This window comes from Ischnura elegans, chromosome 5 (genome assembly GCF_921293095.1).
Source record: "Ischnura elegans chromosome 5, ioIscEleg1.1, whole genome shotgun sequence".
Lineage (NCBI taxonomy): Eukaryota > Metazoa > Arthropoda > Insecta > Odonata > Coenagrionidae > Ischnura > Ischnura elegans.
The window spans coordinates 56,191,767-56,461,499 of record NC_060250.1 but is presented as its reverse complement, the minus strand read 5'-3'; the positions used below and the strand labels follow the sequence as shown (position 1 = coordinate 56,461,499).

The 269,733-nt window shown below is 39.8% G+C and overlaps 3 protein-coding genes across 4 annotated transcripts; 2 read left to right on the top strand and 1 right to left on the bottom strand.

Moving 5' to 3' along the window:
• Window positions 1–123,119: 123,119 nt before the first annotated feature.
• Window positions 123,120–236,533, top strand: LOC124158905 (paired box pox-meso protein). The gene is made up of 3 exons (XM_046534317.1): window positions 123,120–124,226; window positions 232,488–232,729; window positions 233,112–236,533. The coding sequence occupies exons 1-3, from the start codon at window positions 124,217–124,219 to the stop codon at window positions 234,501–234,503; spliced, it is 1,644 nt and encodes a 547-aa protein (XP_046390273.1). The 5' UTR covers window positions 123,120–124,216; the 3' UTR covers window positions 234,504–236,533.
• A 3,378-nt stretch (window positions 236,534–239,911) lies between these two features.
• On the top strand, window positions 239,912–257,682 carry LOC124158904 (ran GTPase-activating protein 1). 2 transcript variants are annotated; one of them, XM_046534316.1, is made up of 12 exons: window positions 239,912–240,123; window positions 240,239–240,426; window positions 240,518–240,697; window positions 241,189–241,323; window positions 241,406–241,506; window positions 242,119–242,296; window positions 242,898–243,100; window positions 245,374–245,551; window positions 247,190–247,285; window positions 249,949–250,200; window positions 251,533–251,660; window positions 257,540–257,682. In XM_046534316.1, exons 1-12 carry the CDS (start codon window positions 240,018–240,020, stop codon window positions 257,607–257,609), a joined length of 1,815 nt encoding a protein of 604 aa, XP_046390272.1. In that variant the 5' UTR covers window positions 239,912–240,017; the 3' UTR covers window positions 257,610–257,682. The 2 variants fall into 2 exon arrangements, with proteins under 2 accessions (XP_046390272.1, XP_046390270.1); XM_046534314.1 differs by having other exon boundaries at window positions 251,530–251,660.
• Window positions 257,683–260,905: 3,223 nt separating this feature from the next.
• Window positions 260,906–268,332, bottom strand: LOC124159826 (putative gustatory receptor 28a). The gene is made up of 4 exons (XM_046535733.1): window positions 267,840–268,332; window positions 262,657–262,725; window positions 262,053–262,142; window positions 260,906–261,484 (listed from the first exon to the last, which is right to left on the bottom strand). The coding sequence occupies exons 1-4, from the start codon at window positions 267,882–267,884 to the stop codon at window positions 261,395–261,397; spliced, it is 294 nt and encodes a 97-aa protein (XP_046391689.1). The 5' UTR covers window positions 267,885–268,332; the 3' UTR covers window positions 260,906–261,394.
• Window positions 268,333–269,733: the final 1,401 nt, after the last annotated feature.

Below are 269,733 nucleotides of genomic sequence, written 5' to 3'. Positions count from 1 at the left end.
GCCGACTTGAGGATCCTCTTTTGTAATATTCATGATCCTTAGGTTTTGGCTATTTTTTTATTTCTAAGGCTGCTTCCGCGCTGAAACGACCGCTGCGATAATTCAAACGACTCACACCAAAGCCCGAGATAGAGAAATTGGTGGGCGTTTAAAATGGGCGTTTTCTGGCAAAGGAAACATTAGCGAAGTGCGGGTGCTTCATTTTTTCGCGGAGGAAGATTTCGGCTGTGTTTCGAAAGTCATCCGTTCGTTAAATAGGGAGGAGTCGAGCCGAAATACTACCCCTTAGCTTTCTCTCAGTTCTTCCTTTAGGTAAGTCATGGAGGAAGCGGTTGAGGAGAAAAGTGGAGGGAGTGATTTGCTAGTGTCCGAAGAATTCTTTTTATATATTTTTGCAGAGGATGCTCTTAGTCCTTATTTTTTATTAGGGGTTTGGGTATCCTGTAATTGAAATAGATATACCCAATATCCATTGAAGTTGTGGCCCTATTTCACTGGAGAAATTGAAGACTCATTTCATGACTTCCAGAACAGTGGAATAGTACACGCAGATATGTGCACCATTATTTCCCTTGGGGGGGGGGGGGGGGGTAGGGGGGGGGGGGAGGAATATGGCAGGGCATATTCATTAATTCTATTCAATAATTTTATAGGATTATTCCCTTACATTTTCACAAGTTCTAGACATTTATCATTCACGTTAACATTAGCACTACCATTATGATTAAGATTCATAATTTATGGATGAATTAATCACACTCAGCACATATTTGCTCATCTTGTACCACAAGGTAGTCCTCCAGTATTAATACCATTTATGGTTTTAATTGAAGCCATCAGAAATATAATTCGACCAGGGACACTAGCAGTACGATTAGCTGCCAATATAATTGCAGGACATCTTTTAATAACCTTATTAGGAAATACGGGCCCTTCAATTTCATATTCAATTTTATCCCTTCTTTTAATTACACAAATTGCATTATTAGTTTTTAGAATCAGCAGTAGCAATTATTCAATCTTACGTTTTTGCAGTATTAAGAACATTATATTCTAGAGAAGTAAATTAATGTCAACACAACAAAATCACCTTTACCATTTAGTAGATCAAAGACCTTGGCCTTTAACGGGAGCTATTGGAGCAATAGTAACAGGATTAGTTAAACGATTTCACATGTATAGAACCCAATTAATATTAATTGGAACTACATTAGTAATTTTAACTATATATCAATGATGACGTGATATTTCACGAGAACGACCCCTCTCCCTCATTTAATTTTTTGAAAAATGATATGTCAGGAAATAAATTTTACACCATTTTGGCACTAAAAATTTACTTTAAGCAGATGATGTTATTTTATCTCAAAACTAGTCAATAGTTTTAAATATTTTATTTTTCTCTGAGGCTTTGGGGGATCTATCCCCTCATCCCTCCCCCATAGTCACGCCACTGATGCCCAGGGAGTAAGTAAGGAAGTCTATGAATGTTACAGATTTTTCAATAGTGTTCTGAACTCTCAGTACAGCTGGATCTGAGGTTTCCGCGGCGTTTCCCCACCTCATAGGTAACGGCTTTCGGGTGTTCCTCCGCATAGTATTGTCTAAAGGCGGCGACAGTTTCTCCACCAATCCTGCTGGCGTCTTCAGGTTAGAAGTTATCAAACCCAGGACACCTGTCTTCTTATTTATCTCCAAGATTCGATTAATATCAACGCTAAGTCGAGTCACGCCCTTTTAAGCCTCATTAGTTGATGTTGGCCAGCAAACGCTCTTCTCAAATACTCCTCTCCAATGTTTTGGCAAGTTAGATGAATTTAAGACGTTCAGAACAAGGCCTCCGCCATTTCCCTATTCATAACTATCCCACCAATATCAATGGGCGCAATCAAAAATATTATCATTAAAACAGCAGCTATGAATTACAATAGAACAATGAATTACAAAATGACACCAATTCCCCTACCAAGAATTTGGGATGAACAGTTTTTTTTGGGATTTCTGCAGGTGTTGCTTGCAGTGGCAGTTATTGCATTTAACTATTTAGTTACATTTTTATTCATGGCGAGAAGTAGAGGTAGCTAATGACTTAGGTAGCTCTTAAGATGAGCAGAAAAAGCGGAAAGTTTAAAAAAATGGACTTAATAGACTTGTGCTTTGTTAAAATTTTCAGCTTCGCTCTTCAATTGGCTTTCCATCTGGCTGCAGAGCAAGTTTCTCAACCGACTTCCTTGATTTCCTTGTTCATAACAGTCATAGTCGTTCAGTTTGCGGCTCTAGATCGCATTGCATGTAAACGGAACTATTTTTTCATATTTAACGCGGTATTTGACAAAAATGAAATGAATTTTTTCCAGTTATTTTGCTTCTTTTTCAACACTGAGAATATATGACGTAATATTACGCTCTCGCGAAACTGTAAAGCTGCGGGAAACGTATTAATACGTCTGCTTGAATTTGATAGTCTATTATATTATACCGCCGTAATATTACGGTCGGATATCTACCAAGAATTGTCCTTTAATACTTTCAGCCCGAAGGTAAAAATTTTAACTTTGCCCAGATTCGAAAATTTTGCCGAGCGAAGTCTGCCGTCATCTATAGATGACACTCGGATCTGGGCAGAGTCCGGCGCGTCATATATAGATGAAGCTCGGCCTCAATTAAACGAGTCAATGGATAGAAAACAAACAATAAGGTAGTCTTGGACAGGGGCGCAGCTAGGAATTAAGGCTAGGGGGGGTTTTAGGCGCAACTAATACTTACGGGGGGGGGGATATTGCATACCCACCAGGGTAAGCAGGAGTTGCGGGGGGCCTCCTCCCGAAAAAAATTGATGAATAATGGTTCAAAATGGCTATTTTTACGGATATCTGAGGGATATTTGATAAATCCTAACACTATTCTATAAGTAATACTGATCCAAATTAGTAAAATGGATTAAACTTAAAAATTTCTCTGAGCTCTGGGAGGGTTTTATTCCCCAAAACCCCTCCCTCGCTGCGCCACTGGTCTTGGATATTACAGTTTTTATTTCAACTATCTATGTACTGTAATATAATTAGTTAGAATTTCTTTAATTTGGGAAAAATTCCCAGCACTGGAGTAAGGGACTGAATATCAAGGTTTAAGCATTACTTTAATAGCGTTAAGGGCTTTTCTGGGAATACACCCATTGGATTACATTTTCCCATTCATTATTTGGCGTCATCACAGGATGCGAAGTTTCCCACAAATCTATAAATTTTCAAAGCGCTCCTCCCGCCTCCAAGAAGGGTGTTTAAACCCAGGGGCATGAGTCACGGGAGGGTGGGGAAGTGGTAGTCTTTCTTCGTGAGTAAGGGCCTTCGCTCGTGGAAGGGATGGTTCCGGCGATGGGCGGGGGGAATGGCTGGCCCTTATCCCATTCAATTTAATCCGTCGTCAGCCCATTCTCCTCCATCCAACTCGTTAAGCACCCGCGAGAGCACGGGGTCTCTCCTCCGCAATCTCTTGAGAACGCCATTTTAAACCATCCGAGCAACATCCGCCTCCTGCCCCTCACCCCACCGCCCGCCCAACCTTTTCCACGGCCAATATGAGGGAGCGCACGGATCCACACGATTGACGGCGCTAACCAGCTTTCCACCCCCTCCACGCACTCCGATTCATCCGCCTCCCTTACCCTCCCACCTCCGCAATGCCTTGCCCACCCTACCCCCACCACCACCACCACCACCGCGACTGCCTCTCCTCCTCTATTGCGACTTCGAACCAACCAACTCGTTCCTCGCCTTTCTTCGCGCACGTTCCAACCGCTTAAGCACCCAGTTGCAGGGGCGCAGCTAGGATTTAACGCTGGGGGGGGGGGGGGGGTTTAGTTGCAAATAAATACCGGGGTGTGTGGGGGTATGGAATACCCATCAGGATAAGCGTTATGTGCGATATTAATACATTTTTTTTATTTTAAGAATTTTAAGATGAATGGTTCAAAATGGTGAGTTTTACGGCTTTCTGAGGGATATTTTATTAATCCTTACACTATTGTATTAGTAATATCAATCCAATTAAGTAAAAGGGATTAAACTTAAAAACTCTGAGCTCTGGGGGGGGGGGGGGGGTTATCCACCAAACCCCCCCCCTTCGCCGCGCCACTGCCCAGTTGTAGCGATGTAGCATCATTGCCTTGCCTACACTTAACTTAAGTGACTTCACTTAAGTCTAATCTTAAGTGGCGTGCGGCAGCTACACTTGAGTTTTAAGTCGACTTCAGCGCCGTGATTGTCTATATCGGGAAACAGTTATGTTGACAGATGAAGATCTAGGAGAGTAATTAGTGATTCTGTGAGCCAAATCCACGGATATTTGAAATAAACTTCCAAACTCCGCCGCCCCCTTGCTGCCCCTCGCTGGGCACGCACATGAACTTTACAAATTTGGGTTTCAAAGCGTGAAATATCTTATTAAACATGCTGAATGTAATGTTCTACGTGCTAAAAGAGAAAAAAAATAATTAGCTCTCATGAAAGGAAAAAGCTCAGGGAAAGTCTTATGGCTCGTAAGAGGAACGTGGATGGACGCATAGGGTGTAGGCGACACCCCAAAAACACTTTAACTCGTTCCGATCCCGAAGCGGAATGAAAATTTTATGGGATATTGGCGGTATTTTGTCAAAATGTATGAGACTTAAAGGCACAAGAACTAACAACACTGTAAATGCCACGATGTACGTGTACATTGGGCCAAAGAAGAACCATGGGGTGTCATTAACACCCTGCGCGCCATTACCCGGGTTAAGCATGGAAAAGGTGAAGGAAACCAACATTTTCAGAAAATTATAAAAGCGCTTTGTTATCCATGATAACAGAACGCAAATGGTAATTCCTTGCCTTAATTCTAAACTCATCAACCGACCTTAATTTCAACATATTATATAATTTCCAAGATCCTTTTGAATTTAAGTGTGGACATTACCACTTGTGTTCTGTGATCGTGGATGTATCGAAATTCCCCAAAATTAAGCCTGAAACGATTTATATAAGAGCTTTATTATTTTTTTAAATTACTTGCTTCAGAAATATTATTTTTATTTTAGTTACAGGTCTTATACTTAATAATATCATTTTTCGTGGGTCAAAAAAAAATGTGTTCAAAACTTTCGTTTCAATCCAGTCTTGATTTTCCTGAAAGACTTTTGCGATTTTTGCCTCAAGGGGGGGCAGCTGACCCCTCCTGCCCCCCGATGGGGACGCCCAAGATTTAAGTACCATGAAACCTCTCATTTACGGACACTAACGGTCCTCGAAAATGTGTCCGTAAGTGAGAGGTGCCCGTAAGTCGGAGGAGACCAAAAGAAAACCTAATTTTTACGCTTAATATTACCCCGCAAGTATTGTAGAGAAGAAATTTAAGACAGGTGAATTAATTCCTTTTATTTTAAAAAAATCTCAATTTTTGTGGTCAGAAAACGTTTTCAGAGGTGTCCATAAAAGGGAAAAATTGTGTATAATAAGGGTCCTTGTCCGTAATTGGGACGGTTAGTATACTTGAAACGCTATCCTTATATAAATTCGTATCCTTATGCCGGGGATTTGGATACTGTCTTTAAGCCAGTGGTGTCAGTAAGTCCGAGATGTCCGTGATAGGAGGTTTCACTATATTCTACTATTTGGTAAGGCGGATAAGTAGCGATGGGGGAAGCAAGAAAGAAATTATCAGTTGAATAGCCCAAGCGAAGAGAACATTCGAGATGAAATGCGTAGGTGTGAAAATATTAGCTAATAAGAGAATTAAGTAGAGAGCAGAGAAAACCTAATCTTAGGTTTTTTGACCATTGATGATGATTCTACCGATTAATGTAGGTTTCCATGGAGCATTCAAGAAGTATTCTGGTAGTCTCCCCTTCCTTCAAGTAACTCCCTCTTAAGTTCACTATATGGCCTAATCCCTTTCATTCTATCTAAATATCCTATTCTTTTCCTTTCCCTCCCTCGTTTCCCTTACATTCTACCCTCTAACACCATTTTCAACATCCCCTCCCCGCTAAGTACTCCTCCCATCCATACCTTCTGTCTCCTCCGTATCTCATCTAAAAGCTACCTCTCCTCGCCAACCATATCCAGCACTTCGTCGTTCCTTTTCCTCTCCGTCCATTTCACCTTCATCATTCTTCTCCATACCCATATCTCGGACGCCTCCAGCTTTCTCTCCTCCTCCTTCCTAAGTGTCAACATTGCTGCACGGTAAAGCGTTACATTCCAAATTAAACTCTTCACTAACCTTTTCTTTAAACTCTTGCATTACCATCCTCTCATAAGCTCCTTTCTGTTAATGAACGCCTCCTTTGCTAACGTAATTCTCTTCTTAATGTCCTTATTTCTGTATTCGTTTTCCTAAATGTCCTGTAGATATATATTCGTGTATTCTTGACAAAAAGAACTCCCTAGGTTGGCGTAAGGCAGCTTTTATATCTCTCACCCAAGCAATATCCTTGATTTTTTCTTCACTGGGTCCATCTTAATATCCCTCAGTGGGTACTTATCTCTTGGCCTTCTTCGTGGAATATTACCCTCTACTCATCCCTCCATTACATTTCTTACGTGATCACTGGCAGTGGCGCAGCGAGGGGGGGGGGGGTTTGGGGGATAACCCCCCCCCCCCCAGAGCTCATAGAAATCTTTAAGTTAAATCCATTTTACTCAATTGCATTATTATTAATTATAGAATAGTGTAAGGATTTATAAAATATCCCTGAGAAAGCCGTAAAATTCACTATTTATCCTAAAATGTTTCTGGGGAGGGTCCCCGCACCTCCCGCTTACCCTGGCGGGTATGCCGTACCCCCAAGCATCCCAGTATTAGTTGCGCCTAAAACCCCTCCCAGCCTTAATTCCTAGCTGCGCCCCTGATCACTGTGTCTTTTGGCATATCCAACGATTTGATCGATGGATTTTCCTCATTTATAGGAAAATTCTCCAAAATCGTTGGCATATTAATGGCTTTGCCTGGTTTCGCTAATAGTAGAGCCCTCTTCGCTTCTATAGCGTTGAGGTGTCTTTCCCTCGTCCCGACCCTTCCGTCCCTTTCCTACCCCAGAGGCGTCGTCGAACTTCTATCGCGGCGGCGCCTCTTTTCCTTTTTCCTTCCTCTCCAGCCCCTCCCCGGGTGATCGGGCGTATAAGCCACGGGCTTGGTTCCCGGCCCCGGTGTGTTGTATCCTCGAAGGGCTCCCCCGAGCCCTCATGCATTGTGTCTTATGGCATGGCCTATTCGTCTGGTCCTTCTTTGGTGTGAGGCTCCACAGTTGCCCTTCTTCTCATATTCTTCTTTAAACTTCCCCTTTCTTCATCCCATCTTTCCATTGGATCTACGGCATCCGCCACCAGCACTAGGTCTCGTAGGCTTCCTTAGGCCTTAGCACCAGGTCTCGAGAAACCTTCTTTTAATAATTTCATCCAAATCCATTCAAATATTCATCCATTCAGACTTACAGTTAGTGGATAAATAAAATAGTCTGCGTCTGATCCGTAGAGTGCCAATGCGCACACGAATATTTTTTATTACTGATAAAACAGAGGGTTTGGAGGGATTGAATCCTCAGCGGTCAGGGGCTGTTGAAAACGTGTTCGAGGGAATACTGTTAGGTATAGAGGGAAATCGGGTGAAAAGTAAGATTTTTAAGGAATGAAAGGGAACAGGCTTCGTAGGAAATGGAAGAGGGGAGTTCTGATTGGGGAGGTGGGACTGGCCGTGGACTGGCGCGCCATGGCGTATTGATTCGTAAAAATCTGCATGAAAACCTACCTTACGCTATGGAATTCCTTTTGGAGGACGTATCACCTCAGCTCGACCAATCTTTTTTCGTTGCATATTATTCGTTTAAAACTTGAGCAATCGTCTTGAAATTTTAGGTTATCTGAAGTAGATCCTTGTCAACATTTGGTTTTCTATCAAATTTGAAAATTTTAATTTGGTAATTCTTGAGATATAAATTTTTTTACTCGAGACACAGATTTAACGAGATAAAATTAAGTTGCACTTTTCCGCGGCGGAGCAAATACTTATAATTTCAATGAGTTGAACTTCCATATTTCAACATGTCGAACACCTTAACCGGTTAGATTTACTCGGACAATTGTTTAATAATATTTACTCTCTGTGTTCTTGAAATTTCTAGATGATACCGTAAGTTTATAACAAATAATACGGCGCAAAAAAGACAAAATACGACCGATCTACAGGGTGTGATGCGTACTGTCAAAATAATAATATTAATAATGAAAAACACTTTGTTACTTCCACTTATTGTTCCACTTGTTGTTTATTACTCATCACCCTCCCAAATCCGCCACCCCAACAACCCACTTGACAAACTGTCCCCCCCCCCTATTCTTTTCCACGAATTACCAATCCCAGCTGGAATCCAAGCCTTTTCCCCCCACCCCCACATTAACAACCACTATATACATATATACCTGCCCCCACCATATATGGTATGTATTTGAAAATGGTGTAATAGCCGAAACCGGTAATAAAATAGAAACTCTGTGAATTTTGTGGAAGTAACAAAGTGTTTTTCATTATTAATATGGAGCCCTTCCACAGCGTAAAAGCTTCAAGTTTCGATTTAAAATAATAATTCCCGTATATACCCTAAACTGTTAACACGCGGCTTATTATTGTCACTACCAAGAGGTCTAGTGTTCAAGTGCTCCCAATTTCCCATCGTATTGCTCCTTCCTACCAAGAGAGCCATTTACGAGCCCTTTTAAACACTCACCGCCGTAGCTTCTGAGCCACCCATGCGAAACCACCCTACTCCCATCTCGTCCATGTCAAAGCGACAGCTCCCGTTTGCTCGTCTCCCCGGAGCGCGTCCTATGGCCGTGGAGATTGAAAATCTGCCGACGCTCGGGGGCCGAGTTTTCTTTTTAAGTCTCCTGGGCTGCGAAAAAGAACGCTATACACATGCGGGTCAAAGAGTTTACCGTCGATCTCCGTAAAGCCTCTTCATGTGCAATTTTTACAAGACGTGAATTTTTAGATTATCTGTACCCATGTCAACATTTGACTTCATCTCAAATTTGAAATTTTTTAGTCGGTAATTTGTTAGATTCAAAAGTTTTACATCCGAGACAGTAAAATGTTGAAAAATGTCTTCTCTCCATTCTCAGAAAATTTCCAGATGATCTCGTAAGTTTTAAACGAATAATATGACGCGAAAAAGACAACATACGCGACCCAAACAGCTTTGATAAAATCGGTTGTCGAACCTACATTCATTAAGAAACGCGCCAGCAAGAAGTTGCGCGAAGCTCTTGATTTAATCAAGTCTATATTTCAATTCTTTCGAAATCAGCAGTTTTATGGCATATGGTTCATGGTATTCTAAAATACGGAGACCAAGACAGCTTATTTTATTTATTTCCGGATGATGCGACGGTTGCTCAGCTATGATAATCACCGTGAATGGTTTATCTCAAGCAGGCAAGGAACTCTAGTTGATCGGTGGTTATTAATTGGTCGCTGAGGGCATAGATTTCATTGTTTAGGCTAGGTTTAAAATGAGTAGGATTTCCTCATTTTTCATTGCAATTTTATCATCTTGCCGTAGGAAATTCTCAGGTTGGTATGCGTGGATCATTTAACCATCCTTTTGCCATTGACAATCAGTCAAAGTTTGGAATGTCTCTTCATCGAATTCATTGTATCACTGCGATATTCACGCTGGATCAAAATCGTTAGGACAACGTTTGAATGGCGAGTAGGAAAATTTCATGCATATGTGCTTATTTAACATAATGAAAAGTAATTGTCTATTCCCACTCTCATTTATTTGGTCAACCGAACCAGGTTTAAGAATATAATGCAATTTTCAAGGCATGATTAATGGCTGCATGTGCCGAAATCTGGGTCGGTTGGAAGGAATAGATAATGTGAAAAAATAGGCAAGAATTTTTCATGATGCTAGATGATGATGAAAGGGACATATTACAAAACATGATGAAATGCAATATTTGCTATCTTATCAGGAGTATTCTTTGCAGATGCAATAAAGATTTATTAACTCAGATTTTAATCGTTATTGATTAATCTATTACTTTACCAAACTAAACTACTCGTTAAAAACTGAAACAGTTTTATTTTTTCCCCGTGATAACCCGTTTTCCAGAAAGTAGACTTTTGTGACTATCAACGATGCCGATCTCTTGTTTTTATTCCGAATACACTGAGAAGTTAAGTAGATTTTAAATCTTTTAGAAGAACGAATGGGTAATGTAATTCTCGGAATGGAATGAAATTAGGTATTTGCTATCTTAATTAGTGTATTTCGTAACCTCTTCGCGGATTTGATACGATGTACTTGTTTAAAAAGTTTATCACAAGATCTGTTTATTTGCCAAATTAGATTACGGCTTGAAATTTTAACTTTATAATTCTCATGATAACCCGCTTTCTTGGAAGCAAATTCTGTGTGGACATCTCACACTGGCTATCAAGGGAGCTGATCGCTTGTTTTTATTCCGAATGAGATGAGGAGTTAAAGAGATTTTAAATCTTTTAGAAGATTGAATGATAGATGTAATTCTCGGAATTGAATGAAACAGAGTATTTCCTATAATAATTGGCATATTTCGTAACCTATTTACGGAAGTATACATTTCTGTATTTCAGTATGTATTTCTTGATAGACAGGTTTAACACAATGGGTTGATATGTTTATTGGGCAACTTGGACTACGAGTTGAAATCTAAACCTTATAACTCACGTGATGACCCGCTTTCTTGGAAGCGAACTCTTTGTGGATATCTCGCACAGGCTATCAAGGGAGCTGATAGCTTGTTTCATTTGTCCTTATTTTGAATTAAATGGGGAGGAATGGAAAGATTTAAAGGAAGAGATTATTCGGGGTGGGTGGCGTAGTTGAGTTGCTTGAAAAAGAGAGGCTGTAGCTCCTTGGAAACGGAAAAAAAGGTATGAGGGTGCTTGTATTGTGCTTGTATGCCGTACATACCATGGCCATTATTGCGTATCATCTGAGGGAATACATAAAAGATACAGTTTCCGGCGTAATTCTATGGACTTTGTTAATATTTGACATAGTGCAATCACTTTTGTAGTTGAGTTTCATGTTACCCCATACCTTTTTATAGTAATAAACTGTGTAAACAAGTAAATGTATTCCTCCCGTAAAGAGGTTACTAATTACATTATTTCATACCATGTCGAGAATTGCGTTACTCATTCAACCTCATTATTATCGTGATAACCCGCTCTCTTGGAAGCAAATTCTGTGTAGACATCTCACACAGGCTATCAAGAAAGCTGATCGCTTGGTTTTATTTGTCTTTATTTTGAATTAAATGGGGAGGAATGGAAAGATTTAAAGGCAGAGATTATTCGGGGTGGGTGGCGTAGTTAAGTGACTTGAAAAAGAGTGACTGTAGCCTCCTGGAAACAGAAAAAAAGGTACCAGCGTGCGAGCGCGGGGGTGTGGGCACTTGATGAGATGGGATTTTCCGTGGGTCTCTCTCGGTTCGTCGGCTCGTGCGCCACCGTGCGTGGATCTCATGAAAGGAGGCTTTTCATATCGGAGGGGACCGACGGACGTGGCCACCCGTGTTTCGGAATCACCTCCGGAGGAGTGGGTCTTTTTACATTAAAATTTTGTGTGCGGACACCATTTTTAGAATGGCGCTAATGTTCTTCATCTGTTTTTCACTCCCTTCTCCCCCGCCTGGAAATCCGTTTTAATTCGTGTTCCCCCCCCACATTTCTCGGAAGACGAAAGCTTCCTTTCCTTCTAGGTTACTCTTTCCCTAAGACATCCTCGCTCTTATATTAGTGTAGACGCTGGGTTATTGATGCCTCCCCAGCAGGTGTTGTCATATTATTTCAGTACTTATACGCGGAATCGTATTATGTTGTATGCAGTACATACCGTGGCGATTATTGCCTATCCTCAGAGGGAATATATGAAAGATACAGTTTCCGGCGATTTATGTAGGAATTGTATATATTTTATATAATGAAATCACTTAGTCTCATGTCCACAATCTTTTATTTCGACCGACATAGGATTCAGCACATTCATTTTTCATTCTTCTTGAAAATGGCACGAGGCGCAGTGGACTAATTTTAGGTATCAGCGGAGAAGTGGAGTCAACCTCAAGTTTCACAGGATATAACTCGAATGGTGGGCAACGAAATCTAAAAAAAATATTTACTTGATTACATGATAATGAATGGCAGTTCATTTATCAATTCTTATTTTTCTTTCCTTCGAATTTGATGTGGAATAGAGATCCTCTATTTTATCGGATATTAAATGAGAGAAAAAATACATAAGGCATTGAAATAGATATTTGCAGTCTTGAAAGGCGCATATCATCTCTTTTTTCTAAAGACTCGGAGGCTGCGCGTTAGGCTTAGATTGCTTGAGAAATAGAGAATAGATGCCTTTAAGAGCGACACGGAGAACATAATATTAGAACCGTACTATATTTCCAGCGCCCTGATTATGTAACTGTGAGAAGGGTGAGAGCGATGTCGTTGCCAGGGGCAACGCGATTCCCACGACGGAAGGTGATAGCAGCGATTATGAAACCGTGATCGCTCTCTTTATCACGCTGCGAGCGTCATCGGCCTATCACGTTCGAAACCCATGGTGACAAGCATATGCTGACATAAAAACGAGCACGAAATGCATATGTTAGCAAACAATTATTGTTTATTTAATTTAAAAATGCCCTATAACCGATTAAAAACCAATATAATTCTTAATTATTTCAACTGGAGTGCTCTGTTGACTTTATAGTTGCCCACGTTGTTCAATTGTTATATGCGCACGGTAGTGAATTCGATAGAGCTGCTTTATTTCCACACAGCAAATTGGAAAGTACTGCTAATTGAAGTACATCCGTGATTTAAACGTCAATTACTTTATATCGAAGTTTAATTATCAACATTTGCCAAGTACGTTCTCCAACATATCAACATCGTTAAACTCAACTGATTTGGGCGTTACCTGTTGGGACGATGAAATGTTCATGATGAAGCAAAACTCAGAACTATTCCACAAACTTTTATTTTAACAGACAGGTTAGTCTTGATAATGACGGTATAAACGTCGAAACTAGTAGACTGTTACAATAAAAGTTTGTGGAATAGTACTGAGTTTTGTTTCACCATGAACATCGTTAAACTCCTTTTCGATTTTTTAATCATCATAAATCAACTATATAACGAACAAAATATATGGAACAAGTAAAGAGAGATGTGAAAGAGAAGAAATACGTAGGAGTGAAAAGATTAGCTGCTAGGAGAACTGAGTGGAGAGCTGCGTCAAACCAATCCTAGGATTGTTGACCAGTGATGATGATGAAATCAACTATTAACTACTTACATTCAAATCGCTAGCGCGATTACACTTCCATTATCATTTCAACATTAATTAGTTTCAATCCAAGATCACGACTTTTTGGCCATTCTCTACGATATAGTAAATATAATGACTGCAGCATCTCCCGGCGAGCATTAGCATAATGGATTACGTTATCACACATCGGAAAGTAATACAACACTTTCCCCATAACTTTACCATAATACGAGTACTTTATTATAATATTATCTATTGGCGAAGCGAAGTACTTAGCTTTGAACTGCATCCATTTTATGTTTTCGTTGTTTGTTATTGTTATTTCAAATACTCCGCAGACGACGCATTCTTGGACAGAGATGTGTCGAAGGATTTCATTGGCTCTTCAGATTTCTCAATGATACCAACCTCACGCGCTCGTACCTGTATGATACGCGCGATGACGGTGGCTTACATGATCGCGTGATACAGCGGAACGTGATAGGAGAACGTGATGGTCATCTCTCGCCGTCGTCGCTGTCACATTTACATAATCAGGGCGCAGGTCCTACAGAAACGATAAATTAGGAGAGATATTTTGCCGAACTGGGAATTTATGCGAATTCGTTTTTCCACCGCACAATGAAGGACTTAAACACGTTGAGTGCCACGCAGTTTTATAGCGACTTTCCCGCCAGGCCGCGCGCGCAGGTATCGTGGTACTTCAATGCAATGCGCAATACTGGCAAATTAGTGCAGCAGTGCGGAAATATTGCAAATCGCGCTAAGAAGAAAGTGCAGCACAGAGTGGCAGAAAAATAGCACGAAATTTGACCAAACTGGTTATAACATTTGTGACTCTTGCGAGGGGACGACTATTTTTATGTTTACCTTGTTTTAATAAAATCCATTAAAGGTTTCTGGAAAAATGTTCTAAATCTAAAATTCTATCTAAAATTATAGGTAGCTTCACATTACCATGTAAAAAAGAAATGACACTCTTAAAATTGAAAGTTTACATCACTTAAATCTACAAAATTTGCAACTTAATTCGATTAGCGGTCTGAGAGACCTCACGTCATGCCAGCAGAATGCATCAAGAAAAGGAATAAACGAGGTAATTCAATTATTTCCCACTAGTTAGCCATTATACTTTATTTTCTAAGGCCTTATTTGAAATCTGGCGAAAAATTGACATTTAAAAACGATAATAATGACTCGAGTGTTTTTAACGTAAGTTTTTTTATATTGTTTCAAGTAACTATATTTTTATCGAAAAATTGGTTCGTATACGTGATGCATAAAATTAAGTTTAAGTTTTAGAATAGTGAAGCAGATAAAGAAACACCAACCCAAAAATAAAAGTGGCGTCGCAACATTTTACGAATTTATTGTGGTCTCCCAGACGCACGCCACCGGTCGTATAACGAATATTTCACGCGACTGGTTAAGGGTTAATTAACCCAAGGTTAAATTTCGCGAGAGCATTTCCTTTTCATGCGTAAACGGCTGGTGTCCTAACACGCCACACGTCTATTGAGTCGGCATGCGTGGCACCAGTATGTAGATGTTGTTCCGTGCTAAATGGGCTCACTTTAAAAATTATGTGATCACGTGAAGAAAATCTAGATCAACTACCGAGTAAAATTAATCTCTCGTGGAATGTGAGATTGGGGCATCTGCCCTCAAAAGTAGCGGTGCCCTCTTCCGACGAATATGCAGTGTCTATATTCGTTCCCTTGCTCCAAAGGCTGACTGCCGAGAGAGAAGTCTCTCCCCTCCCCTTCCGTCCTCCTCCCCCCTCCCACTCTCATCCGCGCGAGGCACTCGTCCACGTTTCAATTACCGTCTCGTCCCATCTCTTTTCAATCTCCTGGCTCGCCCACCCCATTCCTACTCCATTCTGCTTCTCTCTCTCCCTCTCTCTCTTTCTCACTCCTTTTCCCTTTACCCCAAGGAGCCCACCCACCAGTCCGCACCACCAGCCACCCCCACCGCCTCTTGGTTTGTTGAAAGGGGGAGAGGTAATTCCGTTAGTGAGAGAGAGAGGGAAAAAAAGCGTGTCTAAATTTGCCGCACCGAATCACGAGGGCACGACCCAGACGGTATTCAGTTTCTCTTCCTTAATACACCACCAAATAGCATGTTGTCGATTGCTATCGTCTTTTCATGACTCAGTAAGGGCATCGATTCATTGCGGTGAAATGCGAAACGTGAAGTAATCTAATAATAATTCGTCTTTATTGGACAAATTTGGGACTAGAAAGTCCCATCATCCATCTAGCCCCTATTCATACATTAAATATTTGATGGGGAATACATTGTCAAATTACTCTCGAAATTAAATGCAGTCAAATTATAACAATAGAGATTTAGATTTAGACTTTGACAAAAGATTTAAGGAGGTAAGCTCTTGGAAGCGCGATCCATGACATATTTCCATGACATTTTTGCGTATGTATTTCAGTTTGGCTTGTGATACGGAATCCATTCAACCCTTTTAACACTACACTGACCGGGGTAAGCCGCATACCTATAATGACCGCCAACGGTCAATTGACCGTTCGCCCTTTTCTTCATCTACATCTACATAATACCCCGAAAGCGGCCTAAAAGGCGTGTGGCAGGGGGTGTTAGGACACCAGCCGTCTACGCAGAAAAAATGAAGTGCTCTAACGAAGTTGGGAATAGCATTTATTAAAGTCCTTTATGGTTCGGGGGAAAAACGAATTCCCATATCTATCCGTTCGGCAAAACGTATCTCTTAATTTATCGCTTCTATCGGACGTGGAAATAAAGTGTGGCTCTAATATTATGTTCTCCGTGTCGCTCTTAAAGATATCCATTACCAATTGTTCAAGCAATCTAAGCCTAGCGCGCAGCCTCCGAGTCTCCAGCGGCTCCCAGCCTAATACGCTTAACATCTGCGTAACGCTGACTGTACGCCCGCAGCAGTATTTGACGAAACCCACGGCCTTCCTTTGTATTTTATTCAGTTCGCGGATTAAGCCTTTCTGCACCGGATCCCAAACGCTCGCTGCATATTAAAAATGCGGACGGACGAGTACGAAATAGCACCTGTATTCCACTTTCTCATCGGAAAATTTTCCCACAATACGCTTGACGAATCCTAATTTCTTCAGGGCTATGCCGCAGATATTCCTTACACGTGTTCCCCACGAGAGGTTCGAGGTTATCGTAACTCCCAGGTACTACACTTCGTCTGTTGCCTTTATGTTAATACCATCCACAGAATAAACATGGTTATTGTTGGACGAATTCCGCAAGAGATGTACTGACATGCATTTGCTCAGATTAAGTTCTTGCGCTATTTCATTTTTTTTCCCTTCATATTTTTACGTAACGAGTGTAGAAGTGTTCCGATTATGTTTTACAGTTAGATGTTGTATTAGGAAAATAATTGAACTTTGAAAAAAATATTAATAACATCTCAAAAAAATTTATTGTAAAATAAAAATGAGTCTCAATTCCATAGTTAAAAAATAATGAGTCATGAGATTTAAAACGGGTAGCATTTCAAAACAAGTTATTTTCTGTAGTTTTGTTGGTTATAAACATATAAGAGAAAAAAAATAACAAAAGATAGGATCAAAAATCAAAATAAGGACGCAAAGATAGTTGAAGATAAATTCCTCATGCTTTTAAATCCATACTTTTTTAAAAGTATTTGAGCTGAACGAAACGCAGTTGTCAATAATACAACTGATATGGCGCCAGTTAACTCCTTCATTTGCTTATTAGAAAATGAGTGACGCGAAAGCGTGCCACAATTTTATTTTTACCTGATTGCACGACGAAAATTATATCTGACATAGTTCAAGTATAAAATGAGGGTTTTGTAATGTCAGTCAGCCATGATTTGAACAAGAATATGTTTGGATATAAATATATTCTTGAGCATAATCTGGATGTAAAGAAGGGCACTTATTAATCCAGATTAAAGATGAGACTGAATGATTTCCTTGCAGTGCGTGTTGAAAGGGGAGAAGTAATTCCATTAGTGAGAGAAAGAAAAAGCGTGTCTAAATTTGCCGCACCGAATCACGATGGCACGGCTTAGATCGTATTCAGTTTCTCTTCCTTAATACACCACCAAATATCACGTTTCCGATTGCAATCATCTTTTCATGACTCAGTAAGAGCATCAGTATATTGCGGTCAACTGTAAAACGTGAAGTGACGTAAGGAGGTCGGCGGCTGAGGCCACTTTGCGCAGCTTACTTCTTGAAAAAAAAACGCTCATTAAACACCAGTCTGGTCTCTAAAAAAAGTAAATGTGAAAAAAACTTAAAAGTATAGCTATTACATCATATTAAAAAGGTCAGTTTCGCTTAAAAATCTGAAGAGTCGAGTGACATGTTTGTTTCCCAGCAATTCAACTTGGTTTCCCCCGAGGTTATGACACGGAATTCGTGTTTTCCCGAAGAATAAAGGACTTAAAAAATGCTTGTTAGGATTCAGTGCGTACATCTCCATTGAATATCCGTGCATCCTCTTATGTTTGTTATCATTTTTTTCTTTACGGCCGTTGTCCTAACATCCTCTGCCATACGCCTTGAGATAGTTTGCTAGATAGTATTTAGATACAGATTCAACGCCATAACTTCAAACTTTCTTGGAACTTTTTACTCATACTAGGAATTTCGTTGCACAAAAAGCCATAACTGCCAAATATAGTCGAAGCCATAACTTCAAATTCTCTCCGTGGATGGATATGGTACTCAATTAAATATCCTTTTATAGAAAAGGAATCAAATCTATAGTCCCGGCAACCCCAAAGATGTACAAAACTACTGATCACCCCCAAATGCCGAGTCAGGAGAACCTGTAGCATTTTGTAAATCGTGTCATCATTGGGGTTTTTACATTATTTATGTCACTAGCCACGTTTAATAAGGTGGCTGCTCTGAGTCCTGCTTTTTTGGAGTGTCGCCCCACCTTTAGACATGGGGAGACCAATTTCCTGATCCGTCTATCCTCTTGCAAGTTGGACGTCAGTCACTATTACTATCATTTTCCTCCCGCCATCTGTCGCATCGATCTCACTGCTTGCTCACTGTCAACTCCTTCATGGGATGAGATGTCTGTGGCACCAAGGTTTTTCCCCTTTCCCATTACTCTGCACCCCATCGACCATTTGTTTAAGGGTATCCGACGAAAGAAAATATTTGCCTGTGTGTATATAGATATATTTATTTTTAATTGAAAAATTTTCTTCGAAAGAAGAATATTCTTTTAATAGTTCGTGGAAATAAACTTGTTCAAAAATTGTATACTTGCAACAAACCAGGGGCGCAGCTAGGAATTAAGGCTAGGGGAGGGGGTTTCAGGCGCAACTTATACTGGGAGGTCTGGGGGTGTGGAATACCCGCCAGGGTAAGCGGGAGCTGCGGGGGCCCTTCGCCAGAAAAAAATTAAGATAAATGGTTCAAAATGTTGAGTTTTACATAGCCTTCTGAGGGATAATTTGTTAATCCTCATACTATTCTATAAGCACTATTAATCCAATTAAGTAAAATATATTTTTAACTTACAAATTTCTCTGAGCTCTGGGGGGGTTTTATCCCCCAAACCCCCCCTCCCTCGCTGAGCCACTGCACCATACTATCTTCGAATCTCAATTTATAGCTTGGTTAAAGGGCCAAGGCCCTTCGTTAGACTATGTTTGCAAGGATAGTCAATTTGGAATCATTAGAGGAGGATTTTTGAGAATACCTAGAGTAACTTTCCGTAGGATTAACTTTCGGCCGGACCTATTTTTGGCAATAACTTTCGCGATGCATCGCCCCACGCAACACAAGACTGTTACGCAAATTTGTTCATTTTTATTAACCCTGCGCCACTTCATCTCCGGCTGATACTTAGGTTGCTAGCTCCTTATTTACTCTGCATGCTGGTGCTATGCATTCTTGTATCATTGTTATCTGTTTCTTCTAAGAAGTAATGCGAAAAGAGCACCTTTATTCTTAAAAAAAAGAAGTTGTATCTTTAATGCACCGAAAATTTCCATGTACTCCATTGATAAAAAGCCTGGACGCATAACCTTTTGGCGATGGACAACGTGGAAATTTTCTGGGCAACATAGACACAACTTCTATTTAAATAACGAAAGTGCTCCTCTTTTTATTTCTTGGATGAAATAGATAGCAGCAATACAATGAATCAGAGGATCAAGGCACGCAGTAAACAAGAAACTAGCAGTTGCCTTTCTTGCCGTGAAAATTTCTAAGTAGTCCATCGCCAAAAAGTCACTAAAATACAGGCCTAAGATATTCCAACGGTGAGTAAAAATTCTTAGAAAACGGTCGGGATTAGATAAATGGTAGCAGAATATTACACAAGGTGTAAGTATTTCTAATTTCCGCCATTCATTCTCGTCGACCTTTCCTAAACTCATTTGCTCGACGTGGCAGTAATTGCGAGCTCATTCGTCAAGCGTGATTGTCAATCTTAAAACTACTCTCGGGAAGATCTCATATTTTTAACGCTATCTTCTTCACCATTGTTTTTGTTTTATTTTTTTCACAATATTTCTTTTTTTTACTCTTCAATTTTGTCACAGGATGCAACCCATTCCGGCAGGCGGGCGTGCAAAGGTAAAAAAATAATACTCTCAAGTCCCACTGACAAGATAATGAGCTTGCGTTGATAAGAATCGTTTACCCTGGGCAGACCTTCAGGAATCGCCCTGAGACGACAGATGTCCTAATTTTTGTTCACCGTTAGGCGAGAAAGCAGTGTGACATTTGCTCCAAGAGGGTGAGTGAGATGGAAGTGTCATTTAGTTTGTAAAAAAGTTCTAATTTTAGGGGCTGAAACGTAATCGGAAACAAATTTTAGTACGTCATGATTTCTATTTGAATGTCTTTATGTGTCCTTTTCAACATATTTTTTCATGTCAAGAGTTTAAACTTTATTAACGGTGAGAATCATGAGAAACGGCGTTAATTGTGTTTCAATTTTTTTTCGAGTAAGATGGTAATTGAAATTTTATCAATTTGTTTTATTCAAGTTTTTGTCACCACTTGTCTTAGTCTTAAGCGTACTCATAGTTTATGACAAGCATAATTTGATTTTTCTGAATACCATTCATGGTTTTTATTGGTTAAACAATGTGTAGGATTAAATATATTCTTCTGATTTACACTTCAATGGGGTCCTTATTTATTTTAACATATTATTTTCTATGTTCATAGCAAAAAAAGTGGTTTAACTCTTTTTGTACTTATTTTTCTGTAAAAACAATTATGCATGCATACATACGTATTTATTTTATAGTATATAGATCTATTTATGTTTAGAATAGGGAACTCAATGAGTTTCTCCGTGGGAAACATACGGGAATACTGTCCTGCCGACTTGATAATGAGAGTTGAACTATTTTCATGGTTGTCAGAAGCACAGAATGGTGTGGCACGTATGTGGTGTGGGGGGTTTAAGAATGGATTTCACTTCCTCACGGGCAAGAGAAAAAACGGAGATCGAAAGAGGAAGCCACTTTAGTTGAGAGCGGGCGGGTGTGGGGTGCTGGAGGACATCGGAGGATGGATGTGGCGTAAATGATTAAGGAATGCGGCGTCTTGGATGGCGGCTTGGGAGCGAACGAAACAAGGAAATAGGCTGGAAGGACTAGGCGTTGGTTGGCGATGGATATTATTCTATATAACAATAAATATACAAATCCAGGTGCACACTTTGTGCCACATTCGTTTTTAGTTGCAGAAATACTGCATAATGTGTACGCACGGCGTTATTAACTGGCAACGTGTATATTTTTTTATCCAAGCGCTCCGATTTCAAGCTTGCGAGAGGCAAAGGCAAATGAAGGCAAAGCATTCAAAGCCCAGATCATCCGTTAACTCGGAGCACTTGGCTCAAAATTTTTTTGTAGTTTAAAAATGGTGCGTTTTCGACCAATACATATGCGTCATTCTGGTTCATACTGGTACCATTTATCCAGAGTTAAAATTTCGTGACATAGGTTTTCTCCACCCTTTTTATTTGCCTTAACGAGCAGATTCTATTGTGTATTATCACGACTCATAGTTGCGACTAGGAGGATACATTACTCGCATCCCAGATGACAGTTTTTTCACCCCAAAATACACTTGTTCAATATGATAATTTCGCATTTCCCCGCTTAAAATGAGGGAATCGGCCAGGCTTAGAATCTCGAAACGGCTTCAGCCTAGTTTCAACTTCCCCAGTGGGGAAATTGAAACATATGGGGGGCGTCCCCCATGTTGCCTAACATTTAAAAATCACTAACTATAGTAATTTTTTTATATTCTAAGATGCCATTGTATTTTATACGTGTATAATCAGTTTAAATAGGTAAAACCGTCTTAAACTTTACACGTGACTTCAGTGGCGTAACTAGGAATATGCTTTGGGAGGATGGCATGGCCTGCGGTAGCAAGAGCAACCCCTTCCCCTTGGCGACGGGGGGTTCGGGAAATTTTTTGAAAAATGACATGCCCTAGAAATATATTTTGCATAATTTTGTCACTAAAAATTTAGCTTTAAGCAGATGCCGTTTCCATATGTGAAAACTAGTCAATGGTTTTAAATATTTTTTTAAATTTCTCATAGACTTTGGGAGGGGATCTATCCCCTCCTCCCCCATAGTTACCCCATTGTGTGACTTGATTATTTTTCACTACGATAAAAACAAAGGTAGCTCAATATATCTTTTGCGCCACCCCTTGAGTTTTTTTCTACATCCGCAACTGAACTGTTCCTGTGCGCGGTGCTTCGCAACCAGTATTCCATTGTATTCGGTTCGGAGGACGAAACCCGTCGTTACGCCTATCTACTTGCCTTCTTCGAGACTAGTGTCTCTCAGTTTCCCTTGCCGTGAAATTTATGGTTCATCCTCGCTGCACTGAAATTCGTTCGGTTCATGCGGTATTCGATTACCTGTCATACTATGTCTGGCGGCCGTTCGGAAGATGGATTTGGCATGACTTCTTCACCCCTTTCCCTCGTCCTCTATGTTTCGAGAAGGGTCGTTTGCACAGTTCATCTGACTCTCATCCACTGCTCCCACACCCGACTCTTCCCTTTTTTGTGTTCTTTCGACCTCTTGAGCAGATTCTCTTCCGGGACAACTCTTTGTCGGCTTCTCTTTGACACTATTTGAAAATTTTGGGCCAGGTTTATCAGAAAAAAAAATCATGTGGCAATCAACTGTTCTGCCTCACAAAATCGACTCTTCTTTTCAACGATTTACTGCACCAAAATGTAAACATATTTTACCCCCTCCCTGTTCTCACACCAATGAAATATCAAGTTTCCGTGTAAATTTAAGTTCCTCTAATCCTATTCAGAAATTTCACGGCATAATTTTGAAAATAATGAATGTGAGTGTACAAATTCTAGCGGAAGTGCCTCGTCGATTCTCAACTAGGGCGATGAATCAAGGAATGAAATAGTTAATGTATCATCAAAGCAGAAAATATTCAGGCCTTCCCTTTTTGTTCTCGAAATACTGAGAATGAGTGCCCTTTCACCTGTTTTATATTCTTCCATTGAAATTGGCATGCATGGTGCTTCGTCAAGAATCCCAGCTTAGTCCTGTTACGAAGTTTTCAAGCTCATTAGCCAAGGATAATGACGGGAAATAAAACGTTAAAGCAATTTTCCTTACTTGATGAATAGTGTTTCATGAAATATTTCACATATTACCCCGTCTACTGTATGAGAAAATAACGTCGTCCTTCCGAGTTGTATGGTATAAATATTTTCGATGCAGAGGACCAGCGAGAAAAACCCATGGAAAGCTTGGGAATATTTTTGTCAGCTGTAGTCATCACACAATAGGATGTCAATTTTACTAATATTAGCCTAAATTCTTTTTCCTTTCATCACTCAGAGGAAAATATTTATACATAAACATTACATATTCATATGGTCTTTTTATACGGTTATTGGACTAATGACGCTATCAGAAAAAAAGCCTAGTATTAATGGATATCGCTAAAAACCCTTGGTTTTGCTAGCGAGGATATTACGGTGGTGATCCCGAATACGGTAACAGATAATCTGGAAAACTCATTTTTGATGAAAATAGATCGCAAAAAATTAGGATCTTATGAGTTCGCTAGCTTAAATCGTAAAATTGCGTTAGAATTTTAAGTACCGACAGAGGTATTCAATATACCTAAGTACCGAAAAATTCACATATAAAAGGCAATTGCATTTCGTCCGGAATAGAAATAATGAAATTTATTTCAAATGCGTGAACGGCGATGGAATTTTCATCAATTACTCAGCAGCTATAAGTTCGTCGGTAAAATAGCCTTTGGAATTTAGACACCTGGATCGCGTGGTGGCGCAGTGACCCGGCAAATCTGTGGTTAGATTTCCTCCCCCGAAGAATATTCCCATGGCATTAATGTGAGTTGAAATACTTGTGCAGGTGAAAATGGGAGTGCTATATGAAAATACTATCTGAGTGCGGAGTGTGCTAGTCGGGATGCTTTTCCGGAGAATCGAAATGCTTTAGACGTGAAGTCTTGAAGCGTTCCAATTTTTTTGGCTGAAATTTTTTTGTTCAATTTTTTCCTCATAGAGGAACTGAATTTGATGGTGGGAAGGATCAGAAGAGTTCTTTATCTCTCGTCCAGATGTTCATTTTTTTCTCCGCAGTGGGTGGCTTGCTTCCATGAAACCGAATGCACAACGATCCGTAATGTAGGTGGAGATATCTTTCATCTGCAACGATATTTAAACATTATAGACTATTTCGACGTCATTTTTAATGCTTAGGATAGTCATTAAAGGTTAATTAACAGTATGAAGACTTGCAACAAAACTAAAAATGCTCTCCAACTGACTAATAAATAAAAAATCTTGGATGAATGCTTGTTGCACCTTAAGTCCCCTTCTTGCATTCTCGTGACTGTGGCAGAATTTAGTTTACACCTATTTTATGAGTATTTATAAACCATTCGATACCATTGATGCAAGTGCAGCGACAAAAAATCATTCGCATTAAAAAAAATACTTTTCAGTATCTAGTTTAGTGATGAATCAGGATTTCTCTGAAGAATGAAAATGTTGGGAACTATTCTTCAACCTTATGTCCTACATCTCCGTCTTGGGACCCGAGACCTCACCTTTAAACGGAACTTAAGATTCGGAAAATGAAGACTTTAGTAATTAATACCGTGTGAAATGAATTGTTTTAATGAACCAAGGGCGAGGACATGGCCGCGACATACAGTGAAATTGCTCGTTTTTACCATTTATCTTAAGTATATAATTTCATGTGGTGTCCTTATTCAAATTTACTTAAACTAACTATTCATTAATTCTGGTTCCTCCCCAAAATATAATAACCATTCGCCATTCATTGCTGTGGCTCTATCAGTGAAAAATAGTTGTAATAATGGAAAGGGATGGAGGAGAGAGTCGTGGTGTCAAGGGTCGCTGCTTGGTAACGGAAACTCATCCCGCCTCGGTTGTGATGACTATCCCTTTGGGAAGTGGGTGGCGGAAGGAAGGGCTTGGGGAGCTGTGGAATCATTCTCATTGCGGGATGCAAAGGATTCTGCGAAGCGGAGGAGGAAGGGAAGAGGGAAAACTTGGAATCAGACGGGCACTGTGTTCTTCTTTTTTTCCGGAACCTTAAATCCGAACGCACGTCTACAAAACGAGTGTCATCATAGCTTCTCGATGAGAGTGATTCGCACGTGTTGCTAAACCTCCACCAACATTTTCCAAGTGCCATGTAGTTGCTAGAAAAAGTCTTATTTTCAATGTTTAACTGTTATGTCTTCATAGAGAGTGATCATTACCCTAGGGGGGTCCCCTGAGGGTTACAACACACCGGGGCCGGGACCCAGTACTACAACTGATAAGCCCGCGCACCCGGGGAGGGGAGTGGAAGAGAAGGACCAAGGAAAGAGGCGCCGCCGCGGTAAGAGCCCGTCGACACCTCCGGGGTAGGGATAGGGATAGAAGGGAAGGAAAGGGTATACCCTCGCCGCTATGGAAGCAACTAGGGCCCACTAATAAACCATTCTTAATTGTACCTGTTTTGGCTTTTTGAATTCCCTCCAGGTGGCGACGGAGGGGGGGGGGGAAAGGTCCAGTGCGCATGCGCTGGGCCGAATGGGAATGCCGTCTCGCCCGGCATTCATTCAGTCATTTTTACGCCCGACCGTCCCTTATGTAGTTGGTCTGTATTTTCTGTATCCACTATTAAAGAAGTTCAGCCGATCTACAAATTTCATTCAACAGTACCAACGATTTTGGAATATTTTACTGTAAATAAGTATAATCCAATGATCTACTCGTTGGATTATGTCTTCATACAAGAACTTTCAGGGTTCAAGGCGAACCCTGATGAGGGTACAACGCACCGGGGCCCGGAACCAAGCCAGGGGCTTATACGCCAGGAATCCCGGGGAGGGGGAGGAGAGAGGAAGGAAAAAGGATGGAGACGCCGTCGCGATCGGAGCCCGCCGGCGCCTCCAGGGAAAGGAAAGGGTTGGAAGGGAGGGAGAGAGGGATAAACACTCCAGTGCTATGGAAGCAAAGGAGGCCCAATCTAGCGAAACCAAGCAAAGCTATTTCTCTGCCACCATCCCGGAAGGATTTTCCTATGAAGAAGAAAAATCCCAGATAGGGACAGTGGGAATATGTCTTCATACAATGTGTTTATTTTTTAAGCTAATGTGAGTGAGTCCGATTGAATGAATGCGTATTTTTGTTCTTTGATGTGATTTTACCAGTGCAGCCACGCAGTGGCGTAACTAGGAATATGCCTCTGGGGAGATGGGATGGCGACCTCTCCCTCCAGGCAAAATCTGGTAAAATTCTTGAAAAATTACATGCTTGAAAATAAATTTTACATCATTTTGGCACTAAAATTTTATCTTTAAGCAGATGTAGTTATTATTTGTCAAAATTAGACACTAGTATTAAATATTTTTTAATTTCTCTGAGGTTTGGGGGGATCTATCCCCTCATCCCCCCATAGTCACCCCACTTCAGCCACAGGAAATGTACAGTATACAGTCAATGTAAAGTATATATGTCGTTACTCAGGTTAGAAGTACCTTATCATTGACGGGGCTGATCTTTATTGCAGTGACGTTGCTCATTACTATAGGGCGAAAAAAGTCTTTTTATTGTCGGTGGAAGAGGGAATTTGGAGATTTTAACTACTGCTCTTCACCAGCGCAATTTAATCTCGTAGGGATTATTTTTGGCATTTTGGGGTATTCCCCAAAAAAATTTCCCCTTCGTATGAAAATGACTTGTTACAAGAGACTTTTACTAAATCTTTAGCGAATATGATTCTATGAAAATATCAAACGAGTACGTGTGGTTAACATGTATGGCTTTAAGCGATAAAAATATTGATTGTCATTAAAAATGGAAAAATGTAGAGCATTTTCTCTTTCCAAGTTTCTCCAAGTTTTTCCTTTCCAATAATATGCGTGGTAATTAACCGAAAGGTTTTAAATTATGTTCATCAAGAGGTAATATTTTATACCTGCTTCTTACCAGCTTCATTCGACGGAATCTTCTCCGACCACACTCCTCACATTTCATTTCATGTAAATGAGGAAGCGTGGACTAATTAATCAAGTTACTTTTCTTATTCTCAAGAAAACTTTCATTTCTTCTTATTATTAAATTAACATTGATAAACCTTAACAGGTTAATAATAAATAAATATTCTCTGTCTTTTCCTTCCTGTGTTTACCTTCTCCGTTTCTCTTCTCGTGAGCGTGCCAATAGGGAGATAAAATACATCATATTTTATGGCGCACAATTTTAAGAGATGTGCAACCAATTCAAGAACTCGCTCTTCTGCACATTTTGAGTAAGCATGAGTGTTGTGAATTTCTTCAATGTAATCAATTCAATCAATAGCTGCCTATCTTGAATCTATCCATTCATTCCAGCCAGAAAAAAGAACGTATCACGGCAGAAAATGAGAAGATTTGCCAAATGAGTTAGGGTAAAAACGATAGAAAAAAGTAAAGTAAAAAGCCACTCCGCGCCATATTCATCCCGAATTATTTTTTTCCTCTCGATCGCATCATTACTCTCTCGCCCTTAATTTCCTTCCGTTTCATTTTTTTTGGCAGTCGTGACACGTGCAAACAGCTCACGTTCCGTCGTTGAGGGAGCGGCAGTGACCTCAGCACGAAAGAGTCCGTATCGCGTATCCGCCACGGATTTTATGTTCCGCTCTCGATGCACTTGGGCGCCCCGGACACGCGTCGTTATCCATCGGTTGAGAGGAAGTGCAACCTACGAGAAACCACTGCTCGCATGGTTTACGCATGGTTCGGTCCTCTCTTAATAAAAAGCTTTTTTAAAGAGGCGGGATCGCGACTGCAGGATCCAAAACAACTACTTTTCTCGTTTTGTCATTAAAAATAAAGTTTGTCATCACAGACGACATCCATTGCATAAAAAAATAACATGGTTAAGGTACAACGGCTTTTGATTTTTATGTTACCGACTATATGTCGGTTATGCTGCCGACAGTTGATTTTTATGTTACCACAAAGTTTTTTTTCATCATGTAATTTTTCTGATAATACTCAAAAGACTTAGATCATTATAGTTCACCTATTAGCGTATTTACCGGGCTAAATGAGGGCTTTGTTTGTATAACTAGGAAAAATGGCACAGTCAATTTTCATTCAAATCGAATATTATGATATTCTGTAATGCTTGTGATCAAACAGAAGTACGTAACAGTGGAATAATTTACAAGATCAAGCGGAGAGATCACCGTTATTTGTCTAATCAACGAAATACTTACTGGCTAATAGAGAAACACGGTTGTGTTTAAAATGTAATATATCTCCAAAGCATGTAATTGTGGCGGATAAATTATTTATTGCCTTAGAAATGAAAGCATCCAGTGTCTATTAACATTAAAACCGATTGGGGTTCCCGAATTTAATCTCGACATTTTGATTGTTTTATGGTTTCATTTTGACTCACCATCTATTTTTGGGAATCAATGATGTGTTGATGCTATAATACAATTTCTTAGTTATTACTTTAAGGAAGACGTTATTTCTTACTTTTGGAGTTACTATCTGGGGTTTTTCGTAAAAAAATTCGGAAGCATCGAATTTTTGAAAAACACCTGTTATCAAATGAGAACTTTCCTTCAGCTATATCTCCAAAGCCTCACCCTAATCGCCACCCTGAGACCAAGAGGTCTCGAATGCGTAATATCCTCTTCAACATACAAGTTCCTTTCAAGTGATTCATTTTCTTTAGGAATCTCCAATCAAATTGTCCCCCTCCTCAGCCGTAAGTCCATTCTGTGACGGCATTAATACATAATATGCACTACAGTTGCCATGAGAAAAAGTTCCCCTGTACCGGTAATCGAACCACGGACCTTTGGCTTTTCGGGCCATTGCGGAGACCACTACGCTATTCAAGTTCCCGATTTGCTATTGCAATCGCACTGAGGGAATTGGTACTGGATTGGCCTATTTGGTACAATGGCCATTGGAAAAGAGAACCTGGAAAGCGCAGTAATCTGCGCCGTGGCCTGTAAAGCCAGAGGTCCGTAATTCGATTCCCGGTCCATGGGAAATTTTTCTCATAGCAATTCATATGACTTTCAGCGCCGCGGCGCGCCGTTCACACAGTAGGAGTGAAACATCATGCACTAACATATAGCTACTTCCATAGTTGTACATTGGAACATTATTATATATTCTCATGTACTTGGAATTGGGGTTTAAGCATAGTTATATCACTCTTAAATAGCTAAATTTACGAATCTGGCTGTATATTACCTATATCTACGAATTCTCCGTACTATATTGTTATTTAAACTCTTCCGCATTCATACGATTGAAAGTTGAAAGTAGTAAGTAAATGTGCATATACTGGTCTAGATATTTATCTCATCTATATGTCTGCAGAATACGAGAACAACTCTTTCCTGTGAATGGTGATGTCGCAAGTGGCTCTGAGCGAATGAGTAACCGTTGTGATAGAGACAAGGAAAGAGAGGGGAGATGACCTAAGGCCATTACGGATCGCCGATCGCTAATGATGTTACAATGTCGCGCCAGTTCTTTTAATTGACCGAAAAAAATCTGGTATCATTAAATTTGGCAGATCCGATCCCTATATTTCCAGCCTCTCCGATGGGGTCAGCCCCGAAGATTTCGAAACTGCGGCGGCGTGGGGGCGAGAAAAATCTTTCCGTCTACAGATCAGGACTGCTCTGTAACCTCCTTTGCCGTATCCGGAGAAGACGGATCGACCGTGGTGCTGGCGACCTATGAATTTTTAGTGCCCATCACGGGAGAGATAAAGGTCGGGAAGAGAGTGGATAGGAGAGATAAGGCCGTTAAACAGACCCGCTCACTCACTCGTAGTTCGACGCTTTTCAAGCATCCCAAATTCGGCGAAGCGAATGCTTATTCACCACCCCCGACCCTTCGAATGGGGTCCGGTTTTCTTTATCGTCGGCAGGAAATGGAGCAGGGAGCCCGAGGCTGGGTGTCTGCTTGGGAGGCTGGAGACGGCACGGAGTTTTCCTTAGCCACGCGAATAGGTCATGCAAAGATTTTGGTGAGAGTTTGAAATTCATTTAGGAGGAGCTTGAGATAATCTGAATGTACGTAGTACTCTGCGAGCCGCTTCAATAGGGTAGTTTCCTTCATCAAAGAAAACGAAAGGCATTGATTGCGATTCGTTACCCACCATTAGTGTATTCATAATATACAAATTATTTGGTTTTATAAATACCGGTTTAGACGAATGGCAAGTGTCAATTTTATCCTCATTTGAAAAAGGCCAGATTGGCGCCCATGCGATGCCACTTCACGTGACGTCACAGGGACCTAGTTTCTACACGAGGGGATAGGAGTTTTACGTCGTCTGAGGTTACCAATGCATGCATGAGGCACAGAGCTCAGGGAAGCATGTCTTAAAAATCACCTATTAAAACTAGCGAAGGTCGGAAAGTTTTCCTCGTTTGATAAGGTGTTAATAATCCTTATTTAAGCCAAGCGCTATCTGCTAGCATGGCACTCTGCTACCTGCTAGCATCCTGCGTCGTATCAGCGCCCAGAGCCTCGCCCCAAGGTCACCTCACTTGCGGCAGCGGGAACCAGAACGACGTCACATGGAGTTTTCCCGGCATTCATACTTACCCGTCGCGTTTTCGCGCGCTTGAAAATTTTCACTTTTCATTAAATCGCGAAAAATAGATATCGTCATTTAAAAATCTAAAGGCGTGAAATACGTACTCCAGGAGTAGTAATCTATCGATTTAGGGAATAAAAAAATAAAAGGAAACCACCCTATTGTGTTTGGCAGGGGGTGAGTATCCACCAACGTGCAGTATGCAATACGCTACGTCTTCGAAGCCGTCAAAAATATAGGCCATAACATATGCCATCAGGTGGTGTGAGCTCTCACAGATCCATCTTCAGTACATGCGATAGAGTTGTAGCCTAGAGATTAGAGCGTCGTACTATGAATCGTAAGGCCTCAGGTTCTTGGCCGATGCCGTCGGACACCCCTCACTGAAATCCAGTCTACAAAAAACTAGACTTGGCGTAACATGTTTCAAAGTAACTGAGACCAATTTCACAGTTCACATTTCAGACAAAGGACAAATCAAGAAATCAACTGTAGAGGACTTTTAATGACAGTTTTTAGAGTTCCCCTATAACCTGTGATCACTACCTATCTATCGATAGGTAATGATACGTGAATTTAATGGAGACGGCATGGATTTTCCCCTAGCCGGGAGAATAGGTCATGCAAAGATAATGGTGATTGCTAGATATCATTTGGGAGGAGCTTGGAATAATCAGTCATCTTCAGTAAATGCGATAGCGTGGTGGCCTAGAGGGTAAGAGCGTTGGACTATTAGTAATAATCATAGGGCCCAAGGTTAAGTGCCTGGACGATGCCTTCGGATACCCCTCACTAAAATCAGGTTGAAAAAGCTTAACTTGGCGTAACATGATTCAAAGTCACTAAGACCAATTTCAAAAAGTACATTTCAGTCTGAGTACCAATCACGAAATCAACTTTAAAGGACTATTATTTTTTTTCAATGCTATTTTTTGGTGCAAGGGCTATTGTTAGACTGATTTCCAGGTTGCCTAAATTGCAATAAGTATCACATTTCTTGTATTCAACTAAAAATTACATTTTTTTCAGATAAAGATTTGATATAAAGTCATTTTCCCTCTATCACGGACTAATTAACTCTGCATCACGAAATTATGCATAGGAATCGAAGGAATTAATGACGAGCGTGTGCATGAAGCTAAATAACTTAATGGTTCAAAATGAACAATGCCCGTTCTTCTAGGTAGTGTAAAATCACCCTCCTCCTAGTGTTAAAAAGTTCAATAATAATATAACATGAAAATGAATTTTCATTGAAAACAACGTATTTGTCGCGAAATTGCGTTATTATAAAGAATACTGTACATTTTCAGCGTGGCTTTGTTCATATGTACACAAGCCATGAGGAATTTGATTTTACAAAAACTGCATTTTAAGTTTCCTCTCTTATCTGTTTCCTCTTTTTGTTTAATCTCCTTCTTTAGCTAGTGAATTTTTATTCAATCAATTTTTCAATGAATTTTGATGTAAACAAATTTGTTGCTATGACTATCATTCTTGTTCCTTTAAAAAACAGCAGCGCCGCCATCGGATTTTGGAGGTCAATTTTGAATTAATCTCCATATTTAATTTTAAATTCTGAATGACAATCGAGATGCAGTCAAAATCTTAATTGCAGTTTTAGAATATTGCATTATTATCAGGTTAAGAGTTATTCTGAATAATTCAGCTTGATAGCTAATCGGAAAGTGAGTTAAAATTGAGTTGCAAGATTTGAACCGGACAAGATGGCGAACAACAATGCGAGTTTATTATTACGTTATAAAAAGGGTGAAATTGCCTTTTTATCACCGGTAGGCGAAATATTTCTTCTCTTTTGGTTAGGGGTATTCTTTTTGAAACTTTCATCTCTTCTGTGGCTTAGAAGACACGGGGATTTCTCAAAGAGGTCGAAAAGAGTTTCGTCGACGGGCGAGGGGTGCTCCTCATTTTTTTTGGACACTTTAAAAAAATGATTGCGCGCACAGTGTGTTTGCTTCAGCTGGCGTCTCGTGTCAACGGTCCTCTGTGAAGCCTCCTATTCCGTTGTGGGATGACTGGTAGGTGGTGCTGAAAGGGATGTTAATGGGGTAGTGGTTGGTCGGAGTCCCGGAGGATTGATGATTGGAGGAGAGTCTGGTGCGGGGGGAGGAGGGGAAAGGAAGATGGTGTTACGGTCACGGGATGGTGGACTTCCATGGGAAGGAGGCGGCGACGCAGATGCGAGAGGGAGGGCCCAGGTAAAATAGCTGGGCGGGCACTTAGGCAAAACGGTGAGGGTCAGTGGCGTAGCCAGGAATTTCGTTCGGAGGGTGTCCAAAACCAGGGGTCATGGGCGTACCCAGCGAGGGGCAGGAGGGGGCAGCTGCTCCCCCCCAAGGAGAAAAAATCGTAAATGTCTTTAAGGAAAATAATATTTTTTCAAGCAAATAATTTTAAAAACTATTAAAGAGCTGTTACAGTTTCCTTAAAATGTTTATTTCATTCACCTTTTCCATGCTTAAATCTTACTTACAACTTCAAAAACCATGGCTTGCCACCCCTAGTTTTGATCCTGGGTACGCCCTTGCCAATGGTGGAAATTTTCTTAAATACAGGGTACTAAGTAGAGGGTTTTAAACTAATTTCAACGCTTTTCATAATCGAAAAAAATTTATTTGTTAAAGAAATATTTTTTTAATTCATGAATTTTCAATATTTTTTCTCTTATGAAGGATAATAATTGTGTTTTTATATTTCGGGGGGGTCCGGACCTCCCTGCCTACGCCACTGGTGAAGGTAGTCGCTGGATTCTTTATTCGATGGAATGCGTAGGAAAGTGGAGAAGGGGATTCAATGGAATCATTCGCTAACTTTGTTTATTACGTATGAAATCGCCTCCAAGTTTGGGAACGAGTTTTTGTACGCTAGCAGCGGTAAGAGGGACTAAGAAAGAAGATACATACTCGATATTAGTTCGATGCAGAAGAAAATGTACAAAATGGGTTTCAAAATCATTGAAAAATTTATACCTTCACGTTTGTATTAGACAAATACCACCATTTAAATTAGTTTAACAGCATTTATCGTTTAAACACATCTTTCTCTAAATTGACCGTGGAATACTTGATTCGTTAATTCCTCGATTGGGTTCTATTCCCGAAAATTTATCCTGTTTAAACCAGCTGCCTTTACTTACGGGTGGAACACGATAGGCCTTTTCATCATGAATATTACACACTATCCTAAAATTTATCAATTGATGAATGCCCCAAACCATTTTGCGTTCTTCCTGTAGTAGAATCAGGATAAAATTTGCTTTACCCGAGATTCTGGGTTGCCTGCTTCCTTTGAGCTGTGTCTGGAACCATCCTGAAAGATGTATAGTACTTCGCTGTTATTAGGAGAGAGAATACCGAATACTGGAAAAAGGCAGAATATTAGGTTAATGGGGTCTGGAGAGAAACAGAGGGTAGGGGCCATGGAAAGTAAGAGGCAATATGCCGTATTACGAATGAAAGAGGGAAGTGCTTTTTGAGAGAAGGGACAGGCTTGAGTAGCTTGCAAGTATTTCTTAGGAACTTACCTTTACATCATCATCACCAGTCAAGGGCGTACCCGGGATCAAAACTAGGGGGAGCAAACCATGGTTGTTCAAGTTGTAGGTTAGATTTAAGCATGGAAAGGTGAATGAAACCAACATTTTAAGGAAACTGTAACAGCTCTTTATTAGTTTTTAAAATAATTTGCTTGAAAAATATTATTTTCCTTAAAAGACATTTGCGATTTTTGCCTCTGGGGGGGTGGGCAGCTGCCCCCTCCTGCCCCTCGCTGGGTACCTACGCCCATACGCCCATGTCACCAGTAGCAAATACTGAAAAAACTCATGGGGGTGCTATAGATATCTGGAGTGACCTTTACTTTTACCGTAATGAAAAATTATCAAGTCACATGCAAAGTTTAGAAAGTTATAGTTAAAGTGATTCCAGACGTATACGAGACAGTGCCATCTTATGATAAAAAAAATTTCCAATTGTGGTTCTTCAGTGCTTGGCAATATGGGCGGCCCCGCAAGGGGGGAGGGGCGACCGAGCCCCATAGGCCCAGGTATCCGCCGCTGATCATTACTGGTCAAAAATCCTGAAATTGGTTTGACGCAGCCCTCCACTCAATTCTCCTATCAGCTATCTTTTCACACCAAAGTATTTCTTCTCATTCACTTCGTTCTCTACCCGCTTCATATATTTATTTCGAGGTCTTCCTTTTCCATTCTTGCCATATACTTTTCCCATGACGATTGTCTTCATCAGGCAATCTTGTCTCAATATATAGCCGATACAGTTGTTCCCTCTTCTAGTCAAGGTTTTCATGAGACTTCTCTCCTAATCTTCTCATGACTTCCTCGTTGCTTACTCGGTCGATCCATTTGATCCTCGTAATTCTTCTGTAGCACCACATTTCGAACGCCTCTATAACCTTGATTTCTCCGCTGCTATCATTGTCCATGCCTCACTTCCGGAGAGAGCGTACTCAAAATGTGATTTCTGATAAATTGTTTCCTTACCTCTATGTTTAAATTTCTGCCGTCAGTAGATCTTATCGGTGTAATATATTCACAAATTATAATACTACTTGAATTTTGAATGCGGATCGTGGAGAAAATTTTGCATGCGCTATAGAATAAAGATACTATTTTTGTGTTCGTACCAGTACTTTCCCTCCTATCCTTTTCCATCTGTCCCTTTTGAAGTTTACGCTACCCATCCCAATGTTTTGTATGTAGTAATTTTTTCATAAGAAACCCCATTTCCACTCGGAGGCTGCATTTGCCAAAAATGTTGTCTCGCTAGCAGACAACGTCTGTGTCTCAAAGCGGAAAGGAAAAGTAACCGCAATAAAGTTGGGAAGAGGGCGCTGTGAGACATCGTTAAAAATTCGCCGACTTAGGAAACCTCTGCGCCTTCCCTTCTGCACTTAATTTACGCATGCGCGTCTGCCTCTGGAAGTCGGTCTGTGGAACGGAACAGACCTCATCCTCAAACTCTTCCTCACCCAAACTCGACTCGAATGCAAACAAATCTCTTCCCAATGTATTTTTGGCGGAACGATAAAGATATAGAATTTCCAGAGTTTTGTTTTATTCTTATCTGTCGCGATGAAACCGGTACCCCTATGCAAAGCTGGTTAATAATGCATAATTGGTTAATGAAGCATAGATGGTTAATGATGCATTCAGTTATCGCTTTGGGCCGATATTCATGGCTTTTAATTCACTTTTCTTGATTGAAGCACATTTGCACCTGTTTAAATATTGCCAATCGGTGATTAAGGCCTTTTCCATTTTAAAGATTATTATTTTTCAGTTGCTTATATACTTATGGAAATTTTGGTAAGTCTTCACCATTGTCTCTATTGCTCACCACGCCTGACGACTAAATACTCTTTTTCACGTGGAAATTTCTATTTTGAAGCCGTGGAGGTGAGTATAAATAATAATCACGTGACCTTTACTTCACTTAAAATATTGATTGCAGGTAATTATTACCTCATCATCTTGATGCTCATAATGCGTATTTCAGAAAGTGATAATGGCTACCATAATTGTTTCCTCTCGCTATCTGCCGGATTCGGGCATATGTGTGATTAGGTTTTACTCCCTGGAAAGGCGTCTTGAAGATAACGATGATACCCGTTGATTGGTGCGACAGTGAGTGAGGTCGGGATAGCCTCGTGGGCCCAGGAAAGCATTAGATAACAAAAAAATATTCCAACAGGTGTCGGGATAAGGGGCAAATCCCTCACTGCCCTCTTAGGGCCATAAAGAAAAATCCGCTTAGGGCGCGAATATCAAACAATCTTCTATATTATTTCTACTGTATAGATGCACAGAACCTTTTTCTCAACTTATACGCAACCAAACTCTACAAATGAGGTACCAAAATACCACAGAACTTATCAGAGAACATGCGACGGCATATATTACTTCATAAATTTCGCTATTGTTTCCTAAATTTGGTTTTTATATAATTAAAAAAAACAAAAAAGAAAAAAAAACAAAAACAGGTAAATATTCCTGACGTTAACGGCGCACAAACTGATACATTTGTTCATTTGCAACAATATCTCGCTTTATTTAAATATCTTTTATCAAAATGCGGCTGATTCCACATTCAAGTCTCCTGTTGATACGTAGGTATGAGTCATCACGTGCGTTTAACAGAGGATAGTGTAATTACTTCCAATGTTGTGTTTAAAGAGGTTCTCTGACCTCAAGTTGTACATGAATATTCCGATTAAATTTGTGCATAAGACCCTGCCTTTTTTTCTACATTTTAAAATTAGAAACGCGCCTATCCCTCTGTGGACCTGCATTGAAAAGAGCGGGGGAAGTCCGCTGGGAGCGGGCGCATAAAGTTCGTTACTGAATTAATAATTAACGCGCCATGGAAAAGGCATACGGTTAAGTGATAGTGATGGGTCTTCTTAGCCTAGACCTATTCTGACGTCGGCCGCCATTCCTTCTCCCTTTCATCCTTCCTCGGTCCACCCGTCCGAGGCGGGAAGGTCCCCAGAGAGCGGGAGAGGGACTTCGTGGCTGGGAGGTTGGTTTCGCTCGGCCACCGCCTCGTTTGGAGCCAAAGGCGCGCGAAGGAAGCGTGTAGCGTGCAAGGAGGATGCAAAGAAGGACGACGGAGGAGATGATGATGATGTTTTTTAAAAAGCCGTGGCTCTTTGGCCGCATCGTGCTCTCGCCTCGCTTTTTAACGACCCAAGCATGCACGCCCAAGTTGCGAAGCGTGCGGTGGATGCGAAACGGCCTCTCTCCGCATGCGAGCGGAGGAAAAAAGTGGGGAGTTCTCTCTCTCTCCTTCCGACACGGGTGTAGGATAGTCTTCCTGCACATCGGAACGATAGACCGCAAGCGTCTTGGAACGATGGGCTCGTTTAACGCCTTTCGGGATGAAGGAATGCGGGGGAGGTTACGTGAATTTTGTTTTTTTTTGTTTTACTCTTCGTGTTTTTCGCTGCGGAGCCGTCCGGCGCCATTCAACTTTTGTGTCGGACGATGGCACAAAACACCGGTGAATTATAGCTCCGTCCCTATAGCGGTTTTTTTGTCAGCTTCTTTGGGGCGCTGTTGCTCCTCATCCTCAGGTAGGGTTAATTTCAATTTCTTTTATTCCTCAACATATTTGTTCATAAATGTTCGTAGTTGATTTGCCTAAAAGTAGGGATTTCCTACGGTAGATTTTGGAAGACTTAGTTAGAGTTACGGTAGTTTGGTGAGAGTGACTGTAGGGTTAAGTTAGAGTTTTGGAAGTTTTTAAGCCATCTCTTTTTTAGATAAGGTGACACATTCGGGAGGTGGGGTACAATCTAAGATCATGCTATGTAATTTCAATAGTGGACACCATTTCATACGTTACATTTAAAGAATGGTAATTAAAAAATAAGAAAGTATGAGAGTATTTATGGATTGATGTGTATAGGCAATAAATTTAAGTGGCAGACTATAGACAGCTTTACCTAAAAAAATCTTCCTCGTTTCAATGGAGAAGTAGCCCCCTGTCTCTTATATGCACCCCTGACTTGGGACGCTGACACCTTTTTTGATAGACGCCCTTTGAAATTTGCTTCGAAAGAAGATATCTTGGTTTTATATTACAGCTGCCTAGGGCGAATCCATACGTTGAACATACTGGTAATTACCTTCTAGGAAACAAAGCAGGCGACAATTTCGACCCGATCAAGGAAGACAGTACGAACGGGACGCCATTGTAGTAATTGCACCTTTCATTAAGTATCTATAGATATCTTTCTTACTGTAACTTACTTTTAACTTTTCTGTAACTTACTCCCACTTAATCTTTCATCATTGTAGTTAATTGGCTATTACGCTGACTTATCTATATGGGTATGTCTTCTGTTTTAGATTACATATTATTCTCATCTGTTTACCTCGAATGAGGTCTTCCTATGGATAAGTTACTTTCACTTTTATTTTCCTTCCAGCAACCGCCTTCACTTGACTCCTTTCTTTCAACTTTCAACGTGCCTGAATTATGCCCTTCCTTTTCTTCGGTGTTCTAATCGGAGTCCCACATTAATAAAATTAACCGCATTATCTTATGTCTGAGAGAACCTTTCCGGCAAAAGTAAGTCTTTGATTTTTTGAGACACGACTTGACAGTATCCTAATACTATCGCTTAAAGGAATTGCCGTTCTTGTGTTTGTCTGCTAAAGCCTGCTGTGTTTTTAAGAACTCGGCGACATTCGTAGCCAAATGTTTTGGTAAAACTTAATTATCTGTGCTCTTATGTGTGTCAACATTTTTTTGTTTTTCTCTGTTTTCCATTACCTCGCACACTTTAACTTTTAATTCTTTAAATTTTTTTAATTGAAAAATTCCGTTGATTTTGAAACGCTCTCTAAGAATAGCCAGACAGTCTTTTTTTTCATCTTTTCCTCTTCAAAGTCTCACACTCGCGCCCCACGATTTCACATGGGGTAAACATAATTACCTACTATCCCTACTTGGAAGCTTGCCATTGAATCTAGTGTGTGAGCACAGGATTCTCAGTTGGACTCCCTAAGCTGGTCGACACATTGCTTTGCGGCTCTTCGTTCCACTTTGAGATTCTTCTTCTTGCAAGAACGGGTACGATTCTTCGATACTAATATATTTTCTTACTCTTCCCCACAGTATTTAATGATTCGAGATCGATCATTTATCTAGATCCCACGTTTTACTGAAAATGGCGAGTCAATTGCAAATCATTCACGATGAGGCATGTTGAAAAACTGAAATACAGAATGATTCCTTGATATTATGATTCATCATCCTTAAAAGTAACTCCGTTTGAAGAGGGAATGTAATTTTAGATAATAATGAGTAATAATACAATGAAAATCGTTTATGAATAAAATATTTGCTAATAGAATTATACGTTAAGTGGCGTAACTGTTTCTTCTTCATGAAGCGTGCTGTTGGGGTGGCACTTTTGCACTGAAAATGGTCTATGCATTTTGCATGATGACAAATTTATTGTATGTCGGGAGTTGTAGAAAATATTTTTTCTCTGTGGTGAACTGCAAATTTTTGTACGAGTGATGAGGGCTATGAGAGATATCTGTATATGGTATGATCATATAATATGGTCTTAAAATTGTTATAGAACGAGAAATATGAGGAGAGAAATGACAACGTAAATGGAGAAATTGAGAGAGTCAAGTATCAAGAAACTCTGAGAGCAGATCCTATAACGCGATAGCATGCGCAGTTGGGCAATCGACCACTGCGAACAAATGTAATGCATATGTTCACCTTCTTTTTTATGGACTTAAACCTAAAGAGGGTTCAAAAAGAGTGGATTAGGTGATCGATTCCTAATGAAATATCGCGACGCAGAGAATTACTGCGGCTAGCTAAAAATCGGAAGTCGATTTTGACCTTGCCTTTGACAAAAATTGACCTTGATGAAATCGAAAATCGGAGTAAGATAATCGACGATTTTCTAAGCCCCCGGGTGTGCGCTAATGAGTGAATAAGTAGTCAGTCTTGCTTTATTTCAGAGATTTGTAAACTTCACAGCCGCTAGTGGTAAGTATCCTAGGAAAGCCAGATGGGTTCTTTTTCTGAATCCCAGGAAAGCGAGGACCACCACTGACGTCGACAGCCGAAAAAAAAGAATTAGGAGAGGACCTCCAGGAAGTGGCATTAGTTTTTTTGCCTCTCTTCGTGGTACTGCCCTCCATATTAAATGCAGTGGGATTGGATTTTCTTTTAATAATACTGCAGTAGCAATGTTTTGCGTGCATTATATTGTTTTGCACCACTAACTACTCACTGCTCTACTGACATGCACATTCGAACTCAAAAATATTGCAAGAAATGGAGCGACGCCACTTTCGCCGCAATTTGGAAATGGAGTTTCGGTATTTTCTAAAGTACCGGAGGGTAGGCAATTTAAACAACATTCTGGTCTCACGCAATTTTCTTATTGATAAATAATTGTAAGGAAATGTGGTTAGGATATGTGCATTGCTTAATATCACATGAATTGTGCAGCTAATGCTAGATTATAAATCCACCTCCAGAACTTCAATTTATTTTCTCTCGTAAATCGGCCGATCGTTAGAAGTATATTTTCTTACAATTCACGCTGAAGTCCTTTGATGATAGCTAAAGATCGTAAAATTTATAAAAGATAGCTTGCGTTACATCAGTGAAATATCCGCTGCTTTACCAATGTGCCCATTCAATCACTGATTCCATTAATGTCTCGCTAAGAGTTTTCTTAAGTCATGCACGGGAACGAACCAGTCTTCTGGTTTCACTACATCAAACTGAATTTTAACTTGAAGTGGGATTATTTGCCGTAATATTGCCGCAGTTTTTTTATTTCAGCATCAGCATTCATTCATAGGCGGATCTAGGGAGGGGGCACGGGGGCACGTCCCCCCCCCAGACCCTTCCAAAATATGCAAGATTTTTAATACGTTCCCATTATCATTGTGCTCGTTTTGTATTACGAGGTATCCTTGAGCCCCCCCAGAACAAAATCCTGGATACGGCTTTGCTTGTGCCCCCCCCCCACAGAAAGAAATCCTGGAACCACCCCTGCATTCATTCATGATAACCCAATGTAATAACAGTCTCTTGCATAAATTCAAGAATTAAGTGGAAGGATATTTTTTTTCTGTTTCGTAGCCAGAAACATCTCACTCGGAGTAAGATTGAGTTTATTGTTCAATCGTTAGGGTCTGCGAAGCTTAGTAATGAAGGCACTGCTTTTTTTCTTCGGGGGTGGGCGGACAGATAGCTCAAGAAAATCGGGAAGACACTGTGGGGAAACCCATTTCCACTCTGGCCTCATGCGGAGTTGCCTTTGGAGGAGTGTTTTCTCGGTCGCATAAAAAAATGGTTTCTCCCCTCTATTCCTTGGTTTTCCGCAGCCTCCCTCTTCTCTCCATCCCATTCGTCGGCGCACCAAAGGGAGCCAACGGCAAAGGATTGGTGCGGAGGGAAAGTCGGTATCGATAGATGGTGCTGCGCAAGGGCAGGAGAGAGGGGAAGGGACAGATCATGGATAGGGCATGCGTAAGCAGTGGCGCAGCGAGGGGGGGGTTTTGGGGGATAAAACCCCCCCCCCAGAGCTCACAGAAATTTTTAAGTTAAATCTATTTTACTTAATTGGATTAATATTACTTATGGAATAGTGTTAGGATTAATAAAATATCCCTCAGAAAGCCGTTAAAATCACCATTTTGAACCAATTATCGTAATTTTTTTCCGGCGGAAGGCCTCCGCACCTCCCGCTTTCCCTGGCAGGTATGCAATACCCCAAGCACCACAGTATTAGTTGCACCTGTAACCCTCCTAGCCTTAATTCCTAGCTGCGCCCCTGTGCGTAGGTATCCTCTGTAATCCGATGAGAAAAAAATGGCCTATGATACATTATGCACAATGTAATATGTATTGTAAATACGGTGTGAATGCAAGGTGCCTCAGGAAGACTCTACAAGACTTCAGAAGGTGATAGAAAAGCGAAGGTGGATTTAGTGGGTGGGCACGGGGCACGTGACCCCCCCCCCAGGCGCTTAAAAAATAGACAAGATTTTTAATACGGTTATCATTACGCTCGTTTTATTTTTTGTATTACGGAGCCCCAATCATTTAATTTAATATTAATAACTTCCATGTAAAATGAAGAAAATATTTTGTACAGTAATTGTTGAATTTTGTTTTTAATCTCAAATATGAGAAGACCTGTCAGACCCTTGTGCCCCCCAACCCCAGCAAAAAATCCTGGATCCGCCCCTGTAGAGGAGACAATTTTAAGTATTTTTGTTCCATAAACAGGGGATCGTAACTCCTTAGTTACTAAACTATGACAACGCAAACATTTTGTTGGATACACTTTACAGTTATCATGAAAACGATGAATAACGTAATGTGAAGTTATGGAAGGGATCTGAAACTTGTGCTGATTGAGGTTGAAATGTGTTTCGCACAATTTATGCTTTTCAGCGAGAGAATTCTAGGCTATTTTTACAATGAATTCCAAATAATCGAAGACATTTCAAATTTCAAAGGCATATTTTTTTTACAACAAAAGCTTATTTGAATATGCATGGCCGCTCAAGGAGGCTTTGCTGTAACTAAAAGCTGCGGCAAACATTAGAAACCCCAACTCAAGAGTTACAATTCGGAGCACATAATGTGAGCATTTGAAATAATTATGTGTTTCAGATATATTGACCACTTTTTTATACATTTTCCTTCTATAATGCTCATGAAATTTTAGACAAAATTAAAAGCAAAATTATTTTTAATGCTTCATCAGGACATACGCTTCATAGAGCTTGACAATGGCGTCGAATTGCAGAGGAATTCTGCGCGCTGTGGAAAGCTATTTCAAGGAAATTATCTGTCCTGCAATCCTCCTGTGTATCTATTATAATAAAAGAAGTATATGCGTGGGTGAAGTCGTGTGCTTACGTCAAGGATGTAATTCCTCGAACAAATGCTGAGAATTTAAAACCTACCAAACAGAAACTACGTTATGTAAAACTTCGGAATTTTGCATCATACTTCGTGGAAATTCCATGGTAATAAGTATTCTCCCCTGATAAACGTGAGATACGCTGATTTTGTAGGGATTTAGCCTTTAAAATACACATGTGTTAGCCAAATAATAAAAAAATTATGAATAAAAATATGAAACTTTATTTATCCTTAATACCCTTAGCGTTTTAAGAATCATCATGGGCGTAGCGAAAGAAACGTACCCCCGATGTTTAACAGCGTCACCCGATTGTGAAATAAATTGGTAGAGTGTGCGAAAGATCTTATTTCTCAACTAAATTCCTCCCTGAATAATCCGTATACAGTCCTTTTGTATGAATCTCCCTTACTCGCCAGTGAACGCTACACTGGCGCCAAATTAAAACACATTGTCTTTGTGCTTTCTTTTTTTGGCTGGATCTCAAAGGGTTGTTTTCATCGCCGTCGAGGATGGATTCACCCATACAAATGAATCAAGAACTACGGCTTTCTCCCCTTTGCAATAATTTACGGATGCACTTTGAAATTGCGAACTCTTTTTCTAGTATGAATTCCTTGGTTTACCATTTTTTACCGGCGCACGTCGTCGAGATTCGTTTTCGCGTCACACTTGAGCCTTCTCAGCTTCCGATGTCTGCGTACAGGGGCAATCTGGGGTGAATGGGGCCCTCGGCTGGTGCTCTTGATGGGGTCCTCTACCGGAAAATTTCAGAAAAATGCATGTCCGGAAAACGATTTTGACGCTATTCTGGCTCTTGAAAACTAGATTAAAGTTAATAAAAATAGGAATTTCTTCAGAAAAAAAATACTGAATTAGAATTTCACAGCTTATAAAATTTGATAGCACAAATCTAAAAAAAACACTCTTGAATAAGCTGTTCGAATAACCATTTCAAAAAAGAATCAGCTTCTCTTTATTCTTCTGACTCATTTATTTTATTTGTTTTTATACGACCTTTTAATCTGAGTATGCTGTAAATAAAGCAAATTATGAAAACGCAGAATTTTATAATAGGAAAAAAAAATTTTTAAGTGGTCTTTTTTGTTACACCTTTCATATACGCTTCACGATAGACGCGAGCATCATGGGGGGCCCCCTAAACCCGGGGCCCTTGGCGATCGCCCCAGCGACACAGCTATAGCTAAATTACGAGCTAATCTGTGACAAGGATTAGAACCTTTTTGGTTTTGTAATTATTTTCTAAGTACACGGCTAAAATATAAAATTCGGGATGTTGTTAATCCGTAACACTAACAAGAGTTGTTAAATGCACAGTTATCCTATTGTTAACAATCTTTGAGGCTGAAGACTTAAATATTTTTCTTTGTTTTTTCAGAGCTTTGCAAGAAATTGCAAGTTTATGGTATGCTTTGGCATAAATGTTATTGTATCTTTTCCACAATGAATCATGATATTTTTCTGGAATTTCTGTCTCCTGCATGTGAAATTTCAGTTTCTAATGTAATATTTTCCATGTAAAATTTACTTTTTCAGAAACCTCATGTGCGACTGATTTATTATCTTTTGATTTCTCGTGAATGTACCATGTTCTCACTCTCAACTGGTTTGTGAAATAAGTGTGCTAATGAAAACTGTACAGACTCAGTCTTTTATATTTTGAAATATAAAAGCATTATTATGCTACCTCGAGGAGATAAGCATTTATAATTACAGTATAACTCGCTAATAATGATCACACATGTAACGAAATCCCGCCTATAGCGAAGTGAGTTCCCGGTGCCTTGGAACATCTTATGATCGCCATGGTTTATTTCCCCAAAAACGAGTCCGGATGATATGAAATGCCCGCTATTACGAACTATTCTTTGGTCCCTTGGGGAATTATTCCCTCCTTTACGAAAATTTTTTTTCCATATTTAATAAGAAATTTTATAAAGAAAAGAACATATCTTCGCTACTTATCCGTTCCTTACCTTATCATCAGTCGTCTTACTTGTGGCCATCATCACATATATCTACCTCTGAAATTAAAACTCTTCCCTTAACAGTCTTTTGATGGAAAGTGTGAAAAGACGGTTTAATGGTTATGGATCTGTTGTTTATCTAATGACGATTTACGTAATATTTGCGGGAAATTATAGAGAAATATCCTTTTTAAGGATATAACGAAATCCCGTTTATAACGAATTAGAACGATGGTCCCCAGAAATTCGTTATAAGTGAGTTTTACTGTGCACTATCATCATTAGAAATTTACACACCTTACACCACCATGGAGGCCTGAACAATTTACACGTAGCGAGTGTCGCCCTTATTACGGTTTTTGGCGGTACCCCTTGGAAGATTGTTGGCCTGGGGGAGAGGGTGGGGTGGGGAAATGTCATATGAGGAAGATGAGGCCGTCTGAGCGTGGCGTGCTCTTTCTTTCCGGGCTTTGGGAGGCGAATGATGTTGCCGCCAAGGAGATGGGGTGCCTACGAGACAAGGGAAATGAGATATTTGTTGATGAGCGCGTGGAGTGGGGAAACAGGAAGAGGAAGTCGGTGCTTCCCCCTTTTGCTTATTATAGCTATCGGGATATAACTACCCTACTCCTGGAGTTTGATTAGCCCCTTCCACTTTAACATATTTCCTGGATATCGTGGCCCTATCCTCCATTTACTTTTTCTGTGGTATTTTTAAATGGAATGGATTGATGGGTAATGAAATGATATTTCGTAGTCCATGATCAATGTAGAACGGTGCAATCACAAGTGATCATAATTTCATATTGCAAAGTATCTAGTTAAATACTTCGAGATAGACATAGCTATTGCTACTCGTATAAAATCATTGTATTAATTCCGATGCATCATATTTCATGAAATATGAGTTCTTTTTGTACATTACGGCTGTTTTAAAAATATTTATATTGTTCCCCTAAAAATTGCTAATATTATGAAAATCTGATTACGAGCTACTCTCGTCATTGCGCGATTTTGCATCGGAAGTTCATGACGAAATAGACTCGTCAGTTTAGCGCAATAGGTTGGTATTCGCTGGATGGCACTATTTTATTTTCTGGAATTTATCTCTCTCTCTCAAATGTAGAATTTCAGTTTCCAACTTCATTCTTTTGCTGAAAAATATCCCTCATTATGAGCCTCTTATTGCTTCATATATTTAACTCTAAAATAAACCTGCTAACTGCTGAATAAATTTACAGTAAAATTTAAATATGTACGTCCGTAAAATGCCTGATAATTCTGTTTCATAACAAATCTGTGTTTTTGAGTTGTGATGTTTTTATCACACGAAGTTCAAACAGAGGAAGACTGACGATTTCTTTGTAAACAAAAAATGGATGCATTTCTCCTTTGTATGTAGTTTATTGCGTAGGGAGTTGTGCGTAGGTATAGTCGATATCATGATAAATGTTATGTTTTCCTATTACAGTTCAACACTAATTGTTTTAATTAATATTCCCATTTCTTCCGGTTCATTATACGGGCGAACGAGGTTCTACTGTACTCACATGTCTCACGTAATCAAGGTCCTCTATGGCATGGCCTATGTATCGGGTACTTCTATGGCGTAAGGTTCTTCATAGTTCTCTCTATCTTACTATTATTCGGCAAACCTTATTTCTCCCCAGGTCCGTCCATTTGATCCTCAGCGCCACTCCCCCCCCGCCAGCATTAGGTCTCGATGGCTTAATTATTAGGAAGCATTATTTCTCTGATTTTCTCCGTTTTTTTTGCTGCAGCATCATCGATCAGCCCGGAAAATTGAAGAAGGAGCAAAATGACGCAGAAATATCTTTCCAAGAGGGTGTGAAAAGCGATAGGATTGGAATGAAAACATGTTGAATTTTCATAGCCATATTAATATCTTCTGTTTAGAGTATTTACTTTTTTAGTTGAATTTCCCGGACTAGTCGTAAAACTCTGAATGAGTACCCTGTAATTATTTTAGCAAATAATTAAAGTGTTGTGCGAGTAGAGAATTCTAGACTCTGAAGGACGAGTAAAAACTTTCATCGTTATAGTCGTAGGAATATTATTGGTCAAATACCCTTGAGTAGAGACTGGAATTGGAATAAATGATAAAAACCCTGCCCCGCGTAATTGACGTCACCTTTCCTGCCCAACCCCCACTCCACGACGCTAAGTATAAACAACTTCGAAAACCTCTCCCTCTGTTTGAATCACTCTCCTCCCATTGGCTCTTTCCCCATTGTCTTGTAATAAATATTCCTATTTCTTCCGGTTTATTATACGAGCAAACGAGGTTCTACTGTTCATATTTCTCACGTAATCAGAGTGCTATATGACATGGCTTATCATGACTTCTTTGGTGTAAGGTTCTTCATTGGCTCTCTCCATTTTACTATTAATCGGTAAACCTTTTTTCTCCTCATATCCGTGTTCCGTGTGTTGTCAAATTTCAATCCTTGCTTACGTGTCATTTCTTTATTATTTGTGTATCAAACAACTTTATTGTTATTACTTGATATTTTCATGAACTTTGTGCTTTTGATGAGCCAATTACTGTATTTTGCTCCAAGGGTATACCCAGAGCATGAATAGATATCTATTCTACTCTATCCGTCCATTTGATCCTCAGCGAACCCCCCTCCCCAATGCATCATCCCTGTACACCCTCTCTATGCACATTAACATATCTCATCTCGTGGTGATGAAGTTTTACCTTGATAATGGCCCATAGAAACAGTTGAAAACTAGTATGATGTGAGGAACGATGTGGTGGAAGTTCTAAATATTAGTAAAATTGGACATTGCAATATTTCCACTGAGTTTTATTTTGATGCTACGCGTTTGGGTAACAAACCTCACCCTGCTCCTCTTCCGAAACCCTAAAAAACGACCCTTTCTCCCACAACCCTCAATATCCCCACTTCTCGACACCCAAACCATATCTTCCACCACACCCCCTCTCTTCAAGCACCAAGACCTATATAAGGAAGAACCTTTAAGACTTATGTTACACTTGATCATGTTGTTTGTAACAACGAAACGTGTTGTGTCAAATTAAAACTCAGTGGAAATATTGCAATATCCAATTTTAATAATAAGTTGAAAACTATGCCAGTAAATAAAAAATAAATCTCTAAGAGCCTTGCAAAGTAAAGTGATTTCGAAATATCCCATTCTGCTTCCACTAAGTGAATCCGGAAAATGTGTTCTTTATCATCATCATCATCATCATAAATCAACAACCCTAAGATTGCTTTGACGCAGCTCACCATTCATGTATCCTATCCGCTAGCATTTTCATGATGACGTATTTCTTTTCATTTATGCATAACCATACAGGTAATATCAGTTACATATAACCAGTCCTATTTAATTCATTTTCGGGGCCGTCACTTACCATTCATATGGATGCAAGAGAATGAGTTATATATTTGAAAAATCCTATTTTTTGCTTGATAGCAGAGATAAGTTTACGGCTTGGATTTCTCGTGAGTTTCTCTCCGTGCCCCTTGTAAGGGATTGGCTTCCTTCCTCTTCACTTCTCCTTTTAAGTCACCGACGAGACAACGACACCGTTGGTTTTTGGAGGGACTGAGGACTTAAGGGATATCATTGGGAGGTTGAAGCGTGTTCATCTTCTCATCCCTATCCTCCTCCTCCTCTTCCCATCTTCCCAAATCAACCTAACCGCCTTCTCATCCCCCGCCCTTTGCCCCTCCGTCCCTTCCCATAATTCACCCGGGCGTCCAGTTTCCTTCCCTTTGAGGTGAGGAAGAGGACCGATCTTCCCTCATCCTCTCGCTTTGGACTCCTCTTTCAAACGATGCTCGCCTTTCGCCCTGATTATTATTCGCTAAAAAAATGTGCTCCTTCTTATCTCACGTTAGTGTTTTATAATTTTTGTTTTTTTCCCGGCGAACAATTGCAGTGAAGTTTCCTCGGGTTTCACACCGGGTCAGGTCCTCCATTTCTCCTTCCAACGTTTCGATGAACAACTCGCCCATCGTCTTCAGGGATTCAGGAATCCAATCCCTGAAGACGATGGGCGAGTTGTTCATCGAAACGTTGGAAGGAGAAATGGAGGACCTGACCCGGTTTGAAACCCGAGAAAACTTCACTGCACGTTAGTGTTTTGCCTGCTACTCTTATTATCTACGTATGATATTGTATTTTCTAATGATTTCGCCAATGAAAACGAAGAAATTTAATTCCTGATGCAATCGATTGACAAGATTTTCATTTTGTAAAAATTCATGCTGAATGAATAAAAACAATCTCTGTAATTTTCACAGAAATATTTTGAAATGGTACGAAGCGTTTCGATTTTGAGGCGTCAATAATGGCGTACTCAGCTTCGAAACACATCGCGACGTTAAAATAAAATTTATGTGGAAATTTCAAAAGTTTTTCTTATTCATTCATATTCAATTCCTTGCCAACTACTCTAGATCAGTACCTAATTTATAAAATTTTAGGCTTCCAAACGCATACCCTCTTGCTCTCACGTTAGTGTTTTGCCTCCTACCCTCACTATTGACGTATGATATTGTTTTTATTCTGATTTTGTCAATAAAAATTAACATCTTCAATTCATTGCAACTTCTCTAGTTATTTACTGTTTTACTTAGGCGTGAGAATTCCATCGAGACACAAGGAAACAAAATCTAATCCGGCTAATCGGCAGGCGTAGGAAATTAGGAAATGCGACCAGAACTTCAATGGGGACTGTGCTTAAAAATCAACCACACTTGGGATCCTGCTCTGAAGCTATATAAAAATAAAATGATAACTCCTTCACCCAGTTGTGTAGCCACGATTTTGAAATTGGAGATTTCGGGTCCTTTCCGGGGTTTATGGAAAAAAAAACCCCGAGGCAAAGGGGGTCCGGGGAAAATTTTGAGGTTTTTGATGTTGAAAACGTGATTTTTATGACTAAAAAACAGTAATTTTGTACGAGTATTTATTAAAATATAGTATATAAAGGTTTTGGCGCCTCTTTTAAAGGCTCAAGGTGGGGTTGTAACTCGGAAGCCCCCCCCCCCCCCCCCCGTGGCTACACCACTACCTTCAGCACCTCCCCTTCAACCTCCTTCCCTCTATGAACCCTTCGTGGAAAAACTATTCTTATTCCCTAAATTGAGCGACCATTAACGGCTACGAAACGTCGGGCAACAAACCGAATAAGAACGCGAGGCACCCTCGAAAAAAAAAACATCACAGCTTGGAAACATAAATCAGCTATTTTTGCCGTGGAGCAAATATAATAAATATATGATAATTTTTCAGGGGTTGAATAGTCCTTTTTGTTTACCAGTTTCTTACTTAAATTTCCATTCCTGAGGAAGGCAGTAAATTTCTCAAAAAGCCACTAAATGCTCACTATATTATGTAGGTGACAAATTTTTCCCCTTTAATTCGCGATGGCACCGTGGTATGGTTTGCGGTAATGACTATGGAAAGGTTAATATTTCAAGGTATATTAATGGACCGATGAGATTTAAAAAAAATTGTGGATCAATCGCAGCAGTACCCAGTAGCTACACAAGATGAAATGAGCACGTTTGGAGGAAAGAAGGAGAGTAAGGTGAAGAGGCTGAAATAGTCCAAGAGATTCGATAGGAAATACCATCGGCAGAAATCAGCAGTCTGTTCTTAACCAATTGATGGCTTCATTAATATCATCATCTCCTACATTAACCGTTCAATTAAGACTTCGATTGAAAACAACTTTCCACGACGTAAATACTCTTTAAATATGACAATACTGGCCTTCCGCCAAGAAGTTACACTAATTTTCACAAGAGCATTTGTAAAATTCTCATCGAAACTTGTAGAAAATAATATCCACACCAAAACCTTTTCTTCTTCTTTTTTTTTTCTTCTTTTGAAACAGTTTTTTGATTAGTTCAGGCTCTTTCACAGTAACGTAATCACAGTTTTGTCTTAGCAAAAAGCTCCATGTCGTCCATATTCCTCCTTGCTTTTTGACACTTTACTTTTTGACATTCGATTTATCTTGATATTGCGTAAATTTATTGGCAAAAAGGCGCAAAAACGGACAAAAATTGGCTGCTTTGCTCATTCATCGTTTTGAACCATCCCTCACTCTGATGGTGTCGATAGAGCAGCTTGGCGGGTGGTGTAATCCTCCGCCACAGTTCCGGGCAAGACACCGGTCAATAGGGGCCTATGATACCTGGGAGCAGATGTGCCCAAGATATATAAAGCGGAGTTGTCCTGCGAGCATGAGGATTTTTGTTTTGGTGAGGCACTCGTCGAATATTCGACGCTAAAAGTTCTGCTCTCGAGAGACGGACCCACGGCACCTTCTTGAATACCATCGCTCCCTCCGCAGCCAAGGTAATAACGTACCCAAACTCGCTATCTATATCTGTGCATGTATTAATTTTGTCGTGTGCCAGTCTGTCTGCGTTGAAGGTAAACTTCGTGGCCCCCTGCCACGCACCCGCGAAGGCGAGTGTCGAGAGCAGCAGGAAGTGAATGCGAGGATTAGAGCCAAATTGCTCCAATCACATTGAATGCGAAAAAAAACAGTCCACCGACGCGTCGCGATGGAAGATAGAGAGACGCTTGAGCGACGGACGTTCACCAAATCACAGCGGCAGGAAGGTAATCCGTGGCTTGTGTCGAAGTGGTCCGGTAGCATTGAATATAAACGAAAAATTCTCGCCCATAGGTTCACATCGTGAAATGAATATATTTTTGCTCACATGATATGATGCATGCTTTTGAAAATACATCGCGTAGTTTACGTTTAACGTAGAATTTTTGCACGCACATTTTGAACTTGGTCTCAGCGCTGTAGCTCGACATTGCGTAAAGTTGCCGGCAAAAATCGTGCAAAAACGGACCAATTTCATCCTGCCCAAAAAACGGGAGACAAGTAATGGCAAGCCACAATTATTTCCTGTCTACTCACTACAGTGGATCCATTTGGCAAAATTCTAGTAACCAACGACAGGTGCAACAAAATGACAGGAATTGCGCCACAACGATAGGTAACAGGACAACGAACTGTGGCGCAGCAGAGTCAACCTGGCTATGGAACAAGCAGGTTGGCAGTGCTAGTCTTCCATTCTCTCTCGAGTCTGATTCATGAACGACCATTCTTTTTTGTTAATAAATTATATTTGTCTCTTAATTGGCTTTTATTTCTACATTTTAAATGCCACTGCACTCCATGGGCCTGATTGCACTCTTCAGATTATAGCCCACTTCACTATCGATGATGATCACTCGGAGGTACTATTCTTACAATCTATATTTTATTGCTAGTGCCATCTATAGTTCTTATGCTATTGATGGACCCCCAGATACGTACTCTCAATTCTATACCCCGTGAACTTATTTTCTGATAAAGGCTCTGCTCTTATTATTGCTTTATAAAAATGTTATCCTGTTCTCCTGTTTTAATTTGCCCCTGAACATGGCTAGTTCGATGCAGCTCCTCACCCTGTTCTACTTTCAACTTATTTTTTCATGTTGGCCTATTCCTTCCTTCTACAGTTCATCCCATCCCAGAGATTCCTTCGCTTCATTTCCGCTCCCTTGTCCTTAGATTGCTGTTCTTCATCAGATAACGAGTCCCCAGGTTATGCTATAACTTATGTATTTTCCGGAGATGTTCTTGTTTTTACGGAGATTCAATCTACCCAAATATTTCGATAAAATACCTAAAGGAGCGGTCTATAAGGAATTTGCTTCTCAAGGTTTGAGAGTGAATGCTGCCTATTACATGTACTTGCTCGATAGACTCCGTAATAAGGTCATCAGAACGAGAAAAGACATCTCCTCTGCATGGAATATTCAACTCGACGTAGCACATTGGCACAACGCGCTCCGAGTACGCGAATTCCTGGAAAAACACGAGTTTCAAACGCTGCCCCAACTTAACTATAGTCCTGAAGTCACCATAGCAGACTTCTTTCTGTTACCTCAGAGGTTTACATCAACTGATGTCCTGCCGCTTCCACAGCTTAGAGTGCATTAAAACTGATTTATTTATAAATACTAGTATTGCCTCCACCTACTGCAAGTAGCTTTATCTCAATTCAACCAATAGGAGCGGCGCAGGAAATGCAATTGCATTACTTTCGGAACGCACCCTGTTCGTTTTCCCGCACCTCTCCTACGTCTCAGGCTATGGGAAAGGAGATGCAAAGATGCATGATTTACGAGAGGCGTTATTTGAAGACGTCGCAGGGTCTGGTCGCATTTCGAGGATTAAGGAGTTGTCGTTATCGGGCAAGGCAAGAATGATTTATGGACCGATGGTCACTGGGCGTTAGCGGACGTCGTGTCTTTGTGATACAGTTTCTCTGTGTTATTTCCCGCCTCTCATTTTCCCTTACCGGAGATGGCCGTTGAGTTATGTTTTAACGCTTTTATCGGTCGTTTCCTGTTTCCAAAAAATTTCGTGAGAAAAACCGACTAATTTCTGTGGATTCAAGAAATAAATCAGGACTTCTTTCTTTTAAAAGACTTTCATTAGGACCGCATTCTCATTATGATTCCCTGGTTTTCCAGGAATAGTGCGATAGGGTTCCTTATCTTGCCTTAAGAGTTAAGACGAAAAATAGATAGTTAAAAGTTTTTTTTTTTAAAATCCTGCAAACTCATTAATGGTCACTATTGCCTTGATTTAAAATGTGGGTGTCTAACAGGAATTATTTTTAGGTCACTATTCTAATTCTATGCCAGTCGGGGAATTTGAATTCCCCCGAAATTTTATGCAAGATAAAGTTTGGAGTAAACTCCCCTCTGAAGAACCCCCAGAAATGTACCCCTACTTTTAAACCCCCTGTAATTATTTTCTGAAAGAGGCTCTGCCGTAATTGTTGCTTCCTATCAACTTTTATCCAATATTCCTATATTAATTTTATCCTAAGGATGGCTAGTTTGAAGTTGCTCTCAACCTTGTTCTTCTTTCAGCTTATTTTTTTCATACTAGCGTATTCTATCCTTTTACATTGTGAATCACTTCAACTCATCCGAAAGAAATCTTTGCCTCTTTTTCCGCCAACTTGTCCCTAGATGTTTTTTTCTATATCAGATAAAGAGCTCTCACCTTGTATGCGATGAGCTTTGCAACGGAATCGTTATTGTCAGGGGCGTATCTAGGATTTTTTCTGGGGGGGGCACAAGGGTCTGACAGGCAAACGTTCTTCTCATACTTAAGATTAAAAGCAACATACAGCAATTACTGTACGAAATATTCTCTTTATTTTAATAAGAAAGTCATTAACATAAAATTAAATGAGCTCCGTAATGAACAAAACGAAATTAATGATAACCGTATCTGATTCTTGTCTATTTTTTTAGCGTCTGGGGGGAGGAGGGTACGTGCCCCCTAAATCCGCCTATGGTTTGTGTAGTAGTGGATTAGAAGATGTTGTGTAAGGAAGGAAGGGGTTGGAGGAGAACTGAGTAATATATTTGAAGAGGGTGAACCTTGTATCGAGGTTAAGAGAAAACTGTGACGGAATGGTGGTCTGCTGATGTGAGGACTAATAATGTCCTGCCGGCTTCCATGCCAGCGTATTGTTGATGTTAAATTGCCTCAAATAATTATAAATGGAAAGCCATTTGCTCTGCGTCTAACTGCGTGCCCAACCATTCAGAAAATGAAAGTTTTATGTTGCTATAAATTCCCCAAGATATTGATAACCCTTGGGTGTGAGATATTGCCGAAATAGGGTTATATTGTATGGAGCTTTTGTTTAAGATATACCGTCATGCGAATACGATAAAACTCCAATGCTCACCTTGTTACAGAACATATAAGAGGAATTTCCTCTCGAGCTTGCATTTAATCGTAAACGATGGTCAACGATTTTCCCAAATTACTTATTTATGGAAATAATCCCACCAGATTTGTTAAAATTTTATTTTAGGGAATGTTTCCCTGCTGATACTATAGCCTGAATCACACGATCATTTTTTCCATGCCTTTCGAGGGACATCCATATATTTCGAGGGATGAAGATCTCGTCTCGTCCCTTTTTCTGTGGGGATCGGGTTTGTGTGGTAACCAGAGTGTTGACTTCCGACCCAGTGGGTCTCTGGTTCAAATACCGGAGGCGGCAGAGATATTTCAGAGGCTGCCCGATCCCTGCTGGAATTAAATTAAAAAGAAGAACTTTGTGCTGTCACATTAATATTTATTCACGACCATGGTTTCAGATGATGACGTCTAACGTTGAAACCATGATCGTGAATAAATATTAATGTGAAAGGAGAAAGTTCTTCTTTTTAATTTAATTATGAATCGCTTTCACCAAGTTACGCCTCAAACAATCAATCCTACTGGAATGTTAGGTGGACGGCATTTCAAGCGCAACACTCCGTCCGTAGCCGTGGTCCCCTCGACGTCTTTGTTAAGAGCAGGTTAATGCCGACGCCGGGTTTCTCTCCAAGCTTCCTTACCAACCCTTCCCTCATTGCGCAAATGACCTCGGCTGTCGGTTGCCTCCTCTGAATACGATGCCATACCCTTGTTCCATCTCTAAAACCATCGCTGATACCGTCCTTCAGCCAATCAGAACGCACGGCCTAGCTATTCTAATAACTAGCAGCTATTCTGACGCTTCGTTTGTCTTTTAATAGGGTGGTTTCCTAATATTTTTTATTGCCTAAATCGAAAGATTATTACTCCTGGAACACGTATTTCACGCCCTCAGATTTTTAGATGACGATATCTATTTTTTGCGATTAATTGAAAAGTGAAAAATTTCAAACGCGCGAAAACGCGACGGCTAAGTATGAATGCTGGGAAAAGCCCGTGTGACGTCATTCTGGATCCCGCTTTCGCCGTGTGAGATGACCTTGGGGCGAGGATATTGTGCGCCGCTGCGGTGCTGGGTGCTAGCAGGTAGCAGAGTACCCTGCTAGCAGGTAGCGCTTGGCTTAGATAAGGATTATTAATACCTGATCAAACGAAGGAAACTTTCCGACCATAGGCAGTTTTAATGGGTGATTATTAAGAGATGTTTCCTTGAGCTCTGTGCCTCATTCATGCATTGGTAATCTCCGACGATGTAAAACTCCTATCTACTCGTGTTGAAACTAGGTCCCTGTGACGTCACGTGGAGTGGCATCGCATGGGCGCCATTCCGGCCCTTTTCAAATGAGGTTAATATATTTAATAATAATTGAACATTAACATTCGTCTAAACTGGGATATCAAAAACCAAATAATTTGTATGTTATGAGTACACTAATGGTGGGTAACGAATCGCAAGCAATGCATTTCTTTTTCTTTGATTAAGGAAACTATCCTATTGAATGACATTTGTAAATACGGAAAGTGACGGAAAAAGGGACGGTGTGAATGAACATGTGATTTAGAAAATGGTGGGTCGAGCGATCACTCTCTTGGTCCCTGAAAACCTATCGCTTGAGCTATCATTCTGAGGGACGGAAAAAATGATCGCGTGAGTGAGGCCTTAGTTAAGGTCGAATTTTTGTGCTCTACATTCACTGCCCGTAATAGATTTCTTCCCAGTATTTAAAGAGTGCTCGGATCCAAAGACCTCTTTCTTTCGACGATTCCTTTAAAACGTTCCCACTCGCATTTTCATTTTTTTTTCGTGTCCGGCGGAGTTCTTGTCAGTGATCGCGAGGGATGAGGGTGGGGGGGGGGGATAGCTATGACAATGCGCCATTGTTCTATGTTTAGAGTTGTTCAAGGGGCAGACATATTGGTGCAATAATTCAAGGGAGTGGCGGAGTGGGATGTTTCCATCCATCCATCAAAACCATTTGTCTTCGCGCGAGTCAGTCGTGTCCGCCAGCGTCGTCGACGAAGAAGGAGAAGACCTGTCTTTCCTCGTATCTGCCTTCCGCCCTCCCTGTTCCCCACTACAAAGATCTCCGTGCTTCACTTTCTTGTTTTCATCTTCACTTCCTTTTTGTTTTACTTTTTCCGTCGCTCGGCCCACCCAGAAAATCTCTTCCTTTCACTCCCCGAATCAGTATGGTCGGCGTGCAGTTTTAAAAGGTCGTACCACGGAGCGTTTAAGACGATGGCTAGTGGTGGAATCTATTAAATGGTCGTGATGTATACCAAGCGGACTCCATAAAAGGGGGCTCCAGAACATGGCGGTTAAGCGTTATACCTGTTTCCGTTTCGCGCGCATTTTATTCGGCGGCGCCACTAGCCAGCTCTTTCTCGTTCAGTGTGATTTTCGTCAATAACCGTTGTGGAAGTGGAATTTTTAGGTGAACAGTCGTCTCGCATTCGTTAAATGTGTATTTTCTGCTATTTATAGGTTCAGTTAGATATTACTTCCGTACCAGGAAACATAATAAAATATACACTGAGTTTTATGCTCCACATTTTAATTGACCGACCCAGGTTTCGACAAGTACACTATGTCCTTTTCAAAGGTGTGCATAGTGTTCATGTCGAAACCTGGAAAATAGACATAGTGTACATGTCGAAACCTGGGTCGTTCAATCAAGCTTTTGTGGAGCATACAACTCAGTGTAACTTTTATTATGTTTCCTGTCACCAAGTTCCACCAAATATCGCCATCCAGTCTTAAGTTGATTACTTCCGTCTATTTCCTCGTGAAAAGTCGACATAGATGACTTGTAGCGCCGCGAGTGTCGATTTTGAAATGTGATAAGCGATAACAATTCCAGCGGCGGGATTAAGAATCCTCTATATGTTCGTAGGTGGAACAATCAACGCCGAGTCTCTTTCAAATGGTTGGTTGGCCTTGATGCCCATCTGTACCTGTAATATTGGGCTCCCTAAAATAATGGGTGGAAGAGGAAAGTCTAGAGTGTGTTTCAGGCTTATTTTGGTTGAAGTCTAACATATTCATAAAACAGACTGACAATTTCACTCAAAAAAATTTTAAGCGCTACCGGTTTGGATACAGTTTGATTTATCGTCGGGATACTCCATCTCAAAGTGCCCTGCTTAAATGCCCAATGGCCAGTGGCGCCGACTCCATGTGGCCTGAGGGGGCCTGAGCCCCCTAAAAAATTCGATAAAGGTGTAAGGAAAAAATGTGACAGGCTTGCTGATTTTCCCCGGAGTGCCCAGAAATCGAGATTCGAGTTATCAGGGTTCTAATGTTAATCATATGACTCTTCTAAAATGCTTAAAAAACTTAAAACTCACTACTTATAAAATTTCTCGGGTCAAGATCCCTGTTTGGGCCCCCCCAATATTTTTTGTAAGTCGGCGTCCCTGCCAATGGCATGCAGTTGAAGTGGCAGTGGGAGGGGGAGAAAGAGTGGAAGGTATTGCAATACGGATAAGGATAACTTAGGGGTAGGGGACGATTGTGATGTGACCAACGTAAGTATATAACACAGCTGGAAGTTTTAAAGAGATTCCCAGGAAAGACTGGAAGCCTTTTCTTTTTACCATCAAAAAGAAAAATCGTACCTCGCGCTACACTTGATAGCCTAGTTCATTGGAGCAAATATCCTCTCTACTGTCCTGACATTGGGAGGAAGTAGAATGCACAAATATCGAAGAGGTTCTAGATAGTCCTCTGCTATTATTCTGCGAATGAACCCGAAGATTTGTTTGAATGGGTGAGGGTAGGGCTCACCCCGGCATGATCCACATGCATGTGACTTCCACACCTTCAGGGTCGACAGTTCCTTCGGCTGGGCCACCTCACACTTCGAGAATTTTTATTTGAGGTATCTATCCCCGGGATTTGAACCCTAGACCACTCGATCCCCAGCCAATTGATTTACCCACTTTGGCTATGAAGATTCCCTCATCCTCCACTAAAATGGGGTGCAATTTGCCGGCGACAACTTTTCCTTTCCATTCTTTTCATGTAGGCATGCTTCCAACCCGCTTTGAACACCGCCTTAACCAAGTAGATGGGCTCTCATTCCTCAACTCCTTGACTTTTCTTTCTGAGGATGTTCTTCGATAAAAGAGAGAAAAAAATCGGAATCACTCGGTTCAATGCTCGTTTGAAGGTCAATGACGAAGATACTTATCACTTTCATTATTTTTAACCTCTTTATGTGTTTACAATGTCTACACCCACTGGGTAATTCGACGGTCTGGAGCAATCGCAGTATACATAGGCATACAAACTAGTAATATAAGCCGATTGTGTGTGTTTCTAATGGACGAGCCGAATGGCTACGCGGGAGAAAATTCTATATCTTTAAATAAATATTAAAGTACTCTACTGATAACGTTAAATTACTTAAATAATTATATTATTTTCATATTATATTTCTAAATTATTCATTATTTGAGAATGAATAATTATTTAAATATTATAAAGTGATTTTCATTGATTATTTACATTATAATAAATAATGCAATTTAATAGTGTTAATTATTATTAAATGTGTAAATGAATTAATAGAAGAACGAGGTCTAACATGTGAGGTGAGAGAGGCTGAATTAACTCTCAAATCGCACTGTGCATTAAATGGTCCTATTACTTCCTTATTTAATAATAAAATCATTATTAGATAATATTCGGTTGCAATACATGTAGTGATTTGGGAGTTAGTTCAGCCTTTCCACCTCCCATATGAGACCTTATTCTTCAGTTTACATAAAGACCAGGTCCCTTTAATTCTATCACTAAATCCTAATCTCTTCCTATCCCCTCCTCGATTACCAAACATTCTTCCCTCTAGCACGGACTTAAACATCACAACCCGCACATTACTCACTCCATCCAAACCTGGTCTCATCCGTATCTCCTGTAGAAGTTTCCTCTACTCGTCCACCGTGTCTAGCACTTCATGGTTCCTTTCGTGTGCGTACCAAGCGGTGGGCAGGAGGGAGCAGCTGTCCCCCCTAGAAGCAATATAAAATTTAGTTCACAAAGAAATTGGTTAACGAATTTTCCTTAAATCCTTGAAAAGTGATAGTCTTAAACATGTAATTGAAATAAACATTTTTTTCCGAGCAAATAATTTAATAAACTAATAAATAGCTCTTGTTATTTACTTTAAATTTTGGTTTCATAACCTTTTCTGTGTTACAACTTGAACGACCACGGCCAACTAAAGTAAACTTTAGGTGGCGTTGCCACGGCTTACCCCCCTCTAGTATTGATCCTGAGTACGCCCTTGGTTACCATTCCTTTCCGTCTGATTCACCTTCTCTATTCTCCTCCATATCCGAATCTCGAAAGTCTCCAGTCTTTCCTCGTCCTCTTTCATAAGTGTCCACGTTTCCGCACCGTAAAGCGCTACACTCCTGATCTGACTCTGCACTAGCCTTTCCTTTATCCTATAACGTAACGATCATCATTCAGTTCTTTACTATTCATCAATACCTCATTTCCTAACCCAATTCTACTGATTTATGCCCTTACTACTGTCACTATGGCTACGGATTCGTATTTGGGTTTAGACTACTATTTATTTCGGAAGCAGGCTTGGGCGGTCGGTTGCGAGGTAGTATATAGATGTTGGTAGATGCACTGCCGTTAGACGAAAAGTGTCACTGTGTGTATAATGTCTGGTTTTTGCCCCGGTGAACAATGGCAGTCAAGATTTCTAGAGTTTCACACCGGGTAAGGTACACCATATGTCTTTCCGACGTTTCAAAATACAACTCGCCCATCTTCTTCAGCGATTGGATTCCTGAAACCCTGGACGTAGGCAAGCTGCACATCGAAACGTTGGAAGGAGATATGGTGGACCTTACTCAGTGTGAAACCCGAGAAAACTTCACTTTCACTGTGTGTGTAGTATATCGTTCCATTTCTCTATCTCATAGTGGACTCCCTTTCAATTCAAACGGCGGAGTGTGGAGTCGGTGGGGCTCTCATTTTTCGGGGCTTCCTTTGCGCGCAATAAATCAAACAGCAGCCGTCCCTCCCTCCCTCAGTCTCCGTCCCGAGAAAAGACAAACACGTGTTCCCTCCTCCACCACAAGAACCTCCTCCACTCCTAACAGTCTTAACCACACAGCTTTTCAAATTCTATTAACGCCAGGTCGCTTTCATTTTTTTTCTTTCGCCTTCCCGTGTGTAACCCTTTTCGTCCCACGTTTTAAGCGTCCTATTCCCTTCCTCCCCACATTAGTCCTCTTTTTCTTTCCGTTCGTTTTTTTTTGCCTCCCCCACGCTTCCAAAAAAAACTCGCAAGAGATGAAAGGGTATCCTCCAAGGGGTTTCGGAGGGAGGAGTGTCGGCTTCTACAGGAGAAGTTCAAGTCCTCTTGTCACCGCGTCGTCATTGGTTAGATGTCTGAGCTACTGATTACCCTTAAAGGCCGCGGTTCTGATACGTGGCTGGAATAGAGGTACGTGCCTCCGGCACCGAAATCTAGACCACTTCACGGTACGGACGTAGTGATTAAAAAAATCGATTTACAGCAGAGCTGGGCAAATTACAGGCCGAGCAGTATTTGAAATACAAAATACCTCTCCAAATGTATTTGAAATACAAAACAATAATATTGACTAGGGTATTTGAAAAACAAAGTAAAAAATAATAATCATGAGTGAAAAACAAAGCAAATGTGATAGTATTACATTAAAAATCACGTTTATCTCATGGTATTGGCATGGCTATACACCAAAGTATAAACGTTTAAAACCATGCAGCGTATAAGTTTGATACCGGCAGTAGGTGAGGGTTTATAACATCATGGCTCTTACATCTACATTATACCTTGCTATCCACTTCAAAGTTTGCGGAAGGGCAATGTCAAACCAATCATAGGATTGATCACCAGTGATTTATATCTACATAATACCCCGTAAGCCGCCTCAATAAGCGTGAGGTTGGGGCGTTAGGACACCAGCCGTTTCGAAATGAAAAGGAAATGCTCTTACGAAATACGCTTTCATAAATTTATATAAATAAGAAATAAGCATTCATAAAGTCCCTTATTGTTCGGGGAACAACGAATTCCCGTTCGGCAAAATATCTCTCGAAAATATAGTGGAGCTCTAATATAATGTTCTCCGTGTCGCTCTTAAAGATATATATTCGCATTTGCTCTTGCAACCTAACTCTGGCGCACAGCCTCCGAGTCTCTAGCGGTTCCCAGCCTAATTTTTTTAACACCTGAGTAAGGCTTTGTGTTCGTCCGTAGCAGTTTTTGATGGATCGCGCAGCTTTCCTTTCTATTTTATTAAGTGCACGGATCAAGTCTTTCCGTACCGTACCCCATACGCTCGCTTCATCTTGATTGTGTGGCAGGTTGAGTGCAAAATAGCATCTCTCTTTTAATTTTTCATCCGAAAATCCTCCCACGGTGCGCTTGACGAATCCTAGCTTCTTCAGGGCTCTGCTACAAATATTTCTCATACATGTTCGCCACGATATGCTCGAAGTTATCGTAAATCCTAGTTACTTAACTTCATCTGTTGCCTTTGTGTTATGTTTATGTGACGATCAGTGGCGTAACTATGGGGGGATACATCCCACCCCCCAAAGTCTCAGAGAAATTAAAAAAAATATTTAAAATAATTGTCTAGTTTGCATCTTCTTAAAGTTAAATTTTAGGAGCCAAAATAATTTAAATGTACTTCCAGGCATGTCGTTTTTAAAAAATTGCATTGCATGGGGGGGGGGGTGTCGCCCTTCCCCCACGCTCCCTCCATCCCCCCAAAAGTATATTCCTAGTTACGCCACTGGTGATGATGATGCATAATGGCACCTTTCGTTCTGAAGGTAGCCTCACTCCCAAAAACCCGTTCGCTGTTCGCGAAAGTCATCGTCCGCTAGTCTTCACCCGCTATCCATCTTCCTTCTCTCCTCTCATCGCCTCCATTCGTTAACCTTTCCCTCCCTCAGAAGCAATACGCACAGAATACCTCCCCACTGGTCTCGAAATTATCGTACATCGTTATTCTTTCAGCGCGTCGATTTTCTCGTGAGAGATACGAAGCCATGTGATGATAGCTAACGTCCTCTGTTCATTTGTCGCCCTCTCTCTTGGATGTCCCGCGTCGTCACCAATTAGCTTACGGCTCTTTGGAAAGGTGGATGTCCGTCGCTGAGCGAAATAACTTAAAAGCAACCTAAATCCAAATTAATCACGTGAAAAACGTTCGTTTAAGGATAGGAAAGATTAAGAGAAAATGTTTATTACACTCTACATTACACTTCTTTTTTTAAAAAATTCATTTTTGTTGAAGATTAACAGATGAATATCTTAAATTCTCTGTAAATGATAACATTTAGAGTAAATCTAATATCCATATTAATTTAAATTGGGAGTTAAATCAATTGAATTCTGTTTTATGATCATAAGCATTTTTAATTTTGAATAAAAAAGTCATGGCAGCCCACCATATCTCTTTTTCTTGGATAAATGCAAACCTCATCTTCATCCTCGTATCATTAAATACTTTTAATGGGGGTGGGCGATATCTTTGCCTCCTGCTCTTTGCTGAACGGTCCCTACGATGCTTACCCATGACAACGCCACGCTTCCGATGACGTTGAGCGCTAAGGGCGCCTGTCCAGCAATCTCCGTTCCGGACGTAAAACGTGTTCAAGGGGCAAACGGCCGTGCGCGCATCTGGAATGTGCTAAAGATAAACGAAGGAGCTAACATGTGTTCGCGCACTTAACGCTAAATTGCATCTCTTACTCCGACTTTCCCTCGTCGCAAACTCTCTCCCAAGTTGCTCTAGACTCCTCCATTAATTTTAAAATAATGATACTGCTTAATCCCATAACTAGAGCTTCTTGATTTTCAAAAATGAATATTTGCTTCTCATTATTGCTTGCGATTTTCGAATGCTGTAGTTAGGTCGTAAAACGATCCAAAATCGCTGAAAACCATACATAAAGCCGCGATTGCTGAAAATCGTGTATAAATTGCAAAACATATGGTGCCACGAAAATTTCTTTTTTCGCGGAAATCATGTTTCTCTACGCTATTTGAATGCTTTTGTTTTCCCTTGCTGTTAAATGGATGGTGTCCGAACACCTCCCGCCACCCGCCTCTTGAGGTGGATTGCGGGGTGGTCTGGAGATGTAATGGTTACAGCTTCCATGTTTTACTCTGGCCACATTTACTCTTGCGGCGCGCTTTGGGGCAATTGACACACGAAATTCGACACCCTCTTGATTCTCACGAAAATTCAATGATAGAGGATCCTTTAGTCGGTTACTAGCAATGACGTTGTAAATATCTGGAGGCGCTGCATCCGAGTTTTAAGCGTGGTCAGAAATCCGCCATCTTGGTTTGACAATTTTCGGACTTTGACAATTTTTTAGTCTCAAACACTGTGCGTATATAATCAACTATTCTATTCCTTATATCGCCTCTTATTTATAAAATGAAAATGCAACAGTTACTTCTTGATTATCTTCGGAGTTTTCCGATCGTTCGTCTACTACCTTGTATTTAAACTGTCCATATAGTCATATCGTGGTGATAATATATCGTTGTGAACATACTTTCGTAGTATTATTGCGACCGGTCCGCTATCGTAAGATTTCCATTGGCTGTCATCTTATTATTTACCAGTAAAATTGCAGGAGAATGGTTATTTTACACTTTTAAAATGTTATTTCCGGCCGAGCTAGTAGCACAGCGGAACCGCGGTGATTGAGAATAATTTATTTCTTTGGAAAAGATATTTGAGGCATATTTTCGCGAAGTCTTCCCATAATGATAGAAAAAAAGGTTTACTGCGTTCGTTTGCGATAGTTTATTTTAACGTAATAACGATTATGACCGAAATTTTCACCAAATAGTTAGCAATGACTCTTATGGGATTATCAATGTTTTGGTCTAAGTATCGCTATCCTACCCAAGAACCCCCATTCCTGCCACCCTGCGCTCAACGCTCGGAACCATTGGTTTACCCCAAGTATATTTACAACCTCCTTGGTTACTCAGTATATTTAAAACCTCCTGGTGTTATCACTGTCCTCTGGATTTCCATTCTCAGCACTGCTTTCTAATTCGTGGTTGTTACGTGAAAACGTAGGGGACTCTGCCGCGCATTTAAACGATTTGACTGAAATCTCCACTCGCGTCACTGAGGGGCAGGATCATCTAAATTTTACGAGTAAATTAGCCATAGTTAGTTTTTTTTACAAGAATTCATGATAGTGATTATAGATGATGCATCAAATTTTCGACTTTTTGAAACTATACCTCGCTATTGCAAATATTGGCAAGAAATGGAAAAATCTGCACAAATCTGAAAATATGCACAAATCGCCGCGCTGTGGACATTTTTGACAACCGATGAAAGTGCGCCCATAGCAGCAGCATAAATCAAGCTTCAACGAAACGGACAGGAGCCTTCTCTACGTAGCCTCCTTGCTCTCTCGTTCCACGCAGTTTTCCTCCGCCTGGCCCCTCCGTTGCCGCGCACGCCTCATGGAACGGGAAGTAAACGAGCAAGTAAAAGAGGGTGTTTGTTGGCGGAGAGGCTGTGACCGTTCCTCTCTCGCTCACTTACACCATTTGATGCGCAAATATTTTGGTATGGGCTGCAGTGGCGTAGCCGGGAATTTTGTTTATAACCAGGGGGGAAATTTTTTGAAAAACAGGGTACTTAAAAGAGTGTTTTAAACTAATTTTAACACATTCCATAATCGAAAAACTTCATTTTTCAAAGAAATCATTTGTAAATTCATAAATTTTCACTATCTGTTTTTTTGTATGATGTAAAGTAAATGTGGTTTTAAATTTAGGGGGGGCAGGCCCCTTCCACCCTCCCCCTCGCTACACCACTGATGGGCGACTTAGTTTCGTTTCAATTCGTCCTGCATTTTGTTTTTCACCAACTCGTCATCTCCTCTTTTGATGTAGTTTGAGCGGCATATTTCCCTAATGAAAATAACTGCCAATTTTTATCTGAAACATTTGAATACTATTCTTTGAAAATGTGATGAATGTATACATTTAATTTCCCAGTTTACGCAAACACAACCTCGCTGGAAAAGCAAAAATATGTCCTAAAACTTAAATAATTTTCGTGAACAGTCAGGTTGGGGTAAGTAACAGCTCACCGGAAAGGCTTAGGACGCGCCAGGGGATCAGAAATATATTTTGAATGAGGAGTTCGACTCTGGAGTGCAGCACCATTTAAGTCGCCGTTATTATTAGTACCCTCAATGAAAGTGAGATATGAAACCATATATCTGCGATTAGTTTATTCAATGAAATTTTGATGGTAATACATGATTTTAATCATCAAAAACACGCGGAGGAAACAGGCTGTCTCTTTGAATCCAATATTAATTTGCATAGATTCTATTGTTAATATCTCGTAAACGAGTACAGAAACGTACTAGTCCACCGGTACCAGGGATAAAGGTGACTTTTCATATTTAAAATCAGGAAGAAAATAATCAATTTTTCGTTGAAATGGAATCTGCATCAAACTATCTTCATAATATTTTCCAATGTTGCCTTCCAACAGTATTTCAAGTCGCATTGCAAGAACTTTCGCCTCTATTTCCTCCGTTAATTTTTATTGCCGTTCTCACGAGATGTTAACCAACCTAACATAATTGGACCTCTTCTTTTACTTTTGCAGCGAAGCAAAGAAGTGGTATTTCAATCCTTATGCTGACTGAAATACTTTTTTCTAAAGCTCAGTTGTAAAATGTATAATTATTTAGTGCGGGAGACACTTATGAAACAACTTCAATATGTTACTATGCTGTATGAGCGCAAATCTGGTTCATAGCAGAGAATATCTTCATGGTTGCTAAAAAGATAACCAATTCGAGGGTTTTAACCAGCTCATCACGAAGTTCTGAGGTTTTCCGTAACTAAACTAAAAGGAAAAATGGTATCGCACTGACAAAAAAAATTATTCTACGTCCTGATGTTTATGATTATAATTATTTTATTGATTAATATTGATCTGAAAGATCTGAAATTAGAACTTGGATTTAAAATCATACTGTATTGAAAACTTGTATGTTCCATGCATTTCCCAAGCTTAAATGAAGCAAATAAAACGTTTTGTATTGTCCACTGTCCAAAGTGGAGATTATTAGGTTGTCATAAGGCCAAATTAATACTAACTGATGCTATTGACTAGGTATTAATTTGGCCTGATAATGACACTAGTTTTCGAAACGCGTTGTAACCAATAACTTTTCGCCAACACAGTGGATAGCACTAAATTCACTTCATTTAATCATGTTGTTCCACATGCGTCACCTAATGCAGTTGAACTTTCAAAAGGGTGTTAGCAGCTCCAATCACCAGAGGAGATAAAGCTTACGACTGTCCAACTGATTAAGTGGTTCCTTCCTACCGGCATCTTTTGGCAAGGGTTGGCTTATTGGTTTATGTAATAGGGGTGATTTAAGCAGAAGTGGTATTTTTAAAGGGCTCACATCTCAGTATCATTCTCGCTCTCCTTTGAGCGACTCTGGACATGAGGAATTTCAGTCAGAAATTAGTTCGGTTCACTGTTGGACAGCACTAAACAGCATAAAGTAGTCCTCTGGACGACATTCTACTCTACTCTCTCAGAATAGGATCGACTTTATTTTGTCTTTCTTTCCCCAATCACACTGTCACCGTGGACCACTCTTTCCAAGTGCCTTGTTTACTTGTTTTTTTCATTCCCAAGGGGATACTCACATTTAAAAAAAAGTTTAGATAGTGGTAGTTTCCACGTGGGCCACTTTTGTGCAGCATGGGGCGATCTCGTCTCTATTTGGCTTTTCTAATATCCTTACGAGAAGCGGGCTTTCGTTTTCGGTATTTAGGGAGGATTTTACTCTAGAAATATGAATAGGTACGTGAAAGCAAATTAAAATGTAGCAGGCAAAACCTGTGCTTATTTTCTTTTTTTTCTTTTCTTCTTAAATTGCTTGAGCGAAACCTAGCGGTGGGCTTCTTTCTTTCCCTCTTTCGTTATACCTTCCGAGTACTCCTCACTATAAGAGGTATTTCATTTACACCTACATAATACCCTGCGAGCCACCACTAGGGTGTTTTGCATGGGGTGTTTGGCCGAACCCTCCCCTGACTACACCATTGCCCTCATTCTTTGCGTTTTTTGGGAAATATCATGGACGTGGGTATTAAAGTATTAGAATCAATGGACTGAGGGTGAATGTAAATCTCTTCTATTTTCTATCTATTTTAATAGCCAATTTTACAGTGGTAAATTTTCAGTTTTTGGCCTGGTTAATTTAAAAAAAATACAGATCGCGCTTGAACAAACGTGAAAGCGTGAGAGTCCTCATTACCTCCTTTGATGTTCTGAATTCATTGTCTTTTACCTACGAGTATTAGAACCCTTCTACCGCTAGTAATCTAGAAATGGCTTTGTGGTAATCATCTACTATAAGGTAATAGTAAGCACTGGGCAATCCTTGGCAATTTGCATGGCCTCCAACATCACGGGAAAGAAAGGGGCCTAAACTACGCCTAGATTCAGAATTCGATCATATAATTGGTACGTATTTAATTGATGCCTTTTTGCATATTTTTATGGGAAAATGCTTCATTTGAGAATTTAGTCATATTGGCATTTTTATGTTTTCTTCATTACTTTTTTCCATGTCGGTTATCAATACAAAATACTCGTGGGTACGCGGTGGCCCTTATAACTGCAGATTCCGGTTAATTGGGTCACATGACGTTATACAGCCGCTTACTTGGGAAATGCCTCCAAGTTTCTAACCCAATTCAAAACTTGGTTGAAGTTTTCTCGCGTTTATTAGGACAGATAAGCACACATTAACACAGGTCTCGTGGCGGTAGTATTTGCCCAAAACTCTGTGAAGAAATGCAATATTTTTAAGCATAGGAAACAATTTTTTGAATATTTGCCATAACATTTAACCAAGCCATTTAACCTATCTACTTAAACGTCTCAACTAGCGCAAAACACACGTTCAATGAAAGCCTTAATCTATGCTAATCACCCTTGAAGCTAGTAATCTAGTCAAAAGGTAACTTAAATTTTGTCCCCAAGAGGCTTCCTACAGTCTGCATTTTCAACGCTACCTATTGTATGGAGACAGCAAAATAAGTATTATTTACAATCTACTAAATATTTCAGATGATATGATGATGATCTGATATTCTGGGATCCCGGTCAGACCGAATTTTCACCCTCTGATGTATGGATTTTTCCATGTACCGCAGCGCCGTTGTCCACGTGCTTTTTTATTATATATTTCTATCCCTTTCTTTCCTTTCCTACGAATTTATTTGTATGCTTGCGCTTATGGCGTCGTGTGAATGAATGAAAATGGAAAGCCTCGGCTGAATGTGGCAGTCGCTTACGTGGGGCAAATTGCATCCATCACGATGTGTCCCAATTAACCGTAATGTATGCACACGCTCCTCTAAGGATTCGTCACGTCATGTCGCTCGACTATATAATTTGGGAACCGGTCGCTGGCACGGAGAGAATAATCCACATCTTCAGCGTCAGTGATTGTGCCAATGCGCACTTGGCGATTCAAGTTTAAGGGTCCAGTGTTGCCTTTCCAGTTTCCAGTGAAGTAGAAAATTGAAGACAGTCTTCCAGTGAGCGCGTGCAGTCAGGCCCGCGCTGGGCCGCCGGGACACCGGGACGTATCCCGGTGCGCCCTCCAACCTGGAAATCTTTGGCGTCCTCCAGTTCCGAAACTGACAAATTTACAGTCAATACCGACTCTGAGAAGCTAACTTGATTTCAATGATGTCTCATTTAGCAACATAATTAACGCCGTCTTGAGTAAAGAAAATAATAATTAATATTATATATAATTCAATCTGGTAAGATTCTACTCAATTTCAAGAGGGTAAGGATTATAATTTCAAAATTTATTTTTTATATTCCACGCCCCCGGTAGTCCCCCCCCCCCCTGCATAGTGCTGGCGCCATCTGGCCATGGCCGTTCACCGCCAGGCCCCTTGCACACACAGCGATTTCGGACGGCCGGTAAAATATCGGCCAATATTTTACCGGCGAAGCGATGCTTGCACACACGCCGGATTTTTACCGGTCAAACGATAAGTTGCTATGTGTTTTAGCCGGCGCCGGTGATCCACAGTGACAATGGCCGACAGTTAACCGGCATTTTGCCGGTGCCGGCGCGTGATCGGTGTGTGTGCAAGCTCCCATGCTCTTGGATTGTTCACTATTGGAATGTGGATGGACGATATTTTACCGGCCGTCCAAAATCGGTGTGTGTGTAAGGGGCCTTAGAAGGGGTCCACCAGGGGTGCGTGCAGTCCTCGAAGGATTCTTCGAGCTGGACATCACTTATAAACTCCCATGTCTGCTCGGTATGGTAGGATGTGGACCAATACGTCTCCTTCCATCACGCTGTCACCTCTCCTTTCAACCCTCTCTCCTTGCTGCATGCCTCGCGTCTTCCCACATCCCTCTCCTCCCTCCAACACCAGACGACCTATTCAATCTTCTTCCCCCGCACACGACATCTACCTCTCCAGCCAGCTTCTCTCCGCGTCCGCAGTAGCTGCCCCTCCCGATGACATCGCTTTGTTCGCGAGGTGACCGCCAGAGGGTGTGTCGACGACCAGCTTTCCACTCATTTGTAAAACGCGTGGTACGTGGACAAAAAGGCTTGATGCCTTAGTTTAGACCACGGCCGGGGCCTGAAGATACCACCCACACTGCTTGACCGCTTTAGCCGTTTTTTGGTGAAGCCCTTGGTTTCCCAGCTGTACTCCAAGTTTGTGTCTGAGTCTATATCTGTTTATAAAGAATGTATTTATAGAGAAATGTCGTGAAGTGGGACTGGCCCGAAAAACGAAAAATACCTCACTTTCATAATTTCAAAATATGCTCTTAAAAATTATCCATATTTACGGTAGGCCATATCCGTACGATGCATCCCATTAATTACATTTGAAAATCTGCGTTTTATGTAGGTTCTATATAATAAGCTGTCTTAGTGCACGAAAATTTTTCATTAATGGTAAAATATATACGTAGCTTTGATAAAAAAAACTGATATAAAGGTCGTTATACCACAATAATCATGTTAAAAATAAAACTTATGCCGTCGATGAAGTATTTTGTTTACTATTATAGTGGATAGGTGATGTATTATTTGTGTAATTAAAGGCAAATCACATAAGTCATACTCGAATTTAATACAAAAAATGTTCAACTAATTAGATGATTGAGTCTTAAACATGTTGCCGATCATAATGAATCACCCTTGACTTCTTGGCCAGCGTGGAAGTTTAATAGCGCAATTTTTAATGCTAGAATTCGCCTAAAAAGGGATGAATATCAGAAAAATTTAAAATTACAGTTCCTTATAATCGATACCGTTGAAGTTATTATTAATACTATTTGTAACAGTTCAAAATATTACAGCCACACAGAGGTAATAGTTTCTGAATAGTGGCAACAGAATAAGCATGGTTACTAAATCAATTCCCTTATGTTTCAAGAGATAGTAGGGATAGAATTGAAACGCATGAGCGTGTCCAACGGTTCAAAATCCTGAAAGCTGCCAAAATGTGTAGTAAAATATACCAATTCCTTGGGAAACGTCTCTTCCAAATGGTTCAGAACCGCATATATAACGCGTGATGCATGTAGAGGGCCGAGGCAGGTGATTTTTTTAAAGAGCATGAATTGGTGAGGCTGGGGCGGAATATAAATCAGGGGTTTGATTTAAAGGGCCTCTTTATCGTCCATCCGGCTCATTTGAGGAATCCTTTCACGGAAGGGGGCACCTGTTCAACCTTGTCCCCCGGCCCACCCCTCCTACCATCCCTCCCACCATGCCCCCACCCATCCTTCTCCACCCCTCTCCCCGTCCTCACTCATCCCGACTGTGCTTTTTCCCTTCACTTGTATCACTTTTACCAATTGTAAAAAAGTATTTTTCGTGTAATTTGAATAATGCATCATAACACTAATTTATCGATAACCTGCATTTCATGAAGGCTCTCAAGGCAAGAGGGGTCTTAGTGTACAAAAAATGTTGATCAATGGCAGAATGCATTTCGTCATTTTGACAAAAAAGTGATAATAAGATAGCTATACAACACGAATCATATTAACATTAAAACTTAGGCCGTCACCAAATTACTTATTGAGCTATTAAAATATGATTGGTGTAATTGGAAGCAAATCACGTAAGTATGTAACCTGAAAATGGCGATAATGTCGATTTAAATAGCTGTAAAAAATGTCAGCTAATCTTTTAATGGGAGGATTATATTATCCTTACTTTTTGCACTTATTTTTTGTTAATTATTATACAGTTTTATTATATAATTCCATTGATATCCGACGAATGAACGAACTAAAAAAAATGCATTATTTCTGATATTTCAATGACGCGTCATAACACTAATTCATCGTAAAACTCCGTGGCATGCGACATCTATGTGAGTATTTCAGCCATAACTAATTGCGCAACCGTGACTTTATTATTATTTACTGCTATCTACCGCGCAAACGGTTGAATCGTCTCTGTTTTTCCCTTAGGTGTGGCATAAAGGGACAGGGAGCCAAAAATACTGTATAGCCAGTTGGAGAACGATAAAATATCAGGAAATTAAAATTAATACCGTAGCCGCAACATATTTCTGTGGGATATTTTCTATAAGATTAATAGAAACATTTTTCCATTGCAATCTGCATTTCATGAAGAGTTTATTTGCATGAAGTAAGCAAGTATATATAGACATAAGACTTCGTTTTTCTCCTGAGCATTGAGGAACTTTATTAAATGTAAGGTCGAACACAGGAAGCCAAATTTCGCACAAAGCACACCCAATTTTGATAGTTGACCGTCTATTATAATTAAATTTTTTCAAGTACGGGTGATATGCTGCTACTCAAAAAACCTCCGGCTACATTCCCATCAAGGCGATTTGTGGAGTAGCATGTATACGTAGACATCGCTTCTAAAATAAATCATAAACACAAATAATATACATTGCAAAAAAGCCTTGAAGAAGGTGTAAAAATACACTGAAACGTTGGCCAAAAATTTTGCATTTAATTCTTAAAAACCTACTCTTCAAGACACTAATAAACGTTAAACATTGATTATTACGGAGGCTTCCGCGGTTAGTTGATTGGTGATGGTTTTCCGGGTTTACACCGCGTTGATTCATGTTTTGCGGACGACAGTTTCGGGCGCGTTCCAGCTCCTGTCTTCGGGTTTGGACCCGAAGACAGGAGCTGGAACGCGCCCGAAACTGTCGTCCGCAAAACATGAATCAACGCGGTGTAAACCCGGAAAACCATCACCGTTAAACATTGATGTCAAGAGGAAGAAAAAAACTCAAGATATTACTTCTCTTATGAGAGGAATTTCCTAAGGAAAATGTCATCTTATCATTGCCTGAAACCGTGGACAGAGTTTTCTTAAAAATATGTATTCTTGAATACATATTCTGCTGTATGTAAGATACCTGAATATACGCATGTGTTGTCGACCGTCGCGTGTATTTTTGTTCACGTGTTTTATTTCCGTATCGCGAGAGGGCGCGGTTGCTGTGGAGTGAAGGCGCGCGTTGGACGGGTCAGATGTCGGGCGGTGGGGAGGGTAGGGGATGCGATGTATAAATCGGGCCGATTCATTAGCCTGGCAAATCACCGGATAGGCTGAATTTATTCGGAAAGCGAGCGAGGACTCACGCCCCCTCCACGCCGCATATTTCTTCTCCACTGAAGGGCTGGACCTCGAGAGGAGTTCCTTTGCTCTTGATATTCGCGAAAAAAGGAGAACTTCATGCACGTATCTTATATTTTCTTGTGAGTGGAGTTTCTTATTACAGGATGACTATAAGCAAAGAGTCGCCCCAGTCGCTAGAATACTTGTATATAAAAGCCGTTTTACACGGAGCACGGAATTGCGCAGGTTAGAACTGCATTAATTTCTAAAATGGCTTGGAATTGCGCGAATGCAAGAACGAAAGTAGAACGGGCTATTTCGCCATCTCACGTCCACGCATTTCACGCATGTGTTCTAGCAATTCACCACTTTACGCGACGCAAGTTTTAATGCACCTTTGTTCACATGTCAGATAGTGCAAGTACAAGCCCCGTGTAAAACGGCCTTAATACCCGCCTGCAAGATATACGATTTGTTGTAATAGTTGAATGTTGTAGGGATTTGTTGATTCAGGGGAGGTTATGTTTTGTGTAGATATCTTGGCAATCTCTTGTGAGGAACAAACACCCCATGCTTTTATTACCTTATTTGAAGGACATTATGGCACATATAGCCCCACTAGAGCATCAAATAAAGTCCTTGGTGTTTGCAAATTTTGGGGTTAAGGAAACAGCTCAAATGAGAAAATTGGGAATTCCTGGAACCTGCCCTGCTCACAAAAGCTCACTTTTTTATCATTCCAGTTGAGGTTCATGTTTAATTATTTTTTTCATTTTCCAACCCTTGAATTTATAATAACTATTAAATTATATCGATTGTTGCCTCTTAACTGTATTCCATCCTTTTCCTTACAGTCTGGCCGAATGTCACTGCCTCATCTTTAAGCTGATATCCTGAGGGTAACCAACGAAGCATTATGATTGGAGATGGAACAATGGTATGTAGTGCCTTTGAATGGAATGTGCGCCTTTATTACTACTCATTCTCTCTTGTACGAGAGGAAATTTATCTAGTATTCCAATGGCGCATGTCGAATACCAGCATTTTTTATATCCTAGTTTGTCAAATTATTCCTAATTATTCTTTACGGAAGCGAGGATTCTCGAGGGACGCTCTCATCCAAGAGAAATCGAATATTGCATATTCTAACTGTTATTCTATATCGTATGCTACTTAGTTAAAGTTGAAATTATTAATATTATGAAAACTTACTTCTTAGTAATTAGTCTATATATTTGTTTTATTATTCTGTGCACAATGCACATTCTCAACTCGTAGGTTCTTATATCTGGAAAGGTACCGTAAGAACTCATTCGGAGAGTGGAATTCTAAGGCAACTAACAGCACTCATTTAAAGCTAAATGAGGAAATGTTCTTTTACCCTTGAGAGATAGATTTATAGAGTCTCTTATGGGAAGTTTCCAGCAGTAAGTTAAGTCAAATATATCTCGTTGGTGGGAATTCTTGCGAACGCCGCGATACCTCGGGGTATTGCCGGTAGAGTCGATCTTAATATACGCTAATGTTTATTTTCTAATTGACGGAAGCCGAAATATTTCATCGGAAATGATGTGGCTTCATGAGCTCCTTGAAGTTTTCGAACCATTTGTCTCTGGTCATTTGTGGCTGCAAAAAGGAATGGCTGATCATTTGCGGAATATTATTAATTAAAACTGTTTTCTCCCAGTCGTAATTCCTGGGAACTATGCAATATGTGAGCAGTTAATCGAGTATAGGGCCGCGGAGAAAATCTTAGTACTTGGATAGTTACGACCGTGATTAATTATATGGCTAAGGACGAAAACAATATGGGATATTGCTTTCATTATATAAATACGCGGAGCAGAATATTTGAACGCAGGTATGATGGAGGTTTTTTCTCTTGAGAATTTTTTCTTACACTCGTGACGTAGGTTCGTGTATTCCTTTCCGTAGCTCCATATTAATGCATATTGCAATGCCTCTTGTTTTTTCACTGATTGTGAGATGAAGAAACAAATACCTTTATAGATATTGCTGCTATACTAGTATACCTTAGTTTTTTAGTAAAACAGAATATAAAAGGATGTTGAAAGTCAGAAAAAATGGGTTCAAATTATTCCTTATTTCCTAAAATCAACACTAAAATGAGCAATATCTCATAAAGAATGCATTGATCCATTCTTTATCTATGATATTCCAAAACAATTAAGTACACGACCGCCAACTTAAAGGAGGTAGGCTTGAAACTGTGCGATGAAAAGCAAATAATTTTCGTGTTTGCCATTCAAAAAAATGTTTGCAATCATGGACGACATCCACCGTGGTTAAAAGCAAAATAAAGGCCAAGAGAAGTTGAATAATGCAATCCTTATATTTTAAGTTGATACTTTTTCCTGTTACTTGAGCCGATGACAGCCCGCATCGGTGGCGGCGAGGTGAAATCCTTGCCTGCCGCACATGAGGTCGCGCGTTCGAGTCCGACCTGGGTAGGTTGCGCCAATTCAGGGCATAGATGTTTGTATACATTTGATTGTCAAGTCAAAAAAGACGATGATATTATTTTCGGTGGCACATGAATAAATAAATAACCATCGCAATGAATTACTTGCCATAGTCGATGATACGCCATTAGTTGTGTAATTTTGCATACTTGGAAAAATTCATGATGATTTCTCGAACATCTTCCTTGAGAACTTCTCTTGGAATCGAACTCGGAAAAGAATTATGGTCGCCAGAGCTAACTCTTCGCTGGTACACGGTCCTCGGGACAATAATCGGGACTCGACCAATCCCGCCCCTCCTTTTGCCGAGCATCTAAGGTCACTTCAAATTTTTAATCAGTAGCCTTGAAAATAGGTGACGAGACGGATCTCGAGACGTCGGCTGCCGTAAATTTTCTTTACCGCACGCAAACCCGAGAAAAGTATATTATCACTTCCTTGAGGCACCACGAAAAGGAAATACTGCCTTAATAAACCAGGTGAACTTTCCCCCTAGGGAGATAGGTTCCCTCCATCCTACCTCTTGGCCCTTTTAAATCTCCTTGAGTCTAAATATTGTCCCGCTAGACTCGCGTTCAGTTCCTCTCTCTCTCTCTCGGGTGACAGCCGATCTCAGACAGCGCACCTCTCTCTCACAGCCCAGTCTCATTCCGGGGCAAAGTGGGACAGAGAATCAGTGGCGATATGTCTAGTTGGAATCCGACAATCTGTATCCGGCACATTCGGACCTCGCGGAGACGTCAACTCATTACCTCAACGCTTGAAAACACCACTCCGTGACACGAAACCTCGGTTAAATGCCAGGAAAGACGGGGACACCGCCGTGCCAACCGTTGCTCTTGCGAAAGCTTACTCGGTGCGGAAACCAGTGGTGTATTCGAGTGTTGAATTTCACTCCAACCACGGAGTTTACAATGAAGGACTCGCTCGCTTCGTCCAGACCCCTCCGGCCTGCGATCTTTTCTGGTCACTCTGCGAGTTCTTAAAATGTTTGTTGAACACACAACAAACAGTGTGTTGTGCCATCAAAGTTTGGCACAACACTGTCTCCATCCGTTGTTGATATATAATAATTTGCAAAACAATGAAATTGCACGATTTAGCCAAAATTAAATGATCGGTCTGAAAGATTCTAAAAATGACATTGGGTGCTTTCCATTCATGCCACTCACGCGTCGACTTGCGTCGACTCATAAACTGGGCATAACTTTCAAATTCGTGCGCGTAATCGTTTCAAAATCGTTTGTTGACTTGTGTCACAACAATCGGCGACAAACATAGAATGGAACTTAAAAACCGCGACACAATTCGACTTTTGTCAGCGTGTGTCGATGAACGGAAAGCACCCATTATTGAAAAGACGATTTTTTTACCCCCATAGAGGCCCCAAAAATTAGAGGCATAGTTTACCGTTTCGACAATTTTTTCTGTGGTTTCGGTCGGTTTTAGAGTGAGTCGATTCTTTGAATTTTTGCCGCATATCGCCTACCCCAAACATTCGTTGGAGTCAGTGGTCGGAAGTGGGTTTTATTCTATGTAGATTCTCCAGTCGGTCACTAATAGTAGATGTGCCGTTTCCCCCCGCGCATATCGAATTACTTCTATTTTACTCTGGGCATGGAAGCGCTGGTTAAGTGAAGCGTTTGATGACGTACAGTGTCCTATAAATTTGCATAAATGTTTTCCTATCATTTTGTTTTTTAATATTGAAGTTAATACTTCTTTAGGCGCTACAGGTAGCTATATTAAAATTATAAAATACATGGGTTTCAAATCGTCTGATCCATCACATTATCACGCTTTCTCTATCGTTTCGCTCGTACTTACAGTGTTTGCGCCATATCCTCTAATGGCAACGTCAATAATATTAATGGATTTTATTTCCACGCGGAATAATTCATTATCAACGTATTTAATTAATTTTCAAAGGTTGCGTCCACATGATTTTGATCTAAACAATAGTGTTGTAGTGAATTCTCATATATTATAATGATATTATCTGAAACAAATAATGTAAAAATATTTACTTACATCTTTTTGAAAACGGCATTTCATTGCAATCCATGAAATGGGACAAAACTTCATTCGCGAAAGAAGTCTTCCACAATTTACGCCAAAGAAATATTAACTACAATCAATCAGTCCCCAAGGACTGCCATATTTATTGGTAATATATAGTCTGCTGTTTATATTTATCTTTGATTTTTGTGGTCAGCTTGACTACTGTAGCGTGACGATTTGAATACGAGCTCTTATAAGATAGGTGTAAATCACATATACTAAAACTATTAGGATCCGGAAGAAGTGCTGAACTAAGTTTATAGGAGTAAAAGGAAGAAGGGAAGTCTGATGTATGAGTATAGAAGAAGAAAGCAGTGCAGAGAGGTCAGATGAAAGCTGTGCGAGTAAACACGAACGATCAAGACATCTTACCGATGGCGAAACAAAAAACACGGCTCTGAGCGACAAAAGTAAAAATCTCCCCCCACTCCCTTGTTGGATGTGTTAGAGGGGTTGGTCCCTGATGAAATATGCCCGTCCTGCGGATGCTGTGAGAGCCGGTGGAGGTGTTTACATACTCCGCGCTTCCCTTGGCTCTTTCCGGGCAGGATTAATTTGTCATCCCCGTCTGTCAAACAAGGACTCTCTCTTTCACACACCGCCTTCGTGATGGCTTGGAAGCTCCTGTTTATACAGATAAACTTAAATATACGTGTGTATCAAGCTCGTTTGATGGTAGCTATCACAACTGTTCCTTGATATATTCTTCTTATTGTAAGAATCAACTGATGGTGGACAAGACGTGGAAAAATATTATATGATAATATTTTAGTGGTGTTCTACTGCTGACGAAAATGTGCACCATCGTGAGACAAACGTCCTTTAATACTGCTACCAATGAAATTCATTTTAGGGTTGAATTGATTGCTACCAATGAAATTCATTTTAAGATAGAATAAATAAATTTTTAAGTAGCCTAGCGAGAAAATGTTAGGATATATGGGTGAAAATGTAAAAAGGCAGAAGAATAAGACAGCTTTAAATTTTATTTACTAATTTTTATTAGCTTACGTGTGGAATTTGATCGGCGATTTTCTGTGTAGTAGGATACAATATGTGTATGACTATTTGTAGTGGATATTTACAAAACTGGGATGTGGAATTTATTCTGAATGATACTAGAGGTGTGAATTTTATGTAGAAGTAAGGTGACTTGAGGGAACTTGAAATTTTCTCAAATACGGTGAATAAATTATTGAATTAAAACCGCGTTGGGTGAGGGAGTAATTTCAAGTGACACTCAATAAAATAAAGATAAAAATGATGTTATAGTAATTGGTTACAAACTATGTTCAATATCAGGTTTTTTGTAAGTATTGGGAAATGTTTAATCAATCAAATATGTAGCAAACTGTCCATGATAAAAGAGCGAAATTGGGAACTTATGGATAAAATATATATTAGATAATCATTTTTCTATACTTGTGGAGGTATTGAAGTGAATATCCAAGATTTAATAACCATCTTTCATCTTTTCCTTCAAATAATTCATTGGGGTGTATGAGAAAATACTTAAGCATATTAAAAATATGGAAATGATTCAACTCCTCCTCGTAATATAACGGCAATTATAAATATATTGCCCGAGCAATAATAAAAATATGCTGGGAAAAACCTCAAAAAACGATTTTTCCGAGCTCGGAAGTTGAAACTTGAAAATGTACGTCAAATTAATTTCGAATCGCAGCACTTGAAACTTCGCAAGCGCTCCCTTTGGGCTATTGGGCTGAATGAATCGCGATATCCGGAAGGCAAAGCATTTGAACTCATGAGTGGTCCATAGCATCCAGCAACAGGGTAAACTCGCAACCAATCGGTGCCTATGGCTCAAAGTTTCTGTTGCTGGTGTAGAGGAGCGTTTTCGACCAAAATATCGTCAGTAATTTTTATTCCTGCAGGCATTAGATATCCAGGGTTCACACTTCGTGACACAATTTTTCTCCAAACTGCAAGAGGGCCATTTTTTTTCAACCTCCGATGGGTCATGATCAGAAGACGAAGTGATTGATTAATAATTATTTCATTGCTAAATGTAGAGCACTATTGTGGTGTCCTCCGAAATAATGGCCTCGACGGTTGAGGAATTGGTCGTGTCTGTAGGCAAGCTTTACTATACCTTCTTCATAGGATGCCGCCGCCAATGACTTCCAATTAATTATGCCTTTGTCATGAAGCTCATCGGCCGTTTGAAAACGCTTTCAATCTAGCCACGTCTGCATTTCAGCGTAAAGATGGAAGTCCCCCGGCACAAGATCGGCATTGCACGGCGGGTGATCGAAAATGCCCCATTGAAATTGCTAAAAGGAGCAATTGAGTTGCATCAACGCTGAGATGACGGGCGTTGTCATGGATCACAACACTTTCAGAAGTCAAAATGTCTCTTCTTATGTTTTGAATGGGAATGGACGTAATTTTTCACAGTGTTTTACACTCTAGCCAAATTGAATTAAAGAAAAATTCTTTTTATCAGCATAAGGGTGAAGACATGTCAATGCTGAAGCCATTCGGCGAGTTTTATGGCTTTTCTCCGCAGTGCACGCTTGGCGGGAGAATCAATTTAGGCAGTGTAGTTACTGAGATTGCTACTAACCTTAAACTAACAACTTACGGTCAGAAATGACTTCAGCGTGTGGTACGGAGGGCGCACAATTGCCCAAACGGCCCAGTACCCGCCTGCCGCTTGTATGGTGTTTTTGCTGAGTTATCGGAAGTTGAAAAAAAACCTCCCTCGTATATTGGTATTCTAATACGAATGACACCATATGATCATGTATAGCTATGTGGATTCTAATTGTGCTAATTAAAAACACTTATCTTCATAAAGTCTTTTTTTCTCTGGGCCGTCAATCGATGTGACATAAGGAGAAGAGTAAATAGGGTGGTTTCCTATTAATTTTTTATCGCCTTAATCGAAAAGTTATTACTCCTTTAGTACGTATTTCACGCTTTTAGATTTTAAATTCCGATATCTATTTTTCGCGATTAAATAGAAAGTGAAAAATTTCAAGCACGTGAAAACGCGACGGCTAATGATGAATGCTGGTAGAAGCCCTTGTGACGTCATTCTGGTTCCCGCTGCCGCCGTGTGAGGCCGCCTTGGTGCGAGGATATGAGCGCCGCTACGATGCAGGCTGCTAGCAGGAGGCAGAGTACCCAGTTTGCAGGCAGCGCTTGGCTTAAATAAGGATGATTACTACCCTATAAAACGAAGGAAACTTTCCTACCTTAGGCAATTTTAATAGGTGATTATTAAGAGATATTTCCCTGAGCTCTGTGCCTCATGCATGCATTGGTAATCTCAGACGACGTAAACTCCTGACTACTCGTATAGCATCTAGGTCCCTGTGACGGCACGTGGAGCTGCATCGCATGGGCGCCAATCTGGCCTCTTTCAGATGAGGTTAAAATTGACCATTAACATTCGTCTAAACTGGGATTTCTTAAACCAAATAATTTGTATATTACGAATACGCCAATGGTGGGTAACGAATCGCAATCAATGCCTTTCGTTTTCTTTGATAAAGGAAACTTTTCTATAATGAAATACCTATGAAAATGACATGCAGTCGTACCTTCATCGTTTCTTTGACCAACCTCCTCGATGCATCATCCGAGATATCTTTTATAGCATCGCGGATGGGTGGGGGATAAACGTGCAATCTCAACGGCAACCCCCTCCCTTCCTGACGCCCAGTCGCTTTGACCCTTCCCCGAGCTTCCGTCTCTCTTCGGGGAATCTTTTCCACTCGTCCCAACTCCTCGCCCACACCTGTCCTCGCCATTCATCAGTGGCGTATTTCGGATGTGGGTCGTCACAAGAGGGAGGACACCGAGAATCAGAGGGAAAGATTTTTTGGAAAGGGGAGGATCACAGAGAAGGGGGATGAATTGTGGAGGGAGGTTATGGGTGGGTTATCCTTGTAGATGAGGAGTAATATGGGGGCCGGAAAGGAAAAGATTGAAGGTGTGGTTGCCCAACGAGCCTTGCGAAAACATCGTGCTTTTAATGTGCGTGCACAATGAGAGGCAGTGGGACTGCACGCTTGTCTGCTCCTGTTTCCACGGCTTATTTTGAACTGAGAGACTACGAAAACCACCTGGGAGCCATGGCGCCAAAGAGGGCGCCGAGAGGATAACTGCTTAGCATCCCATTGGGCGGACGGAGTGGTGCACTTGAAATGTGCTCCACAAAGCTGTGTGTTTCATTAAAACTAGGATAGCTTAAAAATCTCCGCGACCGCCGGGATTTGAACCTGGACCCATGGGATGGGAAGCCAACATCCAAGCTACCGCACCAGCCCTTTCCCCACTAAAACGATCCAATGTAACACGTTAATTGATGTTTTCGATTGATTATGCGAGCTATGACCAAGTCATATGAGCTTTTTCTTTATCCACGTCATAACGCCAGCAAACTATTCTAGAATCCAGAAAAAGGAGACGCCAACTATTAGCCGAATTCGGAAGTAGAGTTCCGAGGATACCAAGCAATTTCCTTACAAAACGACATTGACAAATCTTTGGCATTGAACGGTATTTTCTCATTTCTCTTGTTATTTTGTTGGTATTAAGCTATCATAACGTCGTTTGTAATTGATTTTATGAATTCATGTACATGCATAGTGCCTTTTAGTTGCCATTCATTGCTACAATTTATCATTTACTGTGACCGTGGTTTGTAGCTGTAAGGCGTTTATGGTTACCAACTTATTACACCTTTTCTTTTCTATCTTGCAATGAATTGTGTTTTTCATCGTAATAAAGCGTTTATGGTCATTAGGAACCCATAAGTAATCATCCTGACTTATTAGCGGATATTTCAGCAATAATTTATTACGAGGGCTGTCCAGAAAGTAACAGACCTTTTCTCATCACGGTATGGGACTAGCGCCGCTATCTTAGCGTAAGTGTTTGTACACTCCGTACGCAACCAGCCTCATCTTGTGCTACGTGCCTACTGTACTTTGTATAAAGTTTAGTGTTAAAATGAGCGCTAAAATGAAAATCCCGCCAGTTGTCAAGTGCGAGCTGTGATAAGTTTTTTGTAAGCGAAAAGTCACAATCTGAATCGTACTTCCTGAATCTTCACTGCTATTTGTCGATGCTCCTAGATATCGAAATGCCTCCTCAAACCAATGAAAATCTTCCTTGATATTTTATACTTTATTTTTCGCAGTGGCACGTAGGCTCATCTCATTTACACAAACGTCATCATCACAACACTATCCTTGATGTGTCGGCCATATTGGCAAATTGCGTCAGCTCCCCAGTGCATCGGTGATTTGAGTCTCGAATTATAAAACACGACACAGATCCGATATCTGTTGGTGTAATTGTGTATGCAATTTCAATGATTATTTCTATGAGCTACCATGTGCATTGTTGTTGTTGATTTATTTGAATATCAGAGTTAGTTTTTGAATCTTACAATGGAGAATACATGTTCAAAAGAGGTAGAAGTCGCTAACTAATTTCCATCCAGCTTGAAAACCAACCCAAGACAGAATTATCAACATATATACACCTCAAAAATCCTATCTGTCGCCTTCATTACCCCGTCCTACCCTTTCTATCCCATCGCTGCCTAAACATTTGACACATGAGGATAGGAAGGGACAGATAGGAGGGATTTTGAGCAGGATGCTGTTGACACGAGAGAGGTAACAAGCCCCGCACGCGGGCGGAAGGTTGAAGAAAGGGAGGGCCTCTTGGAAGACAGGGCCTCTCTCTCGTATTATACACATATGCTGTGCGGGGAGAGGACTCTTGGCTCCACTTTGGGCGGTCGCGTTTGCCAAAAGCACACGCTGCAACGCCTCGCCGTATAATTTGCCTCAGCTGCTCGCGAGAATCTCTCCAAAACCCTTCTTCCTCTTCATCCGACTCTGGACGCCCATGAGGAGGTGGGAAGAATGTTTGCCAAATGTACTCCAGATTAGTTATTCGGTAGGAGTCCCCGCGAAAGCTTACGGCGTTGCGCAGGAGGGGATTTGGAGTCAAGAAGAGTCAATATTTTTGTACATTGTGTCTTGAGTGGACGGGTAGCACAATAGGAGTAAATTTTACAGTTTTCGAATATAGTACGAAGAGTCATGCGAGATGGAGAGGAACTTTTCCATATTGGAATAAATACTTGCAATTTTCCATGCTTATAAAATTTATTACGAGCAAGGTTTCAATTTTACTTAAAGGTGATGACCGACGAAACTGATACTACAGTGTATTACACAGTTATTTATTTAGGAATAAATAGGGTACTTATATAGGTATTTTTTATTGTATGGGAACGTACAGAGTTTTAATCCAACAGACATTATACATATCCATTGGGAGGTGACATTCGTAAGAGAGAAGGTACGGCCAAGGGTTGAAATTAAAAGGGGATGCAGACGAAGGGGATGAGAGAGCGAAGATGTGAATTTTAACCGACGGATCTAATTCGGCCGTCGTCCTTCCAGATGAGAGTGAGGGAAAGGGATCCTCCCTCTGCTGAATCCACCAAAAATACACGCCCACTCGAAGACGAACTGCCCTCACGTGAGATGTACGGTCTCCGGCCAACGATCTAGTGAAAATAAAGGAAGGACGAACGGGATGTCAACAAGGGATGAATAAGAAAGCCGGATACCATAAGTGTGAGGATGTACAGGATGTTTCAGGAGGAATTTGCAATACTTCTGGAGGTCTTTTTACTATATAGCCGCTGGAATTTCCGAAATTTTAAATATTCCGACTCGGATAGCTGCGATTAATATCGACGGATTTTGAAAAAAAATGCTAAATCTTTCCTGGCAAGTACTACTTGATCCTGAAAAAAATCATTTTCCAGCCAATTCTATCGTAGTTGGTGGCGTATACAGGGTGTTTCAGGTGGAATCTGCAATACTTTAGGAGGTGGTAGGGCAGTGGCGTAGCGAGGGAGTGGTCCGGACCCCCCCGAAATATTTTAACCTAATTACTCTGATTACTACTACTAATTACCTTTCATAAAAGAAAAAAATAGGGAATATCATGAATCAAAACATTCCTTTGTGAAATGAAGTTTTTTCTATTATGAAAAGTGTTAAAATTAGTTAGAAACCCTCTACTTAGAACCTTATTTTTTTTTAATTACAACCCCTGGTTTCGGACCCCACTTCTCCCGAACGAAATTCCTGGCTACGCCACTGTGGCAGGGAAGACAATTTTAAGCGTTTTTTCCGTAAATATGGGGTCGCGACTCCTAAGTTACTGAGCTATGAAAACGGAAACGTTTTTTTGGATGCTCTAGGCAGTTATCATGAAAACAGTTTTTCTTGGTTATCCATCCTTTTCGACATTTTACTTAATGCTCTGAATTTTTAAGGACATTAAATAAAATAAGGATCGAATAAAATGTGCTATTATAATTGTCTGAAAAAATTAATCTCAAAATGGGTGCAATTGCGCAATCGTATTGTTATTCCCGCCCAAAGCTCTCGCTTTTTTCATTAATTAAGCTCAAATATTAATTATTTCAGACAATCATAATAGCAAATTTGCGTCCAACCTTAAATTATTAATGCCTTTAAAAATCTATAGCATCAAATAAAATATCGAATTGCCTGGATAACCAAGAAAAACCGTTTTCATTGTAACTGCAAAGTGCATCCAAAAATGTTTGCGTTACCATAGCAGAGTAACTAAGGAGCAGTGATCATATGTATTTGGACAAAAAATGCTTAAAATTGTATCCTCTACCACCTCCTGAAACATTGCTGATTACACCTGTAACACCCTATATTTGTCACCAAATACGATCAAATTGGCTGGAAAAGGTTTTTTTTTCAGACCAATAAGGACAAGTTTTGCATTTTTTAAAAATCCCTCAAAATTTACCTGACCTGTCCGAGTCCGAACATTTAAAATTTTTCGAAGAAATTTTTTCTATATTGAGAAAACGGTTTTGGAGATGGAATTATGTGAACTGTGATGATATTAGCATTGATATAGCGGCCAATATTATTTTATTGCCTGCATAGTTCTGCTGAAATTTCAAGTTTACACGAGAAAATCTACTTTAGCTCTGCGATGCAAGCAAATGGTAAACAGATTTCCCGCCGAGGTTATCCTCGGACCATTCAAACATCTGCCATTACTTCACATTTTGCACTTTTAAGCCATATTTTCGGCAAATTTCACAGGTTCTACAGATGTCTATTTAAATTTACATTCAGTTATTTATCTCTTTAGCGTGTGTATTTGCGTCCACTTGGGTGCTGTCTATGCAGCACAACTGTCGGGTGTTTATTTAAATTTATAATAACTTAATTATCTCTTTTACGTGAGTTTGCGTCTATTTGGGTGCTGTGTATGCAACACAATTGTAAGTTTCAGCACCAGGGGATGAAATTCATGGCCAAAAACATTATTAGACTGGATTACTGGCGCTATGGTCAGGCGTTTTAGTAACTGCACCAACACATGTATACGAAAGAATTTAATTTTTGTGGGTTTTGAAGTTAATGTGGAACTATGCCTCATCGCGAATGGGAGATGTGAGAAGTGAACATGAGCCCGACCAAGCCCATACAGCAAATCAATCAATATAGACTTTTTTTACGATTTCCCTATCGCATCTCATGTCTCTGAACATGAGATGCGATAGGGAAGTACATTTGAAACGTGCTGGCTTCCCTCTGGAGTAATCATTCAATTCCTCCTCGGAGAATATTTAAAGGTCCATGGCAAAGTGAATGATTTTTCTATATTAAAATCTCCGCATATTAAATGATTCAATTAATACAAGACGTAAGATAAAAGAATAAACTTTGAAAGTTTCACTACCCTACTATCTTTTTATACCTGAAGTTGCAACAATGTTATGAAACTTGGGTCGTACTTTTTAAAATATATTTGTGAACCTTAAACATTTTATTCTTTTATTTTCCGTAATGGAAAGGTTTCACACAGTTAAGCCTTAAGTTAATCGTTATTCAAGCACTATCACTATGTGGATGCTTAAATACTTTTGCCTTTTCCATCCTTCCCTATCGCACCTCATGTGATTTTCGTTTGTCTCCCGATCGCTGAATGTTGACGGCTATCGAATGTCGCGCGCTCGGGAGTGTAAATTCGCAACTATAGTTGGTCGCTTGCGCATTGACTGTGGTGTGGGGATGCATATTTCCGATAACCCCCTTTGAATTGATATGAAAGATCATTAATTAATAATGAACCTATGGTCAATCGGAATTTGTTCACGTCACTCAGTTGTGTAGCCAGAGAACGATTGATGGTGTTATTGCGAGAATATTGCTATCAATAATACTGATAAATGATAACTGGTGCTGTATAGGAAACGATGGTTAATCACGAAAATCGGTGAAGTATGCGATAAAAATTCGATATGGGATTCTCGAAGAAATAAATATTCGATTATCACGAATTTTAAAGCAGTCTGAGTTTTCAAAATTCTAGAATAACCTGGCTCTCTTCGCCTTAAAATACTACGAATGCTAATCAAGGATTGCAATTCTCATTTAATGTCACCATTGGTCCCAGCACCTACTAAGGCGACTAATATGATTAAAGGTTTATATCTTTTTATGCCTTCTGTTTAGAACTCGATACTTTATAATTATTTCAATAAGTGAACCAATATGAGGAAAGAACATGATCATCACAGAAGCATGCTCTACTATGACTATGAAAATTCCTATGAGAAATAAACTCCGTTTTATACGTAACAGGCTTTGTTAATTCTCTTATAAATGGCTGGAAAGACAAAATCTATTTCTCAATATATAAATACCTCTTTTCTGTGATATTTTGCAGCTCAAGAAAATGGTCGACAAATATCACACTCTCCTTCTAGTTCGAAATGCAAGTTGTAGCTTAACTTCTTGAAATAATATAAAATATCCAATAAAGAGAATTAAATATGGCGTATTTAACCGTTCCCTAGACTACTCACGCTGAAATAAAGAAAGAGTTAAAGGCGGTAATAGGAAGGGGTCAAAAATGAACTCCTCCCGTCCTACTAGTATGAAATTCTCAACCAATAGCTGTGCGACTATGTCATAGCGAGCCAAACGCCATTCAAATACATCTTCGCCTGCGGGTATATTTAAAGGAACGTACCTGGATAAAAACCTCATTTCAGAGCTTTTAATTAATCGCCGTGATTCATTTCAGTGGGTTATTAAAGGTAAATGTGGGGGACGCCTAATCATCGGATGAATTGAGATGAAAATTATGGGCGACTGGCTTGCCAAACCTAGTTGGCCGCTGGAGAATGAGGAGAAATGAAGAATTTTTCTCACCGGTTGAAGTTGATAGTGTGATACTCTTTAAGAGCTGATGCGGGTGTAAACTAATAAGTATCCGTGGGGAGGTGGTTAAGAGATGTGGTGAAGTTTCTCGAAGTAAGCTGGAAATTGAGCAATGTTTCCCGCATGATTGCATGGCTGGAAGTTGGGAGAGAGAAGTTTATTTTTCACTGACCCACATTCGGCAACCCGGCGATAATAATTAAATGAGGCCAATTGCGTATTAATCTCACAAATCCCTATCTCTAATCTCGCGTGAGTTTTTTTACTCATCGCAACTAAGCGAGTTCGTAACTAACGCCAGCGTGGTAAACTTGAATGAGTTCCCTTTATTATCTAGAAAATCGGTCCCAAAGATTAAAAAGCTCGAACGCCAACATTTTTGTCTCTAAAACTTACCTTTCACGTAGGAACTGATGGGAAACAAGTTAAATATTGCGCTGATGCGATTTTGCGATTTGCGATTTTGTTTTTCAAATCGCAAAAGTTTTATAAAATTAATCTTGTTTGGAAGTTAGAACGCATTTATTATATTTTGAAGACATTTAACGTAAGAGAGTTGACCTATGCTTAGTGAATGCTTTTAGTCACTAAGTGAAGTAGGTTAAGTCGTCACTTAGGCTGAGTGCTATTCAAGAGGTGGATTTACGTTCTCGGAGAATGACCTACTGCCTTAATTTATTCCTTTGAGCTTGAGAGCTCTTGAACATTTCCTTTGTCCGACGAAGATATTTTCTCATTCCTTTTCACCTGCAATGCTCCGTTTCATCCGCTGTTCCGCACTCTTTAACGTGGATAACAAGCAGTTCATTCATCAGAATGATATTTGACTGAATTTGAAGAGCATAGTAAATAATTTGACGTTTTAATCAACATCTCTAGGTGAAATCATCTTTAAAAATAAAATTTTATCTTACGAACTTATTGAATAGATCTAATTGTCTATGACCTGTCTCATCTGTTTCATTGTGCCACTCATTTCCAAAATAAAAAAGCCAATCGTTCATATAATAGAGCTACGTTAAATTTTAGCTTCCAATAACGACTGATTTATCAGATGAATGATTAATTTGATGGTTCAGGTAGTAGTAATTAGTGTGTATTATGCATTACAAGGTGACTTTCATGATTTAAAAAAAAAATCATTAGCGTTTATATTCATTAAAATGGATACTGCGGGTTTAAGAGAATTAAGTGGACTTTATGGGGTGCATCATATATCCCACATGTTATCGAGGGTAATATCACAAATCAGCAATAGAGAAACTGAGAATACTTTTCCGTATATTCTCATTGGAGCAGGTAGAGTAGGACACAGGCAGGGTCTGTGGTATAGCTGCTTCCACGTAGCTGCAAGATGAGCGGTTTGGTTACTAGAAGCGAAGTCAACATTAATTGTCTACTTGGAGATGAGAGTATCGATGAGACATCAGAGCAGAACTAACTCATCGGTCAGGTGTCAAGCACAAGACAGTACGATTGAAGCGCCTCCACCCTGGTCGATAGTAGACGAAAACAAGAGAATAACAATAACTATACTCCACAATTCTAAAAGGTAATTGAATATTGGACAGATACATGGAGTCGCATTCGCGTAGCGGTGAACTCCGCACTATTTATGAAATTTAGCGCCATTTCAGGAGCAAATGATGAGTTCTTGGATCGATGAATTTCGATAGAAATACAATGAAAAGTTTCATTGAACGTCTAAGGGAAAGACCTATCAGCAATGCAGGATGGATCTTTGAGGACTTTTTATCAGTCTAGATATATTTATATTTAGCTTCATCAGTATTTGAGTGAAGTCAGCTTTAATTCCCCTTGTTATCGCTTCCAATTTCAGATATTAGGATGCTAGGCGTTGAGTAACATATTCGATCATAGAGTTTGACCAGCAGTGAGAGGCAAGAAAAATGACTTCTGTCAGTCATCTTTCACCACAGCTGCGGGGACTTATGTCCTCTCCGGGTATCATCGAGCTACATTTGGAATGCTTGAAGCATGATAACATTTATTTTTGAAATCATGAATGATGTGCTATCCGATCTCTCATGATGTTTACGATTGTTTTGAGTTTTGAGTAGTTTTGAGATTTAATTGAGTAAAAATAGTGTTAATAAAGCCTGAAGTATTTCATTTATTTTTTGCCATCGAAAAAATGGAAAATTACCGCTTCTAAACCGCTAATTCTCTCATTGAGGGCACTTGTTTATATTTCCAAATTCCTCTTCATGGGCAGCTTTTAGCTGAAGAAATAATTTTAGATCGAACTTTGTTTGAATTTGTTTATTAATTTTCCAACATTGCCTGGCCTAGTTACAATTAACCGAAAGAATTCAAGTTGTACCTCTTTAATGTTTTAATCAACACCTCTGATAAAAACACCGGTAAAAATAAAATTTTACCTTACAAACTAAACGAATACATCATATTTTCCATGATCTGATTCATCTGTTTCATTGTATTCCTCTATTCCAAAGTCAAAAGGGTGACTCTATCATTAAAGTGAGCTACGTTAACATGTAGCTTCTGATAACTATTGATTTATCAAATTAATGATTGATTTGTTGGGCCAGTTTATACTAATACGGGGTGAATTGTATATGAGTGTAAGAGATACCTGGCAATTATCGAAGGATGCAAGTAAATGGCATAGTAAATGGCATGTTAAACATACTCAAACGTTGAAATTAACATAATGCTGAAACTGTATTCTGAGACCAACTGGACTATCGGTAGAGGGGGCTTATACGCCATATTTAGCACTGCCAGAATATAACCAATGCAAATCCAACCCATGTAGACACATTTTTGTATTAACGGTTTGAATCTTATATAATAATTGACCTGTAAAATATTGATACTTTGCCGGAGCATTTATAGGATTAAGTGACGCCATCGCTAACCTTGGTCAGAAAACCTAAGATTGGTTTGACGCACCTCAACATAAGAAGCTGGAGGTGAGAAGGTTTGCCGTTGGACGTATGATGTAGGAAATTTCTGTGACAGCCTCTAATTGTAGTCGGAGCATAAGACAAAAATTCAGAGGGAAAAGATTGAGTTCTATCCATACCCTGCCTAACTGCCTGACTTTCTCAACTAATGACTATTTTAAGTCGCGTTACGCTCTTTAAGTTGCTGGGAACAATAGTTCACTCTTTTTTACTTTCAACCCCGTATTTACGCGTAATTAAGTCAAATTAAGTCGTCGTGAACTAGGTTATTCGTCTCACGTATAACCTAGTTCAAGACGACTTAATTTGACTTGTATTATATGCCAGGAATATCAGATTTATTAGTGGGATATTTTAAACTTCATGTGGCAGAGGTTACTTACATTGCGTGCACACTTAAATCTCAAGCATCTACTGCACCGTTAATATATGTATATTTTGGTTGGGGTCAATATTGTTTTTTATTCTCTCGAAGAATAAGACCCCACGGTCCTATCGCCGGCCTTGGTGCACGGGAGTAAAGATCTTGCCTGCCGCACAAGAGGTCGCTGGTTTGAATCCTATCTGGCTAGGTTGCCCCCATCCAGTGCATGGATGTTCGTGTACGCTTTACTGTTAAGTTGAAAACAGTGGTGCCCGAAGGCCGTTCGGGCACTGGTTAACTAAATACCTAATAGTCAAATACTTAACACTTTTATCAATTTTGCTGCCTCAAAATTTCTAACATATACATTTGTAATCAAAGCGAAAAAATGTATTATAGTGTAAATAATAACTTATTATTAAAACAATTGACAGAGTAATATTTCACTTCTAAAAAAATAAGGGAAGTGCGTTCCGGCATAACTAATTTTGCCATGACGTCACTGGTCAAAAAAAAACCCAGGTAGAAGTCCAATGGTGTTGTTTTCGGTGGTAGGGGAATAATAAAATAATGCCATCATCGGTGGCGGCGGGCGTATGCCCTCGCCTGCCAAACCGATGGTCATGGGTTCGAGTCACTCCGGCACAGGCCCTCACTTAGGCATGTTTTTTTTTAATGAGTTGCCCACATGTACTATAATAATCGTAGCTGGGGGAACTAGCGATCATTACAGGGATTACTTCGTTCGTTATCAAGACGCGTCCCGCACTGCTCACCATAGGAGCCATTTGATGCCGTGTCCGTTGGCCCCTCGGGTGCGAGGCGGGGTCACTCTCTCCATTACACATGCACCAACACTTGCGTGGAGGGTGTGTGCGCACTTGTGGGGAGTGGCACGGACAAATGAGGATCGCGAGTTGCATGTCAATCACGGCGTCTGGTCGAGATAAGGCTTTCGCCCTCTGCTGTCTCTGCCTGCACCCGAGACGTCGTCTGTTATGTCGTGCTGCTCTTCTTATAGCTTCGGATTTCGAGACAGGCGCTATGATCGAACGTAAAAAAATAAGGTTGGAGGGAGGCCTATGACCCCAACCATCTCTTGATTTTGGAGCGGTAGCCATGTTCCATTTAGACGCTTGCGCCGAAAGTAACGATTTTCATCAATTTTCCATCAATTTGAATTTACTGTTGATAGTGGTAATGTTTGAATAATAAAGTCACCCGTGTATTCCCATTTTTCGACCTGCAACGACTTTTCGAGCTAACTGTCGAAAAGAAAACGACGGCCTTTCTCAGCACTTTGTTGCCTTGAAATGGCTGCCTATTGGCTCCCGAAGGAAGTACTTCCTGGGGTCTCTTCTGTTCTCCCTATTTCGTACTCAAACGCCTGAATACCTGTATAACTTATTCACTTACAGGACTAGTGTTTCCCTCCGAAGAACCCGGTCAGACCTTAACCTCCTCCATATACCCCAAGCCCGTACCAACCTATACCTTAATTCCTTCCAGATCACTGCCTCCAAGTTTTGGAATTCATTACCCCCCTTAATAAAACGCTCCTCCACCCCGGAATCTTTCAAGAGTAAACTGTATGAATATTTAAAACCGTAAATGTATTGTTCTGAGTTGTACAAATCTTTGAGTTGATTAATTTTGTTTATGTTGTACTATTTCATATTTATTGTATTCTTGAGCAGAATGTTTAATGGTATTTAGGTTTTTTGCTCTTATGGGTTTCCCAGAGCATCAATAAAGCATTCATTCATTGGTTGAAAAGTTGGTGACGCCATGAACACGAACTCATTCTTAGTGTATCAACGCGTCTCTGCTACTCCTCAGTCTTGTGCATGGGCCTCACTTGGTTCATTGTCCTGATCGGGTAACTTAACCAAAAGTGAATTGAATGGATGAGGCAGATAATTTGTGGAGATCCATTATGAGATATGAAGTGAAACACTTTGCACTTTCCACATGAAAATTTATTAAACTACAGCCGATAGTCTCAACGGTGAGAAGTGGTCAGTAACTATTAAAATTTTAATTCCAAAAATGGAAAAACATTAGGAGAACTAGGATAAAATATTGATTATGTGCATCTCAGTGCATTGTGCGTATTCTGGGAGGCTCACGGTCTTATCTTCGGTAGACTCGGCGCCGGCACCGTGGCGTGGAATAGTTTTCGGTGTCGGCGCCTGGCAGCGCCAAACTCTCATTAGTTCTATCGCGTCTTCACAAACATTTTCCAAATGTTTTTTTACGAGTAAATTGGCCACCAACGATTAAAAGTTCAACACAAAGGACAGAGAAGTGCAACGTTTTAATTAAATACGAGGGCCGTTTTTTTCAGCTCCGACGGCTCATGAACAAAAGACGAAGCGATGGATTTAAAATTATTTCATAGCTAAATATGGAGCACTCTTATGGTGCCCTTATGCCATAATCGCCTCGGCGGTTGAGGAATTGGCCGTAACTGTGGACAAGCTTTACCATACCTTTTTCATAGGATGTTGCCGCTAATGACTTCCAATGAATTTTTCCTTTGTCCTGAAGCTCATTGCCCTTTTAAAAATGCTTCCCTTCCAGCCAAATCTTCATTTCAGCGTAAAGATGGAAGAACCCCGGCACTAGGTCGGCATTGCACGGCGGGTGATCGAAAATGTCCCATTGAAATTGCTCAAGGAGCAGTTGAGTTGCATCAACGCTGAGATGACGGGCGTTGTCATGGTTCACAACACTTCCAAAAGTCAACATGCCTCTTCTTTTCTTTTGAATGGGAATGGGCGTTATGTTTCGCACTGGGCAACTGGAAAAATTCTCTTTTATTGGCATAAAGGTGAAGACATGTTCATGCTGAAGTCTTTCGGCGAGTTCTCTGGCTGTCGCTCTGCAGTGCTCACTTGGCGGGAGTATCAATTGAAAATTTAAAAATTTACATCAGCATTATCTCGGGTGTGAAATTTCAACGTTTAGGACACTGGCATGGTAAATGGCGTGGCATGATAATTTTTGGGAGACAGGTAAATTACACTCTGTTCACCATACAAATTATAATTAATTTCTTCTAATATGCCTCAATAAAAGACATTATGTCAAGTGGGATCAATGTACCCTCTACTCACTAATTATGGGACGATTCCAAAATTTCCAAATTAATCTAAGCACCGATTCAGATCTCATTAATATCCCAATGAAAAGTATGATATTATGTTCAGCCTACCTTAGCCGGTAACACCTTTCATTGCCTGTGGATAAATTGCTATGTTAGCTATTTCAAATTTCCCTACTTTTTTACTAAAATGAATCTGTGACTTATCTCTCTGGCACGTAATAGAATCATCTTTTTCAAATTATAAAAGTCAGTTTAGGCAGCATCCACTGATTCTGGTACTCCCTATCCTTAACGGATTCAAGTATACCGTAGTCCAGTTTATAAACTGAGAATGCACGATAGCTGTCATGCAGACTTTGAATTCTCGCGGTTCGTTAAGCGGGAGACCAGCTGGCTAGTGAGCTTGCGTCTCCTTGTATAGATCTATGACCTTCCCTGATTTTTTTGTTACTTTTTCATGAAGCGTGCGCGATGGAATAGCAGTCTAATGAGGCAATGGATTAAAACTACGTCTGATAGTTTTCCTCGTAGCAATCGCTCAATGATTCTTCAGAGTTGAGGAACTATATATCCAAAAAACTATTCCCAAATATGATCTCACAGGAGCATCATTAGAGAGCCTAATTTTTGAAGATTGCTACAAAAACGTCTTTTTATCATTCAAAACGAGCCTCCTTCCAATGAGGCAAATATTGTGTGACCGCAAAATAAAAAAATCTAGCGAACGATTTGGAATATGGCCAATTTTTCGACCACGATAGCAGGGAAGTAACTTTCTCGCCTGCCAATCAAGTAATCGCGGGTTCGAATTCTGCCTGGGTGGTTGCCTTTCACAACCTAGGACATGGGCGCTTGTTTAAGTTCCTTTTAGGAGAGGACCTGATGATCCAAAATGCTTTGGAAATAACAGTATATTATTATCTATAATTATTATTTATTATTGCTATATTCTTTTTCTCTCTCGCCATATTGCAAGGTTTCTTCATGGTGAACAGACCAAGTCAGGTTCAACTGTTTTGTCTAGTTACTCTGTGGAAAGAAACCTTCGGACAATATGACAGGTGTCTAGGATGACTGATTTACATTATTATTGAAGAGTCTTTTGGAATTGCTTTCTTTTTACTTCAACATTCATTTCTAATTTTTATCTTTGTGTTAAATAAATTAAATTGGTAGGCTTCGATGTGAGAAAAAAATTGTATGGTTGGTGGTTCTTGCACTCGGCGGGAGATTTATGTGAAATTAGTGATGAACCACGCAGCACTTTCACGACGACCCCTTTTGCCACTACTCTTATAAAAATAATTATAGATGTCTTTATTCGGGAGAGGTTGAGACTGATAAGTCCCCACTTCTACCTAACCCCTGGATAGCGTCAATGCAAACATATTTAAAAACGGTAAATATATGTTTATAGTACAAAAAATATACAATATACACTATTAGTGAAAGGTCCAAAAAGATAAACAAGAACATGTGGAAATTTTTTGTAAGAAAAAAGATTTCTGTCTGTGGGAAAAACATGAGGATAAGGGAGTAGTATCCTACAGAGAAAAAAAACCCACTGCAGGAAAACGCCCACACAAGAAGGGGGGCGTGAGAAACCTGCGAAAACCTACTGACAATGAGTGAAAACTAATATTTAATCTTAATAGTTAAGTACCTGACATAGACTACTTAGCAGCTATCGCTTTTTATTTTACTCCTGTAGCCTAGTTTTAGTAGTTACTAATGTTTTTAACTTTTCAACTGCAGTTTGGGGACGGTTGGTCTAGGAATTCCCGTCGGATGCGGAGATCATGTACGGAGTCACTGTTTTATCTGCAGTTACCGACCCGTTTCTCTTTGGGGCGCTGCCAAGCATCCGCCTTGTCATCATGATCATGTGCTGGATATATTTCTTAATGCATATCGTTGGATGATTAATGTTATGACCAAAGTTGGTGAGTATATCAGCGCTGAAATTTATCCTCGTGTGAGATGGAATGGAGAGACAAATCATCAGAATATTTTTGAAAAAGCTTATGCAATTCGTTGGCAGCGTCTATTTCTAACACCATACGCGTTTTACCATAGCTGACGTGTATTTCTATGGCTATACCATCCATAATAGTAGAAGATAATTAGCCTGAGGCTTGGTCATGGACTAGGAAAGTTATAGTAAGGGAATCTTGTTCACGATAATCCAAATAATGCACGTTAACTACAAAGATGGTGGTGGACCGACAATGCCTATGTTGTAAACCATGTTAGATTACTTGGGGCATTATTGCACTGAAATTTATTTTTATATAATCATAAAATCACTGGATAAGGAAGTGAATTTTCACGGAGCCCTGCGCATGGGTGCAAAGGTTTAAATACAAAAGGGAAATATTCTTGTCAGATTGAATTTCTAAAGTCATATTCCGATAAGATCCAGGTTTAAATCCTAACTGCGTCAAATGATTTTTTGCAGCGATTTTTTTTGCGATGGCTGTGGTAGTATCAGAATTCTTAAAGTATATAGAAATAGCCTTTCGGAATGTATCGTGATGAGTAATGATAAAACAAAGCTGGGATTCCCAGTCGGCGAATTCCAACGCTGCATTTATCGTTGCACCCGCGGGCTTACAAAGACACTAGTTTAAGCGGCGTTCGAAAAAAAAAACTGGCGTAAATGAGTGGCAAAGTAGATTGCATTCTTTCAACAGTAGAATAGCAGGCACGAGCACATGTGCTACAGTGAAGTTATTAAACGGCAACGGCTCTTTTTATTAAATTTTGTTAAATCCTCTAGAAAATTTCATTCGAATAATTTTGTCTTCGTAGAATCACCGGTATGAAGTGAATTTGCACGGAGCGCTTTTCGGAAACGTTTCTCTTCCACTATTTAGCCAACGCATCAGGGAATAAGCAGTACCTTTCAACCTTTAAAATGAGATCGGTGAGCTCATGTGACCGGAAATAGATCCAGGGTTGAATACCTAATCCAAAGGATGTGCTCAAAGCAAATTTCTTTCTTTGTCGTCAGCATGCATAATTTTGCGAGAGAAATACCAATGTTTTTTCATTTTATGGTTTTATAATGGTGCGATGTTTCGTTTTATATCGTTTTTCATCATCGCGCTGCGTATGAGCCATTCCAAGTGCTAGTAACCGCTGGCACAATAAATAATTTCAGTCTTTGCAATGACACTACGCGATGTGTCGTCGGAATTCTTTTCCTTGTCAATTTTTTCCAAGCGGCTTGCGGTTCCCACCTTAATTCATGCTTGAGATGCCTGACGTTCTCTGTTTGCTGGTATCAGTTTTTTTAAAAGAGTCGTGCCGTTTTCCCTTATATCTTTTTTGGTTCACGGATTACATCTTTCTGCGTCAGCTCTCATATATCCTTAATTCTACGTGCTACCTAACGTGTGTCTGAATTCCGTAGAGAACAGTAAGTAGTCGGTTGCCGGCCTCACTGACGGCGGGGTAATGTCCTCATCTGCCACACGAAAGGTCGCCGATTCGAGTCCCGCCTGGGTAAATTGCCCATATCCAGGGCATGGTTGTTCATGTACGGTTAGCTTTTTGAATAAACCCCGATGTAAAAGGGCAACATGAGGTGTTTTCGGTGGTAAGTAAAAAAAGCAAGAGTAGAAATGACATTGACTTGCTGGGGACCGAGCCCAAAACGTTCGGAATGGTGAGGGAAGACGTTTCTCTTCCACTATTTAGCCAACGCATCAGGGAATAAGCAGTACCTTTCAACCTTTAAAATGAGATCGGTGAGACATACCAAAAGCTTTCATCTCCTTCTAGACGACAAGTTGGCAACGTGCGTGCCTTCTCTCCATAGGTTGTCAGCGGGGATTTAGATACCATGGTTTTCTACTCTCTTCCCATCATCCTTCCTCTTTTCTTTTTCTCCCATCACTTCTCTCTCTCTCTCTCTCTTTTCCTCCTACTAAATCATCCTCCCCGAAAAATCTAAATCCCTGGTCTAGCTGCCCTCACTCACCGAGCCAAATAGTTTTCATCTTAGAGCTAAAGAAAAAGACCATCATTTTTCACTCGACTATATATCGCTCATTCCAAGTTAATTTCATGTCGTCAACTTTTCACCACATGCCCTTAGTTGTAAAACCTCTGACACACAGACCGTCGGGTGATAGGTAAACATTTTAATGGAATATTTGAAGAACAAGTCAAAATATTATTTCTCAGAGGTAACACCGTTTAATAAATTCATATGTCGAGGGCCATAAGAATGACTCAACCTTGGGAAGAGCATGGCAATATTTAGCACCATGTGCCTTAATTTTGAGAGTGGAAATAGATTATCTACAATTTAGTACTCGCAAAAAACTAGGAACTGTTTTCAACTCACTAAAACGTTTGCAATTTTGATATCTTTGGCAACGTTAGCTACCTGAAGTAGGAGTTAACCAGTAATCCCAAGTAACTTTAAAAAAGCCACTTAAAATCGGTTGCATTAAATTGAAACGAATACACGCCATAAAAATCAACAACCTCTGCTAGAACTTAAATTTGGAAGCCAAGTACGTATAATGCTTGCCTTTTCTTAATTTCCCAAGACTAATGCTTCCGGCGTGGATTCGAAGAAGCCTGGTTTGAGCATTAAACCAAGTGATGAACCTTGAACCATTTGGGATATTTTCAAAGGTTGTTACTTTTTGAAGAACACGCCACAAAATGGAAGTGAACTTTCTAACTTGAAATTATCGCAACCCATTCTTTTGGGAAAGGTAGAATCTTTAGGAAAAGGATTCCAAAAAGTGCATATTTTCACTCTCTGTGAAATCAGTGGTCGGCAAGCCCACGTGGCGGAATCTTAACTTGATTTTATATTTATATACGATGAGTATTATTCCATGCTGATTTATTAAAATCTCCGCATCGGTATTACATTCCTTAAGAAAAAAAAACACAGTTCTTGAAGGGGGGGGGGGGGCAAAGAAGAATTGAAAACTTTTGTTAAGTCTTACCAATCCCGCTCTAATTGTTGATGACTTCTGTTTTCTCGCCTTGACTGCAGGCACCTACCTCGGGAACACCATAACCCGGGATAGAAGAAGCAGGTTAGCTGTAAGGCGTCGTATAGTAATGACGAAAAGGTCTCCAAGATGATCCAGTAACATTAAGATGGAGACAAGAAAACAATTAGTGAAAACGTTCTATAGTAGTACTCTCGAATCAGAAACATATGCCATTTTAAAAATATGCCATTACTTCAATCCTTTGAGACTTGTTATTAGCAGCGGGTGCTGAACGGCGGCTCGGGTGAAATACGACGAAGTATTTCGGAAGAATTGGGTGAGAATGGGAACTCGTGAGCACCATCACCAGGTAAGGAGGCGGGTGTATAGGCCATGTCATAAGAGGCAGAAAGTACGAGAGGAATATGAAGGGAAAAATTGAGTAAAATGAGTTGAGAGGAATCAGTATACGTTGAAGTAAAAAGAAAGCAACTCCAAAAGACTCATAAATAATTATACAAAAAATAATAATAACAATAATATAATCCAGACAGATAATACAATTGTCAATAATAGACTTTCTGTTATGTTGATTAACAATTTAAAAAGAACTTGTTATATAATTGATATTGCAGTGCCACTCTCACATGAAATCGAAAAGACAATGGCCGGAAAAATAAACAAGTACCAATAATTGGCAATAGAAATAAAAAGAATATGGAATTATCCAACTCCTCAGTGGCGTATCCAAGGATATGTTTTGGGGGATGGAGGGGCTTGGGGGGAAGCGACTTACTTCCTTGCAACAGGGGGTCCGGGAAAATTTTTGAAAAATGATATGCCTGATAATATTAATATATATTATGTATTATATAATTTCGCGATTATTATGAAGTTGAGGTTTCATGATCATCTTGCAGTTTTGGTCAAAATGATGCAAAACTTTTTTATGCCGACGTTTCGGTTTATTCATTAACAATCTTCAGGGCTTTAAATAAAAAACGAGTGTTCAATATTGATACACAAACAAAATTAAAGCTTACAAACAATATTTTTACAATAATATAATAAAAAAGGAAGACAAGAATTTTTACATACCTTATTTTTGAACAGGGTTGTTTATTGATAGTAACTTAGTGACTTTAATTTGTATTAATTAAATAGAAATAAATTTTACTAAGATTCTCAATGTCTGATCTTTTATTACAGCTGTTATTGGTTTTAGATATATGAACTATTTCTTTGAATAATCATTGAGGCTTTCTATGTTTTTCTCAGGTCTTGATCGCTACACCAGCACATTGACTAAACAGTTTGTAAATACTCTAAGACGCTCTCTTGATAACGACTTGAAGAGATCTATACCGCTTGAGAGTCATTCATGAATTAATAAGTATTCGAAAGTTTACGCATTTTTACTATCGTATTAATCCTCAGTTCGGAAGTATTCCCCTCCCACCAAAAATTCTAATATACATCCTGCTCGCCTATTTTTGCTCCATTGGGACCTCAAATGCTTCCTCCACTCCCACCACCAACCCCTCCCCGCTTCCCCCGGCCATCTCCGAGAGACACCACCTCCCTCCGCCCCCGTCTTGAAGAACAGTGCGCATAAATCTTTCCTCCCCTCCGCCAAGATAAAGGACCACTGTCTTCTGCTCCCTCGCTTCACCTTTTATCTATCCCTCTCCCACACTGCTCGCGTCCCCTCCCCACGATTTTCTTCGCTTTTGTATCTATCTTTTTTTGGATTTTTTTTCGGAGGAACTAATTTCCGCCTAATTGCTTCCCGGCCTTCGCTCTTCTTTCCGAATCCCCGTCCTAGAGGCTTTTGTCTGCCATCCCCGTCTCCTCGTATTCTTCCTCGCAGCCCTTGTTCACAACAACAACTTCACGTGTCTCGCCATGACTCAGGAGTTGAGGATTCGTAAAGAACGTCTGCTAGATTACAACGAGAACTGTGCGCTAAGTATTAGATTGCTTGAACAATTGACAATAGATATTCTTAGGAGAGGCACTGAGAACATCATACTAGAGTCTGCGCACATATCCATGTCAGAGAGAAGCGATAAATTAAGAGAGATATTTTGCCGAACGGATAGGTAAGGCAATATGTTTTTACCCACGAACCATGAAGGACTTTAATAAATGCTAGTCGTAATTTTGTTTGAGCATTTACTTTTCATGTGTAGATGGCTGGTGTCCTAACACCCCCTGCCACACGCCTTTTTTAGGCCGCTTGCGGGGCAGATTGTAGATGTAGATGAGCGACTTGACGAGGTAGGTTCGTGACAGCTAGATACAAAACGAACGTTTTTTAGCTTATGCTACTTAATGTATTTTTTGTCATCAAAGACGTTGTACAACGAAGTTAAAAAGCACTAATTGTGCAAAAATAATGTTGAGAATTTTATCCTTTTGTTTTAAAGTTAACATTTTTCTGGCTGTTGGTGCCGGTAGTTGCGATACATTCATGTAAAGCCTGAATCACACGATTATTTTTTTCGTAATTTTCGAGTGCTCACTCCAGCGATCACTCTAGTGATCATTATGAAATGATCGCCGCCGGCGACTGTTTTTCCCGATGGCTCCAGTGATGAGGATTCCCAATGTTTTTTTCATCACCCGGCACCTCGCATTTTCCGTTGCTGAAAGCTTCACCGAACCGCATATGAGCCAATCAGATCGCATGGCCGAATAGAGCTATTGCAGTACAACGTTTGATAATCGTGGGAACGACATAGGTAAACATGAACGACTAACTGTGAGAACGCCGAAAAGTGACGGACAGTTGTAAAGAGGCAAGGAGATAATGACCGCGTGGTTCAAAAAAGTGATGTGTCGAGAGATCGTTCGAGTGAGCACTAAAAAGGACGGAACAAAGATCGTGCGATTCCGACTTAACTTTTTACACCTTGAAAATGTCAATAACTTTTGAACTCCTCAGTCCCGGGAAATTATGTACCGTTATTTTTGCTCTTAATTTCATGCGTTCTAGTTAATTAGATGTTAACAAACAACATAAGCGATTTCTGTAAATCATGCAACTGTACGATGCTGTCATCTGTAAGGGCGCACTGAACTAATTGCAATGACGACATTTCACTTAGCGAAGCGGAAAAAAGTTTAAACGTCTATGTATTGTATACAATACGCCAGGACCGGGGCAGTTAATCAATTGATACGTTACGAAATAAAACAGAAAAACTACCTTTACTTTAATCGTAATGAAAAATATTCAAGTCATATGCAAAGTTTAATAAAGTTTTAAATTTGACTGATTATACAAATATACAAGGCAATGCCGTCTTATGATATAAAAAAGCTACAATTGTAGTTCTGCAATGCTAGGCAATGCGGGCGGTCCTGTCCCCCCATATGTATCCGCCACTGGCTCCTTCCAAGCCTTGTTTGTCGCGACTCCAATGGTGTCCCCTTGACGGTTAAATGGAAAGATTCACCACTTTTCTCAATTTTTTGTCGATGCCATATCCTCGTCAGTTCACGAATGAAAGCTCTGTTGGCTCCAGATGGAGAGGGCATTTTTAGGAGCGTTGTCATTTAGCGCTAGTTTTAAACCGGTGTTTATCCCTTTTCGCGTGGATTGGTGTGAAAAATATCGGCTCTGAGACAGTGGCATAACTAGAAATATGCTTTGGGGAGATGAGGGGGCTGAGGGGGGTTAATTCTGGGGCCTACCCCTCTAGAAATCGAGGAGTTCACGAAAATTTTTGAAAAATAACATGGCTGAAAATGCATTTTACATCATTTTGGCTCGTACAATTTAACTTTAAGCAGATGCAGTTATTATATATCAAATGCAGACAAGATTTTCAAATAATTTTTTGATTTCTCTGAGGCTTTGGGGGGGGGATACATCCCATGGTTACGCCACTTCCCTGAAGGATCGGACCTATGACATCATGAGCAAATTATTTCTTCTCTTCCAAGGTGTAGTCCATTAGTCCACTATTACTCATAAGGGGAGACCACGCACCTTGCTCCGCCTTTTTCAATTCCGTATTTTTAATGGCAACCGGAATGGCGAACACATCTCGGAACTGGTAATGGTGCTTACTTATTTGCTAGCATATTTAAATTTTATTCTTTATGTAGTGAAGTTTTTGTGAGATGGGACGTATATTTAACTAAATATTTTATAATTTGCGACTGTTGGTTGTAATTTGCCAGCAAATTGAAGTGGGAAATAATCTTCTGTTATTGACATTTACGTGGAACACCTTGTGACACAACAAAATTATAAACGTAAAAAAATTATATATGGAAACGTAAGACAAGTATCAGATGGTTTGCTGATATCATAGAAGACTTGAATGATTAACTCATTGCCGTGAATGATTTGAAAGGGATAAGAGATGCAATCAGTGAGCTAAAGGATATAAAATGGGGTGGGTCGAAAAATTACTTTTTTCGGGATGAAGTTTGCCCTATGAGGGAAAACTATTTGTTTGTATTAGAGTCTCAAACCCGAATTTTTGTTTCAAAAAAGATCATATTAAAAATTTCCGCTCGAGTCTTAAAGTTTCATTTTTATTTTTTTAAAGATTTAATTCTAAAATTTGCAAATATTCAGGTTTAATTTGGAGACAAACACCAACAGAGACGAAATTACTGCAGCTAAGCCCATTTTCGAAAAAATTATAATTATATGTTTCGGTAGTAGGTATTTTTACACAGTTTAGAGTTTATTTAAAGACTTATAAGTATTTTCGTTGGTTGAAGACATCAAAATTTACAGGTTTTTAGCCTTCATTATTGGGGAATTGTTTCCTTCAAAAGGAGCAGTGAGTGATTTACAAAGGGATGATATTTGAAAAAGTAGATATTTTACGGCGAATTCATAAGGTAAAATGTGAAGTGATGTCATCCGCAGCCAGTCATTTTGGGTGGTATTCAGGTTACCTACTGTAGACATTTGTTGGTCATACTAACTGCAAAGCCTGACTAGAAAAGGCAACCTCCTATTACAACCACTCCCTTCCCTCTATAAATTACACACGCATGAGCGCCAGTGGATAAAAAACTACATTCTAGACTAAAAGTGCACTTTAAGTTTTATAAACTTATCTATCTATATAAATATAAGTAATTCTTCGTTAAAACTTTCGCGGGTGCTCGTCATTATGATTAAAAACTTTTGGGCTATGTCGCCGCGTCAATGCTTTGGGTGGCCCCAACGTTTCCCGACCGATGCTGGTCGCTTTTTCAAGGGATTATGGGATCCCTTGAAATCCCTTGAAAAAGCGACCAGCATCGGTCGGGAAACGTTGGGGCCACCCAAAGCATTGACGCGGCGACATAGCTCAAAAGTTTTTAATCATAATAAATAAAAGTGTATGTCTGTTTGTTTTTCCGCCATGTGTTTCCATAAGGCCCCACGGATTGCGACCAAAGTTAGCACAAAGATGCATCTAATGCTCTCAAACCTCGTTGAACTACTTTCGGTTCTTGTGTCGTTTTCCCATAAATGTTTGTTATGTCACGTCATGCAACTCCTGAGGTTGGCATCCTGCTGGGTAGGCACACCTCTTTACACTATCAAAGGGAAAACATAAATCCTCTATGACCATGAAATCCAAGTTCCAAGTTTATCACTTCTCTGGGTACTATTCTTCCCGAGCAACGCCGGGTGGCCTGATAGTGTTGTATAAAAGTCTTTAAATAAACTTTCAACGCTTGGCACACGATAATTTTTACTGATCCTGACCGGAAAGCTTTTGGGTGAGGTTTCGTTGCGGGACTCATTTGACTGGAATCATTCGGATTCTCCGAATGGGAAGCCTATGGTTAAGCAAAACTGCTCAAATCGTTTCCGACGGTTGTCATCTAATACACTCGAGTATTTTGGTCCCGCTAATTGGTTTAATCTCAGATGCTCCGTGAACTCGTAACGTAATATCCTTCCTTCCTCTGGGTCTCACGGCGTCTTCCTCTTCGGCGGCTTCATCACAGGATGCCGCCCTCATCTCCACTCATTTAGAAACAAAACTACCCCTCTCCTCATGGGGATGGTAGAATTCTGGATAATGGGAAAAAAAAGTCCAAGGCAAGATGAAACTTCCAAAATATTTCCCTCATTTCGTTCGTCAGTCTCTCAGCCCCCATTTCGCATTCCTATCCATACCTTTTTTATAGTGCACCCCCTACTAGGGTTGCCAACCCTACACAATGTCATAATTATGCTCTTGTCCGTAAGGAGGCATTGCTTCATGACGGTTTTTTCCCCTTTAATTTGTTGAGGATGTGTTTTTTTCTATGGACATATTGGGAAACTTAAAATCACGATATCAATACCTATTTTGGCTACATTACTCTGTTAGTTGAACGATAAAATTTATTTAACTGATTGTAAAGTAATTTTTTACTTGATAGTGTTTGGTTGAATTTAGTTAGAAGAGCTTGAAAGGAAATTATTGGTGACTAATAAAATCATGACTCATTTACTCTCAAATTTATGCAGCGTTCGATCCGTGAATTTCTGTTTATTAGCTTCTCCTCAAATTTGGTTGTAAGATTTGGAAAGGAAATTAATGTATATGATAATTATTTGTGATTCTCTGAAGTTGAATCCTTTTAATTTTTTATTCGGTATTGCTGGTATCAATGCCAAGTGGCGTCCGGATAAAAATATTTGTGGATTTGAACATAGTCACTATTTAATAATGATATTATTTTTATTTTATAATGAATTCCTGGAAAATGACACCAGCGTCTAAAGCAATACATATAGCTCTCTGAAAACCTTTTAGTTTATATAGCAGTAGCGTTGAATCCTTTGAATTTGACACTTCCCGACAAAATACGGCAGGCTGTAGATAGAAGCAATGAATGATAAAATTGAACATAAATTAAATCATTGCTGTGCAAAAAGTTATCATAACGAATGCGAGAGAGCAGAAAATGCACTCAAATGAAGCAGTCATTCGCGTTATCTGGTACTCGAATTACGTTATTCATTTATTCGCAAGGCTTCGCCTCTGTAGATTGTTGTGCAGGTGGGGGATAAGGCTTTGTATTGGAATATGATATTTCTCTCATTTAAGAAAATTTTTCACTCCTGCATGTTTTAAAGAGGTGATAGTTACATATTTCTCCGAGAATCGTTTTTCCAAATGCTCTTGCCGGCCTCGGTGGCGACGAAGGGTTCGAGTCCCGCCTGGGAAGGCTGCCCCAATACAGGGAATGGATGTTCGTGTGCGTTTCATTGTTAAGTTAAAACAATGATGTAAAAGGCCAAATGAGCTATTTTAGGTGGTTCAGGAATAAATGAATAAATGAAATAGGGTCAGCTGATGAAAATCACCAATCCCTCGCAGTGTAAAATATGTGCCTGTGACGTCAAACTTACGATAGCCATCGGGCCGCAATAGGCTAGTTTCCTTCATCAAAGAAAACGAAAGGCATTGATTGCGATTCGTTACCCACCATTAGTGTATATATTATTTACAACTTATTTGGCTTTAGATATCCCAGTTAAGACGAAAGTTAATGGTCAATTTTAACCTCATTTGAAAAGGGCCAGATTGGCGCCCATGCGATGCCACTCCGCGTGACGTTAAAGGGACCCAGATTCTATACGAGTAGTCGGGAGTTCTACATCGTCTGAGATTACCAATGCATGCATGAAGCACAGAGCTGAGGGAAACATCACCTATTAAAATTGCCTACGGCCGGAAAGTTTCCTTCATTTGATAGGGTATTAATAATCCTTATTTAAGCCAAGCGCTACCTGCTAGCAGGGTACTCTGCTACCAGCAAGCAGCCTGCAACGTAACGGCGCTCATAGCCTCGCACCAAGGTGGCCTCACACGGCGCGGGCGGTACCCGGAACCAGAATGACGTCACACGGGCTTTTCCCAGCATTCATAATTAGCCGTCTCGTTTACACGCGCTTGAAAATTTTCACTTTCTATTGAATCGCGAAAAATGTAAAAGCGTGAAATACCTAAGTTTTCCAGGAGTAATAATCTTTTGATTTAGGCAAAAATAGGAAACCACCCTATTCTGAGCTTTATCATATTAGCTTACGTTTGACCTTTGGACATTCAAGTAAATTTCTTGATTGAAATCACTTACGTATAATTAACACATTGACGCAATTGTTGGTTTCTTATTTATTTGATGAAGGAAACTACCCTATTCCGGTTGAACCAAGGTACCCTCTCCCTCTGTACTCCCTATTCTCCTCCATCCCACTGAGATCCTTTCTGTTGCGCCCTATTCGCTCTTCTATTAGCACCGCAAGTGACCCTTTACCCCCTGCCCCTGGCACATGTGGGGCAAACGCGGATACACCCCTCCTCCGCTCTAACCCTCGCCCCCTTTTTTCCCCGTTTCCCGTCATTCTTCTTCGGCCTCACTTTCTTTTTGTTCCCTTCCAAAAATCTTGCCGCGTCTTTTGGAAAAAACAACCCCTCGGATGTTTTTCTTTCTTACTTCTCCCCCCCCCCCCCCCCCCCCGGTCTATACTGATCTCTATGAAAGGAAATAAGAAAAAATAGAAAACCCACACTATAATCGTAAATAAATAACTTAGGCTGTAATGACGTAAGTAAAATCGGAAATAATTTTGGCAAAATTCTTCAAAAATAATAACGTCGGCAAATAATCGACTGCTTGAAGTTCTCCATCAAATGCACTTCTCATTTTCTGAGTCTACGGTCGAATTCTGTCGTGAGATCCGATTTCGGTGGGATAACCTAAACCACCTTCGTATGGGAAACCCCCAATTTGTACTGTTTTATCTCCTCCATGCTTTCGGTTTCGCTGCATAGAATAATGCAGGCATATCATTATGAATCCTGGCTGGTGAGTCGCTCAAATAGCAAGGGATCTAAATTGTATTGCAGTAATTAAATTTCCTTTATTGACTCAACTGGTATCTTGGAAAAAATGCGAGAGTTCGCTAATTAGGTCATTCAAAGAATAAGGAATTGAATTAAATGATTTTGGGAAATCTCTGCGGAACATTTTTTCCATCTGCTACTTCTTTCGATGCGCAGACTAGGGCACACACATTTTCCCAGTCCCCTCTCCTTTTCCCTCTACATGAATCCCCGCTGGAGTAGTGAGGACTCATTTACTAAGTCGGCGGCGTTCGTCAAAGAGTGCGGCATTCCGTGAGGGGGCGCTCTCCCCTCGTGCCCTCCGCCCCTCTCGGAGATTCTGTGGAAGTGGCATGGGATAGTGGGCAAAAACTATTCAGAAACCGCTCCTGCTCGAAATTGCTCTCATGAGTTCGCGTTAGTGGTGAAGATAAGCCTAATTGTTAGCTAGTGAATGTAGGAGTGAAATTAAGAGGAGGATTAGGAGTTCTCCTTATCAATAAATTGCATTTCAAGCATATATATTTCGTGAAATATTGAAAATCCTCTAAATTTTTCGGCAGGCTTGGCCAATATTATTTCAACTTAAGCCTGAGTTTTATTAGCTTCATGTGCACAAATCTCTCTTATCCAATTCTGTGGGCTAATATTATTATTATAATGAATTTAACAAGTCCATGATAAAAGAACACAAAAGGTAATTTCCACATTTTTTATTCAAAACTCAACAACCGACCATGGTTTCAACACATTGTATCATTTTCAAGGTCGTAGATACAGCATGATGAATCCTGGCTAATAAGTCACTAAAAAAGTAGGGGTTTAAAGTTTAATGCTGTGATTAAAATTTCTTTATTGACTCAACTTGAAAATTACACAATGTGTTGAAACCATTGTCGGTTGTTGAGTTTTGAATTAAAAGTGGAAATTACCATTTGTGTTCTTTTATCATGGAGATACCCAGTGGCGTAGCCAGGAATTTCGTTTGGGGGGGTTCCAAAACGAGGGGAGGAAATTTTTGAAAAACAGAGGACTAAGTAGAGGGTTTTTAACTAATTTCCACACTTTTAACAATCAAAATAAACTTAATTTGTTATAGAAATATTTCGTAAATTCGTGATTTTTCAATATTTTGTTTTCTTTTATGAAGTAAAATAATTGTGTTTCTATATTTAAATTGCGGGGAGGAGCGGGGTCCGGACCCCCCGAACTCCTATCCCCCCTGACTACGCCACTGGATATATCGGACTTCCACAAAATCAAGCCAGAAACGATTTTATACGAATCTAACAAGTATTCCTCCGCCGCAACCATGGGGAAAGTGCGAAATGTTTATTTATTCAAGACTTGATTCGACTCACCTTGGAGTATTGTATGATATTTGGAGGAGGTGACCGTCAGCTAAGGTGATTTGCCACGTTGGGACGGGTGGAGGTAGCTTTGGCGTCGCTATTAGCCTCCTCTCAATTAAGGCGCTCAAGGGACCACGACTTTATGTCCCATCCGGCGGACGGAGTGGTATACTTGAAGTGCCCTACACGAAGTACTAAGCAGGGATCGGGAAGTCTTTGAAAAAATCTGTGCGACCAGCATTTTTGCCCATGTTTGAACCCTGTCCCGCCTAGTGTGAAGCCAATACTCAAGTTCTTACCGCGTGATTTTTTTGTATGCGTGGTGTAAATAACTCGGGGTAGTTCGGTGATCCTTTTTTTATAATCTTACATAAACACAAAATTGCTAAGAAAAACAGGGTCTGCCATTTTATATCATACAGGCCACAAAGACGACTGCTAAGTCGTAAAAGTTAATTAAAATTATCAATAACAAATAGTTTAATGATACTGTAAACCTTTGTTGCTATTCGATGATTACAAAAGGTGTGGAATTAGTTAGAACATTTTAAATTTCGAAAAAAATTCACCGCGGGTAATTTTTGCGAATTTTTTTCAAATTTGAGGCCGTGTAATTTGTTTAAAAAAGCAACCTATGACAAAAGATTTTCGCAAAAACATGCACTATTGCATTGACAACAACTGTGCAAAGTTTCGAATTCCATGCCCAAAAACAATTTTTGAGGCTTTGTCCAGCTTTTTTCGATTTTATCTCACTGTGCATCGTTCGAACCATTCCGAGCTAGCCCGAGTGGGCCAGTCGCTATGATATTTGAAACGGATCTTAGTCACCCAAGGAGGTTGTAAATACCGGGAGGGGGCACCATTGGTTTCGAGCGTGGAGCGAAGTGTGGCCGGAATAGGGGTGCTTGGGTAGGACAAGCCACGCCCATTTTGACCAAAATATTGACCAGCCCACAAGGGCCAATGCTTATTATTTGGTGAAATGTTTGGTCGTAACTCTTTAATGCATTAAAATAAACTATGGAACGCACAATTTAAACCTTTTTTCATACTTCATTATTAGGCCTCGCGATTTTATGAGACAAATATCTTTTCCCAGGGAGAAATTACCCATCTATCACCACGGATACGTTCTACAACCAGCTCAGCTTAAAATAAAATTTTACAAGAGTAAATTAGTCATTTACCTGCACTTATACAGGTTTTGAATTTTGTAATAGCCAACGGAAATTAACAATTACATTAATAAAGTATATTTTCAAGGATATCCCCACCAGTAAAGTGGCTAACAGACACAGAGTTTATGTAGATATTAATAAAAGTATCGCGAATGATCGGAAAAATCCGATGACAATCACCGTCGAAATACTAATGATTATGGTATCATTTTCACTTGATGTAGTTCATTTTCAAAACAAAACTTAGCCACCTCAAAATATCAATCGGAGACTAATTTTAAGTCCAAAAATTGTCAAACCAAGATGGCGGAACTTTGACCACGTTAAAAACTCGGAAACAGCGCCTCTAGATATTTACAACCTCCTTGTAGTCAGCACACAAACCCGCACCCCAATCACCCTGTGTTAGGTACATAAACCTGTCTTAATGGACAATTGTCCAAGAACAATAAATATTATTATTATTATCATCATCATTTTTCCTTAAATTTTCTTCAGTTTTCACTGAGTTGTTTTAGTTAAAGAGCACGGGTTCTCACCAAGGTAACTCTTTACTGTTCTATTGCATTGAGAAATTTTCTCGTGATATGGCAGGTTGGAATGATTACAGCCTTTTGCAATTTGATGTATGTATGTGGATGAAGGTTGAGTATTTTGAAACTATTTTGTATATGTTTTGGGATGATACCGGTAGCAGAGATGACAATTGGAGCCATATAAACCTGTTCCATATTCCATATTCTTTTTATTTCTATTGCATATTCTTTTTATTCTGTTGTTATTATTATTATCAACCCCTCCATCCCGTATTTCCCCCATTCCACCTATGGGCCAATCATGGAGCCGCCCTGATCTCCCCCACCCTCTCTTTGAGTTTCCATTCCCACCCCCTGTCTTCTCTCCTTGGGTCGATTTGTCACTTCTTCCGGGGCCTCCCTCTCTCTTTATCGCCTTTGCGCGCCCGGAAGCCGACGACCCCGTCTCCCTTCGATGCCGACTACCATTCCATTTTTTCAATCCCCCGAAAGCAAGTGGGGGATCTCATCCCTTCTTTTTTGTCCCTCCCTGAGGCCACCATGAATGAGGGATAGTATGGCGGGTGGCGGAACTCGTAGGCGACGGTCCCGGGCCATGAAATTCATAGCTCGAATAAGAAAGAGTAGGTAGGTATCAAAGTAATGATGGAAAAAAGTCGGTAGAGATCGATTGCTTATCGAAATGAAAAGCTCGAATCTTCAACAAAAATCGAAAATTGCACCGAAAGATTGATTAATCGAAAAAAATCGAGGATTCTTTTCTTTAAGTACAGTTTGTGCGAAAACATTTGAACTTGGTAAAAGGTTTTACTGATTTAGAGTTAGCGTGAAATGCTTTGATCCATTGAGCCGTATTTTTTTGTATTTTCTTTCCGTGTTTAGACGACTCAAACCGTGAATAACGATAAATTTCCGGACAAGGCATTAAGACAACTAAGGAACATTTCAGCTCAATTTCAACGCAGTTAAAATGATCATGCATTTCAGAAAATCAGTCAAATGGTAATGGACCCGCTGCTGCTGATGGCTTGTGTAAAATTATGCTACGAGGCCGATTGAAAATTGATTGTGCGTTCTAACATAGATGAAGCGAATCGGTCATGGATAACAAAAGCATGGCAAATACATGAATCCAGAGCTTTGCACACAAAACTTCACCGTTGGATTAGTTCTTCGTCGATAAATCCGACCATTTGCTCACCGGTAAAAAAAACAGCGAAGTAGTAGCCAACACACCAGTGGGGCCCTCCTCGTAGCTTGGCAGCTTATTTCCTCTGACGCACACTACCCGAGCGCCGAATATTTCTTGTCCAATGAAGCAGCTGGGAGAAAAGGACGTGCTGAGAATGAAATTAACTCAGACGATTAGCGCCATCTTTGCCGTTAGAAACTATTTAAAAGTCCGCGGGACTCCTTTTAATGCAGAGACCGTGAAATGGAATCCACGGACTCTCTCATCTACCTACGCACGCCTCCAACTCGGAGTGAAAATTCCCGCGCGGCTTGTCCTGCGTAAACGTTGGTAGATTTCGCTGCACATATATGTCGGAATGAGAAAAGAATGGTGAGAATCCCACTGGCGTAGCGAGGGGGAAGGTGCGGGGAATCCGGAATTATGGAAACACAATTAATTTGATTAATAAATGAAAACAAAATACTAAAAAATCATGAAGTTAGAAAATATTTCTTTGAAAAATGAAGTTTTTCGATTATGAAAAAGTGTTAAAATTAGTTTCAAAACCATGGACACCTCTCCCCCTCCCCCGAACAAAATTCCTGGCTACCCCACTCGAGCATACCCTCGGTGGCGGCCGGGGGCGGATTTAGGAGGTCACCCGGGTCATGACATCCCCCCAAATTTTGTCAAAAATTTACGATTTTTATTAGTTTAATAATTTTTTATTCTTGTAATGGGAGTGTACATACAGATGCAAGGCTACATGGCTGGATTTAGGACGTGGGTGGCCCGGGGCCTTTTCATGGTGGGACACCAGGAGACCCACTGTTTCAAAGTGCTGCAATTTATAACGTAATAACAGGAAAGACGTGCCAGTGGTTGCGATGAAAGCAACATTAACAACGCCAATGGAAAAAGTGTTTGTTATCAGCAGCAGCGTTCGAACATTTATTAACGTCAATGTTGACAAAGACATGTTAAACAACAAACAACCCAGCTTCAATTCGAACCTCCTCATGCATTATCTTTTTTTCTGTTTTTCCGACTTTGTGAGATTTAGCTCTATATTGACGGAAGGCTCATGCTTCGTGGGCCCTGAGTTGTTGGGTCGCCCAGGGCCCGGGCACCTTGCCCCCCTCTCTCTTATCCGGTCTGCATGGCCACCAGTTCCAAATGTGAGAGAAGTTTGAGATGCATTTATGGTAGAGCGTATCACTCCCTACAGTAAAAACGTCCCTCTACTCCATATTATTACATTATCCGCGAGTATTCCATATTCCGCGAATATAGGTCATTACCCCTTCCCCCCCCCCAAATTTGATGCTGAATCCACCCGTGGTGGCGGCGGGATACAGACTTTGCCTGAAAAACTGAAGGTCGTGGGTTCGAGTCTCGCCCGGGCAGGTCAGCCCTAACCAGGGCATGGTTTTTTTTGTGGCCACCCAATGTTATTTGTTGTAGCCCCTTGATGCAAAAGCCAATTAATTTTGTTGTCGAGGTGATGAATATGGATAAATAAACTGACTTCTGAGTGACTTCATAGGATTCTCCCGCAACCATTTTTCCAAATCCCCACTCTTTCCATCTGCCTCAACCGCCTAATTATTTAACCCCTGATTTTTCCGTCAACTTTGCCATCCCTTGCATTAAAGATTATGGGTAAAATGCAGTTTCGAATGAAATTGATAGTGATTATAATGGAAGTTCAAAAGTTCAAAGGAGTTGGTGGTGTCAATACTTACTGTTAGAGACATATGACTCATTTATAAATTATGTTCTTGTTGTTTTCATATTTTTCATGCACGTAGCCGTTGTTAAAACTTGGATTTTCAATTTCAATTTCGTGGATAACAACTTAGAAGACCGATCGTCTATAGACGAAGAACGACTAGGTAAGCGTGTGTTGGTATTTTTCATAAAATTGGTTGGTATTACATTATTTTAACGGTGAAACTTCCTAAAACGCTATTTGTGCTTCGGAACTGGGAAGAAATTGCTATTACTATGGATACCAAAAAAAAATTGACTGAATAATTATCTCTATTAACATTGCAATCCATTGACTTAAATGTACTTTTACGAGAACAGTGACAGAATGATTTTAATATATAGAGATGGACTGCATTATTTTAGGTTTTCGGACAGCAATTTAACGGCCAGCATAATTTCAGAGTGTGCAACAATTTGTGCCGTGGGGAAGTGTAATTTCAGGCTTTACAGCATATTGACGGGGAGTTTAACTTCAAGGTGATTGCTCAGAATTTTTTAAGTAATTCCAATGAATTCCCGATTAATCCTGGTAGCTTCCAACGCCCGTTTTTCCGGATTTTTTTTACCTGATTGACAACGCTTCTGTGGATAGAACGTGTGGTCTTTCATCCCTCGGCCCTCTCGCGGCATTTTATTGCATCGCGGCCGTTGTATGTTTTTCCCGCGCGCCATTAGCTCTTTATAGTCCTCCCGCAGATTGTTGAGGGAACACAGGGGAGTGCGTCCCTTCAAGGGACGGGCAGGGGTGGTTCCCTTCTCGGCTTTTACACGCCATGCCGCCCCTGAATTATTCCCTCCGCCTCACTCGACCGAGTCGGGCGCCATCTTGCGGTGGGCTCTTCTCCCGCTACAGCAGGCCCACATATTTATCTATTCCCATCTCTGTCGGAGAAAGAAAGGGAAGACGTGAGTTAAGCAGATGACTGGACCATTTGCATTTGACCTGCTTGCCAAAAATAAATGCTCTGCTGAACCCTATAGAGTTTTATTCATGGGCAGGAGTGATTATAAGGTAAGACTGATTCCCAAAAGCAAAAGGAGAAAATCAAGGAAAATATTAAACCATGGTTTATTCAACATTAGGTGACCTAACCTTAAATTAAAATTACCACTTGCTTCGGGGATCTACATCAGTATTATCTACTGTATATGATGTAGGGATGTGCGAGTACTCGAAAATTCGAGTCGGGTCGAGAAGTGGGTAATCGACTCGAGTGCTTCGAATAGCATTACGAATGTCGAGTCGAGTAGTTTCAGTTACAGAGCTGTCGAGGCCAGTAAGATCAGAAGACAAGTGTGTAGCGACAGACAATTTTCTGTGGGCAGTAATACTGTTACATGAAGACGTCAAAACCTGCTGCCTGAGCTTGTATAACAATTGGTTTTCCTGCATGAGGTCTTGAAAGATCAAATATTACACGATTCATTTACGTATTTAATATTTATTATCTACAATTGTGCAAATTCCTACAGCTTCCTAGTGGTTTCAATACATATATAAATTGAAATGATGGCATATTACCAGAGGTTAATTCATGTCAATTGAGCCTATGGACCTGTTTAAGACACATTAATTTTCATTCATTCCCTATTTCTGTCACAATTACCGTCAACGTTACTTATTCTCTTTTCCTTTTTACATTCAGAATAGAAAATTCACAATAGGATTGGAAAAATGAGAATATGTTCGAGAATGCATTGTTGTATTGCCTGGCCCAGAAATTACCAAACTCGACTCGTCAACTGGACTCGATACTCGACTCGAGATCAAAAAGTGTTACTCGCACATACCTAGTATCCAGGATTGTGGGGGAGCTGCAAGTGACCTTGTGCCTGGTCCAGTCCTGGAAGTTATTAATGAATGCATTTACAACGTATTTTTTAAGGCAGGAAAATTTGCCCTCCCGCCCCTCTTTAGGTACTCCTATGTTTTCATATAGAAAAAGCTCCGAGAATATCCTTATTCTCACTTCTCGTATCCTGTTCAACCTCTCACCAGCGTAAACATGGGCGTACCCAGCGGGGGTCAGGATGGGGCAGCTGCCCCCCACTGGAAGCAAAGATCGCACATGTCTTTAAGGAAAATCGGGAAAGTTTTCAACAAATTTTCTTTAAACCCACGAAAAATGATATCTGTATACGATATGTAGCTAAAATAAAACTATATTTCATTCAAGAAAATAATTTTATAAACTAATTAAGAGCTTTTATAATTTTCTTAAAATGTTGGTTTCATTCGCCATTGATGTAGGAAATTAGAATGCAATTTATACCATGCACAATAAATGGTTATTAATAGAGACCACTGTTTCGACACTAGTATCGTCATCAGCTTTGCTCTCTTGAATTTCATTTTGCTAAGTCGTACACCTGTCTTTAGGAAAGGGCAGTGGTAGGTTTATGACCTCAGTCTAATGTCCAAACACTGAGGTTGCTGCGCAGCACTTATTTTCCCTTTTTTGATTTTCCTGTCTTCAACATGGTAGAAGTTAGCAAATAAATTGTACGGTCTTTTGACGGGTTTGAATTGATAATTGGATGAATATTACTGCGACATGCCTGCAGTATTTTTTAAGCAAGATTCTTATTGACGAATTAACGTTATAACAGTGAAATGACACATAATCTAGTGTTATCAACTGTGGCGTAACTAGGAATATGCTTTTGGGGGGAGGATGGGATGTCCTGGGGTGGCGACCCTCCCCCCAGGAAACGGGGTCTGCGGAAAATTTTGAAAAATTACATGCGTGGAAATATATTTTACATCATTTTGGCACTAAAAATTTAACTTTAAGCAGATGCACTTATGTCAAAACTAGACAATAGTTTTAAATATTTTTTTTATTTCTATGAGGCTTTGGCGGGGGATCTTTCCCCTCATTCCTCCCATAACTACGCCCCTGGTTATCAGCCTTTTTCCGATAAGTGGGTACATGTGTAAAAAGCTCGGATTTTCAAGCTCAATTTCAAAAAGAAAAACCCAACAGAGAGCCAATTTTCGTAGCCTTCAGTCGATGGGGTATAGAAAGAAGAATGAATTTTGAACATTCATAAAATTATTTATGCTTGATTTTTTAGGGCAAACATCCCATAGAGATGTGTTCTTATTTCATTCAACGGCTCTTTTCATTCATCCCCTACTCTCACTCTTGCCTTTATTTTTTAAAACACTCGTGACCGTCTCGCTTCCAACCCTTCCCGTTTTAATTTCCCGTTTCCACCGGCTCGAGCCGCTTTACTTGGTCGTGCTCGGGTGAACTGAAGAGATCCGGCGTGCGGCTTCAAGGAGCGGAGGGAAAGGATGATCCACGCAGCACCCCTTTCCCCCGCCCGCGCCATTCGAAACCACGCCCACTCCCAACTTACCGCAAACCCCGCCCATTTTCAAGGGTCGCTCTTTGCCATTGGTCCACGACGGCCCGCCCTCATCTCCTCTGTTGGTCCGCACCACCCCTATCGCCACGCCCCTATTTAGACCACGCCCACTCCTCTGAGTCTGTTTTCTTCTCTGCTTTTTTTCTCTGAGTTCTGGGGTCTTCGCTGCTTTCTTCCTCCCTTCCCTTCTCGACCGTTGGAGAGAATATGGCGCAGCCCAACAACGAAGCGGCAGTGGTGGTGGTGGCTCCAAAAATAAATAATCTTCCCCGTCTTTTAGTCTGCGAGAAGTTGTGTCGGGAGGAGCTCTGGAGGGGTAGGCGATTAATTGAGAGCATCGAATCGTATCGAAGAGGATGCAACGATTCGCACGGATTATAGCATCATCGAATCGTGTGTGCGGAAAATTTCTTGTGTCCAAGTCGCCTGTGGAGCACGCATCACTCATACTAAACGGATCTTTTTTCACGACGAATTTCTCTTTTAATTCTCACGCTATCATCTTGAAATAATTCAGATAACCTAATTTAGATCCTCGTCAGTATATTCCTGCTGCACAAATTACAATATTTATCTCTGCATTTACTCATATTTAAATTGTTTATGCATGAATCATAGTCGAATGTTTACCAAGGATCATCAACCAGCCCTGAGGACGATGGGAAAGTGTTCCGTCGAAACTTCGGCAGAAATAGAGAGAGTGACCTGATTGGAAGCAGGAGAAAAATTCATCACAGTAGGTCAACGGCAAAGAATCAAATGCTACCTAAATTTTAACAAAAGTTTCATGTTATACCCTCAAAATTGAGGATGATATTTTTAATTTTTTGGCGAAAATAATCTTTTGAAAAGACTGTATGTGGTAGGTTTTGAGGGAGTTTTACCTCCTCTTAAATACTAAGCAGTATAGGTAAAAAATAGAAAACAAGTTCGATAATATTTCGGAACGAGCCTTTTAGGTGGAAGATTCAGCTCTCTTGGCTGAAACAGATGTCATCTGCTTTCAGTAAGATTATGTGGTCTGAAATGAAGGCCATTGATCTTTAAGTTAACCATGCAGGTGGTGCGTGAAGACTGAATTCAATCGGCTACAATAATTGTGTTGTAAATTGGGCACGGTTTTGTTCAAATTATGGAATTCATTTATTGATACAGGATCATTTTTGTGAGTAGAAGATGAGGTTCACTCTACGATTCTGTGGGTATCCTCGCGGGTAATCGAAGTTTCATTCGTGAATTTGGTGAAAGAATAATAGGTTCAATTTTCGCCCACTCATTCGTTGATTCGAGACAAAAATTCTACAAAAGCATTCTCTCAGAGAATGTGTAACATTATCATATTTTTGGCTTAATGTCGAAATTCTTTCTCCAAAATGTGAGGGAGGGCTGATGTTTCGCAGCAACCATTTTAATAGAAAGCGAGCTGCAAGTAACATGAACAAATTCTCCCGATATTTTACGTAAAAGGGTAAAGAAAATCGATACTTTAGCGTCGGTCATTGGAAAAAGGGCAGTTCTTTACGACAAAAGAATTTTGATAGCACATTTGAGGAAAACGGATACAACAGCAAGGAAATCAGGAAGAACGTGACGTTTGTAAAGGAAGCTTTCATGAATTGGAAGGAACTTATGAGAGGATCGTTACGTAAGAGTTTAAAGAAAAGGTTAGTGAAGAGTTTGATCTGGAGTGTAGCGCTTTATGGGGCGGAAACGTGGACACTGAGGAAAGAAGACGAGAGAAGATTTGAGTCGTTCGGGATGTGGGTATGGAGAGGAATGGAGAGGGTGAAGTGGACGGAGAGGGGAACGACGCAGAGAGGGTGAGGAGAGGCAGCTTCTAGATGAGTTACGGAGAAGACAGAAGGTATGGATCGAGCGATAATTAGTCGGGGAGAGAATGTTGAAAACAGTGTTAGAGGGTAGAATGTTGGGTAGACGATGAGGAGGGCGAAACATAGTGGGCTTTTTTGATAGAAAATAAAAGGAAGTAGCCGTTAAAGTGAATTGAGGAGGGAAGCCCATGAATGACGGGGAGACTGTCAGAATACTTCTTCTCTACTCCATGCAAACCTACATTAATCGGTAGAATACTTTGATAATAATAATAATAATTTTTTGAAACTATCGCATCTTGGAAATAGAAAATAAGTTGGTAGTGGAGCCTGTTTTCGTGTATTTCCTCGAGTATTTTGGTGAAAATACATTTTCCATCATGAAAGCTTCTCCTTCAAGTGATTACTCAGAATCGGTATCGATTAATGCTTCTATTATGATCGTTAATATTTTTTTTCAACTACCTTCCTTGCTTACCCAGCATCCTCCCCTTCCGCAGGGATTTCAGCTCTTTTCTAAGTATTTTGTATCTACACGCTTCATCCACACTATTATCCAGTGCTAGAGTTGGGCCGGTACGGCGTACCCCCTAAAATCCAAACTCGTCATAAGCATACCGGTTAGACTACCTTTTTACACACAAAAAAAATAGCCCCACTGTAAATTGTCGAATGGTGAGTACCGCCTAAATTTTTCCCAACTACAGAACTGCTTTTATCTGCTCCTCAACCTACTTAGGATTTTATTTTCCTCGTCCATTACGTTTTGCACTTCTTCCTCTCTCTCTTCGTCCCATTCATGTTCCTCGTTTTTTTTATCAAGCACATATGTAAACACCTCACTGTCTATTCTCATCCTTCCTCCTTGTCGCCCACGTTTCCATCCCATACAACGCTACACACCATGGCAGCATTTTTGTTAGTTAGCCTTTCCTTAAATTTCGGACACTCCACTCATCAAGTATTTCCAATCTTAAATGTCACATTTGAACACTATTTTTTCCTGATATACTTACAGCTGTATCTGTTCTACTGTAAAGTGCAGCTTTAGAAATTAAATTGCGCAGATTGCGAAATTTTGAGGCCATCTATGTTTATGAGATATCTCACACCCTTAATTTCTTACCTTGAACATACTTCACAACATGCCTTTTTCTGTTTTATCTTCATAACGTATTCCTTACACTTTTTCCCTAGAAAGAGATTTTAGACCGAGGTCGATATCTCCGACCAGTAATCTTCATTTAATATGCTAATACGATGAATCGATATGGAATTTTTTCGGCGAAAATTTAGTTCATATTCTAAAATTCAACTTCTTTTAAATTAAAAAGAAATTTCATATAACGATTAGAGCTCTACCGCCTTGATTAGGAATTGTAAGTTGAAGTGCTCCAGCAGCTGTATTTTAATTTGCTTGTCCGTTTCACACCAACCAGGGTGTTATTGTATTTGTTTGCAAGGATGGACGAAAGACCGCAGGGACAAAACACAGCCTCTCCACCAGCAAGCCTTGACAATCACTCACTCACACACACACGTACATGGGCGTAACCAGCGGGAGACAGGAGGGGGCACCTTCCCCCCCACCCAGAAGCAAGTTCCCCTTAATCCAAGGAAAGTGATATTAGCATAAAACATGTACTTAAAATATCTTTCCGTGCAAATAATTTTTTTAAATAATTAAGCGCTGTTATAATTTTCTTGAAATTTTGGTCCCATAATTAACCTTTTCTGTATTACAACAAGAACGACCTCTGCTTGACCCCTCTAGTTTTGATTCTGGATCCTTAAGCCCTTGCACACGTGCATATAAAGACGCATAGGATAAAAAATAAAGAACAATAAGCTCGAGAAGATTGGGTCAGGATGTATAATGAGACAAGCTGTGAATAGCGCTATTTCGGCCTCCAAGAGGCCCTTTTCAACGCGAGGTAGTATATTCACAACAACACAAGAGTGAGGTCTTGTTTGAAGGTTAACGTATTTTTTTTTTTAAAGAAGTTGAATATATAAAAAAGTGATAAAATAGGATTCACCCGCAGCTGCCATCCACTATAAGTATCTAATGGTGACTTCACCTAAGGACCCATCTAGATTCCCGGAAAGGAATGTTGCGTAGCATCCTTAGTTATTGGAGAGAATAAGCGAGTGACATTAGTAAATTTCTTAATCCCTCTTTGTAAAATGGTACTTCGGTATTTTGTCGTCGTCTGCTTTGAAAATATGCATCCGGCCAAAAAGCGGAAATATAAGTTTAAATATAAGCCCAAGTAAAAGTTTCCTGAGTATGGGCAATGAATATAAATTGGCAAAGGAGCCGAGTGGAATCGATTTTTGGTGTGAATTGAATAAAGTTACCCATCTATGAAAGTACTGCTTTCCCGCCCACCATTTTAAGACATCGCATGCTACCTCGCAAGCCGCTTCAATACGCGAGTCGCGGGAGTTGTTAGGGCACCAGCCGTTGATAAAGCGAGAGAAATTTTTGTCAAACGGTGTCCTAACATCCCCCCCCATCCCTTGAGGTGGCTTGTGAAGTAGCGCGTAGACGCAGCATCGCTTCTATTCGCCAAATACAGCGATAATAATCGAGGATAAATAATTTAGCGCTGGGATTACCTATCAAAATTGACTACTCGTTGAGAATCGATACTACAGGTAGCTCCAGTAGGATGCTACAGGAACATCGATTATATTCACCGCATACATCGATACAAATAAATGAAAAATAATTATAAAGCTTGGATTACATATCGAAGTTGACTAAGTTCGTTGAGAATACATGCTAGTGGTAACTATGGTATGATGCTACTGTAGCATCGATTCCATTCGCCAAATACATCGACGCTAATCGAGGAAAAGTGATTTAGTGCTGGGATTACGTATCGAAATTGACTGCTCGCTGAGAACTAATACTACTGGTAACTATAGTAGGATGCTAAAGTAACATCGATTCTATTCGTCAGATACATCGATACCAATCCATGAAAAATTAATGAAACCTTGGATTGCGTATCGAAGTTGACTGCTCGTTGAGAATCGATGCTGCTGGTAGCTACAGTAAGATGCTACGGTAGCATCGATTTTATTCATCAAATACATCGATACTGCTGGTCCACGAGAATCTGCTTTCCCACCTCCCTTTCTGTGACTGTGCGTGCCTCATTCCTTCTCTCACCCTCCCATACCCTCCCCTTGTCCCTCTACAGATAGACATGCCTCCTCCTCCCCCTCCTCGCTTCCCTCCTTTCCCCGAAAGGATCCACGCCTACTCCTCCTCCGCCTTTAGTTCTCTCCCGACGCCCGGACGCGCTCGAGAAAGCCGTGCGGCGACCAGTCTCCCACTCTTCCTTTCCCCCGGAAAAAGCACGATTCCGTCCCTACGCACTGGATCAGCATCCTTCGGTAGGCTAGGAGGAGCCCAAACCTCAACCGGCGTCTGCAGAGCGAGGAATTGACGCTGGCCCTCGGATTACCCCATTCGAGGGAGGTTTTCTCCCGCTCAAAGGAACCTAAAACCAGGGACACAGTTTATTTTTTTACTTCGAACCTTTCTATTTGCTGATTATTTATTGGAGAGTTCACCTACGCCCTGGACCAGCGTTGTACTCGATGCTGCAAGGGTCTTACTAATCTTCTGCGGTGCGAAGAACTTAGTGGATTCCCGGATAGCCAGTTTTACTCTGAGAAAATAAGACTTAAGCTTCAGTTGTGTTGGATTTCGCACCCTCATCTTTCCTCGTTGTTTCTTGATGAGTCTTTTCCTACACACTGGACCAGTGCCCGGCTCAGAGAAAGAGCCCTGACCTCACGCAGCTTATGCAGTGCGGAGAACACAACGGACCCTCTCTTTACCAGATGCCCGGACGGTTTACTCCCGCTCTGAGGAGCTAAAATTTGTGACGCTGTTGTTTTGAAGCGAGTACCCTCATCTACGACCGTTGTTTCTCCAGTTTGTTCGCCCCGAACGATTCCGCGAGGAGATTGTGGGAAAGTCTTTTTTCCCGCTGACGCAAGCGCGTCTTGTCCGGGGATATATTCGTAGGCGTACATCTCATGTCGTCTGGCTGCTTCATCCCTGGCGTGACAAAGGCAGCGGTCGCCGAAAGACACCCCAAACCTTTTCGCATGAGCCCGAAGGACATCGTGGGTGGGAAATATTCTTTTTTCACCACTAACTGGATGTGTTCGTGATCGCCCTGACTGGACTGCTCGTCAGCATCTTAATGTTTCGCAGACTCCGCTAGTATTGTGGTGTGTCTTAAAGAGTGATCTTCGTTTGGACGGAAGCATCCTGAGTTTGAAGAAGGTGTTGCCCGAGGATTGCATCCCGTTCGTTTTGCGGGAGTTTATCGTGTCCAGTGAGCAGGCGAGACACCTGGGGAGGAGTATTGTTCCCGGTCGTCATGGAGACAGGTCAGTCATCGTGGCTACGCCCACCTCTACGCTATGGGGAAAAAAAGCGAGAAAGTTTTTCTGCTAACATTCTATTTGTTCCGGCGCTGGCATATTATGTTCCTTGCTGGGTTAATAATTATTGCATTCAATCAGTGAATCTATCCAAAATGATTATCTTAAATCAAACTATTGGTTCTGGCGCTTGCGTCTTACGTTTCTTTCTCGCAAAGGATTGATAAATATTGCATTCTGTCAATAGCACTATCAAAAATATTTTTTAATCAATCTATTGGTTCTGGCACATTAATATTATGTTTCTTTCGCTCAAGAGGTTGATAATTACTGCATTCAATCAGTGACACTATGCGAAACCATTTTCTTAAATCTATCTATCGGTTCTGGCGCTTGGGTATTGTGTTTATTTCTCTCAAAGGATTGATTCTGTCAGTTACACTATCAAAAATAATTTTCTTAAATCGATCTATTGGTTCTGCCACATTGGTATTATGTGTCTTTCTCTCAAGAGGTTGATAATTATTGCATTCAATCAGTGGCACTATCAAAAATCATTTTCTTATATCCATCAATTGATTCTGACGCTCGCGGATTATGTTTCTTTCTCTCTAGGGATTGATAATTATTTCATTCACTCTGTCACAGTATCATAAATGATTTTCTAAAATCAAAAGGCGACCAGGCGATAATAGAGTAGACCCCTCTTAGAAAGGTGACCACCGGTATATTTTCTTGACTAAGAGGAAATCCCAATTGACTGAAAATCTCAGGAAAACTTTCTTTATTTAAAAATTTCTTATGATTATTGATACTATCCTTTTTAAATGAAGAAAGTCCCTCCGAGATATTTCTGTAACTTATTTTAACACTGAGAATATTTTCTTTAAATAGACAAGTTTAAATCCGCGAATACTAGACTGAACTGGTTCTGACTTAGGTAAGAATATCCTAAAAAAAAGAATTGCTTCTTGGACGCTACCGTTAAGAATATTTCCATCTAAAATAAAGAAAACTTGTTTCGGTGTAGGGATAGGAAAGCGTGCCAATCTTTCCAGCCGAAGAAACCATAAAGTCAATGAAACTTCATGCTTTTGAAGGTACATGACAGGGGCGGTCTGGCCAGGTCGGCTGGTCGGCAGTTGCCGAGGGCCCCGAGCTTAGGGGGCCCCCACAACGGTCGCTTCTATCGTAAAGGTTGTATATGAAAGCTGTAATAAAAATTGACTCGGATTACTTAAATTAAATTTTTTTGCGAATATATAATTTTACGCTTTCATTTGTTGCTTTACACTGTATGCATATAATGATCAGCATAATGAGAATATTTAAAAAAAATAAAACAAAAGTCTCAGAAGATAAAAGAGAACCTGATGGTTTTTGAAAGGGTTATTCGAAAAGGCAATTTTAAATTTTGTTAATCTAGCGCAATTTCAAGGACAAAAGTCACTGAGTAGTAGATAATAGAAACGTGATTCATCATTAAATTTTATGAGTGTGAAATTTTCACTTTTCATAGTATATTTTACGGAATTGCTATTTTTTAATTAACTTTTATCTAGTTTTTAAGAACCATAATTACGTCAAATCCATTTCCGGGACTGTAATTTCCTAAGATTATCCGGGGGAGGACTCCTGAAGACCGTGATAAGGGGGGCCCCATCATGAGCTCCTGCCAAGGGTCCCCAATCACCCCAGACCGACCCTGCACACAGCATGTATGCTCATACTCGCTAATTATTTCTATGTGAAGCCTTACCTATGAATCTGTTTTGCGGTGCATTGGAAAGGAATTTCTATCATACGTCCATGTGCATAAATATTCTATTTATGTTCAAATATCTAATCCATTCATTTTAATATATCGTACACTATTGTTTTCAGTGCCACATTTTCCTTGTCATGTTGTACTTGTTCGCGTTAAGTTAGTCTTCAAAGACTAAATGACCAATTTTTTTAGAGTATAATGAGCTTTATTTTTTATTTTAAAAAGTATCTTTTAAATGAGAGCTAAATTATACTCAATCCTAGAGTATAGGAATACATTTCCATATTATTAGGTTATAATTTCGTCGCGTGGATAATAATTCTATTTATTGTTACGGCATTGAATGATTAATTCTATTATCAGTTGATTGAACCGTGCGTCTTGAAAACCTTATACTTACTTTCATCTGATGACACTGCTCAATTCCTCGGCGGTAATGTTTCTTGTTATATTTTTCTTTCAAAAATTTGTATCATAAGTTGGAATTATATATTACATAAATGAAGGCGTCTTGTAATCGCTTCTGGATTTAAGGGTGGGTACTCAAACACAGGTTCTTTTTACGCATGCTAAAAGCCTATTGAAAACTTTATTTATCTGTTTTTATAATAAAATAATTCGTCATTAGTTTCTAAGCTTCCCAAAATAAGCTTCCAGGCTATAATGTTTACTAGAATAAATTTTAATCATTAATGGTTGAAATTGGCCCTGAATCCCAAGGAAATGATTATTTCGAAAGACTGTTTAATGACTGTTTGTTAAATTTTTCGGGAGATTCGCTGCTTTTATCCCATCATTAGGATTATAGGGACTTCGCATCTGAAAGTAAAAGAAAGGACGAATCAATTGTCACAAGCAAACCGTTTCGATGAAGTGTCGAATAGAATTGATGGTAATTAGTGACTCAATACGGGACATTAGAAAAAGTACCTTCTCCTAATTCTATTGCATTTTAGCTGAACTCGTGGCCTGAAAAATAAATCCATCAAAAAAAATGTGTACCACTTAAAATGGCCTTAATATCGTCTATATGAAGTATGTTGACATAGCAAGTGATGTTTGAGAGGCTGTACACTTCAATTTTCCAGGTTTTGAAATGTTTGGATGGTGTTAAATAATTTTAAAATATTCTTTTGTTTTGTAGCAATAGTATTTAGTGCTTGCTTAGTATCCCACATATTCCTTTTCTTTTCGATTGATAGGTGACTCGCAGAATCTATATTGCTTTCATCACATTTCGCTGATGTTGCGGTAACAATATCTCTCGCATGTTTTGTTTATCGTTTGGAGTGATTTTAGAGAGATTTTTAAAAGTTGGATTCTCATTTTCAGATTCAATATTGCATTTCTTTGTACTTAACTCTCTTCCGTTTGTGAAAGGTAGGGTACTTTTTATGAATTGGAAATCGTGATGCCACTGTCTTTATTTTTTTTAGAAAATTCATTATAGCGTACTCCTTTAAATAAATGTTCGGCTGTCACATGCATTTTATGGAAATTCATTCTATTCCAACAATTTTAAATCTGAAATCATTCATCCACTGAATTCAAATTTGCTCTTTTGGAAAGTAAAACAGACGACCTTGGGTATCTGTGATAGGTTTCCGAAAACAGGAATATTTTAGTGAAAGAGGGTTCTTCTACGTTGAAAAGGCATGCAGCCTCCACTCACATGATTTTTTCTTCAAATTTCAGAAATGTTTTGTCGGCTTAAATGGTTTAATCGCATAGCAAACTATTCTAGAAATCCCCTTGGGGAGCATATCACTTCTGCCATGTCGATCACCTTGGTATTTTCTCAAATTGAAATTATTTATATCTGATGTGTAGGAAATTTGTTGAGATATTTCTGCTCTTTACCCTCTGAACATTTCAAGGAGATAAAAATCGACTTTAAACGATTGATTCTTCGCGAATAAATACTATAAATCGCAAAGAATAGTACGAAACACAGCCAGTCGAAAGGATTTAACTATACTATTCATGAAGTGCGGATACAGGATTTTTTCTGGGGGAGCACAAGGGTCTGACAGGCAAACGGTCTTCTCATATTTAAGTTAAAAAATAGCATACAACAATTACCGTATGAATTATTCTCTTTATTTTATTAAGAAATGGCTCCGTAATTCACAAAGCAAAAGGAACGTAATTATAACCGTATTAAAATTATTGTCTATTTTTAAAGCGTCTAGGGGGGGCACGGCTCCCCCCCCCCCCAAATCCGCCTGTGCTAATCATCATCTTGTATGATACGCGGCACGATGTGGTGGGAGTTCTTAATATCAGTGAAATGAGACAATATTTCAACAGTATTTATTTGCACACGACGTGTTTCGTTGTTACAATGACGAATGCACTTGATAATGTTGCTGTAGCCACGAAACGCGTCTTGTTCGAATAAATCGTGTGGAAATAAGTATCGCAATGTCTCATTCAACTAATACCAATCATAAAATAATATCGATATATGATCTTAGGTTTTCCCGTCGTATCAGGTGCAGAAAGGTTTCTCGGGTTTTCCACCTCTCTCCATCAATATATTATATTCTCAACCGGTAGGAGGAGATATTCAACCGGTGGAAAACCCGAGAAACTTTTCTGAAAATAATGTCAATGGCCAGCATAATGTATAGCATGAGAATGCGTTCTTAAATGTCTGTTCATCCGGAGGCACGGGAATTATCATGGTTCGCCGGACATTCGGTCTCCGCGCGCCTTCGTCTCTTCGCCACCGCCTTCCCGCCACACCGGTGACCGCCAATCGCGGGCGCGCCGGTCGCTGTGGACCGCAGCTTTCTGTTGCCGCAGTCAGCCCTTGCCGCTATGGCAACCCAGGTCAACATTGAACATCTCCTCGCAGGATGAATGATATAATCAAGTTGTAAATCATTACTCCCACAGTATTAGTATTCGTAAATATGAAGAGAAACTTCTTCTGTCTTTTCGAATCTCCATTTGCGGAAGTATTGGATTATGTGAATTCTTTAGATTTGACGACATTAAATACAGTTACGGCCTTTTTATCTATCCCTACCGGCCGGATAATTAGGCAACGGTTTAATTATGATTTACATAGGACGTTTAGCGAAGCAACACGTCCTTTGTACACTCACAAACTGAAACTTCCCTCTTAAATTCACAACTAGGCCTAATTAATTGTATTTATGATTCCTATCATTTTCCTCCCTCTTCCTCGCCTCCTAATAACGGTAAATCAGGGTCCATTTTGAGGGAAAATCATTCCTGTAGTGTAATAATCTTTGGGCAATACATTAAAATTGTTCCATTTTGAAATGTCAGTTAAATAAAATTGGCGTTTTTTGAGAAGTTGTCCGCGGCTAGTTATAATTACAAGGCATTCTACAATGTATAAGCGTTTTAATTTACACTGCATTTATTTTGTGGTTGTCAGTCATTGTGTAAGGAAGCCGGGAGAAAGGTTGGTGAAACTTCCCATGGAATATTTAGCATAAAATTTTAGGACTGGTTAAGGTAAAACAATGAGGAAAACTTAGATCAAAACTTTGTTACCATACAGTAACCCTACAGAAAGACTTGAAAAACGGAATATTAAATTAAATAGTAAATAAAAAATAGGAAATTAGTAATGAAAAATTTCTTAGCGAAATACTTTTAAGTCAGCCTCCCAATCCTCACCAACTTCATTCCGATTCAGTCAGATCCGATGAAGGTTCATCATCAAACTTCTTGATTGTAAATATGTCGCAAAAGCTCTATGCGATTGTGGACTTGTTTATGACACAAAGGTGTTATATTGCATTTGGGGCGTGGTATCGTTTTTGTCAAAACCTAACCTTACCGGGAAATTGAAAAAGTAATCATTTTTTGAAATATGATCTTTTTTGCTTAGCCCCTATGCTCTCTTAAAATAATGGATAAATAACTAACATTTAAAATTTAATGGCTCACAATTGATGGTGGATTTTTGCTTATTTAAATCATTTCAACTTAGTTACATATAATCTATTTTATTAGTATCTATTTTTACTAATGAAACTGTGAAATCGGCCAGTTACTTTTTTCTCTACAAGTTATGTGTACCCTCGCCAGCTCTTTCCTTTGCTTTTTAAAGGATCATTAATCACTAAGAACCATAGATAGGTATGGATTTGTGATTTCACAAATCACCCCTTAAACATTCAGGTTACGGGCTTCAGTTCCTTTCCCTAGGTTTAAAGGATTGAACGTCAGAAATACTAAATTAGAGTGCTCAAAATGCAAATTAAGTAAAAATGCCATTACTTAAAGCGTTCATAGAATTTGCCCGCTTTGTCTTTGAATTATTATTTCATTAGAATAACTTTGTCCACGATTCTTTCGATACATTAGCGATGAAGTCGTTTACGTGACTACTTTTCTCTCTAAAGCGTTTTCATTTTCCAGCGCCAACGATTTCAATAAATGCTCACTTAAAATTTTTATCAATGTCTTAGCTCATATGGAATTTTACTTAAGGGTTGTTGTATTTTTTATGCCGTTTCGGAATCAGAACATTATGATACCCTTAAATGCAACAGTATGACATAATGAATGTGAAAGTTGCTTTTCAAATTCCTTTGGTTTATTGATATCACCAACTAACCACCAATTGTTGAAATTCACCAGTAGGGTAGTTCCCTTTTTATTTTTTATTTCCTAAATCGAAAAATTATTACTCCTGGAATACGTATTTCACGCTTTCAGATTTTTAAATGACGATATCTATTTTTCGCGATTAAATGAAAAGTGAAAAATTTCAAGCGCGCGAAACGCGACGGCTAAGTATGAATGCTGGGAAAAGCCCGTGTGACGTCTGGCTGCAGCTGTGTGAAGCCACCTGGGTGCGAGGCTATGAACGCCGCTACGATGCAGGCTGCTTGCTTCCGAGCATGGCGGTAGCGTCGAGTACCCTGCTAGCATGTAGCGCTTGGCTTAAATAGGGATCATTAATACCCTATCAAACGAAGGAAACTTTCCGACCATAGGCAATTTTAACAGGTGATTATTAAGAGATGTTTCCCTGAGCTATGTGCCTCGTGCATGCATTGGTAATCTCAGACGATGTAAAACCCCTATCTACTCGTATAGAATCTAGGTCCCTGTGACGTCACGTAGATTGGCATCGCATTGGCGCCAACCTGGCCTTTTTCAAATGCGGTTAAATTTACCATTAACATTCGTCTAAACTGAGATTTCTAAAACCGAATGATTTGTATGTTATGAATACACTAATGGTGGGTAACGAATCGCAATCAATGCCTTTCGTTTTCTTTGATGAAGGAAACTACCCTATTGCGCGAAGTTTTTTGACTGTGCTTGGACATCAATTGTGTATTGAGCGTGGGGCAATATTGTTATTTTTATTGCTTAAATTCAACCTGAAGGGTTTTGGAATTCTTGGCTTGCATTTTAAATCGAGGTAAGAGAGAAGTTATGGGCAGTAATACTGGCAGGGAAAAGTAGAAGAAATTATAAAATTAAAAATAAGAAAGAAAATGTAGGTTTCGCATTTTTAGTGTGATCAAAATATGATTGAGATCTTTATGAAAAAGTTCCAATCCCAGCTTTGGGAATAGTACATGTTTAAAAATGAGAAAGTAATTCTGAAATACTTTAATGCATTTCGTTTAGGATTTGTAAGGGATCGATCCCCTTTTCTTTGCGAAAGTTATATCATGATCATGGGAACCGTAGTACTGCAACTAAATTACCTTCCAAGGTAAAATCGTGAATGCACGTGACTCTGTATACCAACTTCTCCGATTGTGATCCCGTGCTTACTTCTGTCCTCAAGTGTTTCCCCATCTTGAAAAAAATGCAGTATCATGATGATGACATCTCTAGCAGAAGTGGTAATAAAAAGACGTGGAGTTGTTAGTTCGAGTGAATCTTTGGTTTCACAACAAGGTTGGTTTTCATTATCTTGTGTACCTACTTAATTCGGACATCTCTTTTATACACATCAATATTATTAAGTCTCTCTTTTTCATCACTGACAAATTACTATTTCGCCAGAATATAAAACTACCATTCACTGTAGTCTTTCCTCGACGGTATAGCATTGAACTTTTGAGCTGGGGTTTGGAAAAGCGTTATTTATTAATCGTCAAAAGTCCACGGTCATTACTCCAAGGAGGTGAAAGGTTTTTATTCATTATTCTTCTTGGAAATATGCTGAATTAATACTGTTGATGGTTAAGTTTTACGATTGAACTTAACGGGCCCATATCTGAGTCATGATTTTTCCATCGTTACTCTTCTCCTTCCACTCCTCGCTCAATACATAAAGTGATAATTTTTGGCCAATAGACTCTTAAATTTCGTTTTGGCAGCACAATCTCCTTTGTACTAACGATCGGAGAAAAATTCTTATATTGGTGCTAAAAAAACCAAGGGTGAAGGAAATAAGTTTCATTACTGGATGATTGGTTGAATATCAGTGGAACTGATCCTCGTAATCGCCCATTAAATTACTTATCCGCTGATAAGTAAATTTATGACGAATTTTCGGGCCAGAATTCGTATGTTATGGCGTAGTCGCATGTCTAGATTTGAAATTGATGAATACAGTTGATTTCGGAAATAAAAATTCTTTTGAATGATACATTTTGTACTTTTCCGTCTGTAAACCGCACAAATCATTTACGTAATTATCCCGAATAACTTAACATTAACTGCTTCACAGCCTAGAAGGCTAACCTCGTCATTTTCTCCAGGGATATATAGACGCTGCTTATACATGGAGTTTTTCGAAGACTCCCTCTCCGTCCTTTCTTACGATGCCTCGTCAGAATTGTTGTTAAAGTACTCTACCGATTAAGCTAGGTTTGCTTGGAGTATTAACAAAGTATTCTGGCGGTATTCTCTCTCTTCATAGACTTCCCTCTTCAATTCGCAAGAAGTTCTACTCTTTTCAATCTATCTAAAAATCCTATTCCCTTCCTTCCCTGCCCTCGTTTACCTAACATTCTACCCTCTAACACTGTTTTCAACATCTCCTCCCCGCAAAGTGCTCGCTCTATCCATACCATCTGTCTCCTTCGTATCTCTCCTAGAAGCCTTCTCTCCTCACCAACCATGCCTAGCACTTCGTCGCTTCTCCTCTTCTCCGTCCACTTCACCTCTTCTATTCTTCTCCATATCCGCGTCTCGAACGCCTCCGGTCTTTTCTCATCCTCTTTCCTAAGTGTCCACATTTGTGCACCGTAAAGCGCTACACTTTATTAGGACTATTCACTGGTCTTTTTCTTAAAGCTATTACATAACGATCCTATCAAAAGCTCCTTTCTGTTCAAGAATGCCCTCATTGTTGACGAAGTTCTCTTCCTGATGTAACCGTTTTCCTCAAGAGTGCTGTCCAAATAGTTGAATTGCTCTACTTGCTCAAGTTTTTCCCCACCTACTTCTATATTTAGTCTCACATTCCTAGCCCGCGATGCTTTACAAAATCCTTGAAATTCGTGCGAAGGTTTCCGCGGTGCGTTTGTTCACGATGACTGCCAAATTCCGGGTTCCTCGGGCGCGTTTGCCATTTTTGATTTATTCAGTTTGATTCTCAATCAAAAACGAGAAACGCGGCAGAAGAACCCGGAATTAGGCAGCCATCGATTACGAAACCCTTATTACGAGGCACATTCATAAAGTAAGGGCCGTTTGGTCACAGGATAAAATATACTCATATGAAACACATTTTATTGGGGCTTTTAGTTGGCTACAAACCTACTTCACTCCTCAACACAAACACAATCGCCGGTCACTTCCAAGCATTTTTCGCACCGCTGCACCAGCTGGATTAACCACTCTGCATAGAAGTTCGCCGCCTGAGAGTTGGACCAATTGACAACGCCGTTGATTTCCTCTTCGGTTTCGAATTGTTGTCTCCCGAGCCACTGTTTCTAGTGTAAGAAGAGGAAGTAGTCGCTAGTTGCAAGGTAAGGACTGTGCGGTGCAGGGGCGCAGCTAAGAATTAAGGCTAGGGGGGGTTTTAGGCGCGACTAATACTTTGGGGGTGTGGGGTATTGCATACCCGCCAGGGTAAGTGGGAGTTTCGGGGGCCCTCCTCCAGAAAATTTCAAGATTAATAGTTCAAAATGACTAGTTTTACCGCTTTATCAGAGATATTTGATTAATCCTAACACTGTTCTATAAGTAATACTAATCCATGAAGTAAAATGGATTAAACTTAAAAAAATCTCTGAGCTCTGAGTTTATCGCCCAAAACTCCCCCCTCGCTGCGCCACTGGTGCGGTGGGTGCTAAAGAGTTCTCAACGAAAATCTTGAATTTTTACTATTGGTTTTGCAGCAGTGTGAGCCTGTGGCTCAGTCCAATTGGTTCAACTCTCAGGCGGCGAACTTCAATGAGAAAATTCAAGATTTTCGTTGGGAACTCATTGACCACTCACCATACAGTCCTTACCTTACACCTAGCGACTACTTCCTCTTCTTGCACTTGAAACAGTGGCTCGATGACAGCATTTCGAAACCAAAGAGGAAATCAACGGCCTGTCAATTGGTTTAACTCTGAGGCGGCGAGCTTCTATGCAGATGGATTAATGAAGCTGGTGCAGCGGTACGAAATATACTTATATATGCAGCGCGACTATGTAGAGAATTTAAAGTAGGTTTCTAGCTCACTAATAGTGCCAATAAAATATGTTTCATATGGGTATATTTTTTCCTGTAACCAAACGGCCATTTATGGATATGCCTCGTATTTCCCTTTGCTCTGCTTTTTGCCAAAGTTCTTTCACTTTTATCTCTCCTTTTCTTTTACAATTTCCTCCGTCATTCAAGGTTTCTTTATCCAAAATTCAGGAGTTTGCATTGCATCAAGACCGATAAAACGAGTTACATTGTTTAATACTGTAGCATATGCGTATTTTTCTCAACGCTAAAAATTTTACTTTACTGGACTATTTTAACGTGTGCCGGCAGCATTTACAAAACTGAAGGGTGTTTGGTAGGGTGGTGGGTTAATTATCGCTTTCTGTGTATGTGGCCTCGCTTTCTCCCGAAAGCGTGAAATCCACGATATTTAGCAATCGAGTTTTACTCCAGCGCCGGCTGAGTCTTTCCATGTGCCGGCTCTTCGTCAGCTAAAGCCTTCTAACTCCCTCCGTGACCAATGGGGTGAAATGTCGTCTGGCACGCCCGCAGTCACTCCAGTCCAAGGGCCTTCTATCCCATAACATCAGCGTGCAACAGATCCCAGCTCTCATCCAGACGAAACGAGAAAAAGTTCATGAAGGAGTATTATGTCTTTTCTTTGGATATTTTTGTCTTTAAAATAGATTATGGTAATTCACGTAATACGGTGAACTATGGAGTTTTGACCGTCCAAAAACCACTGCTCTAAAAATGCGTCTTTTCCTGCGATAAAAAAGAACCATTAAAAGCTATGAGTAATATTTCTTCCATTAACAGGGGAGCAAATAACTTAAGTTGATAGATTTACGCTGAAATTGCGATTATATTAACCGTAGTGTTTCCCTATACCGCCATTTCGTCAAGAGTGCATTCATTTAGGCTTCATGGAGATGATTTTTGTTGTGAAATAAAAAGAAACATATTACAGCTCACATTAGAGTGGAATTTACCCAAAAGTTTCTTGGCCTCTTGGCCCATTCGAAGGCTGTAACCAATCATTGTTTTCGGCGTTCATCTAAGGCCAAGAGTTCAGTAATGTAAGCGAGTTTCGAACGCCTAGACCTCTTTCCTGCTTTATTCTGCCTTGGACCATTTATGGATCGCTATACGCGTAATGACTCATTGAGAAATTACTACACCCAGTTTCCCTTTTTATTTGCACTCGCCAATAGGCCTGAATTACCTTCGGCTGTTACAGTTGACCTTAGTTGAAAGGCTGAACAAATGAAGGATTTTTTTTCCAATAAGTGATTTTAGTTGAATCCGAAAATCAATTAACCTTAATTTTCCCAGTCGTTCGCCCCGCCTGAACTAGGTTACTTTTGGATTCGGGAATTTTTCAACGCATTCGCGAGGAACCCGAAGGCAATGGTAATTATTTTTCGGTTTTACCCACTGAATCCTCAGGAGGAATACCCAAATACTCTCTCTTAATTCATTTAAAAGGCAAAAGAGGACAATCTCTATCGAAACTCTACTATAGACCCGGCTACACCAGCCAGGATTTTTTAATAACAAACGTAATATCCTTAGGAAGGATTAAGTCATATTTGATTAAGCCTTTTATTATCATCAATCTTGCGCATATCAATCACTTTTCATTACGTAAAGACTACATCTGTAATGTGACCTTATGTTAATATTTTTAGCTCATCTCTCTGCCTTTTATGATCAGTGTGAATGGATAGACGTGTGAGTCTTTCTTTCTGCCATAGAAATTCATTGAGATTAAGAACTAATATTTCCTTCTCAGTGTCCATAGATATTTTCCCATCGTGTGAACAATTGCTTTCATTGTGTTAAACGTACACCAGAACGAGCGTGGTTTTGACCAATTCGTTTATTTTTTATTGTTTATTGCCTCACGTCCCAATGCATTTGGAACATTTTTCTTCTCAGGATGAATGTAATTTTGGAATCCCGTATTCGATGCTGGAAACGGAGGGGAATCTGTATTATTTCTCTCTACTATAATTAGGATAAAATCGGGCAAGAGAAATAGCGCCTCGTCGCAAGATATATGAGACTGCCAGATGACCGAGTCCGCGGCGACTGAGCAAGCAATGACGGACCCGCGGAGCTGACCGCGGGCCGGACTTGCGCGTTCCCGCACTTCGTCGGCTGCTGTGCAGGGATCGTATTCGAAATCGACTCTTATGCCGTGTCAGGGTTATCGTCGTTTATTAAGTACCGTTTAAAAAATATTTTAAAAAATTTTTAGGATCAAAATTCTTTTGACACATGATAAAATATATTTCTTTGCGGCCCATTTTTTTTATTCGAGTGGTATGGTCGAAATTAATTTTTAGGAAATGGAAACAATTGACAGGATTGATTTTTTTCGTATTAAATGTTCGTATTCCTTTGTTTAAAATAAAAATTCTCAGGTATTAACGAAAAAATGCTCAATTAAAAGGTTTATTCTTCGAAAATTTTCAATGCGTAATATTTCTTGAACCATTGCCCTTGTATAAATGCAGCTCTTTTTGATTTCGAGCTCAACTCGACGTTAGACCTGATCATAGGCCTGTCGAAATATCGGCAACGTTGGGCCGCAAAAATTTAAATTGCTTCTCTGCATAGAGTTCAAGTTTTTTGAGACACTTTTCCGAGCGGTCGACCAATTTATCTAGTCCTTTCACACATACCAACGCCGCCAATGATGACAGCCATCGCTGAACGACGTTTTTCACGTCACCGTCGCTTTGAAAATATTTTCCTGCTAGCTTAATCTTCTAGTGCAAGAAGTGATAGTCGGATGGTGAAGTTTGTGGACTCCACGGAGATTGATTGAACTGCCCCTAACTAACATGACAGCCCATGATATATATACCTATATTACAATATTATATCTATTCATTCCAATAAGACTTTTACAAACTATAGAAAAAAGGTAATAACTGACAGGGCTATAGTTTCATCGCTTATCATCATCGTGATCGAATAACCAAAACCAGCTTCACTATCCCTTCAGAAGTCGCATCACTCCCTCTCGAGTATTTTGTCTTTATTCACGATTAATTATGCTCGCGTTGAAAATTTCGTTATCATCTTGACATTTTCAGAGAACATGGAATAGACCTCGGTCAACGCGTGCTTCTCTTTTATAAACACCTCTTTTCTTTTTTTATAATTGAGGTAAGATTGCGAAAAGAATTTCAAATTTTAGATACTGGCATTTGTTGAAAATGGTGTGCTCTATGTGAACCAATAAATTCAAAATGTTAGCTCAAGTTTATAACGAGTAGGGAAAGTGATGCGTCTTCTTAAATATCTTTAGCAGCGCCTTAACTGTTTCCCTTCTATTGTTTAAGGGATTGTCATTGTGTCCGAAATCTCCAGATTTTGATGCTAATTCATTACAATCCGTCCATGTGAATGGCTGCGAGCCTTTGAATTTGTGAAGTTTATAAACATTTGAAATCGAATACCTCAAAGCTACTGAGGATATTATTTTGCTGGCTATTTAATATCTAAAAAATTTATTAAAATCCGAATGATGGCGAATTTTAATAAGAATTCCTGAGTGAAATTTTAAGTTTCATTCTTCACTATAGCTATTATTTATCATATCTAGTGTAGTTTTTAGGTAAAAACATGTAAATTTCTAACTTTCGGAAACTTTTCGTGTGCACCACGTTCAAAATACTCTTTAAAGTTACTTATATTTCCCATTTTCTAGATGAAAATTATTCTGAAAGTAATTTATTTGCTAATTTTTATTTTATGACTTGTATAACTAAGGTTGATGTCGAAAAAAACTGAGAGAAATTAACTGAGTTTTTGGAAATCAAAATTATGAGCTTAGAAACGACAAGACAAGAAAATAATGTCATTTCCGATTTATTTAAATTTGAGGCAAGTGAAGAGTTCTCTGCTCTTAAAAATGACAAATGGTCTGTTATTCAGAAAGAACTTCATTTTATTTCGCTTGCAAAGTTAATTTGTCGACTCTTTCCTCAATAGTTAAAATTACTTTTTCTTTAAAGTATGTCTTTGCAACGCCTGCATCATGCACTTAAGAACATAAAATTAACAGAAAATTAATAAGCAGCAGAATCAGCTGATATCGACTTCTATTGCTCGCTGGAAGGTTATTTATTCTTACATTATTTGGCTTCTTCGCGCTCATTAGTGGAAATTACGTATGGTTCATTGGATAATCCTTTCCGCAATTGATCTCTAAAGTACATATCAAATAATTCACAGATGCCATAAAGTGTTAGGGTCTCCGTTTAGATATAATTCTGAATTAATGAGGAACGTTGGCTTCCAAATTTTTTATAGGTGCACTCATCGTGTTGCTGCTAGGTATTCAACGCTTGCCTATTATTCAAAATCTCAATACGTATTTGTTGATTCTTTCCATGGCTTGTTTCTCGTGAATGTAGATGGCAGAATCCTCGGTCTCCTTGACGAGCACTCTGGGTGGTATATGTTTTCTATTTTTCAATAATAAATTTTTATTTCAATTTAGACTACGTTTCATAACAGGCAAGGACAAGAATCACATAGATAATGCAAATTTTAGTTTTTTTTTGGTCTTCAAAAATGATTAAATCACATGGTTAGCTGTGAATTACATTCAATTTCCAATTGGAAAAGTCGAATCTATTTTCCAATTTTTCGTGGTTTCTATCTATGCTTACTTCGATGATAATTGTATACATGTTATGATCTCGTACTTTTTTATTCCAGGTTTCCACACCTTTGTCAGCTGCCATTTTCAGGTCATTTTGTCTTGAAATGTTATGCCGTTAATACCGTGAAAGATTTATAATTAAATTATTTGTCGAAATATGGGTCGGTATATTTGCAACAAATTTTGAAATGAAATCAATTTTGATTTTCATTATGTGGTGTTCAATAGATGCCTGCATAGAAACGCCACAATAGAATCACTTATAGTCATGCTCTGTCATCAAACTCCACCCAGGTGGCATTCCAAACCGCGATCTTTGGGTTCGGAAGCAAGATATAGTCCTCACCGTCGCCAAGGCCGACCATGGAGAGAACTTTACATATACTACTCATGATTCCTACGAAAGTGATCCGCCAAGCTTTCATCCTTGTCATCATGGATATATCTCAGCGACTGCGCCGAAAACCAAGGGGACTCCATTAAAGGATGCACAAGAACATGGCGGTTAAGCGTTACATCGCGTTGAGTTTCGCGCGCATTTCATTCGTCGGCGCCACTAGGCAGCGATATCTCGTTCAATCGCGACTTTCGCCATAAACCGTCGTGGGAGTGGTCTTTTTTAGTTAGAATCGTCTCGCATGCGTTAAATGTTTGGTTTAAATGATTTATTGGCTCAGTTATGTATAGCAGCCGTGTATTTCCTCATGAAAAGTGCCGCGAGTGGCGATTTTTTAAATCTGATTTTAATGCGCGCGTAGCGACAACAAGTCTAGCGGTGGATTTAAGAATCCTCTGATGAAATATTCGTTGTCATAACTACCGTGGGCGTAAAATCAACAAGCTACCGGGCACAGCAGCAATCCAAGTAGCCCGAATTCTCACCGTCTCTTCCGATGTCCCTGTTCCCACCGTAGGAGTAACGTTCAACCTTTCCCACCGGGGTCGGGGTGTCCTTTCACGGAACGCTGTTGTGTGTGGGAATGTTTTCCGCCGTGTTTGTTAAATGAGACGTAAGCTGGCATAACGCAAACTCCCCATATCCAATTCCTCCTATCTCCTCCAAAGAGGAGGAGGCCATCCCTTTTCATCTCGAGTGGGGAAGATTCGGGGGTTAGGTAGGTCTCCCTTTCTTTAGAGGACCCTCGCGTCATGCTGGAAGACTTTCCAAGTGGAAGTTAGAGAATGGGAGTCATTGGTCTTTGATGGGTAGCTTCATTGGAAATAGGTCGATATCCTTCACTTGCATTAAGTGGGCTACCTTCTTATGATAAGAATTAAGAAGATAGACAAAATCGACTCATCATGAGAGCGACAAAAACGACTATTGCATATAAAAAAGGGGTAAGAAGTGCCAACTAACTGGCTATAGAACCAAGTAGTTTTTTACTATATATATATATGCTGTATAGTTTTTAACTATAAGTAGTACAAGCATTTAAAATTTGGCTGGACATTATAAGATTGCAATGATTTCACATTCGAGAAAGTATCCCGGGTTTTTCAAAACCGTTTCGTCATATTCATCTGGACTTGCAGTCACGTATTGCGTCAAAGTTCTGGAATGGGGAATTTTTCTAATTGCAACGCTAACAAAGAGTTATATAAACGCTTAAAAATAGTTTTTCATTCAAACGAATCTCATTGCATTTGATCGCTGGAAATCCAAGAAGCCATTTTGGGACTACGGAAGTTCAAATACAAATGTTGAGCTGACAGCTAGATATAGTTATATAGTGGAATATTACTAAATAAGCGACTTCATTAGAAGTGAGGTTCATTTTTACAATGCCTTTGGTTCTATCTTTCCTTTGAGATACATCACTGTGGAAAGGCCCGCTCCTTCCAACAATCCCTGGAGCTGCACCGGAGGACATAATTCTTAATTATGCATGGCGGGGCCACCCTTGTCATATAGGTCGGCGTGGGAAGGTAGGAACCAGGCTAAAGATTGTCCTCGTGATGGTGGCATGTGTAAAACACGGTTAAAATTGAAATGGGAAACCCTACCAACTGTATCTCTCATGAAAACATGGAATTAGTACTCACACGAGCCTCAGATGCTCATCGAAAGTGGGTTCACAAAATTTGAGTTAATTTAATTGAAGGCAGGGCTAGTGACAAGGCCGGCCAGTGGCGCAGCGAGGCGGGGGTTTTGGGGGATAAACCTCAGAGCTCAGAGAAATTTTTAAGTTAAATCCATTTTACTTAATTGCATTGATATTAGCTATAGAATAATGAAAGAATTTGTAAAAATATCCGTCAGAAAGCCGTAAAACTCACTATTTATCCTAAAATTTTTCTGGGGTGGGCCTCCGCACCTCACGATTACCCTGGCGGGTATGCCATACCCCCAGACACCCCAGTATTAGTTGCGCCTAAAACCCCCCCTAGCCTAAATTCCTAGCTGCGCCCCTGAGACCGGCAATGTATCTACAGGGCTTACAATGCTACATGATAAAATTTTCCGAAAAAATAAGCGAAGAGAAAAATTAAAGGGGAATAATTTTCAATTTAAAATTATCAAATGCTCTCAATTAAGATCTTCGAGAATGGTTTTTTTAACCAGTGGCAGCAATGTTAGACTAAGCAATTACATTCAGGAACTGTTTCGAGTTTCCGATGGGTCAATAACTCCATAACATGGCCTCATAGCGTTCCGGCTGCCGAAAATGCACCGTTTTACCAAGTATTCACATGAGAAACGGTGGAGGCCATTGAGTTTCTGACTCGGGTGGAAATCCGAGAGAAGTTCCTGACTATACTTCACCGGGAAAGCTCCAAGTCGTATTATACAATCAATAGCATTCAAAGACGGTTGAAAGATTGGGAAAATATATGTATAAAAAAAAAATATATGTTAGATAGGGATTGTGAAAAGCATTTTTCCCTATGAGAAAGCCAGGCATTACATACACTGTCATTGTGCCAAAAATAAGGTTGCGCTTTATTGATTGTATGCCACAATTTTTTTTCAAAGAATCGGTCTGTCAATTAGATAGTTCCTTGCAGCAAAAAATCCCACTCATGGTATTGAAGGTAGGCCTTATGGTTGAGAGCCAGATAACCTAGTCAGTAGACCACATAGGACTAGCGAAAGGCTAGAGCGACCATCGAATGGTCTACATTTTTGTCAAATCTCCTCCTGAAGGCACTGATAATTATTAGCACTGTTTCATGGATGGACGAAATCAGCAGTTGAAGTTATGAACCTTATTTTTTACTTACGGCATGGCTAATTAATTAAGTAATTTACTTGTTTTTGACTTTATAAAATTTGTTTCCGATTACGACTTAAAGTGAGAGCGCAACGTACTGTATGCCCCTTTTCCGCTCATCTTCCGCCCGACTTTGGTCATACTCCGAAACGCGATTAGAATTCTAGCGTGGGTCGGCTGACCGGAATTAGTTAGCGATGCGGGTAGGTAATAGAAAAAGCATTAACGTGACTGCGGATACTCCCTTAATCTTCCTCACAATTAATAAGAGATTAAAGATTAGTTTGAGGTTCTATTTCGTTGTAGGTAAATTTATTTTCATTCCTGCCGTATCTCTCGACATTACGGTATGTGCCTCTGGTCATTTATGCATCGCTAGGAACGCTTGTCAGAACAACCTCAATCTACTAACTCTGTAAAGCTTGCGCAGCAGAAACAATGCGTAAAGCGTGAGATTGTTCCGTCTTCTTATCAAGGTTTTCATGAGGCTTCTCTTCTTAGGACTTCCTCATTACCGACTCGGTCGATCCATTAGATCCTCATCATTCTTCCGTAGCACCACATTTCGGAAGGCATTCCTCCGCTGACACGAATGAACTCATTAATTTGTAACAGCCTTTGCTAAGGCCACTGTGACGTTTTCTCAACAAAGGATTTAGCACAGGCTCTCTCTCTTAGCACCGGGGAGGGTGGAGTGGACCCTTTTGTGCCTCGCTGTGGGAGGCGTAGACCGCAGGAGGAGCTGACCGCGTACTTGTGTACGGTCGCCGTGGCATGAAGGGGTGAAGAGGGCTGGGCAAGTGACAATGGGCGACACCGGAGACCCCACTCGGCGCTCGAACAAAATGCACCACACCTCGTGGAGCGGGGAGGACGGAAATTCACGAGTCAATATTGACGATCGCTTAAAGGCCCATTTCCACGGGGACCCGTGTCCTCCCTCTCTCGAGTACTCCCGTGCCGGGTGGGACGCGCACACAAGACCAGGGGACCCCTCCTCCACCTGTACACCTTTTTAAACTCTTCTTCCCCGTCGTCTATCTCTGAGACAGAAGCCGAGACCATTTCCCAGAGGAGCTAGCTGCCTATCGTCTTGACATTCTCTCGTTCGATATTTCACCGGGCCCAGGCATCAAAGTTTCCACTGATTTCAGCAAGGCATCAGATCTTGTATGATATGGGGGACGATATGGTGGATGTTCCCAATATTAGATCGATTTTTGACGAGTTCATCTCGTGGAAATTCATTTCAATAAGAGACAGCTATTGATAACAACACCTATATAAACGTTGAAACCAGTTGAGCGAATAAAATTGTGTGGAAAATTGCGACAGCTGTTCGTATTTTATTCCTAGTATAAGTCAAATTTATATTTATTATTAACGTATTATATTTTTAATGAGAATATATTTTTAATCAAATAATTTATATTATTTGTTTTAATATTGACCTAATTCAATTTAAACATTTTTTAAATAAATAATTTATTTTTTTCATATTTCTTAATTAGTTAAATTAGAATTGCAACATTTCCACTGGAATTATTCGAACACGATGCGTTAAATTGTTAACAATGTTGTTGGATTATTTCGTTCTATAATATTGTTGTAACAAAGAAAAGCGTGGTGAATAAATCGCGTAGAAATATTGCTATGTCTATTGTATCTAATAACAAAGGCATTCCACGTTTCGCACAATGAGTACATTATTTATCTGCTCTTATGATTCTTCAATCCAAGTTTTAGATTTTGGATGATTTGTTATAACCAATATATTTTTCTAGTTACTATTCAAATGTAGTTTTTCATCCTAGGGATGTGAAAATAATTTCGCTAACGTATATATTACACTGAAGTGGAGTAAATCGAGGTACCTCTGGTCGTTTATAGCGATATTTCTTGTTACATCCCTCTGTCTTCAGTTTTCGAATTCATTAATCATTTCTCTCTTTTTTGCGGAAAAAACTGGAGGGTCTCTCACTTTATGGAGGAATGAAAAAACGCCATTCTAATAGAATTAATTGAAAGTTATCTCCTCGCCAATGGGTTTAAAGTTATTTAAACCTTTATACATTTCTTATTGCACGTATTCATCTTATTGTTAGAGCCCGAAAACCTGTGATATTAATCCATTACTTCAACAATTACTTACTGTCCACCCACTTACTCTCTGAGGTCTTTATTTTTGTAGCGGCGACTGCTCTTCCTGCTATGTCTGGGGCCATATATGTATTTATTGGCCTTTTGTTTCCATATTTGCGGTCCCTCGCAGCTCCTGACCCTTATTTTTGTGTGCATAACTGTTTCTTACTTCTTCCAAAGTGTGTACCTCCTGTCCTGTCCAAAATGTACATTCATTGGCGGCAAATATTTGAGATTTTCGGGAGAATATTTGAGGAGCAAGTCTAAAATAAAGTGCTTCACTTGAAATTACCTTTCCATGAAAAAGTCGAAGTGGTTGGATTGAGGAGTAGTTCATACTTTTAATTGAGTTTCTGCATTACATTTATCAGTAATTGGTCGGTAAGACAATAAGAGGCAAGGCTGCATCTCCCATGGAATCAGAGGCGTTAGGATTGAAATCCGCCCCGTGATTGTTATAAAATACATCCCCAATATTTGGGTAGACTATTGAGGACATTATTTCTTGCCCTTGTGTTCCTCGGTACCTGCTCGCAAAGAAATCGAGTGCTCGAGAAAATGATACACACCATTGTTGTTTCCGTCCCTCAGAATGATGGGTTTTCGGGGATCGTAAGAGTGATCCCTTGACCTTAAATATTCTGAGTCACACGGTCAGTCCCACAGTCCCTTTTTCCAATATTCCGTCACTTCCCTTAGTTACAACTGTCATTCATATAAAATCGAAGCATGGCGTTACAATCGCTGTTAGCGGCCTTGTGTTGTGAGTGGCTCAAGGACGGTGCCAACGATGGTTTCAGTGACGGAAAAAGAGACGTCCCGAGTGATGGAAAAATGGATGGGATTTCCATCCCTTGTGCCATCGCGGAAAATGATTCAATGAAACGCTCATTTTCTCCGCCAAAATTCGAAAGATCGCTGGAGCTGTCCTTCGATAGGAATGGGAAAAAATGATTGTGTGATTCAAGTTTTAGTTTATCCGGATTACTGCCGCGTCGAGGGGAGAAGTGGTTGGCAGGAAAGGGAAATGGGGTGAGTGGAAAAAACGTTCGATTCCATGGCGAAACCCATTGTACACTCGTCGTTAATACTTAGTCCTCTGGAATAAACAAAGTTATTAATTATTGCTATATTCATGCTACCTTTCGACGAGCAGCTCCTGAAACCGTTAATTTCGCGAAATGTTAATAATTTAATTATAATTCCTGTCCGACGTATAGGAGGCGATGCAGCACTCTATCTTCTGGACACAAAAAGCTATCATCCAATCAGTTTTTGTATGTCCAGAAGATGGAGTGTTACACCGCCTCCAAAACGTTGGCCAGGAATGTGAACAGTGACAACTCGACGCGGCTTCACCACGAAGACCGAGATAGAGCATTGCTTAAATTTTACCGCGGATAGACCTTTTAGAGATTATTATTTTTATTACTAAAGTATTCTTCCGATTAAGGTAGGTTTCCATGGGGTACTTAAGAATAATTCTGGGAGCCACCTCTTCCTTCAAGTACTTTCCTCTTCAATTCTCTTTAAGGCCTACTTCCGTTTATTCTATCTAAAATTCCTATTCCCTTCCTTCCTCTCCCTCGTTTACCTAACATTCTACCCTCTAGCACCGTTTTCAACATGCCCTCCCCGCTAAATATCGTTCCATCCATGCCTTCTGTCTCCTCCTCCATATCTAATCTGAAAGCTGCCTCTCCTCACCCACCATTTCCAGCACTTTATAAATTGTAATAGTTAATAATATCCATCTCTCGGTCTGCCATTTATTTCGACTCTAGAGGGCGTCAAGAAAGAAGGAACTCGTCGCGGTCCGGTGATCTTCAGAGTGTGGTCGGGCGGTGGTGGTTTGAGTTTCAGTGGGCGAAGGGGCGGCAAAGCAAGACGCACTCGACGTGCATTAGTAAGTCCGCTTCGCCGCCGGTGGCGAAAAGTTCCTCTCAGGGTGCTGCTCTTCTCTCTCTCTCTCTCTCTCTCTCTCTCTCTCACGAGCCGCGCGCGCTAAAATAAACTCGGGAGAGGAACCAACCCTCTATTTTATTCACTCCTCCCTCCATCTAAGTCTTGCTAAGTCAATGTTTACCCATGATTTGGTTTGGCACACTCGGACTCCTTTTTTTTCTTTCTTCTCAGCGAGAAAGGAATGAAATTCTCGACGAAAGTATACTGGGGGTGGTATCCGGGAAGATTTTGTCTCGTGCGCGTACTCCTAGCAACGCGAGACGTCTCTTGCTGGGATTTTTCGAGCGAAGCTGTGGCATAGGTTTGGTCATCGGATTGGATTTATATTTTTTTATTTTTTTGTATTTAGTACGACGGAGACTTGGAGCCTTTTCTCGATCGATTTTCGTGACCATTTTCCTCCCTTCCAGTATTCATGGTTCGGTTCCCTTAAAATACGTTTTTCTCTGCTTGAACCCTAATTGAAATGTGATTAATTTGATTTGACTTCAAGTGCATCATTCGTTTGCTAATAACTCAATATATATCCATGTGACGTACCTATGCTTAGTTGCGCCATGATCATTAAGGTATAACGAATATTATATCATTGTATGTGAAAATGTCATTAAATTAATGAACATATTTCGATTGCCCAGGCAAGTATTGCCATCGGCGATCCTGTGATAAAATTCGGATTTTCCAACACGATTTCCATAAAATACAGGTCAGAAGTGCGTTTTTGTAGCCGTCAGTCGATGAGTTACAATCAGAAGGGCATGATATATGGCAGTAATTCCATTGTGGTCTCTTTTAATCGACAAGTAAATGGTTGAATTTTCTATACATGTCATCATTTTAGCCTAGGAATTTAGGATAGAATGAAAGGAATTGTGCCTTATTGTTAATTGAAGGGGTAAGTCCAATTTGGGAAGGAAGTCCGGCAGAGCGATGCGCAAAATAGTTCAGCAAACTTAAGTCACTCCATAGTAACTCTCCATAGTAACACTCCATTAGTAACTGTGGGCTCTTTAGCTACTTTTTTTTAAATTACCAATTGTATAAGAGTTTATAAAATTGAGAGCCCCGTATTTACTTTTTTCGATCCTTACGAGAAGTACTTACGAGAGAATGGCTGAACGAAGGAGACATTTTTTCGTTGTCTTTGACTTATTTATCGCTTCCATTTACCGAATTATTTGAATGAACTGCCATTTCTAGTTTGAACGAAAGACCCCATTTTATTTTTTCTTCATCCTTCTATCCTAGTCTGTGTTAATCTGTAATCTTTCCATTCACTAATAGTAATTGCACATGAAATATTCAATAAAGAAAGGTCAGGGTGAATGAAGAATCTAGTTGGGCGATATTCACTTAACTAATTCCATGCTTTCCAAGCAGCCTTGATCCCTTATAATTCTTGATCTCATTCCTCCATTTTTATGAATCTATCAGCGCTTTTCGCTCTGATTCGTCTCCGTCTTCCTCCCCCCCATTCACCCTTGCTCCCCTCCCCCATTCCCTCCATTAGTTCCAATCCCCGCTCGTCATCTCTCTCCTTTGATGTCATCCTGGTCGGCTCTTCCTAAAAAAAAATTATAACAGCGCTTTATTAGTTTATGAGATTATTTCCTTGAAGAAATAGTTTTATTTTAGTTACATATCTCATACTAATACGTATCATTTTTCGTGGGTTTAAAGAAAATGTTGAATCCTTTCGTTTCAATTCAGTACTGATTTTGCTTAAAGACATGCGATTTTTGCTTCTAGGGGGGGGGGGGGGAGGATGCTGCCCCTCGCTGGGTACGCCCATGTAAAAACAAACATATAGGTCCTAATAGACTCCTTTCAAACCTCCCTTTCAGTAATAATGCTATTATATTCACTCAATATACTTTTTTCTCTGCATAAAACATAGATTCCCGCGTAGCTACTTGTTAAATTGAAAGAGAAATGTCCAGTCCTGTTTTCACCTTATATGAGGACGGGCTGGTATTAAAAGTTATCTCGTAGTCTTCCGTGGCGTTCTTGAAGAGATGATCTCTCCATCTTTCGGATTCTCGCCGCGTTGTTTTTCTTGGAGTGTCAACAGTTTCGCCAGGATTCCACAAGGCGTCTTCAAATTAGGGCAAGTAGGGATATGTCAGGAAATACTAAACCTGCAAGAGGCAACGTGGGAAAACCATCGAGATTAAGAGCCGTATTCCAGAACGATACTTAAGTCTTGATTCCGACTCAAACTCGACTCGGTTGTCACCTCGGTATGACGAGACCTCACTCGAGGTCCAAATCTCGCATACCACTAGCCTAGCCGCAGGGACGCAGCTAGGAATTAAGTCTAGGGGGGGGGGGTTTAGGTGCAACTAACTCTAACGGATGTGGGGGTATTGCATACCCACCAGGGTAAGCAGGAGTTGCTGTTGCCCTCCTTCAGAAAAAAAATTGAAGAATAATGGTTCAAAATGGCGAGTTTTACGGCTTTCTGAGGGATATTTGATAAATACTAGCACTATGCTGTAAGTAATACTGATCCAAATAAGTAAAATGGATTAAACTTAAAAATTTCTCTGTGCTCTGGGGGGGTTTTATACCCCAAACCCCCCCCCCCCCTCCTCGCTGCGTCACTGAGCCTAAGCGCATATTACTTGATCACTTTTCCGTATACAGTGGAGGCTTTCCATTTGGTTGGTCCTTCATTTACTTTTCATGAAATACAACACGAAACACGAGTCGCGGCTCGCACTTCGAGCTTTGGCGCAAGAGGGCGGCACGCGCTTACTCCTGGTACGATATCCCGGGAACCAACTGACAGAAATGAAAGGTATTTGAGTTGATCCACTAAAAATGAATTAAGTATCGTTGTAAAAAAATCATAAGAACGATAGAAAAATCCCCGAGTGACATTATCATCAGGCATGTCCGAAAAACACCCAAATCATATACCACACTGACAATGAAATAGAAGTTTAGTAAAAAATAACCAGTTTCTGATGAAATTCATCGAACTTTTAGGTTCGTAGGCTAGTAGGTCCATAGTTGGTAATTTGAATTCCAACTCAAATTGATGTCCGCCGCCGTTCCCTCATGCTTTTGAAACGAAATATTTCTCTAAAAATACTTCCAAGTGTGATATGGTACTCCAGTAATGCTAGTTTCTGATGAACGGGAAACTATGACCAAAAAGAGTTTAGTTACGTGCGTTATTTTTAGATTTTTTTTACTGAAAGTTACCACAATTTCTCTAGCTCAAGTGAGTTGAGTTGAAGTTGGTTTCAAAATTTCTCAGCTCAATTATAGTATCTGCTATTTTTTCCATATTGACGTACTTCTTCTCTTTTAAATGCCTAATAAGTAATAACCTGTCTTATGCAACTCGTTCGGGGTCGTCCTTTGTCTCTCTTCCCGTCCTCTTATCCTTCGACCATTGTCTTCATCAGACATTTACAGAGCATCCCTTACAGACATTGCCTACATCATGTTTCCAATGTGACCGTTCGGGTTGCCCGGCCCATCTTAAGCTTTTTAGAAGACTTACCTTTTCTCCCACTCTTTGTAGCGCTCTTCAATTACTTAATCGATCGATTCATTTTACCTTCATCATTCTATGTGTACGCTTTTTAATAATAATTTGTTAATAAATACTGATCGATTGATTTAATTTACTGATTAATACTGTGCGAGTATTACATGGTACTATTTTCATTGCTATCATGTGACATTGTTAAAGAAACGCTTCAAAAATAGTATGAAATATTTGGTTTTCTTAATGTAAAGCAAATATGAAAATAATAGAAAAATATTTCGTGAGAAATTGGGGAATGGAATTACCATATGCTTAGTAGGCGGGAGGGAAGGATCATAAATGGCCAGAAATGTGCTTGTGTAATATTTGAACGTTCTTTTAATGCGCATTTTTTTCGAAACAAATAAAAAATTAATTTAGCGTTGATTACTCTCTTGAAGAGGTCTTTTAGAATTAAATGCAAAATTTTTGGCCAACGTTTTGGTATATTTTATACCTTCTTCAGGACTTTTTTGTGATGAATATAGTTTGTTTTAATATTTAATTAATTAATTATTTATATTATTTACCTTTCGTATTATTGAATTAATTAAATGTAAAATGTAACTTATTAATTTTGTGAGAGACAGAGTATTGCCTTGTCTGCTTCAAGATGTTACACAAACCTACCAGCTCCTATTTGCTTCTACTGCGGTCTTCTCTTTCGCTCCTCCTCGCATTCATCTTCCCCCTCCCTTCTTCCTCCCATTTATCAGTTCCCTCCTCTCATCGCCTTCCTCTCGTCCCCCTCCCACAACTTCTTTCCCTTCAGGGCTGTCGGCGAGTCAACAAGAAAGACAATTCCGTCCGCAGACAGATACCCCGAGTTCCCTTTTGAAGACGACCCTTTTATACATCCTACCTGATGGCGCCATTTCTCTCCCGTCATCATCCTCGAGACTCGTGTGATCTTGAAAGAATAGAGAGGCAAAGAAAATGTAGTATTCGAGTCTGTTATTGTGCCGCAGCAGTATCCAATTTTCAGTTTTTTTTTGTTTTCAATGGCTGTATTCCTTTTGGATGATGGCTCTGTTTATCTCGTTGACATGATCCTCAAACTCTTGAGATCTTTGTGATACAGGAAACATGAAAAAATTGATCTTCATCAAATGAAATCGTGCGAGGCTTGACGCGGTGGAAATGTGATATATCCATGATAAAATAGTAACTAAAAATGGCATATTCCACACTTTAATATAAAACTACATTACCGACCATGATTCCGACATACTATTTCGTTTCACCTATTCCTACAATGACATAGAATGTCGGAGCCATCGTCAGCAATGGAGTTTTTAAAAGTGTGGAAATTACCATTTGCAGTTTATATTTTATCATGGAGAGATCTTCATTTCTTTATCAGGAGCATAAATTATATTTGGAGCTTCATTTTGATGGGTTTTGGTCAATAGGAAATGACTGCGAGACACGATTTAGCTTACGCAGCGGACGGGGCCGATTCTAGACATGTTTCTAGTGTTAGCGGACAATTTTCCACCCCACCTCAAGAATAACCTGAGAAGCAGCGGGTATTTTCTCTATATACATTTTTATTTTATTTTTATTAATATTTTTTATTCTCAAACCATCGAATGCACCTCGTATTGGCCACATTACATCGGGGCGTTTTCACAAATTCAACATTTTTCACGTGCACGAACAACAATGCCATAGGGGAAACTTATCCAGGCGGGACTCGAACCCGCGACCTCTTGTTTGGCAGGCAATGAGTTTACCCCGCCGCCACCGAGGCAGGCATTTTAAAGTAAATACAAATAGTTTAGGAGTAAGGGTCGACACTTAAATATCAGAGTGACCAAATAACGAAATATCCTTATTTCTGCTGTATTTTTTAATAATTTTGTGGAGTAAAACCATTCCTTTAATATCCTTGTTTGATTAGCACTGAACATTGAAGTGAGCGCTGAGGCGCCCCCTTTTGCTTTGCGCCCTACGCGTCCATTTACTTTGCTTTTCGCTTACACCGGCCCTGGCAGCGGAGTATGTATGCTTCCTTCGACAGGCCCTTTTATTTGCCGTGTAGTGAATCCAAGAAGACCGCAACTCTCGGAAAACTAAATCGAAATGTGCTCACGTTACTTCCCGTCTCCGCCCATGATATCCCTCTTCATCAATTATCGTTCGTCTTTGGGTCTTCGCCGACTCCCTTTGGCGGTAGCACTGGTTGCGGGACGTCGAATCGAAAACGTATGGCTCCCATTAATTTCCCGAGCTGAATTGGTCATCAGCACTAATCACTGATTTTTTGTGAAAGTATCCGACGTCAGACTTATCCATTGCGATCACATAGTCGTTTATATCTATTGGGCGCTGACTTATGACAATATACATTTTTAATTCGAAACCTATCCTTTACTAGGTGAGTATTCATTCGAAGCTGCACCGAACACACACAATCATAACCAAAAATGATGTATTAGATTTGCATCAGGGAAAGGAACCATGATCGATATTACTGTGGCTTTTCCCTATCAAATAAGTAATTGCTTGCTATTTTTGGGCTTCTAAGCCACTTTTGTTGCTTAGAAAATTCCTTTCATATTTGTGTAGAGGAGGAAATTTAAGTCAAGTTGTCGGCCAAATTCGTATGGGGGATTTTTTCAGGACGCCTCATAGTAAAGCCGTACAAGTTCAGATCATTCATTATCAGGATGGCATTCAGACGATCAATGATGGATTAATGGCGATATCAACGCAGTTATTTCTCACTTATTCTCGTCCGTGTTTTGACTAGATTTTCTGATGAGAATGCAAAAGATTCCGTCTTATGACGAAAAGGTCTTTTCACTTCTGCCTTAACTTATCCCGTTAGCCAACCTCGATCTGCTTATTAATATCGAGCCAACTTTATTTCTATTCAATTTCTTAAAAAATGGAATAACCTGTGTTCTTATTTTTCTGCCAAGATAATTAAAAAGAAGAGAGTATGTTTTGATTGAATAATTTCAAAATTTTCTCTGAATATAATTTGCGAACGTTTCATAGTTGTATTAAATGCTAAATCTAATGTGATTGACCCTTTATTTGGTTCAGTATCGCGTATTATTTTGTGACTAAAAAAATGAGACATTAAATTTTCCCAATGAAATATGCATAAATGTGAGGAAAATAGAGATTAATTCGTTAATGTAATAACTATCATTTGTTAAAAGAATGAAAAAATGGATTACTGCCACAGATGATGAGGGTACTCTTGAAGTAATAGGGTAGTTTCCTTCATCAAAGAAAACAAAAGGCATTGATGGCGATTCGTTACCCACCATTAGTGTATTCGTAATACACAAATTATTTGGTTTTTGAAATACCGGTTTAGACGAATGGCAAGGGTCAAATTTTATCCTCATTTGAAAAAGGCCAGATTGGCGCCCATGCGATTCCATTCCACGTGACGTCACAGGGACCTAGTTTCTACACGAGAGGATAGGAGTTATGCATCGTCAGAGGCTACCAATGCATGCATGAGGCACAGAGCTCAGGGAAATATGTCTTAATAATCACCTATTAAAACTGGCTAAGGTCGGAAAGTTTTCTTCGCTTGATAAGGTATTAATAAACCTTTTTTAAGCCATGCGCTACCAGACAGGAAGGTACTCAGCTACCCGTTAGCATCCTGCGTCCTATCAGCGCTCAGAGCCTCGATCAAGGTCACCTACCAGGCGGGAGGGGGAACCAGAAATGCGTCGCACGGACTTTTTCCCTTCATTCCTACTTACGCGTCGCGTTTTCGCGCGCTTGAAATTTTTCACTTTTTATTTGATCGCGAAAAATAGATATCGTCATTTAAAAATCTAAAAGCGTGAAATACGTACTCCAGGAGTAATAATCTTTCGATTTAGGCAATAAAAAAATAATAGGAAACCACCCTATTTGTCGAAAAGTATGGAAGCTACAATTTTCAATGATTCTTCTCAAAAATTGATGGCCAAAATAAATCTATGGAAGATATCATCTCTATTATATACAGCGCTTGGGGTAACTGACTCACTCATGGATACAAATTCCCGACCACTTCCAGACGTGCTGGAGAGCTGAAATTTGGCACGCGTGCGGGGAACCCGAAATGATTCGGAGGAAAAATCCGAAAACCGGAAGTTTCCGCCACGTGTCGTCACTAAGACGACAAAATGGCCGAAATTGGGCTTTTTTCGGGGGCAGTCTTTCGGTTTTTATTTTACTGCGCGCGAATGGTGTGTGCCACACAGTTCGTTAATGTATTTCCTGAAAGCTGATGAACGTAGTCACGTAATTACGTAATGTTATTAATTTCTTTATAAGAAAATTGCAGCCAAAATGGCGTCCAAATATTCGTTTTTCTATTAAAATTTCATAACTTCCGCTCCCTTCGACTTAATTTAAGGTGTAGGATAACGAAAATGATTATTATATATGCTTATAACATCATCTACGAAATGTAGGTAACAATTTTCTTTCGTCGTCCTTGGTTACTCAGAAAAAAATTAAAATATTCCGAAAATCACCGAAAATTACGATTTCCAAAAGATTAACACAAGATTATGTCAATTTAAACCTGACCGATTTCTTTCAAACTTTGTAGTTACATACACTTATTTATTGTCTTTCAGAAAACATGAACGTTTAATAAATGATTCAATGTATTTAACCGCGAAAAAATAAAAATGGCGGGCACTACTCCCTTTTTTCGGGGACTGGTTTGCTTTTTATTGTATTACTCTCGAAATATGGATGTCATAGGGCACACTTCTGTTAGATATGACAGTAAATGAATGTGACCATATAGTATCGTCATCTTGAAACCCTCCGAAACCCCCTAAAAAATTAAAATTTGCACATAAGTAGCCTTTTCGGGTACTTTTCGTCACAATTCCGCCGCTTTTCCAATCCTTACCACTCATCGCTACGGAATTGATGTGGACGATTGATGACCGCTGGCAGTAAAAACCTATAAACCCCCGGTAAACCCTCATACACCCCCCAAAAAATAAAATGTTGCATATAAGTCTACTTTTTAGGTACTTTTCGTGACTATTCCACCGCCCGCAACGACTCATCCCCACGGAATTTATGTAAATGGATGGTGACCGCCAGGAGTACACACATTTAAACCCCCGGTATCCCCCTGAAATCCCTCCCAAATGTAAAATGTGTCATTTAGTCTCCTATTTGGGTACTTCTCGCAAACATTACGCCACACTACCCGTCCCCTCTGAGCTCTAGATTCGGAATATTTGGTGAGGGCGAGCAACCGTAAACCATACGGGAAAAAATACCAGAAACCCCCGATCACCTCCTGGAACATCGCTGAAAAAAATTAATGAATTTTAAAGTCGCCTTTCCGAGTAGTTTTCGTCACAATTTAACCGGTGCCCCTACCAATTATTAAAACCCCCGATAACCCCGTGAAACCTCCCAAAAAATTTCTAATAAATCGCCTCTCCAGGTAAAAGAATCGTGAGACCACTCTTCTGTTCCCCTAGGACTTATCGGCACGGAATTTATGAGAACGATTTGTGTCCACTGGTTTAACACAAGTATAAAACCCCCGGTATTCCGTTGGAAACCCCCGCAAAAAATGGAAAACTCGCCATTAAGTCTTCTTTTATGGGTACTTGTCGCCACTATTACTCCGCATTGCACTACCCTTTACAATGAACGCTACGTGATCACTGTGGACGATTAGTGACCGCATGCATAACACATTAAAACCCCCGAATCCCCCTGGGCACCCCTCTCGGTGGAGAAGAGCATTAATGAGGACTAAGCGGAGCAGCCGCGGGGGGCTCCTCGACCCCAAGGCGGCGAAGTCGCCCCACAACGAGGAACGGCGAAGTCGTTCCGAGGAGTGACTGGCGTAGGCGAGGGGGAGCTGCGGTAACCCTCGGGCGGCGAAGCCGCCCCGATGTTCAAGCGGCGCAGCCGCTGTGGACTCCAACCCATCTCAACTCACACTCAACCCCTGGGCGGCCAAGCCGCCCCTTCAGCGAGGAACGGCGAAGCCGTTTCGAGGAATGAGTGGGGCGCCTCCCTACCCCCTGGCCGGCGAAGCCGGCCCCTAGCTGAGGTGAGATTATTCGAACTTTAAAAGTCTTCGAGCGACCACAAATGTAGACGGCGAAGCCGGAACCGGGGTTTTTAAGGGGCGGAGCCCCTTAACGAGCGCGCGGAGCGTGCGAGTTCTAGAATATAATGTTAGTTGCTTCCGTGTTTTCCTGTTGGTGTCCTAGACCGCCGTTGTGACTTATCCACGGAAGATGACATATCCAAGGGCTTTCTTTGGGTTACTATTCCTGTCCTTCAGTGAGCGTGACGCTCACTTTACTGCCACATAAAAACGGGCCAGTAGTTCGAAGTAGCTTTTATGACTGAATGAGAGGGTATTTTAGCCTGATAGCAATGCTGGTTGTTCACGCACTGAAAAATACGGTTTTCTATGATTATAGAGTGAACGTGACTTCATTGAGAGCTAGTGATACTAATTTTCTAAAACGAAATTCAATTTGCTAACGTGTCAAATTATGCTCTTGGAAGGAACGGTAATACAACAGTATTCAGGTGGTTTGACAGTCGAAACCGGTGGTCGCGTGGTAGTAAATATACATGGAAGCCACAATCCATATTATTGTTTGTGACCGTCTTATATATTCTCTACCTAGAGTGGAATCTGTGATCTTGCCTTCTGAAAATATACAATACAGCTTACAATCCATCCTTATGTGAATTAGTTACCGGAGTTAGGTGTTGAGATAACTAGACGCTTGATGTTTTTCCTAAATTATAAAGGGTTGTTATAAAAGAATGGTGCTGTTTCTGTAGTTCACAGGAAGGTAGTAGGGATAGGATAGCAGAGATTTTATAAGAGGCTGCCCAATACCTACTTGAGTGCCTTGAGGTGAACACTTTAAGTACAGTAATCCGTCCGTCGGATGGGACGTTGAGCCGTGGTCCACTTGGCGCTTCTCGTTAGGAATAGGCTAATGTTGACGCCGTGTTTCTCTCTTGCTGAATGACGAATAGCGTCCGTATTAAAAATTATTAATCATGCAAAAAAATCGAATGATAAACGGAAAATAATAAAAACATAAACTGTAGGTAATTCTGTTTTCATTTAAGCCATGTTCAAGGCACCATTCTTTTATGATCACCATTTGGGGCCATTTGGCTTGCGTTAAACCAATCTTTTTCGTCACCAATGAAACTATTGCTCACTCCTCAAAGGACGGCAGGCACGAAAAAAGAAAAATCCGCCAGTTGGAAGGAGCGAGGCATTTTTGTGCGTGGATAGACAAAGGGCTCTTTACCGCCCCCTGAGCTCTCTGCGTGGTGTTTCCATTGCGAAATTCGCCGTAGAATTCTCCCGTGGAAACCTTTTTCATTCCGCGACCCGCCGTGTTCTTTTCCATCGGTGTATAGCATCGCTTCACGGGCGGTTTCCGCCTCCTAATTGTGCGTCCGGCCATTAATCGCGATCTAACAATTTCGCCTGATGCTTTAGCGCCCTTTGTTCCAGGCACCTTTACCCTCCATTATCTTTCTCTGCCTGTCATCGAGGGATAATTTATTTCGGCATTTCGAGCCCTCTTCCTTCAGTTCAGGTAGGACGTCTTACTTAAAAATTCAATTGAAATCCTTTTCAGGGGTGTTTATGGTATTCGTATAGTAACATCCCTCTCCATGGATAAGTGAAAAATGGATGAAAAAAAATTCCTTTTCAAGTAATTGAAATCACACTAATTAACTTATGAACGTGGTGTTTGATGGTAATATTCTAAGCGAAACACAACACATTGGCCACACTCGAAAACAATTAATCAAAAATGGGCTTCAATGAAGAAAATACTGAAAAATTTCATTTGTCAAAATAAATGTATTGGCTAACCATATGAGTCTTTTAACAGGACTTTTTTACCCAGACATTAGGCTTTACCTCGCCGTGAACGAGAATATTGCTAAGGCCGCGGCAATTTGAGCTGAATACAGCCTTTTTAAAAACTTTATAATCTTTGAGATCACGATGTTTACTGTTCAATATGTTAAAATAAACGGAATAATTCGGGAGTTACCTGATTTCATCTTCACCATTGCCGAAATTAACGACTATAATAAGAAAATTACTCTAAGGTATCGGGACGTTTCTTGTACAACCAGGCTGCCGTCCTTATGTAACAATAGATATGTGTACGTCTGTGATCTTTTCAATGGAATTGCTTTTGCTAAATGCCAAAATATTCTTTTTAACGTTTGATAGTTCTTCGTGGTATTCATTGCAAAGTGCGTATCAGGCAGTAGGAACTGATCAAATGAGGGTGCTTCTGAGGTAGTTGGATGAAAAGTACATAAGCTATAATTTTCTTCCTTCAATTATTGTTTCCACTAGGGATGGACGGATCCAGGATTATTTTGCCTTTTTTAATTTCCACGGCTGAAATTCTTCTACGCAACCTCTGCGAGAGCTTTTAAACAAAATGGTTCAAGAGTAGGACAGGAATCGCATGCGACGGCGCATTCGAAGATAGAATCGGAACTCTTTCCACCCTTATTTGCATTCACTGAAGCTATTATTTAAAATATCGGATCCAGATCCGATGTCTTCCGCGACTTTGGATCCGATGTATCCGATGAAGGGCAATATCGGCGGATATTTGGATCCGAGGTATTCGATCCGACCATCCCTAGTTTCCAATAACGATAACATTGATAAAGCATCAAGAAAAAATTGGGAATAGGGTGGTTTCCTATTATTTTTTTATTGCCTAAATCGAAAGATTATTACTCCTGGAGTACGTATTTCAGACTTTTAGATTTTTATATGACGATAACTATTTTTCGCGATTAAATGAAAAGTGAAAATTTTCAAGCGCGCGAAAACGCGACGGGTAAGTATGAATGCCGGGAAAAACTCCGCGTGGCGTCGTTCTGCTTCCCACTGCCGCAAGTGAGGTGACCTAGGGGCGAGGCTCTGAGCGCTGATACGACGCAGGATGCTAGCAGGTAGCTGAGTATCATTCTAGCTGGTAGCGCTTGGCTTAAATAAGGATTATTAATACTTTATCAAACGAAGAAAACTTTCCGACCTTAGCCAGTTTTAATAAGTGATTATTAAGACATGTTTCCCTGAGCTCTGCGCCTCATGCATGCATTGGTAACCTCAGACGATGTTTAACTCCTATCTTCTCGTATAGAAACTAGGTCCCTGTGACGTCACGTGGAGTGGCATCGCATGGGTGCCAATCTAGCCCTTTTCAAATGAGGATAAAAACGGACCATTGCCATTCGTCTAAACCGGTATTTCTAAAACCAAATAATTTTTATATTATGAATACACTAATGGTGGGTAACGAATCGCAATCAATGCCTTTCGTTTTCTTTGATGTAGGAAACTACCCTATTCAGGAGATAATTTCTTTGCTGGCTTCCTCTCACACTGGACTAGACTCCAAGTCGGACATCCTCCCATACGAAAGAGGAATATGCATCTTCGCGCAAATAGCGTGTTTTTTTCCTGCCACCAATTCTGTCTCCTCAGTCAATGTTGAAGGTCGCGAATACGGATCTCTTTTAAACCCGCACGTGATTACGTGGAAATGCCGTCTTTTTATGATGTGCCAAGTGTTTGCTCATTTCTTTCGCACCTTCGCATTCTTCCTTGCTTCTTTTCCTGGACATATTTTTTCCTCCGTTATTCAAGTGCGCACTTTGAAATAGTTTAGATAATGCTCTAGCCTGAAATTCCTCGTGAGTCTCTCCGAGCGTGCTCCGAGGGGGTAATGCTTTCGTGAGCCGCGTGACCTCGCCACGGCTCGGCGTGCGTCACGTCGCTCTATTTAGTCACGAAAGCCACGGCTTCAGCGGAGCCTTCTCCAGCATCTGCAACATTTTAGGGGAGGGTAGCAGGTCCGCCTTAAAGCATTCTGGTGTAAGGTCTCGTTCACAACAAATTAACGCGACCTAACTTGACGCAACTATGAAATCAGGAACAGCGTATGTCGGTTCACAATCTGGGATGGCAAGTGAAACGAAACGAAAATGACCCGGAGGGAAACCAAAATACGACGCCTAGGTTTAGTTTCGTTCTTGCACAAAATTAAAATTACCAAGGAATTTACTTTCAACCGAGGACGACACTTTACTCCCGGGAGCGAAACTAAAGTAATCGAAGCTCCGCTGCTTATAGCTAATTTTCAAATCCAAAATTTGATTGGAGGGGGATAAGAAGGTATAGTTTCGACCCATTACGTTTGACATTCGTGTAGAGAGGTAAAAACATCGAGCTTAAAAATCGAATGGCCAGTTTGCATTCACCGTTCTCCAGTTTGTGGTAAAAATATGAGTGTAGGCTACTTGATTCAACCTTACTTCGTACTCGGTGTGTGTTTCGAAACTAAACTTTTCGAAGGTGAAGCACGTGGTCCCTCCGGTGCGAAACATTATCTGCGTTTCGTTTCGTCCCGGAGTTTTAGTTTAGTTTCGACCCGAAGTAGTTTTGACTCCGATTTCGTTTCGACCCTGAGTTTAGCTCCCCGGGTTTAAATTCATTTCGTTTCAACACTTCGCTCTCGGGAACAAAACTATTGATATTTTACTGGTTTTGACATTCATTTAGTTTCTGTTGCCATCCCTGCTCACAATAGCTAAAAATGACGATACTCGCCTTATGATATTGATCAGTACCTGCCACTTGTTAGAAATAGTAATAGGTCCGCGTGATGTAAAAGTATTCTGGTGTAAGGAATTTCCTAATAAATAAAAAAAACTTAACATGACTTAACCTGAGAAATATTTAAAAAATTCTCAGCCCTCAAAACACGATTCCAAGATTGATGCGCGGTTCTGTGGTTCTGCGATTGAAAGGAAGTGTGGTTAATTAGTCTAATTCGTAATTAGCCAATTTAAGTTGTTCTACAAGTCACGAAAGCCACAGCTGTAGCGGAGCCTTCTCGATCATCTGCAACTTGTTAGAAAGGGTAGCAGGTCCACCTAAAATCATTCTGGTGTACGGCCTGGGTCACAGCAACTTAACATGACTTAACTTAGCGCAAATATGAAATCTAGAAGAACGTATGTTGGTTCACAGAGACTGTAAAATGTAACTCGTCTTACGATAGTTATAGGCTAATAAAATCTAAAAAACATCTTAAAATTAGCCTGTAGAGAGGAAGATAGTTGTGTGTATCGAGAGGTGTAAAAGCTCCGTAAATTTTTCGAAATCTTCCACGAAGAAATTCGTCTTACGATAGTCATAAGTTAAGAAAAGCTCAAAATTTTCTCGAGATTAACCGGCAGAAAGAAAGATTTTTTGTCAATGGAGAGGAATAAAAACAATCCATAGCCCTCAAAAATTGATTCCAAGTGTAATACGTAGTTGGTGCTGTGATTGAAAGTATATTGGATTAGTTGGGCTGATTCGTAACTAGCCAAGTTACGCCAAGTTAATTTCTTCTTAAATAATTTTAAATATGGAGTTCATAAAATCCAGTGCCCTATTTGAATTAACATGAGCTATATATAGTGCTTTTGTAAATTTTAGATAGCCTTGTAATTATTGTGGAAAAACTATGCTACAACTATAATTTACAACCACTGGCTAATAGAATAAATACACGCCCGAGACGAGGGAAGATATCTTTGTCTTTACTCCAGGGCTTTTTAAAAAAGTAGGTGATTGTCGTAAGTCTTGAATGAACTATTCCGTAAAGTATTGTTCCGCTTACTTTAGTTTTGCATCTGTCTTAGTTTTGAAAAACCTCTATGAATCAATACAATTACTTTCTGAGGTCAGCCATGTTTTCCTGTTGCTAAAATCGCGATTTCTGATGCCATGCATCAGTTTTCGAGAAACCTTAATTAGCCACCAAAAAAGGCAGAATTTTCAACATATTTCCATTGAAGACATATTTCAGCCACATGATCTAACTGCAACATCATTTTCATTAATATCCCGCGTTATTAGCCCAATACTAATTATTGAGGTTTCCAACAATATATCACTCGAACATTTCTTCTCATTGACATTTTACTCGGATGTGACGTACAAGCTTCAAATTTTATCATAGAATGACTTTGTAATTGGTGTATGCATAGATAACTGGAAGATGCAGCCTTTTCAGTGAACGTTGAAGACCAAGTTACTCTAAGGTTATCCCAAGCAGACAATGGATCTGGAAAGTGGAAAAAATAAAATAAACTTTTCGCTGTATCACAGTTGACCCTTATTAATTCCGATAATTTCGAGACAGATTTTAAATTCTTGAGTTTTATGTTATGAGAATTCGTTTTACTTTAATATGATAATTACCCTGTAATCGCATTTAAAGAGATTATATGAGTCGCTCGTGAATAAGAGATCATTAATTTGGAATTGCAATCGCTCATTTTGGTGAATTGTTGATTCTTTGTGAAGTCAAGGGGGCACATTGTTTTGCATTTGACCCGCACTGAGTCAGTTGCTTTCAGTTTCAATTATCTTGCATTTTTCATTTATTATCGCAATGCATTTCTCTCTGGCTCGTGGGTCATTGCGGGCATTATCTCCATTGAACTATCGAAGAATATTGGACCCTAGCCATAAACTCATAACTTCAACGTAATTTTTATCTTTCGTAGGTCTTGTCACTTGTAAAAAAAAATCCTGATAGAAAATTTATTTAGCCATAAGCTTAATATATACATCTAATGTTTTTAAATATCCCTATTATTAGCAAACTAGATGTATCATCACTTCCTTCTCTTCGGGTTTTCAGAATGCTGGATTAAAACCAGACTTCTTATACATAGGCCATGTAGTTTTCTACTAGTCCCTTTATTGCCCTTTTAGGGAATAGAGATTTTAAATCACTCCAGTAATTACCACTTTCAGGACAGAAACGTGAATAAGTGAAAAAGATTCGTAAATACATGGAAGAGAATATTCTTGAGAGTATAAAAGTGTGTCAACAATTTGGCTTCAATCTCTCACTGTAGCGGTCAGGGCGCCAATAGGCTTTTTTCAATTTACGGCGTTTAAATTACGGACTTGCATTAGCCTGAGTGCCTCCTCTGGAATAAATTTCCTGGCTTTGTGCCTGCTTTTTAAGGAAATTATTTCGCTATGCGTGATTCGAATATTTTTTTCAGCTTTCACCATACCCATTCGCATTCAAATTCATCAGTAAAACGCCTAAATATTTGTCCATCAGACTCTCGTTCCACTGGAACGTCGACGTCCTAGATGGAACATATAATTGGATTCGTACTTCTTTTATCCCAGAGCCATTTTAATGCTATCCCAACCCCATTTAGGTATGTCAAACCAAATTATCCCCCCCTGCCCCGAGCCTTTACCCTTTTTCGAAAACATTATGCCCTATTTTTTTCGACAGCGCTTCCTCTTGTTTGCCTCCCTGCTGTTTCCACCCACGCCTTTCCCTTCGAGATCCTGAAGAGACCTTTTCTCTCCCCCTCCCCCCCCCCCCCGTAACCCCTCCTCCAGGCCCTCGACTCCGCTCCGAATGCGAGCCAGGATGAACTCGCGTGCATTTCACTCCCTCTTACTGTCTCGTGTCCCCTTTGCCCGTGATTATTAGTCGGGACATGTTTTTTCAAGCTTCCGGTGTTGTGCTGTGTTTGCCGTGTGGATTATTTGGCGAAGAGGATTTCGGAGTGGGGCTCTCTCTTTCTCTCTCAAGTTACTAGTGCGGGCGGGGAAGCAGCTGTCCCCGAGTGCTCGAGCACGGCCCCTTAGACCACCACCACCACATTTGTCCGGCCCTCCACCTTTGGAAACGCACAGTCTCCGAGGACTCTCCCAGATTCGTTAATGGCGGTTGGCACTCTCTTGTCTTCCCTTTATAGCACATTTCTCTTATGGGGAAAATTGTCGCGATTGTATTCGGTTTGTCTGTAATTAAATCTAAGGTTTCTCTTTAAAGTCTCGACTTTCGGGCGTTCCTCCGCGTTGAGTTGTCCATGGGTGACGACAGTTTCTCCAGCCATCCTGCTAGCGTCTTCAGGTCAGAAGTGGCGATGCACAATTTTGGCCGTCTTATATAGGTACTTTGGGGATGGGAGGGCGACTTCTGATTGGGCGATTGGAGGCTGCTGTTCGTCACCTGGGAGAAGGAATACTCTCCACTGCTTCGGGATAGTGGTTACTGCACAGCCGACAGTATAAGATTTGTCACCGAACCGCAGTTTTTAAATCAGTTTGTTTGTAATTAGATCTGAGGTTTCCGCGGCGTTTCTTTATAGTGTCTCGGCTTTCGGGCGTTCCTCCGCGTTGAGTTATCCATAATAGGTGACGACAGTTTCTCCAGCCATCCTGCTGGCGTCTTCAGGTCAGAAGTAGCGATGCACAAATTTGGCCGTCTTATATAGGTACTTTGGGGATTGGAGGTCGGTTCCAATTGGGCGATTGGAGGCTGCTGTTCGTCACCTGGGAGAAGGAATACTCTCCACTGCTTCGGGATAGTGGTTACTGCGCAGCAGCCAGCTTAAGATTTATCGTAGCCTTTTGACTTTAGCCCCTCTTTCATGGTGGGTTGGTTTGAAGTCGTTCTTATGGGGGCGGTTCGCTGCTATTCGTCGTGCTTAGATGTGATCATACCTGAAAAGGTTTTCAAATCAGAACCGACCTCCGATCCCCTATCTATATAAGACGGCCAAATTTATGCATCGCTACTTCTGACCTGAATACTCATTTGGTTTGTCTGTATTTGTGTCTGTGTCCACTTTCACGTCAACTTACTGAACACCACGCAATGTAACATGATTTCGATGTTGGTTCTAGGTTCGGTATAGAAAAACATATTATGATGATGCCCAGATCTCGAATCCGCGACCTTATTCTGAGGCTTTATTTGAATAGACATGATTAATTTTTTCGCGAATTTCACGAATTTTGTTTTTTTTTTAAGTTTATCACGTCTGACGTCGAAACCATGGTCGTGTAAATTTGTGAATGAATATTCATGTGAAAGCACAAAGTTCTTTTTAATTTTAATAATGAATCGCTTTCACAAAGTTACGCCTCAAACAATCAATTTTATCAAGTTTAGATGGATATATTTGTGCTGTAAACATTCCATTAATTTTACAGTACGGTGACAAACTTTGGAATAATTGCCTTTGAAAAATATTATATCTAGTTTTATTTGCTATCAGCAGTATAATCTCCTGATTTATGTAAAAAAACGGATTAAAAGTTTTCTTTCGCAATTCACTTTTTTCTGTTAGTTTTAGCATTATACTACCTTTCGCAGCGTAATAAATCCATCGTAGTTTGATATACTGATCGCAGTTTAATATACTAATCGCAGTAAGAAACTGATTTATACAAGAGAAAATGTGCTGTATGTCATTCACAAACAGTGAGTATTGATCTATTCTTTAAAATACCAGCAGTTACTCGTCCGCTGTTCTCGTACAAAATGCCTGCAACAATGGAACTGGGAACAAAAGTCAAAACAAAAGATCAGAAAGCATATCGACCGCTCCAAGCAGTATTGAGTCGCTGAGTTATCGAGTCGAATCTGCTGTGTCTCAAAAAATCATTCCTTACGGCCGTATCTTGAATTTATAGTCCAGAAAATTGCATCGGTAAAATTTGAGCCATATAATCATATCTGAAACTTTGTCCTTTGTGGACGGGTATTCTGACGTACGATTTTATGGACGAATTTTCAGATGCGATTGTTTGGCTCAAATTGTACAGATACAATTTGCTGGACAAGAAATTCAAGGTACGCCTGTATGGAATGATTTATTGAGACACTAATTTGCGGCTAGGAGTGGTCGATATTAGTTATCGATTAAAATTGAGACGTTTGGAGGTCCGATAGAAGAATAATGCATGTAGAGATCCAACGGAAAAAGCAGGTAACCCCTGCAAAGAGAGCAATTAGTTCAATCTAAACTTCATATTAAATATTAATCTCTCCTATCACCCTCCTACTCTGGATATATTATTAATACAGAACAAATTTCTCCTTCGGCTCACGGCCATCATTATTCTCCCCTCATTTATGACAATATGCTCGCAGTGAATCATACACGTGCCGGCAATATGGGCTAAGCACCCCCAATAATATCTTCCGGTTTCCCATAAATATTTACTTCGATAACAAGTTAGCACAAATTTCACCTACTTTCAATCATAAAATTGCTGTAATTTTGAATTATTACCCTTCCAATTCAAGCGGCACTCACGAAATAATGGCAAGAAGGATTTGCCGGATTTCGTATTTCACACTTAACGCAGAGGGTGGAGTTGTCTCGCCTTAAGGCCGTTTTACACGGGACACGTCATTGCGCAATCTGACGTATGTACGACGGCGCAGTCAAAATTGCATCGTGTAAAGTAGTGAATTGCCAGAACGCATGCCAGAATGCATGCATGCAATATGGCAAGATAGCCCTTGCTCTAATTCTGAGCTCGATTTCTCGCAATTCCATAAGTGTTTTAAATGCTAACCTACGCAATAATATGCCCCGTGAGAAACGGCCTTTAGAGAAGACAACGGCATCCTGCCCTTCCTGAAACAATTGCACGGCTACGTGCCTCCCATAAATACTAATTTAGATGGGATAAAGAAGAAGTTGGCCCTCGTAAACGTATTCTAAGAACCAGTGGCGTAACTATGAATATGCCTTGGGGGGTGGGGGAGGGAAGGCCTCGGGTGGCGGCCCCTCAGCCTCAGGCAAAATCTGGTAAAAGTTTTGAAAAATGACATGTCTGGAAATGCATTTTACATAATTTTGTCACTAAAACTTCAAGCAGATGCAGGTATTATGCATATCAAAACTAGACAATAGTTTTAAATAATTTTTTTATTTCTCTGAGGCTTTGGATCTATCCTCTCATCCCCCCATAGTTACGCCACTGCTAAGGACCATTAATTTACCCCTGGAATATATGCCTGAGGGCTAAGTGGCGCTTCCTCTGCAGCCGAGAAGAATGTTACGCCTTCCCGTCCCCTCATTAGCATAAATGAATGTTTCAACTAGTTTTCAAGACGAGCATAAATATTAATATTGCATTTACGGCTCTCAAACCGGGGTGCCCCTTGACGCTTTCAGCCTTCTTTACTTGCAGGTGGCGCACTCGTGCAATAGTGTCCTTTAAGGTGTGGAGATTCTCGAGTCAGCCGCCGATGTTACAAGTGTCGTGCTCCTAGCGGCGCAGGAGACTTTAAACACCTGCCCACGAGTACTCACTTCCTTTCAATCAGCGGCCATTTGCTGGAAATATCCGACAAAGGACGCCTAAACGATGTGTGTCTTCTTGATTTCTTGCGATGTTTTCTTTTACTTTTTTTTTTTGACCCTTCAGAACGGTACTTTTGTTTCTCATTCCAGCATACGGTAGTTCGCTTCGTCTTTCAAGCCTTGTACAAGGGTATCCATAGTTATGGTAAGCGACAGACTTCTGAGATCATCTTTCTTTCGGATATCTTAGAAAGTAAGAGAAAATATAGGAATGTAGGGTTGTGATTATAATAATACTAATAATTATTTTATTATTATCATCAACATTTTCATTGATTTTCTTCAGGCATATATCCAAAGTTTTTATATAAAGAGTACGGTTTCTCACCAAGGTAACTCTTAACAGTACAATTGAGTTGAGAAATGTTCTCACTATGTGGTAAGTTAAATTATTTAGGCCTTTTGCAGTTTGATTTAGGTATGTATTTGTCTTTGGATTAAAGTTGAGTATAGTAAAACAATTTTGCATTCGTTTTGGTATAAAACCGGTCGGTAGCAGGGATAACAATAGGCGATATAAAAACCTGTTCCATATTTCATATTCGTTTTATTTCTATTGCCAACTCTTTATTATGCCATTTGCCAGTTTGCCAATTGCTTATTTTTCCGGCCATTGTCTTTTCGTTGTTATGTAAGAGTGGTACAGCAATAACAACTATGCGAAAAGCTCTATTTTTCTGGTTGATTAACATAATTTCTGGTCTCTTATTAATACTACTATTATTTTCATTATTATTATTAACGTATTCCACCGATTACGGTAGGTTTGCAAGGAGTTTTTGAGAAGTATTCTGGCAGTCTTCCCTCCCTGCATTGACTTCCCTCATCAATTCTCAATAACACCTATCCTCTATCATTCCATCTAAAAATCTTATTCTCTTCCTCCCTCTCCCTCGTTTACCCAAAATCCTACCCTCTTAACACTGTTTCAAACGTCCCCTTCCCGCTCAATACCCGTTCCATAGGCGGATCTAGGGGAGGGGGGCACGGGGGAACGTGCCCCCTCCCCCCAGACCCTTAAAAATATGCAAAAGTTTTAATACGGTCCCATTATCATTGCGTTCGCTTTGTATTGCGAGGTATCCTTGTGCCCCTTCCAGAACAAAATCCTGGATACGGCCTTGCTTGTGCCCCCCAGAAAGAAATCCTGGATCCGCCCCTGACCCGTTCCATTCATACCTTCAGTCTCCTACGTGGACTTGAGAAATTTATTGATCCCGAATCCCTTCTTAATTGTGATTCTGGTTTTACTTGTGTGCGGAAGTTATTTTTCTTTCTCTTAAGTTAGTAATGGGCAATGTGGATGGAAGATATAATGCCCTACTGTAATTAGATTATGTTTTGAACCTAATTGAGAAGTTTCCGAAAATATTCAAGCTTTTCTTTGATATTATCACGAATTTTTCATCATCTTCCTTGATCATATTGTCTTCTCGCTCTTATCATCATTTAGATAAAAAAAATATGTAAATACCTACTTTCTGTCCTCGTCTTTTTCTCGCGTATTCTTTATTGTACGTGCCTGTCTTTTTCTTAATTGTTTTCAATTTTCCTATTATCGCAGTATCTTGTCTTGTGTTAAAAGTGTTCACAGTTAATCACGTATTGATTACCGCTTTTGGTTATATTGTTTAAACCACATACGAAGCCAAAAGTGAATTAAGAATTGGAGAGTATAAATTAGCTAGAAATTTAGCTATGAGATGTCAATACTTTTTCTGTGGTGACTATTAACTCATAAACCATGCGTGAGTAATTTCTTGAGATGTGAAAATTACAGTAGTTTTTTTTCAATAAAACAAGATTGTATGCACATGATGAAATTTGGGGGTCAAAAGATTGCGACTCATTACGAACGTCGAGGATTTCATCTCACATTTACAATGGTCCTTTTCATTTTATATTTTATATGTGTTGTAATGCCGTGCGTTTAGAATCATTTTATGGTCTCAATAAAGTTTTTTAATGCTTCAGGCATTGTGTAGGAGTACAGTTCTCCTTTCGATGTCAATAAAAATCTCTGGGAAGGCAAATGATAAGGCACGTGAAACGATTTCCCGAATTAAGCCAAAAACAAAACTGAGCCCGACTTTTGAGGAGCATTCTTTTAAAAAATAGATACAGTTTAAGTATAAGACGTAAGTAGATACGGTAGCACGAAGCCTTACAAGGAGTTAATTTTCTAAGGGAGTTAGGCATTTTTATTGCAATAATCATGCACGAAGGAATATCGCTTCTGTAACTAGGCAGTTGTAGTCTATTTATTGATCATTTATTGACCTGATACATTTATATACTAGATATTTTTCTTTCACTTCTATTTAGATGACCTTAATATTCCTCCAGCTCGCAACTCTTCCGTAAAATACAAGAATTCAATAACACATTCTTGCAGTTCAATATTTACGCTCTTATTGTTAGAACTCCGCACAACATCCCTTTCTGTGTTCTTTTAATACGCAGTTTATAGAATTCGAATAAAGGAATAATCACCGGTCTCGTGTCTTAAAATCGCCATCCCCACATTTTAATACGAATACCGATATTAGTTTTCCTGAGTAATACTGAAAGTTAAAATCATTAAAACTCTATATATAACATACATTCATGTGTTATTTTATCACGCAGCTTTTAAAAGTTAAATGAATGCATAATCATCGGTTTCGTGTGTTACAACCGCAATTTATTTAGAATACGGAAATCTGTGATGAATTATATTGATATTTAGAATCATGCATGCAGATGCAGTGGAGAGGAAAGATTAGCGATCGATCCTTTTGTTCGGGGAGCAGATACCCGGAAAATGAAATTGTCTTCAGTATTCAACCTAATGCTGATTTTTCTATAGTTATAATATCATGTGCAAAGCAAATGGCTTGCACTGTTATGTCTATGATCCCTGTTCTATTGATGACTCCGAGCCATTATTTTCATGAAATTGTTATCATGGTCAACTTCGTAAAACGTATTTTTTTCAATTAAAATTTCACAGAGTATCCTTTTAAGTCTCCTATCCGCTCACCACTGGTAGTTGTCGTTGTGCTATAGATATGGCAAGTTTAGGAAGTTGAGAACTTCTCTTGAAACCTTAATTGTGTATATTTATAAAACTTACGTAAACTATATGAAGATCAATCGCATAAAATAAAAGTCGTAAGATTGTGTAAAACTTTAGAGCTAGGGATTTAAATGTAGATGGATTAAAATTAAAAGAAATGGCACAAATTGGCTATTTGGGCGGCTGAAAGCGGAAAACGGATAGCTTTAACGATGTCAGAAACATAATAGCTTCAGAAAATAAGTGGTTTATGAGTAGGGAGGAGCCGGTAAGATTTGTACGTCATAGGTAAAATTCGCCATGAAAAAAATCATTTCGCTTGACCGGGATGGTTAGCTTACCCAAATAAAATACCTAAATAATTAGCTTAGCCAAATGGTTTTTTCATAGAATTATTTTCTCTAGCTTACTTTTACTCTCTTGTCCCTTAAAAGTCATCGCTGGAGCCATCACTAAGAGGGACGTAATTAATGATCGCGTGATTCAGGCTTCAGTTAATGAAATGCATTGTTTGCCGATGCTTGCGAATACACCACAAAACGTCATTATAGACAACCTGAATAGCTTCCAAGCACCCTCCCGAAGCAAATTTATGGCTGCCGTGAACTGCAGATAAATTTTTTGCTAAAATAGTAAAGTACAGAGTCCTTTATTTTCGCAATATACCAGCTGATACTGTTTTGCCTACACTTACGTATGTAATATTCCAAATTTAATACTCAAATCCGATTTATAACTAATAAACAGTATTCTAAACTCTGCCACTGACTCTCCTGAACTCATCTCCAAATTAAAATTTGAAGTTTCATGCACACCTACTCGCACGTATGCGCTCCTCCATATGCCCATTCCCAGATTTTCATTGACCGAACGTACCCTCCTGTTCTGCTCTCTTCCCCCATAAATTCTCTCCTAGACCACATTGATCCTTTCTCTTTACCTAACCACACTTTTACCAACCGAGCTCTCAACTATCTAAACAGAAACTCTTAAGGCCAATATCATAACATTTCATGCACTATTATTCATTTAAATTATTATGTCTAATTGTGTTTTTACTTCTTTATGCTTGCTTCATTGTGCCACTTTAAACTGGAAAATATGCTGTCGGTGGAAAACTTACTAAATAAATAAATAAATAAAATTGTGGAAGCCTATTCGGGATTTCGCCGGGTCAGCTCTGCTTCACGACTGTGACGGAGAACCCTGACACGGTGGAAATCCCGAATAACCTGCCATGATAGAATACGCCGGGAAAGTCTAAGATCAACCTTTGCAGGTAAGTGCTATGTGCGTCTTCTATTCCGTTTGGGGCAAGACGAGAGAGATTACACGTTGATCCAGCCCCCGTCACCGCTTATCTCCGCCCCCCTCCCCTCCACCTTCACTCCGCTATCGTCCACGCCCCCTTTTTCCCCGCCCACCGGCCCTCAAAGGGCTCTCACGCGCGCGCATCCTCATCCCCTCAAAAGAAGAAGCGCTTTCCAATCCTCCTCCCCTCCAACACCTACTCTCCCAATCAAAACTCAACCGCCTTCCCCGTAAGTGTGGGAAACATGATGCAGTGTTATGGGTTGATGGGTCGCAGGAGTGGTAGCAGATAGTAAAAATGACCGTTTATAAATAATTTTTTTTATTTTGCGGCATTGCTTTTGTTTCTTATAACTGGAAAATTTTTTAAAAACACGTTTTTACTGTAAAAACATTAGTAACGAAAGATGAGACTAGGCACCAGCTATCAAGCCAATTAAGGAGGCTTGGATGGACCGATATTGATTTTATTATACCATTGTACATTAATGATTAAAGAATCAATATTACAAGCCCACAGTGCACTCGCGAATAGCCTTTTTACACGGGGCACGGAATTACGCAGGTTATAACTGCATTAATTTCTAAAATGGCGTGGAATTGCGCGAATGCATGGACGAAATTGGAACAGGGGCTATTTTGCCACCTCACGTCCACGCATTCTCGCATGCGTTCTAGCAATTCACCGCTTTACACGACGCGATTTTGACTGCGCCTTCGCACACACGTCAGATTGTGCAAGTACGTGTCCCGAGTAAAACGGCCTTAAGAAAATGCCGCAATGGAATGCGTGTCATCCTCAATTCGTTGGCATATCCTCCCTCTCATCGACTTGGCTCCACTCACACGCCACCGCCGCTCGCACTCCGTGTTTGTCTTTGACGCCACATAACTCGCGGCTTCGTCTCGCCTCGCGCATCTCCGACTGATATATTCCCTTCCCACCCGCCCCCTCCACACCCTCCCGCGGCGGCATTTTTCCGAACCAGTGGCCATGCGATCGGCCCTTTCTCGCTCCGGAAGAGATTAAACCGCGTAGAGGGAGAACAGATTTGGCTCGTGCGGTGGAAAATTCTTGGGGGCACAGATGGGGTGAGATGAATCGGGCGAAAAGAATGCGGGGGTGGACGATCAAATTAGATCCCCCCCGCCCCCAGGTGAAAAAAATATATTCTTACTCGGCATACCGTACTGTATTCCTATCAGTGGCGCCGACTCCATGGGGCCTGAGGGTGCCCGAGCCCCCTCAAAAATTCGTTATCTGTGTAAGAAAAAAATGTGTCAGGCTTGTAGATTTTCCCCTGAATGTCCAGATGACGAGAGTCGCGTTATCAGGGTTCTAATGTTGATTATGTGACTCTTCCAAAATGCTTTAAAAAAAACTTCAAACTCACTACTTATAAAATTTACCGGGGCAAGATCCCCGGTTTTGGCCCCCCAATATTTTTTGTAAGTCGGCATCCCTGATTCCTATTAATATCCCATTATCAGCATGCTATGTTTTACACTTTGCGTGCAATGGCCGTAGTAACATTACGCCACGTGAAATCCTTCGATATTTGCTACCGGCGTAATTAATATAACTCCAGCCGTCTTTGGAGAAATCGTACTTTGCCATTTTTTATTATCAAATTAATGTAATGTAATCAAATTTTATAAAAAGAATTTAATTGTTATTAGTCTAGCAGTTCTTGTTTCCTTGTAAAGGAGCAGAAGCGTATCTAGGAAAATTTTGGGGGAGGGGGGGAGTGAGATGGCCTGGGGTGGCGATACCCCCTCCCAGGATCGGGCTCCGGGAAAATTTTTGAAAAATGGCATGGCTTGTAATACATTTTACATCATTTTGGCATTGAAAAATTAACTTTAAGCAGATGCAGCTATTATCATATCAAAACTAGACAATAGTTTTAAATACTTTTTTTTAATTTCCCTAAGGCTTTGGGGGAGGGAGGGAGACTTATCCCCTTATCCCCCCATACGCCACTGTAAAAGGGTAACGGGAATGTATACGAAAATGCATGCCTACATGTCTAAAACGTGAGACAAGTTTGAGTTGTATTTATCGTAGACCGTAACGCTCCCTACTGTAAAAGCACATATCGATGGCTAAGTTCTAACAACACGCATCTCAAAAATAGCTACTTTTCAGGAGAGGAAAAAAAACGATTAATTTTTTCTAATTGTACGCTAAAATTAAGAACCAAAAATTCATAAAATTGAAAAAGAAGCATACATTTCCCAACAAAGAAGTTTTTCAGGGTGGAGGTTTTCGGGGTTAGCACCGCGTAGATTGATCTCTGCAGACAACAGTTTTGCCGGCATTGCAGCAGGCTTCTTTAGGTCAATGATGCTGCAATGCCGGCGAAACTGTTGTCTGCAGAGACCAATCTACGCGGTGCTAACCCCGAAAACCTCCACCCTGAATCTTCGCCACACCGCGAAAGCCTACACAAAGAATTTTTTTGCTTGCATTTTATTATTTAATGTTATTACACTTTTTTTTTAAGATACCTGTGTCAAACCGGCCAAATTTTGAGATACGTGTTGTTAGAACTTAGCCATCGATATACTGTTTCTCCACAGTGGGGTATTCCATACCCTCCGGACCCACATCAAGACCCCCCCCCAAATTTGATGCTGAATCCACCCCTGCTTCGGGTTTAGGAACATTTATTTTGAGAACTACATTTCCTCCGTCTCTCCCCCTCTCTATCTGTCTCTCTCCCTCCATCCCCCACCTCTTTTCCAACCAGTAGATGATACTTTTTCGAGGTGAAGTGTCGACGTCTCCCATCTATAAATTAATTCGGTCTCGTATCGTTGCGCGCTGTTAACCGCCCATCCTCGTCGCCCGCGCTCCATTTTTTACGGAAGCACCGGGCATCGCCTTCCGCCCTTCCCCCCTCGTCCCACGCTTCACTCGCGATTAAAAAGGAGGGTTGGAGACTGCTTGTTGGACACTTTGATCCGCTCCATCTCGTTTGCCGGAGGTGGAGCGAATGCAAGTAGCCAAGAATACTCTCCCATGTGTCTCGTGAAACGTCTCCCTTGAATCATGAAATTCTCATGCCCCTGCCATTTCGAGCCGAGTATTTTTCATCGCGCGCAAATTTCCTTGCCCGTATTTCCTCGGCTATGATGCATATTCTCCAAAAATGTGCTATATTTTTTTTTTTAATATTACGGGAAGTTTCTGTTGCGATCACGTTAGTGCTAGGTGACCCAAAGAAATAAACTGACCAATTGCCCTAATTTGTGAAATTCACGCGACTGCAGCTTAGCTCAGGGAGAACTGCACAATCGCCTACCGAAACCAACCTTATGGTTGAAGCACAGAGCACGTGAAGGCATAAAAACGTCCTAAGAATGCAATGTTAAAACCCAGCTTTTGAACTATGTATTGAGCTTCGTTATTGTAATGTTGAGATATGTGGTCGGTTGGCTGAAGCTGGGAAAAGGTTCTTAAGGCACTGGATTACGCTTTCAACGTTATTTCATATACTTTGTCAAATAATGTTATTTTTTTCATCTATGTCCATTTAAGCTTTATTTTCAATTTATCTGGTAGAATAGTCCTAACAGATCATCAAATTTTGCAGATGCTTTCCATGTGGAGTAATTTGGCCTATTCTCTAGTTGCTTCCTTTCATATTTTCTATCCTTTCTGATCAAGTAATTCCACAATGACGTGTAGAATATTGACCTAAAATTGAACTATTTAACAGCATGTTCCATAGAGATTGAAAAACAAGTGCAGTGGGCAGTGAAGCAGTTAAGTTCCTGCCTTAAGTGTTTCTTTATTTCTCCTTACTTTGAGTCATCCATGTTCCAGTAATTGTTATTAATAATTGCTTCATACTGTCCTGAATCGTTCAGTAGAGTGGCGGGAAATATTTTGGGATCGCACGTAGCCATTTTCAGTGTAATTGACATATTCACATTTTTTTAAATTACCTAATTTTGGGACATAAAAATTATATTTTAAAGAATTTGAGATTTGGAGGACTTCCTATGATTTAAAATTACTAATTTTACTCATTTCCTGCAAACAGTTCGTCACAATCCCTTCAGTAAGAGGTATAATGGATATATGTGAGTCTCTCCAGCAACCTGGGTTGAATAAAGTGATATGAAAATGCCAAAAAAAAAGAATAGAGGGTATTTTTCCCTGGGTCGACCATAACTTCCCATCTAATCGCCCTAATTATAAGCTTAAATGCGTCATAAAACACGTATATAAACGTTTTGAGACAGTAAACATGTCCTCGCTGTCGAGATACGTCTCGGGTGATGGCATAGAGGGAAGAAAGGTCCCCATCGGACATCAAAAACGAATTTCACTCGTTTTTATTTCCTCCCATCGCCATCACCATCCCTCCTTCCCCAGAGATACCAGAAAGGTTACGGAACCCCATGGTATGTGTAAAAAAAACAAACTTTGAAGAAACTTTGATGTATGGACACCACTGAATCTTTGATATATGCGTTAAATATGACAGAGTCCGTGTTATAGTATCGAAAATTGCCCAATATCTTCTCATTAGTTACTCATTGCTGCTCAAATTATTCCGTGCAGTCAAGCTGAAGACCCGGTGTCATTGTTGCTGCTGTATGGGTTTCGCATCGTTCGTAATTTTGCTGTTATATTGCTGTTAGCTTGACATTTTTGCAAAGCAAAACCTTTCTTTTTGTGACATGCTCACGTATATACTATATACTAGTGTTCAGTTTCTATCTTAAGTGTATTCTCATTATCCATTCCTACGTATCAATAGCTGGTATTCCGTTACTGACGGCGCCGATGAATTTTCTTTAGTTTTTGAAATCAGGAAGACCATTCAAGACTAATTATCCGTGTTTTTGGCATTATATACCTGGTTGTGAAAATATTTTTGTGAGGGCTGTATAGTGTAGAGGTTAATTGTTGTTACGGGAATTCTTCATTCATGTATTTTATGGCATTCTCTACCGTAGTGGTTAGGAATTATTTTGGGTTGAATCAGCACTTAAATTCCGTTTATGGTGGCTGATTTCTATAAGTCGGACTTTATGGAATCGAGAAAACGTGTTCTACTAGTAGCAGTTGTCAATGCTATACTATAAGCACTACTAATACTACACTACTAATAAGATTTTAGGATCTAAATTTCCAATAATTTACGTCAGAGATTTTTGAAATGATTTTCTGAGAGTCCATTGAGGAGCATTTGTACATCCGTGATTGGGAAGGATTAATTGAATATGACACGAAGTCAGTGCACGTGTTCGAGACGAAAATCTCTATATCGAGATCTGCCAATCTCCTTCCGACTTCTCTTGTATATTTGTGAGCTAATGACTGGGGTTGATGACCTTTATCTCGTTACAACAGACTGCCCAAATGACATTAGACGGACACAGATCTCCATCAAACGGAAGGTTAAAAATAAAAGTATGGACTTATCTTCTGAGACGTTGAAAGTATGCTGGAACTTGAAAGGAGTTACTCTTTGCCTTCTTCTTCTTTGCCTTTCGGCGGTGATTGCCTTATAATTATCAGCGGTCAGAAATTCGGAGAATGTCTTGACGAAGCTCTGCACTTGATTTTTGAATAATTCTACTGTTTTACATACTTCGTCACCTGCTCCATAACTCATCCGAGACCTTCCCCTTCTGCTCTTTCCTTCCACCTACTTGTGTATGGATATAAAATGAAAAATGAAAATTACGATTTTAATGTAAATATTGTTAATAAAAACCTAATTTGCGTTATAGCAAAGTAGTCTAAAGAAGTACAATTCCTTTCAGCATAGTTTTGAGGAAAACTTTTTTTCTGTCACTATGCAAAGCTGCTAAAGTTATCACTTTGACTATGAATATAAATGTTGCTGTATAATAATTCACTGTGTTTGTCATTCACCTTTTCATATGAAAAAACTGAAGTAGCAGTTTATATAGCCTCACGCTGTTCATCCCCAATTATTGCATTTTGTACTAGTGATATTTTATTTTTTGCCTAGAGAATCTTCACGCTACACCTTATTATGAATTTTGTTTTGCCTGAGATACACTTAAAACCTAAAATTTTATATCCAAATGCATGCCTGAGCTTCTGCGATGTGTAACCCTTATTCGTTCTCCTCCGTCGGCTAGCGCCTATATATTTTTTTCGGCCATCGACAAAACCTTTAGGGGCCAGCCACTAGCATTTATCTCCACAAAAATACTCTGGATAACTTGCGATATAATATTTCTTCTAATATAGGAGATCTTGTTGGCTTATTTTTTTATAACGCATTCTCAAAAACATCATATCTCTAACCTCTATTCAGCGGTTACCTCTTTGAGCGTCGACTTTTCTACATCCCTTTCGGAGGCCGCTTAAGACAGATTTTCCCTGTATCTATTATAAATGAGTGTCTCAATGAATGATTATGACGATTCTAAGATGGAAGAGCATCCATCGGACGTTATTATTTTCATAGGAAACACGGAATTTTCTTCAGTCCCTTCGGTGGCCGCTTAGGTTTCAATGTGTATGTAGCAATGGCTACGAGTGCGGAAATGAGTCTCTTAACCAGTGAGAATGGCGATTCTACGATGGAAGTGCATCCCTTAGCCCTTATTATTATTTTTAGGAAAACCCTACTCGCTTTTCGCTACCCTTTTTTTCTCTGTCGTAAGCGTGGAAGTGCATCTCGACGCCTTCTTCTCTTCGCCCCATCCTCGGCGGGAGAGGGAGGACAGCGAATGCAGGATGTGGTTGGAGAATGTTAACTTTAAGAATAGAAATAAAGAATAACTCACTCCCGAAAACCTCAAATCTCCAGCCTATATTCAGCAGTTGCGTCCTTGAGCCGACACTTTTCTTCGGCCCTTTCGGTGGCCGTTGTAGACGGGTTTCCCTGCATCTATTATGATTGTAATGCTGAAAACAAGTGCCAAAAGTTAGTCTCTTAATGAGTGATCATAACGATTCGACAATGGAAGAGCATCCCTTGGCTGTCATTATTTTTTTAGGAAACACTATAATGTTCCACTAAACTAATAACACGGTTATTATTTTTACGCCATTGTAATTATTTTGTATTATCAAATTGCTATCAGTTGTATCACCATTGTATTATCACTGTTATAAGCTATTATTGTAGGACTGTTATTATATTTTTAGAAAACACGCACAGTGTCCTTCAGCCCTTTCCGTGTCCGCTTAATACAAGTTTCATTGCATGTATTGCGAATGGAGCACAAACAGCGAATGCGAAAATGAGACTCATAATATGTGAGCATGACGATTCTACGATGGATGAGCATCCCTCGGCAGCTATTATTTTACAGAAAAGCCTTCGCTTTTCGCTACTCCCTTTTTTTTCTTTATCGTACGCGTGGAAGTGCATCTCGACGCTTTTTCCTCTTCGTCCCTTACTCGGCAGAAGGGAGGGAAGCGAACGCAACACGTAGGTGGTGAATAATAACTTTAAATAGACTAAGTAAAGGAGAACTCATTCCTTAAAACCTCAAATCAAACTAAAGTGCGAAAATGAGTCTCTTAATGAGTGATCATTAAGATTCTACGATGGGAGAGCATGCCTCGGCTTTTATTATTACTGTTAGGAAACATTATTATTATGTACTAAAATGATCACACTACAATTATATTTTTTGGAAACACGGACATTTTCACAGTATCTATTATGAATGCAGTAATGGCTACGAGTGTGAAAATGAGTCTCTTAATGAGTGAGCATGACGATTCTACGATGGAAGTGCATCCCTTGGCCGTTATTATTTTTTTAGGAAAACCCACACGCTTTTCGCTACTCTTTTTTCTCTGCCGTACGCGTGGAAGTGCATCTCGACGCCTTTTTCCTTCCTCCCCTTCCTCGCCTGGGGGCAGCACGTGGTCACTGGAGTAGGGGCGAAGTTGCGTTGATGTTGCCGACTTGTGGGACGGAGGAGCAGAAGGGGGAGTGGACATCGAGGGAGGGGAGAGAAAAGGGCATTTCGTAACCCTAAAAAACGTGATATCGATAAGGGCAGCTTCGAGTCTCGAGGGGTCATCCTTGTAACATTTGATCCCCGGCCCGTGATGTTGGCCGGAGGATCTCCCGTCATTAAAAGAATTATAAAAAATGAGCTTACGACGAGGAAGTCGGCGAAGAAGAGATTTTATTGTTGAAGACATTTTCAAGAGGAATAGCCATTAAAAACGGTGAAGAAATATATGCGTGTGGATGCGTTAGTCCATCCACATATGCGTGTCTAAAATTCCGCGAATCGGTGGATCGAGGTCCTTTATTTTTTGCCCCAGTACGTGAATCAGCGAAGTCTTTTGGGAGTTACTCAGTTTCTTTTACGATTCTCAACTCTTTTTACGAGGTCAATGTCTCTCCCTCTTTTTGAGGCAGATATTTCGTATTTTTTTGTGCGAGAAAGAAACGGACTTCTTTTCTAGCCGGCATCCATGGGGAAACAATTATTTACAGTAGACGTGAAGTACCGGTAAACTTTTCCATGGACCGTGAATTTATCCTTAATTCAAAATTTTTGGTAGGTATTTTTGACCTCTTCTGAATGGTGATTGTAATGAAGATTTTGTAAGTAAAAATTCAAATAACTTCCAATGCTCCAAAATTTTACCTAGACCATTAAATTTCCATCATGAATCATGGCTTGAGTTTTAGATGCTGGAATAAGGAAAGGAAACGAGGATAGTAGCATTATTCACTTCTGGAAACGATGAATTTACTCATACACAAAAACATTGGTAGTCAATCTGATTTTGAACGGTATAGTCCTGTAGAGTAAAACTATAAAGATTCGCGTCTTCAATATTTTCCCACATTTTTTGCCGGACTTCGTTACCTAATATTGAATAAGAGTATCGCATTGCCCATGAACGGTTTTTCTCCGCCATCAAGGCGAGAACTTAAATTTTAAGGGCTCAGTAGTAGTTGTCTATGCTCAGTTTAAGTATATATTAAATGTAGGTAGATGATTTTTCGATCCTGAAAAATGTTACCGTCTAGACCCTTAAACTATCATTGGAGTGTCCACATGCGCCTTAGAAGAAATTATAATTTCTCCTAAGGCGCATGTGGATAATTATCGATTAAAGAAAATGGTAATTCTTTCTGACCCCAAAGTTATTTTCCATAGTCTTCAGTTTATTATCATGTCACTCCAAAACATCCTATAAGTTCCTGTTCAGAGCATGTATGTCTAGAATCAACCCAGTTCTTGATTTATTGAACAGTTATTGGTTCCACTTCATCTACTTGTGTGAGAGTCGTCATATCTGATTTATATTCTTGTTCATATCTATTAATATAAGGCAAGGTTCGATGGTGAGTTTGGAATTTGTTATCAATAGGTTATCCCGGGTATCATCGCTATAAATTTTCTCCGATGCATTCATTCGCACACTGAACATGAGTTTAATGTTCTCATCCCTTCCATATGTTATCTTCCCTACTAGGAGTTTCCTCAGCTGCACTCGTATTCCATGCCTATTTTCTTACTTCCTGAAGCATTTAGAAATCATCCAGAGTCGCCGACTCCATGGGGTCTGAGGGGGCCCGAGCCCCCTCAAAAATCCGTTGTGGGGGGAAGGAAAATATGTGTCAGGCTTGTCGATATTTTTCCCCATAGTGTCGAGTTATCGAGAGTCGAGTTTTTACGGTTCTAATGTTGATCATACAACTCTTCTAAAATGCTAAAAAAAATTTAAAACTCACTATTTATAAAATTTCCCGGGGCAATACCCTCAGTATGGGCCCCAGCAATATTTTTTATAAGAGTGTATGTCTTGTCTATAAAAAAAGACTTATAGTTTCTTTTTGGTCGCAATCTACATACCGAGGTTGCCCTTTATACAGGCCCAAGCGATTATGAATTTGACAGACTATAGTGTGTATGCTTTTAATCTTCTCGAAAATTTTGTCTGCTGAAATTCAGATAACTTCGAATACTCCAAATTTTTTACTTTGATCATTAACTCTCCATCAGGACTAAACTTTCAGTATGTTGGTACATCAACGATGTTCATGGACATGCATAAATATAAAATTTTGTGGTAATAAGTATTTTGTTTTGCATTTTGGTTTATGTATATTATTGTGTAATAACTTTATGTTACCACCCGACTTTCATGGTCGACTTGTAACCAATTATTTAATAATAATAATATTGCGTCACGGTATATTCATGCATAGGGTGGCATTCATCATGCTCATTTCACTTGGTACTTTCTTGGTCGATTGTGGCAACCCCATGGTTATCTTGTGTGCCACCTGTAGACAGCAGGCAAGAGCACAAAGGTATGAATGTTGATTTGATTGAATTTTGAATGAAATGAATCCATCCAACTTCAGCTCGGGATGGATCACCGAAGTAAAGCAATGATGATGACTGGAATCAGTGTGCCAATGGGGCTAGACCTTCGACTTGTGGTTGTACCTTCTAAAACAAAGGTTCATACCAGTAACAATGTTCTTCTTATTCTCAGAATTACGAACAAACTGTCATTGGGCTAAAATTTACTATTTTTCCGTTTTCTTTCATATGAGGCAAAGAACATCGTGAATACATATTTGTGAACTGTGTTTTCGAGTGTTGTAAGTTGAGGTTTTTCCATTCCATTGGATTTTATGTATTTTCTTTTCTCGAATGCCTCCGGGCCAGGATCCCTTTCAATCAAGGCGTCTTATCGCTGCCGCTCCGTCGCCAACTCTCTTCTTTTACTCGGCAAGAGTTCTCTTAATCTTTCCCTTTGCCCCCGTTGATTCGGCTCTACGGCGTCGGCGACTCTTTGTGACGAGATGCAATTAAAATTCGTATCTTGCCCGCCCTATCGCGGATCCTCCACTCTTTCTTTCCGCACAGCAGGCCGCAAACGCTTGTATGTACGTGCGTATAGTCTGTCCAAACAGGGAAGGCGGGTAAGAGAGGCACCGCTCAAGAGCCCAACGATAGCCGGATACCTGCCGTCCGCCATACAGTACCCGGGGTCCGGTCGAGCGGTGCGATGAGCCACAAATCGCACTCCAATCTGAAAATTTACCAGACAAAATAAACGTAATCTGTAGCTTTTATTACAGTTTTGATTTATACGAGTGATTTCATGGAAAAAGAGTCTATACACGACGGAGTTATGCCAATTAGTTACGTAACACTTAGGGGTTGCAAAATATTTTACTTTGCATTTTCTTTAAAGGTCACACTTAGCAGTGGCGCAGCGAGAGGGGGTTTTGGGGGATTAAACCCCCCCCCCCACCCCCAGAGCTCAGAAAAGTTTTAAGTTCAATGTATTTTATTTAATCGGATTAATATTACTTATAGAATAGTGCAAGGATTGATAAAAATATCCCTCAGAAGGCCGTAAATCTTTTGAACCATTTATCTTAATTTTTTCTGGCGGAGGGCCCTCGCACCTCCCGCTTACCCTAGCAGGTATGCCATAACCCAAGACCCCCAGTATTAGTTGCGCCTGAAACCCCCCTAGCCTTAATTCCTAGCTCCGCCCCTGACACTGAGGGCCGATTTTATAATTTCTGGTTAACGCTAACCATAGGATGATGCAGCCTTTATCCTTACCTGGAAGTGGTTGAAAGTTCTGGTTAACTTCTTCTTGAGATCAAACTTCAAGCTGACCAGAACTTTCAACCACCATCAGGTAAAGTGGAAGGCTGTATCATATTATGGTTAGAGCTAACCAGAACTCTGTCCTTTTAACACTCTTTTTTCATGAAATCACACGTAGAAACCAAATCTGTAATAAAAAATTACAAATTAAGTTTATTTTGTGTGATTAATTTTCAAAGTGGAGTGCGATTAGTAGCTCATTATAGCGAAACCGGTCGACCGGACTCCGGCTACTGTTTGGCGGACAACAGGTACGCGGCTATTGGCTATTGTTGGGCTCTCGATTGGTGCCTTAATCTCTAAACCGCCTACCCTGTGAACAGACTATACCTATCCGATTCGTACTTATCCTTCAGAAATTCCAAAGACCTATTTTCTTCCCACGTGATGGAGTTGATTTTTCCCATGCGGACGTCGTTACGAAATTGTGTTACTGGGCTGTTTCTCTCTCTTCATGTTGTCAGTCTTTATCCTTTATCTCCACTCAATTAAGGCATTCAGAAACTTGCACATAGTCTGCAAATAGGAGATTTTTGGGCTCCTTTTATAATTTTCATTAATACATAATTTGGGCCACAAAATCTTTTCTTGCCAGCATGGCACCTTGGGGTTCTGGGGAAAGAAGTTCTTCTCAACGCGTGGCACTGTTTAGTCTTTTTACTGGCTACTTATTAACAAATACAGTGGCGATTTAGCGTTTTCTCTTATTTAGCCCCGAAGGAAATTTCTCATGACATCCAATTGTTTTTAATGAGTTTGTTTAACATTCGTATCTATCCGAATCTCCTTCCGACTTAAGCTCTCAGTATTGATGCTCTGAGGGTTGGGGTTTCGCGTTATGTTTAACTTTGCATTCACTTCCTTCTGATCTCATAGCCCAAAGAACAACACTTATGACAGGAGTTGTTTTTGAACGAACTTTTAACAATGATTTTACTTCAAACGTACTTACTTACCTTGCGTAGCGTCTTTATACATTATTACATAAGTAAGATGAAAAATAATATCATGCAGTTGATGTCATTGGCATTTTTCATTTTTTTTCAAATCGATAAATCAAAAAAAGAAATTTTTATCTATAAATTCAAGTGATTGATATTTTTCTTCAGTAACTTTTAACGTGAACCTCAATTTTTCCTCAATAGCGATTCGACGTACTAAGACCTCTATCAAAGGTGCACTCCGGCCCACCTCTCCCTGCACCTCTTCGCAAGTGCTTTATGCTGTAACAATACTTGTATACTTGGTTTAGAAAGCAACAATTATAAGTTGTGCGACAGCACGCATATTTGCCGCGTCTTTACTTTGAAGACATAGAAATTCCGATCCATTGACGATTAATCGAAAATAGAGCTGATGACAGCGCGAGAGTAATGAAGGACACATTCGTTTAAGTAAGTCAAGTACAACGAGATTGTGGAAAGTGGTGTTTCAAAAACTTACTCGAGGTTGCTCGCCATTCATGCCCTTGGTTCTCGGATGTCAATTTAATTTCGCGATAAAATGATCATATGTTAGTCGTAAAAAGTGCAGATGTGCCAACACTTGGGATATCGTATGAGATCATTATCGTGTGTCCTGCGGAATTTTTGCGATGCGATCATTGAGTATATTTTTATCATCGAGATTTTTTATCAACTCTGTCTTGATTCCACTCAATTCATTTCTATAAATAGAAGAGTGTTAATTGACCCAATTTAGAAACAAATCAAGGATATTCCCCCAAGTTAGTGATTTTCCTATTGAAATTAAAGAATGATTGGAATATATTTTGATTTTTTTATGCTGCTAGCACTGAGCTCTTCAGTGGTAATTATAATCTGAGGCGTATTTTTTCCATTACTATATTTTATTCTTTGAGGTGAATACCTGTAACACTAATATCGAGCACCTTTTCAAGAGTTTGAAATGTTTGTAACAATAAGATCGCGCTTTTTTCTCATTTTTATTCACTACGTCGCTTATTCGACAGTCCTGGCTCCAGAAATCTTCATTTCCTCGTATGTAACCCAATTTTTGCATGGATGAATAGTACTTAGCCTCCACAAATCATTCCGGGTGTGGCAAAAACATGAAATTTCCTCGGCGTAACAATAATATTTTTATGCGCAATTCACTCTCTTCAAGAGATTACCATAAATATCGTAATCAAGTTCATATGAAACCGAATTTTTACATGGATCAGTGGTACTCAGCCTCAGCAAATCGTTCTGGGTGTGGAAAAGACTTGAAATTTCCCCGACGTAACAATAATATTTATATGCGCAATTTCCTCTCTTCTCCTCAGTGCTCGAATCGTGAACTTCTTCCGAACCGAAACGCTTCGCTTAGCGTTCATCCATGCGCGGTTAATGATTGTTGTTAAGATTACCAAGTCAACCGACGCCTGTGATTTAGCGCACTCCGGGAGACGTTAATGCTCACTTGTATCTGAAGGGGTGGGAGGTGCCCACCTCCTCCCCATCCTATTCGCCCATTCCTCCCGACAGATGTCTCTCCTCCTCGTCAGAGCCATTCACCCCCTTCTTCTCTTTATCTTACGTCTTCCTCCGCCTTTCCCATTTCTATCGCAATCTTCCCGTCTTCTCTTTTATGTTCTTCTACTCAGGGACTATATTATCACCGTTGGAAAGAGACAATCAGTGGTAAACTGTACTATACTTCGGCCCTAAGAAAAGAGACAATCTTTTGAGAATACATACAAATGGTTCTAGCGCTTTGCATGTTTCAATGAAATTTTCTTTCATTGTATTTCATAAATGCCATTTGAATTCAAAAGTATTTTTATTTTTTTGGAATACTATTCTATCAGTGAAGGTCATCAATGTGGAGGGCTGAGAGTATTGAGGCGTTGTTGGTTGGACAAGGTTCTACAACGTAAACAGCACTTGCATCAATGTTGGTTGCCTTGCCTCAATAAAAGTGCATACAAGGATTGAAAAATTACTCCGGCAGAAGAATTTACCATAATAGCTCCGTCACCATAATTATAAAATTACGAAATAAATTTTTAAAACTATAATTGTATTCTTACGGAGTTAAAACTAATTTATGAATTAAAACGAAGGTCGAAGTGGATTGAAATTCTCTGCGATTGTTATTCGTTCTATGCATAAATAGCTCTAGAGCAAAATAATCTATTTCCATGAATATAATTTGTACTTTTTCTCTTTCTGTAAAAACCTGAATAATGCAACCAACTCGACGTATCAAGTTCAGGGGTCATAAGAATCCCATTAGCACCTTGTTTTTTTACTTCCGAAACTCAAAAATTTATCTTTGACGCTAAAATTTGGAGTTTTGTAAAGCAGCAAATTTGTCGGTAAATGGTATTTTAGCATCATCGTTAATATTCGCAGCTTATCCTTTGTCTGTGCAATAATAATCATAATATGCTAATATTGTATTGCTTTACCTTACTGTATACGACATTGAGTATCAACTCCATTGTGAAGTTAAAAATCAAATCCTGCAAGTTTCACGTGAAAGCGACGAAACGCGAAGTGTCAAGAAATATTTTTTTTCAATGGAACTTGCAATATTTCTTTTATTAATGATTCATTGATTCACCACATCTAAAACTACCTCAAATCACTCTGAAATAACCAGTTCCATTTACAATTCAAATCTTTAGGGGACCCCTGGCGCCTGTTTGTGGGAGTGGGCTCACTCTTAGAATGTTATGGCTATACAGACACACCATATATAATAAAAAATAAAGCGTAGACATGCCAAAGGTGGTAAGTAACTAAATGCGAATTTTACAGGAGACGAAAGAAAAAGGTCTGCCAACATCGTGAAACTTATATTAGTGCACATTGCACAAACTTCGTCAATCGTAGATACTGATATATTGTACCAATATGGTAGTTTCCTTCATTAAAGAAAACGAAAGGCATTGATTTCGATTCGTTACCCACCATTAGTGTATTCAATATTTACAAATTATTTGGTTTTAGAAATATCGGTTTAGACGAATGGCAATGGTCCATTTTTATCCTCAATTGAAAAAGACCAGATTGGCGCCCATGCGATGCCACTCCACGTGACGTCACAGGGACCTAGTTTCTACACGAGAGGATAGGAGTTTTACGTCGTCTGATGTTACCAAAGCATGCATGAGGCACAGAGCTCAGGGAAACATGTCTTAATAATCACCTATTAAAACTGGCTAAGGTCGGAAAGTTTTCTTCGTTTGATAAAGTATTAATAATCCTTATTTAAGCCAAGCGCTACCAGCTAGAATGATACTCAGCTACCTGCTAGCATCCTGCGTCGTATCAGCGCTCAGAGCCTCGCCCCTAGGTCACCTCACTTGCGGCAGTGGGAAGCAGAACGACGCCACGCGGAGTTTTTCCCGGCATTCATACTTACCCGTCGCGTTTTCGCGCGCTTGAAAATTTTCACTTTTCATTTAATCGCGAAAAATAGTTATCGTCATATAAAAATCTAAAAGTCTGAAATACGTACTCCAGGAGTAATAATCTTTCGATTTAGGCAATAAAAAAATAATAGGAAACCACCCTATTCACTCTCTACCTTGTCCATGCCATTACCATGTGCACGCAGTTGCGGATCCAGGATAGGAACAAGGGGGGCTAAGTGGGGTTGGAATTCCAGCAGTAGTGGGGGTCTGAACAAAATTTCCATTCTATCTAATATAAATTGGATATCCAAGGGGGAGGGGGGGCTAGTCCATAGATCCGCCACTGTGCGCACGTACTACCTTCTCCATGAAAAAACGAGCTTTCGATATTTTCTGACTTACTACTTTTCTTATGCCAACGCTTCAAATGTCTTCACTCATAAAAACAAAACCTTTTTTCAGAAATTCATTTAAGAAGGGTAAATACAGCTTTTATAGGACGGCAAAAGGTGACATAGCGGCCCACTTATCATATCCTCACTATTTGATAGCCGAAGCTTCACCTGCTTTAGGAAATTTTTTATGTTCATTCGAATTCTCTGACGAAAGATTTTGAAATGCATTTATCCTAATTAAAGAAACAATCTTTTGAAAAGACATATTCATATTTCCGATAAGCATTAAGAAACATTTTTCGCAACTTCTTCAATAAATATTTTCATTTCTTTCTGTTAAGAAGGTGTCACGTGTGTCGATCGCTTAAACCGAAATCGAGGTGTCCGTTAGTGTGAAGGAGTGAAGTTGTCGTCATTCATCTGTTTTCCTCCGCTTAGATTTCGATTTCCCTCACCCGCGCTCCATCGGCACTTCTTATCTTCCCTTAACGCTTGGCCGCGCTCTTATTTTCTCCCCGTAATCGCAGTGAGTGACAGCTACAAGCCATTGAGCCATTGAACCAGGCCAACCCACAACTCCTCAGCCACCTCCTTGAACTCTCCCCTCCCGCCCTTATCTCCTTCCCCTCCCCCTCACTTTCCCTTCCCCCCCCCTCCCATTCCGTCTGCGCCGCTGACCTTTCAACTCTTTTCATCCTCCCTTCCAGCGAAAAAAAACCCTAATCTCGCTCTCTTCCCGCCCTTGCTTGACGCTTTCAACTCTCTAGTAATCCTTTTTCTTAACATCTTTTGGGCCTCCGCTAAAAATTTTTCGGGACGGCGGAAGACATTATCTCTCTCTCTCCCATTTAGTCTCTATCATACGCGAGGCATGTTATTCGGGCAGATAGGTTTCCGGGTTGTCCTCCGCGTCGATTCAACTTCGTGACGACGGTTTCGCCGGCGTTGCAGCACGCGTCTTCAGGTTTGAAGTGTCGGATGCAAGTTTTTGTCCGTCTCAAGGCCTGTTTGCACGAACGTAATCGAGTACGAGTTAATGTCTGTTTGCGTGAATGATTTTGTGGACCGGAACGGAAAATGTACGAATGCATGAACCTAACTAGAACAGGTTCTATTTTCCTTTCATGCATTCGCTCGAGTTGGGTGGCTACATGGTGCATTTTCGTGTTCATTCTCGTGCTCATACATTTAGACATAAACTCGTACGGGTTAACGTACCGTGTAAACAGGCCTTTACATGGCCATTGGCTCTGGTCCGGTATGTAATTTTAAGTCCAAAATGCACTGTGAAATGCGTGTCCTCCGCGTCGACTTATATTCATGACGACGGTTTCGCCTGCATTGCAGCAAGCATCTTTATGTTTCATGCGTTGGATGCAAGTTTTTGCCCGACTTATATATGCCTTGGTTCTAGCCCAGTATGTAATTTTAAGTCCAAAATGCACCACGAAAAACCGAGCGCATGCGCAAATTTATGAACACAAGGGGACAAAATACCCCCTGCTCTAATTCTAAAATCATTTAAAGCCCGGTTAATTAAATATGCAGGTTGAGGATGTGCAATTTCGTGTATGAAAGGCGTTTGGATTTACGAGGAGTTGGTGCTCATGGGTTGAGAGGCTAAAACTGTGGCCCCCATGCCAACCGTATTTACCTATTCCTTGTTTGTTAATTGCTGATTCATATTTTCCTATCGGCTTCCCTACTATAATAATTATCTTTTTACTCTTCATCCAGTTTGAGCATTTCTCCATCCATTCCTCATTTAATTTGTTACATAAATGTTCTCAAATAGCGGAATTGCGGTGTTAGCATTTAAGGCCTTTTCTATGATCATTTAAGATTTTGCTTATCTCATAACTACTGACCGAATATCTAATTCCGTCATGATAGCTGTACGATGAAAGCTGGGTTCAATACGCAAGATGTTCGGCGAAATATCTGGTGAATTAAATAACTTTTTATTCAGCGTACGTCGAGGTACACAGATTGGTGTCATCTACATCAACAACTGCACTACAAACTGTCTCAATTGGCTTATGTTGAAAGGTCTTTAGAAATCAGGCGTTGAGTTGAAATAGGCCTAATATAGATATTATTATTTTAGGTGTGCATTGTTGGTGCGTTGATTATAGCCTAATTTTCAGTATGATTCTTGATTGTATATGAAAAATAATGTTTATACCCATGCTTTCGGAGCGTGGTAGCTTAGTAGATAGAGCATTTGAATGATGATCGAATGGTCCTAGGTTCAAATCCTGGGTATAGCTTTCAAAAACCTAAAGCAATAATCATCTAAGTGACAGATAGCCTAGAGATAGAGACGACCCTGAACATGTGTAACTTGTACCCCTTTTGCTAAGTCTGGGGTGAGCTCTACCCTCGCCTATTCAAATCAAACGACGGGTTGAGGTGAGTGATCTTTTATATCTATGTATCTCTTATGTGATAGGTGATAAAATACAAAAAAGGTCGAATAGAACTATTGGCCTCTTGCTTGCCAGCGCAGCACCTTTCCTCGAAGCCATCCATGACTCAACTGCTTCTCTGGTCTCCAGAATTACGTCCTGGGACGCGAAGCAGAGAGGTGAATCGACCCCCGTAATGCACTCTGAATGCGTGACTGAATGTGCATCAGGGCTTGGGTGCTGCAGTTTGACCTCTTGACATCTCGGCTATCGAGCCATCCCTCGCGCCGCTGCAAACGCTGTTTTGGTCAGTCGACTGTGCGACTTACGAGGCGTTTCCATAGGGAGACGAAGGCAACAACTGGAATCATGTGACGCCATGAAACTGCGTGGTTTCCCAAAAACGTGTGGCACACGTGTATCTAAGTTAGCCGCCCCCGAGGGTGTGACCTTCTCGACTCGACCGGGTCTTCCCTGGGCCCTTTGCGGGTGTGTCCAGTTGCAGCTGCGGAGACGGACTCAGGCCCCGGGAGCGGCACTTCCTTCTCGGCCAAAGGGCAAGTCGAGGAGTCCTCTTTCTCCCCCCGAAATACGCCCACAGTATCCTATGCCGCCCTAGTCCAACACCTTCCGAGTGGAGAAGGACATGGTTTTCTCGGCCAGAGAAGTGTAATTTATTCTTTTCCTCCAGCCACACTCCTTGCTAGTTTCGGAGATAATCTTCCCTGAATCACTTACCAAGCGTAGAAGTGAAGTTCCACTACTTCATGATTTTTTTGTTGAACGGATTTAAATGAAAGGTCTCCAATGAGGATGTCAAGTGCACAATCTATCAGTGTTTCAGCCGATGTGTTGATTTGGATGGGTGTGGGTAGAGCTCACCCAATACTAAGTCACCAGAGTGTGAATTCGAAGATATTAAGAGTAGTGGGACCATTACCTTTCAATAGGTCGCATCTCACTTCCCAGGTTTTTTTAGAATTTCGAAGGTTTTAGTGTTTGAAACATTCTATCATCTTGAAATTTTCAGGTATATTATCTGGACCCTGGTCAATATTTGTCCGTGACTCAAATTTGACAGTTTTATCTCACTACGTTCCGGGATGTAATTCTTTTACTCTTGAGATACAGGAAAATGTTAAAAAAAATTTACTCTATGCATCTTGAACATTTTAAGACGATAAATTAAGTTTTAAATGAGTAATACGTCACCAAAATAGACATTACGATCGCTAGAGAGGGATTACTCTTGCTTCGTCTTCAGGAGATGAAGTTCCCCACTGCGCCAGCAAAAAAAATATTTTTCGTGTACATTGTTGACAATTATTTTACCATGATGTTAAATATGAATCATAGGATACATAAAATGTAGATTATTCAATCCTTATAATTATGAATTCACATTTTCTCGAGGAATGAATCGATCGTTTAGAATTTTCATGCAAAATACCTAAGTTCACTTCAATTTCAGCATTTCTTTCCTTATTACTCAACAAAGATAACGTTGACATGCAAATTATTATTTCATTATCCTTATAGTTAAGTGGGAATAAAGTCAGTTTTATGTCAAAGTAACGTTTATATGTTAACCATAATCTACATATTTCTTTTCTTTGACATAATAGCCCGTGCAAAGATGCGGGTTTTCAAATACGAGTCCCAGAAAAAATAGAACGGAAACCATCTCTTTGTAGCTTTAGCCCACGAAGTAGAACATTGTACTCGGAAATTTTCAGGAAAATGAAATATACATCGTTTATCACTCCAACCTCTTTAAATTTAGGAGGGTGGCCCCCACATGTGCATCCTTTGAGAGTGACCGCTGACCCCGAATACAACTCCCCGTTGCCTTATGCTCACGCAAGAGTCGCCGCGACCACGCCCCCTTCCAGGGGACCCGCCCATTCCCTGTTGCTCTTGCCCCTTACCCTGCGTGGGCGACTGACTATTCCTCATGTGGTGGGCGGTCAAGACGTCAATTATATCTTTCGCTTGGCGGCTTTCTCTCTCAAACTCTGCAAACATGCGGTCGTTTTCTCCCTATCCTTCCCTCTTTCATCTTGGGGAATTTTATGATTTAATATCGTTTGGTTTTGAAGCAGCATGCGTATTTAAAGTGGAGTGGTACCGACCTTAATTGAAATAGGTGATTTTACTGATGAAGACTTCACACCGTAATTGAACCGTCGCGTCAGCTGGCGACGCATCGACTCCTAGCCTTAGCATCGTCACTAGGCGTGCGCAATGGGCGATCTTAAACGCCCTGCGGATGATTTCAGAGTAAAACGTCGAAACGTCAGTAGTCGACGTCTTACTTATCCGTTGGAGAGCCCGAGGAGACTTCATTAGCAGCATGCATCGAGAAGATCCTTCTTTAGCAGCATGATCCTATATTCGGTTAATTAATTATGAGGACAACCATTTAACTTACCAATGATTAATTGGCTGTTGTAAATTCAGGTATTTCCCTGAGTAAATGTTTTTGTGACACCCGACTTCATTATTTGCAGGGCTACAAGGTACTTGAGAGAGTAGGTAACAAGGTAAGGAGTAGGCTACAAGGTAAGGAGAGCTCTTGAATGCCAGTAATTTTTGTTAGAGAAAGACCTTGATTAACGGTGCAAACACGCGATTTTTACGTTCACGCACTCGTCTCCATTTCGCAGTCCTTTGTACCTTCTTGCTATCCGCCATGCTCCTGCCTGTTGTTTTCATTCTAGGAATTTCGCACCCGCCATCTGAATTACTAAATCTTTTCCCACCTCACAACGTGCTTTCTCACGCCTGCGGTCTCCATTATTCAGCCCCGTGCGTTTTCCAGACCTCCCTACTCCGGCTTGGCTATATTCCAGGCATTCTTCAGTGGATCTACCGAGGGCAGGCAGCCGAGTGGAAATCAAATCATATGATTCGCTGGATCAGGCTTTCCTTTGAGGAAATGATTTATGATAATTCTAATATATGGTCGCATTCCTATGATTTTTACCGAAATTCCTGTAACGTCGCGGCCCGCCACCTACAGTCTCGGGTCGCACGCTTAAAGTGTGGGTTCTTGCCCTTGTTGTCGGAAAGCGAATAGTCACACACAAATATTTAAACATTTTCACCCATAGTTTATTTCCATGTAAAATCCCAGTTGCCAAATCAATTCAATGAAAATAAATATATTAATAATGAACTTGTGCGTCTAGAATAGCCAAAATTTAGGGCATTACTAAAGTCTCGGGAAGGGGAGGAGCTGCTGGTGTTGGCAAGGGTGGATAGCGAAGCGCTTAGGTCGCACGGGCCAGGCGGCTCGCGCTTCGCCTTCCGCCGACGGCTACATTGTGACTGACCACTGGCGAGTCTACTAGTGACTGAGTAACTGACGAGTGACTGAGACTTCAACTGACGACTACATTGTAACTGACCACCAACGAAAGCCGAGTGACCAGTGACTGATTGTGAGTATGAGCAACTGAGTCAAGTAAGTGAGTGACAAAGTGCCACCACCGTGCCATTATACTTATAGGGGAGGTGAAAAAAGGATGTTTTCGACAATGAGGAATAGGAAGAGGAAGGTTTAGTGGGTTTTGAAAGTGAAAGGTTTTTAGTTTGCAGCAATTACATCTTAAGTTAAACTTAAACGGGCTGAAAATGACCCAGAAATTTTTTCCCCAAAAATCCTTCCATAATTTGCCTCTTGATCATTGTGGAGATATTTTTTGAAAATTTCATAGTTGTATCACCTGCAGTTTGCATTTTTACCTTAGTACACTTCTACCTAAATGGGGTAAAATCCTCCCACACAATTTTCCTCTTAAAAATACTGTCTTTCTTCCTTACATTCTGTTGAAGGCCTGGTCTGTTAAGGTTCTGTTACATTCTGTTGACGGTCTTTTTAATAATTTGATGATTTTCATTCATTTATAATGTTTGTACGTGGTATACTTAATCTCAGAACTTAACACTTCTCTAGCTTTTGGAAGCCATAATTTTTTTCATTAGTAAATGAGCTTTTGGTGATAGGTTATTTTGAATAATTGGTGAAGCCATAGAAGAAATTAAAAAATTCCAATTTGATATCTGTAGTCACGCTTTATACACTTTTTAAAAGGCCCCAAGCCCCGTAAAAATGTACGGTCAAGAAATATAGTTTGACATAGCTGGCTATTCTGAGACGACACAAAACAACATATTTATGCATATTTTGGAAACGGAAATCTTCCATCTCCGGATCACCATTTTCCTGCTGATCGAGAATTATGAGAATGCGGATTCGAGTCGAAATCGAGTATTGGCATGATTTTCGCCGCAAATTTCTCACCTTTGTGTGTAGTGCGCTTGAATCAACTGGTGTCCTTGTTAAAAATTTTATTGATTATATGAACGTTTTCTATCTTTCAAACACTGAGATGTAACTTGATATAATTATGACGATGATAGTTTACCCTGAACCGGTCGTCTACGGTCTTAAATACCGGGTGGCTCTGTGATTATAAATTTAAAAAAGGATTATAGTCTTAAATTCTTTTTCTTCGGACTTCGGAGTGTCGTGTCTTTAGTAAAAATAGGAATGAAAAGATATTTCTAGGGATTTAATGTATAAAAAATAAAATTATTTCAGGCGAGGCTCATCAGACCCTGTTTCTGATAAAAACCCATGCTCCCCTATGATAAGCTTCCAAAACTGCCTTAATGTTCACTAAATAAGTGATGGCTATTGTTGTGGGATACTTACCGCATTATTTATGATGGAAAGCTATCCACCTCCAGAGAAGGAAGTGAGATGTCCTGCATTTGTATTCAAAATGCTTCCGACTTCATTAGGGTGATGTGAATTTATATTTTCTCTCTGCTTTTTTTTCTATGCGATTAATTTCACCGTCTTAGAGCACCGTAAAGAATAAATAGTTGAATTTTTGAATGTAAATAATTGAAATAATTCAGTTCGAGAAATGGGGACTCAGCGTAGATACATGCACGTCTCGCAACCATATCTGCTTACTCTCGATGTCGCGACTAAGAGGAGTAGAGTCTATTCCGCGACATGTGTTTTATTTAGGAGCGGGAAGTAGGCATATATCAGTGCTTGCCAGGTGTGTTCTTTCTTTTTGAGAGAGACAAATAAGGAGGGGAGCGATGTTTATTTGGACAGTGTATTATGACGCTCAAAACATTTAAAGTAGTTTTTGGAAAAAGTTTTGGCACCGAACCCGTTTTCTTTTTTTTACCTCTTTAGAAATTTAATATGAGGAATTCTGTCCGATATCGAGTATCGTTCTCTCACACACGAGTGAATGGAGCAAGAGAGAAAACGTTAACTCGCACTCATCACGATCACTCTCCACTACGCGTCACACGACATCGTGTCGTTTAAGGGCGAGAGCGTTGTTTTATAAACCTCCGTCGCCTTCCTTCCCTAAAAAAAAGAAACTTATGCGCTCTCGTGTGTTTTCTTCCCTTCCGCCGACGGCCAGGATTGATGACTTTCGTTGAGGTGACGTGGGGGTTGTAAGGGGGTAGGGCGGACAGAGTTGGCCGACCACGGCTGAAACTCCTAAGTTTCCCAAGGGATAGTCATCTCTGCTACCTCATTCGTGGAAGCAATTTCTTCACTATTCAATACTGATTTTTTCCTTATCTTGGCCTCAATGTCTAATGTTAATTCAGTGTCTTGGAGTATAGGTCTTGAAGAATTTTAAATGCAAATTTTTGCCAATATTTCGGTATTTATATGCACCTTCATCAGGGATAGGAATGAATATGAGTTCATCATTTTGATAGATAAAAGACATATATTAGGTTATAGTCATGATTTTACTATAATAAAATAAAAAAGTCATGCATTAAAAATATTCATTCATAGCTGTGATAAAGGTGTATAAATATACCAAATGTTGGCAAAAATTTGAATTTAAATTTCTTCGAGACATTTTTTCCAAGACTCTGAATCAACAGTTATCAAAAAAACTTGCAAGTACAGAAGATTCCGGATGTTCAGGTGACTAAATATTAGGGGTGATCGCTTATTTGGAAAAAATCTCCTGGAATCCAAATAATACGAATATTTACCCTGGGTTTTGCCCGGTTGACTGGAATAAAATGCCGTTTAAACGGGCCACATTTACCCAAACGGTCGGTGGTAATTGCCAAGTAGAAATTTCAAGATATGCTATCGTTTTCACCAGTGGCGGATCCTCCAGATAGGGCCTAATGGGGGCTATAGCCCTCTTCCTGGGGTATCCAATTTACACGAGATAATATGGTAATTTGGTTCGGTTTTCGATTATATACAGTGGAGGAGGGCCTCGAGATAACCCTATAGTGCTGCTACAAGCCTCGAAATGCTCAAAATTTCCGCAATCTCCCGGACACCCCTACTGCGGGGAGGATATCACCCAGGTCCCTTTCCCCCTTGTTCCTATCCTGAATCCGTCACTGAGTAAGTTTGTAAGTACAGAAAATACCGGCTGTTAGTATCGTCACAAGATATATATTAGGGGTAAAAACTTATTCGGGAAAAATCTCCAAGAATCCGACTAAAATGAATAATTGCCCCAAGTTGTTTTTCCAGTTGACTGGGGCAGAAAGCCGTTTAAACTGGACATATTTACCTAAATGGTAGGTGGTATTTTTCAAAGAGGAATTAATGCCACGCCTTTTTTGCTAGCATATCAGCCGGTAGGCTGCTGAAGTAGTATAAAATAAAAAGATATCAAGTTCTAATTCTGAATTAGTGTTCTATGTTGTTTTCTTCTCTTCGGCTCACTCGTACTCACTAAAAAGTGCAGATACAGCTCTAAAAGCAATCGCTCGTACTAGAGCCGAAGGAGATGGCTGTTCAGCTTCTTTTCCCTTATTTGTCAAACTGGTCATACTACCCTTGAGGAACTTATACATCAACAAGATGCTGAGGTTATTCTACCTTCGTAGTGGTAGAAGACCAAACGTTTTAGATAAGCTTCATTCATACAATTGACGAACAAATATTCATATGTATCATCCAAATCAAATGTAAATTGGTTTATCCCAAGCTTCCTTTGCCAGGGGCCAAAAATTTACCACTGTTTGCAAAAAACAATCAAAGAGAGTAACTACATTTATATCTATCTAGAGCATGTGAAACTCTACCTATTTAACAACAAAATTATTATAGGGTATACCTCATAGTAGTATTTTCCCACCAGCTTCCTTTTTTAATTTTGTTAATTTGATTTCAAATACGTTTTTTACGCTGCATATCACCTACTTATCTATCAAAAATTAATCTGGAATACATTTTTTGTTGTTTAATAATATACACAGTATTACGATTACTTTCTGAAGGTGAGACCAACCGGCAATAACCTCTGGGGTCACCTAATGCTCCAAAATTGTTTTTTATCCATGATATTTCAAATGTTTAAATTCTTAAAGTAGTATTAAATATCTATTGTTACTGTTTTTCCCTTAGGACTTCTTACGGCGGTAATAACAACGTCTGTGGTTCCACGTTCAGACCTTGCGTGGGTTGAAATTTTCGAGGTTTACTGAATGGGAGCCCAAATCCGTCCTCGAAATCTGGCTCTGCGTGGCAAAGATAGAGAAAAAGGCATGGTCGGAGAGGAGCTTAGATTTTTGGACGATGCACGTGTATAAGTGGCGGTTGGAGCGAGAGCTCGTGTGTGTTTGATCCGTCGCCAAATTCGACTCGGGGGGTGGGTGGATGGGATGCCACGGCGGGAATCCACCTTAATCTCCTCATCCCAGGGGTGAGGTGGGATTGGGGTGTGCTTGGCTGCCAGGTTGAGGGCGGGGATTTTTGTGAGAAGTCGGGGGAGTTTGAAATAGAGACTGGAATTCGGAAAGGCTAGTATTATTCAGTCAAATAACCGCAGACTAGCCTACGGGTGATTCCGTGTAGGACAATGCGTATACGGAATGTAAGAGGGAGTGGCCTATACAGAATGGGAGTAATCCAATCGCCTTCATTACGAGAGGTTAATTCTGATCGGAATTAGGGTATAATTGATTTTTTTATTTCGACGAAGAGATGGGCCTCGCAGTGAGACATTTGAATGGATATTATAGGCCAGTGCCAATACGGAATCATCGGCAAGTGCAATTTATGAGCAAAAATTCCGATGAGGAAAAATCATTTCTTTACCGGGATTGGAACTCGCGCAAGGTGTCAACGATTTTTACTACAAAAACTCCGGATATTGAGAAAGCGCTTTGAAAGTTAAATTGGTAGAATACCTAAGGGTTCGAATTTCAGTCACGGAATATGATTATTCTTCTCTGCAATTATCGCACTTCGTAGAGGTCTGTTATTCGTCGGGGGGCGGAGGGGGGGGGGAAATTCCATTTTAAAGTATAAAAACTAATGTTAACCGTCACAGGATTAAGTTGTAAAATATATCAATATAAATGGGTGATATCAACTTTCACGGTTTTAAGGGCAGTTGCAGAATGCATACGCCCTATCTTGCATTAGTTCAAAAACTTTACTTTTAAAATTCCCTTTGTTTCCCTTCCCTTTATTGACATTAATGGGAACAATTCCGATCGTTTTCGTTTCGAGTGGCTACTCCTGAGTGATTGGCAAAGTGATCGGAATCTGCTGTTATTGAAGTTTTTTATTCCGACGATGAGATGAGCTCTCATATTGATTCATTGGGATGAATATCAACAACCACTCGCAAGCTGCTGCAAAGTGATGCTTTTGAATGCGAGAAATAACGCTGCGCTCGAAAAATGAATTCGTAAGGAGTATGTCGGATATATCCACGTACATAATTCTTATCTTGCTGGCGCGCATTGGAAATTGACACGGGTGTTACAGGGGTGAAATTTATTTTACGTACGCTAAAATGTCATTCGTATGAAAATAGGTAAGCCAAAAACTCCACGCCAGTAAATTCAGAAAATCAACGAGAGTACATACAATGTAGCACATTGATTTGTTGGTTAGTTGTGTAACTCACTGTGTCAAAAAAATCCTTAATTCATTTCCATTTCATCAAATCCGTCTCGCGCAAAATAATCAGGGCAGAAGTACCACCTGATTTTCCTACAAACTCTTTATATTTAATTCATTAGATGAATGATAATTTTGTACCATTTCGCTTAGCTTCCAAATCTACTCATTTACGAGCGATGAATACCTACGCGGACTCTCAACTATGGAGTTAATGTCCACAAAAATCTTTCATCGAAGGCGGGCACCATTTTGTTGCTGGAACTATTCCGACAGTTAGCACTAACCATGTTGAAGCATGGAGCTGGTGATTGGGTGAGTGGAAACATTTAGCATGGCTTTTTATCGCCGAAATCTAATGGACTCGTGCGGGTGACTGCGCGTCTCTTGAGCGGATCCAGGTTCTTAAAAATAAAAACACGGGACTATTCCATCATTCTGGCCGGGACCTCTGTCCATTAACACCAACGGTGCCAAGACGAGTCTCGTGGTGGAATGAGTTTCACGGGCGTTCGAGAATACGCTCTAGTGACTCAAATATGTGTCCGTAGGAACTTGAAATCTACGTTCGGTTACGGTAAAAATTTGTAAAATAAGTATACACTTCAATTTTTCGGGAGAATTCCATCAATTACCTCATTTTTTCTCATTGTCGTAAAATACTGGTTTTCTAACATATCCAAACCACCCGCCCATCGAGGTGGCCTGCAAGGTATTGTGTGGACATCAATTGGCAATTACGTGTGTACTATGGATCATATTTATAAACTTACACTGTAATACCACTCATATTAAAATATTTTCAATAATATTAGAGCATTCTAACGATTAAGGTAGGTTTTGATGGAGCATTTACGAAGTATTATGGCTGTCTCCCCTCCCTTCATGGTCTTCACAATTCACAATAACGGCCACTCCCTTTCATTCTATCAAAACATCCTTTCTCTTCCTTCATCTCCCTCGTTTACCCAAAACTCTTCCCTCTAATACTGTTGTCAGCATCCCCTACCGATCAGTACTCGCTCCATTGAAACCTTTTGATTCCTAATATCATCAATAAGCCCTCTCTCCTCCCCCACTATGTCTAACACTTCGTCGTTCCTCCTCCTCTCCGTCCACTTCACCGTCTCCATTCTTCTTTAAACCCACATATGGAACGCCTCCAGTCAAGGGCGTACCCAGGATCATAACTAGGGGGGAGGGGAGGTAAGCCAAGTTGTGACATTTTAGCATGGAAAAGGTGAATGAAACCAACATTTTAAAAATTATAATAGCGCTTCATGAGTTTAAGAGATTATTTCCTTGAAAAAATAGTTTTATTTTAGTTACATATCTTAAACAAATACATACCATTTTTCGTGGGTTTAAAGAAAATTTGTTGAACACTTTCTTTTCAATTCATTACTTAATTTTTCTTAAAGACTTTTGCGATTTTCGCTTTTGGGGGGGGGGCAGCTGCCCCCCCCCCCCTGCCCCTCGCTGGGTACACCCATGCCTCCAGTCTTTTCTCATACTCCTACATAAGTATCCTTGTTTCTGCGCCGTAAAGCGCTACACTCTAGATAAGACTCTTTGCAAGCCTTTTCTTAAAACTATTAGGTAACATTAGATTTTTCTTCCCCGGGATTTCCCCTATTATTTCCTGGAGCTATGAATACACCTCATCTACTTCTTTCTCTCTTATGAATGCTGGTGGGCAAGTAAACTTGAACCACCACAAGGTTTGTGGCTCGCGCCTCAATTTCTAGCACCAGAATCCTTTCGCTTACATCGTCTATTCCTACCGTACGCTTACCATCTTCCCGTTCCATACAAAATCTACTCCTCGTCGTCTTTCCTCAAAATCACCACGTATAACCCTAGACCCATCACTCCAATAGTCCCCATCATCCTTTCACCTCACTTCGCGTAAACTTAGAATATCTATCCTCCATTCCTCCATCTCCCTTTTCATATTTTCTAGCTTGCACACCATCAGAATTGCCCTCACCAGTGGCGCAGCGAGGGGGAATTTTGGGGGATAAATACCCCCCCAGAGCTCAGAGAAATTTTGAAGTTTAATTCATTTCACTTAATTGAATTAATATTACTTATATGATACAGTAAATATGAATGAAATATCCCTCAGAAGGCCGCATTTTGAACCATTTATAAGAAAATTTTTCTAGGGGAGGGCCCCCGCAACTCCCGCTTACCCTGGCGGGTATTCCACACCCTCAGACACCCCAGTGCCGTGCGCATTAAACCTCCCTCCTAGCCTTAGTTCCTAGCTGCGCCCCTGGCCCTCTCCGCCCTCTATCGTGCTAACCAATGGCCATGCGTGCATTTATCATAATTATTTTTAATGCCTGAATTTTGTTCTTTTTTTAATATTTGAATATGATCACGGAATTCAGAGAACACAATCCACAAAGTGGAAGGCCAGGCTAATCTATGCCAACAGACACACAGCAAATAACAAAATTTCATCAAGATAGGGAGGTAATACGAAAACTATTCATAGATGCGGACGAATGATTTCCTGTCATTTAGGGTTTCGGTCAATATCCTCACCCCCGAGGCTATAAAAGGGGGGATGTGTGCTGTTTGGGGGGATGGGGGTGTTTGTGGAGAAGTGAAATCAAGGCGAAAGGGGCAAATGGGGAAGGAGCCGTTTGGAGAGACCCCATCCGTGGAGAGATCTCAGGTGACGAGTCGTCCCCCCCTCCCCTCTCCTCCGCTCCCTCTCCTCTGGCTCTGTTCCGGATTAAAAGCGTCCCGGTTGGGCCACAGGTGGAGTGGGAAGCCAAGGGGAGAGAGAGGGGGGGATAAAGATGTTTGGATGACTTCGTCCGCCTCCCTTCGAAAGGTCTGTGAGGAAGGTTAAGGCAGTAGCAATGATGGCAGGTAGTGGCGAATATGCATTGGATAGGGGGCAATATCAATTAAGCCGATTTAAGTATATCGGGACTAGCCACGGTGATACATTTTACGGGAATCACCGCAATGCACAAATTATGCGAAAAATCCACTGCCTGGATCAATTTGAATGATTTTTTCCCAGTGGATTTTCCCCACAATCAATTTAACCCTTGTAGGGTTGGCTTATTATGCCTCATTTACAGAAGAATTTCAGGGCTTTTTATGCGAATTTGTGGGCTTGCACTTAAAAATTTATATTAAACCTATTTATTACCCATATTATGAAGCTAATATTTTCTTAGGTACCATTACTACTCATGGGAACCTTACGTTACAGATATTTAAAAACAGTTACCATTGCTACACGAAGCACACAAAATGAAAGACGCGAATGTAAAAAAAATACCCGGTGGAGAAATCGATCCCCGGATTTCTTCGCACACACCCCCGAGCCAATATATCGGCCCGATGGCACTATAAAGGTTAAGGCTAGAATGTTGGCAATTATAATTAAAGACACCCTATGATATTTTATATCATGTGCTTAATTTCAAAAATTTGAGGTACTGGAACGCTTACCCACACATTTGATCCACACATAATTTTCAAATATAAGCCCCCCTTATTTTTATTAGTTGTTTTACAAATTTTGCTAATGTGGGGAGGTTTTTTAAGTAACTAAATCTTTTGAAAATCCCAGCTGTATTTGATCATCGTGCTAATAAGTAAAATGTTCATGACTAAAAAAAACCACGTCGAATGAAATGTCTCTAACCTGGTCATTTTGTCAGCATTTGACAATCTGATTATGAGCAAATAAAACAAGGTCCTAGAAAAAAATAATTCAGACGGACATTTGCTTACAAATAAAATAACTGATGATCGAGAAATTATACCTTACCGGCTCATTTTGCTAACAGATAGAAATTCTATCTATGATTAAGGAAAAAATAGTAAACCACACCTAGCATTATCGATGTATTATGTTGTTTTGTGAATAAATAAGCCAACTCCTGAGAAAAATGATATTGTCAACAATCAGAAATTCTATTTATAATTAAACAAATCTACGCCTTGGGAAAAATAATAAACCACATCAGTGTATTAGCATTGTAAAATGTTGCTTATGAATAAATACACCAATGCCTGAAAAATGATTTTGTCAGCAATTAGAAATTATATTTAACATTGAATTAACCAACGCCCTGGAAAAAATAATGACTGACATCATTGCATTGGTAATGCTAAATTTTGATTATGAATAAATAAACCAATGCCTGAGAAAAAAGCATACGCATACTTGATCATTATGTCCACATTTCAGAACTTTGTTTATGAATGAATAAACATACATTCCGGAATTAAAAATGAACAACTGATTATTACGGAACGGATTTATAGCGGGTTCCGACCAAAACCTCCCTATGAGCGGCCGAAAGTCTGAGACCGGCAGTTTCGGGGTGTGTGGGGGACGGGAAGATTGAAGAGATCCGTCGTGGATTAAAAGCGGTCCCTTCCTCCCTCCCTCGCGATGCCGAGCCAACCAACCCTCCCAGTCGGAATCGCGCCAGAGCCACCATTGTTGAAGGGCCTTCCATTTGAAATCTCACTCATCTCTCTCTCTCTCTCCCAACTTCTTCTTAGCCTCCGCCGCTATCTCGCGAGAGTCTCCCCGAAGGGAGCGCAAAGGAAGCCGACACGACGATTTATGTTCGCACACGCGCTCGCGTTCACATTAACTCGAGGTCCCAACAGTCACCCCAAAACCGTCATCTGAATCCTCCTGCATCTTATTTTTCGACCCGGAGAGGAGGGGGAAAAATGAAATAGTAATGGGTTATAAAAAAGCTCTTCCTATGTCGGGATATACATGTCTAGTTCGGTCGACGACGGATCTCCAACCGCTTGTGTGATTGGATCGAGGCGTTGAGTGGGGAACGGAGTGATGTTCGGTCGCCGCGGTGGAGTCGGATAAATCGCATCTCCGATCCGTGTAAACTGTCCCCGGTCCTATTGTTCTGGGCGGATCCATTATAATTTATATTCCCCCTTTGCATTCTCTCTGCCTCCCTGGTATTTCTCGCCTGGCTTTTGTTGGCCAGCTGGGCGAGGTTGACATTGTTTTGTTTTGCCTTGTTTAGATTCTGGTGGCATACGTTTAGCGTCTACGTCAAAGCAGGCGAGTCTTTTGATTGTTTGAGAGTCGAGTAAATAAGTATTTCTTAGTGTAATTAAGATTCGCAGCTTCTTTCTAATGTATGTGACTCTGCGAAGAATGTTCAGTTTAGAGAGAATTTTGCATACATGTCAAAGCATTGTCACCACCGAGGCTTTTAATTGTGTTTGAGTCAAACTTATACGTAGTTATCAAGTTTTTTTCTATTCTTGCTCCGTATTTAAAATAATAATGGTAACTTAGAGAAGACTTTTCACTTCAGATGGAGTTTAGCACCTACGTCAAAGCAGGATCGCAAATGAGCCTTTTGGCTGCATGAGAGTCGAGTTAATTAGTAAAGTGCATTCTATCTTTTGCGGCTTAATTCCAATATTTGTGAGTCAGTGAATGATATTCAGTTTAGACATAATTTAGTATACTCGTCAAAGCATTATCACCAGCAAGTTCATTATAATTTGTTGTCCCCCGTTCATGCTCGATGACCCTCTGGTATTTCTCGCCTCGCTTTTGCTGACCAGCTTTTTGAGGTTTGTATTGTTTTCTTTATACTGTTTTGATTCTTGTGGCATAACGTTTGGCACCTACGAATCGCATAAGAGTCATATGGCTGCGTGAGATTCGAATAGATAAGCATTCTTAAGTGCATTCTATCTTTTGCAGCTTCTTCCTAATATTTGTGATTTGGCATTACGTTTTGCGAGATTCCAATTGCATTTTCATGGCACTACGTTCAGCATATATGTCAAAAGAGGATCGCAGGCGAGTCTTTTCAATTTGTACGAGTCGAGTTAATAAGTATTTCTAAGTACATCCTAGATTTGCTCCTCCTTTGCAATATTTTGTTAGTTAGTAAAGTATTTTTGGTTCAGAGAGAATGCAGCATCTACGTAAAAGCATTATCACCAGCGACCCTTTTAATTGTTTGCGAGTCAAACTTATGTGTAATCAGTAAGGTTTTTCTATGCTTCCTCCTTCTTTTAAATAGTGATTGTAACTTAGAGAAGGACGAATAAACTTTTTTCGGTTTTCCGCGCGGGTAAGATTACCTAAATTTTCTTACTCGCATGGAAACCCGGAGAAAAGCTCTCTCTTCTTCGGGAAAGTGTTAAATCTTAGATGAGGATGTTCAGTTCAGATAGAGATCACCTACGTCAAATCAGTATCACCAGTGAGTCTTCATGTTGTATGTTAATCGAGATAATAAGTTGCCTCCAAGTTTGGGCGATATTTGTGCTTTTTGAAAATATTTATGGCAACTTAGTTCTTAGAAACTTTTATTGCTCGATGATTGTTTTGAGGCTTTCCCGATGGATGAAATGCAGGTAAATGTTTCGGCGTTCAATCCTTTCAAAGGAGTTTCCGAATTTCGCCAGCTGCCATTTTCAGGGACGAAGTTGCGGAGACGAAATCAGCCGCTAATGGAGTCAGTACGGCATAAAACCAGACGACACCGGACTGACATACGCAGGGGCCGGTATCTACCTTCACTACTTCATCCCAAAATACGGGTGCGGAACAAGATGACAAAACATGCCTCATTTGACACGGATGCAAACCGAAGAAATTTATCTTTTTAGATTTTATTTGGATGCTCTGAACACCAGCTTTGGTATCTTCATTTGGCTTCTAACTCTGGTAACTTTTTTCATTCAAAACCATTCTATGATATTACCCTGTCCATAATAAAGCGTACATTAATTTATATTGCTTAATGGATGGTTAGCGAAAATCATCATGTTTCAAATTGGATTATTCATTTTATTTATTATCAAATACATACTTTTTAGATCTATTTGCTTCCAATGCTTTGGAAATAATTCAGGCTATAATGTCTAGTGTTAGTTTGAAAACCCTCGGTCACTATTCCTCTCGAGAATTCATTCATATGGGATGCTCATTTGCTCGAGGGTACAATGTATGATTTTATGATATAATTCATAATGTCAAATATTATTGAAGAGCTTTAATTGATCAGTTGGTTATTTCGTGATGACTGCATTAGTTAACGTAGGCACGGATAAAAAGAAAAAGCGTAGATAGCAGTTTAAAGAATGGCTTTAAGTGAATGTTTTAAATCGATTAACAATTTTTTTATCCTTTTTTTTCCATTACTTACCGATTACATCTCGCTGAGAGTCCTTTCGGATTTTGAGTGGCAGACAGAACTACCTTCTTTTACGAAATATTCTCTTAATAGTAACCCCATTCAATGGGTCGAATTATCCAATGCTGTTGGAACCACCTTTCGTCCTAACATTGGCATTTTAAGTTAATACGTGGAAGGAGTTATACGGCTTTAATTCTTTAAGAAAACATTTCCCTTTTTTTATTTTTGCAATGCTGCGATTCTATCCCTACTTTCCTAATTACAACACAAAAATGACTTCGTGTAATCTTCTGGTTATATAAATTGATTACTTAAGTAGACATAGTTGTGAATCTATCCACGAAAACGCTCGGCTAAACAAATGAGACGTGGCGGAAAATAAACTCATTATCTTCTCGAGTGCCATGAAAAACTGCCTTTAAGTGATTTTTATGTCTTCGACGGCGTAAAAGTCGATGGCAGCGACTAAACATATCAAAACACGTTTAGTATCCCATTACGACCGTTCTGTCGGACAAGCGCGTAAAAACTCCCCGCTCCTCACTCTTGACTTAAGTAGAGTAGATAACGCCGACCTCCTGCCACTTAAACATTCAGCTCGAATAAATGCGAGCAAGTTTGTCGAGCCAGAGTAACGGCTTTAGAGGCTCGGAAAGCAAAATGCGTCGTCAATCGAATAATTTCCTCCTATCGTATTGCACACAGCGAGTCGCGTGCTTTATGATATGGCTTCTATCCCTTAGAATACGAATTCCCCATCCTCCTGCCTCCTTCTATCCCATAATCCACCACTTCCTTTCCCCTACCAATCTCGAGACGACGATTTAATTAGTTTTTTGACATTATATCCTCCTCCACTCGGCCCGGCTGAGTTATTACGGCACTTCGGTGATATAAATCGTGACCGTGGCACGGAGCGCGGCTCGAGTAAAAAAAAATTAACACGAGGGTATATACTAAACACGGGAGCCGGAGGAAAGGGTTGGATCCCTTATGTGTCTCTCGCCCTATCCTCCCGTCTACTCGTTAAGAGATACGATTCTCGAAAGTCTCGACGAGACTCTCTCCTCTTCGTCTTCTCTCCTTCCTTAAAATTTACGATTCCGAAAGAGTGGGGATGTCCAAACGGCGTCGCAAGCAGGAGGAGGAGAATAACATACATCCCATAAATATTAAGGAGAGTCCGTCGCGAGCCTAATTTTTTTTAATGTGTTATTTTTCTGTCCGCTGTTTTATTTATATTATTTCGGTGCATGTGTTGTTACATCTCGTACTAGGAGGAGATGGAGACGCAAGGCGCGCTCCCGGCCGAAGGATCTTTCGACATTTTTGTTCCGCCGCGTGAATTACGACTCGGATTTGCGTCCTCGCCGGACTGTACGCGTTCACTGCATGTTTATCGACATCGTCAATGGACCTCTCATTGCGCTTTCACTCACGTCCATTAAATTAATATCACAATCGTCTTGGCAAACCTACAGTTCTCGAATCAATCGAGGGACCGGGTACGTGCGATGGCTAGAGGGTTGGCTTCCCACCCCTTGGGCTTGGGTTCAAAATTCGGCTGTGGCAGAGAATTTTCAGAGACTGCCGTATCCCTGCTTGAATGATGTCTGGAAGGCATTTGAGTGAATTGGAAGCCAAGGGGTACAAGTGATTTCTTTTTTCTATACATAGTTAGGTACAGAAATAATTAGGTGTAGAAAACAATCGAGATGAATTAGATATTTGATTTTCCACTCGATGTCAGCCCAGAACTGAGACTCACTAGTATCCTTTGGCAAACAATTTTGTGCATTTCTTCTAACAATTAACCTTACCTCACTCTGTTCAGAAAAAAATCACTTGTACCCCTTGGCTTCTCATCCCTTCATTTCAAGCTCAAGACTCCGTCCGTCGGATGATACGTTAAGTCGTGGTCCCCTTGGCGCCTTTCGTTAAGAGCATGCTAATGCCAGAGATGAGTAATGCCGACTAATCCTTGCTAATGCGGACGCCGGGTTTCTCTCCACCCTTCCTTACCTACCCTCCCCTCGTGGCGCAAATGACCTCAGCTGTCGGTCGCCTCCTCCTGTTACCATATCATACCATCGAATCAATCGACATTTATCTAAGCCCTACTGCGAAAAATGCCGGGTGTTTAAAAATTAATATCGGGGTTTTGACGCTTTATAACATTTTTTACACTTAGCTTGCAGCTGCTAATGATGCATCAAATGGAATAAAAACTTAAACAGTTTTATTTTCCGGCAAAAATGAAGATTTTCGAAGCGTGCAAAGTAAATTTTCGTATCCTATTTCGTTGTCCCACGACGTAAATCCGCAAACAATGTTGTAAATAAACCAATTCATTTTCAATTTCTTCTGACATAGCATGAGGGGCACACAAATCGATGTCCCATCTCCTAAAACTGTTAATCCATTTTTTTTCTCGAAAGAGTACCTTTGTCATTCATTGCCATTCTTCCGTTTAACACTCTTTATGCCGCAATCCGCTTTCATCTTGTTTTAATTCTTTTTTTCAATCTTCACATTCGCCTTCTGCTTCGGCATCTGTTTCACTCGCGCGCGGCAAGCGAGGCTCATTTGTTAAGGGTGACGTCACGTTCTTTTTCTTATTTTTAGGACGCCGCCGTCTCCTCTCTCCTTCTCGTCCCCCTCCACTCTCAAACCATTCCCCAATGATCCCCCACCCCCTTCTCACAAGTCTTCCTCCCCTAGAACCCTCTTAACCATCTCCTTTCCTCATTTCATCTCGTCCAGGGCACAACATAATCTACTCTCTCAGCTAATTTTATTTATTTATTCAAAATTCTCCCCTATAAGTTTTATTTCCCTCTCAAACCCGTCCTTCCTCATCTTTAAACCCACCCCTTCCCTAAGGAGCGTTTGTAACGAGACTCCAGATCAAAAGATTTCGATTTATTTATTTTTGTCCACGTGGGTTTTTCATCATTGCCCATCTGGTGTCGCATGGGTTATGGACGTTTATCACTCTTCTTCAGTCTCTTTTCAACCATTTACTCTTCAGGGGTTTTCTTTCCCACCTACCAAGTCTCTTTGGAAAAAAATACGTGAGATATCCCTTCCACTACCGGAACAGACCCTTTTTTTTTATCTCAGTCATTTTCACATTTGTCCTCCCAGTTCAAAGAAGAGGTGGGAAAAAATGCTGTATACTGAGTTTCCGTTTTTTTTTTCAAGACGGAGTAAGAGATGAGATCCCCGGAAATCAGTATGGCTATTTGAAAAAAAAACTCAAAGAAAATAAAAAAGCTGCACTCAGTGAGTGCCGACAGAAGTGGAAACTTGAAATAACGTGAGCATTTTTGAATGCAAGGAATAATTTCTAATGTTTATATTTCTGCAATATATAATAGTAAACACTTCACATTTATAAATTAATTTTTTGGCACAACATTCGAATAAGCTACTCAAATTGAACGTATTAAAAGAAATTGAGTTATATTGTACTAACCTTCACTATTCTTGTATCGAGTACACTCTCCACTACTGGAGTATCACTGGAGTATAGACTGGTGACGTTGGTGCGTGTCTAATGGTTTGTACCCCTCCTCAAATACTGTGTATATAGCGAGTATACTGTGTTTATACAGAATATACACAATCATACTTATTGTAGTAGCGGTGACGGTGACGCGAGTCCAATGTCTTTTACCCATCTACTCAAGTGCTCAACGCGACATAAGAAGTTTTCACTTTTACCCATCCACATAAGTGTATATACAGAATATACAATTACACATATATTTAGTAGCGGTGATGGTGACGGTGATCCGAGTCCAATGGTTTGTTCCCCTCCTGTATATATATATATATAGCGAGTATACTATGTATATACAGAATATACACAATTATACATATATGTAGTAGCGGTGACGGTGACGCGAGTCCAATGTCTTTTATCCAAGTGCTCAACGCGACATAAGAAGTTTTCACTCCAAAAATACCGTGTTCGGGTTTGGGGTTTGGTGCGAGGCGGAGGGGCAGGGTGCGTTGAGCGGAGGTAGTCTATTAGGTGGGGAGGGCTACAAATTATCTCCCCTTCCATCATGATCGTGTCGGCGTGTTTGCTTTGAAAATGTAAAAGCAAGCAGATATCTCCACCGCGTATTAAGGAAGTCACTGGGTACTGAAGTCGGATTAAGAGATAGAAACACTCGATCATTTGCCATTTTTTTTCGTCGTGTCTCTAACATTAAAATAAAACCTCCTCGATAAAATAAAATAAAATCACTTTGTACTTCCACACAATTTTAACATTTAGCGTCCGGTTTCGACGTGTTCTACGTGTTTATAAAGCGAGTATACTGTGTTTATACAGAATATACTCAACCATACTTATTGTAGTAGCGGTGTGTAGCGTAGAGACCGGTCGCTATATGTTAAAATTGTTTGGAAGTATAAAGTGATTTTATTTTATCATATATAACTTCCACTACGTTAAGTCACCTACCTTTAACTTCATTAAAACCTCCTTGATTTTTTAAGGAAGGAGGACGAGAGAAGATTGGAGGGGTTCGAGATGTGGGTATGGAGATTAATGAAGAAGGTGAAATGGGCAGAGAGGAGGAGGAACGACGAAGTGCTGGATGTGGTTGGTGAGGAGAGTCAGCTTTAAGATGAGATACGGTGGAGACTGAAGGTTTGGATGGAGCGAGTACTTAGCGGGGAGGAGATGCTGAAAACGGAGTTAGAGGGTAGAATGCTAGGTAAACAGGGAGGGAAAGGAAGAGAATAGGATTTCTAGATGGATTGAAAGGGAGTAGGCCTTACATTGAATTGAAGAAGGTAGTGCTGGAAGGAAAGGGAGGCTTCCAGATCACTTCTTTGGTACTCCATGGAAACCTACCTCAATTGGTAGAACACTATAATAATTTTGCGACTCAGATTGGAACATTAAGTCCTCACTACCAGCTGTATGAACTCGAACGAGTGATATCTTTACATGTATAGCGAGACTGAACGTCAAAATTCAACGTGTATTCACGCAAAATGTACGAATACACGAACGGAAAATAGGAGCTGTTTTGGTTAGAAGCTAATTTGATTCATGCATCTGCACGTATTCGGTTAAGGTTCACAATAATCGTTCATTCATTTAGACATGAACTGGTACGGATTAAAGTATCGTGTAACCAAGCATTAAGAATCAGTTTCGTGATGGGAGTTGATTGGTAAACATTAAGTAACATAGTCAATGAATGTGGCTTAAGTTTTTGTTTAAGCATATAGGATCAATCTAATGGTCGGACAACGTGGCTATTACTGTTATGGCGAAAAAACCTTGTTTTAATTTAATAAATATTTTTACACATAACGATGTTAATTTGAGCTCTGCGACCCCTTAATGTGTTTACATGAAAGATACACTCCATATGGAAATAGGCTTAGATTTTTCCGGACCATTGGGGTTTTATATTATAAATATCAGTAGATACCGAACTTAAGTGATCATCTTCTGGTGCTTAATAAGTGTTTAATTTTAATTTTTACATTAAAATACCACGATGGAGGGGATGATGAGAAAGAAGAGCACAGCGTTGTTCACGCTGTATTTTTAGAATTTTAGATTGATTACTCTCCCTGAGAGCTAATCGGGTGGATTTAGAAATCTTTGCAACACCTGGGACTGATTCGAGGGATGCGAGAGAATTTAGATTAACCCATTTCCATCCAGAAAACTCTCTGCTTGCGATTGTGATGGTACACATTTAGGTACGTTAGGTACGCTCCTATGGTCTTCTTTAGCGTACAAGTGAAATATTTAGGTGATACATCAACTTGTTTATTCAGAATGGCCCGTAGCGATATATCTAGACTGTGTGGTAACGAGGTCAGAATCTAATGTTGTTGAATTTCTTAGAGTGACTTTGATAGAAAGGACGAATACTCAGGGCATAATTTTGAACCGAGGAAAGTTAAAATAAACTTTACAATGCCATTTCCTGAATACTTTTACAATACATGCCTGCAGTGGCGTAACTAGAGATATGCTTTGGGGGATGAGGGGGATTAGTGGGGGCAACCCTCCCCCCCCCCCCAGGCAACTTTCAGAAAAATTTTTTGAAAAATGACATACCTGAGAATGCTTTTTACATCATTTTGGCACTTATAGTTTAGCTATAAGCAGAGGCAGTTATCATGCATCAAATCCAGACAAGATTTTTATATAATTTTTGGTTTCTCTGAGGCTTTGGGGGGAGATACATCCCCCCACCCTCCGCCCCCGATAGTTACACCACTGCATGCGTGTAATTTACGTTCAGTAGGCATCCATATTGAATTTCCGTTTCGTACTCTTTCTGTCAGTGGGCTTATCTCGACCGGCTTCAAAAATTAAGAAATAAGTGGCTTAAGTTACTGCAAGGTTCAACGACACATGTGGCAATTCGACAACAAAATGGAGCGCGGGTTTTCTTCATATGCTCAGAATCGTAGGATGTAGCCATTTGGCTGCGGAGGACGGCAATGGGTTGATAAAACAGTGCAATTACAGTAGAAACAATTAGTACATTTCATTATCAGTTGCGAAATGGCTGTTTTGAAGAATGTGTGTAAAAATGTTGGCGTCATTTGGCTATGAGTGGTAGCGCTGATTTTTTTCCCCTTAGGTCTCAATCTACCACCTTCTGTTTCTCCTTAGCATATCTTTAATTTGTCTTATGGTTCCAGCATTCCGTTTTCAGGGACGATGTTGTTAAGCGACGTTCGCGGAAATCCGATACCTCAAGGGTGAAACCTTTTAGATCACCCCTGCTGGCAGGGCTGCGAGGGGCGAAGGCCAGGAAGCGCGTGCCCTTCCTCCAGTTTGCCCATTAAATCCCTACTTTGAAGTTTTCCCTCTCTATGGAAAGACTAGGGTGAACTCAAGAAGCTGAGCCCGGGTGGCCAATTGCTGGGGCACGCAATTAGCGAGGTAAATGTTTTATGGGAAAATAGATGATTCGCTGCGTACGTTGCCCATTACGAACTGACTGACACTGTGAAATGATAGAGGAGAAGGTGAAACTTCTTTACACATTATGTACTTTCACTTATCTATCTATCTCAGCTTTTAGGCATGATAGTAAGGGTATTAAAAAGGTGGAATTTTATCACTATTAAAATTAAAAGTTATGGAGCGTTGGATCGAGAATTTTCACGGAGTATTTTGCGAGTCATAACGCTTGTCTGCTATCCACCAAATTGAGTTTCTCTCATCAATTCCAAGTTTTGCTTAATACATTTAATTTTAAATACAGATTCTATTCTTTTCCCCTCCCTACCACGCTTACATAACATTTTTTCCTCAAAAAAGGTTTTAAACATACCTTCTTCACTTAGTACTCGCTCCACTCTAGTCCTCTATCTACTCGCTATCACAACTTGATGGCTTTGAAGACTTAGCAGGATTTTTAGTGAAACTTAGCGATTTTTATCACCACCTCCTCTGCATTAAATAACTCGTCATCTTCGGAGATCGGCCGACCTTTGATGATGGTGTGATTTTGATATCGTAACCAATGAGTGGAATTAATTTTTGAGAAGTTCAGCGATTTTTAGTTGTCGCACTCAGAAGTTCAAACTCGCCACGCTTTTACTCGCAAATGAAGGGCATAAGTGACGTACATTGGTATACATTCTTGTATTAGACGAAATAGGAAACTGTCTCTTAATAATATTTTACGGTCACACATGGTTTTAATGGAGAAAAAGTCTAAGCGTGGAACATGCATAGCAGTACACTTTTCATTGAACGTACTTTGATTCCATTATTATCATAAGTATTTACATATTCTTGAATTTAACAAGTAACTTTATCTTCGGTTGCATGCACTGATGCAAAGTCTGATAAAGAATAAAAAAGAAGAAATTTTGTGCTTTCACTTGAAATATTATTCACACATTTACACGACCATGATGACGTCTTACGTTTTAACCGTGGTCGTGTAAATGTGTGAATAAATATTTCATATGAAACCACAAAGTTTCTACTTTTTCATTCTTTATAATGAATCGTTTTCCTAAGTTATGCCTCAAGCCATCAACTTTATCAAAGTTATTTAGACCAAGAATGATATTCTCCTTGAAAAAATAACAATTTCGCTTGGCCGGGATTTGAACCCACATGCTTTTTCATTTTGAAAATGTTCCTTGGTGAAAATAATATCTGTAGCTTATCCAGTATCATTGAAACACATCCTCTTAATAGCACCATTAGGTAAAATCGAAAAATAATGCCTTAATTGTCAATCAAGTAAATCGGGTACGTTACAAGGGATAGATTCTGTGAGGAATGGAAAAGAGTGCTAATAAATCCAGCTTCAAATAATCCCCTCATGATCTAAAATTTCGGCGTTGTCAAAATCAAAAACATGGCCATTGCTTATGCTGTGGCTAGCAAGAGCACACAGTGTTATACCACCTTTTACTGATGATTTGTGTTGTGAAATCCTATTTTTTTTAAATATTGTGATCACAGATCCCGTATAGAGGCCAAGGAATCTATTCATACACATGTCCAGAGATCGAGTCTGCTATGTTTTACAACTACAGAGAAGGTGATCGCTTACGCCATCATTTTCTATATTTTATCGTATTTTTAATTGTTCTTGATATTTACTATATTCATCCTCATTGACATGGGCGCAGTATGTGTTTGGTCTCGTACGCCGATTTGCTGTTGCTGTTTTCACATACGTGTTCAGTTAGGGAAAAAGCGACGGCAACAAATGATGGAAATAGTGGGTGGTTATCCCTATCATTGCTGCCATCTCTGTAAATAATTAAGTATCAGTGTCATCATTTGAGCTGTCATTGCCGCCATCCCTGGACTTCCACGTGAAAAATGATCGCATGACTTTGGACCATAATAATATATCTGTAGAGGGAGCTAAAAGGGGAAAAATTATGCCATTTATTTTTTTTCATCACCACATATTTTTGTGAAATGTTTCAATTCCTCATCAGTCGACAAATTATCACTTAGATTATCATGTCAATACATCCCAATGGACCACCCACAGGCAGAAATATTCCATATGGTAAGCGGCCCCTCTCGAGTCGCCCACAGTATCCCATAATATTTTTTCTTGTGGCTTGACATTGGTGGAGAAAAAAGTGGGGAGTCAATGAGCTCAATTAAATCCGAGAAATTCTCGAGTTAATTTTTTGGCGCGCACGCCTATCCCTGCGGTTGTGCTGCGTTGCTGGAGAATGCCATCTGGAGACGCGGGTGCCCCTTTTCCATTCGGCTTAATTGGAGTCGCTCTCCCTCCCATAAATGTCACAAGTGTCCCAAACCTCGGTTCTTCTCGCGCTCTTCCCCTGCCTTGCCCCACGACCCTCGAAGGAGACCCTTGCTCCCATTAGCCTCGTGCACTGTGAATATAACCTCCCCTCAATGGTGTTGCTCCTCGTGAGACCCTGTGGTGAATGAGAAAAGATATCCAATACCGCCCGCCAATGTTTAACTAAAGTTGTGTAACTTTAATTTTATGTAACCTGTGTGATCTAACCAGTGGCGGATCCAGGATAGGGGACAGGGGGGGCTAAGTATGGGGTAACCTCCCAGCAGTAGTGGTGGTCCGAACAAAATTACCATTCTATCTAGATGTTAAAGTATTTCTTGGAGTGTAGGTCAACGTATGTTATGCAAAAAAAGTTATAGCCAACGTTTCTGTTTATTTAAAACCATCATCAGGGCTTAACTTTGTTTATAAAAAAACAAATGTATAAAGTACATTATGTACAAAGTTAAGCCCTGATGATGGTTTTAAGTAAGCAGAAACGTTGGCCATAACTTCTTTGCATAACATACGTTGACCTACACTCCAAGAAATATTTTAACATGTATTAAACGAGGTCAAGATAAGGAGAAAAAAATAATCATTCTATCTAGTGCAAATCGGATATCCAATCGGATATCCATATATTTCCTCCTTAGCCCCCCATAGATCCGCCACTAGATCTAACTTTATCACAGTATAATTCTTACTTTGATTACTGCCTTCTAGCTTTAAAAGACTGGTGTACATTCCGTTTTATTTTAATCATTATTCTAATAGTACATATAACGGAAATTCGCGTATATGATATCTCTTTCTGCCTACATAGAGACTCGTACGTTCTTGCATTAAATAAAATTTTCATGCAGCTTAAACAGATATGCAAACCTGTACAAGAGCCGTATTTCTAATTCTATTTCTAGATAATAGCAAACAAAAAGCATGTTTTTGTGACCATTAGTCTATGAGGAATTAATAGAATAACATATTTTCAAAATTTTCATGAAAATGACGTAGGTAAACTTCGGTTCTCAAGCCTGCCTCCTAAAGAGGAAGCATCAAACCCGCAAAATTGGTCTTTATTCACGACGAATTTCTCATTTAAAACTTGAGATATCGTCCAAAAATTGGAGAATTTTATAATGAAAGAGCCTTCTTAATTTTATTCAGTACGTTTAAGTTGAAAATTTTTCCTCAATATTTTCTCAAATATATTTATTTTTTGAAGTACAGGAAAATTTGGACAAAGTTCGACTCTAAAATTTCTAAATTATAAGTAAGGTTATAAACGAGTAATTCTTGGCGAAGAAAGACGCAATGCGACTGGAAGGGGAGGATGAAAATGGAGGAAAAACTAAAAATTTTCAAACTAAAAATCGTAATATTTTCAAACCAACCCTCAATGTATAAAGTGTTAACGTTATCATAATGAGAGGAAATTTTGCCAATATCATTTTTTAAACATAAGACAGCTTTTCAAAGAAATGCGTGCAGGTCACCTTCAGCCGCAGACCAAAAGCAGGCGTCGGTGCTCCAATATTCTACGGGAGCATTGAACTTAAACGACAAGAAACAACAAAATTCCTTTGCATTTTTCTGGATGAAAAAAACTCATTTGGAACCACCACATCACCAGCTCCACAGCGAAAGCTAAAGCCGCAGCCACTGCTCTTGGCCCACTACTTCAGAAAAGGCTAAAACTGTTCCTAAAAACCAAAATTATTTTATATAAAACCATGATATAATCGCTAATTAGCTACGCCTCTCTAGTTTGGCTGATGGCATCTAAAACCCATCTATTGAAAATCCAGAAGGCAGAAAATATTATCATCCGAAAAGTTGCAGCAGTGCCTTGGATCATCAGAATTGAGGACATCCGCAAAGACCTGTAAATCACCTCAACACTCCAAGAATTAAAAGCAATTCTCAACATTAAAAAAAATCACTCCCCCGGACTGAAAACATTAAACTTATAAACTCTGGCATTATAACCCGAACCAAATAGCAAGGCACAGAACCACTAACTCTGCACTCCTTCCCAACCATATTCCTTCCCCTTAAAATATAAACTTCCTGCCATACTGTGACTATAGAGCAAAATTATAGCTGAAATAAAAAAATTGGAAATACACTGGAAACAGCCTAAACGGCTGGGCCTAGTGTAGTCAACGAACCAGATATTCCGGCGAGGCGAGGTGATAGCTTCTAGGGGGAGAAAGGATTCTCTGGTTTTCCACCGGGTAATTGGTTGCATGTCTCTCGACGTTTCGAAGCACAACTTGTTCTTCATCGTAATGGGATCCTCTGACTGTTTCAGAAGTTCAGAATTCAATTCAGAAGATCCTCTGAAGATGAAGAGCAAGTCGTTATTCGAAACGTCGAGAGGCATACCGCCAATTTACCCGGTGGAGAAGCCGTGAATCATTTCTGCAACTGATACCCCGGGATAATGTAAGATCTTACATTACTTTCACAAGGGTTTTCCGGATAAATAGCAAACATTGCGTTTTTGTGACCACCGTGGGATGACTGGCGTCATAATCTTCTATTGGAGTGCATCGCATATTTCTCAGATCAATGCATTCGTAGACGGCACGAGCGATGCCCGGTGGTCCATCCCTCCGAATATCCGGGGGGGTTCGTGGATGTGTCCCCTCCGGTCGTTAAACGGAGGGCGGTAGTTAGTTGGTCGCACGTGTTTTGAGAGGCGAGGGCTCGCCCTTGTAACCTTAATCTGCCGACGCCACACACAAGACGGACGGGACACTCCATCTTCTTCCGACTCCCTCCCGAACTCTCCCTCCACGGCGAAATTATCCCACTGCGCTAAGAATTTTAACCGTTCGTCTCCCTCCCCGTGAAATTCCAACTCCCCACCGTCAGTTGTGGTTTCCACATTGGCTCTTTCCCTTTTGCGAGAATTTGGCTTATTATTTTATGTTCACAAAAACCTCGCTCTGCACCTGGAGTATAGCAAAAATTATTTCAGGAACAGGAAATATTGTTTCGAAAGTTGATTTAGCGTATTTAGCTAATATCTGTGAACATTGTTTATGTCCATGTAAAAATTTAAAAAAACAATATAAATTTTCTATCCAATTTTAATTTCTTAGTCGATAAAGGATTCAGTGCCATCATAATGGTTGTGGGTGTATGTGCCGAAACCTTACATGGTGAAGAAATTCAATTTATTGTTTAAATTTCATAGCTGATTTTTTAATTTAACATAAATCAAGTGTTAGTCTTTCAATACAGAATAAAAGCCAAGTTTTTAAACGTAATTTGGGAAAAAAAATTCGCTGTGGAAAGGTGCAAATGTGTGAGAACTGTGTCAAGAACTTTTACAATGAATCTCAAAGTTTTCCTCAAATAATACTGCACATATGTCGCATATATCCCGAGCTAATTTATACATCTTGCGCCGGCAAGTATCTTATTTTCAATGAAATCGCAAATGTCTTTAAGGAAAATAATACTTTTTCAAGCAAATAATTTTAAAAACTAATAAAGAGCTGTTACAGTTTCCTTAAAATGTTAATTTCATTCACCATTTCCATGCTTCAATCTTACCTACAACTTGAACAACCATAGCTTGCCCCCCGCCCCTAGTTTTGATCCTGGGCACGCCCTTTATAGTAACATACTCAGAAATGTCTGTTTGGGAATTATATGGCTGTAATAGAATTCTTTGTCAATTCTTTTGTCCACAGTCACTTGATTCTTCTTGGATAGATATACATTCAATTGTGCCTTCATTGATCCTTACAGGAGTCCCAATTCTTAACATATATACCCCATTCACTTCGACATAAATAATTTCTCACACATGCATCCTGATGACATTCTCAATTTCAATCCTCTCGTTGCGTTTATGGACACACTTAGAATGGAAAGCCTCATATTTGTAGCTTCAAAAGGTCAACCAAACCGCATGGCCATGTAAATTTCCTAATGACCTTCAATCCGTGATTCTCATTGAGTTTACCCAACCCATTCACTTTCGCTGAGAATCTTTCACAGACACATTGATTGAAAAGAAATTATGTAACCTCGAGTCAAAACACAAAGAAATATAAAATGATAGATTAAGCAAAATAATAGGTATTACTTATTTTTAATTTTATTGATTTCCTATTGATTATTATATCGATTATTTGGGAAATTTTTAAGCCGTATTGAATGGAACGAAACACTTTAACGTGTTGTCATGTTTTCGTTCGCCGCTCCTAAAGTAGCTGTATTCTTTGGCTTTTTTGTGACTTCCTTCCACTCCTTCCCATCTCCTCGGTGTTCTGTTCTGCGCTTCTCCGAGTACCGGCACGCACCACGAAGCATTCGAAGGAAACGAGCGCGTATAATTTCGGAGACGGGAGTTCTGGGCGCCAAGCAGGGATTGAAACGGCTGAAGTAGGCGCGGAGATTCGTTCTGACGAAACAACGAGCCATAAAACAGCAGGAGGAAGACGGAGAGTGAGTAGGCGAGGATGAATTAGGTCGCAAGTACCTACTCGGGATGATGCTCTGGGAGACATTTACTGAAATAGGGTAGTTTCTTTCATCAAAGAAAACGAAAGGCATTAATTGCGATTCGTTGCCCACCATTGTAATTAATTTGTAATTAATAATGCCCACCATAAAAATTATTTAACCTCATTTGAAAAATGCCAGATTGGCGGCCATGCGATGCCACTCCACGTGACGTCACAGGGACCTAGTTTCTGTACGATTAGATAGGAGTTTTACATCGTCTGAGATTACCAATTCATGCATGAGGCACAGAGCTCAGGGAAACATCTTTTAATAATCGCCTATTAAAATTGCCTACGGTCGGAAAGCTTACTTCGTTTGACAGGGTATTAATAATCCTTATTTAAGCCTGCGTCGTGTAAGCGCGATCATAGCCTTGCACCAAGGTGGCCTCACACAGTGGCAGCCGGAACCAGAATGACGTCATACGGGCTTTTCCCAGCATTCATACTTAGCCGTCGCGTTTTCGCGCGCTTGAAAATTTTCACTTGTCATTTAATCGCGAAAAATAGATGTCGTCATTTGAAAATCTAAAAGCGTGAAATACGTACTCCAGAAGTAATAATCTTTCGATTTAGGCAATAAAAAAATAGGAAACCACCCTATTCAATGCCTTTCCAGTTTTGTTAACCGTTTCAAATTAATAGAAGAGACTCTTTGTTTTCTGTTAAAGATACAAGCATTAAATTTTTCGTGAAAACAGCAACTGTGTCCATCTTGCGAATGCAAATTTCCCTAATTATGGATATTCGGCGAGTTGAGCGAGCACAGTGAAAAATTGCACGCATTACACTTTGAAATGAAAAACATTGTAAACTTTCAATACCAATAGATTCCATCGCAAGGCCATGTCACCAATATTGTAAGTTGTCGCGTTGATGCCAGATTTTTTTTCGAAATGAAACCGAAAAGATCCATTACTTTTATTTTTGCCTTAAAAACCAGATAAAAAAGTAACGATATACATTTCGGACCATTTTATTCTATCAAAAAATGGAAAGCAATAAAAGTGAAAATAATTAATATATATTATTTTAATTTAGCAGTCATTTTATATTTTTTGTGTTAAGACTCGAGGGTACATCATTTCTTTGGAGACACTTATCATAAGGGGTCGAATAATATAGCATTATTTATCTAATATACACTTTAATTAAGAATTGTTTGAGAACAAGAAAAATAATTAAGACGCATAATCAGTTTTATTTTAGAGCGAATGACAATTTGGCGAATACAGTTTCTCCAAGCGCTATGTGGCCCAGGCATAGGGACTGGGCAGTGGCCACCTCACTCTGAATGTCTGAATGAGTGAAATTCTCATGCCTGTGAGTTAGTGTGGCTTGAGCTCCTACCTAACTTAAACCATCGATGGGGTTGAATCAATGAATGCGTGAGTGAGAAAATTTTTCGAGTCACCGCTGTGGGTGTTATTAACTTTGTGTGGCATCGACGTGACTAACCTTAATGATGAATAGGACTGAGGAAATTTTGTGACGTCATTTGATGCTCTAGCAACGATAAAATTTGGTAGATATTTCTTCTGTGCTAATAAATATGGGTATTCATTTTTTCCGAGAAGAATTAAAGACTTAAATAAATGCTTGGTCGATCTTAAGGCACGCAGTTAAACCTCTCACGGTGAGCGCCTAATTGTTTTTGCATTCTCGTTCTGGTTGACAACTGCTGCCTTAACTCAGGGTCACTACACCTTCGCAATTTTTACGACACGCCAAATCAAAATTCCAAAGTTTTGAAAAATGTATTTTGTAATAAAACACTAGGACTATTTTAAATATTTTTACCCAGTACCTTACATAAAAATATTATCATAGATCATAGTAAAAATAATGAAAAAAAATATTTTCAGTGAAAGACATACGATTTAAACTTTAAGATATACTTTCACTATAATAAAAATTTAAGTTGATTGGTTTAAAGCACAAACATAACCTGATTGGAGGGTAAAAAAATAGCATCGTCAAAATTATGAGAGTTTAGTGATCACGTGACTGGCTAGGTTAAGTAATCTAGGGTCAATTCCTCCCGCCGCACACCGGCTTGCGGGGTAGTATGTAGATGAAATTATGTCACGGTTTTCACATTCCCATCTTGAGTTTATTTGCCTGTTGAACCATTTTTCTTCCTGAGATATTCGTCGTGGATTTGGATGCTTGAAGGAAGAGGGCAGGGGTTGCAGTTGAAATGTTAGCGAAGGGAGAGGATGTGCCCTCTCATGACCCCAGGGCAGTGGCGGAAACATATGGGGGGCGCAGGAGGCCAAATCCCCCCCTTATGGGGCAGCCTGCATTTCTGAGCATTGCAGAACCATAATTGTAACTTTTTTATACCATAAGATAGCAATGTCTTGTATATGCGTATAATCAGTTCAAATAAAACTATCTAAAATTTTGCATTAATATTTTGCGCCTCCCCCTTTCTTTTTTTCTGTATCCTTTACTGCCCGAGGGCACAATGATGAGGCCAGCCATTTGGTGCTCATGTTCCCAATAACGCGAGTCGAAGGGTCTATATACTTGGTGCCGCGGTGAAAGTAAGGTGAACGGAAAGGGTACAAAAGTTTGCAGTCCGTAAGAAAGATAGTACATTCATTTTATACTAACCAATGGCCTGGCTATAAAAGTTTTGGGCTAGCTTTAATTTCTTCTTTTCTATATTTTATGGGGCACTCCATCCGAGGCTAAGGTTGATTGGCAGCATTTCGTAAACTATCCAAACCAATGCAGCTATCCAAAATATGCTAAGAAAGGTCAAGTTCCGAATCTTATTTTTTTACTGTTTTGTGTGAAACTCTGTTGCTTTAAACTTCTCTCAACTAACTTATCGTTCAAAATGAAAGTATTCACATCAAATTTCCTACGAATTTCATCTCTCAGGCTTCTTTTCCATGAACCGTTTGGCCTTTGGCGCAATTGGAAAATAGGTGTTTTTTGAATTTTTTTATTTTTGACAATTCAATCCCATACATTTTTTGCTCTGACCACTTTTTTTCTACTTCCGTCACTTTTTAGAATAGCAAAATTAAAAATTCGCCAAATTACTTTAAAAATAAATAAAATGAGCAAATTTAAAAAGCGACTCAATGCGTTTAGTTCATTAAATGCCTTAAATTTAGTTTCGCCTCATGTATGCCTTCTTAAAGCACAGTGGCTAAGAAGTCTGAGGTGGACGGGGATATAGTGGCCCATTGTTCTATAAATATTCCAAAAATAGCCGTAATTTCTATTGTAGTCCACTTTTATATCAACCAATTTATACTCCTGTCATAAATTTTCAGGAGGAATGTCATGTCTCTGAGAACTAACCCCCCTCTTCACCCATACACACACCCGTATATATATGTTATCAACTAAATGAGACGACATGATGCTGAACTTTAAAAGAGTAATTCCTAATGCATTATTTTAAAACCTTGAAAAAGTCTTTTTAAAAGGCATCTTATAAAATTTTGATCCATAAATTATTTGAAATACATAATTTCAAAATCATTTTTCCAATATTCTTTTACTGCTTGGGTACCCTCGATGACAATATAAATCTGTATAATAATTACTACTTTATTCTGTCTCGGATTTTATTTGGAACAAAAGAAGAAATCAAAAATTCCTACAAAGTTTGGGTGCGATTCCCGACGTGGGATCTTGCCATGCTGCCGGAAAGAACACCGTCGGTACTGCATTAGCATAATATGTGTAAAAAAATTATAAATTTTTTCATCGATATTCAAATTAATTATGGCAATTCATTCGGCAAGCATTCATTTGCTTGAGGACAAAATCCGTACCTACTAAGCAGACTATATGAATTACAACACATCTCTAAATATTAAATTGATCCTTTTCCTCTTCTGTCACGGCGATAGAATGCATCTGGCTCCTCATATCATCTTCTCTTTACTTCTCCAGCCCTTTTGGGAAATTTTATTCTTGGCGTTGTTGAATTTTGAAGCGTTGTTATTTGGGATGTTTGTTCATTTTTTGTCGGTCAAGCTGTAAGAGAGTTTAAAATCTCCAAGATGTACCTCTTTGATGTACATGGGAGGAGACTTGTGTATGTGTTGATCAGGAAGTTGTAAGTCTCACTCAGTTTAGCTTACGAGAGGTGATTTGGATCATGAATTAGATTCCAGATGTCGGGAAAGAAGCGCACGTCTGCGATCTCTTTAAACAAGATCACGATTGAGGAATTCAGGTCGATTGATTTGAAATTGGGCATTGGTTTTCCCACGCGTCCGAGCTTCATGCTGCCATAAATACGTTGAAAGAGAACTTGGTCTCAGGTTAGACATCGAACTATGCGTGACTCCTCAGATTTTTGCCAAATACTGAGTGGGTAAGTACGTCAGTGGTGTTACTATTTTGAAATTGAAAAAAGAATGCGGAATGGGGGGTAAATTATTTCCAAATGTGTAATCCAGATGCAAATCGATAAGTTTCTGTTCTTTCACGATTCATTTCGAACATAAATTTTTATAGTTGATCTTTTCCCATTATCTAATTTTTGGCATGTTGGCATGAGGTGTATCTTACGGCTATTTCGAGAAGAAATTAACCATCAAATTAAGTGGAGGGCATTTGTTATGTTTCAATTTATAACAATTTGCCATGAAAGGTTGATTATAACCTTGTTGCCTATCGTTATTTCAATTTTGGTTGCATATTTACGAAAATTTTACGAAAAAAAACATACTGGCCGACAGATATGTAGGGCATGAAAAATTGCTACATCACAGAAAAAGCATATTGCTTGAGGTTCTAGCCTAAGCAACCAGAAATTGTTCATTGATCACTTGAGACATAAACGTATAGTCCATAGCGATCACTTGCGAGGTCAGGGCCGGATGATCTCATAGACGTCCTTACCTCTTGATTTCGAGACCATAGGGTGAATGCCTATGGCCTCGAGATCAAGAGGGGCCAAAAAAAACATTTTAAAATTTTCAAAAAAACATTCAAATTGTTTGCAAATTTAAAATTACACTATTATGAAAACAGTGAACACTAAAATACTGAACCGAAAGTAAAGGAGAAATTAAACGCATATTTCTAATAAGCAAGCATAAAAAGTTTTGCTGAAGGGCCTCTTTTCATCTAAATTTGGCCTGTGCGAGGTCAATGATGCTCGTCGTAACGTTATTGACCTGAAAAGTGATCTGAAATGCTGGCACGTTAACGTCATCGAAGTTCGTCTTGACAGAGATTTTTCTATATCCATCCGCGGCTGCGCTCTGAGCAGGGCCGTAGCCAGGACGATGTGTTGGAGGGGGGTCAAGACTGGGGGGCCAGGGGTTCTGGAACCCTCCTCTAGGGAAAATGTGAGCGTTTTTACCGTTAGAAAACACATTTTATGCTATTTTGGCACCTAAAATTACACAATCGATGGGTCATCGGGATGCTGTTTTGCTAAAAAAAATATTGGTTGAGTAGAATAAATTTGTTTTATAGGTTACTTTTTTCTTCAAAAAAATGAATGGTTTGGGTCTGAACCAGTAGCGGATACAGAAAACACTCAAGGGGGGGGCGCAAAAGATATTTTGATCTACCTATACTTTTATCGTAATGAAAAATAAACAAGTTACATGCTACGTTTAAGAAAATTTTATTTAAACTGATTTTACACACATACAAGACAATGCCATTTTATGACATAAAAATTTACAATTGTGGTTCTGCAATTTTCGGCAATGAAGGCGGCCCCGAATGAGGGGGGCGCGCGCCCCCTGGGCCCCCCATATGTATCCGCCACTGGGGTGAACGTGTTTCCCGGGCTACGTCGCTGGCTTAGAGCGTACGGTCCATGGCCCCATGGTCTTCCGTCGTGTGTTTCGGCATAGTTACACGGATAGGAGGAGAGTCTGCAGGCAGAGGAGGCGGTTGCATTAGGCCGTGAAGACGCGTGCCTGGATGGACAGAACGGTGGGAGGAAGTGGATTCCGAGCGAGACCATCCCGCCAACGCTCACCCCACGATCCCGGACGGAACTCAGGCGCAGCAAGCACGGCGACCAGATGGCTTGCTTGTTTGCGCACAATGGTCCATGCACATACCAAGACGATCTGCCTTCAGGAATCAACGGAAAAGTTAGTTTTTCGAAAAAAAAAAAAAATAATATTTATTCGTTTACAGCAAGGGTCTTCAATCCGCGGCCGGCCGGCTAATGTCTTACGGCCCCTAGAGGCTAAAAAAAATATTGTATTACGAACCAAAAATTGACACACTCGGCAAAAATTAAGTAAAAATTTATAAAATTATAAATAAAACTATGTCTAAAATCGCATTGTTTTATTGAACTTTTTAGCCAATAAAGATCACTGCACTTTGAAATTATATGTTTTTTTTAATTTTATTAATGTGGTCATCGCCCTCCGGACGATGTGAAATCGATTTTTGGCCCTTTCATTACAAAAAGGTTGAAGACCCCTGGTCCAGGGGCGCAGCTAGGAATTATGGCTGGGGGGGGGGGTTTAGGTGCAATTAATACCGGTGTGTGTGGGGGTATGGCATACCCATCAGGATAAGCGGTATGTGCGAGATTAATAAATTGCGGAATTTTAAGATAAATGGTTCAAAATGGTGAGTTTTACGGCTTTCTGAGGGATATTTTATTAATCTTTACACTATTCTATTAGTGATATCAATCCAATGCAGTAAAATGGATTAAACTTAAAAATTTCTCCCACTTCTGGGGGGGGTTTTAACCCCCAAAACTCCCCCCTCGCTGTGCCACTGCCCTGGTCTACATTAATTTTGTCGCCTTCAAAATAGCCCCAATTATATATTCATTAGTTTAGATGCTCATAACCATTTCTTTCACTTCTTCCACGTTTACATCAATCGTTCATGTACTGGGATGCTCGTCATCTTTAACGTCTTCACGGCCCTCTCGGAAAAAATTATACCACTCGTAGGTAAATTCTATTTTTGCTCATAGCAGACTCACCAAAGACCTTTGTAAACATTTCACACACTTTTTTTACACTTTATTTGCCGATCATTCTTTGCTTTTCTTTTCCTGTTTATTTGACCCATGATTCATGTGGTTAAACGACCATTATATCAGTCCCAGCATTTTAGAGCATTAGCAAGTCGGGGAATTCTAATAATCTGTGAGAATATCGTGGAATTATATTTGTGAATGAAATAGATTTAGATTTCAGATTTTCTCAGATTTATAAAAAATATGAAGATAATTTTTTCCGTGTGAATTAAACATAAATTCTGCATTTAATTTTATGGAGCCTGTTTTGAAGTATCTTCCAGGGATTCTGCCTCCCCACTTTTAACTACCAATCGCCTATACTGTTCACATGGCCCTGGTATTTTACCCATTCATGAATGTTGGAAAGAGGTCTCTTGCAAAAATTAAAAAAAAAATGTTTTCCTAACTCATGCTGAAGACATTGACGGAGCGCTACACTTTAGCATGCGTCTCATCCCGCGACTAGGCTCTCGGAAGAATCGGCGTAATTAATGGAATTTCGCAAGCGGGAAGTCGTGCTTGGGCACCCACCCTGAAAAACTGAAATGGCACTGGTCCCATGACTTCGTAACCGCGGTCGCCCAGTGTCACGAGAGGGCCCCCAGACTGCAAGACAGCGAAAAAGGAGAACTCCGCCCCACTTATCCGTCTCTTCTCCGCACAGCATCCCTCTTCAATACGTTGCTCGCATCTCGGAACCATTTCATTTCGCCGTAGGAAACTCTCTCCCTCTCCAATTTTTCGCAGCAGCAATTTTAAGCAGTCGTCAAGATGTGTTTGTCGTGGTGAAGAAATATCGGAATTTTCAAATGGAAACAGATGCAATGCCGACGAGTTTATAGAAGAGAATTTCGACGGGTGCTAAGGAAACCGCTTATAAGGAACACTTTTCTTAGAACTGAATACGCATGCGAAGATTTTTAGTTTTTTTAGCATAGTCTACCAATCAATAGGACCAGTTAATTTCTTTAATATTGCACTCCCTATTATTTATTTAATGTGGGATTTTTTTCTAGGTTTGTGTCGTGAAAGCTGAGAGAGCTTAATATACTTTTTGAGAAGGCAGAGAGAGGTTAATATATTTTTTAAGCTACTTTTATTTCCAGATGTAGTTATTTTTCACATATAAATTTTAAATTGTGTGTTATAGAGAACTTATTTCTTTTACTCTCAATAATTCTTCTTTATTATGCTTCAATGCCCATGTCTTTAAATGTATGAATGCTTCGGATAAATTTGGCATCCCCTCATCTGTTCTGATGTCCCCTAATCATTTTTGTGGAACTGTCTCTTCAGCGTAGTATCCCTGTACCTCTTCTCTCTCATGATATTCCCTCTACCATTTTATTAGTATATGAATTCCTGCTCTGCTCGGCATTTATTTTCTGCCCATCTCAATCGTTCACTTTTGGTGGGTGCTGCAATAACTGGGTCAGAATATAGTTTTTGTAATTTTCGATTGGTCCTACTTGTTCTTTTCCACTGAAGGGTCTCATTTTTTTGGCCAATTTTCCAATATAATTTATTTATTTCCAGTCTACAGTCCAGGTCCTGTGCATTTATTCTGATAATTATTAGTGGTCACAAACTCAAGATAGCGAAGATATTAGCGATCCTCGTTACCATGGTATCTTCCTATGAGTCCTAAGGATTTAGATTAATTGAGGCGCTAGGATCATGGGCGTACCCAGAAAGGGGCAGGCAGGAAAGGGCAGCTGCCCCCCTTATGCGCAAAAATCGCAAAAGTCTTAAAGGAAAATCAGGACTGGATTGAAACTAAAGTTTGCAACAAATTTTCTTTAAACCCACGAAAAATCATATTAGTCTTTGACATGCTTCAAAAATATTTTTTTCGAGCGAATAATTTTAAAAACTAATAAAACACTGTTATAGTTTTATTAAATGTTGATTTCATTCATCTTTTCCATGCTTAAACTGTTACAACTTCAACGGACCATGGCTGCCCCCCCCCCCCCCCCTTAGTCTTTACCCTGGGTACTCCCTTGCCTAGGAAATTCCATTCATGAGGCCCTTTTACATCTTATTTTTTGAGTTTGTAAATTACATGAGAGATAATAAAGTATGTACATCATCACTGTGATGTATATCTCAATACGTAAAATGAATTATGTTGTGATTGGTGCTAACCTTTATAAAAAATAAATAATAGTGTTCACTGTTTTTAGAATAGTATAAATTATTTTTGCCAAAATTTGCATGCAGGGCCCTCTTGATCTTGAGAGACCGTAGGCTGAAGCCAGGTTAGCTTATGGGAAAATCCGACCCTGTCTATGGGTAGCCAATGCTAACTGAAACTAATCCTTTGCGACGAAAGAACTGAAATAAAGGCGCACCTAGATCTTGAATCCGTACAATCAACACCACAATTTAATAAATATTAAGCTTAGGTTTTTATGATAGAGTTTTACTATTAGGAAGCTAGCTCTTCCGAATTCATCGCGATACATGATGTAGATACGTGTATCGAAATCTCAATTACCCCTGAAAACAGCTCGATGAAGCATTTACCTCAGGACTTTCAACAAATAGTTAACAATAGACAATCACACACATACATTTCCTAGATAGGGTCAACCTATCCAGGAGGGGCTCGAACTCGCGACCGTCGGTGTGGCCGCGGTTCATTGTGCTATTTTCGCGGGCAATTGAGATAGATAAATAAATAATTATGTATTTTCACTCCATCCGCATTTTTCTTCGCGGTTCTTAGGGTGCGGTTCCCCCGTTCCAATTTAGATGAGAACTTAGTCGTGGAATAGGCGATGGCGGGCATGTAGAAATCGCAGCAGAGCAAATGACACTCATATGTCGCGCGACCGTCGCGAATATGCAGTGCGTGACATCCAACCGTTTGTCGGGGAGAGCGGACCCTCGACCAGCTCAGTGAGGGCGTCACAGCTGCCGCGCCACCGTGTACCGCTTCGCTAATATGTCATCCTTTCTCTTTGAAGCGAAAAGAGACTGCTGTGATATGCTTTCGTGACATGCATATTTGCGAGATTAATCCGAGGAAGTCTCACCTGACGTACGTGACTTCAACTTAGGATAAGGGATTTTCTGTTTTCTATTAGAATCCAAGTAAGCAGCGCAATACGTGGTGAGTATCCCAATTATCTCTGTGCCTGTACTAAAAATAGAGAAATATCACGGTCTCGAATCGTCTAATATTTTTTGTAGACTGCAGTAAAGTTTGTGGCACTTACACAAATGGAGGTAAGGTGTATTGCGTTTCCTGTAAACCAGTGAAGATACAATTTTGGCATTCAGTAAGGAAAATTAGTTATTATTTTGCTTACCTCGAATTAAATTTGATAAAATGTACATTCCTATTTTTACTCAGTTCCTAGCTATACTTCAGTGTCACTTTTAGTATTTGCGAAAAAAATTGTATTTCACGATGCATAATCTCGTTTTCACCAGTGATACCATGATTGTAATCTACGCAAAAAGAAAGTCATAAATAACAATGAGTGTCAGTAATTTTGAGTAATTCGGATTGCCTACCTGAAATATATGGCAAGTTAATTGTTGACCTTGGAAAGGCCTAAGGACAGGTGGACGGGAATAAGGGTAATTGACCGCCCCGAATGAATTACGTGGGCCTGGTCATTAAGGATGCAATAGATTAGGAAATGCGTTTATACAAGAAGGTTAGTAGATAGGAAAGCGGAATGGAGAGCTACGAGCCAATCTTGGAATTGTTGACTTATGATGATGATGAGGCCTAAGCTCCCTAGACTTACTAAGTTATGCAAAGAGCAGCCAAAAATGCAAAAGAGAAAAAAATTATCAGAGATCAAAAATACTACGGCCTTTAGAACCGGTATACAAAAGAGGCCGCCGTTCTACAGTGCACAATAATTAATTGAGCTGCCTCAAATTCATCATTTGTGCCAATGGTTCGGCGATAGTGATTACATCGCGTGGGATACTTGGATCGGAGGTTAAAAATTCTAATTGATTGTTTGTTAAAAAGGGATTTATTTGAACTGAGAAATTTTTCCTGGACTTTGTAATTTACTGTGACTAACGGTACATAATGGCCCTCCTGGGTCAAAAGCAATTAACTCGACTGTAATGATTGAAAATCCGCCGGTTTTGGGATTTTTTGACGAATCGTAGAGAGCAATACCTTACAGTTCGAGTACAAGGATAAAAATAGACTAGAATATGACGGAGTGGTGTACTTGGCTACACTCAAGGTAGTCGGCGATAACTCTCTGCCACTGCCGGGATTTACACTCGGACTTAAGGGGTGGTAGGTCCAGAGACTACTCTCAATCTACTCAAACCCATACCCGAAACCCACGGTGCTGAAGAGATGGATGAAGAAATAAGCGAAGGAGGGGATGGATGAAAGCCAGGAGCGTATTCAGCAACAAATTTGGGAAAGTCACGACCTGGGTCCAGATTGTATGGAATAGCCCTCTGGGGGGGAGGGGCGTTCTACCGTGTAATTTAAAAAAAAATAATCTTCCAATGTTTCCGGCATTTTGGAGCCTAAAGTTTCATATTTATTCTTATCAACGGATGAAATTGAACATTTTTAGACATTTAAGGATACGCATACTACTGGACTAAGGAAAAGCGACATTTTTGATCAAATTTGAGGGGAGTCACTGGCGAATCCAGGATAGGGACAAGGGGGGGCTAAGTAGGGTGTAATCTCCCAGTAGTAGTGGGGGTCCGAACAAAATTACCATTCTATCTAGTGTAAATTGGATACCCAAGGGGGGTTATAGCCCCTTGGCCCCCCCATAGATCCGCGACTGCGGAGGGTAATGGGCCTGGTGACTCCCCTCTAAATTCGCCACTGATGAGAGCAGAGTTCGTGGATAAAGTTAAGTATAAGAAACCTATTTCAAAGAAAAGAGTAATGAGGACAGGGCACATCATTCGTTTAATGCACCATATAAGTCTCAGTTAACAGCAGATAACCTATTTTGATACCGGTGATTAACCTCGAATGTTTCTCTTCACGCTATTCCAGACCACCTTCACCAGACGGAGCACCACCTGGTTAGCCAGCTGCCACACCAGCAGCAACATCAACAACAACAATATGGCGAGGTGAACCAGTTGGGAGGCGTGTTCGTAAACGGTCGTCCCTTACCCACTGGGGTGCGCATGCGCATCGTGGAGCTGGCTCAGCTTGGCGTTCGACCCTGTGACATCTCCCGACAGCTTCGCGTCTCTCACGGATGTGTCTCCAAGATACTCGCCAGGTTTCAGGTGAGGAAATTTCTGTTTTCTCTCATCCATATTTAGCTACTTTTTCTATTACTTTCTTATCAAATGATGCATCATTGAGCAAGGGTATGTTACTATTACTAACAATAACTTATCACTCGCACATAAATATCAGAAATATTTTCAAAATATCATATCATATTCCGAATACTTTCGTTATTTTGAAGTTGAATTTATGCACAACATATCAAGGTTTGATTTTAGAAGTGAGGATTTTATTGTAGAATATTTGATAAGGAGCATTTAATGGCATCACAATGCAATGAATTTATAACAACATTCGGGAAATAAAGAATAGTACGCATGATATTTCTGGTGGCTATAATCTCATCCTCCCTTCTTCTTCCCCTCATGGACTCAATAGGAGACGGGCTCTGTTCTACCTGGAGCGATTGGAGGAAGCAAGCCAAGGGTCACCACGCCCAGGGTCGTGGCCAGGATCCGCGAACTCAAGCGGCGAGACCCTGGCATCTTCGCGTGGGAGATCCGTGATCGCCTGCTGGCAGACGGAGTTTGCGACAAGTTCAACGTTCCCTCGGTCTCCTCTATTTCGCGGATCCTGAGGAACAAGCTCGGGTCAGGCGGTGTGCCCAGCTCAACAGCCGGCCCTGCCATGTCTCCACAGACCCCTTCTTCTCCCGTCTGCTCCACAGCGGCGGCCCTCGCGGCTGCCACTTCGCCGTACCACCATCACCACCACCATCTACACCACGATCCGTCCACGCCCCACCCGCCCCTGCTGTCGCTAGCCAAGCATCACAACCAGTTCTGCGGCGTGACTACCCTGGTATCCCCTCCGCAGCCTCATGGAACCCTGGGACACCACCATTGCGTATCCATGGCAGCCTCCAAAGAGTCCCCTACCGTGCCCTCGCCCTCCTCCTCGTACCCTTCCCCTCCAGATCCCCTGCTCCCTTCTCCCTCCAACAACCCACCATCACCTTCTTCAGCCAAGTCCTCACCTGGTTCCTCTAACCTCTCAGCTTCCTCCTCGCCACCTTTCCCGCCACCACACTCCACGGTTTCTTCCTCGCACCTCCACCAGTCCTCGCAGGCCTCCAAGTTCTTCTTCCACCGCCAGGGCCCCGGTCAGAACCACCTCTCAGCTCCCGGAGAGGGCACCCCGAGTCCTCCAGGGCCAGGCTATCCATCTCCTCCACCCCCACACTTCCAGCCGCATACCGTCGCGGCTCCGGCTGGGCCATCCCCACCCGGCTTCCACCACAATCCGTACACGCCTCTGTACAACGCACTCTACCCGGTGTACAGGGGAGCCTGCGCCAAGATGGCGGCGGCCGCAGCAGCCGCGGCGGCGTTGGCCTCGTCTTCTTCACCCGGGTCCGCGGCGCCTCCCTGCTCCGTCGCCCCCGGTATACCAGTGAGCGGAGGCGGAGCTGGCAGTACTGGAGGATCGTCGCCTCGTAGTTTCGCTTGGCCCAGTTCGCACTCGGTCACGGACATCCTTAACGGTCAGCAACAGCAGCAACAGTTGGCTCACCATCAGCAAGCTCAGCAGCACCAATCTCAACATCAGTCCCTCCAGCACCACCAGCAGATCCTGCTCCAGGGTGCCGTCAATGTGAACGCGGCCCACCACAGCGTCGCCGGCCAGCCCGCCGTGAACTCGGCGCCAGGTGTGATGGCAGCCCATGGTGCTCCCCACGACCACAATTACAACTACTACGTTTCTTATCTGCAGAGCTGCAACTCAGCTGTGGCTGCTGCAGCCGCGGCTTCTTCATTGGCCTCGCTTTGAGATAGATCCGTACAACGGTTGTAGCATCAGTTGGCGATGGAGTCTGGACGTGTTTATGCAAGGTGCTACGCTCCTGCGTTCAAAACGTTGGTATTTGTATTACGAGCTGGTGATTAACATTTGGACTCGAGGACACAAGAAGTGTAAAAATATATTCGGTATTGAGTGTGTATCTAGGGACTGAATGAACGTTTTGTGCTATATGGTGTAAAATTTCCTACAAGTGCGTGGTGAGAGTCAATATTACTTGGATATCGGCGGGACGACGCACAGGTCCACTTAGAGAGACCCAACTTTGTTAAATCCTTTGGATGATCGTGTACCTTTTCACGTGCTCGCGTGCTAAGTTCATGGTTCATCATCCGGGTTAATTCTCCATTTCTAACGAAGCTCTCCATCTCCGGTGAAAGACTTTCACATAGCAGTCGGAGATAAATCCTTACATTCTTGGTTATTAGGAAAAGCAATGCTTGAAAATTTCGGCGGAGGTGGAAAGACTAATCGAAGTGGAAACCCTTTCTGAATTTACCCAATAATGAAACTTGGGAAAACACTAGAGGTTTTTAATCAGGTGGTGCTTTAACGTCCTGGTGATTTATTTATCACTGCAGCCCACACGGAAGGATGAAAGCAGTTCTATAGATCATGTTTCTGTAACATTTTATGGCTTGGTTAGCTTCTGCATTTGCACTTGAATGGTGGGTTCTGCACCTGCATTGGGAGCCGTGAGCATTTACATCTTTTCGTGTATTCCAATCACTGCTGTTAAATATTTCCACCATGTGATGCTAACTTAGGGCAGCCTAGGGTTAGCCATCAATTGCAAAATGATAGTCTAATATGTCACTTCTTGTTCAGAGGTTACTCTCTCTAGTGCATTGCAAACATTGAAAATTAGCCTTCGTGGTCGTGTCATATTTATGCGAGGTGTGTGGTTAGTGAATTACGCTGGGAAAATCTCACCAATTCAAGTGCCTTTTCCTTCAACTCGTCGTAGTTCCCCATGGATAGTGCCTTGCCGTCATATTTTTGAACTTTTATGCTGATTATCATATTTTTCGTATAAATTGATCTGAAACCACAATTCGGAGGTATTTTATTTCCCTTAAATGGAATAAGAATTCGTGAAATAAATCGGTTGGTAGTTATTTTAACTGACAACAGTGTTATATGTACTAACTAACAACACGATAGAAATAATTGTCAATAAAGGACATTTCTCAATGAGAAATGACTTTAAAAGAATGTGGCATTTTGACTCAAATGCATGATAATAGAATTCATTGGAAGTCATCATCGCGTGAAAAAGTCATTTAATTACCCGAATTCCCTAAATTAAGGAAATTCATTAATAAATGTGTTTTTAAATGATTAATGTTCGGTAGAAGTTATTAGTTCTGACTCTACTACACATATTGGTGCATGACGTCACGAGTACCATTTCGAAACATTCTATTTATTTGTCATTTTAATAGATCACTGTAATTTGTGATGTATATGATTGTAATTATTCGTTGAATGGTATTCTTAAAACTTTTGTATGTTTCCTGATGTATGTGTTGATTCATAGTGTGCTAGCTTTAGGTGTTAAAAGTGTGTTCATTTATTAACACCGTGAGGTGCAATAAGTTCTTTTTGTATTATTTATGCCCTGGGACCACAAATTAATGTTTGAGTGCCTCGTTGATATTAAAGTGATAGAATTTACACATCCTGGAACTGAATGACATAATCGTGGTAATACATTTTTCTGAGCTTCCCAGTTCGAACTTAGTCCAGTAATAATAAGTGGTCGTATGAATTCATCATCATCAAGTGATAACTTTCTTTGTCCATGTTGTTTTTTTTTAACTATGTCAATGACGTGTTTAATGGACTTTGTGTTTCTTTCCACGGCTTTTAAGAATTCTTAGATGGTCCTGTATGATGTAAAAACCGTTAAACACGGTTTCCAAATGTTTTCACTTCATATAATCAAATATTTCTGCTTGCTAACTTTATCTGAAATAAAAAAATACACGACACAGTCATCTTGTGAAATTTTTCTTGAGTCCTGAAATACATATCATATATCGTTCGTGAAGAAGCTGAGCTCTTCATAGCTCTAACACGGCACTCAACTTACTCTATTAAATAAAAAGATAGTTAAAACAAATGTATTATCAAAATGAACTAACGCCGGGATACCTATGGTTTTTGTGAACTTGATAATTGGGTCTGGATTTGAGCCGTTCTTAAGGGGGAAATATAATTACTCATCGAAGGGGCGGTCTGGCCAGCGATCGCCGAGGGCCGACGGGCCCCCAAAACGCTGGCATCTGTCGTGAAACGCGCGTGAAAGGTGTAATAAAAATGACTCAGATTACTTGAACCATAGTATTTTTCGTTATTATAATATTCAAAGCTTTAATTACTTGCTTTATTTACAACATAATCAGAGTAAAAGATCAGACAATAAATGAATAAATGAACCTTTCTCGTTACATTTTTGGTAATTAATTATGTTTAAATTATTCTTATGATTCCTAAATATAATTTCACGAGACCCTTTCGTAATTTTCAGTGGCGCCATCCAGGGGCGCAGCTAGAAATATAGGCTAGGGGAGGTTTTAGGCATAGAGTTATTAAAGGACTATATACTCTAAGGTGTCAGAAGAAAAAAAACCTGATGCATTTTGAAAGGGTTATTCAAAAAAGTTAATTAGAGTTTTTTTTAGATTTCAGAGAAGTTTCAGGGAACAAATTCGCCAAATGCATAATATGTATTTAGCGAATCATAATAAATTATTGAATGTTACAAGCTGTGAAATTTCCAATCTTCACAGTATATTTTCTTCCGCAATTGTTGTTTTTTTATTAACTTACCTCTAGTTTTTAAGAGCCAGAATAGCAGGATTGTGTAAAAATCTATTTCCTAGTATTCAATTTCCTAAAATTTTCCGGAAGAGAACCCCGAATACCCCGATAAGGGGAGCCCCACAAATGAACACCAGCCGAGTGCTCCGTATTACTCCAGACCGCCCCTGACTCATTGCAACGCTCAGTGAGTTCGCTGTACCTATTCACGATGGGAAACCACGCATATATCACCATTTTTCAATTTCATTATGTGGGGGGGGGGCTGTGAATAGGTTTTAAGGCCGTTTTACACGGGGCACGTACTTGCACGATCTGACGTGTGTACGAGGGCGCAGTCAAAATTGCGTACACATGCGAGAATGCGTGGACGTGAGATGGCAAAATAGCCTCTTTCCTAATTTCGTTCATGCATTCGCGCAATTCCACGCCATTTTAGGAATTAGTGCAGTTCTAACCTGCGCAATTCCGTGCCCCATGTAAAACGGCCTTTAAAGTTGGTTTCTCATGTTATCAAAAGCGACTGTGGATTATGGTGTTGAACTGGTAGATGATGTCATTTGGGATACTTCAGTCCTCATAAATATCATTTTGAAGGACTTAAAGATGGGGAAGACGGATTGGTTTGGATCAAGAAAGGCAAATACAGACATAAATAAAGAAAGTTATTACAATTCAGTAGTGTCCATCACCATAGTTCATCGGCTCGCCCAGACCCCTCAAAAAAATTGACGGCCACAAAAGCAGTTGGCACCTGAAAAATCTTTAATTGCATATCTTTAAATTACTTCTTGCAGCGAGTGCGATTCAGCTATTTTAATTGTATTTTTTAATTTAGTCATCATCATCAATATGTAACGCCTACTGTTTGCTTACTGTTGTGCTTCTAGCATCTGACCTTTCTCGTTACATTTTTGGTAATTAATTATGTTTAAATTATTCTTATGATTCCTAAATATAATTTCACGAGACCCTTTCGTAATTTTCAGTGGCGCCATCCAGGGGCGCAGCTAGAAATATAGGCTAGGGGAGGTTTTAGGCATAGAGTTATTAAAGGACTATATACTCTAAGGTTTTAGGCACATCTAATACTGGGAGATAGGGAATACCCTCCAGGATAAGCGGGAGGTGTGGGGGGCCCTCCCCCAAAAATGTTTTACGATAAATGGTTCAAAATGGTGTGTTTTTAGAGCTGTGTGAATAATTAGATGTTTTCTTTGTGAATCATCCGTCTCGCTAATATTAGTTACAAAATTTGTCATTAAAATTACGTAAATACGTTATAATATTTTTATAAATAATATCCTCTTAGCTCTGGGGGGGGGGGCTTTATCCCCCAAACTCTCCCTCCCTCTCACTACGCCACTGGCGCCATCAATACAAGGTCCTCCCTCCCGGGTATACCTCAGAATTTGGAGTTCCTGATACGAGTTTTAGCTACATATAGGATTACAGAACGCCAGGAAAAGGCATCAGGATACTGAGGTAGTTAAAAATGTCACCCCTTGGTAGAGGAAGGTAAAGACAATCTTTCACGAAGTCAGCCAAGCTTTCTATCGTTTGTGAAGGAGCCATAATTTGAGTGGTTGCGTAAGACTTTTATGGGGAAATCTAAGTCAATTTACAGATACTCGGAAATTCATTCATTTTCAGAGGACCAAACTTAAATTTTTAATCAATCAAAAGGTCCACAGTTATTGGTTTATATGCATTCCGATATTACAGAATAAATGCTGTCTGAATATTTACCACAAAATAATTTGTAACATCTTATTAAATTGCCGAAGTAAATCATAATAGAGCCTAGAAAAGCAATGGATCATCCAGTTAACAGAGACAGTATATTTCTTAAGAATCCTGTCATATTTACATCATGAACACAATTCACTTGCTAATTGATGAATATAAGCCTCTACGGTGAATTAATGCCAATATTGCGAAAGAATAATGTTGCAAACATACCTCCAGGAATCTTAATATTATCTCAAGTTGAGACATTTTTACCTGCACACGAATTACTTTCTCATGATGAAAAGTTTCGCAATTTCATGACACTCAAGTCACGGAAGAGATGAAAAGTGATTTCAGTTGTTAACTCGTGCACATATATTAGATAATCAGCGTCAAAAATTTCTGTAACTGTTTATTGCTATTAATATCCAGTTGTGGGTGCACGTACCGCCAAGTAGGATTTCCCTTTTACCACTTCGAATATTCAAATAGTCCGCCCGATTATCATGCGGCAAATGCCATCAGTACAAATAGTTCTTTATGTCCCCGCCTTACTTCTGGCGCTTTTCATGAGAAGTGCTGCCATGCAACGATGGATGTTGCGTCGAATCGTAGAACTACCTTCGGTAGGTGGGTCGCTGAATTTCTCCTGAAATTTCTGTTATGTCTTGATAGCGAGATATATTGAAATATAATATGTCCGCAGCGCATTAAAATTAAATTTTGAATAATTCAAAGAATTACTCAATTAGTACGCATCAAAGTAGATATTTGTGTAATTTAAAATTTTGCGGGAATTTCTCGTTCATTTCGATGGGTATCGATATATCGAAAGAGAAAATTAACGTCTAATTTCCATCGTAGGTGTTTGAAATATTGTGCACATTGTGCCGGACACTTTTGTAATTTTGTGTGTATTCTGCCAAAATGTCCGTCAATGATGTGGATGACCTCACCAAAATTTTGGGAAGAGTTAATATTAGTAGTGTATCTTTTGCTGGGAAGGAACTGAAGCTCAACACCGAGAAAGATGGTATGTTTTGGCGGTTCACTCTGTATGGTATTAAGCCGGTGTATTTTAAATCTTCTATTTAGCATGTTTTGATTATCCACCCTAATGTAAGGCATATGAAATGTTTTCCACACAGCTGAGGAAGTGGCTAATGCCATTACTTCTTGTCAGAACATGGAAAAGCTCAATTTGGAAGGTAACACTGTCGGTGTGGAAGCTGCGAGAGTGATTGGCAATGCATTATCCTCGAAACCTGAATTCAAGATTGCAGAATGGAATAACATGTTCAGTGGTAGAATGAAAACGGAGATACCCAAAGCTTTGGTTTGTGGCCCATTGAGAATGATGATATACCTCGTGGTCACATATTCATTGGTTAATTTTTCTGAAATTAATTCTTCGCATTGCTACTTAGGAATACCTTGGAGATGGAATCATCGCTGCCGGTGCGAGATTGACAACATTGATCCTGAGTGACAACGCCTTCGGGCCTGTTGGATTGGCAGGGCTTGAGAAATTCATTCGTAGTCCATCGTGCCATTCCCTCAACGTCCTTCAGTTGAATAACAACGGTTTGGGAATTCAGGGCGCAAAGGTTTGCCTTCCTCTTTAATTTAAATAGTGAATTGGTTCTTTATCCACCTGAATTTTAATATAAATACGTCTTGGTGAGGTGTCTCCTGTAGCTAATTAAATCAGATAGCTCGTAATTGTGTTACTCACCTTGATGTATGAGTTGTCGTTGGTTTCAGAGATTGACGTGATGATGATATTACTAGTGAACAGGCAGTTTAGTTATTTGGCAGTGCACAGGGTTGTCACCAAATTTTCCGTGTATATATCTTAATCTATTATGTGAGTTGCTGTGTGAATTAATGCTAGTTTTTCTACGTTCATACTTTTAATTTCTCCCTGAATGGTCTTCACTGCATTTCCTCTGTTGCTGTCTGTTCCTCCTCTTCTTTGCAAACCTTTTTATGACAGCTGTGTCTTAACACTTACACAAAATTTTAACGTTTACCGGCAAATTAAACAGTATTTATTTTAAGTCTTCCCTTATTTACATACATGGTCATTTTATTTCAGCTCTTATCTAATGCTCTCCTGGATGCTATAGAAAGTAGCAAGAAGTTGGGGAAACCCATGGCGTTGAAAGTATTCGTAGCTGGGCGAAATAGACTGGAAAATGATGGTGCTAAGCTTTTGGCTAGGGTATTTAAGGTGGGACGACAACATTAGTAATATCATTATAAGTTGAAGTACATATTAAAACTCTGATAATTTTTTTCTCCTTTCTTCACAGGAAATGAAAACATTAGAGGAAATATCAATGCCTATGAATGGCATTTATCACCAGGGGCTTTCAGTTTTGACCGGTGCTTTGATAGACAATCCTAACCTCAGGTATGCCTTTTGATGCAAATGCTTTTGTATGCAGTGGTTTATTTTTTTTAAATATTTCTCTTCACCAGTCATCTCGGAATTTGTGGGTGTTGATTATCATGAGCAACTTTAAGTACTAATCGTGTTAAACTCTATGAACTGAGTTAAACTTGATCTCAAATTGATGGTAGCATTACCTTCAATAACCCTCTTTCTGTTAGCAATTTTTTACTGTTGTCAAACCCTTGAAGATTAGGAAAGATAGCTAAATTGCCATATGTTATGGCTCTCATAATTGCTTTTGTTCACTTTCTATGTTATGTACCTTCTTTGTTTTGGCCACAGAGATATTTTTGCTGTATTTAATTGGCAAACCTTGAGTATATTTTTTTCATAGCCATAGTTTTTTCACACTATGAATAGAATTGTCATTGATGGAATTTTTTCAGTCATAATTGTAAATACTGTGTAGGCAATATTTTGTGTCTGATGGTTAAAGAATTTCACTTGAAAATATATCACCAAACGTCATATTTATCAATATGATCTTGGATTATAGCTTATAAGTAATTTTTGCATGTTTCTCATGAGAATAGAATACCATTATCATTCATCTTCCATTTTCTCCAACAGGGTTATTGATCTCAATGACAACACAATTGGTGGTCAAAAGGGAGCTGTTCATGTTGCGAACATGCTTCCTCACCTGAAACACTTACGAAAGCTAAATCTCGGGGACTGTTTATTGAAAACAAGTGGTGCCGTCGTGCTTGCTGAAGCTTTGTCAAGGGGAAACAACAAAGAACTTGAGGTCAGATGATCATCCATTTCTTATAATCTTTTTATTGCCAGAGATCGGATATATCAACTCTCATTGATGGTGCTAAAACTGCTGGGTCTCATTTTCTTGACTCAAGTGTTGACTGTAATAATATGAAATTTTTATTATTCTAACTTAAAGAAATATGAACCAATATGATTCTTCCATGGTTTTTAGCCCCAAATATATCCTCCCCATTGAGAAAAAATCTAGATGCATGAATAAGATGAAGTACTTAACATAATCATGTGATATATTTCAAATTTCCTGTCAACAGGTAGGGCAGTCTTCCATTGTCCCACTCAAAATAAGCTAGTATAGAAAAAAATAGTATAAGGGTTAATATAACATTCATGTATTTTTCTTCTAATAAGTGAAGTTTGGAATATTATATGCAAGCCAAATATAATCTTATTGGAGTTCACTTATGGAACCCATTATCAACTTAGTATTTTTATAATTTTATTTATTGGTTTCACATGATCTCGATTTTACCAATTCAACTTACCAGCTGTATTGGTGGAGAAGAAGGAAGCTGTTCTTATCTCGAATTATTCTTTAAGTATTGTATACTGTCAATTCTATCTTGCAGGAACTGTATATGGACTCCAATGAAATTAAAGCGAGTGCCGGTTTGAAGTTAGTGAAAGCTCTGCTCTCTTCTGCGACTGAAAATGCAGGGAGTGCAAATTTGTCCTTAAGAGTACTGGATCTGAATGGAAATCAGTTTGGCGAGGAAGGTATCAAGCAGATGCAGAGCTTATTAGGAGACCAAAGTGACATTCTCAGAGTGGAGTAAGTTCTTTAATTTCATCATGCTCTACCTTAACAACTGAAGCAGAAACAGATGTCATATTGTTACTATCTCCAGAACACCTTGTTGAGAAAGCTTCTTTCTTAAGCCTGAATCACACGATCATTGTTATTTTTTATTTTCAAGTTAACACTCCAGTGATCACATGGAAATGATCGTCGCACGCAATTGTTTTTCGCGATCACTCCAATGATGAGGATTCCCATCACTTTTTTCATCACTTATCTGGCCACTTTTTCCGTTGCTGAAACCGTCACTTAAAGCGCATATCAGCCAATCATTATGTATACCGACTTATGGAGTGATTTTGGCGCAATGTTTGACAATTGTGGGAACGACATATAGCTGTGGTATCGGAAATGATTCAAAGAGCGACGGCGGGAGGGACCATGTAATTCAGAAAAACTACACTGTCAGGCACCAGGCTGCGTAGTTGCATCTTGCACAAGTTGCCTGGTATGCAACTGCTGCGGGATTCAGTTCCGTGATTATTGAGCGCGATCGTGTACCGTGATGTTTAGATAACATGAACATGGAGCTTCCATGAGGGTAATAGGCACATGGTCACTCCATCGCGCAGCAGTGGGATATGACTTTTGACATTTGTCTAAGCAGGCAAGTGCCTGGCTATGATTCATGCTATATCGACTTCCACTTCCCTCGCTGCCTTCCCTTCAATTCCCATCGTCTCCAGTTTGACCTTGATTAGTCAGTGCATAAATATGTCAGAGTGCAACGAAATCTCCAGTTCCTTTGGGCCGTATTCAAGGAAACGAATGCAAGGCCATGGCAATGATTGAGCATTTGCGATATGAAATATACAACTATAGATCGTAGGACATTTCTCATAATTTTCGATTGGTTAACTTATGAAAAATCTTCTAACATTAATCAAGAGTTTTTTTTTCCTGCTGCTAATCGTCATCTGCATGCTAGATCAGTCGTGCAAGTAAACTTGAAACATTCCCTTTTAAAAAGTAAATAAAATATTTCCATTTTACGAAAAGCACTCCCATGGAAATACCGGTGTAGCCTTACATTAAAATGAAAATATCCTGGTGCTTTTGCATCCGATTAAATTTTTTTGATAAAGGGCACAGAAAACATCAAAGTGTAAAACTCATGCCCGGATAAGCCACAACATGGATGAAGACACATAAGCCACGAGACGGATAATCGGTAGTTTGCTGTACAATGTGTGCTGACTAACCTATTTCCTGTCCTCCTAAATACATTAATATAATATGATGTAAAAGTATAAAAGTCATTTTATGTGTTTAAAAATTTTTAATTAACCTTTTCCCTACTATACACGTATATATGCGTGTGGACGTTTCCTGACCCGGGAGACGACGGCCATATATTTGCACGTGAGATTTTCCTGGCCAGGCTAACGAAAGCCGTGTATATACGTTTTCTAGCTCTCCCCCTTCTAGGACGGTCGCGGGTTTATGTCGTCTTTGTCTCGGGACCCAACCCTGCGGAGTTTAGGATTTACCCTCGGAATCCGGGAGCAGGTATAACCCCTCTTAGCGGTAAGGGACAGCGGTCGTACAATTGTTTATCCCGTCAGTTTTCGAAATAAATATTAGTTCATTTCTCATAAAAAATAAACTAAGAATTGAATTATTTGTCTTTTGAGCAGCGTTTACAATTTTTAAACTAAATTATATGATACATATTAACTTATATCTTGAGTTATGTATAAACATTAACATGGAAATTGTTGCTGCATTAAAAGCGTTAATATTGACCTTAGAACTTCGTTTAAAATTTGACAATGCTCAGAAAAAAATGAGGAATTCAATTCGAAGTCTGCAATTTACGGGCAAGCAACAATTATCCATTTGCTAAATACATATAAGCAATACATAAGTTGACCGCGAACCAATGCCGCAGGTATGGTCGTAAACCCAGAAATGAGGGAACACAACTACTTTTGGAGTCCAAGATAATGCGGAGTTCCAGCGGGGAGGGGTCGAAAAAGGTTCCGCGAGACCCTTCTTAACGAATGTCCTCCAAAAATGCCCCATACCACGAGAAAGAAGTCTCTTGGGGCTCAGTACACATTAACTCCGCCGTCTCGAAAGGGTTAAAGTATCTAAAGTAATTATGTAAGACTAACATGGAATTCTGTAAAATTTCCTTGAAAACCGAAAACTCTGCATGAATTTTTCTGATTTGATTGACTGGACACCATGAAATATTGAATTTGGATATCGTAATGAGTTTCTCATTTCAATGATTTTGACAGAGATGATGAAGGGGAAGATGATGACGACGAAGAAAACTCAGGAGGTGAAGAAGAAGAGGAGGAGGAAGAAGAAGAAGCAGAAGAGGAAGAAGAGAGTGGAGATGAGAAGGATGAGTCACAGACGGAGAAGAAGGATGAAGAGAAGCCCTTGAAAAAGAAGGAGGTTGCACCTGCAAATGTAAGATGAGTAATCAGTGCTGCATTGAATAGTCACTAAGGGAGAAAAAGAGTATACCAACAAAGTTTGTACAAACTCAGTCAATCCGCGAGAACATTGGTTACCTTTCTGAGGGCATATTATAGTTAGGCCTAATTTTCGATGAGGGAAATTGAAATGCTCTCTATCATCTTCTCACTATACACTTCAAATTTGGAATACAGGCAGCGTGCCTGCCATGAGTGTATATGTGCTGGTCACCAGAGTGATTGTGCATTCAATTATGCACGGATGAGTGGTCTTTTAAAGATTCCTCTTTTAAAAAATTGGTGGAAAATGCAAATATTTTTTCTTTCATAATTGAATTTTTCCACCAGACTTATATACTGCCTTTAAAACATTCATTTGAACTTTATTTGTCTTCATGGTCCTCTTTTTTCTTCAGGACTAGGACCTTTTTTTTGCTGTATGAGGAGGTTCAATGATCCACTCAGAGTCAACCTTGGAACTTGAAACCTAAGGATGCTATATAGATTTTCTCAAAGCCATAAGTTAAGGATAAACTTCTCTACCACTATTCTGGTGACCAGCATTTGGGGTGGCTAAGATGGCGGTGTTCTATCACCAACTGAAAAAAAGATTTTTCTCATTTTAAATTAAGCCCAAGATTAATATTGAATAAAATAAGAGAGGAAAGTAATTTTCTTGTTGATAAACTATGGCTTTGTTTGGTATACTTTTTCCCTCATAATACACTATTTAAGATGTTAAGTTAGTTTAATATTTAAGGATTAGGCCTTTCCTAGATTATATTGTTACTTGTATTAACAGCTCTCTCATGTGTTCCATGCATCTCAATTTTCAAGGACTAATTGCATTGTACAATTGTGGATTATACATGTTTGAATTGAAGGTTGAGCATTCATACCCAATTTTGCCCATATTTCTAAGACACTGGATAAGTGTGCTTGGATTGTAAGATTTTACACTTTCCCGGCGAACAATATGTGTAAACTCTTCTCTTCAGTAGCCGTGAGAATGGGTAACGAGTCGGTACCTGAAACATCGGCACTCTTACAAAATCTTACCCACGTAGTATCCCAAGAAGAGTTTGTGCTTGGATTGTTTGTTCATATTTTGTGAATAATTAAATTATAAAAACCCATATAAGTAAATAAATTCACAGGTAAGGAAAGAAAGGGATAGGAACATATAATGGAAAAAAGGACGAGGAGTATGGTGCTGTGGTTTCCATCTACCACAGCACCGTTGTCCTTTTTCCATTATATATGTTCCTATCCCTTTCTTTCCTTACCTGTGAATTGATTTCCATGTTTGCACTTAATGCGCCGTTTCATTCACACGGCACCTTAAGTTTATATCTTTGTATATACATGTATGTGCTGGAGTTGCTAATAGTCTCAGCACCATCTAAAGCTGTGAAATCTTTAAGTCAGCAATCCAGTATTATGGATATTAATGCGTTATCAAAATCCAATGTGGATTGTAAATTGGAGACTTTACCTGGGTTTCCTTAATTTCAGATGGTGATACATACCAACCAATTTCGCTTTACATTTTTTCAAAGAATGAGTTGATTTTTTATCATGTGTACAATACGTTTTGTTAATTAATTCTAATTTTTCCTCTTTCTTCTAGATGTCAGTTGAGCAGTTTCTTGGCTCTCCAATTCCGTCTTCTTTTGTTTCACTTGGCAAGGAGAGGAAAACCGTACTTCTGGATAGGATAAAAATGGTATGACTTCATATTCTATAGTGTGTGGTTTTGGTGGGTGGAGAACAATGAAAATTGGTTCATTCCTGTTGGGCGAAAAGTTCTTCTGGTATGGCTATTCCTAGGGAATTGTCACCTACAGTGGCACAGCCACAATGGGGCAGTTGATTAAAAGGGCCCCTCAAGAGGCAAAAATTCTAGTAATAGGACAAAGTGATATAAATTCAATGTCAAGGCTGGGGGTTATTTTATGATGTTGCACAAGTAACAATGTCTGCTGTCTGTAATTAACAGTGTCTAGTTGTACTTATGAATGTAGCTTTACTAAATCTTATACACTTACGGCTTGCTCAGCGCAAGGGATGCGTACCTTGGGATCTTTGCGCTAATGGAATTTGTTTTAAAAATAACACAAAGATGGCAATATTCCACAGGTTTATTTTCCGTACAACGCGTTTCGACCGTTAGGTCATTATCAAGTACAATGATGAATGGTTGGTTTTGGGGTTGTATTTATATAGAACGGATGGGTGACAGGTGGAAGGGGAAGTTGGGGAAGGGTATGTGTCATTGGGTGGAGCGCTTCGGGAATGGTATGGCCAGGAGTGGAGAATGTCCAAAAAATAGTTGTTCATTCATCAGTGAAATGCCTCCTTGCACAATTTCCAATTTCTCCAAAGTGTCCAATCTTCGGCCTTTCATCTCCACGTGGACGATCTCCGGGTCAAACTCGCAAGAATGTTTTTCCTCCAGGAGATGTTTCGCCACGAGAGAGGTGGTATCTCCTTTCTCCCAGCATTTCCTGTGCTCTTTCATGCGTGTATCGAAGCTCCTGCCTGTCTGACCGATGTACACTTTATTACAGTTGTTGCACTTGATTCTATAAACCTCCGATTGTTTGAGGTGAGGGATCTTGTCTTGTGTTATTTGAGAAACACTGGGAATAGGGATGCGTTCCCGGTAGCATAGGTGTTATAACAGGCACCCATTTAAAGACTTTGCTTGTTAAAAAAAAAGTGCTTTTGAAGTTACCTCCTTTCATACGGGTGGGCTTAGATCAAGGAAGAAATGCATGCCATGGGGATTGTAATGCATTGCCGGTAGTTGACAAATTTTCAAACCAGTGTAAAAACAATTATTGTATCACCCAGGCCCTTTTGTTGCTCATCCAAATGACGGGAAAATGGTACTTTGAATGCCATTTCATTTCTCGCAGAGTTTTTGAATGACTGGCTTTAATTTGAAGTCCCCCGAGGCATTAGCAGCTACATGAAACAGTCTTTAAATGCCTTGAAACCTGGCCCGGGTTTTTCTTCCCTGTAAATGAATGAACAGGTTTGCATTTTTTTTCTAAAAACAATCTTGTCTCGTCAACATTGAAAACTAGTTCAGGCGAAAGGAGCCACTTTTAATCACAGCTTGGAGCTCATCTGAAAATATTGCAGCGACTGCACTATCAGCACTTGCAGATTCATCTGATATTGCCGCACTGTAAATACCTGCTTGCCATTTAAAATTCTGGAACCAACCAAAGCTTTCACTAAATGTTTCGGAGTGATTACCACCCTTGCCTTCTTTTACAGATTCATATAAACCCACAGCTTTTGCGCACGTAACTGCCCAAGATAAAGGAACATCATTTGACCATTTAATATAAATCCAGGTAGTTAGAAGTCTTTCTGTTTTTACCAGCCGTGAACTTCACGTATGGGTTGAAGTTGGTGTTGCTGATGTCACTGTAACATTCGTCTTTATCCAGAATAAGACGTTGTGAGTTTAGCCTTATGCACAATATCGCTTTGACACTCTCCATTGTCAAAGCAATTGATCACTTTTAATTTTTCTTCTAGGTTTATGCTTTTTCTTGGTAACTTTATTATTTTTCTATCTGCATTTCTATGTTTGCTGTTGTTCGTTTGTTTTTACTCGATATAGCTCTATCAAAATCACCTTCTACTGCAGAACAACTGCCACACTGTATTCTTGAGGCACAGAGGGCCTATGACTGCTGGGAGGGAATGAAGCCAATGTGTTTGAGACTATCGGATCCTTTTACGTGCTGATGGTATTCATATGCAACTCAGCCACCGCTCCATTTCTCCCCCATGAATACCTATGACCTTGAAGGCTTTAGGGTGGACCCTCTCCTTGGAAGTCTATTCACCTGAGAACCTATGACGACAAAAGTTACATCTCAAACCATATTACTTTTAAAAAAAACTCATTTCCGCTAGCTCCAAACTGAATTCATGATCTAAATTAACTAATGTCATTCTGTTAGATAAATTACTTCGGTAGGTCAGCTATCCAGACCAAATGATGTAATACTTTTGGCCATTGTGTGCCAATGGATTTCGACGAATATATATAAACAAAGAAGATTTAAGGAAAGCAATGCTATTAATATGCATTAATTGAGAGCAATTTTAAGTGTATGTAATGCAAATTCACACTTTATTAGGCTAAGCAGCATTGGGATGTTTCCTGTGGAACGAATTTGTGCTATATTTAAATTGGACTAAGCGAAGCATGGGTGTATTACTATTGGACTCAATACTTGTTAGTTTTAGGGCAACTCTTCTAAAATTTAAGCTGAAATCTTGGTGTTCGCATAGCTCTAAATTAGTTTTCTGCATTTTGATTCTTAGAGTTTATATAAAGGTATTTTCCCATCATTTATTAAGGGCCAGCCAAAGTCTGAAGGAAGTGATGAGGACAAGGAGAAGTACCTGGAAGATGCTCTCGAGATAGTCATGAAGGTGTCCTCTCTTGCTGGAGAGAATCAACTTGGTCATGCCACTTCGAAGAATGACTCTTCGTGTGAAGTGTTATCCTGTACCACAGCTTTGTATGAAGAGTTGTTCCGTTGGGCTATAGAATCTGACAAAGTATCTGTTCTAACAAATTGCCTGCTAGTGCACATGGGTCTCATTAAGGTGAGGGGTATGGTATTTCTATTGTTGTATTTATATATTTTTATCTATGCACTGATCATTGTAGTATGGTGCAGCTCACTTAAAGCAATGACCTGCTTTTAACAAATTGAAGTCTGTTCCGAGTTAAAAAAAAAAGTCTTTTTTGCCCTGTTAAAGTCCTGCTGATAACAAAAGTATACTGAAAGGAGTCTCCATTATAACAAAGTAGGTCCTTCTGGAAGATACATTTTATATTTTTAACTTGAAAAACAATTTTGGCAATATTATATTCACTTCAAGATGAAAGGAGCTCTATCAATGTCCAATCATTTTTGCGCACAAATGCTCAAGTAGAAATCTATCCTTAATAGGGATGAGTCGATTCCAAATGTCGATTCTCGATTCCACCGATTCTCGGGCACAGAATCGTAATTGATAATCGATCGCCTAAAGTCAATTCAGATTCCATGGATTCCAGGAAGAAAAATGCTTTGAGCATAGACTATAAGCTTGGGGCATAAAGGCCGCCACACACCTAAGCGGTCGCAGTGTCAGCCTTGCCCTCGGGGAGGATACGCACAGCACACAAGTGCTGCGACGAACATACCTAAGCGGTCTCGGAAACATGAAAATGTTGGTAAGAGCGGCAAACCAACAAAGCCTGAAATGGCGCATGTTCATGAGCAACTCTCAGAGAAAGAAAATTGGAAACCACAGGATCAGGAAGCAAAGCATGCTTTTTTCGTTCTTTTATTAACCGCTGGTCACGCCAAATCAAACTATTGGGATTATTAATCACCATCGGAGAATCCAGCTGGACCACCAATTTCAACATTTAATAAATCGAAATATATATTTCTTATTTTCGAATGATATTTGAAGTCTGATGATAGTAAAAATGTGCAGAGTGCGAGTTTGCCTATGAAAAAAAAGTTTCTCATAAGTACTCGCAGAGAGCGGGTTTTATTTTATGTAACTTTTTTCATAGACTAACACGCATCTGCATCAATAATGAATAGTTAGACACATTCCCATTTGCATAGCCCAGTTTCATCAATGCAACCCTTGAGAAAGTTGATACTTGCTTGGCATAAGCCGCCGCCGCTGATTTTTTTATTCATAAAGCCTATTGGCTACTATTTTACAGGGTATCTCAATCCAACTACCGTACTAACATATTAATTAGTGAATATTACAATTTTCTTAAGCTTTTTTCAATAGACCTCCTTAAAATAACATTTTGCTTCATGGGCAGTATAAATAGTGAATTTTATGGTAAACAATAAGCAGTGTCACTTTGTTTGAACTATGATCTCCTTTTGAATTGTGTCTTACTGTTTTACTTACCAGCAGAGTGAAGATAAGAAGAGGAAGGGTACAAAATGGAACTTGGACGGAATAATGGCCTCTTTGGAAAAAGCATTGAGGCTCCCTAATTTTCCTCGAAGCACAAAAGATGCTCTTGAATGCTTCTTGGGAAAGTAAGTATAAATTTAATTATGCCAATATAATTTATTACTTTAATAATAGGGCTGTCCAAAAAATAAATGGGCTGTACTAATTCTTCTGGTCCAGTTCGTTCCAGTCAAATCCCCTTATTGTTGACATACTAGTTGGAGTCACCCGATTTCAGTAGCAATTAAAATTGTCAAGGATATATGTGATTAAGTAATATTCCAGTTGAGGAATTTCCTAGTTTAAAAATCTTTTGACTTGAACTGGATTCAAAATCTGATCTGGGTAGTAAACAGTGTGTCAAGTTAGATGATTTTAAGTATACCTGGACTAGCCAGAGTCATAACTTTACGGAGTCACCTGCAATGCACAAGTTGTGCGAAAAATCCACAGAGAAAAAAATCATTTGCCTTGACCGGGATTCAAACCAAATCCTTCGATTTCCAGTCGAGTGCTTTAGCCAGTTAAGCTATCCACAGGGGAGCTAAGCAAATACCCACGGGGGAGAATGACGCCTCGGTAGCTTAACTGGCTAAAGCACTCGACTGGAAATCGTGAGATCCGGGTTCAAATCCCGGTCAAGGCGAATGATTTTTTTCTCTGTGGATTTTTTGCTGTGGATTCCCATATAGCAGTATTATATTTAAATCCTTGTATATTCAAAATATTGTTTTGATGGAATTACTGCCTTGGGTGTTCATGGATTAACACCCATGCATGTTACTATACATACTCACTTCTTCATGTATTGCTATGACAAAAGTGTAGTGGATATAATAGTTTTTAATTTTAATAGTTTAGTTAATAGATAGTTTTTCATGCAAAACCAGCTTCAAATTGAAATAATATTGTACGTAGGGATGTGCGAGTACTCGAAATTTTGAGTCAAGTAGGTGGTACCGTGGCATGAAGCAATCAAGGATTGATATATTCTCGGATACTGTAGGTCCTCAATATACGAACAAGATGCGTTCCAAGACCTTGCTCATAAGTTGATAAACCTATGCAAGGCAATGAGGAGTACAGTTATCCTGGAGAATGCAACACTGCCTCACAATTGTGTGTCAACTTACGATTGTGACAAACTGTTCTAGCTGTGCGTGCGATGTGGATGGAGCCAAAAAAAATGCGCTGGAACTATTAAAATTACATTTATAATGAATATTATTTAAAAATAGAAATATTTTGCATGGTCTGCTTCATGACTGCCATCTGTTGTACCCGCAATGCACTTGCGGGGGTGAGCTGCAGTACAAAATGTTTGCAACAGATGGTGGTCACGATGCTGAAAATGCAAAATATTTCTATATTTAAATAAATTTTCATTGGAAACGTAATTCCAATTTAAACGTTACTATTGTTACATTAATTATTTAATCAAGCCCTTGCGTGCTGAATTGTGCTGCACAAGCCCTTGTTTGCACTACAGGAGCGTGTAGAATGGTTGCATTTTTACTGATTTTCCCTGCTCCGCAACTCTAAATGTAGTAGAGTCTCAGCCATAATTTTTTTTTTTTAGATATTTATATATGTGTAAAGAAACTTTTGCAAAATTTTCACTTGTTTACCTTCAGTCCCTTTAAAGATTAATAACAAGCTCTAGAAAAAAATGAGGGCATTCTCAACACTAAAAATTGTACTGCGAGTAGCTCTTTAAGTATTCAACTTAGAAATAAAATTTTATTGGTGAGTCTCATTTCCTTCATAAGAATTTATGGTGTTAAAAAGTTAGTATTGAGAAATTTTTCCCGGGTTTTTACGCCAAGATTTTTTTACTGTACCCTTTTAAAAATGGCTGCCAAAAAAAGTATACCCATTTAAAAATGGCTGCCAAAAAAAGTATGGCTTATAGTTAATTTTTTCAAATAGCGTTTTGTGATTGTCTACTTGTAAGTAAGACATGATAAAAAAATCAGGAAAATATTAAATGTGGAGCAACCTTACCTGGGTGATTTGAAATGGATTGACCCTCAAGTAAAAATCTTGGTTGCTGTTTTATTGTGGCTGTAATAATTCATGCTGTTTAAATCCATGGTGTAATTAGAGAGCCGTTTCCAGCACGAATAATACATCTACATGTTCAGGTTCACATATTTATATCTTTCCCTGGTGCATTTATCGTTAGATTGCATTATGTTGTAGTACTGCTATCTGAATGTACAGTGGAGAATAGGTGCAAGGCCGAAAATCATCCAGCCAGATAAACGAGGATAGAATGGTTTTTGAAAATGATTGCCTAATGTTTTGCGATATTTCATTCACAAAATTATGTACAAATAGCAGTGTAATGTAGATGCAGATCTTGTTCCTCTGTAAAATAGCACCGATGCTTAATAAAAGCAGTAATTAAAAGTGAACATTGATGGGCTTAATCCTTTGCATTTAGGTATCAAGAGTGCCCAATTTTCTTCAGATTATAAGCCCTTGTTTAACCAAGCTTCCACTGTATTTTTCTGTGATGTAGTCATTGATAACTCCCAAAAACCCTTTAATCTATGGCTATGTTTTTGATATCCATCCGTTAAATAAATTGAAGTACTTTTCCAGGCTTCTTAGTTTGATACGTGATTGCTGTCATGTCAGTGTTGTTAAAGTAATTCTCTTCTCAGGGTTAGCTTACGTGGTAAATGTTTATAGTCACTTTGTTCTATCCCCTTTCCCTGTTGAACCTAGAATTTTGAATTCAAAGTATTGAGTTTCTTACCATTCTTCAGATCTCTTCCTCACCCTTCTTTGCTTTGTGACCGTCGGCTTTTCAAGCATGATACCTCAGGGTGGGGCGATGTAAAAATAAGTGAGTGCATAGGACTAACGAAGCGATAGATGGGAAACAAGGAAACCTCCATTCTCAAATTGAATCCCAAAACACATTGATAATTTAACAAGCAAGGTTTATTCATATATTGGTTAGTAAGGGGACTTATATCTATTGACAAAAAAATCCACATCAATGAAATACGTGACCATTAAGAAAACAAAAAAAAACTTGTCAAAGAAAATGAAAATCTCAATATCCAGCAATTATAAAACGCAAATAACTTTTAGCTATTAGTCTCTTCTGTACAAATTATTTAAGTATTGCCAACACTGTATAGACTCTTTCAAACAAAAAAAACGTGGCACTGCAAAAGTTAAGTCTCTCTTTGTGAAAATTAACCACATGTGCGCTGATGGAAAATGAAATGGGAGGGACTCGGGGGTTTGTTGAATGGGAATGTCTCCTCCGGTCTTACTTTAGGAGTCGATGATGCAGTCAAGGATGTGGTAGTTGCTTGTGGGCCTCGACGAAGGTGTGGCAGCAGACTTGTTGACACCTTCCAGATTCCGGCATGGGCTATCTGGCAGTGGGCAGCTTGACCTGCCCTCCTTGAGCGATTCATGAGTGAACCCAGATATCAGGCTCCCGTGAGAATTAGGATGACCCGGCCATGTGCTGGTGAATAGACTAGCATGGCTCGTCCTTGGCTCCTGCTCCGGCTTCGACTCCATGGTTGCAACTCTCTACAGCGTATATGCTTCGCCTTGACTATACAGGCATCCCCCGAGTTACGTATGTCTCGACTTACGTAAATCCGTACTTACGTAAGCGATAACCGTATTTCAAATGATTACGTTAATTTTCGTATGCGAGCGCGAAGAAGCAGATATTCGCTCGTACAACCTATGGTAGAAAAAATATCGAATAGTTATCGAGTTTTTGACGAGCTAAAAATAACAAAGTGACCCATTTTTGTCATTCCTCGAAGGAATTTTCATTAATTTCTGAAGAAGAAAAATCGCTTATAAATCCCAAGTCAGCAATCAACGTGAAAATTTGCAGTTCTAGCTATGGATGTGGTTGCGCTCATTCCTGTACGATACAACTTGTAATACAGCATGCACACCCGAACTCCGACTTTCAACTATTTAGAAATTGTATCCTTAAGTTTGGACATTTCCATCTGTGGAATTAAAAGAACATGTAGTTCAAGCAGAAATCTTTATTGCGGAAAAGAATTGTTTAGTACCCACGTAACGGCATTGAAATTTTGAGTGTTGGCAATGAACGCCGCAAAAAAGTTAATAAAAAGTTGACACACGATATTAATTGCATAATTGTGTGCATGTTTCTGGCAGAAAATTTTATTGAGCTGCATTTTCTCGTTCTCTCATATTGTGTGCAACTGTAAATAAATATTGCGTCATTGAAAGCTTTTCCCCAGTAACTTTGTTGCACGTCAATGACGGAGTTGGCTGAATAAAAGCTCACTTTTGATTACCTTCGTGCTTTGGAAATACTCTTCGATGTTTCCAGCGAAGTAAATATTCAAATGATGATATTTTCACGTTATTTATTGAGATATGAGAGAATGAAAGTATGTTTCCGTGCGTGAAAGATTGAGTGTATGTGCGTGTGAGTGTATATAAGAATATAGTAATTTACTGGTATTTTATGTGTGTTATTTGCTCGTAATCCTAGACACTCTTCCTATGTGTATTAACTGTGACAGTGAAAACACCAGATTCATCGATCAACGTAATATATAAAAGGCAGAAGATATAATGATTATAGGTAGGTAGACGATGCATTCTTTGGGCCCTTAGATCGCAGTATAATATAATGAATCAATTTAAGTATTCAGTTTAGTAATGTAGCGTTGAGATTCCGTACTTTCCCGAATCCACGCGATCGGTCAACTCTGGGAATAATATTACGCATTTTGATTGTCAATGCTCGAGATGTAACTCTCAGACTATATTAATGTTTATGGATTTTGTAACTAATAACGTAAGAATACGCGGTAGAGTTCATGAATATCGTAGTGAATTGAATGAGACTTAACCGAGAATTTGCCGCGCATTTCTCTGCTGAGAATTTCACCGCGCCAATCGCAATCTCTGAAGCACTAACGCAAAGGTTCGACTTACGTAAATTTCGACTTACGCAGAGTCTGCCGGAACGCATCTCTTACGTAACTCGGGGGATGCCTACCCTGCTTCTGTCTGTGGTTCCCGGGAAAAAGGGGGGAATGGGGAAACCGCAAGTGGTTTACTACCTCAGCGCCAGGTTTTTGGAATACTTCATTTCATTTTTTCTTACTTCACTTCATTGCCCGTCTGGCGCGCGTTTTTCAAATCATTTCAAACACATCACTAATTCACACTAATGTTAACACTGTGCTAATGCACATCACACCACCAAAGAAATGTAAAATATAAATAAATAAACAAGGAAAACAAACACATGGGAGAATGAAACTCACAGTCTCCTTTTAAAAATAAATAACCCTTGCTATGAATTTATACAACAACAGCAAAAAAAACTGGCAAGCGTTGTTGCCACAGTAACCTTAGCCTACAACCAATACTTTGCAGCACTAAAGGAAGTAACTTGTTTCTCTGTGTACTTTTTTTCTTCTTCGCACCTATTTCTCTACAGTATTCATTTTTATATTGTATTTCGTAATTAATCTCCAATATGGCAGCTGTTAATGGAGAAATACCTTGAATTGACTCTGGTTATTATGCATTCAGTATTATTACCTGAAATGAGATCATCTTTATCATTGTAATGAATCATTTTTTTTCTCTTTGTTTTGGCAATGCTTTGCCTCTAATTTTGTGCCTTTTTGAGATCTTTTGCTCCAGAATTGGGGAAAAATGTGACTCTAAAACTATTCTGCCTTAGGTTATAATACTGGTTTATCATGTAGGTATTTGACTGTATAACTTAGAAGAAATCACCTTATTGATTAATACATAATGAATTATTTTTTATTCCTGTATGCACGCCGACTTGGTGTAAAATAGAAATACATAGAAGCACTATTAACTTGGGGAAAATGATGGTTTTATGGAATATACATACTGGTATTATCATTAGCTGTAGAAGTAGACTCTCATGTGCTTCTCATTTTTCTTTCAGGTTCAATCCAGTGGTTCCTTCTCATCAAAAATCCAAACACAAACTTATGACTGTATTTTACAGCATTTAATTTATTTTAGATATATTAAATTTTTTGTAATTTTCTTAAAGTACATAAAATTGTCTTGACATCTTTCCTCTTATGTATTGATTCATTACAAAATCAACTTGGGAGATTGAAGTGAGGGTGAATATGTTAAAATTGCCTTATTTATTCTTTGAATGACTTTTTTTCACGATAATATCTTCAACAAATTCTGGAAATCATGGAAATTATTGTGAGGTAAATTTTGGGATTAACAAACGCTATTGGAAGGTGTTTTACATGACAGGCACACTTGAAATAAATTTATTTATTTTTTTAGAAACTTTTTATCATTGAACAACTAAGAAAATGGCCTTTTTATTTTTTCTACTTGCCAGTTATCCCTGCTTTGCACAACTTACATTATCTCTCTGAATTCTACTATAGCCACGAATAATGAATAATTTATAGATTGAGATGTATACAGCCGTTCCTGTCAATTTTGAGGGAAAAATGACTTAACATGTCAGTTATGTTACAGTGTATTTTGAAATCATTTGTCAGAAATTATATATACACATACATACAATGCTGTAGTTGGGAAAAAAATTTAGGCGGTACTCAACGAAAATTCCAACAGCTGAACATATTATTATACATCCGGGCACGATTGAAATGTCAAACTCCACCTGTTATATTAGTTCCGAGTTATGCCACGAGATAACTCTGAACAAGTAAATAATCATTTCCAATTTTTTTTTTCTGAAATCCATTGGTCAATTTACTGTTGGATTATTTTTTACAGATTTAAAAAGGTATTTTAACCGGTACGCTTAAAACGATTTTGGATTTTAGGGGGTACACTGTACCGGCCCAACTACAGCACTGCAGACATACATATATGTATTTATGTTTATGTCTACCTATATAATTTCTAGGGAAATTATTACCCACATACAAATACGCCAGTCTCCTTCTTGACATTTTTACAAATATTGCTATGATTGGAGTATGAAATCTTAATTTCCTTACTTTTGGATTGTAAATTCATTAATTGGTGTCAGGATCCTCAATTACAGACCCTGCCTATAGTTGGTAGGTGCTTGTTCTCACCTCTTCTTGTGCTCTTCATTTGGTCTTTACCGATGATATGAATAAGCATTATCCTGGTGCCACTCAGCGTGCATAATTATGCCATAGAACATTGTTTTTATTCCTTCATTCAGGGTATATGTTGACTTGGGCATACCCAGGATATTTTAAGTTAGTACGGAAAGGTGGGGAAGATTCATATTTATCTTATCAATGGTAACTAGAATTTCACCTGGTGAATGCAGGTGAAATTATAGTTACCTGGTGATGCAATTCCTGCAGGGGAAGGTAATATACAAAAGCTTTCTCTCAGCATACAGAGATACAGTCCCAGAAAATCAGTTTTGGCATGGTAAATCAAAACTTGCAATTCATAGGAACTCTTTAAGATCTAATCAAACATGAACTTCATTAACTGTAGATGGATGTACATACTTACTATTAGCAATTGGCTCGTAGTCTCAAGAGGTAATGTAAGCTTTTGTGGTGATTTCAATTTGTGATAATGATTAATTAATGTGATATTTGCTGTTCTGTGGTCTGACCATAGCCTTACATGAATTTTTTAATATGTCTTTAGTATAGTATTTATTTCTGCATTGATGACTGGATATCAATGGTAATTCATCAATTGGATGTATTTCAGCATTTATCATGAATTAAGATAACATAAAAACTTAATTGCGTACCATAATCACCCTAGTAAGATGAAGAAACCCTTCTCTCCTTAGGTGTAGAGAGCTACTTCAAATGAAAATAAAAAAGACTGGCCTAGAAATCTTAAGAAAAGTGAAGCCTTTTGATGGGATTGTACGTAATTGCCATTCCATGTATCATAAGAGTTCAAATGAGTTGCTGCCCTCTTGACATGACTGGGTGTAGGCCAGTTGCTCAACAAGGTACACATCAATCTACTTACATTACATGGCTCTTTTAATTTGTATTTAAATGATGTTTGGAATTCAAATGGATAAGAGTTCATAACTCTGATGCCTTTTTTTCGGCTGTCCTTGAGTAATGATTTAAAAGCCTTGTGGTGCCTCATACTTATGGACAGGCTGTTGCTGCTGCTGATAAAGACGTTTTTTATAGTTTATCAACTGCCAAAAAGCTGCTTGCGGAGTGAAAAAGCAGTTATGAGGGAAATTTACTTGTGAGTACAGGTTGATCTTTTTATGAAAAAGCCCAGTGTTCATTTAAGTTCTTGGTGATACCGTTTTTGCTGTGCTTCTCATTGGATTGCTACTTAATGTAGAAATCCTATTTGGGTACATTTTAGGAACCAAACACATTGTTAACATGGGGATTATATGTGCTGAAAAGGACAAATCACTCCTGCTTTGTTTTTTTTGCGATGTATGCATAGGTATTTCTCATTGAAAACTTGATTGTCACAAGGAAATTTTCTGGATATATGTACCGTATTTCTCCGAATATAGTCCCCCTCTGAATATTATCCCCCCCCCCCTAATTTTGAGGCTTCAGTTTCGGGAGAAGTTAAAAAAATGCGTTTGAATATAGTCCCCCCCTTTACTTTTACCATGGGCATTTTTGGAAAAAAAGGGGGGACTATATATTTAGACATATACGGTATATAATTCTTCTCTCCTACGAAAATATATGGCCTTAACAAAGAAGCGTGCAGAAATTGCACATCGGCACATCTATGGCTGCTTGATGCACAAATAAATGAGTGTGTGTTACTGTTACAAGAGCTCATGTTAATTGTTTCCAAATGTTTTGGATGGCGTGGCTGCGCCTTGTGCACCCAGTACTACATCCTGCCACGACTGTCTCTCATGCAGCTTTGCATGATGGGAATGTTTGGCGTGGGTTCTAGAATACGGATTCCACCATCACACAGTGATTTGACTCATCTTACCACTGGACAATCTCAGATCCATGATTATGTCTCCATAAATCATGCAACTCACAGCCATGGATGAATGGTGTTTGAGGAAGAGCAATAAGTTTTGAAATATTTCATTTGCACAACTTTACACAGATACACTGGTTAATGCAACCACAATCTTATTCTTTTGCTGAATATCTGGGATACGAATGAAAACTTGGTAAGTGAAGGTAAACATGGGAATGGAGGGGATGCATCCTTCATCTTCAGATATAACGAGTACTTGATAAAGTGAGTGATTTTCCGGGGATTATGAGCGCCAGTTAAATGAAGCTTCTGCTGCTGGAGATAATGTTATTATTAAAAATGAAGTTATAAGTTGACCATATGATTGGCTGGTAACATAGATTGGTTTTACACAAGTTAATGCATAAAGTTGCAGTGAATAAAATACATACATGGAGAAAAACATAAACAATTACATAATACAATATAAACTACCCTAAGCATAGTAAACTTACAAAAACGAAAAAAGACCCTTTCAATTCAATATTATTTAACCTTATCATGATGGTGTTTAGGTTATGTAGTAAGGGTCCAAAAACTAGGTACCTTAGGAAAAATTATTTGCAACATTATTGGCTTCAATAATGAACATTCAGTTTCATTTTATGCACAGTAATTCATATCACTGTTAGAATTGGATTACCTTCTGATGGAGAATGGAACGTTTTAGATAAACCATTTAATTTAAGAGTATAATTTTGGCCCATTTTTTACCAGACTGTGACATGGTAGTAATGTCAAGAATATCAGCAGCTTTTGAATTTTAATAACATCCAGTATCAGTGGTGAAATTTATGTTGTGCTTCTGAACTCTTGTTACTCAGGTACAAGTCAGATTTTGCTTGCTAGCCTCATTAGCTAATTGAAACTGTACCAAGATAACTAAATGTGTTACTGCAGCCGATGAAAGCTGAAAATATAAACAATAAAATATTATTTAATTCATGCAAAAGTAAAGTTATAAACTAGGTATGCACTCGATGAATTTGTAATGCTTACATTTGGCTTAAGGCCTTTAAATGCTCAAGGTATTTTTCAGATGTGGTCATTAATAAGATTCCTTTTAATCAGTCTGTTATTTGATGAATTGTTGAGAATTTATTTCTTCAATACGAGTCCAGAAGAAAAATAAGGTTTTTCCATTGAAATATCTGTTGTATCAATGGGTGATGTGACCACAGTTCGTATTTTCTCATGGTAAGGAATAGGACAGAGGTTCTTCAAACATTCATTAATGTTATCACTATTTGTTACAGATTCATTTTTACAAATTTTTTTACTCAATATTACACACGTATTGAGGCAGTTTGCTGGGTAGCATTCAGATGTAGACCAATACTTCTACATTCTCTAGTTCTGACTTGCACATCCAACTTTTTATCTGGAGGAAGCTCTTCATTTCAAAATTTGACCGGAATTGAGCAAGTTGCTACCATTGCTTACATTTTAGAGGCATAATTTTGTTATTGTCAACTTACAGAATTACATAAAGATCCGTCGATTCTGAAGAACCCGGAGGCTGAAAATTGCAGTGGCGTTTGCTGAAGTTGAATTGAAAGGAGACATAGCTGAAAGGAGAGTGAATAATTTTCTTATTATGTATTTTGCATTACGATTAAAAGGAGCCACATCTCCCTCCCCCCCATTACTTGTGGAAAAATTAAACAAATAGTTAATCATTAAGGTGGCTCTCAAATGCAAGTTTTAATTTTTTTTTCTCAAAAAAAAAAAAGCTTCAAGATATGTAATTGGAAAATACATAAAAGTTACTTGTCCAAGTTGAGATATTATCAATGGGAAGTACTGCATGCCACCGAGGTGCCTCGAAATGTAGACAAACCCCCCAAAAACAACAACCTTTATCTGCACTTAGAGCAAGTGAGGGGTTTGAAAGCATTGGAAGTAGCGGAAGAAATTGGTTTCATGAAGTCTTCAATGCCGTATAAATATCTGATTTGTGTTTTCTGTGGGGTATTACATCTTTCAAATTAAGAAATTGGATATGAAGTGTAATACCTGTCAGAGTTTGCCAAGTTGAATATTTAATATCAAGTATGTATCAAACGTTCAAGGTCTGCTTACCTCAAATCGCAGTGCATCATCTTTTGTCCTAAATAGGCGGCTTATGGCAATATCTCTCGCTCTACTAGCCTGCAAGTAAATTCCCAATTATTAAAAGATCAATTTTTCCAGCTTTCTATATTTCTTATTAGAAGCATCTTGTAATTCTGTAAACACTTCATTATGAACCACTCAACTTATTTAGGTTTAAGCGTTATGGGATTTGGTAGTGGAGATGGTTGAGGTTTTTTAGTATTTTAACCGTGCCTTATTTCATGGTCTCAATGGATTGGATTTTAATTAGCTCAATTCAAATCTTGGCATCCATGGCTGCCTAGCAATGCTTAGGGGCCTAAGGCACTTCAGCTTTCCTTACCCTTATGTTTTATTATTGGAGGTAATTTCCCCATCACGCTTCGAGGCAGTCCTGTTGATATTTGCCCATTTATGGTTCATGCCCTGTGGCATCGCCAAGAATTTGGTTGGGGAGGGTTCTAAACTAGGGGGGTCTTAGGGAAATTCTTGAAAAGCAGGATACTGAAAGTAGAGGGTTTTTAACTAATTTTAACATTGTACATAATCGAAAAAACTTCCTTTTTCAAATAAATACAGTAGATTCCGGTTAATGGGTCCACCGGTTACTTGGGGCAGCCGCTTAATTGGGGCAAATCTTGAGGAACCGAATCCAATTGAAGAATATCCCAGAGTTTTCTCCACTTAATTGGGACAGCATGCCGCTTTATTGGGCCATGAGTCGGCGACATTGACTCTATGCTCGCGACGAAATTAAAATTTTTTCGTATCAGAATACTGTTTTTTATATTTTCCTTCTTTAATTTAGTCTTATTTATCTCAAGTGTACCTATTCTTGCCTTAATCTTAAAACTCTTGTTCTTATATCATCCGTGTGAGGAATCGGATTCCGTTTCCCGACCATGAAACCTCATTCAACGTAGTCATGTGTTTAAGTCCTGTGGCAGGCTATAGGTGATAGAATGAGCCCGGGATAGTTAGAAAGAACTAATGACACCCGTGGTGAGGGTGTAAGAGCGAGTACGGGCCAATTTCTAGGAATTACTGGCTATTTTTGAACAGAGGAGACGGTACGAGGCGAACAATTTCGCTTACAAAGAGTTTTTTGTTTGCAGCATCTTGAACAAAATTCAACTTACTCATGAAATCTATCCTTTTAACCATTTAGCTGCTGGAGCGTCAAAATTTTCCTTCCACTGTGTGCGTGACATGAGCGGGGAAGATATTTTTCCGTCAACCCCGGGCGTGTGTCTAGCAGGTAGTGGGCCCTCATAATCCGGGACTACCCACCCTACCCCCTGACGACAGACCATGAATACAATTGAGCCCTTTCTAAGAATCATAATTGGAATTAAAATATTTGAACGCTACTTTTTCTAAATTGAATGTATATGCATTTTTTTCCTCAAATTTGGCCAGCATGACATTTTTATGAGCGATTTGATATCAAACAGTAAAAAAATCCATTGATTTTTAACCATATTCCTCAATATTTCAACCATACTTCAGCCGATTTGAACTTTGGGGAGCATTTGGAACGTATGTTTGGATGCGGTAGGTAAAGGTAATGGATAATAAAGGTTATAATAGGCGTTCTCATGAAGGTGGTCCGATATTACACCAGATGAGGAGCTGTCGAACTGGAAAATCTGAGGAGTAAAATCATCAGTCCTGGAAGAAGATGATGAGAGACCAGTCACCAAGAAGATGATGCGGATTCAATGTCTTCAGCCAAATTGAATGGACCACCATCGCCGGAATCATTTGTATCATCCTCATCCGTCTCATTATCCCTGGTAGACACAGACACATCGGAAAAATTTCCGTCCTCACTCTCACAATCAGAGTCGAATAAAATATTGAGAACTTCATCCTCGAGAGAAACCTTCTCCTTTTTGGCCGAGATGGCAAATTTTCACTATCCATAGTGAAAATAAATGAAGAGATTCACAAAATGTAGTCACTCGAGTAGGTACTTGATTAGGAGCAAAAGTACACCGAAACTCTGGAAAAACTGAGCAAAGATCAATAGAACATGTGGAAAAGGCAGGATATTCGAAGGGAAACCCATTCGGTGGGAAATCCAGAACGAGAATATAATACTCAAAGGAAAGAAATGTCCTTGGTAATTACGCAGGTGCGACAGACCCACCACCGAAAGTATAAGAAAGAATAACCAATGCTTTCAAATAAATTTCCCCGGCTAATGCACATGACAAGATTAAAAAATTCCTAGGAAATGTAAGGATTCATTGGAATTGTTTTCTTCGTGAATGTGCCGCGGAGAGCAGAGAGACTCTCTCTCGAAGAAGGGATAATCTGGGTAGCGCTCCCCGTGGTGAGGGTATCCAGTCCTCGAAAGACGCCTTTGTGCTCTCTGCCACTAGGTTGGGCCGAGTTCAAGCAACCGCGGAAAGGATGGCAATAAAATCCTAAGGAAAGCCTGCCAGTGGTAAGAAAATCTGGTCAAATGTAGAAAAACGTTTTTCCCGCACTCACCATGCAGAACGTTTAAAAACGTTCCCGCAGCCTAAGGGTTAATTCCTTTTCCTCTATACAACTGAGTAGTCACTATTGGAAAATTACGTTTCTTCGTTCCTTTCTCTTTTTCCCATCACTCTCCCAGTAGTCTATGCATGCACAAAAGACACTTTTCTCTTCACTTGTACCTAGTCATCTGTGAACTAACAGTCTAAAACCAGTTTAAATGGTGCGCATATTTGGTGGGATTTATCTCGTGCTCTACGATCTAAGTGAACCTAGGATAAGTGATATTTTATTTTTTTAGTTCTGAGATTCAGTGACGCTCCATTTCTTGAATAATATGCCACGTTAAGACCTTTTACTCGCTGAAATTTGCTATACTCGACAAAAATAAAGATTATCCTCAATCCAGTCATCTCCGTTTGGCTGAGATTACCGGGCGGCCAAAATTGACGATAGCTCAGTTATTGAAGCAAGGATAAACTAAGAGAGGAATGGAGTCAAAAAGGAAAGCAAGCATCGTCTATGAAACGCAAGCGTCAACGTAAGGATCTAGATGTTGAGGACGCTTTTGATCAATGGTATTCCATTGTAAGCGATCGAGGGATTTGTGGAAGCGGTCCAATATTAAATAAGAAGTCGGAGGAACTAGCTTTGAAACTTGGTCATGACCATTTTAAGGCAACAGATGGTTGGCATCTCGATGGAAGACCAAAAACGAAATAAAATTCAAGAGAGCTAACGGAGAAAAAAGTGCTGATGTCGTGAGTGCAGAGGAGTGGAAATTGAACAAACTGCCCAAGTTACTCCTGAATTTTTGCACTGATGGCATTTACAATGCCAATGAAACGGGACTGTAATACCGAGCAACACCAAATGGCTCTTCTTATTACAGTCATGTAGGACCAACGGGCTTCAAAAAATCGATGAATCGCGTCACTGTTTAGTATTGTTTAAATGTTTGGGGAACTGACAAAAAACTCTTCTGGCAATTCTGGAAAGTGCTAAGCCTCAATGCTTTAAAGCGTTAAGAATAAGCAGTTTACCATTACAGTACCAAGCCAATAGCAAGGTAGCGATGATAGTGAGTCTCTTTACGCAATGATTGACCAGTGGGGATATAGAATTAGCATGGAAATCAAGAAAGGTTCTTCTTGTACTTGAAAACTGTACGGCCCATGCTTATTGCCAAAATGTGTGTTAAAAAATTATCAGTTGGAATTTCTGCTTGGAAACATAACGTCCTTGGAGCAACCAATGGATAAGGGGATCATAAAAAATTTGAGAACACTTTACCGTGGGAAATAAGTAGATAATATTCTAGAATCTACTTATTAGAAGATAACCTTCTGATATCATCATCCACCCCCAACGTGATGTCAAATGTAAAAAAATTCAACATTGTTTTTTCATTGCGATTTCTAAAGTTTCAGTGCAGTGTACAACATAACAGCAGAATCTGAAAATTTATTCAACTCCAAACTGTGCCACATAACAAGCCATGAAGAGCTCGATTATATTCACTGCAATTTGGACCAATGAAAACTGTGAACTTGATATTGCTGAAACCATATTACACAGGCAACATTGAAGCTGAAGGTGAGGATGGTGATGGAGATGAAATCGCACCTGAACGTAGCTAAGTGATAACTCTGGATGCAAGAAGGTTCATTGAGGGTTTGCGACTCTTCTTCAAGTGAAAGGCAATCAAGATAGCCCAAGGTCGTCATTGGATTTCTGTGCCGACTTGGGTCGTATGACGAGAATGCTGCAGAGAACATTAGAAAAATTCCTTGGGCGAGGAGATACGATTTGAAATGAAAGTACTTGCATGTTTAGGAATTTAAGGAATCACATATTATTAACTAATTAACCGTGAATTTTTCTTCAATAGGAGTTAGTAAATGACATTCATCCAGCATCGCCTGAGACTGTGAAAAATATTTTCAACTAAGATTGCTATCATTCTTAAAAATGTTAATAAATTAACTAATCTCGCTGATTTATTAAACAATTTAATAGTTTAATAAACGTTGTTTGCATTATAACCATTCTTTAGTCTTCTTTCTATCATTTCAAAGTTTGTTTATGTACATGTATGTGATAGTTCGCTTAATTGGGGCAGCCGCTTAATTGGGGCAAAGTGTGCCTGTCCCGATGTGTCCCAATTAACCGGAATCTACTGTATTATATAAATTCATGATATTTCAATATTTTGTTTTCTTATATAATGAAGCAAAGTAATTGTGTTTTAATATTTCACGAGGGTCCCTCGCTATTGTTCATGCCTGTAAAGGCATTAGGTTGTGGTCAGGAAAAACTCCGGAGGCATAGTCAGAAGATGAAACACGGTTGTTGCAAAATGTTTCAGCATTCGAACGTCGAGGTGGGCGTTGTGTTTCCTCCACGGCATGGCACTAATAGCGATTGACTTTTTGTCTAGTTATACATAGCTACGTTTTTCCCTTAACCCCTTCGTAACTGCTTTATCATTTATTTAAAGCCAGAGAAATTAAAAGCAATTCAGACTGGAAATCAGGGAAAATGGAAAGGGAAAGTCCTAAAACAACGCAATCTGCCTATCTCTCTTAATTGGAAGTGGCATTTTCCCGCCCGTTTTGAACGTGTTGTACCTTCAGAAGTTTTACTGCTTTTGTTTTCGCTTGGTAAGAGGTTGATGGACCTACCTCGTTTGAGACTGCTTTGTTCAATCCCAGCATCGCTGCGTACATGACAAAACAGGGAAGTACCGAGGTCAGCAGCCTGTCCCACTGGGCGTTACGGATGACCTCCTTAGACGAAAGGCTGATGGCCCCGTCGACAACAAAATATCCCTCACAGGCAGCATCCACGAGGCCTGCCGTGGTTTGGATTAGGATCGATGTTCCGAAGACTTCATTGAGGTCGCGGAAGGAATGGCAGAGATCGAGGTGTCGGCCAGCCCAAAGGCGTAAGGTAGACGCCTCACGGAAGCCGGCGATAGTTGATGCAACTCCCGATAATCCTCGGATTACAAGAAAAAACTAGTTCAATTTGGACTCGATAGTATCTACTCAACCTTGTTCTGGTGGCCGTAAAAATAAAATTCGCACAATATGGCCGTAATATCTCAGATGTACTTTGAGGCAGGTGGCAAAGAGAGTTTTATTTTTTTCCTTTTCTTGACCTTGTTTAATATACGATATAATATTTCCTGGAGTTTCAGTCAATTTTAAAACAAGTTTCAGCCAACGTTTCGATTTATTTTTAAATCATCATCAGGGCTATGTAAGAAAAAAGTATGAACAATATAAAATACAAAGATTAAAACGATATAAAATATTCAAAGAAGAGAGAGAGAGTTAAAGAGAGTTTTCAAAACATATACCAAAAGCTAATGAACTCGATGGAAATCCTGCGAGACGTAATCAGCGTTATTCTCCACCAATGGAGTCCTGAAAACTGTTTCCATGTTTGATCTCTAGAACTCTGTTCCCTCCCTATTAGGGAAATTACATGCTTTTTATAGACAGTATGCTGATATACTACAGTAAATACTTAGTAACGCAATATACTTTTTTCCGCTTAAAATTTAGTTTATACTCTAGAAAATGACTCCCAAAAGTCTCCCAAGTTTCGCGGGCTAAAAAATACCGCCTCGTACGCCGTGACGTCATAATTCAGTAGGAGTCCCAGGTCCAAGCCCAGTAACGTCGTAGCTGCTGGTTTGGAAGAGCCACGTTGCGTTTAAAGGAGAACATGGCTGGAATAAGGAAAAACCACAAGTGATGCATTGTTCCTCTGTGCAATAACACCCCAGAAAAAATTTTCGTTAGCATTCCCACGGAGGAAATTAAAAGAAAAGTCTCGATGCATACTGTCCGTCGGGATGAGCGTTACGGAAAAATAAGAGTATAATAAACGGAATGATAAACCCGTGTGCTATGAGTGCGGAGATAACTTTAATATAAATAATATTTCCATATTTTATCGACTGAATAACTTGAACCTGATATTTTTCTATAATTCGGCCGCCGTAGAATATAAACCTCGAGATACTTGTTTCTCGATAGGTACGATGGACTCTAATTATTTATGGCACTTGTTCAATTTCAGTTACGGAAGGACAGAAAATTCCATGATTTTTAAAATCAAGAGAGGTAATATGAAAATAAAGAACAACGTTGTTCCTCATACACTCGACTGCCAGCCAAGAAGACAGCGTTTTCTCCTACTGTCGGCGTCAAAATGATGTGCCGCTGTACTTTGTAAATTTGTATCTTGGCTTCAGTGCATGCTTTAATAATGAATTATACGTCATTTTAAAGAAAATTTTATCCTAAATTCTGATTTGATTTCCGATAACTTAATCCCGCTATAGGACTATTTTTTAATAAAATGATTGCTGGGACAGAAAAAACTAATGACCAGCCAACTGATTCATGCTGGCCTATGAGCAGTTTTCTTTTGCTCTACTAAATAAAAAACTAAGTTATGAAATTTGTATTCTTTGCTTTAGCGGAAACTTCAATCGGCATAATGGAAATTATTTTCTTTTTCAAGATACCAGTATCTCGGACGAAGGCCGCGTCCCTCCGATGT

Bases quoted from the DNA above. Each gene is read 5' to 3' on its own strand.
- LOC124159826 (XM_046535733.1), bottom strand. From the start codon at position 267,884: ATGTACGCAGCGATGCTGGGATTGAACAAAGCAGTCTCAAACGAG. The intron at 262,143-262,656 runs GTAAGCAGACCT...CTCTCCTTTCAG, and splicing joins ATGATGCACTGCGATTTGAG to CTATGTCTCCTTTCAATTCA. The intron at 261,485-262,052 runs GTAAGTTGACAA...TTATATTTTCAG, and splicing joins ACGGATCTTTATGTAATTCT to CTTTCATCGGCTGCAGTAAC.
- LOC124158904 (XM_046534314.1), top strand. From the start codon at position 240,018: ATGTCCGTCAATGATGTGGATGACCTCACCAAAATTTTGGGAAGAGTT. The intron at 241,324-241,405 runs GTGGGACGACAA...CTTTCTTCACAG, and splicing joins TTTTGGCTAGGGTATTTAAG to GAAATGAAAACATTAGAGGA. The intron at 242,297-242,897 runs GTCAGATGATCA...TCTATCTTGCAG, and splicing joins GAAACAACAAAGAACTTGAG to GAACTGTATATGGACTCCAA.
- LOC124158905 (XM_046534317.1), top strand. The intron at 232,730-233,111 runs GTGAGGAAATTT...TGGACTCAATAG, and splicing joins AGATACTCGCCAGGTTTCAG to GAGACGGGCTCTGTTCTACC.